We start from the raw sequence: 266,603 nt of genomic DNA, 5'->3' as shown, positions 1-266,603 counted from the left end.
CACTCTCACAAATCCTGGGAGACAGGCCAGTCCTTGCCTACAGATAGCCCCCCAACCTGAAGCAAATACTCACCAGCAACCACATACCACACAACAGAACCACTAACCCAGGAACCTATCCTTGCAACAGAGCCCTTTGCCAACTGTGCCCACATATCTATTCAGGGGACACCATCACAAATATAGCATAACCTTTGTTCAACCAGTTAATGAATAATGATACTTAGCTCTTATATAGCACTTTTAATCTGCACTTCAATGGCAGCTGGTCTGTCAGGGAGATTGCCCTTTCTTGGGGTTGTGAGGAAGATGGCACTTACAAATAAAACAATCCAAATCAACACATACATCTTCAACAGCTAAGAGACCAGAGTGAAACACTTACTAAATACACCCTGTACCTTCCGTAGAAATATTATCTGCTTAGAAGTGCCTATGTGGTTTTAATGCCTTACAAGGACTTTTGGTGAAGAAGCACTGTCATATCTGATGTGTCCTCTATTGGGAACTATATCATATCCTTGCAGGAGGATAGATTTGATCACCTAGGAAGTGCTTCTATTTCAAATGAGTATGATCCTATTTCTTTTCACTTTTTCAAGTTTGCTCCAGTGTTGTAAACCTCCATCTCTAGTTCCCTAACAATAACATGGGTTTGTTCTTTACAATTTGAGTAACATTCCCATTCTGTAACAGGGCTAGAAGAAATTCTAATTCTTATACTGCTCTATGTCACAGTTGTACTGGTTACACTCCCTTTTCTTCTAGCTCACAACAGATTCTATGGGCATGATTCTCTAGTCACTTACATGGAATTTACACTGGCGTAAAACCATTGATTTCAATGGAACTATGCCTGTTTTACACTAGTGTAAGTGAGAGGAGAACCAGTTCCCTTCTTTGGGATACTGAGGAGGGAGGGAACTCTAGAAAAGGAATTGATTTTTCAGACAAGATTTTTAAATGCACTTTCATTCTATTCATTGGTACAGGAAACATCACGCTGTAGCCTATTAAAAAAAATTTAGAGACTTTGGAAGAGCCTCGAAAAGTAAGTCAGCTCATCATGCTTAGTCTTAAACCTCTGAGCCTCTCCAGTTATCAGAGCAACGTTCTCATGAGGAAGGCTTTTGAACACTCACAAGTGCAAGAACTCCTCATTGCCAACATGGACCTGAAAGGTAAGAAGAAATGGACTGTAAGTTCCACAGAATAAAAGCCTTCCAGGGACAGGACATTTTAGCGAGTGTGTGTTTTGGGTTGGGGGAAGGGAAGAGGGGGCCCAAGGAAGGGCTGTCTTGTTGGGGCACAGATTAGGAGTCATGAGCTCACTCCCTGGCTCTTTCACCCATTGTGTGGTCTTGGGGCAAGTCACTCAGGCACAGAAAGGTTGTTTCCCATCTGTAAAACAAGGATAATCAGATTTGTTTACCTGGCCAGGGTGGTGTTAAATTATTAATGCAGTGAGGTGCTCTAATCTAATCTGGGACCACAATCACATAGTTGTTGCATGGGGTCACTACAGGAAAGAGTGGCTCGTTTGGGTCCATATTAAACAAACATACAGTGGGTTTTTCCATCTTCCTCTCCAGGGACACTACCAGCAAGTCACCACCTGGGAACACTTTATTCCCAGTTCCTTTTGCCCCGATCCAGGGTCCCCCTTTCCAGGTCTCTTTGCCTCAGAGTGACCAGTCCTCCCACAGCCTTTTGCTCAGGTCTTCACCCTGAGGGCTCCCTCTCTTCCAGCATTCCATTCCTCCAGGCCAACCTGCCCGTCACACCTACCCCTTCCAACTCAGGGGAATCCACCCTCCTGCAAAAACCCTCAATTTCTGGGCTCAGCTTCCCCTGATTGGGCCAGATCTTCCCCTTTTCCTAGGGCACACTGCCTGAGGCTTCCACTTGTCAGGGGTCCCTCGCTTCGGTCTCCTCTAACCAACAGCCTTCCTCCAAGCTCCTCACCAGCAGTTCATAGTTACTGTTCTCCTTCTAACCTCAGCTCTCTGCCAAGCAACTCCTGCCAGCTCTTCCTTGCTGCTTCCTGTTACACTGTGTGTGTGTGTGTGTGTCTCTCTCTCTCTCTCTCCCTGCCATGGTCTCAAACAGTTCTCACCTGCCAATCTTGACACACACCCCCCACCCCGCCCCAATGATTGCAGTATGTGTAGACAGACCTCAGCTCGCTTTGAGCTAGCTAGATCAAAACCCAACACAAGTGATAACAGTGAGGTCTCAGCAGGACAGGCTAGTTCTGCCCACGCAGACCAGTCCCATCTGGCCTTGAAGTCTCCAAGTTGAGCTGGATTGAGACTGGTGACCTATGTGAAAACCCTGGTTCAAGAGACTGGCAAACAAAAAACTGAAAATGATCTAATGACCCACTGAGTGAGGAGGGGGAGGGGTTGCTCTGACCTCATCCAAAAACTGACATGAGATTGTGACCCAAACAGAACCAGGTCCTGAGAGAGAACCTGAATTACTTTGAAGCCTACCAGGGTCCTATGTGGGAAACAGGTATTGCGTGGTAAGCATGGGTGTGAAATTTTTATTGTTTTATGATATGATATCTCTGTAACGGTTTTGTTCTGAATAAATAATACTCTGCTGTATGAAGGCTGGATGGTCACTGACTAACTCTGTCACTGCTTTGGAAAGATCCGGACAGTAGGTGCGGAATTAAACTCAGACCAGGTCTACACTTAAAACTTAGGTCAATCTAGCTTCATCACTCAGGACAGTGAAAAATTTCATGCCCTGTGCAATGTAGTTAGGCCGACCAGACCCCGCAGTGTAGATGCAGCCAGGAAGGATTCTTCCATCCTCATGGCCATACACAAGTTGAACTGGTGAAAACCCTAAACTGGGATGTGGCACAGCCCTGTAGGCAAAGAGCAACAGCTGCAACACTAGGTCCCAATCGTTGGAGTGCTGATTTATGAATTTATGTATCATGGCCCCCAAAGTTCCATTAAACTTTTCCACCAGGCCATTTGTTGGTGGTAAGGGGTGGCAACCAAGTGGTTCACCCCCTGAGCTTCCCAAAGGCTTTTCATGGTTCTTGCCAGGAAATTAGTTCCTGAATCCATAAGGATGTCAGAGGGCCAACCTACCCTGGCAAAAATGTCTGCCAATGCCTGGCACACACTTTTAGCCCTAGTGTTGCTTAGAGCTACTGCTTCTGGACATTGGGTGGCAAAAATCCATGAAAGTCAGTCTGGACTGCTTTCCTCTGGGTGTCTTCTTCAGGAAAGGACCCAGAATATCCACAGCTACTTGCTGAAATGGAACCTCAGATTATGGGGAGTGGCTAGTCTTGGGGTTTTCCCCACTCTTTTTGGCACATCTCACAAGACCAGACATGAGTAGAAACGTCCTTGCCCATTCCCTCCCAGAGGAAGGACTTCCCCAAAGGGTCTTTGGTCCTGTGGCAGGGTCAGGACTCACCACCACTGGCACCATCTGCTGGTTGCTCTTGGAATTAGCTCTGTCCAGTTATGGAGCACTTTTTGCACATACTGCCTTGCCCTTCGTCTGCTCTGCTGCTTTGGGGACCCACGTTGCTCCCCGCTCAGCGGCATCCTCTTCAGGACACTGCCCTCCGGCAGTGCCCACTGCTCCGGTCTCACCCCCTTCCAGGGGTTTGGTGTTGTTAGCAGTCTATCTACACCAGCTCTAGTGTCTGACTGCAACCTCAAAGTCTAGCCCCTTTGTCGCAGAGGCCAGCCACAGCCTGTATCAGGCCACGCTCCTCCTCAGCCAGGTGTAGTACAAGGGAAAAAGGCAGGGGACCCAGGCCCACCCGCTACTCTGGGTCCCAACCCAGGGACCCTCTAGCAGCAGCCTCTCTGCCCTTCTTCTCTCCCCTTGTCAAACTATTGTCCTTGGGCCGCTTCCCCTTCAGCCCTGTACACCTGCTCAGCCCTTTGTAGCAAGGCCTGCAGCCTTGGCCAGAGCTCCCCAGCTCCTTCTGCCCTTCTCCAGCACTGCTCGGTCCAAGATGCTCCCTTTCCACTCAAGAGCCAGTCCTCCTCTCTTGCCAGTCAGAGAGAGACTGCCCTGCTCTTTGCTAGGCATCCTTTATATAGGACCTAAGCCAGCCCTGATTGGCTGCCTCTCCCCCTGCCCTGATTGGCTCTCCCCAGGCCTTCTCTGATTGGCTGCAGGTCTGCGCAGCCTCTCTAGCCTGGTTCAGCCCTTCTTCTCAGGGGGGTCAAGCACAGCCCCACCACAGGTCCTGTTTACCCCAGCATGTCCACTAGGATGATTGTGGGCTAAGCTCAAGAGCTTTACCCGATACTTAGTTGGAACTACCAGCTGTCTCTGAGGATGCCAGTCTTCCTGGTGCCCACCAGAAGGAGTTTCCTTGTATAAAAGTCCTCTTTCTACCACAAACCAGGATCGATTAGAAGTGTTGAGAGGCGGTGGGTTGCTCCATGCTGCCATCCAAGCTCCCTTGAGGCTTTCATCTGCTTCCTGCTCGGCCTGGAATGTTCCCGGGATGCTGGAGACATCAGTTCCTCACTGGATTGTGGACCTGGGCTTGGTCCCTCTGGAAGTGATGCAGGGGATGGGGCTCTTTCCGTTGACTGTGAACCGCTCTCCGCTGGTGCACTATGTTGTGTTTCAGGCTCTGGCTGAGCCTCTTGCGCAGGTTTAGCTGCTGCTGCCGCCAGTGCAGGCTTGGTGGCGCTCGGTGGCACCCTCTGGTGTTTGGAGTTGCAGATGGGGTTGCAAGTGCTGTACTCAGTGCTGGCAATGGTTCTGGTGCTGGTTGCTCTGCCAGTACCAGTTCTGGGACTGGCTCTGGCTGTATCTCTACGACTGGATCCACTACTGCTGTTGCAGACGTTGGCATGGGTTCCGGTTCCACCACCTCAGTCTGGGGCTCTGGTAACACGGACTGGGCCCTTGTAGAAGGCTTTGGAACAGAGCTAGGTCTGAAGGCTTGCTTAGCCTGCCTGCAGGTGACCATTTCCACCCTCTTGGCTAGCTTCATATGATTGGCCAAATCTTCCCGCAGCAGCATGGGAATGGGATAATCATCATAGACTGAAAAAGTCCACATTCCTGACCAGCCATTGTACTGGACAGGCAACTTGGCTGTAGGCAAGTCAAAAGAGTTTCACTTGAAGGGTTGAATCATCACTTGGACCTCTGGGTTGATGAATTTGGGGTCCACTAAGGATTGGTGGATAGCTGACACCTGTGCTCTAGCGTCCCTCCATGCGATAACCTTCTTCCCGCCCATGCTCACAGTTTCCCTTTGCTCTGAAGGTATCTGGGAGTCATCTGGGCCTGAGGACCTTTGGTGTGGCCCCGGTTCAATGAACTGTAATCTGGTGGGTTCTTGGGACAGCTGGCCTTTACATGCCCCAGCTCATTACATTTAAAACATCGCCCAGCTGGCTGGTCACTGGGGCAAGGTAGGTTGCTGGAGAATGGTGTGGTGGGACAATAAGGTGTCTGGGGTTTTCCTTGGGGTGTAGGTTGGGCCTAGGGCTGCCGCTGGTGGTGTGGTGTGGTCGCGGGGTGTCCCTTCTGGTATCCGCCCAAACTGTGACCAGGGTTGTTCCTCTCTGCTACTTCCATCTGCTTTGTTCCGATTTGCCCCACCTCTCTGACGGTCTGGGACTGCTCGTATTGATCAGCATAAGAAGCAAAACTTTCTGATGAGTCCATTTTCTTATCCCATGAACACTGTTTTAGATCATCATTGGTCATAGTCAGGAACTGCTCCTGTACAACCAAATCACACATTCCTTCAGCGCTAGTTACAGCCCTTCCTTTGACCCATTTATCTAACAGATCCTTCATCTGGTTTACATAAGCCACATTACTTAGTCCAGCCCCTCTCTTAAAGGCTCTAAATTTTACACTGTAAGTTTCAGGTGTAATTTGAAATTGTTTCAAAACCAAATCCTTAAATTTACCATAGTCAGAAGCATCCTCCATAGGCATCTTGTTGAATATGTCCAGAGCTCTTCCAGTCAATTTTGCTACCAGTGTGGTCATCTTGTGATCTTCAGGAATTACATGGAGGATGCACAGTCTCTCAAAGAAGAGGAGTACTTGTGGCACCTTAGAGACTAACCAATTTATTTGAGCAATTTATTTGAGCACAGACACAGCCCTGGAACCCCGACCTGGGATATTCTATCTACTACCCAAGATCAATAAACCTGGAAATCCTGGGCGCCCCATCATCTCAGGCATTAGCACCCTGACAGCAGGATTGTCTGGCTATGTAGACTCCCTCCGCAGGCCCTACGCTACCAGCACTCCCAGCTACCTTCGAGACACCACTGACTTCCTGAGGAAACTACAATCCATCAGTGATCTTCCTGATAACACCATCCTGGCCACTATGGATGTAGAAGCCCTCTACACCAACGTTCCACACAAAGATGGACTACAAGCCGTCAAGAACACTATCCCCTGTAACACAAGAACGGCTAACCTGGTGGCTGAACTTTGTGACTTTGTCCTTACCCATAACTATTTTACATTTGGGGACAATGTATACCTTCAGATCAGCGGCACTGCTATGGGAACCCACATGGCCCCACAGTATGCCAACATTTTTATGGCTGACTTAGAACAACGCTTCCTCAGCTCTCGTCCCCTAATGCCCCTACTCTACTTGCGCTATATTGATGACATCTTCATCATCTGGACCCATGGAAAAGAAGCCCTTGAGGAATTCCACCATGATTTCAACAATTTCCATCCCACCATCAACCTCAGCCTGGTCCAGTCCACACAAGAGATCCACTTCCTGGACACTACAGTGCTAATAAACGATGGTCACATAAACACCACCCTATACCGGAAACCTACTGACCGCTATTCCTACCTACATGCCTCCAGCTTTCACCCTGACCACACCACACGATCCATCGTCTACAGCCAAGCTCTGCAATACAACCGCATTTGCTCCAACCCCTCAGACAGAGACAAACACCTACAAGATCTCTATCAAGCATTCTTACAAGTACAATACCCACCTGCGGAAGTGAAGAAACAGATTGATAGAGCCAGAAGAGTTCCCAGAAGTCACCTACTACAGGACAGGCCTAACAAAGAAAATAACAGAACGCCACTAGCCGTCACCTTCAGCCCCCAACTAAAACCCCTCCAACGCATTATAAAGGATCTAAAACCTATCCTGAAGGATGACCCAACACTCTCACAAATCCTGGGAGACAGGCCAGTCCTTGCCTACAGACAGCCCCCCAACCTGAAGCAAATACTCACCAGCAACCACATACCACACAACAGAACCACTAACCCAGGAACCTATCCTTGCAACAAAGCCCGTTGCCAACTGTGCCCACATATCTATTCAGGGGACACCATCACAGGGCCTAATAACATCAGCCACACTATCAGAGGCTCGTTCACCTGCACATCCACCAATGTGATATATGCCATCATGTGCAAGCAATGCCCCTCTGCCATGTACATTGGTCAAACTGCACAGTCTCTACGTAAAAGAATAAATGACACAAATCAGATGTCAAGAATTATAACATTCATAAACCAGTCGGAGAACACTTCAATCTCTCTGGTCACGCGATTACAGACATGAAAGTTGCAATTCTTCAACAAAAAAACTTCAAATCCAGACTCCAGCGAGAAACTGTTGAATTGGAATTCATTTGCAAATTGGATACAATTAACTTAGGTTACCTTGCATAATGACTTAGCCACTCCCAGTCTCTATTCAAGCCTATTTCCCCTTGTTTTTTCCTAACCCACCCCCCCTCAGACGTTCTTGTTAAACCCTGGATTTGTGCTGGAAATGGCCCACCTTGATTATCATACACATTGTAAGGAGAGTGATCACTTTAGATAAGCTATTGCCAGCAGGAGAGTGGGGTGGGGGGAGGTATTTTTTCGTGCTTTGTGTGTATAAAAGATCTTCTACACTTTCCACAGTATGCATCCGATGAAGTGAGCTGCAGCTCATGAAAGCTTATGCTCAAATAAATTGGTTAGTCTCTAAGGTGCCACAAGTACTCCTTTTCTTTTTTCTTTTTGCGAATACAGACTAACACGGCTGTTACTCTGAAACCAGTCTCTCAAAGGTGATGAAATATTCAGCAATATCACTGGATTCATCATAATGTGGACATAGTCACTCCCATTTGTGGATTTTTGGGGAAGTGAAGCCAGCTGCTGAAGGGTTCAATCTTTTTAACTCCATAACAGCCAGTTCATGCTTCTGGGCCGAAATCTGGGCCTGTATTTGTCAGGGTTCCTTCCCCACTCTGAACTCTGAGGTACAGATATGGGGACCCCCATGAAAGACCCCCTAAGCTTATTTTTACCAGCTTAGGTTAAAAACTTTCCCAAGGCACAAATTCTGCCTTGTCCTTGAACAGTATGCTGCCACCACCAAGTGATTTACACAAAGAACCAGGGAAAGAACCACTTGGAGTCCTATTCCCCAAAGCCCTACACCCCCTTTCCTAGGGAAGGCTTGAGAATAATATCCTCACCAATTGGTACAGGTGAGCACAGACCCAAACCCTTGGATCTTAAGAACAATGAAAAATCAATCAGGTTCTTAAAAGAATTTTATTTAAAGAAAAGATAAAAGAATCACTGTAAATACTTTACAGGGTAATCAGATTCAAAATGCAGAGGATTCCCCTCTAGGCAAATCTTTAAAGTTAAAAAAAAAAGGGGGGGGATAAACCTCCCTCTAGCAAAGGGAAAATTCACAAGTTGAAAACAAAAGGTAATCTAACGCGCCTTGCCTTATTTACTTACTCTTTTTGTAATATCAGAGACTTGTACAGGATGGTTTATAGGAGAAGGAGTTTTTTGACCTGATGCTTCTCTGCTTTCCCCAGAGAACACACCAACAAAGCCTTCCACCCCACCCAAGATTTGAAAGTATCTTCTTTCCCCATTGGTCCTTTTGGTCAGGTGCCAACTAGGTTAATTGAACTGATTGAACTAACCCCTTACACATAAGAGATTCTGTATCTCTGGCCAGTAGGGATTTTATATTACTGCAAACATAAAAGGTTGTTACCCTTCCCTTTATATTTATGACAATAGTGGATTACACTTTTTTATCAGGGACAAGGCAACTGCTGTTCCCCCCTCAACACACACAAGTACACAGCACCAAGGTCCACCCATCGTTTCTCCTTCCCAAAACAATTAAGCATACGTTCAAGCCATCTTGTATAGATAAACTACCCTAAGCATACATTCAAACTGGTTTTATACATAAGGCGTGCGCACACACATTCATCCTCAGTGTTCAGCATTATTTTATATCACACACACACACACACACACACACACACACAGAGCCTAATTTACCATCTATAAGTACTTTCATGGGGAACAAATATTTGATAATGGGCTCTTCAGTTTAGCAGAGAAAGGGATAAGATGATCCAATGGCTGGAAGTTGAAGCTAGACAAATTCAGACTGGAAATATTGGGTAAATTTTTAACAATGAGAGTAATTTACCATTGCAACAAAGGTTGTGGTGGATTCTCCATCACTGGCACTTTCCAAACCAAGATTGGAAATCTGTCTAAAAGCTCTGCTGTAGAAATCATTTTGGGGGAGTTCTGTAGCCTGGTGTTACACAGGAAGTCAGACTAGATTATCTCAATGGTCCCGTCTGACCTAGGAGTCTATGAATGTAAAGGAAATCTAACCATGTAAACTTGGTTAATACACTAAATGCAGGCCTACTTTAAACTATTTTAAGCAAAAAGAGCTGATAAAAGTTTTACTTCTTTTTTCACAAACCTGTTTGTTAAGGTGTGACGTTAATAATATGAACTGTGACCATATAGAACATTGTTGCAACCAAGGTCCTATAGAGGCACCAAATCTTGTACAAAGAAGGTCCAGTAAGGTGTCTCTGAAAAGCTTATGATTTGCTGGTTATAATTATGCTATCTTAGGGTGACCAGACGTTCCAATAAAATCGGGACTGTCCCGACTTTTAGTTCTTTGTCCCGTGGATTGGTCGGGACGCCATTTGTCCCGATATTGTGGCTTTGGCTTTTTTTTTTTTTTTTGCTTCAGCAACTCGGGCTCCGGATTTTTTTTTTTTTGTTGCTTCCCCCATGTGTCCCGATATTTTGTCCATTTCATCTGGTCACCCTATGCTATCTGTATGTAGGTATCATTTTTGTATTTAGAGTTATGGGTATTGTCTGTATTTCAAACTTGTGCTATGCTTCTGGGTGAAACCCCAGACAATTTGGCGTCAGCACTGCCTAGCCTGCTTGATGGCCCATTGAGGACCATCAGCTACACAACTGACCGTTAAGAGAAGGCAGATACACTTTGTGACTCAGAAAGGCATGCAGGGACATGCCTATGGACAAAACTCTAAGGTTTTTCCATGCCATGAGCTGGATAGCTTGTCTTTGGAACAAAGAAAGCAGAGGCCACATGGCAAGAGAATATAAAAGGCTGCTGCATCTCCTCCATCTGGTCCTCAATCCTGCTTCTGACCTCTGGAGGAACCTTGCTACAAACTGAAGCTCTGAACAAAGGACTGAATGACCCATCCCAGCTGTGGATGTACTCCAGAGACCTGATTTGAACCTGCAGTTTATTTCATCACTGCTACAAGCCTGAACCAAGAACTTTGCCATTACTGTATGCAATTGATTCCATTTACCCAATTTTAGCTCTCATTTATATTTCTTTCTTTTTATGAATAAACCTTTAGATTTTAGATTCTAAAGGACTGGCAACAGCATGATTTGTAGGTAAGATCTGATTTGTGTATTGACCTGGGTCTTGGTCCTTTAGCATCGAGAGAACCTTTTTGTCTTTTACCGGGGTATTGGTTTTCATAACCATTCATCCCCATAACGAGTGGCACTGGTGGTGATACTGGGAAACTGGAGTGTCTAAGGGAATTGCTTGTATGAATTATGGTTAGCCAGTGGGGTGAGACCAAAGTCCTCTCTGTTTGGCTGGTTTGGTTTGCCTTAATTGTAAAGGAACTCCAGCTTTGGGCTGTAACTGCCCTGCTCGAAGCAGTTTGTCCTGAATGGGTACTCTCAGTTGTGTCCCAACAAAGGCAGCATCGTTATATAAGGTAAAGCTGTAACACTTTCAGAATTTAAGGTATGAACTGTATATTAAGTAATAAATAAAAACAGCAGCGGACTATTAGGGAAACCTCTATTTTAGTATTTGTAAGGCAGTAGATACAAAGAAAATGTTCTTAAAATCCAGTGTGCCTTCAGTGTACATATACTGGGACAAAACTGCAAGATTGTTCGCTTCTGACTGCGAGGAAATACACTATACTATAACTATAATGCTTGTCGTTACATCCTGAGTGATATTTTATAGACATACATCAAAACTAACAACAACTTTTGTTTGTTAGTACCCGAGACACATTTCTTACCCTAAAAGAACAGCAGCAACGAGCCATGATGAAACCTAAAGGAATGCTATGTGGGGAAAGGGCAGGCAAAGCCATTGTCTGGATTGCAGAGCCACAGTGGTGCAAAACTTCAAGCCCAAATTTGAGTGAGTGGCGTTGTGACCTTTGCACAGGCTCGAAACATCACTCAAATTTGCAGCAACTATGAAAAGGTTTAGTGTTAAAATTTGCGATTTCCCCAACAAAATCGTGGCCCATGATTTTCTTACAGCCTCAGCTGTGTGTGTGTTGGAGCTTTATAGCAGTATTTCAAAAGTATTGGCTTCTCCTTAAACTTTCAACCTAAGGGGAAGGAAATTTTCTGTTCCATTAATTTCAGTTCATCTGCAATTGCTTTGTGATTGGGGAAGCCCAGAATTCTGTGGTCGCTGGACCCAGTCAACGGGCGACCAGTGTCCTTTGCTCTGATACAGCTTAACTCGGAACAGAACAATGGCAGTTTTTGTTAGGGATTGTGAGGCAAATCCACGGCCAAACCAGGGCTGCTGGATCAGCTCCTGCCCCCTCCCCCCACAGTTTCTCATACACTTGGACATGAGGCACTATCTCAGCTGCACATACTTCCCCTTCCCGCACAGCCTGCAGTGACTCAGGCCTCAGCAGCAGCCTATCCCTGAGCGGATCCTGGGTCAGATGCCCCCTTAGGCTCAGCTGTTTCCCCAACCCCACCAGAGCTGCAGCTCAGTCTGTGCAACAACCTGGCTGGGAACACTCCTTCTGCCTCGCAGTGTAACATATTCTCTCGCCCCCCCTCACTCCCAGCCTGCTTTTGTTCCAGCTCCTGTTCCTGCCCCAGTCTTGCCCAAGCCCTGTTCCAGCCTTGTTCTTGCCCCTCTCTGACCTTGCTCCAGCCCTGTTACTGACCCGCTCCAGCCTTGCCTTCTCCTCCTGACCCCACTGAACCCTGGTCTCCGACCGCTCAGCATCAACCACTGGCCTGTATGTGGCTTCTGACTACGATACTGATTTTGTCTCGTCTACGAACTCTGATCTCAGTTCTGACCCCAGCCAGTCCCCAGATCTCGGTTCCAGCTCTACCCTCAGCCCAGTCCCGATCCTACGTCTGGCTTCATCCTCTGGTCCAACCACTAGGCCTGACTACCGGGAAGCAGCTCCTGACAGTTTGTACAGACTCCACTGAACTGGGCCCCAGGGTCTTGATGGAGCAGCTGGGTGCTGCGACCCCAGAGACAGCATCCCTATTCCAGAGCTTCCAGAATCAAATCGCCCAGCTGCAGTTGGAAAACACCTCCCCCTGAGCACAAGTGCAGACCCCTCCAGGACCCTCAGGCCCACCCATGGCCGCGGCCCTGGAGTGTGCTCCAAAAATTCCCTTGTCTGAGCAGTTTGAGGGCGACTACCACAAGTTCCAAGGGTTTATCAACCGGTGCCACTTGCTGTTCCTGATGCGGCCATCTTTGCATCCAGACAGCCAGATGAAGGTGGGCTGCTTATCAGTCCACTGTCCAGAAAAGCCCTAGACTGGGCCTCACCTATCCTGGATGGTGACCCTATGGGGGGGCCGCTTTAAGGACTTCATTCACTCCTTCTCGTCAATATTCGACAACACCAATTGAGCCTGTACTGCCGAAGCAGCCGTACAGTTCCTCACCAAATGTTTGCGACCCATCTCCACCTACGAGTCCCACTTCCATTGCGTGGCCACCGATATGACCTGCAACCGGGCAGCTCAAGTCTACCATTTTCACTGAGAAGTGAATGACGCTGTAACAGAACAGCTGGCAGAGACGTGTAAAGAAGTCACAACAGGAGTCAGAATTATGCCCTATTTGTTGACCAGGCTCAGAGACAGCATACTGGAGTAGATGGACCACTGGGTATTATCCAGGGTTATGATTCCTGCCTTCCTCTGCCTTTTAATGAGGGTATTGGAAGATCCTGTATGTTCTGCTCTCATGTAAAGAGCAGCTGAATGAGAAAACACAATATACTTCCAGTACTTTTTAAAAAAAAACATTGGCTATTCAGACAGACATCATTTCAATTTTATTCCTCAGGTAAACCAGGGGACATTTCACACCTGAAAGAATTGTACAAATGCTTATCCAATGTCCAGCTGGAAATACAAAAAGTGAACAATTTCTGGAATGATGTGAAGAATGTGATTGAAGGGCTAGAGGGAAAGCGTGAGGCCACAGGGATACTATCAGACCTACAAATGTACAAGGAACAATTTCAGGAAGGAGTTAATTTAGCTTAAAAGCTAATATCCAGTATTCTGGAGCCACAGGTCACAGCCTACGTAAGACACAAGCATGCCTCCATGATAAGCTTCATTGCTGTCACCCTTCTAGCTTTGCCAGCATGCCCACCCCATTCTTGTGGCCTGCAACTAATCGTGCTCTGTTTCAGACTACAAAAGAATTCTGGGGAAGCATGAATGAAATCTATCAAGCTGCTTTGAGGTTTAAAGCAGTGAAAAGCTAACTTGATTCTGACTTCTGCAAAAAAGTCTACATATTTTTTATCCACTCATAACTCAAAATGGTTTTGGTTTTTTTCGGGTTTTTTTTTTAAACTTCTCCTGCCCTTTCTCCTTCTTGAAAATTAGCACACAGGGTATCTTTAAACTAAGGTGGCCTAAAAAAATTGACCACTCCTAAACCCCTACCAACCACCAAAAAAACCTCACTAACCCAAAAAAGGGGGAAGTGCCAGAGACTCCATGAAATCTACCAGAGACCTCACTATTGCTACTGGAGGCTCCTTGCCCAGCATGCTGGTTTCGGCAAATCACATTCTCAGGTGCCAAGTATCAGAGGGTAGCTGTGTTAGTCTGTATCCACAAAGACAACAAGGAGTCCGGTGGCACCTTAAAGACTAACAGATTTATTTGGGCATAAGCTTTCGTGGGTAAAAAACCACTTCTTCAAATGCAGATTCTCAGGTGCCCTACCACTCCCCATTCATTGTATAGGGAGCCTAGGTACCTAACTCAGGCTTTGTGAATTGCACTGATTTTATATCTGCCTAAAAGTTTGGTGTTGTGACGCTCAGCACACAGCATTGTCACAGCACCTAACTCCCTTTGTGCATCCAGGCCTCAGATACTGCAGGGATGGGTGATAAAATAAACCCTACAATAGAAAAACAAAAAAAAATGTTATTACACATTGTCACAGTTCAGGGCAACTGCACCTGTATTTCCCCTCCATGTTCCAGCAAGGGTACCCGCACTAGGTTCCAGTCTTCTCCACCCTCATCTCTCTTGGGTGGAGACATGCACCTCTTTCCTTCCTGACCGGGGTATTTCCAGGCTGTACAGTTGCCTGACTATCCTTTGAGATCTCCAGAAAAAGACAAACTGCCTTAGCAGGCTTCCTTCTCTTCTCTCCTCAGACTGTAAAACAGCGTAACACCCATAGTTAAGGTACCACACAGTTCTTTCTAAGCAAGCACATTTATTCTGAAGGTAAAAGCATTATAGAGAAAACATTAAAAAAGTAAAAGAACCTACACACATGCTGATAAGCTTACCAGAGATCACTTCAACTCCAACAAGGGTTCTGGATGGTGATTTAGTGCACAGTCCTTCAGACTCCACCCAGACAAATTCATAACAGCTTCATCTCAAAAGAAGTACACCCACGACTAAGTCAGTTACTCCTATAGACAGTTTGTCTTTGAACTATCCTCATGTAACAAGTGATCAGCAGACAAATGATTTTCCCCCCTCGGGGCAAAACTTCAGAGGCTGAGTCCTTAGGTGGGAGTTTGCAATCCCCTCCTCCCAAATACTTCCTAGGAATTCCACTTCACACATATTGTCCCAAAGGATCATTCATGTCCTCTACATTGTTCAACATAGTCTATTGAAGCTAACAGTGCTTCCCAGAGATTGCATTAATCCTGTCGTCCTCCTAAAGAAGTTCCATACAATCCCACGATAATGCATAACCATTCACATTTTGAATACAATGAACTCCTAAAATACTTAAACTTAATTCAGTGAGGTTTGTCCAGGATATAGAAGGAAATTTCCAAAACTGTCACATCATTTTTTTAACTGGTTAATGACAATGGAATGAACTGGCAAAATGCCAGAAACTCTGTCAGCAGTGACTCACTGTCTGCAGCTCAGGAAATCAATGAATTTCTGATTAACTGTCTGCACAGGTGTAACACATACTGAACTGCTCAGATGCCTCAGATCCTCTGCACAAAAGTGTTTACATGTCAGAGTCTGCAGGGCACTTTTCTACATCAGTTGAGCTTTCAGAGAATTTGAAATTGTGTGAGCAAGTCTGTGGCAGAGAACTTGTTCAGGTTTTGCATCACTCATTAACTATAACCTGAAATACAAATATATTCATTCTTAATAAAAAACTCAAGTTATACTGACATAATTATTTTAGGGTGGGATTTTCAAAAGGGCTCTGGTCTGACCTAACTCTGATCCAATTAATGTCAGTGGGAGTTCTAATGTCAACTTTAACAAGGAAAATTAGATCAAACTGAGAGCTATTGAAAATCCTGTCCTTAAGCACCATGGGACTCAATTAGAATAGGGCTGTTGTGACCCTACGAGCATCCCAGTTCCAGAGGGCAAGGGGCACCCTGGCATCTAGCCATGAGTCCTAGCTGGCCCAACCAGCTGAGTGCACCCCAATTTGCTGTTGTCATAATCTGTATCTAAAAGGGGTTCTGTGAGATACCATAAGTGACCGGTAACACACTAGTCACTAATATTATTGTACGGCATATGTCTAGGTGATATATGAACAATTATAAATATGTGCTGGAAACATGTTCTTAAAAGTGTTTGGCAGGTAGGGTTTAAGTTACCCTACTCTAGACAAAGGAATGTGGTGCTGTTTGCTTGCCTGTGTCTCCAATGTAAATTGAGCAAAGAGAGACAATGGAGGTACGTTTACATAAAAGGTAAACAAAGCCATCAAACTAGTGAGCGGGGGAGATAGCCACTTAACTATCATGAGTGTGGAGAGGAGACTGCAAAAATTAACAAGGCATCCCTGGGGAACACAGCTAGCTCAGCCCCCAGGAGGGCTTCCTGACTTTGAATAAAAAGATAGACTTTGAGGATACAAACAGAAAGAAGAAGCCACATTGGCATCCTTCACCTGAGGAGACAAAGAAACCATGCAGATCCTGGCTAAGGACTGGCCAGCCATGCTGGAAGAATAACTGTGGTAAGAAAACTCCTCTGAACAAAGGACTGTAGTTTAAATTAGGTTTTTGTCTTAGAAGCATATTTTTACTTTTGTTTGTTTGTAACCATTTCTAGCCCAAATCCTTCTACTTGGTACCATTTACATAGCTGTTCTTTGTTAATAGACTTCATCTTATTTTATTACACAACCATCTGAGTGCAGTGTTTCAAAGTGAAGAGTAAAATCCTCAGCCATGTGAGCAGCTCTTATGCACACATTTGTAAATCTCTGGTATTTGGTAAAACCAATTTGACAATGCTTTTGATTAAAAATTTGCAAAACTTTTTGAAAAATCAAAAAAGTTTGAAAGACTTGTTCATCTCTCATATTTTTTTTTAAAAAAAGATGCTATTTAACAAAAAAAATTGTAAAACATTTTTGACCAGGTCTGCTATTAACTATTCATGCTATGCCCTAAACAACAAGCCTCCTATCATTGCCTGTCCACCATTCCGTTATTTTATTCTGACAGATAATGGAAGGCATGTTCCATAGCGCCTTGCAATACATTGGTCTGCTATGGCATTGGTGTCGTCATTTTTACGATGAGGTGCTAGAGGAGTCGTTCAGGGATGAGGGCGACTATTCTAGAGCTTTTCCAACGTCAGATTGTCAGTAGATCGGCTTGTACAGAGCAGATTATGTCCACATTTGCCATTCTAAGAGGTGAAATTATACTGAGGGATTATAAAAGGGATTATAGTGTCATGGGGAACCAAAGCACGATGCCATAAGTATGTAGCAACTTTCTTTCATACATTAGGTCAGTATCTCCATTCTACAGCCCACCACATTTGCACCTCTCATCTTTTTTTTCCTTACAACTGTAGTAGCGCTTTCAGATCTGGTTGGCTTTTTCTGAATGCTGCATGGTGTCTCAAAGATGTTTTGACCTGGAGTTGCAAAGAATGTATGTCTTTCTTGAATTAAATGATGAAGATCTTTTGTGAGAAGAATTGGAAGCTAGAAACCAACTGAAATATATTGGCAGGTGACCCAAACCTTCAGCATGCCCTGAATATTAAGTAAGACTGGCTACTCCCATTTCTTTCCTTGTATCCAAGGCAAGTTAAATACAAGTTACTTCATCTGTCTCTCCATCTGTAAAATGATCAGTTTCTCCATCTGTAAAATAGGGATAATTTTGTAAAGCACTTTGAGAGTATGGATAAAAAGTGCTATATGAGAGCGAAGTAGGATTATGGATGTCGCCATTATCCAGGAGCTTTTGCAGAGACAATAGATATACTCTGATCTAAGACCAAACAAACAAGGAAATCCCAAACACGCTTCTAAGCAAAACCTAAAAGGAAGATTTGCAATCAATGTAGGGGAGAGCAGTGCCGGAGCACAACTCCCCCGAGGGGCAGGCTTCTTCACTGAAAACTGTGTGACTGACTGGAGTGGAAAGCTGATATTTTGGAACTCTCTTAATTATGCTTGGAGGTCTAGTTTTTCAGTGGTTTAATTTGTATCTCTAGATACAAGGGAAGTGAATTTTTTAGGGACTGGGTAGTATCCCTTTAAATAGTTTGTATTGTTGTATATGTTGTATATGCTGAGTAAGCATGATTACTTGGAACATGAGGATGCTGTGAAGTTTCCTCATACTCTTTTTGTGTAAAGAGCAAAGACATAACAATTGGCAATGAAGATGAGATGGTAATTTAGGAATACAGTGAGAGTGGCTTTAGAGTAGAGCTGAGTGAAATTCTGAATTTTTGTGCTCGGGAAATTCTGAGACTTTAAGGTTTTTGTTTTGTCCTCTATCAAGACAAAAAGTCAAAATCTCAGAATTTTCCATGAAACAAAATATTCCAGTTGTTTTTGTTTTGACCTTATTGAAACATTTCAATTTGACTTTATTGTTTGGACTATATCTTATAATAGAGTATAATTAGTGTTTCTGTTTTTCAGGGTTTATTAATTTAATTTTGTGGGAGGGTATTTCTAGCAAATTTTGAGTTTTAAGTAGCTGTCCAAAAATGAGGGGTTTTCAAGGCTCTCTCTTTGTAGATACTGTAATGAGTAGTGTGCTTTAAGGTAGTACTGTTTCAAACAGCACTACATTAAAGTGCACATGGGAACTCTTAGTTCACACCAGCAAGGGTCTGCACAGACCAATTAATGCACAACACAGTGATGTAATTTAGAAATCACATTCCCCTTGTCTACGTTACTGCTCCCATGTAGACAAGCCCTTACATACAAGCAGCCTTTCTGGTGGTTTTTTTGGTATTTACTGGATCAACACCAATTTAATGCTTTTGTAGTGGGAAACCTAAAATTTAAAACCTAAAATCAGAAGTCCTAAACATAAAATTAAAAAAGAGATATCATCAAGTGACTGAACCTGGGAATTGCAAAAAAAAAAAAAGTATAATATTAATGCTATAATAATTGGCTGAGCTTGTAAAAGCCTTACACTCACCTCAACAGCATTTCTGTGCATGTGTCTCTCTGTGTGTAAAGCGATAACTCCTAACCACCACCGCCGATCAATTACAAAACTTCAGGGGATATTCCAGATATAGAGTGCCAGAATCCTACTGAATTTTGGGACAATCAGAAAAGGAAAGTAGGGAAGATGGGGGACAAATGGAGACCCTGCCATCTGATTAGCACAACCACTGCCTCTCTAGCACCTCTGCATCTGTGCTTAGCTCAAACAACTGGTGATGGCAGCCCTTATCACCTTCCAGCATAACAGCACCGCAGGGCTCTCCACTTCTCCAACCAAAAGAGTGTAGCATGTTGACCCCCTGAATAACTTATCTCCCTGACAGAGAGAAGAATAATGAGAAGGAAGTGGGATATGCACAGAGACCTTGGCATGGGGGGGGGGGGGGAGACTGAGGAACCCTTGTATGGGCACAGTGGGGAAGTGGGAGCACACAGATCCCCTCGCATGGAGCGGAAAGTTGAAATGGGGGTAAGGGAGTAATGAGGGTTCACGCCAAGCCCCTGGCATTGGGGGTAATGGGGAAGCTTGGAGTGGGAGGTAGAAAAGCCCTGGTGGGAGGAGATTGGAGGACCTTGGTATGGGGGACATGGAGGCACACAGAGCCCCGGATCTGGGGGCAGGTGATGTTACAGGGAACCCCTGAAGTTGAGGGGGATGGGAGGGTGGAGGGAGCTTGCGGTGGAATGTGGGGTGCAGTGCATCCCTGGGGTGTGCAATGCACTCGGGCTACCCAAGCTACAAAGTGTGCAACCTGTTAGTATTATAATTGCTGACTAATCACAGCTATTTCTAATTATACCTTCCTCCAGAAGGTCTTGCTTACAACACTCTGACTAATACAACCCAGAATGATGTTCACTTTTTTTGCAACAGTGTTATATTGTTGACTCATATTTATTTTGTGATCTACTATAACCTCCAGATCCTTTTCTGCAATCCTCCTTCCTAGGCAGCTATTTCCCATTTTGTATTTTTGTGATTGATTATTCATTCCTAAGTGTTGTACTTTGCATTTGTCCTTAGAATCATAGAATCATAGAATATCAGGGTTGGAAGGGACCTCAGGAGGTCATCTAGTCCAACCCCCTGCTCAAAGCAGGACCAAGCCCCAATTAAATCATCCCAGCCAGGGCTTTGTCAAGCCTGACCTTAAAAACTCCTAAGGAAGGAGATTCTACCACCTCCCTAGGTAACACATTCCAGTGTTTCACCACCCTCTTGGTGAAAAAGTTTTTCCTAATATCCAACCTAAATCTCCCCCACTGCAACTTGGGACCATTACTCCTTGTTCTGTCTTCTTCTACCACTGAGAATAGTCTAGAACCATCCTCTCTGGAACCACCTCTCAGGTAGTTGAAAGTAGCTATCAAATCCCCCCTCATTCTTCTCTTCTGCAGACTAAACAATCCCAGTTCCCTCAGCCTCTCCTCATAAGTCATGTGTTCCAGACCCCTAATCATTTTTGTTGCCCTTCGCTGGACTCTCTCCAATTTATCCACGTCCTTCTTGTAGTGTGGGGCCCAAAACTGGACACAGTACTCCAGATGAGGCCTCACCAATGTCGAATAGAGGGGAACGATCACATCCCTCGATCTGCTTGCTATGCCCCTACTTATACATCCCAAAATGCCATTGGCCTTCTTAGCAACAGGGGCACACTGCTGACTCATATCCAGCTTCTCGTCCACTGTCACCCCTAGGTCCTTTTCCGCAGAACTGCTGCCTAGCCATTCGGTCCCTAGTCTGTAGCGGTGCATTGGGTTCTTCCGTCCTAAGTGCAGGACCCTGCACTTATCCTTATTGAACCTCATCAGATTTCTTTTGGCCCAATCCCCCAATCCTAGGTCCCTCTGTATCCTATCCCTGCCCTCCAGCGTATCTACCACTCCTCCTAGTTTAGTATCATCCGCAAATTTGCTGAGGGTGCAATCCACACCATCCTCCAGATCATTTATGAAGATATTGAACAAAACCGGCCCCAGGACCAACCCCTGGGGCACTCCACTTGACACCAGGTGCCAACTAGACATGGAGCCATTGATCACTACCCGCTGAGCCTGACAATCTAGCCAACTTTCTACCCACCTTATAGTGCATTCATCCAGCCCATACTTCTTTAACTTGCTGACAAGAATACTGTGGGAGACCGTGTCAAAAGCTTTGCTAAAGTCAAGAAACAATACATCCACTGCTTTCCCTTCATCCACAGAACCAGTAATCTCATCATAGAAGGCGATTAGATTAGTCAGGCATGACCTTCCCTTGGTGAATCCATGCTGACTGTTCCTGATCACTTCCCTCTCATGTAAGTGCTTCAGGATTGATTCTTTGAGGACCTGCTCCATGATTTTTCCAGGGACTGAGGTGAGGCTGACTGGCCTGTAGTTCCCAGGATCCTCCTCCTTCCCTTTTTTAAAGATTGGCACTACATTAGCCTTTTTCCAGTCATCCGGTACTTCCCCCGTTCGCCACGAGTTTTCAAAGATAATGGCCAGTGGCTCTGCAATCACAGCCGCCAATTCCTTTAGCACTCTCGGATGCAACTCGTCCGGCCCCATGGACTTGTGCATGTCCAGCTTTTCTAAATAGTCCCTAACCACCTCTTTCTCCACTGAGTGCTGGCCATCTACTCCCCATGCTGTGACGCCCAGCGCAGCAGTCTGGGAGCTGACCTTGTTCGTGAAGACAGAGGCAAAAAAAGCATTGAGTACATTAGCTTTTTCCACATCCTCTGTCACTAGGTTGCCTCCCTCATCCAGTAAGGGGCCCACACTTTCCTTGGCTTTCTTCTTGTTGCCAACATACCTGAAGAAACCCTTCTTGTTACTCTTGACATCTCTTGCTAGCTGCAGCTCCAGGTGCGATTTGGCCCTCCTGATTTCATTCCTACATGCCCGAGCAATATTTTTATACTCATCCCTGATCATATGTCCAACCTTCCACTTCTTGTAAGCTTCTTTTTTATGTTTAAGATCCGCTAGGATTTCACCGTTAAGACAAGCTGGTCGCCTGCCATATTTACTATTCTTTCGACTCATCGGGATGGTTTGTTCCTGTAACCTCAACAGGGATTCCTTGAAATACAGCCAGCTCTCCTGGACTCCTTTCCCCTTCATGTTAGTCCCCCAGGGGATCCTACCCATCCGTTCCCTGAGGGAGTCGAAGTCTGCTTTCCTGAAGTCCAGGGTCCGTATCCTGCTGCTTACCTTTCTTCCCTGCGTCAGGATCCTGAACTCGACCAACTCATGGTCACTGCCCCCCAGATTCCCATCCACTTTTGCTTCCCCCACTAATTCTTCCCGGTTTGTGAGCAGCAGGTCAAGAAAAGCTCCCCCCATAGTTGGCTCCTCTAGCACTTGCACCAGGAAATTGTCCCCTACGCTTTCCAAAAACTTCCTGGATTGTCTATGCACCGCTGTATTGCTCTCCCAGCAGATATCAGGAAAATTAAAGTCACCCATGAGAACCAGGGCGTGCGATCTAGTAGCTTCTGCGAGTTGCCGGAAGAAAGCCTCATCCACCTCATCCCCCTGGTCCGGTGGTCTATAGCAGACTCCCACCACTACATCACTCTTGTTGCTCACACTTCTAAACCTAATCCATAGACACTCAGGTTTTTCTGCAGTTTCGTACCGGAGCTCTGAGCATTCATACTGCTCCCTTAATACAGTGCTACTCCCCCACCTTTTCTGCCCTGCCTGTCCTTTCTGAACAGTTTATAACCATCCATGACAGTACTCCAGTCATGTGAGTTATCCCACCAAGTCTCTGTTATTCCAATCACGTCATAATTCCTTGACATCACCAGGACCTCCAGTTCTCCCTGCTTGTTTCCAAGGCTTTGTGCATTCGTATATAAGCACTTGAGATAACCTGCTGATCGCCCCTCATTCTCAGTATGAGGCAGGAGCCCTCCCCTCACAGACGTTCTTGCCTGTGTTTCCTCCCGGTATCCCGCTTTCCCACTTATCTCAGGGCTTTGGTCTCCTTCCCCCGGTGAACCTAGTTTAAAGCCCTCCTCACTAGGTTAGCCAGCCTGCTCGCAAAGATGCTCTTCCCTCTCTTCGTAAGGTGGAGCCCGTCTCTGCCCAGCACTCCTCCTTCATGGAACACCATCCCATGGTCAAAAAATCCAAAGCCTTCTCTCCGACACCACCTGTGTAGCCATTCATTGACTTCCACGATTCGACGGTCCCTACCCAGGCCTTTTCCTTCCACGGGGAGGATGGACGAGAACACCACTTGCGCCTCAAACTCCTTTATCCTTCTTCCCACGGCCACGTAGTCTGCAGTGATCTGCTCAAGGTCATTCTTGGCAGTATCATTGGTGCCCACATGGAGAAGCAGGAAGGGGTAGCGATCCGAGGGCTTGATGAGTCTCGGCAGTCTCTCCGTCACATCGCGAATCTTAGCCCCTGGCAAGCAGCAGACTTCTCGGTTTTCCTGGTCAGGGCGGCAGATAGATGACTCAGTGCCCCGGAGGAGAGAGTCCCCGACCACCACCACCCGCCTCCTTCTCTTGGGAGTGGTGGTCGTGGAACCCCCAACCTCAGGACATCGCATCTCATGCCTTCCAACCAGCGGAGTCTCCTTCTGCTTTCTCCCCCAAGACGTAACATCTGGTCCACTCTCCGCAATGGTACCTGTGGAGAGAACATGAAAGCGGTTAGTTACCTGTGTCTGCGTTGCTGGAACCCGGACATTCCCCCTTCTTCTTCTGGAGGTCACATGTTGCCAAGCTTCTTCACTGGCCTCTTGGCTCCGCTGTGCAACCTGCTCTAAATCTTTAGAGCTTTGCGCCCGTAGAAGCATATCCTGACTTTTGTCCAGAAAATCCTCACATTCTCGTATGCAACGCAGGGTCGTTATCTGTTGCTCCAGACCCTCAATCTTCTCTTCCAATATGGAGACCAGCTTGCACTTTGCACAGACAAAGTCGCTTCTGTCCTGTGGAAGAAAGACAAACATTGCACATCCAGTGCAGGTCACAACAGCTGAACCCCCCCCTTCCATATCACCTTCCTACTATGAGCTTCCTCAGAGAAGTTGACAAGATGTAAGCCTCACTGGGCTCACTCCAGGCGAACTCCCAGGCAAGCTCCTGCTGTGTGCTGCTCTGCTGTTCCCCGCTGCTCAGCTGGTTCGCGAAGCTCTGGCTATTTTTAAACAGCCAGGCTTCCCTGAAACAAACAAACAGACAGCCCCAATGCCCACCCCCTGCAGGCTACCAGCCAATCAGGCACTCGCTCAGCTCTCACACTGCCCTCCCAGCAAACACACACTCGGATACTTACTCAGCAAACACGCACTCGGATACTCACCAATCCCAGGCAAACTCCTGCTGTGTGCTGCTCTGCTGTTCCCCGCTGCTCAGCTGGTTCACCGCCGCTCAGCTGGTTCGCGAAGCTCTGGCTATTTTTAAACAGCCAGGCTTCCCTGAAACAAACAAACAGACAGCCCCAATGCCCGCCCCCTGCAGGCTACCTTATTGAATTTCATCCTATTTAATTTAGACCATTTTTCCAATTTGTCCAGATAATTTTGACTTGTAATTCTATCCTCCAAAGCACTTGCAACCTTTCCCAGCTTGGTATCATCTTCAAACTTTATAAGTGTACTCTCTGTGTCATTAACCAAACTATTTATGAAGATATTGACTAGAACCAGACCCAGGGAAGATCCCTATGGCTTGGACCCCACTCGATACGCCTTTCCAGATTGCTTGTGAACCACTGATAACTACTCTCTGAGTAAGATTTTCCAGCCACTTTGGCACCCACCTTATATTAGGTTGGTCTAGACTATATTTCTCTAGATTGTTTATGAGAAGACCATGTGAGACAGTATCAAAAGCCTTACTAAAGTCAAGCTATATCACATCTAGTGCTTCCTCTTTTTGTATGACTCTCTTTTGAGTTTCAGGTCATTGAAAATCTCCTGGTGAAGCCAGTGAGGTCTCTCACCATACTTCCTATCTTTCCTACTCATTGGGATAGTTTGCTCTTTTGTCCTTAATAATGTCTCTTTAAAAAATTGCCAGCATTTTTTCCCCTTAGACTTGCTTCCCACAGGATCTAACCTACCAGTTCTCTGAGTTTGCTGAAGTCTGCCTTCTTGAAGTCCATTGTCTTTATTCTGCTGTTTCCACCATTCCCTCCGTCATTTCATGGTCACTTTCAGCCATGCTGCCGTCCGCCACAATCCCCAACTGACCACACTGTGAACTTTTTACAAGCTAAAAGAAAAACCAGAGACAAACAAGCTGGCTCACTCACCCCAAGCATTAGTGCTGGCTCCTTCTTCAGTAGGGCTCTCCCTCCCATACACGCCTGTTCGCTGCCCCCTGTTCACAGAGAAGGAACCAAGCTGAGCAATGGAGATTTCAATGGCAGAGCAGTGCCTGGCTATTGTGTGAGCATGGTGATGGAAGTGGCTTCTGTTATGTTGCCCAGAAAGCTGAATGTCTTCTGAACTAGGACTCAATGAGTCCCAATGACAATCTTTAATTTCTGTGTCCCCTGAGACCCGTTTGGCATTAGATTTGATGAGCTGCAGACCTTGCCATCCTGGGGTGCCATGGATCAGGGGGAGCCCCTACGGGGAGGTGCAGAGTTGGAGCTCTGCCCATGCTTGCACTTCATTGCTCCACACACCGTGGAGTCAGTGAATTTGGGAAAGTGAAGCTCATCCTGTGCAGTGCTTCATAGTCTTGTGTCCTGCTGTTTGTCTCCCAAGGCCGTGCCAGAACTTCCTACAGGACCTCACCCTCCCAGTCTCCTTCATGCTCTCCCTGATTGGCAGCTCACTCTGGGGTGTTCCCACCCCTCCCAGACTCTTCACACAGCTCTAACTAGGAGGCTTATTCAGGCCTTTGCTGGCCTCTGTCTGACATTTCTTTTCCTTTCAATCCCTTCTCCCTGGATTAGACGACCCCTGGAGGTCCCTGCCAGCTCTACATTTCTATGATTTCTGGGATCACACAGGGGGCCTCAGAGATGCTAGAACTGACATTGGAACTAGCTGCCCCATTATCACTGCCAAGAAACCATGGCACCCACAGGTGGATTGAAAGGAAGATCCACATGGATGAAACAGAAGGAGTCAACCAAACAAATCGTCAGCAAATCTTGATCCCCACAGTCTAAAGACAGTGCGAGATCTCCAGTTTCTAGAGCTTCAGAGGGGTGGGAAAGGAGATGGGGGAGAGGGTCATGTTCATTGTGGAGAGAGGAACCTAGCACCTCCCAGTATCAAGAGGGGATAAATAGGCCACCTACCAACAGGGAAAAAGTCATGGTGCTCCACTGGCCAAGACTTCTCCTCACACAGCGCTGGTCATCCGTGTCCTGAGGAGATAATGTGCCATTTTAGCATTGATGGAGTTGAACACCATCTAGGATGGGAGAAGAAGAACCACACATGAGGTGCACCACAGCACATTGGTGTTTAGAACCCACCCAGGGCATTGTTCAAAAACAGGAGAAAGCTCCAGCGTGGAGGTGGGTCCACAAACCCACTGTGTTTCCTGCCCCTTCCACCCCAACATGCTCGGCCCCAGGACCGACCCGTTGGGCACTCCACTTGATACCGGCTGCCAATTAGACATGGAGCCATTGATCACTACCCGTTGAGCCTGACAATCTAGCCAGCTTTCTATCCACCTTATAGTCCATTCATCCAGCCCATACTTCTTTAACTTGCTGGCAAGAATACTGTGGGAGACCGTGTCAAAAGCTTTGCTAAAGTCAAGGAACAACACGTCCACAGCTTTCCCCTCATCCACAGATCCAGTTATCTCGTCATAGAAGGCAATTAGATTAGTCAGGCATGACTTGCCCTTGGTGAATCCATGCTGACTGTTCCTGATCACTTTCCTCTCCTCTAAGTGCTTCAGAATTGATTCCTTGAGGACCTGCTCCATGATTTTTCCAGGGACTGAGATGAGGCTGACTGGCCTGTAGTTCCCAGGATCCTTCTTCTTCCATTTTTTAAAGATTGGCACTACATTAGCCTTTTTCCAGTCATCCGGGACTTCCCCGGATCGCCATGAGTTTTCAAAGATAATGGCCAATGGCTCTGCAATCACATCCGCCAACTCCTTTAGCACTCTCGGATGCAGCGCATCCGGCCCCATGGACTTGTGCTCATCCAGTTTTTCTAAATAGTCCCGAACCACTTCTTTCTTCACAGAGGGCTGGTCACCTCCTCCCCATGCTGTGCTGCCCAGTGCAGCAGTCTGGGAGCTGACCTTGTTCGTGAAGACAGAGGCAAAAAAAGCATTGAGTACATTAGCTTTTTCCACATCCTCTGTCACTAAGTTGCCTTCCTCATTCAGTAAGGGGCCCACACTTTCCTTGACTTTCTTCTTATTGCTAACATAGCTGAAGAAATCCTTCTTGGATTACTCTTAACATCTCTTGCTAGCTGCAACCCCAAGTGTGATTTGGCCTTCCTGATTTCACTCCTGCATGCCCGAGCAATATTTTTATACTCTTCCCTGGTCATTGTCCAATCTTCCACTTCTTGTAAGCTTCCTTTTTGTGTTTAAGATCAGCAAGGATTTCACTGTTAAGCAAGCTGGTCGCCTGTCATATTTACTATTCTTTCTACACAGCAGGATGGTTTGTCCCTGTAACCTCAATAAGGATTCTTTAAAATACAGCCAGCTCTCCTGGACTCCTTTCCCCCTCATGTTATTCTCCCAGGGGATCCTGCCCATCAGTTCCCTGAGGTTGTCAAAGTCTGCTTTTCTGAAGTCCAGGGTCCGTATTCTGCTGCTCTCCTTTCTTCCCTGTGTCAGGATCCTGAACTCGACCGTCTCATGGTCACTGCCTCCCAGGTTCCCATCCACTTTTGCTTCCCCTACTAATTCTTCCCTGTTTGTGAGCAGCCCGTCAAGAAGAGCTCTGCCCCTAGTTGGTTCCTCCAGCACTTGCACCAGGAAATTGTCCCCTACGCTTTCCAAAATCTTCCTGGATTGTCTGTGCACTGCTGTATTGCTTTCCCAGCAGATGTCAGAGTGATTGAAGTCTCCCATAGGAACCAGGGCCTGCGATCTAGTAACTTCCATGAGTTGCCGGAAGAAAGCCTCGTCCACCTCATCCCCCTGATCTGGTGGTCTATAGCAGACTCTCACCACGACATCACCCTTGTTGCTCACACTTCTAAACTGAATCCAGAGACTCTCAGGTTTTTCTGCAGTTTCGTACCGGAGCTCTGAGCAGTCATACTGCTCCCTTACATACAATGCAACTCCCCCACCTTTTCTGCCCTGCCTGTCCTTCCTGAACAGTTTATATCCATCCATGACAGTACTCCAGTCATGTGAGTTATCCCACCAAGTCTCTGTTATTCCAGTCACATTATAATTCCTTGACTGTGCCAGGACTTCCAGTTCTCCCTGCTTGTTTCCCAGGCTTCTTGCGTTTGTGTATAGGCACTTGAGATAACTTGCTGTTTGTCCTGCTTTCTTAGTATGAGGCAGGAGCCCTCCCCTCTCACGCTCTCCTGCTCATGCTTCCTCCCGGTATCCCACGTCCCCACTTACCTCAGGGCTTTGGTCACCTTCCCCCGGTGAACCTAGTTTAAAGCCCTCCTCACTAGGTTAGCCAGCCTGCTTGCGAAGATGCTCTTCCCTCTCTTCGTTAGGTGGAGCCCATCTCTGCCTAGTCGTTGCGCCCCTCCTTCCCCCCCTTCCCTACGGCATTCATTTTGTCAGATGTTAGCCACAGTAACCTCTCTGAAGAAGGGAAGGTGGATGGTGGGTGGTAGTGGAGAGGCAGGAGTGATCAAAGGTTGGCGTTGGGAAGATACAGGAGACCTGAGCATTCTTGTGAGGTGAAGGAGCTAGAAGAGGGAGAGGGTAAGAATATGAGAGTGGGGAAAGGGAGGTTCGTAGCTGGGAGAGGATCAGGGGGTTGGGGGAGGTGGCGTGTTGCAGGTAGAGAGTCAGCAAGAGTTGTTGGAGACAGCTGGACTGAACAAAGGCCCTGTTATCCCCACTAGGTAAACACCTGAGGAAGGAGCATGCTCCCACTCAGTTTGTTCAACCAGTCATGTATTTGTCTGTTGTTTCAAATGATGCTAATTTCCTGATTTTCCTCACAGTATAGTGAGTCTCCACTGAGCAGGGGCTGCCTCCCAAACCGTGACTGTCTTTCTCTCTGTCTCTCGCCGCAGCAGGTCAGTCACTTGTTGCTCCAAGATCCAGCCGCAGGGATTCCACAACACCCGCCAGAATGAATAAGTTCATCATTTATGAACATGCAAACTTCAATAGTTACTGCAGAGAACTGACCCCTGACATCTCCCACCTGAGGTCTGTAGGCTGGAATGACTGCATCTCCTCGCTGAAGGTCATTGGCCAGCCCTGGGTGGCCTACCAGCATCATCATTATTCAGGCAAGATCAGGGTGTTTGCGGAAGGTGACTATAGCTTTGTGGGTCATGATATGAATAATGAGATCACCTCTCTCCAGCTGATTACTGAAAACCTGCAGAATCCCCAGATCACCCTGTATGAACACTCACACTATTGAGGGCAGGGCAAGGTGGTAAGGGAAGCAACCAACCTGGCCAGGGGACTTTTCATCTTCTCACAAGGTCCAGAACGTCAACTGGCTGTTGTGTGACCACAGCAATGGAAACAGCTGGTGTTATGTAGCCCAGGAAGAAGAACAGCTTCCAAACTATGGTTCCGTCTATTTCAACGACAGACTTTCATTTCTGCATCCCCTCTGACCTGGCCACCACTAGAGCTGACAAACCGCAGAGCCTGCCATCCTGGGGTGCCATGTGTTGGGGGGTCTCAACAGGGTGGTGGAGAGGTAGAGCTCTGCCCAGGCTTGCACTTCATTCCTGCACACACCTCAGAATGAGTGAATTTGGGAAAGTGAAGCTCATCCTGTGCTGGGCCCTTTGTGTGCCGCTGTTTGTCCCCCAAGGCTGTGCCAGAACTTCGTCCAGGACCTCACTCTCCCAGTCTCCTTCATGCTTCCTCTGGGGCAGTCCCTGCCTCCTACATCTTTCATGCAGCTGTAACGGGGAGGCCTATTCAGGGATCTGCTGGCCTTTGCCTGCTGCTTTTTCCCCTTCAACCCCTTTTCTCTCACATCATCTCCTCCTGTCCTCCCTTACCCCACCCAGCTTGTTCCGCATCCCATCTCCCCTGCTTTAACTCCTACAGGTTGTATACTTATAAAACAAATGAACACCACCATACCATTTTAGTTAGACATGGAGGAGAGGGGAAATGAATGAAGATATGCTTATCCCTGCCTCAGTGAGTGGGGAGGGACTAGATAACCTCTTGAGGTTTCTTCCATCCCGACAGTTCTATCGTACTATGGATGACCACAGAGGGGCCCCCAAAAGTGCTTGGCCAGATCTTGGAGACAGTTGCCCCATTATCACTGCCAAGACACCATGGCATCCAAAGACATTGAAAGGAATGTCCACATGGATGAAACAGAAGGAGTCAACCAAAGAGATCGTCAGCAAACTTTATCACGACAAGCTCTAGCTTTTACAGCTCAAGTGGGTAGGAAAGGGGGAGGGGTTCAGTTCCTTTGTGGAGATAGGAACCTCTAACCCTTCCCAGGGGATAAACGAGTCACCTGCTAATTGGGAAACTGTAAAGGTGCCTCTACTGGCCAAGATCTCTCCTCACACAGATGTGATCATCCATGCCCTGAGGTGCCATCTCAGTTTTGCTGGTGCTGATCACCCTCTAGGATGGGAAAAGGAGGACTGAACATGAGATGCACCAGAGCACATTGGGGCGTAGCACGCCCCCAGGCCACTCTAGACCAGGAGAGCAGTGGCTGGAACTCATGTCTCCCACATACTAGGCCATACGCACACGCATGCTCTCTCTTTCCCCTCCCCAGACATTGACATGTTCTCCTGAATGGAAAACCCATTATTTGGACACAATTCCATTGTTCTGTAAATGTTTAAACGAGTTGGGTTTTGTTCCAATGCAAAACAAAAACAGACTTTGAAACCTTGAAAGCTCCTGCTATCTAGCTCTAAGAATTTACCCTCACTGTCAAAACTCTGAGCCATACTTCCAGTCTGAATTGATCTAGCATTTGCTGCTAACCATTGTCTTTTACAATGCCTCTTCCTGCTCAATTGATGTGATGTATACTCTGGGAAATCTCTTCCCCAGGGAGGTGTTTGGAGCCTGTGATCCAGTTGTCCCAGATCCTGAGGTAAATGCACCTTTGACCCTTTCCTGGCTTCACTGAAGACACCTCACATAGGTCTCCAGTTGTTCCCGTTCCTGGGGAAGGAACCTGCATTACTCTCCCTCCAGGCAAGGGATTTAGGCTTCAGTTCCACCTGCAAGCCACTGTGGTCAAGTCTGAGTTTAGTCCAGCACCTGCCATCCTGCTCTCTCCTAGGCAGTGACCAGCCAGCCTGCATACAGCAGAGAATTATTTATTCAGAACAAAAGCATAATTGAGTAAAGATATCACGATAAACAGTTCACACCCATGCTTACCACACAATGCCTGTTTACCACAAAGGACCCTGGTAGGTTTCAAAGTAATTCAGGTTCTCTTGCAGGACCTGGTTCTGTTTGGGCCACACATTGTCAGTTTTTGGTTTGGGTGAGAGCCACCCCTCTCCCCTTTCTTGGTCAGGATGGCCGTTTTATAACAGTCTCAGTTCTTTGCCAGTCTCATGAACCAGGTCTTTCCCATGTAGGTCACCAGTCTGAATCCAGCCTGACTTGGAGACTTTGCAGGCCACAGAACCTCACCCACCCACCCCTGCAACAGGGCAGTAACCTCTGGCTGAGTTGCTGAAGTCCTCAGCTATTCATATAAAGATTTCAAGTTACAGAGAATCTATCACTTATTCTAGTTCAAGCCAGAAAGTGACCTGTGCCCCATGCTGTGGAGGAAGGCGAAAACTCCCCAGGCTGCCTGCCCATCTGACCTGGGGGCGAATTCCTTCCCAACCCCAGTATGGCGATCAGTTAGACCAGTGGTTCTCAAACTTTTGTACTGGTGACCCCTTTCACATAGCAAGCCTCTGAGTGCAACCCCCCTAATAAATTAAAAACACTTTTTTATATATTTAACAGCATTATAAATGCTGGAGGCAAAGCGGGATTTGGGGTGGAGGCTGACAGCTCGCGACCCCCCATGTAATAACCTTATGAGAGGTCCCGACCCCCAGTTTGAGAACCCCTGAGTTAGACCCTGAGCATGTTCGTGAGACCCACCAGCTAGATAGCTGGGAAAGAGTTGTCTGTAGCAACTCAGAGCCCTCACCCTCTAGAGTCCCATCTCTGACCACAGGGGATCTCTGCTAATAGCAGTGGCAGATGGGCCATGTGCCACAGTAGGCAACCTCATCATACCATCCCCTCCAAGAGTTTATCAAGATCAGTCTTGGAACAAGTGAGTTTATTTGCCCGCACTAATCTCCTTGGAAAGCCGTTCCTGAACCTCACTCCTGTGAAGTCAAACCACCATATGCAAAGTCCCCTGGGAGCTGAACCTTCCCAGGCTTATCAGCTTAAGGATTTGTTAAATTACACAACGAGTGAGTTTTGCTGCAGGAAACTCCTGCACTCACCCAGTGAGTCAGGGTGCAATCACTCGCAATAAAGATAACTTTAATGATGTTGATTCCACAGAATTGAGTATTTCATGATTCTTTAAAGCTAAGTTCACATGTTCTCAGTTCTTGTTAGCTCAGTAATGCTTATATTCCTTCTGCCCACTCGCTGCATTGCTTGTCCTGTCTCAAGACATACATTAACACCTCCACACTTTGCGGGTAGCCATAGAATGTGAACAGAGAAAGTGAGTCACACATTTCTTGCATAAAAATCAATCAGAAGTTTCCCATTTCTCCACATCCACCTGTCTTGAAAGCGGGCTCAGCCAGGCTGCCAGTGCAGTGCCCCAGGGGAGCTCACACATGCCCTCACATGGCCCCCAGTACTGTAAAACCCGTGGGACTGAAATGAGGATCTGAATCAGCAACTTCCTCCTTCCTTTCAAGTGCTAGGCATAGAGAGGAGTTGTGCCCTCTCAGTATGAGGAGTGAGAAGGATGTTGATAAATTGGAGAGGGTTCTGAGAAGAGCCACATGAATGAATAAAGGATTAGAAAACCCGCCTTCTCATGCTAGACTCAGGGAGCTCAACCTAGTTAGCTTAACAAAGAGACTGTTAAGGGGTGACTTGGTCACAGTCTGTAAGTACCTGCAGAGGGAACAAATATTTGACAATGGGCTCTTCAGTCAGCAGACAAAGGCTTAACACAATCCAATGGCTGAGAGTTGAAGCTAGACAAATTCAGACTGGAAATAAGGGCAGATTTTTAACCGTGAGGGTCATTAACCATTGGAACAATTTACTGAGGCTCATGGTGATTCTCCCTCACAGGCCATTTTTAAATCAAGCCTGGATGTTTTTTAAAATGTCTGTGTAACTTCCAAAGGAATTATTTTGGGGCAGTTCTATGGCCCGTGTTCTACAGGAGCTCAGACTAGAGGATCACAATGGTCCCTTCTGGCCTTGGAATCTATGAATCTAGCTCTTTTACTGACTGGGCTGCTCCACAGCTTCTGAGCTCTGCCCCTGTGAGAGGCCTGGAGACACCAGCGACACTGAACACTGGCCCCATGGTCTGATTTTTCATTAGCCTAATTTCTGGAGCAGAAATCTAATTATCTGCTCTGACCCAGAACCCACCCGTTGGCCCAGCTTGAAACAGAGGTCTGCTAAACAGTGATCCTGACTTGATATCTACAGCTTCAAACACTCTGACAGGCTCACTACACCAGTGCTTTCTCCTTAGGGGTTCATGGCATGACCACCTGGTTTCAACACACTGTATTGTGAGCCACCACAGGGAGCAGTTCCCGCCTTCCACACTGTGGACATGGTAAAGGCCACTCTAAGGCTTTGTCGACACTGCAGCTGTGGGGTGTGAATGTCAGCTCACATAGATGCACCCAAGCCAGCTGTGCTCCAGGCTGCTCAATAAATATAGTGTGGATTACACAGGTACAGGTCTACACACACTGCCCTTCACACGTCTGGCTTGTGTGTGGATGTTCCCAGAGGCACCCAGAGTTGCCCCCAGGGTCCACACTTCCTCCAACCCACATTTGGCAGAGGCTTCTGAATATTATCCAGGTACAAGTGTGTTCTATAAACATCCCAGGAGTTCTCATGATGCCCTTGAAAAAAATCCACTCATAGCACTAGAAAAACTGATCAGAGTCCATTTACTATGCAGAAACCCCAGGTCCACTGGGAGCTGGATTTCTTCTGTTATCTGCCGGGGCTGATTATTAGTGGACACCCTCTCCACTCCTGCAATATGGATTTCTTTCTTTCTTTCTTTCTTTCTTTCTTTCTTTCTTTCTTTCTTTCTTTCTTTCTTTCTTTCTTTCAGCAGTGGGTGTTTTCCATGCATCATCCTTGGCTCTAATTCCTAACTTTGGCTCTGGCGCCTGGCCTCTAGCTCCGACCCTGGGCTCCTACTCCTGGCTGCTGACCCCTGGTAGAAGCAGGAAGCACAACCCCTATGTGATGCTGGCAGGCCAGGTGCCACCTCTTTCCAATGCTGCAGGCATTAGCAAAGAACAGACAAACTCACAGCTGGAGACCAGGCCAGTTCACTTATGTGTTAGTGTTGCTCAGAATAGGTGTTAGTCTGATAAGAATGTGTTTAGTGTTTAGACTCTGTAGGATGTTTGCAGGGTGCTGCATGCGTCAATCTGACCTGTAATGTCTGTATTGCATGCTGTAAGGAATTAGGTAAGGGCTGCTTTATAACTTTCAGAATGTTTGCTCTAAACTTGTCAGCTCACAGGAAGAGTGGATCCCCCATGCTCATCCAGAAGAACTATCAGAATCAGCTGGGCCTTCCAGGAACATCACAATTCAAGGCATTGGCGAATGGCTCTCTCGCACTTCTACGAGCAAGGAAGCTCATCCTATGGACTTGGCAGCTGCATGAAGGAAATAAAAGAAAGACACTGGGAAAGTTTTCTATCACTTTGCTGTTTGAACTCTCACACATACAGAGACACCAAACTGAAGTTGAGATTCCCAGATGTTACCCCTGGGTCTGGCCTGAAAGACACTGAATTAACAGATTGTGACAACTCTGTCACTCTTAGCATTTAGATTGCAACCCCTCTGTATATATGTTTGTTTGCTTCAACCTGTAAAAAAACTCTCTCATTCCTTTTTCCTTGTAATAATCCTTTAAGTTAATATATTACAGGATTGGCTACAGGCATTGTCTGTGGTGTCAGATCTAAGATACAAAATGATCTGGGGTCAGTGACTGGTTTCTTGGGACAGGAAGCAACCTGCGTATCTTGTGATTTCTTGGTCTAAGTGACCATTTATCATTAAGTCCAGCTTGCCTGGGTGACAAGGTAGGCTGACGAGTCTCAGGGAACTGTCTGTGACTCCAGGGTGAGACTGTTTTTGTGATTTAGTGTTTTAGTGACAAGGTCAGCTCCAACACTGCTGTCCTGGGCCGCACAGTATGGGGAGGAGGTGAGCAGCCCTCAGTGGTGAAAGAACAGGTTAAGGACTATTTAGAAAAGCTGGACATGCACAAGTCCATGGGTCCAGATCTGATGCATCCGAGGGTGCTGAGGGAATTGGCTGATGTGATTGCAGAGCCATTGGTCGTTATCTTTGAAAACTCATGGCGATTGGGGGAGGTCCCAGACGATTGGAAAAGGCAAATATAGTGCCCATCTTTTAAAAAGGGAAGAAGGAGAACGCGGGGAACTACGGACCTGTCAGCCTCACCTCAGTCCTTGGAAAAATCATGGAGCACATCCCCAAGGAAACCATTTTGAAGCACTTGGAGGAGAGGAAGGTGATCAGGAACAGTCAACATGGATTCACCAAGGGCAAGTCATGCCTGACCAACCTGAATGCCTTCTATGAGGAGATAACTGACTCTGTGGATATGGGGAAAGCAGTGGACGTGATATATCTTGGCTTTACCAAAGCTTTTGATACGGTCTCCCACAGTATTCTAGCCAGCAAGTGAAAAAAGTATGGATTGGATGAATGGACTATAAGGTGGATAGAAAGCTGGCTAGATTGTCAGACTCAGTGGGTGATGATCAATGACTCGATATCAAGCTGGCAGCCGGTATCAAGCCGAGTGCCCCAGGGGTCAGTCCTGGGGCCGATTTTGTTCAACATCTTTATTAATGATCTGGACGATGGGATGGATTGCACCCTCAGCAAGTTCGCAGATGACACTAAGCTGGGGGGTGAGGTAGATACACTGGAGGGTAGGGATAGGGTCCAGAGGGACCTAGACAAATTGGAGGACCGGGCCAAAAGAAATCTGATGAGGTTCAACAAGGACAAGTGCAGAGTCCTGCACTTAGGACGGAAGAATCCCATGCACTGCTATAGGCTGGGCACCGACTGGCTAAGCAGCAGTGCTGCAGAAAAGGACCTGGGGATTACAGTGGATGAGAAGCTGAATATGAGTCAGCAGTGGGCTTGTTTAGTCTGCAGAAGAGAAGAGTGAGGGGGGATTTGATAGCAGCCTTCAACTACCTGAAGAGGGGTTCCAAAGAGGCTGGAGCTCGGCTGTTACTGGCTTGGTGAAATCTAATTATAGCACAGACTAACGGTCTGGGGTGTCTGCCTTTTTTTTGACAGTCTTCCCTGAGGCAGGCACACCAGGCTGTGAGCCACTCCAGACAGCACGCTATAGTGCTCTAACCACTAGGCACAGCTGCCAAAGTCCCGGTCTCTGACAGAGTCTACATGAAGCGTGGTGGTTGCCTCTTTTGTCTTTACCCCGCGTCCCTTTAGGGAATCATCTCCAGAATTTCCCCTGGCTGCTGGAATCTCTGCCAGGGATCTGGGTATCGCTTGTGGTCCTGGACTATCATTTCTTTTCTGGTTCTCGGACTAGAACAGTTCAGTGAGCTGTGCCTGTGTCAGCCCTGGACAGCTTACTTTTCTTATTGTGCGTATCTCAGCCAGCTGACTTTTCTTCAGCCCTTCAGTATTCATCTCTCCTGTTTGTCCTTCCTCTTTCCTTTCCTGAGCAGGCTGGGAGACACCTTTTCTTTGTGCTTTCTCCTTCTACAATACTTGGTCATACTGCTGATGGCACGTTTTGGCAATTCCTCTTCACTGTCACAGATCCCACACACACTACCGCCAGGTCACAGGTCCAGAGGGAACTGCACCTCTGACCCCTTCGTGGCTGGCTTGAGGGCACCCAGCTAAGGTCTCAGGCTCTAGCTGTCACCTTTCTCATGGTGAAACCCAAGTTCCTCTCCCTGCAGATCGGGGATTTAGGCAGCTCCTCCTGCTCTGCATTGGGATCACCTGATCACATCTCTGGGCATGTTTACACTACAGCACAACAATGGCCCAACTGTGGTGCTGCAGCTACACTACTGTAGCACTGTTGTGTAAATACATCCTACACAGATGGAAGGGTGTTTCATCCATGTAGACAATCCACCGCTCTGCGAGGCGGGAGCTGGCTGCATGGAAGACCCCTTCCTCCTAGCTGCATCTACACTGGGGGTCAGGTCGACCTAACTGCGTCACACAGGGCACGTAATCTTTCACAGGCCTGAGCGATGAAGCTAGATTGACCTAATTTTTAGGCGTAGACAAGGCTTGAATTTAGTTCAGCACCTGCCATCCTGCTCTCTCCGAGGCAGGGACAGAGTTAACCAGTGACTAGCCAGCCTTCGTACAGCAGAGTATTATTTATTCAGAACAAAAGCATCATAGAGAAAACATATCACAATAAGCAGTCACATACATGCTTACCATGCAATGCCTATCTACCAGAAAGGACCCCGATAGGTGTCAAAGTAAATCAGGTTATTTCGCAGGACCTGCTTCCCTTTGGGTCACAGTCTCATGTCAGTTTTTTGATGGGGTGAGAGCAACCCCTCCCCACTTCCTCGGTCAGGTTGGCCATTTTATAACAGTTTCAGTTCTGTTTGCCAGTCTCCTGAACCAGGTCTTTCCCATGTAGGTCTCCAGTCTGAATCCAGACTGACTCGGAGACTCCAAGGCCACAAGTGACCATCATGATCTTCTAGTTTGACCTCCGGCACATTGCAGGCCACAGAACCTCACCCACCCACTCCTGCAATAGGGCGGTAACCGCTGGCTGAGCTACTGAAGTCCTCAAATCTTCATATAAAGATTTCAAGTTACAGAGAATCTATCAGTTATTCTAATTCAAACCAGTAAGTGACCCACACCCCATGCTGTGGAGGAAGGTGAAAAACCCCCAGTGTCTCTGCCTATGTGACCTGGGGGAGAATTCCTTCCTGAACTCAGTATGGCGATTTGTTAGACCCTGAGTGTGTGGGTGCGACCCACCAGCTAGACAGCTGGGAAAGAATTGCCTGTAATAACTCAGAGCCCTCCCCATCTACTGACCTTAGGAGACTGCTGCTAACAGCAGTGGCGGAGAGGCCATACGTAAGGCTACGATTTAGTGACTTCCAGCAACCTCCATGACTTAAGCCTGCGGTGGTTGAGAGCTGCAGGGTCTCCCGCCATCCAGGGGGCAGGGAACTGCAGGGTATCCCCAAGCTCCCGGCCGCCACATGCGGTGGGGGTCCCTGGAGCTGCTGGTGGTGGGGGAACCCCCGAGTTCCTGGCCACCGCGGGCCCCCGGAGCTGCAGGCTGAAGGGGTACCCCGCAGCCCCCAGCTGCTGCAGGCGGCTCCTAGCCCCTGTGCAGCTGCCCCGCTTCAGGCAGTGTGGGGAGCCAGAGAGCCCCATTTTTTCACGGCGTCTGTGAATTTTTCTTTTTTGCCCGTGACCTGTCCGTGACTTTTCCTAAAATTATCCATGACAAAATCTTAGCCTTAGCCATATGCCACAGTAGGCAACCTCATCATACCATCCCCTCCATAAGTTCATCAAGCTCAGTCTTCAAAGAAGCAAGTTTATTTGCCCGCGCTAATCTCCTTGGAAAGCCGTTCCTGAACCTCACTCCTGTGAAGTCAAACCACCATATGCAAAGTCCCTTGGGAGGTGAGAGGCTTCCCAGTCTTATCAGCCTAAGGATTTGTTTAATTACACAACGAGTGAGTTTTGCTGCAGGAAACTCCTGCACTCACCCACTGAGTCAGGATACAATCACTAGTCAATAAAGATAACTTTAATGATGTTGATTCCACAGAATTGAGTATTTCATGATTTTAAAGCTCACTTCCCATGTTGTCAGTTCTTGATATCTCAGCAGCACTTACGCTCCTTCCGCCCAGTCGCTGCATTGCTTGTCCTGTCTCAAGACATACATTAACACCTCCACACTTTGCGGGTAGCCATAGAATGTGAACGGAGAAAGTGAGTCACACATTTCTTGCATAAAAATCAATCAGAAGTTTCCCAGTTCTCCACAGATCCCCTCCAGTACTGTAAGACCCCTGGGAGTGAAATGAGGACCAGAATTGGCAACTCCAGCCTCCCTTTCATGTGCTAGAAAGAGCGGTGGGTTTTGCCCTCTCAGTCTGAGTTGTTCCAGTCTCCCAGGCCATTCGCTGGGGTTGGTGATGATATGAATGACAAGATCACTTCTCTCCAGCTGATTACCGAAAACCTGCACAATCCCCAGATTCTCCTGTATGAACACATGCACTGTCAATGGGAGATCAGGGTGGTGAGAATCATAGATTCATAGAAATATGGGACTAGAAGGGACCTCCATAGGTAATCTAGTCCAGTCCCCTGCACTGAGGCAGGACTAAGTATTATCTAGAACAGAGGTGGGCAAACTACGGCCCGCGGGCCACATCCGGCCTGCGGAACCGTCCTGCCCAGCCCTTGAGCTCCTGGCTGGGGAGGCTCGCCCCCGGCCCCTCCCCTGCTGTCCCCCCACCCCCGCAGCCTCAGCCCGCCACACCACCAGCGCTCTGGCCCGCCGCTCCTGCCGGGGAGCGTGGCGGCGTGGCTGGCTCTGGCCAGGCGGCAGGCTGCAAGCTCATGCTGCTCTGAGTGGCATGGTAAGAGGTCAGGGAGCAGGGGGGCGGGGCGGGGGGGGTTGGATAAGGGGTAGAGGGTTCCGGGGGGCAGTCAGGGGACAGGGAGCAGGGGACGGTTGGATGGGGGCAGAGGTTCTGGCGGGGGCAGTCAGGGGATGGGCGTGGGAGTCCCGGGGGGTCTGTCAGGGGGCGGGGGTGTGGATAGGGGTTGGGGCAGTCAGGGGACAGGGAGCAGGGTGGTTGGATAGGGGGTGAGGTCCTGGGGGCGGTTAGGAGCGGGGGGTCCTGGGAGGGGGCGGTCAGGGGATGGGAATGCGGTGGGGGGTTGGATGGGTCGGTGGTTCTGAGGGGGGCAGTCAGGGGGCCGGAAGTGGGAGGGGGTGGATAGGGGGCAGGGGCCAGGCTGTATGGGGAGGCACAGCCTTCTCTACCCGGTCCTCCATACAGTTTTTCAACCCCGATGTGGCCCGCGGGCCAAAAAGTTTGCCAACCCCTGATCTAGAATAATCCTGATAGGTGTTTGTCTAACCTGCTCTTAAAAACCTCCAATGATGTAGATTCCACAACCTCCCTAGGCAATTTATTCCAGTGCTTAACCACCCTGAGAGATGGGAAGTTTTTCCTAACGTCTAACCTAAATCTCCTGTGCTGCAATGTAAGCTAATTACTTGTCCTGTCCTCAGGGGTTAAGGAAAACAATTTATCACCCTCCTTCTTGTGACAACCTTTTACGTGCTTGAAGTTTGTTATCATGGGCCCCTTCAGTCCTCTTCTCCAAACTCAACAAACCCAATTTTATCAATCTTCCCTCATAGGTCATGTTTTCTAGACCTTTACTGATTTTGTTGCTCTTCTGTGGACTTTCTCCAATTTGTCCACGTCTTTCCTGAAACGTGGCACCCAGGACTGGACACAATACTCAGGTTGAGGCCTAATCAGCATGGAGTAAAGCGGAAGAATTACTTTCCATGTCTTGCTTACAACACTCCTGATAATACATCCCAGAATGATGTTCGCTTTTTTTGCTATGGTATCATATTGTTGACTCATATTTAGTTTGTGGTCCACTATGACCCCCAGATCCTTTTCTGCAGTACTCTTTCCGAGACAGTCATTTCCCATTTTGTATGTGTGCAACTGATTATTCCACCCTAAGTGGAATACTTTGCATTTGTCATTACTGAATTTCATCCTATAGACTCCAGACCATTTCTCCAGTTTGTCCAGATCATTTTGAATTATAATCCTATCTTCCAAAGCACTTGCAACACCCCCCCGCCACCACCACCACCACCACCACCGCCACTGCTTGGTATCGTCCTCAAACTTTAGCTAGGATCAGAAAAGAAAATCCTTCCTTGCAGTGAGTGCACTGAATCATACACAGAGAGGCACTTGCTTCAAAAAAGATGAGTTCTGAGCTGCATGAAGTTTTAAATGTAAAATTGTCAACTTTATCAAGTCCAGGCCACTCAGTGCTCACCTGTTTCACACTCTTTGCAAAGAGATGGGGTCAGAACATCAGCAACTGTTGCCTCACACAGAGATTCGCTGGCTTTCGAGGGGGAAAGTACTTGACAGACTGTTTGAATTGTGCACAGAAGTTCACATATTTCTTTCTGGTCATTCATTTCCACCTTCCTCTGTGTTTCACAATACTGTGTGGTTAGCTCAACTTGCCTACCTTGCAGATATATTTAGCAAGCTGAATGATCTAAATTTGTCCATGCAAGCCCGCAACCCTAACATTCTGAATCTCTATGACAATGTGGATGCTTTGATCAAAAAACCTGAATTCTGGAAGTTCACACGTGCAGATAAAGACTCCACGTGTTTTCCACTACTCCATGCATATGTCACTGATGTTGGCACAGGAGAAATTCAATAGAGCAAAATTAAAGAAATAATAGTAGATCATTTGGCCAACTTGACATCTGAGGTCAAGTCATATTCCCCCAACATTGAACACAGCTCAGCTCAACTTGACTGGGTAAGACAGACATTCATTTTGTCAGATGTTAGCCACAGTAACCTCTCTGCCAGTCAGCAAGAAAATCTTCTTGAGCTGGCCTCAGACCGTGGGCTGCGAATGAAGTTTAATGACTCCACACTAACCCAGTTCTGGTGTTTAGTACAGAAAGAGCTCACTGACCTTGGGAATCATGCTTTGGATGTTCTGTTACCTTTTGGGTCAACATATCTTTGTGAAGTCTCATTTTCTACCTTGACTGCCATCAAGACAAGGAGTAGCAACAGACTCAATGTAGAGAAAACCTTAATTGTTGCTGTCGCTTCACTGCCTCCCAGAATGACAAGGCTCACAAGTGAAAAACAGACTCAAGTATCACGCTGAAATGTAAGTACAAGAATTATCTTCCAGTCAATTTATTTTATAATTATATGGTAAAAATGAGAAAAAAAATTTCAGTCATTTCAATTTTTCAATAATAGCGTGCTGTGACATTTTGCATTTTTATGTCTGATTTTATAAGCAAGGAGTTTTTAAATGAGGTGAAAGTTGGGGGTACACAGGATAAATCAGACTCCTGAAAGAGGTACAGTGGTCTGGAAAGGTTGAGACCTACTGCTCTACTACACAGAAGAGCCCTGTAGGTAATTACAGATTGTAAGTTAGGCCGTGTTTTGTATAATATAATGTTGAACAGCAAGTACAAATGTGTGTGTGCACCTTAACTATAAAACAAGTTTGAATGTATGTGTAGGGTGGTTTATTTACGCAAGATGGCTTGAGTGTATGCTTAATTGTTTTGGGAAGGAGGAGCGATGGGTGGACATTGGTGCTGTGTGCATGTGTGTGTTGAGGGGTGGGATGGGTTGCCTGTGGGGTGCCATCTGGAACTGGGGTATCCCTGAGCCCGTTGACCACCAGACTGGGCTCCCTCTCACACTGTGCTGCTGTGACAAGTTGCAAAGCCCTCCAGGCTTGCACTTTCACCAGCATTCACACAGGTAGGGACACACCCAGCTGCAGTTACATGCAGGCTCTCTAACCACCAGCCTCCCATCTTAGGACCCCAGCGCAGTAACATCCTGCTCCTGGTCCAATCTAGCCAGTATATGCGTTTAACACCCAGTCCGCCTCTCCCTCAATGTGAAGAGGACCATGTACACTTGTGGTAACCAAGCTAAGATTTTTTTCCCAGACACCTTAGTTAAATGCTCATTGGTTTGGATTAAAACATAAAACAAGTTTATTAACTTCAAAAGATAGATTTTAAGTGATTATAAGGGATAGCAAACAGATCAAAGCAGATTACCTAGCAAATAAACAAAAGACAGAAACTAAGCTTAATATATTACATAGATGGGATATGAATAGCAAATCCTCACCCTAGTGATGATACAAGCAGGTTGCATATTCTTAAGGGGGCAAGCTGCACTAACTTACAGCTTGGACTCCCCAGGTGTTCCACTCACAGGCTAAAAATTCCTCTAACCTGGATCCAGCACTTGCCCCAGTTCAGTCTTTGTTCCTCAGGTGTTTCCAGGAGTCTCTTTGGCAGGGGAGTCAGTGAAAAACCTCCATTATGTCACTCCCCTGCCTGAAATAGCCTTTGCATATGGCAGGAACCTTTTGTTTCCAAGCTTGGTTCCCATACCAGCCATGCTGATATCCCAAGATGAAGTCCAGTCCCAGGTGACCTGGTCACATGTTCCTGTAGTGTCACAGCAGCCATGAATCGGAGGCTGTTTGTAGCACACTGAGGAAGGCCCCTCAGTGGGAGATAAGTTTCTTCTAAGACCTATTTTTTTCTCCTAATGGCTCATTAACCTGAATGGGCCCTTTCCCGCCAGCCATCTAGACTGAGCGCCTTTTGCCTAGTGGGTGTTTCCCAGGGGAAAACACATTTGTAACACAGATACATCGTCAATATTCCTAATTTCAGATACAAAAATGATACATGTATGCAAATAGGGTAATCATGTTCAGTAAATCATAACCTTTTCAATGATATCTCACAACCTATCTTGCATAAAATACATCATAATTATGCCATAATCATATCATAATATCTCTATGAAGAGTATGGGGTGCAGTGTCACAAGGGGGAATAGCAGTAGCCTTATCCCTGATAAAAATGTGTAATCAACTGTTTTACATAAAATAGCTTAAACAAAACCTTCATTTTGTCTACATGGGGTGTATTAGCTAATTTTACATAGTTAGATTTCTTTTAAGTTAGGCTGTATGTATTGCGTGTTTGGTATAAAACAATCCTGAACAACAAATATGAATGTGTGTGTGTGAATGGGTGATTTATCTATAAAATACGTAGTGAGGTGGAGTGGCCTCCCTCCCAGGCTGACAGGGAGGAACCACGCCCCACCCTCTCGTGGGTGGAGCCCGGCCGGGTCTGCCCCTCATGCTGGAAGCAGAGGGAGGGAACAGGAAGTATAAGAGGCAGGACCTCCAGCTAAGTTGAGCCAGAATCAGGGAAGGAGCTGGACGCCTCTGCTTTGCTGCTGGCCCCTGCACCAGGGACCGAGCTGTGCCAACCTCTGCCCGTGGAGCAGGACCCAGAGGAAGAGGAGCTGCTAAGACTGCCGTTGGCCGAGTACCCCGAGGAGCTGCTGGGACTGCTGGGTGCCGTGTACCCAAAGGAGACTGAGGACCCAGGAGCAACGAGACCCTGCAAACAGGTAGGGGTAGAAAGTAGCCCAGGGAAACCAGACATTAGTCCTGTTGTGTTGCTGAAACCACAGTCAGCATGTTTCCGCAGGATCCCCACTGACCCCGTGGCAGGATTCCCCACCACTAATAGGACCCTGGGCTGGGAGCTGGTGGAGTAGGGTGGGCCAGGGTCCTCCTACCCCCTGCTGCCAACCTACCCATGGGGTGGTGCCTAACCACCTTAGGCCGGACGGCCTGTGTTTGTCTGCTGTCTGCCCCAGCCAGAGAACTGGGCCATAGACTGCTACTGCTCTGCCCCATCCAGAGGGCTTGAGCCTGACTGTGTTTGCTGTCTGTCCCAGTCAGGCAGGTGGGCTAAACGCTGCCAGTTGCTCTGCCCCACCCCAAGAGGCCAGGGCCCTAGACTCTTTGCTGACACTTACCATGCTAATCCCCCTCCTTTGGCCTCAACTGCTAGGTGGCGCAGCGAGGCGGTATGGCCTCCCTCTGTGGCTACAGTTATTTTGAATGTGTGTTTCCAATGGTTTCTCTGTCAAATAGGACACAAGTTGGCTTGAATAGATGCTGAATTGTTTTGGGAAATAGGGCAGAATAGGGGGTGGGCGGGTGTTGTGTTTGTGTGTTGTATGTTTTGCTAAAATATTCTTTTAAATTTATCTGTCCTTCAAAAACTTTACTAAAATTAAGAGGCCTCTGATACAGTTTAAGCCAATAGGTGCTAATTTCCAATAAATATAAAAGGCTGTGAAGAAATATATTACTTTGAGTAAATGGAAAAAGGGACATTCTTCTAAAGATTAGTAAGGAATTATGCAGAAAAAGAACACCTTATTCCTGGCCAAAAACTGAAAACAAAGATGACTCATTGCTAAATGTCCATAGGTTTTGTAAAGATTTTGAGAGAGAAATTTCCCTGCATGCTCCTTTTGAAGTGTGGGTCATATTTCTGCAAATAAAAACTACAACACAGGGGTCGGGGGGAAGGGGGTGGGGAGAGGTAAGGAGGCAGCATATACCAGCACTCTTATTTCTGTCCTTTAAAGAGATGGAAAATCTTTCCGCTTTGTAATGAAAAATAGAGAAATAAAATCGTTACAATAAAAGGCCTACTGCCTTTGCCCAGCTAAGAATACAGAGAAAACCACATTTTAAGTTAAACAGGAATTGCTGCAATGAAAACAAGGGAGAACGTGTGGTAGTTTTAAGGCTAACGTTGGGATATACTTGGGCATAGCTCAGTGTTTACAATCACTTCCCTAAGCACAAGAACAGTCACCCACCCATTACATGTGTTCAAACTGGTGATAAGTCCAGAAATTACCATCTCAGGCTGAACCAATCACCATAACTATGGGAGTTGGGTGTTATTTTTTTTCTGCTTTTCACGTGTTCACAGAGCATTTTACACATAGTGATATTTAAAGTGCTCTTTCCCTTACTATTAACAATACTAAAATTTTGCTTTTGTTTTGTTGTTCCTTTCTTCCCTTCTCTCCCCTCCTCAAACCTGATGATGGTAAACTCCACATATACGAATCACATGATTATGTGACTACGTAATATCAGATCTTTGACTATTCTCTGATTACATTTGCTCTAGATCTTCCTTGTCAAAGTTTTCCAGCATGTCATCAGAAAAGATTGGAGAATGGTCGGAGCCCTTGCCTGCAACCCCACAAATCCAAGAAATTACTAACAAGGTGAGTGGCATGCAATGAAAGATGGACAACAGAAACAAATGTAACAAAAGTGTACGTCTTTAAAGCAAATTCTAGAGAGATTAGGGAATGAAGCTACAACTTACTTTAAAATCTAACATCCAGCACTGAAAATGGAAGCCTTCTTGATTGATTAGAAGCACACACTATGTGGCATGGAAAAATTGCTTCGAAAGGGACTGCACTAAGTCAAGTCCGTGAAATTCTTAGATTCGTATCTGCCAAGGCCAGAAGGGACCATCTAGTCTGACCTCCTGTATAACACAGGCATAGAACTTTTCCATCTTTTAGTCAATGTAATGTGTGCCATGTTAATTTTGTATCATTCTAGTTTTTTAATCAAAATGTCATGTGGCAACAAGTATAATGCCGTACAGAAGTCTAGGTCTATTACGTAAACTCTATTACCTTTATCAACCAAATTTATAATCTCATCAAAAAAGGATATCAAGTTATTCTGACAGGATCTATTTTCCATAAAGCCACATTGATTGGCATTAAGTATATTATCCTCTTTTAATTCTTTATTAATCAAGTCCCATATCATCTGCTCGAATATCTTGCCTGAGATTGATGTCAGACTGGCAGGCTTATAGTGGTCTGGGTTATCACATTGATCCTTTTGAAATACTGGCACATTATTCCAGTCTTCTGACCTTCTGCTTTCCAGTCTTCTGGGAGTGCTAGAGACATTCACAGCTGTGGTGCAGATAGCAATATATGAACGACAAGGTCTTCACTGCCTAATAAGCTACCAGTGCAGTTCCACTGGTAGTAGCAGTGTAGTAGTCGTAGAAGCACCTGTGTAGACAGGGTTTTAGGTGTCTTTGCAAGTGTGTCATCAAACCCTGATCTGTACAGAACTGGCTGGCAGGGCAGTAAAACTATCAGTGTCCTGCCTTCACTGGTTCTTGTGCACTTGGGCTCGTGGAGCTGCACCGGCGATGAATTGGAGGTCCTATTCGCTAATGCAGAGCAGGCCAGGGAGTCAGCCTTTTGTTCCTGGCTCCAGGGCTTGCTCTATGGTCCCATTACTGGGGGCAGAGGAGGGGAGTGAGTATGTCAGGGCCCCTACATGTCACTATTTTAAAAAATAAAACACCTTGGGTTTTCAGAGTTCAAGAAAGTAAAAATTGGCTACCTTGTCAGTATTTTCCTGTGATTTATAATTTTGGCCTTTCTGATAAGATTTAGGGCCATTGAAAGTTGTTTGGGCTGGGAGGTGGACATGGGACAAATACCTTGAGCCTGCCTGGCTCGGCCATGGACTTGCCGTGTGACGCTAGGCAAATCATTTCACCTCTTTGTGCTTCAGTTTCCTCAGCTGCAAAATGGGAGGCGAATAATACTTCTCTTCCTCACATGGGAGCTGTGCGATTTAATTAACTCATGTTTGCAAGGCACATTGAGATTCTTCCTCGAAAGGCACCATAGACCTACAAAGTATGATGGCTGTTGTGTGCACACACTAGAAACATAACAGATGGTCTCTGTCCAAACAAATCTTAGAGTCCGAGTGTGGTGGCTCTGAGCCCACCCTTCTTCATGCATCTCTTTATAGAAAGGGAGACCGGTTGCCAACAGACAAATGTCATTGAAGGTTGGCTAAAATACATTAATTGACTTTATTGACTACATGTTTTTAAAGAAATGGTCAAAGTTAATTCATGAGCTCACTGGCGATCACAAGGGATTAGTGGTTGGTGCACTGGGACGGGTAGTCATGAGACAGATGCGATTCCTGTGTCAGCCACAGAGTTGCCGTGTGGCCTGACTTTGGGGAAGTCACTTCAGGGCTCTCTGCCTCAGTTTCCCCACCTGTAATGCTGTTGCTATGTTGGACATCACTGTAGTAGCCAAATGCTCCTAAAAGAGGCTCCAAAGCAGACAATTAAAATCACAGCAAATGGAAATGATGCTTTGCCAAAAGCTCTTCTGAGATGAAAGGATTTTAACCCTGATTTCCTCAGCAGGTACAAGGCACTTTTCACGGGCAATCTGAAAGCACAAATCACGAGCAGAGATGGGCACCTCTCTCCGGCCTGTCAGTCAGGTGCCTAAGTACCTTTGTGTGCTGGGCCCTAAATCCTGCCCCTTTTCTCTCTATTTTACTCTTGGCTAATTTAGATGGCTCCCCACTCTGCCTGATGGCTTCTGGGAATCCCTTTCCTAGGCACTTAAGCCTCCCCATACAGTGCATGGGGAGCCTGGGTGCTTAACTCAGGGCTAAGAATTCCACTAGTCATCAGGATGCTCAAGATCCCTGGTGAATCTGGCCCCAACAGCCCTAGTCCTATCGCATTGGGACAGGTCTTCTCGTAGACCCCTGAGCGTTACCTTCATGTCTGCCCTAAGCCTAGCTGAGTCCAGAAACAACAGCCAACAATACATTTGATCAGGAATGTATTGCTTATTAAATCTCCTTGTCCTACATCTGCCGGGAATGAGGCAAGGGCGACAAACTGTCCATTTGGGGACTAGGCAGCTGGCTGCTTGACCTCCCTCAAAGGGATGGGCCCTCTCAATAAATAACTCATGGGTAAATAGTGCTTGGAGGTTGGGAAGGTCATGAATGAGGAGGGGGGACAGAGTTTATTTCTCTAAGACAAGGACAGCAAGTGCTGAGGTGACACTTAAGTCAACACTTCCACGGAAGTGGAAAGCCTGGGTGTAGTGCAATGACTCTGCTGAAAGCAGCAAAAGGGGAAGGTTCCTGGGAATTGGGTTAGTCAAGAGAGGGTCAGGCAGGCAGGGTGTGTTGGGGTTCTGGGAGGAGTGCAGTGATTGCAGCATTCGCCTTGTGAGTGTCAGCATGTGAGGAACTAGACCAGCTGCTCCAGAGCTGAGACTGTGACACAGAGCTGAAGTTGCTCCAGAGTTAGATGCTCACACAAAAGATGCTGCATCAGTGTGGAAGAGCAACGCAGAGGGGCCCCCAATGAGACATACCACAGAATTGAACTTTGGCCAATTGCCTCTACTGCACGAATGCATTAAGATGTTAAGATTGCGCACTAACTTCTTTTGAACTGTCCCCCCCACACACACACACACCAAGAGTTAAACTGGAAACTACTCTGTTATTGTTAATAGGAACTGTTTAAACTAGTGAGCCCAGGGTATTTGCCCTTTTCTGGCAGCCTTAATACATTAGTATTTAATTGGTGCTGTGTGTCAGAGCTTTTTGAGACCCAGTAGCTGTTGCAGCCCACGATGCCTCACAGCTGAAGTTTCTTTAATGTTTTCCTCTGAGACACGGAACATCTGGTGTGCTACCAAGTTCTGTATCTGAGAAGGGCTGATGCACCACAGCACTCCAGTGACCTCATCAGGTGAGGCTGATCATAGGCATCTTAGGGAAAATTTTCAAAAGTGACTTAGTTGTAACAGATATGAAACTAGCCAGGACTTACCTCCTGGAATTAAGTTGAAGTATTTTAGGCATTCATTGTATTAAAAATGCAAAAGTTTATGTACTATTGAGGGATTGTAAATAATTCCATGGGGGAGGGGAACAACAGCCCTCCAGGAACTAAGAACTGTGGGGGATGGTTAGGCAAATTCACTCAGGTAGTAACAGCTCCAGAGAGGTACCACCAGCTGGAGAGAAGCTTGCATTTACTGGTACAAACTGGATTCTCCACAGACCAACAGACAAAAAAAGGATTTTTGGATAAATAGCCTGAGTTTTAACTGACTCATGGCCTTTTTTCTGATCCAGCAAAGGGAACGGACCTTCCGTTCAAGTGGTGGGGCACAATCCTTGTGGAAGGACTTAACCTACCAGAGTCCTAGGGTGGAGCTAGAGTTACCTCTGGTGAACTTGCTAGCGAGTTTGTATGTTTTCATTGTGTTAATGTTTTACCTTAAGAATAAATGTGCCTGCTTAGAAAGAGCTGTGTGATAACCTGTCACTGCCGGCACGCCACTGTTCATAGCCTGTGGAGAGAAAGCAGCACAGATGCTGGTCTGTTTAGGCAGTTTGGCTTGCTGGAGATATGGCAGGGTAGCTCAAGAAGCTGTGCAGCCTGAACCTGCTGGTCAGGAGGGAGAGAGACATGGGCCTTTGCCTTTGCCCAAGGGAGGTGACGGTTGAGGAGCTGGGGGACTCGAGTGGGTGCCCTTGGTGGACACAAGGGGGGACTGCAGGTGCAGTTGCCCTGAACTGTCACAGTTGGTATTTAGCCTTTGAAAAGGTCATTGATAATATCGCTGTCAATTCACTGATGAGCTCTAAACCTCCCTTCGCTTTAGCTATATGTTACAGTGGGAAACACTCCTTATTCCACATCATATTTTTGAAGTACTGGCACTGAACAAGTTTTAAAAATCCACAGCATTTAAAGTTGCTCCTATGCATAAACACATCTACCTAAATCTGCCTCCCGCACAAAGGAATCTTGCCTTTGCCAGCTGGCTGTTAGCTATCTCACACAACCAGCCTGTCAGCCACTCAGGCACTCTCCTCTGGGCTGTGCCAGCCCTTCCGTTGCCCTGCAGATTGACAAATAGATACACCCTAGCCCCTGAGTCCCTTCAAAGTGTCCCCCTGTGACCTCCAGCCCCTGATCCCCAGATACTCACAGAAATTCCCGATCTTCCATTCCAAAGGGAACAGTGGACCCCAGTTTTACCTTAGATTACTACTTGTGTAGCACACCCACCACTTGAGTTCACTTTCAATAAAACAAATAAAAAATATATTTAAGGAACAACAGATTCAAATAGACACAAGTGTTACTCCTGGGGAAATTCTGCACCAAAAAATTAAAAATTTTGCAACAAAGATTAAAAATTCTGCGCACAATATTTTAAAATTCTGCAAAATTCTGCATATTTTGTTTGTCAAAATAACACAATATAATCACACTAGTTTCAATTATTTTAGTCATTTATTTCAAAATGCCTGTCAGCAAGTGTTCTGTAACCATACAGACAACAAAAAAGATTCAGGAAATGTTTTTTGACAAATAGATTCCTTACTAGGCATATTAATACAGAACGCTGAGTAATAATTCATTTAAACTACAAGAGAGAACCATATTTCCCGCACCCCTCAGAAGCAGTGCAAAGGCTTGGCGGAGTCAGGGGTAACAGAGGAGGTGAGGGAGAGGGAAGTAAATTGCTGGGAAGGAGGCTGGATGTGAACTTGGAGGGTTGTTGGGTATGGGTGGGAAAAGTATGGAATAGTTTTTTTGAGGGCTTGGGGAGGGATTGTTAGGGAGCTTCCCCATGCAGACCCTGATTGACCCCTAGCCTGTCCCTTTCAGTCAGGCACATCTGCCCCTGTCCCCATGTACTCCTCCACCCCCATGTGTCCTTGCACCCCCATCCACATGTGTCCCTCCACCCCCACTCAGACATCCACTCCCCCATCCCCATGTTGCCCTGCACCTCCTCCCTCTGTCCCTATGTGTCTGTGTGCCCCCACCCAGCCACTCTCCTGTCCCTATGTGTCCCTGTACCCCTTCCCCTGTTCCCATGTGCCTCTGTGCCCCCACTCAGCCACCCCTGTCCCTATGTGTCCCTGCACCTCGTCCCCATGTGTCTCTGTGACACAATCAACCACCACCTGTCCCTATGCATCTCTGTGCCCCCACTCAGCCACCTTTTGTCCCTATGTAGCTCTGCACCCCTCCCCCATCAGGTGGCCCTGCACCTCCCTCCCACCTGTGGCCCTGTGCCTCCACTCCCATTCATCCCCTGCCCCAGTATGTCCTCCCCCAAGAACCTTTATGAGCCCCTGTCTAACCCCTCACCAGCAACCCATGCTGTCTGTCTCCCCATAGCCACTATCTCCTGACCTGGCCTGACAGGTGCTGCAAAGAAGGCAGGCTCTTTCTCTTCCATAGCTGACTGGGAGCTGCTGCTGTGTTCTATCACCACAGCACCTTGTGGTGGGCAAAAGGAGAAACTGGAGAAGTTATTTTCTGCTGGGACCTGCTGCTGTTCTAGTGCCACAGCACCCTCTGGTGGGCAAAAGGTGGAAGGGCAGCAATATTGCAGCAGAAGCTTTTTTCTGCGCAGAAAAAATTTAAAATATGTATGGCTCATTAATCATGCAGGCATGCAGTAGCGCAGAATTCCTCCAGGAATAAAGTGTGAGTGATGGAAACAATTGGTTCCATATAAAAGAAAATCTTAAAACACTTATTAATAGTTACCTTTCCTATTTAATAGAAAAAATTCTCACCACACAGTTCAGTCTTTTACAGCATTTGTTAGCCACAGAGACCCAGTCTTGCAGGAAGCTCCCCCACTCATCAAGGTGCCACCTCAGTGAATGGATGCAGAGTGTCTTTCTCCACCCTGTGATATACTGAATCAGTCTTTTGTTTTTATCCACAGACAGGGCGATCCACTCACTATCATATTGTTCCTTTTCACTTGCAACTGGTTTTGATGCTTAGTTTGTCTTTCATGATTTCCCATTGCTTTTCTGGGTTGGTGCCAGGGCAGACAATAATGCAATATATAATCGGCTAGCCCAGGACAGGAGAAAATTCCCTCCTGCTTGAAATGGCTATGACTGAGACATATTATTCTCTGGTGATTCACTTTCTCTCCAAAACCATAAGGGCATAATTTTCAATATAGCTAAATTAGTTCTTAAATATCACCCATGGAAACATCTCACAATGCTTATGGGGTATTGATGTTACAAATTTTCAACAGGGACCTCACATGGATAAATACCATGAAAGCAGTGTGTTAGGTGTAGTGTGTTTGTCAGGTCTGAGACAGGAGTTGCTTGTAAAGAACAGTGAACCCTTTGCCTGTTGTCACCAATGGGCCTCTGTGTCACAGTGACCTAGTGTCATGTGATGGCAAACTGGAGATGGTGCCTCCTTTAAGAGGGAGCTGGGCCAGACAAACTCTGAGGGCCAGTGGATGGATATGGGTTTTGGTGGGAGATGTTTGCAAAGAGCAGGAGCTTCAGGTGAGAGGTATTTCAGGAAAGGCCAGGCAGCAATCCTAGTTTTGACAGGGCTGTGAAGCCTGGCTGCAAGGAACTGTGGAGCCTAGCGAGTAAGGCTGGAAGATCTAGTTGAGTTGAATTGTTTATTAATAAGCAAGGCCCAAAGAAAGCAAATGCTGTACGCTGCATGTAGGTCTACGTGCATTCTGAGAAGGGGAAACGGAGGCAGTAGACATATGATGAGAAGGGATATGCTGACCCCATTACAACACCTAACCCTCTTTCTTTTTTATAGGTGAAGCCACAGCTGGAAGAAAAAGTGCATAAGGAATATTCAGTCTTTGTAGCTGTAATATATAGACAGCTGAACCTGTGTGGTGGAACACACTACCTCATTAAGGTGAGTAATCAATGTAGGATGGAAGAAGTGGGGGATTTTGTGAAGTGTTCTCGTTGAAGAAGAACGTAGGGGTCATTTGAAGTGGCTTAAGGTAAGATGTTCAAATAGTGAGCAAACACTGCAGGGAAAAGTCCAATATGACTTTTAATCAAGGTAAGGATTATCTCTCATGTGCCTGTGCAGTGCCCTGCTATCACTTGTTGGGTGCTATTTCTCTACAAGAGTAGAAAAGAAAAGAAGTCTTCATTCAAGACTCTCCAATTGCTTTCTCAACTCTCATCCTTAGAGCTGGCCTTAGCTGTGGTTTGGGCAGGCTGGAAAAACAATGGCTTTTACTTCCTGCTGTCTCCATTCCCTTTTGAGAAAATAGAATCCTGATCTATGGTATCCATCCCAAACTGTTGTGAGCAATTTTAAATACAGAGAGAGAGAGAGAGAGAATGTGTGTGTGTGTGTGTGTGGGGGGGGCGGGTAGAACTTTAGATCAGAACCTTCCGCTGCATGAGTACAATCCAGCCGCTAGTCCTTTCAATCCTAGTGATCAGCTTATATTTTCCAAGGCTCGCTCTTAAGGAAAGGGCTAGAAACCCCTTTTTAACGGTAGCTGAAATTTTCCCCTTCCCTAATGTTTCCCCAAAACAGGTGATCTATTTTCACAGGCTGCCTGGGGCCCAGAGGCCAAGTCTGCTCCTTCTCTTAGAGAAATGATGGGTCTTTTTAACTCTGTCATTGTGAGAAGGCCCTGTCAAAGCAGTTGGGTTTTCACTGTGCTCTGAACACTCCTGGCCCAGGTCTCATTCTGATCTCCTGTGGCAATGAGTTCAGTCCTTTAAGACCATCTGTTAGGAAAGTTAACATAAGAACATAGGAACATAAGAATGGCCATAATGAGTCAGACCAAAGGTCCATCCAGCCCAGTATCCTGTCTACCGACAGTGGCCAATGCCAGGTGCCCCAGAGGGAGTGAACCTAACAGGTAATGATCAAGTGATCTCTCTCCTGCCATCCATCTCCACCCTCTGACAAACAGAGGCTAGGGACACCATTCCTTACCCATCCTGGCTAATAGCCACTAATGGACTTAACCTCCATGAATTTATCCAGTTCTTTTTTAAACCCTGTTATAATCCTAGCCTTCACAACCTCCTCATGCAAGGAGTTCCACAGGTTGACTGTGCGCTGAGTGAAGAAGAACTTCCTTTTATTTGTTTTAAACCTGCTGCCCATTAAATTCATTTGATGGTCCCTAGTTCTTATATTATGGGAACAAATAAATAACTTTTCCTTATTCACTTTCTCTATACCACTCATGATTTTATATACCTCTATCATATCCCCCTTAGTCTTCTCTTTTCCAAGATGAAAAGTCCTAGCCTCTTTAATCTCTCCTCCTATGGGACCCGTTCCAAACCCCTCATCATTTTAGTTGCCCTTTCCTGAACCTTTTCTAATGCCAGTATATCTTTTCTGAGATGAGGAGACCACATCCGTGTGCAGTATTCAAGATGTGGGCGTACCATGGATTTATATAAGGGCATTAAGATATTCTCCGTCTTATTCTCTATCCCTTTTAAATGATTCCTAACATCCTGTTTGCTTTTTTGACTGCCGCTGCACACTGCGTGGATGTCTTCAGAGAACTATCCATGATAACTCCAAGATCTTTTTCCCGATTAATTGTAGCTAAATTAGCCCCCATCATATTGTATGTATAGTTGGGGTTATTTTTTCCAACGTGCAAAGTTTCCCACTGGATTGTCAATGAGGGCAGCTGCTTGAAGGACTTGGATAGAGAGGTTTTCTATGGTATCTGGGCATTTCAGTGCCTAAATTCTAGGCACCTAGTAACCTTGTGGAATTCACAAACCCTGAATTAGGTGTTCAGGTTCCCTACAGAATGGATGGGGAAAGCGAGGTACCTAAGACTGGGATTCACAAAAATCTGCTCACTGACTGAGAAGCTGCCTAAGTTAGCCAATAGGAAATACTGAGGAAAGGGCTTTGTGTCCTAAATCAGAGAATATCAGGGTTGGAAGGGACCTCAGGAGGTCATCTAGTCCAACCCCCTGCTCAATGCAGGACCAGTCCCCAACTAAATCATCCCAGCCAGGGCTTTGCCAAGCCTGACCTTAAAAACCTCAAAGGAAGGAGATTCCACCACCTCCCTAGGTAACACATTCCAGTGCTTCACCACCCTCCGAGTGAAAAAGTTTTTCCTAATATCCAACCTAAACCTCCCCCACTGCAACTTGAGACCATTACTCCTTGTTGTGTCATCCACTACCACTGAGAACAGTCTAGATCCATCCTCTTTGGAACCCCCTTTCAGGTAGTTGAAAGCAGCTATCAAATCCCCCCTCATTCTTCTCTTCTGCAGACAAAACAATCCCAGTTCCCTCAGCCTCTCCTCATAACTCATGTGTTCCAGTCCCCTAATCATTTTTGTTGCCCTCCGCTGGACTCTTTCCAATTTTTCCACATCCTTCTTGCAGTGTGGGGCCCAAAACTGGACACAGTACTGCAGATGAGGCCTCACCAATGTCAAATAGAGGGGAAAGATCACGTCCCTCGATCTGCTGGCAACGCCCCTACTTATACATCCCAAAATGCCATTAGGCTTCTTGGCAACAAGGGCACACTGTTGACTCATATCCAGCTTCTCATCCACTGTAACCCCTAGGTCCTCTTCTGCAGAACTGCTGCCTAGCCATTCGGTCCCTAGTCTGTAGCGGTGCATGGGATTCTTCCGTCCTAAGTGCAGGACTCTGCACTTGTCCTTGTTGAACCTCATCAGATTTCTTTTGGCCCAATCCTCCAATTTGTCTAGGTCCCTCTGTATCCTATCCCTACCCTCCAGCCTATCTACCACTCCTCCCAGTTCAGTGTCATCTGCAAACTTGCTGAGGATGCAATCCATGCCACCCTCCAGATCATTAATGAAGCTATTGAACAAAACCGGCCCCAGGACCGACCCTTGGGGCACTCCGCTTGATACCGGCTGCCAACTAGACATGGAGCCATTGATCACTACCCATTGAGCCCAACAATCTAGCCAGCTTTCTATCCACCAGTCATCCGGGCCTTGATTTCCACTCTGATGGTGGTTTGCTTTGGGTATGGTCGTTAGCTCGGCAAAGATCCAACAAAAATTCCAAACACATCTTCAGCCCTTTCTGTAAACTTAAATAGACCCTTAGACCTTGGAAAGTCCAACACGAGGATTTCGTCCCACTACATGCCTCTTTCGTGGCTTTAATCAACTGACTTCTTGTACAGAGGCTGATGAAAAGTCTCCTTTTTTCCAACTTTCTTTGCCCTTTCTGAGAGTCTTTGAAAACTGCTATGGCCTTCTTACAGCAAAAAGGGGGTTAATTCTTTCACTGCCAGACTAGGCATGGAATCTGAGTGAAATCAATGAGAGTTTCCCATTGGAAAAACTGATGGAAAACTTTTGGGTTTAACCATCAGATTTTCTGAAGGCAAACTCACATTGACTTTACTCAGATCCCCACAGTTATGTGCAAAAAGCAGAAGATGAAGGAGTTGAGTGGGAAGGATATTTTTTGGGTATAAAGACTTTGGCCTAAATTCAGTCCAGGCATAAATAGGTGCAATTACCAGAGCAACCAATGGAAGTGGCATTTGTGAATACCAATGGAATTTGGCCTTGTGAATGTGGAATAAAATTTCTACTTCCACTGATCATCAGGGACACACTACCATGGACACAAAGCCCTGTCTCTGCTCACACATGTGGTATGAAATGGGACAGTCTCTATAGCTTTAGGGTATTGAAGGATCGTGGGTGTGACTTAGTTCTTATTTTGTAACTATTCAAAAGTTCAGCACTGCATCTCCCCAAAACATCCTTTCACTGGAATCTGCTTAGTCCATGGTTGTCCCATTCTCCTTGTCTTTCAGGTCTCCATCAGCAAGGGCACTGATGAGTGTGTACACTTGTACGTGGTACAAACCTTAACTCATGTCCTACTGGAGCCAGAACTCACCAAACATCAGCTGGAAAAAACTACAGATGATCAACTGGAGCCATTTTGATTTGAGAGGCTTTGGATGGGCTCTTCTGTTGCTCTTTCTGCAGACTCCCAGCTCATACCGCCAGTGCCAATACATGAATGAAAATAAAATTAATCTGATTTTGAAATTTAAGTTTGTGTTTCCATGTTGCATGTAACAGAAGGGTATATTCATTCCAGCAGTAACTGCTGCTAACTTACGATGAGCCTGCAAGGAAATGTGCTGGATCTACCCAAATACCAACGGTTCAGCACCACATTTCCCCAAAACATGCCTCCATTAGAAGCTGCTTAGTCCATGAGCTTGACTGTCCCACTCTCCTGCTTTGATGCTTTCTACTAATACTAACCTAGAGAACTAGAAGAATTCTTCCGCCAACTCTGCCTTAAGTAAATCTTTCACAACTACCACATCTCCACTGCAATCATAAGACAAAAGTCATCTAACTGGACACCGCACAGCGGAGAAAACCACACAATGGATCATTACATTGGTTGCTTCAGGGGAAAAAAAATCAACTGTGAAATCCTCAGACATGCATTACATCCACCGCAGTCTCTGTACTGCTCGGGGGATAGTCCCTAAAATCCAAGCACCAGATAGTGATCAAACCAGTAGACAAAGGGTGGCACTATTGTAGTCCCTAATTGCCATAACTGTGTCAACAAGACAAACAGATGAGTCTCTGACACCACCTACTATAAACAGCTAAAAAACCACACCCCACACCATAAGTCAGACAGGAATTTAAAGACACTATCAAATCTTTCCCCAAACAGCTCCAAGAAAAGCGCTATAATGTCATCCCCCACAAACCCTCCCCACGGAACTTCTATCTGCCTCCCAAGATACCCAAACAGGGGAACCCAGGCAGACCTATCGTATCTGGCCCTGGCACTCTCACTCAAGCAAATTCAAGATTCTTAGAAACCATCCTCAATCCGCTCACCACCGCAAGTTTCCTCCAAGACACTACCAAGTTCCTCCAGAAACTCTGCAACATTAACAACCTCCCCCAGAACACCATCCTTGCCACCATGGATGTCAACTCCCTATGCATCAGCATCCCCTCACCATGATGGCATCACTGCCTGCCTCAAATACTTACAGAATAATGTAAAGCTCTAAGAAATGTACCCAACACATATAGCCAAACTCATCCATTTTACCTTCACCCACAGCAACCTCATATTTAACAACAAACACTGTCCAAACCATGGGAATAGCCAGCGTCTTCATGGGCCACCTTGAGGAAGAAGTTCTGGAAAAATACACCATAAAACCAATGACATTTTCATCCTCTGGATGGATGACCTAAACTCCCTCACAGATTTCCACCATAACTTCAACAGCTACAACCCATCCAGGAAACTCTCTCTAGAACACTGCCACACCAGCAGCAACTGCCTGGACAATGCAGTTAGCTTCAACCATGGAACCCTAGACACAGTTATAGACGAGAAACCCTCAGATCACCACGCTTATCTGCACAGATCCAGCAACCACCCAGACATACCAAGAAATCTGATCTACAGCCAGGCACTCAGATACCACAGAATATGCTCTGAAAAGAAAGTCTGGGATACACACCTAAACATTCTTAACACCCCCTCCACTAAACAAGGACACAACACCAGAGATGTAGATCGCATCATGGAAAGGGCCACCCAAATACCCAGGGAGAACCTGCTTCAATACAGAAAACAAAATAACTCACTGACCACACACCCCTAGTTGTTGTCACCAATCATCCCACCCTGGAAACCATACGTGGGGTATCAAACAATTACAGCCAATAATTGATATAAATTGAAATAAATCTTTCCTGATCCCCTTTCTGGCCTTCAAACAACTGCCCCAACCTCATCATCAGAACCAAGCTGCCCCCACACCCTGCCGGAAAAACAGATGTAAAACCTGCAGACACAGCTCCACTGTTGCAATGATCAATACCACCCACAACACACCTTTTAAGACTCATAGGTCCTACACATTCCTATCACAGCATGTGGTGTATCTCATCCAGTGCATTAAATGTGCCAACAACTATGTGGGTGAAAATAGACAATCACTATTCTCTTGAATAAACTCACACAGAAACGATAATAGACAAAGCCACGTTACCTGTAGGCGAGTTTAGGTCTCTTTCATATCCTGGGAACAACATGCCTACAACAACACTGCAAATCTATAAGGTCAAAGTGCCTAAATACAATTGTTGTGGGAATTGTTGCTCTAGTGTAAATTTCTCAACCTTTGTGGGATGGAGAAAAAAAATCTCACTCAATGCAGTAAATAGATTCTTTTCAATCCCCAAGCAAACACACTTGCAGCTTATGTGAATGTGCAACTTGATGCTCAGAGTGACGTCAATACACCAGTATATAAACTGCTCTGAGGTATTTACGATTTCCCTGGTGCTTCCAGGGATACCAGCACCACCGACACATTCAGATGTGCTGTCTTATATTCTAAGCAGTTGTCTATTTCAAGACCCCGAGCCCTAGATCTGGAATCCACATCTTGGTGTGTAGCTAAAGAATGACACATAACGTACTGTGCTGGGCTTCCTTTCCCCCGTTAGGTGAGCTGCAGGTGGGTGGGGTTTGGGAGAGACACTACACTGGTGGAAGAGAGTGAAATAAAGTGTCAGATTTGAGCCCTGGCCCCTGTTGCCATTGGTAGGGGAGACACTGCAGTGTTAGGGCCCTAGGCCCAGATCCTCAAAGGTATTTAGGAAGCCAGTGGGAGTCAGGGGCCTGGATACCTTTGAGGATTTGGGCACTAGACACAGTTTGTTGGATTTTTAGATGATGTGGTCTTGACTCTTTCCCTTGGACACCACTGATATTAAACAGGTCTCAGAATTGCAGGATGGGGAAGAAATGAATTGCTGGCAAAGAGAAGCATGGTTCAGTGAGCAGCTGCCACAGCTATAACCAAAAAGGGCAACATGGAGCCGGCCAGGTCACAGTCACTCCCACACTCTATTTCTATCCCAGAAGAGCAGGTTGAGGATTATTCCTGCTGCATTAATTAGAAGGGTAGCAGCTTAAATTCAAAATGTACAAACTCAGTAATGGAAGCAGACTTCTCCTGTGACTCCGTATCCAAGGACGTTTACCACCATCCCTTGGTTAAATCCACAGTAGCTGATTGTCACACCATATTTCATGCATCATTTTTATAGTAATTTTTCTTGACCGCAAAACCCCAGATTTTTACAAAGCATTGCATGTGCAAGGGCGGGTAAGGAGTGTGCTACCTTGTAGAAACATTGATCCTGGAATCATTTCTTCCTCTGCATCCAGAGTATTGTGAATTCCCCGTAACACTTTTGACACTGATATTAACCAGTTTTACCTGAGAGTTCCTGGGGAGTATTTCCCAGAATAGAGGAGACCTGAGGAAGTCAAGGTGGATATGTCTCAAGATACCTTTTGTGTCACAATTCCACCGAGTTCATTTGAGTCTTAGTAACTTATTTTCCATAACCTTGACTTGAGGTAAGACATGGCTTTTGCAGGAGCGGATATTAACTAACGTGGCGGTTAACTAATATGGATGTTGGCGTATGTTGCTTTCTATGTCTGTTTCCAGAATTTCTCTGATTCATTTATATCTCATATTGTTTATATTACATCAGCACAATGGGGCACTTTAATACCAACTTTTCAATACATATTAACCGAACCTACAATGGAGATCAAGATACGTATACAGAAAAAGAAATATGATGGGCCACTCAAAGAACAGCCAAACAGACACCACATGCCAATTAATCTCTTCTTCCTGAATAGCTCAGCAGTGATCATTTTTTTCTGATCTCAGCTGCAGACAGAGTGCTGACATTTACACGAGACATGATTGGTGAGTAATGCTCACCAATTTCAAACATTAGTTGAAAACAGTCACGTGACAAGCGAGCCAGTCATGTACTAGAATTTGTCTTATGTAACAATATTTCCTTAGCATTGAATACTTTGTTTTACAATGCATGGAGGCCAAGATCATATGAATATAATTTTCCCGCTTTAGGAATATACCCAGTATAATACACACATACACAATGTAATATATGGCCTGCATTCTTTTACTATTTTCTAAAAAAGGTATGCAGAACAGGTGACCCAGCTTCCTTGGGTTTCTGTTAGAATACAGAATATTACTGACTTCAAAATTTGAGCCACAAATTAGTTCTGCCTTATTCTGAAATCTCATTACACCAACAAACGAAGAAGGGCTCTTCTTTTTCTTCCTTCTGTTAATCCCATCAAATGGGGTCCACTCTACAAGTCCGCTCCCTCAAAAGTGCCATCTCCTCAATCACACTACATGCTAACATGCCTTCCTTTATGACAACATCTCACCACTTCTTGTTGGGTCAGCCCCTGTCATTTCCCCCCATCCATCTTGATCTGTTGGACTCTTACCCATAGAGTTGTCAGGACTGGGCTGTACATGACCAAACCATCTGAGCCTCCACTCCCTCATTTTTTTGTTTATGTTACTTTGAGCATGTCCGTAACACACACATTCTCCACCTAGTCTTTCTTGCTTACGCCACTTGCCCATCTCAGCATTTGAATTTCTCCGGATCATTTGCTCCTTGTTGCCCAACACTGAGTGCCATACATTAAAAATGGAAGGACCACCGTTTTGTAGACTTTCCCTATGAATCTTATTGGTTTCTTCCTGCCACATTCTGCACCGCTTATCTCTTTCCATTAGAGCCAGGCATTTCTTATCCTAGCTCTACTATTCTCCTTCACTAACCCAGATTCAGGAACCCAGATACTTGAAACTTTGCATTTTCAGTCCTGTCTGCCAATCTAGTTTCAGGGAGAATTCGTCAGTGTTCACATTACAGAAATTACACACCCTGCCCTGTTTTTCCTCTGCTTATTTTGAGCTCATGTTTCTCCAACACATCTCTCCATTTATCAAGATCCTCTCCTCACGGCACAGAATTTCATTTTCAAACAACATGCAGCAAGGTGCCTCCTTCTGTATGTTTCTTGTGAGGGTATCTAGGACCAGGATAAACAAGGGCTCTACGCTGATCCCTTTTGCACTCCAACCTTTAATGATAGTTCATGTGTTTCAGCACCAGAAGTTCTGACTCTTGGTGTTGCACCGACATATTTGGCTCCAATAAGCTGCACCAAGTTCTGCACAATCTTCCCCCTCAGGCACCACCAGAGGACTTCCCCTGGAACTCAGTCAGAGGCATTTTCCAGATCCATGAACTTCATGTGAATACTTTTGCTCTGCCAGAACCAATTCCAAGCCCAGTTGAAGGTTGGCATCAGGTTGTGCAGCTGGTTGTAAAAATTTGCATAAATTGACACTGAGTCCTGAAAGGAATCAAGAAAATGATTCTCGAAACGATGCACAGTGCCCCCACCCCAGCGTGGTGGAAAGCTGGCCAGGGCTATGGTACAGCTAACGAAGCTACCCCAGAAAACTAAGATCAGACAGGCAAGTTGGAATGTCGGCACACTAACTGGCTGTAGCGTGGACCCAGCAGAGACACTGAAGAGGAGGAAGGCACAGAGAGCATACATCCAGGGAACAAAACAGAAAGGGGAAAAAGAAAAAGAAATAGGCGAAGAATACAAAATGCTGTGGGGGCTCCAACTCAAGACATGGAACAGGCGTAGCCCTTGAGAGTAAAATAAAGAGAGGCTGACAGTAAATAGAATCAGCTTAAGGATGGTCAGGCTGGCTTTTGAATATGGCTTGCTAAACAGTTAGTGCATATGCATCCCAGTCTGGCCGTGGGGAAGATGAGAAGACAAGTTTCTAGGAAACGTTAGGCACTGCTCTTCAGCAAATTCCAGGAAATAGTTATCAGCGGCCACTTAAATGGATGTCTTAGAAGAGACAGGTATGGAAATGAAGTGCTATTATTACAAATCTCAGGAATTTCTGAATCCTCCTTTGTAATCAGGGTTAAAAAGTGTCCTCTCAGTCAGTAAGTTCCTTCTCCTCACCCCAATATGCTCTGGATCTTGGCAGCACCATTTCTGCTGGATGGATCCTGAAATGAAGTTTGTTTTCCAACAATGCTCTGTACCCTATATATCCCAGGGTTTTCTAGCCCATTAAATCCACAGTATTAAACCTCAACCTTTCCCTGCTCCTGATGAGAGCTTCACAGAGCCTCCTGCTTTCTCTCATAGTCAGCTGAATTTTCTGACTATCCAGATATTTTAGAACACATTTCACTCCATTTCCACTGAATCCATTTCACTCTGTGCCACATGAACTCATAGCAGCTAAAGAAGCACACCACCTTACAGCCCTTTTCCATACTGAAAATCTTTCAAACTCTTGGGAGAAAGTTTCAATGCGAGTTAGATTCCTAACTACCATTTGTTCTTTGAAAAATCTCCTCTTGTATGTCCTTCAAAACTTACTTTTACCATAGTTGCTATTTGCTTTGGGGTCAAAGCTTTCCAAAGTGACTACGATGAAGTGAGCTGTAGCTCACGAAAACTTATGCTAAAATAAATTGGTTAGTCTCTAAGGTGCCACAAGTCCTCCTTTTCTTTTTACCTAAAGTTCGGCTCCTAACTCCATACTTAGGTACCGTCATGTTGCACCTCTGTTGCCTTTCTGGTCTCTCTGAATGCACCCCTCCCTCAAGTGTTCGGCTTCTCCTTACCTGTGTCTCAGGGGAATCTTATGATTATTCCTATTGATGTCTACACTTCAAGCTGGAGGTGCAATTCCCAACATGAAGAAACATACCCAGGCGAGCTCTGATTGAGCTAGCTTGCTACAAATATAGCATAACCTTTGTTCAACCAGTTAATGAATAATGATACTTAGCTCTTATATAGCACTTTTAATCTGCACTTCAATGGCAGCTGGCCTGTCAGGGAGATTGCCCTTGCTTGGGGTTGTGAGGAAGATGGCCCTTACAAATAAAACAATCCAAATCAACACATACATCTTCAACAGCTAAGAGAACAGAGCGAAACTCCTGCTAAATACACCCTGTACCTTCTGTAGAAATATCTGCTTAGAAGTGCCTATGTGGTTTTAATGCCTTACAAGGACTTTTGGTGAAGAAGCACTGTCATATCGGACGTGTCCTCTATTGGGAACTATATCATAATCTTGCAGGGGGATGGATTTGATCGCCTAGGAAGTGCTTCTATTTCAAATGAGTATGATCCTATTTCTTTTCACTTTTTCAAGTTTGCTCCAGTGTTGTAAACCTCCATCTTTAGTTCCCTAACAATAACATAGGTTTGTTCTTTACAATTTATTGAATAACATTCCCATTCTGTAACAGGGCTAGAAGAAATTCTAATTCTTATACTACTCTATGTCACAGTTGTACTGGTTACACTCCCTTTTCTTCCAGCTCACAACAGATTCTATGGGCATGATTCTCTAGTCACTTACATGGAATTTATGCTGATTTAAATCTGTTGATTTCAATGGAACTATGCCTGTTTTACACTAGTGTAAATGAGAGGAGAACCAGGTCCCTTCTTTGGGATACTGAGGAGGGAGGGAACTCTAGAAAAGGAACTGATTTTTCAGACAAGATTTTTAAATGCACTCTCAGTCTATTCATTGGTATCGGAAACATCACTTTGTAGCCTATAAAAAAAAAATCTGAGAGGGGCTCTTTGGAATAGGCTCTAAAAGTAAGTCAGCTCATCATGCTTAGTCTTGCTGCTCTGATAACTGGAGAGGCTCAGAGGTTTGTTCTCATGAGGAAGGCTTTTGAACACTCGCAAGTGCAAGAACTCCTCATTGCCAACATGGACCTGAAAGGTAAGAAGAAAGGGACAGTAAGTTCCATGGAATAAAAGCCTTCCAGGGACAGGACGTTTTAACGAGTGTGTGTTTTGGGTTGGGGGAAGGGAAGAGGGGGCCAAGGAAGGGCTGTCTTGTTGGGGCACAGATTAGGAGTCATGAGCTCACTCCCTGGCTCTTTCACACATTCATTGTGTGGCCCTGGGGCAAGTCACTCAGGCACAGAAAGGTTGTTTCCCATCTGTAAAACAAGGATAATCAGATTTGTTTACCTGGCTGGGGTGGTGTTAATTTATTAATGCAGTGAGGTGCTCTAATCTAATCTGGGACCACAAACACTAAAACGCCTTCATCACAATCACATAGTTGTTGCATGGGGTCACTACAGGGAAGAGTGGCTCGTTTGGGTCCATATTAAACAAACTTACAGTGGGTTTTTCCATCTCCCTCTCCAGGGACACTACCAGCAAGTCACCACCTGGGAACACTTTGTTCCCAGTTCCTTTTTTCCCTGATACAGGGTCCCCCTTTCCGGCCTCTTTGCCTGAGTGTGACCAGTCCTCCCACAGCCTTTTGCTCAGGTCTTCACCCTGAGGGCTCCCTCTCTTCCAGCATTCCATTCCTCCAGGCCAACCTGCCCGTCACACCTACTCCTTCCCACTCAGGGGAATCCACCCTCCTGCAAAAACCCTCAACTTCTGGGCTCAGCTTCCCCTGACTGGGCCATATCTTCCCCTTTTCCTACGGGACACTGCCTGAGGCTTCTGCTTGTCATGGGTCCCTAACTTTGGTCTCCTCTCACCAACAGCCTGCCTCCAAGCTCCTCACCAGCAGTTCATAGTCACTGTTCTCCTTCTAAATTCAGCTCTCTGCCCAGCAACTCCTGCCAGCTCTTCCTTGCTGCTTCCTGTTTCTCTCTGCGTGCGTGCGTCTCTCTCTCTCTCTCTCTCTCTCTGCCATGGTCTCAAACAGTTCTCACCTGCCAATCTCGCCCCCCCACCCAGGGCCCAAGTGCCCTCTTTTAAGCCCAAATCGGGGGTGAGCTGATGAGCAATAGGTGCCCATTCCCTCTTAAAGGGGCCAGTCCCTCTGTGACACCCATTCTAAGGGCCAAATCACAGGAACCTCTTTGTATTTAACTAATTGAACAAGAATGAAGTATAAGATACTACACATATAAAATTCAAATTGAGAGCCCATTCCCCTCTGCCCTGTACCTTGATGAAGTAGTTTATTCCAGCAACCAGCTGAGTTTTAAACTCCACAGCAGTGAAGACCTCAAATTTCTTCCCTTCTTTTTCTTCCACCTGAAGCTTCACCTTAAGAAGAAGAAAAAAAAGAGGGTTCTACTAGTTATTCAAGGCAGACGTAAAGTCTGGAACCCATGAGCTCCACTGTTAGTGTTTCTAAGATGCGGTACAGGTCACACTGCCACGGTGTCCCTGGACATGTTGCTCTTCATGTTTCTCAAAAACATAATGGCTAAAGTGTGAGATGTTCCATAAAGCAAGATGTCAAGGTTCCTTCCCCACTCTGAACGCTAGGGTACAGATGTGGGGACCTGCACGAAAACCTCCTAAGCTTACTTTTACCAGCTTAGGTTAAAACTTCCCCAAGGTACAAACTATTTTACCCTTTGCCCTTGGACTTCCACTGCCATCACCAAACATTTATCTGGGTTTATTTTTATTAGGAAAGCGTCGTTTGGAAACATCTTTCCCCCCAAAATCCTCCCAACCCTTGCACCCCACTTCCTGGGGAAGGTTTGGTAAAAATCCTCACCAATTTGCATAGGTGACCACAGCCCAAACCCTTGGATCTTAGAACAATGAAAAAAGCATTCAGTTCTTGAAAAGAAACATTTTAATATAAGAAACAGTAAAAAGAATCACCTCTGTAAAATCAGGATGGTAAATACCTTACAGGGTAATTAGATTCAAAACATAGAGAATCCCTCTAGGCAAAACCTTAAGTTACAAAAAAGACACACAGACAGGAATATTCATTCTATTCAGCTCAGCTTAATTTTCTCAGTCATTTAAAGAAATCATAATCTAACGCATATCTAGCTAGATTACTTACTAAGTTCTAAGACTCCATTCCTGTTCTGTCCCTGGCAAAAGCATCACACAGACAGACACAGACCCTTTGTTTTTCTCCCTCCTCCCAGCTTTTGAAAGTATCTTGTCTCCTCATTGGTCATTTTGGTCAGGTGCCAGCGAGGTTACCTTTAGCTTCTTAACCCTTTACAGGTGAAAGGATTTTTCCTCTGGCCAGGAGGGATTTTAAAGGTGATTACCCCTCCCTTTATATTTATGACACAAGATGTAACAGATATGGCAATTTCTTGTACTATCCCTGAAAAACCTTACTGAATGAAGTTCAAGTATCTTTGGGATCCAGGGTATTAAATACAAAGGTTATGTATTATTGTGGGCTGGGACTGTGTGATCTCTCTCTGGGGGGGGAGATGTGATATGAACCCTGGGAAGTGTTATGACCTTCAACTGGACTGTATTTAATAATGTGCCAGACAAGAATGGACTTTTGGGACAAACAGTAACTAGTGGTTTGCTTGGGCCTCCAGGGGGAGGTGAAAGCAAATTCCTCACCTCCAGTTATGCCCAAAACCCAGCCTTTTGAAGCTACACCCTGAGGAGAGGACCATTTTCTGCTGATCACCTGTATTCAGAGTCTAAAGATCACAGGCCCAAGCTGTATAAAGGGGAGACTGACTATTCTGAGCTAAAGGCTGTTATGAACTCTTAACCACAACCCCCACCCTCCCCGTGTGCAGTTTGAACGACAGACTCCTACCAGAAAGAGCCGGTGGTAACCTGTAACTGCTGGCAATTGCAGTTGTTCATAGCCTGTGGAGAGAAAGCCAGATGCTGGTCTGTTTAGGCAGTCTGGTTTGCTGGAAATATCACAGTGTGGGCAGGGAACTCTGCAGCCTGGAAAAACCCTGGTCAGGAGGGAACGAGATATGTGTCTCCACCAAGAGAAGTGACAGCTAAGGATCAGGGAGCCTAGAGTGGGTCCTCTTGAGGGAGCACTGAGGGGAAATACAAGTGAAGTTGCCCTGAGTTGTGACACAGGGTCACCAATTGGCCCTAATTCTAGACAGGCAGTGAACCTGGGGAAGCAGCGTGGTTCAGCAGACATGGTATGAGGCTGGAACTCAAGAGATTTGGCTTCTAAATCCAGCTAGCCAGCTACTTTGCTATGTGACCATTGGCAAGTTATTTCCTCTGTCTGTGTCTCAGCTTCCCCTTCTCTACTGTGGGAAAATCATACTGACCCACCTATGCGAAGTGCTTTGAAATCTGCAGCTGAAAAACACTAGGTGTCAAAAACACACAAAACCATTCCTCTTGACAAAAGTCCTCTTTGGATCCATCTTCCTTTTCAAAATTAAAAACTGTTATTAACACCTGGATGCACAGAAGAACTCAGACTTTGTAACAGAGGCATGGCACCTGTTGCACATCTGTGATTTTCACGGCATCTCACTGCGATCCACAAAGCCTGAGTTAGGCACCTAGGTTCCCTGTACAACGAATGGGGAGAGAGGGGCATCTTAGACTGCAAGCCACAAAAAGGCAGCAAGCTAGGCAGGGTGCTGCCTAAGCTAACAAAGGCTAGCCGATGCTGACAAAAGGGGTATGCCAACCTCCACTCCTCCAACGGAGATTAGTGCCTACGCCCAGGTTGCAGGGAGGCGCCGCTCTCTGTTTAGTGATTCACGAACAAAACCCTCCGCCTGGTGTCAGGTGGCTTAGGTGCCTAAATAGTTTCTTGTGGGAATGAGTTAGATGCCTGCCTTGCCCACACAAAACAGGGGAGGGGGAGGACACAGGAGGAGGAAGAGCCGGGCTTTTCAGCCCCACTGTTCAGAGCACTCATCTGGGATGTGGGAGAACTAGATTCTTCCCTCCTGCACTTAGGATTTGAACAGGGGTCTCTCTTCTCCCCCTTTTCTCCCCTCAAGCCAAGAGAAGAACTGAACCTGGGGCTCCCGCATCCTAGGTGAGTGTGATAACCACTGAATTATGGGATATTCTGATGTGGGGCTCCCTCAACCTGTCCTGCTGAGGATCAATAAAGAAAGAGTCAAGCGTGGGGGGACTGGACTCAGGGCCTCCTACCTCACAAGTGGGTGCCCTAGCCACCAGGCTATAGAGTCTCTCTCTCTCTGACTGTTCCATGGTGTACAAGTACTTACACAGCACTGCCACCTCTTCCTTCAGCCAGATTTTGAATGAGACTCTGTCTGGTAGGTGGCCTCTGGGCACACTTACCAGAATGTGGGCCCTGCACGTGACTTATGCAGCTGACTGCCTGTCTGGCTCTAGCTCATGGATCACTCCGAGGCTTAGGATGGAGATAGGCATTTGGATGCCTGGAGAGAGGCAGCAATGCGCATACTCAGAGGCAGAAACTTAGGCACTTTGGGAATTTTTACCCTGAAGACTTTGGCATTCGGTGAATTTAGGCACCTACAGGATTTGGCGGAAATTTTGTGGATTGCCATGGAGCCAAAACCAAGACTTGGAACCTAAATCTGGGCCTAAATTATATTAAACCTAGCTACATTACTATTAGGCAAGAGGGTTTGGGGATTTCCTCCAATGCTCCCCGCTCCCATTCTCCATCCATTGTATTATAGTTTAAATAAATTACCGAAATAATTGAAACTAGAGTACTTGTATTGCATTATTTTGACAAATAAAATATGCAGAATATTGCAGAATTTTAAAATATTGTGTGCAGAATTTTTAATTTTTTGGTGCAGAATTTTTTATTTTTTTGCAGAGAATTCCCCCAGGAGTAAGTTTTTAAACCACAAAATAATTTGGTGCTGAAGTAATGTCCCATTTCCTACAGGAATATAAGCGAAGGCCAGTTAAGTGAGGCTTTAGGAAGTCTGTTTAATGGATATTTCACAGTATGACACTTATGATGGGTAATAATAATAAATAAGTGTTATAACGTAATAAAGTTTTGCATTTCAAAAATTCTTTGATCATTGATTGAGGTTTACAACCCTTTGTGAGCTAGGTATTCTTATTCCCATATTACAGAAAGGAAAACTGAAGCACAGAGAGAGGAAGTGACTTGTCTAATATCATAGATAGAGGCAGTGATAGAACCTGAGAGAATTCACAAATTACTGTTGGTCTTTCTGTGCTCAGATCACTGAAGCACACTAACTACAGCATACGCTTTAGGTCAGGGGTGGGCAAACCTTTTGTCCTGAGGGCCACATCTGGGAATAGATTTTGTATGGCGGGCCACGAATGCTCACAAAATTGGGGTGCATGAGGTGGTGATGGCTCTGGTTGGGGATGCAGGCTCCAGGGTGCAGGTTCTGGGGTGGGGCTGGGGATGAGGAGTTTGGGGGGTAGGAGGATGCTCCGGGCTGGGACCAAGGGGCTCGGAGGGTGGGAGAGGGATCAGAGCTGGGGCAGGGGGTTGGGGTGAGGGAAGGGGTTCAGGCTCCGGCTTGGGGTGTAGGCTTTGGGGTGGGACTGGGGATGAGGGGTTTGGGGTACAGGAGGGTGCTCTGGGCTGGGATCAAGGGGTTCAAAGGTGTGGTTCCTGGCCAATGGGAGCTGCAGGGGCGGCACTTGGGGTGGCGACAGTGTGCAGAGCGGAGGCCCCTGGCAGCCTGTACACATAGGAGCCGGAGGGGGGGGGCATGCTGCTGCTTCTGGGAGCCACGTGGTGTGGCTCCCGACCCTGATCCCCGGCTGGAGCACCAGGAGGGCCAGCATGGAGCGGCCCCCAGTCTTGCTCCTCGGCTGGAGTGAGGCAAGTCCCAGACCCCGCTCCCTAGTGGGAGCTTGAGGGCCAGATTAAAATGGCTGGTGGGTTAGATCTGGCCCGTGGGCTGAAGTTTGCCCACCCCTGCTTTAGGTTGAAGAGAGGGATATTTCAAACTTTACTTATAAGGACAAGGAAAGTTAATGATACTGACCAGTAATGCAGCCTTGTAGTGCCTCAACCCCAGCTCAATACAGCTGGTCTCACCTCCTTTGGGTGTATGGCTATGTATTCCTCCACCTCTCTGCTGTGCAGGAACACAAACAAGGAGCATATACACAATCCAGCTCAGAAAAGGAAATTCCTGTTCCCTGTAAATATCCATTAAACAGGAGGAAAAAAAACATATGCCATTGTATTGCCGAGTCAGCACACCTGCTCCCACTCCAAGCACAGAAGGTTCCAGCTGGCTGCTCCTCAGGCTACTTCAGGAAACTGTGGAGTGGAAATGTACCTAAAGGATTCCTGCATCCAGGACTCCCCCCACCCCCGGCAGGAAAAAAAGACAGGACCAAGAACTTGCTCATTTCACAGTCGAGCTGAGCTCTAGGCCACTTGTACTAGCACCTTCCCTCTCATAGTGCATGAGAGGGAGCTCTGGCCACTCTGTACGCTGTCTGTCACAGGGGAAGGGCTCCCGTCCCCACCTGTACCCCCCACTCATAAGAGTACATCTCATTGTAACTCCAAAACTGAAGCAGTGAAGCTCTAACTCTCCCCATGCAAAATGCAAATAACCCCCAGCAATCTTGTATTTTACAATGGGAGAATACGACCCACAGAGGGTGCAGTCAATCTTAGCCCAATTCCTTTTCCTACAGCGCTACAGGTAAGGATATTACTAAGAGCCAGCTAGTGGACTGAGTGTGCCTGTCACTGCATTAGCAGCCAAGCTGCTGCTGCTGCGAACATTCTGTGTAAACACAACTGAAGTGCTGATGAGCTAATGTTGCAGCACTAAACCCGAAGGAAAAATCCAGTAATATCATGACCTTCCCCTCAGTGATTCTAGACCCTGCTCTGAGTGTTAGAGGCTAGGCAGACAACCTGGATCAGCATATTTTGTTTTTCCACCCTAAAGCAGAACACTTGGCTCCACAGATGCAGATGAGCCACAGTCGTATGTAGCCCGGGGGCTGACGTTATTACCACAGAAACACCAACTCACAAGAGCATGTGACTGATGGGCATCACCAGTCCCAGGAGGGAGGGGAGCTCACAGGAGAAGTGGTTCTGTGGTCCAGAAGGAGGGAGGAGGTAGACCAGTAGAGAGTCTCTGAGTAAAAATAAAAGGGTTAAACAAAAATAGGGTTGATGTAATGCTGGGGGTGTGTGTGTGTGTGGTGGGGGAATGCTACTATAGACCACTAAATCAGGGAGAGGAGGTGGAGGAGGCATTTCTAAACAAAAATATCCAAAACACAGGATCTGGTAGTAATGGGGGACTTTAACTACAGACATCTGTTGGTAAAGTAATACAGCAAAACACAAAAATCTCCAATAAGTTCTTTGTATGTATCCAGGACAAGTTTTTGTTCCAGAAAGTGGAGGAAGTAACCAGGGGCACAGCCATTTCAGACTTGATTCTGACCAGCAGGGAGGAATTCGTTGCGAATCTGAAGGTGAACGGCAATTTGGGTGACAGTGATCATGAAAAGATGGATTTCATGATTCTAAGGAAAGGAAGGAGTGAGAGCAGCAAAATAAGGATAATGGACTTCAAAAAAGCAGACTAAAACTCAGAGAACTGGTAGTTAAGGTCCGATGGAAAGAATATCTAAGGGAAAAAATCAGTTCAAAAGAGCTGGCAGTTATAGAATCATAGAAGGTTAGGGTTGGAAGAAACCTCAGAGGTCATCTAGTTCAACCCCCTGCTCAAAGCAGGACCAGTCACCATCTAAATCATCCCAGCCAGGGCTTTGTCAAGCTGGACCTTAAAAACCTCTAAGGATGGAGATTACACCACCTCCCTGGGTAGCCCATTCCAATGCTTCACCACCCTCCTAGTGAAATAGTGTTTCCTAATATCCAACCTAGACCTCCCACACTGCAACTTGAGACCACTGGTCCTTGTTCTGTCATCTGCCACCACTGAGAACAGCCGAGCTCCATCCTCTTTGGAAAACACTCCCTCCCTCCCCCCCCCCATCAGGTAGTTGAAGGCTGCTATCAAATCCCCCCTCACTCTTCTCTTCTGCAGACTAAACAAGCCCAGTTCCCTCAGCCTCTCCTCATAAGTCATGTGCCCCAGCCCCTTGATAATTTTCATTGCCCTCCGCTGGACTCTCTCCAATTTGTCCACATCCTTTCTGTAGTGGAGGGCCCAAAACTGGACACATTACTCCAGATGTGGCCTCACCAGTGCCGAATAGAGTGAAATCATCACTTCCCTCAATCTGCTGGCAATGCTCCTACTAATGCAGCCCAATATGCCGTTAGCCTTCTTGGCAACAAGGGCACACTGCTGACTCATACCCAGCTTCTCATCCACTGTAATCCCCTGGTCCTTTTCTGCAGAACTGCTGCTTAGCCAGTCAGTCCCCAGCCTGTAGCGGTGCATGGGATTCCTCAAGGAGACAATATTAAAGACACAACTATAAACTATTCTGACGCAAAGGAAAGATCGGAAGAATAGTACGAGGCCTATATGGCTCTATCAGGAGCTCTTTAATGACCTGAGAATCAAAAAGGAATCCTACCAAAAAGTGGAAACGTGGTCAAATTGATAAGGAGGAGTACAAAAGAACAGCACAAGTGTGTAGGGACTAAAATCAGAAAGGCTAAAGCACACCTAGCAAGGGACATAAAAGGCAATAAAAAGAGGTTACTTAAATACATTAGGAGTAAGAGAAAGATGAAGGAAAGTATAGGTCCTCTATTTAGTGGGGAAGGAGAGCTAATAACTGATGGCATCAAGAAAGCTGAGTTGCTTACTGCCTATTTTGCTTCAGTCTTCACTAAAAAGGTTAACGATGACCAGATATTCAATACAATTATTGACAACCAGGGGGAAGGAATGCAAGCCAAAATAGGGAAAGAACAGGTTGAAGAATATTTAGATACGTTAGATGTATTCAAGCAAGCAGAGCAGATGAAATCCATCCCAGGGTACTTAAGGAACTAGCTGAAGCAATCTTGTTAGCAATTATCTTTGAGAACTCCTGGAGGATGGGTGAGGTCCCAGAAGATCGGACCTATCTTTAAAGGGGGGGGAAGGGGACGACAAGGAGGACCCAGGGAATTATAGACCAATTAGCCTAACTTCAATATTTGGAAAGATACTGAAGCAAATTATTAAACAATCAATTTGTAAGCATCTGGAGGATAACAGGGTTATAAAAAATAGTCGGCAGAACAAATCCTGCCAAACCAACTTAATTTTCTTCTTTGATTGGATTGCTGACCAAGTGGATGAGGGGGGGAGCGGAAAACATGATATACGTTGATTTTATTAAGGCTTTTGACACAGTTCTGCATGACATTTTCACAAGCAAACTAGGGAAATGTGGTCTAGATGAAATTACTATAAGGTGGGTGAACAACTGATACTCAAACAGTAGTTATCAATGGTTTGCTGTCAGATTGGGAGGGCACATCCAGTGGGGTCTTGCAGGGGTCATTCCTGTGTCTGGGACTATTCAATATTTTCATTAAGGACTTGGATAATGGAGTAGAGAATATGCTTATAAAATCTGCAGATGACACCAAGCTGGGAGGCGCTGCAAGCCTTTTGGAGGACAGGTTTAAAATTCAAAATGACCTTGACAAATTAGGGAATTGGTCTGAATTCAGCAAGATTAAATTCAATAAAGACAAGTGCAAAGTACTTCACTTAAGGAGGAAAAAATCAAATGCACAATTACAAAATGGAAATAATTATCTAGTTGAAGTGCTGAAAAGGTTCTGGAATTTATAGTGGACCACAAACTTAATATGTCATCAATACGATGCAGCTGCAAAAAAAGCTAATATCATTCTGGGGTGTGTTAACAGGCACACTGTATGGAAGACACAGGAGGTAATTGTCCCGCTCTACTCAGCACTGGTGTGGTCCCAGATGGAGTCCTGTGTCCAATTCTGGGCACCACAATTTAGGAAAGATGTGGATAAATTGGAAAGAGTCAAGAGAAGAGCAATAAAAATGATAAGAGGTTTAGAAAAGCTGACCTATGAGGAAAGGTTAAAAATAACTGGGTATATTTAGTCTTGAGAGAAGAAGACTGAGAGACCTGATAACAGCCTTCCAATATGTTAATGGCTGTTTTAAAGAGGAATGTGATCAATTGTTCTCCATGTCCACTGAAGGTAGGACAAGAAGTAATGGGCTTAATCTGCAGCAAGGAAGATTTAGGTTAGAAATTATTTCCTATTATCTAATTATAAGGGTAGTTAAGCTCTGGAAAAGGCTTCCAAGGGAGGATGAGGAATCCCATCATTGTAAGCTTTAAAAACAAGACGGACAAACACCTGTCAGGGATGGTCTAGGTTTACTTGGCCCTGCCACAGCACAGGCGGCTGGACTTCTACCTGCTGCACATCCTCTTGTAGCTTGAAAAGTTTGAGGCTGGCCAGTCAGAATCACGTATGGGAGAGTACATTAGGATGAACCAGCAGCAACATGGAACTGCCACACTAGCCTGGGGCACACTGAAATGACTCCTCATGCTATCCAGAGCATGCCTATTTGCATTGTGCTGTGAGGTTCCCAGTTCTCTGACACTCCCTCTTGTGAGGTTAGGAAGGAGGTAGGGGATGTCTGAATGGAGAAACATTGCATAAGGCAATGAGAACATAGGGTGTTGGGCTGGTGGATATAAGAGGGAAGGTGAGGGCAGAATACAATATATGAAGAGGAGTCTCTACCCAGTGGGATATGGTATGGTTTTGTAACTGTGTAGGCAGACTGTCTCTGGAGTTTCTGTATGCTGTGTAAGGAATCAAATCCACAGAGAGGTTTTGAAAACTTATAACAGACTTTTGGGAAACACTTAAATTGGACTTAGCACAACATGCTTATTCTATTTAAAAATTAGCACTATCCAAAAATCAGTGTAGCATGTATTAAACAGATTTAAAACCAGCTAAATTACATCAAAAAAGTAATCATTTAGCAGGGAATTATCATCCATTCTGGGGTGTTTCTGGTGGGGTCCCATAGGGATCTGTTATTGGCTCAATGCTATAAAATTTGTGTAAGCATAGTCAGGATGAGCTCCACCCTGACATCTGGTGGTGAGGTGTGGCAAGTTGTGGAAAAGAACTTCAGGGGCCAATCTCATTTGCATAGGCACACCCACCCCGCCTAGAATGAGGCCATAGCTGCCCAAATGGTCACTTTGGCTGCTGTGGGATCCCCAGCGTCTCTGTTATTGGGGCAGGAAGAATAAATTGTTATTACCCTGATTATGGGAATCAAGGACAGTGGAACTGTACTTGGCCTTTTGTTATGATGGAGGGACTCACCATCAACTAAGTAGCACTCGCTAGGCAAGGGACATGGGTTCCAAAACTCTGTGAATTGAGAGAGGTTGGAGATAGGTATTAATACTTGGTGGCATGGGCCCCCCTGGTGAGGGCCTTACATGCTAATTGCACTTCCTCCTCTCTCCACTGTGGAATATCAGAGCTAATTTTGATTCCATTAGGAGTCTAGTTACAGGCTGCTGAGCCGAATTCACTTTGGGCTAATGGTGCACCAGCACTGAGGCTTCCCTACTACAAGCTGAAATCACAAAAGAGCTAAACTTACTAAGAGCTGAAATCACTGAGTGTTGTATTAAGTAGTGGGGGAGCCTGAAGATATATGGTGGAGCAGTTTGCGGGACGGCTGGCAGAGCAGCTGGTGGAGCAGAGCAGTTTGTCGAATGCCTGGAGCAGCTCATGGGGTGGCTGGCAGAGCGGAGCCCCATGGAGAGGTGGGGTAATCAGCTTTGGACCATGTAAGGTGCCCCTTAACGCCAACGCCTCCCCCCCCCATCTCCACCCAGGTTGGGAGGTAAAACTCTGCGGCTGCCCTGACCAGGGACAGAGACTTTTGGGTCGTGGGACTTTGGGTGATTTTGGGTTGCCGGACTCAAGAACCAAAGGGAAAGGACACACCCCAATTTGCTTGGGGTGGGTTTTTTGCTCATGACTTGTGTTATGAATCCTGTTGGTGGTGTTTCCCCAACATAATGCCACATTGTTTCTCTCTGTTATTAAAAGGCTTTTTGCTACACTCAGACTATGTGCTTGCGAGAGGGGAAGTATTGCCTCTCGGAGGCGCCCAGTGGGGGTGGTATATATTTGTCCCAGGTCACTGGGTGGGGGCTCGAGCCGGGTTTGCATTGTCTTATTGGAATGGAACCTCTAGATACTGAACCCAGCCCTTGTTGCTGCCAACACTGACAGGCAGAAAGGTTACATTTGTTTATCCATGCATTATGTCTCGGAGAAAATATAAAATCACGGCTGGCAAATTTTGCAGATGACACAAAAAATTGTGGAGGTGTAAATAAGAACAGGACAGTTCTACAGAATGATCTGGATCACTTGGTAAACTAGATTAATTTAACAACATGCACTTTAATACAGCAAAATGCAAGGTCATACTTCTAGGAACAAAGAATGCAGGTCACACTTACAGAATGTGGGAATATATCCTAGAAAGCAGTAGGGATGTAAAATGTTAACTGGTTAACCGATAAGCATCGGTCTTACCAGTAACATATTCAGTTCATGTTTAAATGCCTAATGTGTACATGAAAAACACCACAGCAGTACTATTTCATAGGGCAGCAGTTTTCCAACTTTTTTTCTGGGGACCCAGTTGAAGAAAATTGTTGATGTCCGCAACTCAACAGAGCTGGGGATGAGGGGTTTGGGAGGGGCTCAAGGATGAGGTAGAGGGTTGGGGTGAGGGCTGTGGCCAGGAATGAGGGGTTCAGGGTGTGGGAGAGGGCTCTGCGCTGGGGCAGGAGGTTGGGAAGGAGTCAGGGCTCTGGGCTGGGGGTGCGGGTTCTGGGGTGGGGCTGTGGATGAGGATGAGGGGTTTGGGGTGCAGAAAGGGGTTCCAGGTTTGGGGAGGCTCAGGGTGGGGCAGGGGGTTCGGGTGTGGGATTGGGACATGGGCTTACCTCCCGTGGCTCCCAGTCAGCAGTGCAGCCGGGGTGCAGAGGCAGGCTTCCCTCCTGTTCTGGCACCGCGGACTGCGCTGTGCCCAGGAAGCGGCCAGCAGCAGGTCTGGCTCCTAGGTGGAGGAGTGCAAGCGGCTCTGGGCGGCTCTCGCCTGCAGGCACCCTCCCCCTCCCCAGTGGAGCCGGTGCTTGGGGCGGGGGCAGCGTGTGGAGCCCTGTGGCCCCCCTAGAAGCCAGACCCACTGCTGGCTGCTTCCAGGGCACAGTGTGGTGTCAGAACAGGTAGGCACTAGCTTGCCTTAGCTGGGCAGCACCGCCGACGGGACTTTTAACGTCCCGGTCAGCAGCACTGACCAGAGTGACCCAGTGCCTGACATGCCTGACCCAAAGTTTGAAAAACATTCTCATAGGGTATGTGATAGGTATGTAACAGGTTCCGCATTGTTTGGACCATTGCTATGGAACTGACATCACACTTTAGTAGCGTTAAACCTTCAAACATCATCGCGTAGGTTATCGTGATTTTTGGTAACTACTATTCCCTAGTGAAGATGGAGTGATCGAAAAGGAGTAATGCCTGGAATCATTTCACAAAAATAACAGAAGACACCGTTACATGTAAACTGTGTAATACAGAGCTGAGATATGCAAACAGCACCAGAGCAATGCTGAACTATTTGAAGCTGAAACATCCCTCTGTTTCATGTGAAAAAGAAGGCAAAAATCAAACAACGCTGACCGTGTTTGTTTCTGGCAGTTCAAGAAAATGCAAAGCACAAGACTGACACCAGAGCATGTAAACATGTTAATTTTTCTTAACAAAAATCAGCAGTAGGTTGAAATTCTAATCGGACTTTTTGTGTTTTTGGATGGCTCAGGGATATTACGGAAAAAATTAAACAAAAAAGTGGGTTTCACACATAAGACTGTCTGTTTTTGTTGTTAGTAAAGGCACTTGACAAAGATAATGTGTGTGTGGTAGATTCATGGTGAACTTGTTAACGGTTAAACGGTTAACTGATACTTTTTAAAATGCTATTTACATCCCTGGAAAGCAGTGACACCGAAGATGATTTAGGATCATTCTAAGTAAGCAACTGAACATGAGCTCCCAGTGTGATGTACCTAAGACGGCAACATGATCCTTGGGTGTACGAGCAGGATGGCAAGTAGAAATAGGGAGACGATATTACCATCCTGTCCAGCATTTAGTGAGATCATTACTGGAATACGCTGTCCAGTTCTGGTGTCTACACTTCAAAAACAATGTTGACATATTGGAAAGGGCTCAGAAAAGAGCTACAAGAATGATGCAAGTTCTGGAAAACCTGCTTTACATTGAGAGACTAAAACTCTGCCTGCTTAGTTTATCCAAGAAAAAAGAGATCTTGATCACAGTCCATAAGTAACTACATGGGAAGATTTCTGATAGTAGCAGGTTCTTTACTCTAGCAGACACAAGCATAATAGATCCAATGGCTGGAAGTCAAAGCTATATAAATTCAGAATAGAAATAAGGCCTACAGAGGAGCATGGGCACATAGACTCCCCTGCCAGGGCCATATGCCACTGATCTTGAGCAACATGTGCAACTGCAGGGCTTTTTGCTGCCACTCCAGACACAGCAGAGGGGCAGCTATTCCCTGGTAGCCCGCGTATCATCCCAACACAGATAATCATACCCTAAGATTTTATTACAGGGATGAGTTGTCCCTTTAGGACTCTGAGAAGGAAACATCTTGGTGAAAGTGTAACTCCCCAATAACCCCACACCACACCTCTCCCTAAACCTGCTGCCAGACTGAAAACACTGCCTTCACTGCAACTGTGTTCTGCTTCCCAAAATACTTGAAATGCCTCTTCCGGATGGGGCTGAATGCAGAAGGGTACAATTACTTTAACACGAAGCCCTCTCCAATCCCCCACTGGCCTCTTTCACTCCCCAGTCTGCCTCCAGTCACCCGCTTCTGCCACATCCTGCCCTTCCCCCACCACCCCAGAGCAGCTATCTGGAGTCTCTTTGGTCCCTCCTGCTACCTGGAGCCTCCTTCCTGCCCCTCTGCTATCCCCCAAAGCAGGATTTCCCCCGAAGGACCATCACACTGCAAGGTGTATCATAGTCAAATAGCTTCACCTCCTGGCTCTGAGCCCAAAAGTACTCACATTCACTCACACCGTTTTGCTGTCCAGATCCCAGGCTATCCCCATTCCTCCCCGCCCCAATCTCTGCTACTTGGCTCATTTGGCGGGTCAGAGGAACGTTTGATGGGGGCGAGGGAGTGGCGATGTCAGGCGGCTCGGGCCACCTCCGCGCATCCTGTTTTCAGTTTAGGGAAATACGGTCACCCTACACATACTCTGCACTGCTGACAAGTTGCCAGCATTCTGCAGTTATCACCAGGAGGACCACAGTCAAACACCAAACACTCCTTTATAGAAAAATCCTATAGAATGTAATAGAAGATAAAAACCTTTCTAGAGAGTGTTGCAATCAATCTGCAGTATCATATAGCGAGGATATAATTATCTATTGAATCCTACAGGATGGTTTAAGAAGTCTGTAGAAAAGATCCTATTCTCTCCTAAACTCTATAGGCACAATGGCCACACAGAGGAGTAAGGGGATAACCACCTTACTCCCCTTCTTGGGCTAACTACATCACAGGTAGAAGCAAGTGGGGGAGAGAGGGAGGGAAGGGAAAAGCAGCCTCTGCAGAACTGCTAGTCCCCCTCTTGTGCAGATGGGTGGGGAGTAGGGGAGCCAGGGCTCTGTCCCCCAACACACCAGCCAGCATAGTTGAGGTGGCATGCCATGGGAAGTACAGTAGAACCCCATTTATCCAACCCTCCATTATCTGGCTCTCCGTATTAACCGAACAACTTGCGCGCACACAGGAAATTGACCTCACGTCTGTAACCATAGTGTCTTTTCAGCCATGTAAAACAGTTTGTATATTCTGTTAAGTAGCTAAGAAGACGTTCTCATAAACTAGGGGAAACTGTTCCCAGAAAGTTTGTGGATGATACCAAGCTGGGAGGGGTTGGAAGTGCTTTGGAGGATAGGATTAAAATTCAAATAGATCTGGAGAAATGGTCTGAATTAAATAGGATGAAATTCAATAAGGACAAATGCAAAGTACTCCACTTAGGAAGGAACAATCAGTTGCACACATATAAATTGGGAAATGATTGTCTAGGAAGGAGTACAGCAGAAAGGAATCTGCGCGGTCATAGTGGATCACAAGCTAAATGAGTCCACAGCATAACACTGTTGCAAAAAAAAAAAAAAAAAAGCAAACATCATTCTGGGATGTATTAGCAGGAGTGTTGTCAGCAAGACACAAGAAGTAATTCTTTTGCTCTACTCCATGCTGATTCGGCCTCAGCTGGAGTATTGTGTCCAGTGCTGGGCACCACATTTCAGGAAAGATGTGGACACATTGGAGAAAATCCAGAGAAAAGCAACAAAAATGATCAAAGGTCTAGAAAACATGACCTAAGAGGGACGATTGAAAAAAATTGGGTTTGTTTAGTCTGGAGAAGAGACAACTGAAGGGGGACATAACAGTTTTCAAGTACATAAAAGATTGTTACAAGGAGGAGGGAGGTAAATTGTTGTCGTTAACCTCTGAGAATAGGACAAGAAGCAATGGGCTTAAAATGCAGCTACGGCAGTTTAAGTTGGACATTAGGAAAAACTTTAATTGTCAGGGTAGTTAAGCACTGGAATAAATTGCCTAGGGAGGTTCCAGAATCTCTGTCATTGGAGATTTTTAAGAGCAGGTTAGAAAAACACCTGTCAGGGACGGTCTAGTCCTACCATGAGTGCAGGGGACTGGACTAGATGACCTCTCGAGGTCCCTTCCAGTCCTACAATTCTATAAGGCGGGTATGTATGTTTTAATGCTTTTCTGGGCAGGGTCAGCTAGTTTAAAAGCAACTTCATATTTTAAAATAATGGATAAAAAGCTCTTTGCCCATTCTCCTGATTATCTGAATTTTGGATTATCTGATCTGGTCCCGGTCCCAATTAGATCCGATAAACGGGGTTCTACTGTAATTTGTTCCAGATACAGGGCTGGCAGAGATAACTTTTCCCCTGGAGCAAGAGGGAGTCTAAATTCCAATCTGGTTTCTGGTCTGCCCTTGGGACTTCACACAGGTCCAGGGACCCCGGAACCAGAGGTGTCAGGGGGGCCATAGCCCTCCCACTTTTTGAAAGTGGATAGGCCTGGGCCGTCCAATTTTTGCCAGGGCAGACCCTGCTCCCTTCTCCCCGAGGCCCCACTCACGAGGCAGGCCAACATGGAGCCTGGCTGGGGAGCTGGGGCAGTTGCGTGTGGATCTTCCACTTGCCCACGGTGTGAGAGCAGCCCCAGGCCTGTGTCCCCACCCCCAGGATCTGCACCGGGCTGTGGAGGTGGAGGGTCCATGACTCCGCATGGGCTCCCCACAGCTGCCCGCGCAACTCTCAGGAAGGGGGGGCTTGGAACAGCTGTTTTTGGCTCACCCTGAACAGGCACCCTGGCCCCACTCTGGCTTCCGGCTTGGCTGGGGGCAGGGCCCCCGGTGCCCCCACTTTTGGGAAGGCTCCAATGCCCTTGCACAGGTCTCAGAGCAAAGCCAGAACTGAGCCCTATAAACATTTTAAAGTAATTTTTATAGGACCCCCCCCTTTTGATTTCATCCTTATTAAATTATGTAAGACTTCTCATTTTTGAAGAATTTTTTGGGCAAATTTCAAAGCCTCTCCTTTCCAGTGGAGAAGGATTTCGTTGTGTGTTTCAACAAGACATAAAACAATCTCCCTCATTCAGAGTGTTCCTAAACGACAGTCCCTGCTCTTGATTTACAGGCCCCCATGTTCCCGTGCAGAGGTGAACCTCCTGAGAAATCATCACTGGCATTACCACACTTTTTTACTCTCTGCAGCAGACAAGTACCTCATGCCCTGAGCAGCAGCTCCGCTTGTCACTCAGTTTCCATTCTCAATACACGCTGTTTATGAGAGAAAAGTTGCTTTTATTTTGTAGTGCGTTGCCATTTCCCCCCTCTCTGTAGGGTGACCAGACGTCCCGTTTTTAGACCCTCTTGCAGATGTCCCAACTTTTTTTTTAAAAAATGGGCAAACTGTCCCATATTTTCTGTCGGTCTGTCCTCCATCAGTACCGGCGGGTCCTGCTGCTAGCTGGATCCCTACTCGCCAGCTGCCTGCCCACCAGCGGTGGGGTGGGGGGGGAGTGGGGGGTCCAGTGGCTGAGGGTGGGGCTGGGTGTGCAAGGCTGGTGGCAGGACAAAGATGCAGCGTGTGGGGCTGGCCGCTCCTGCCAGTCTGTCAGCGCAGCCCCTGCTGAATGCTGGCTCTTGATCAGCAGGGCCCTGCCCCCGTCCCGTTTCCGGCTGGCGCTGTGAGCTGTGGTGGCTGCTGAGTGTCAGCAGGTGCCACACAGCGGCTGGTTATGTGTCACCTCTGCCCCCCCCCCTTTTACCTGCTCCTCCTCGGTCTTTTTAACAGGGGCTTAGTCCACTACATGTTAACTTGAACGTTTGCACCGCATCACTCTGATTGCTTGCCGCTGAACTCACCTGAACAGGAGTCATTTTACCAGGTGTCTCAGACCCAGCACAGGGACGCGAACCATGGGCACCCTGCCGCTCCGCCGCTCAACCAGGCGCGCTGGGTGCAAAGGCCTCCTTGCCCCCCCCCGCCCCCGCCCCCGCCCCCCGGCTTAGCGGCTCGGTAGCCCGGCCAGGCGCCCTCACCTCATCGAGGATCTGCTGCGTCTCCGGGGTAGCCGGCCGGACACCCGTCAGCCCGCCACACTGCATGATGGCGGCGGCTGAGCGCGGAGCTCCGAGTCCACCACCAGCCGGGCCGAAGCGACGTCGCCGGGAACAAAGGTTCCGTCACGTGAGCTCAGCCCCGGGCTCCTATTGGGCGGGCTGGAGGAGAAGGTGGGTGCGACTCTGAGATGCCAGCTCACGCGCCCTGACCAGGCTCCGGGCCGGGGCGTGTGACGGGCAGGCGCCTCCCCAGCGAGCCAGCCCCGCCCAGCCCCGCGAGCCCGCCCGCGCGCGCGCCTCCGTGGCGGAGGCTGGATCCGGCTGCTCTCCCGGGCTCTCGGGTGGGACTCGGGGCGGCAGCGCCTCCTCCCCGCTCAAGGAGCGCGGTGGGGGCCAGGGCGTGGCCCCGTGGAGCGGGGACGGGGAAGCCCTGGGCAAGCGGGGGGAGCGTAGATCTCGGAGGCGCGCCGCACCGTCCTTTGAGAGGCGTTGAGAAGAGCCCTGAGCGCTCACCCCTGGCTGCTGCCTCGCCCTGCATGAGTCCCGGCAGGGCGAGGCCCGTCTGGTGCACGAGAAGTGGCTCCAGGCAGCGGCAGCGCCCGGGACAGGCATGGGCAGAACTGCTATCCCATGATCACAGCACTGAAGTGGGTCAGTGTGGCAGGTAAACAGCTGATCCTTTGGCATTGACCCTACGTTTAATTCACTCATTGTATATAAAAAGGGTATGCAGGTGGGGTGCACGCTTTAAGACCTCTTTCCACCTAGCTTGTGCTGCAGGAGACAGGGAGACCAGCTACTTGCGCTGGGGTCTCTGTATTGTTGCCAACTTCTGGAAAAGTTTTGCAAGGGACACTTGGCCAAATATGCTGGGTTTCTGGGGTCACTGAAAGTTTTGTGTACATTCTGAAGAGGTTTAAGATTCATAAACTTTATAAACGTTAAGTACTTAATGGCCACAAGTCCGCTGTGGTGTTATGTCCATTTTACAGATGGGGAAATTGAGGCTCAAATAGATTATGGTTGACATTTTCAAACTTGGGTGTATAAAATCATGAATCTATCCATCCAAGTTGACCTGATTTTCAGCTGTGCTGAGCATTTTCAGACCTCATTACTTTCAGTGGAAGCTGGGGTGCTCAGCATATCAGGATTTAAATGCCTAAGTTTAGGGACCCCGGTTTGAAGATTCTGGGTAATGGATGCTGACCCCTATCTGTGCCTATCCTTGCAACAAAGCCCGTTACCAACTCTGTCCACATATCTATTCAGGGGACACCATCATAGGGCCTAATCACATCAGCCATGCTATCAGGGGCTCGTTCACCTGCACATCTACCAATGTGATATGTGCCAGCAATGCCCCTCTGCCATGTACATTGGCCAAACCGAACAGTCTCTACACAAAAGAATGAATGGACACAAATCAGATGTCAAGATTTAACACATTCAAAACCAGTCGGAGAACACTTCAATCTCCCTGGACACTCAATTTCAGACCTAAAAGTCGCAATTCTTCAACAAAAAAAACTTCAGAAACAGACTCCAACGAGAAACTGCAGAATGGAATTAATTTGCAAACTGAACACCATTAAATTAGGCTTGAATAAAGACTGGGAGTGAATGAGTCATTACACAAACTAAAAACTATTTCCCCATGCTAATTTTTCCCCTACTGTTACTCACACCTTCTTGTCAGCTGTTTGAAATGGGCCATCCTGATTATCACTACAATTTTTCCCCCCTCCTGCTGATAATAGCCCACCTTAATTGATTGGGGGGGGGGGGAGGGATAGCTCAGTGGTTTGAGCATTGGCCTGCTAAACCCAGGGTTGTGAATTCAATCCTTGAGAGGGCTATGTAGGGATCTAGGGCAAAAATTGGGGATTGGTCCTGCTTTGAGCAGGGGGTTGGATGAGATGACCTCCCAAGTTCCCTTCCAAACCTGATATTCTATGATTACTCTCATTAGAGTTGGTATGGCAACCCCCATTTTTTCTTCTGCCGTGGTGGGTCCTGAGCTTATTGGTGGATTTACTCGCCTCAGAGGTTCATGGCAGCCCTCAGTTTGACCATTTTCATGGCTCAAATGTGCCATTCACTCAGGTAGCCTTATCACTGGCCAGCACGGGGAAAAGGAAGAACAACAATCCCCACAGTCTCTGCTGATCCACCTGGTAGATCAGGGAACAGACCAGAGACCTTCCCCTCTGGTGGAACCCACAGTCCAGGTCAACTCCTCCGGTATTGAGTTGCGGGGATAGAGGGAACCCGGGCCCGCCCTCTACTCCGGGTTCCAGCCCAGGGCCCTGTTTAAAAAAAAAAAAAAAAAAAAAAAACCTTCCCAGTTCCCTTACCATGGGAAAAGGGACCTGCTTTACCTGGGACTAAGAGCTCTCTCTTTGATCACTCTCCTGTAGCGCCCTCCTATCTCTTGATCAGGAGAAGGCGTTCGATAGAGTGGACCCTGGATACCTCCTGGGCACTCTGCAGGCGTTTGGATTCGGACCTCAGTTTGTGAGTTTTCTCCAGGTGCTGTATGCTTCCGCGGAGTGTCTGGTTAGGCTCAACTGGACCCTGACCGAACCGGTCAGCTTCGGGCAAGGAGTGCGGCAGGGGTGCCCCCTCTCGGGCCAGCTGTACGCTCTGGCGATCGAGCCTTTCCTCTGTCTCCTCTGCAGGAGGTTGACAGGGTTGGTGCTGCGGGAGCCGGAGCTGCGGCTGGTCCTGTTGGCGTACGCCGATGACGTGCTCCTTGTGGTCCAGGACGCGGGCGACTTGGCGCGGGTGGAGGCTTGCCAGGCCATCTATTCGGCAGCCTCCTCCGCCCGAGTCAACTGGGTCAAGAGCTCTGGCTTGGCGGTGGGGGACTGGCGGCGGGTGAGCTCCCTCCCACCCGCGCTTCAGACCATCCGGTGGAGTGCGGGTCCACTGCTCTACCTAGGCGTTTACCTTTCTGCCACACACCCTTCCCTGCCAGAGAACTGGCAAAATTTAGAGGGCGGGGTGATAGAGCGGATCCGGAAATGGACGAGGCTACTCCGATGTCTCTCCCTCCGAGGGAGAGCACTGGTGCTTAACCAACTAGTCCTGTGCACGCTCTGGTACCAGCTCAACACCCTGGTCCCGGCCCCGGGTTTCCTGACCAACCTCCAGACATCGATTCTAGAGTCCTTTTGATCGGGAATGCACTGGGCCCTTGTTGGGGTTCTTCATCTACTCCTGAAGGAAGGAGGGCAGGGCCTGAAGTGTCTGCACACTCAGGTCCGTGTCTTCTGCCTCCAGGCCCTGCAGAGGCTCCTTTATAGTGCAGGTAGTTCGACGTGGAGCATATTGGCGCACGCCTTCCTGCGCCGCTTCCAAGGGCTCCGATACGACCGGCAGCTCTTTTATCTCTGTCCGAGAGGTTTTCCGCAAGACCTCTCCGGGCTGCCGATCTTCTACCAGGACCTCCTCTGGACCTGGAAACTGTTTTCAACGACCAGGTCCGTGGCGGCCACCGTGGGAGCAGATCTCCTCACGGAGCCCCTGCTACACAACCCCCAGCTCCGTGTGCAGGTGGCGGAGTCCCCCTCGGTGCGCCAGAGGTTGGTCCTGGCGGAAGTCACGAGAGTCAGAGACCTCCTGGACTACGACCGGGGAGACTGGCTGGATCCCCTGACGCTCGCTCGGCGCATGGGGCTCTCCAGACCTCGTACCCCCCGGCGCGTACTTCAGGAGGTGAAGGCTGCCTTGACGCCTGCTGCTTATCTCAACCGAGCCCTGCGCGAGGGTGCACCCCGCCCACTCTCTACCCCAGGCCCGCCGGACCTTTCCATTGGGCCCCTACCCCGTAGATCCCAACAAACCCCTCACCCTTTCACTGCAAGCCAGCTGCATGAACTGCAGCCGGTCAGCTTCCAAATCGCGCCACGGAAATATTTATACACACTCACGCTTCACACCCTTCACGCCCACACCCTGGTATCCTGCCCCAATACAAAGTGGCAGGACCTCCTGCCACCTTTGGAGGGTGAGCAACCTCGGTGGGCCAGCCTGTATTCCACCTTGGTCCCGAGGCCCGTCGGGGACATTAGTTGGCGGCTCCTTCACGGAGCTGTGAGCACGGGCGTGTTTTTGACACGGTTCACCCCCATCCCGGATATTTGCCCTTTTTGAAACGTGAGGGAAACCCTGGCGCACGTATATTGAGAGTGTGCCAGATTGCAGCCCTTTTTCCGGCTCCTCACAAATATTTAATTATGCTTTTGGCTCCACTTTTCCCCTCACCTTTTTATTTACACACTCCCCATCTGTGGCCCCACAAAATCGCAAGATCTTCTGGTTAACCTCCTCCTAGCCCTAGCTAAAACAGCCATTTATAAAACCAGAGAGGGGAGGTTGGCCCATGAAGCGTCCTGCGATTGTAGGGCCGTTTTCCGATCCTCAGTACATTCACGTATCTGGGCGGAGTTCCTCTGGGCGGCATCCACTGACTCCCTTGATGCCTTCGAGGAGCGGTGGGCGCTGTCCGAGGTTCTCTGCTCGGTGACCCCGTCCGGTTCCCTCCGCCTGACCCTTTGATTGAGGGGAAGAGCGAGAGACCCCAGCCCCAGCCATTGCCGCTGTGGATACCATCATCACTGTCACCTAGGAGGGGTCCTCTCACACATGGTGTACGTCCCCCCCACCCCCAAACTGCCCACCCCGCAGCCATGCCCATCTTGTCGGGCACTCTCAGGAGAGGGATAATCGGTGACACTGGGCGTGGCACTAGGTAACTCGAGGGGGTGGAAGACCATGAGTGTCGAGGAAGCCCCCCCCGCTCTAGGCCATCAGGTAACTCAGGAGGGTGGAAGACCACGAGTGTCGAGGAAGCCCCCCGGCTCTGGGCCCAGGCTAGCCTGAACACTTCTCCCTCCTGAAGGCTGCTGTGTTATACCTTGTGTTTGCTCTTGTTTTGTTGCATAGTTTTGCTTTATCCTTTTTGGTGATTCTTGTAAGTGTTACACAAATAAAACTCTTTTCTGCTTCAAAAAAACCCAAAAACACTCTCCTGCTGCCCTCTGGCAATGCTGTATCACACAACATACAGGCTCTGAATGACTGATGCGCACTGCTCAGCAAGTATTTACGAGCGTCAGGCCTCGTCCCTGAGTGGTTCTCAGACCAAAAGATGGGCCACACTTGTATTGATTTTATGGTCTGCTTCTGCCTTCATCCCAGATTTGACACTAATGTTACTCCATTAACTTCAGTAACATTATTCCTGATTTACACCAGCGTACGTAAGTGGAGACTCAGGCCTGCTATCTGGAAAGGAGACTTTGACCAGCTCTAGACCTGCTACCGACCAGGTATTAAACATTACACAGCACATCATTTGGGAGCCCTGAGTCAGTTAAGTTAATCTGGGGCTGGAGCAGTGCAAATTCAGATGTTCTTCTTTAAGTGTGTTCTCTCCCAGGCCACCTGCTTTTCCAGACCTTAGATCAGAGGTTAACTAAGGTAATGGTTAGACTAATGCTAAACAGGTATGCTAGAGCCTCAAGAGCATACAGGCAATTTCTGTGTTGGGAGTCAATTCCCCAGCTCGCTTTATTTGCTGTCACTGCAATGCTCTTATTTCTGTCTGCTAGTGCTGTGTTCTGCTCACTATTGGTATGCCCATTTGCTGTCCCCCACTGTGCTAGGGCTTGGGCTGCATATTTCCTACTCTGCTGAGTATAGGGTGACCAGACAGCAAATGTGAAAAACTGGGACAGGGGGTCGGGGGTAATAGGAGCCTATATAAGAGAAAGACCCAAAAATCAGGACTGTCCCTGGTCACCCTAGCTGAGTATAGTCAAGCTGTTACTTAGTGCACTGCAAAAATTCCTCTCCTCTCTTCACACACGCCCTGTCATTTCTCCCCACCCCTCCCTAAGCCTGTTCTCTGCACAAAGTGCTTGTCACCTCTAGAATCCAGCAGAGAGATATGGTGGCTACAGACAAAATTCACTCAATCTCCCTTGAGGCCATGACTTGGCCAACTGGGAAGCTCAGTGCGACACTGCTTCAACCATCAGCAAATTAATTACTTTTCTCCAATTCTGTCTCTTAAAGAGAGGGGTAGTAAAATCAAAGGTCACTGCTGGAAAAGTTTCTGACCTGCTGGGGAGTTGTTCTTCTGGAGAGTGTCCCTGCTGCTAGGAGGCATCTGACCAGCATTTGTGGATTGATAATATACTCAGGGCTTGATTTATGTTTAAAAAAAAAAAATCACTCTCCTGTAGCGCCCTCCTGTCCTTGGATCAGGAGAAGGCGTTTGACAGGGTGCATCATGGGTATCTCCTGAACACTCTGCAAGTGTTTGGCTTTGGACCCCAGTTTGTAGGTTTTCTCCGGGCACTGCGCCTCCGCAGAGTGTCTGGTCAGGCTCAACTGGACCCTGACCGAACCGGTCAGCTTCGGGCGAGGAGTACGGCAGGGGTGCCCCCTCTCGGGCCAGCTGTACACTCTGGCGATTGAGCCTTTCCTCTGTCTCCTCCGAAGGAGGTTGACAGGGTTGGTGCTGCGGGAGCCGGAGAGGTGGCTGGTCCTGTCGGCACACGCTGATGACGTGCTCCTTGTGGTCCAGGACCCGGGCGACTTGGCACGGGTGGAGGCTTGCCAGGCCATCTATTCGGCAGCCTCTTTCGCCCGGGTCAACTGGGTCAAGAGCTCTGGCTTGGTGGTCGGGGACAGCTGGCAGGCGAGCTCCCACCCGCGCTTCAGGCCATCCGGTGGAGCGCGGGTCTGCTGCTCTATCTCGGCGTTTACCTCTCTGCCACGCATCCCTCTCCACTGGAGAACTGGCAAAATTTAGAGGGTGGGGTGGTAGAGCGGCTCCGAAAACAGACAGGACTACTCCGGTGCCTCTCCCTTCGAGGGAGAACGCTGGTGCTTAATCAACTAGTCCTGTCCATGCTCCGATACCGGCTCAACACCCTGGTCCCGGCCCCTGGTTTCCTGGCCAACCTCCGGACATCGATTCTGGAGTTGTTTTGGTCAGGACTGCACTGGTTCCCTGCAGGGATTCTCCATCTACCCCTGGAGGAGGGAGGGCAGGGCCTGAAATGTCTGCACACTCAGGTCCATGTCTTCCGCCTCCAGGCCCTGCAGAGGCTCCTTTGTAGTGCAGGTAGTCCGGCGTGAAACATACTGGCGCAAGCCTTCCTGTGCCGCTTCCGAGGGCTCCGATATGACCGGCAGCTCCTTTATCTCCATCTGAGAGGTCTTCCGCGAGACCTCTCCGGGCTGCCGGTGTTCTACTAGGACCTGCTCTGGACCTGGAAACTGTTCTCTGCGATCAGGTCCGTGGTGGCCACTGAGGGGGCAGATTTCCTCGTGGAGCCCCTGCTGCACAACCCCCAGCTCGGTGTGCAGGTGGTGAAGTCCCTCTCAGTGCGCCAGAGGTAGGTCCTGGCAGAAGTCACCAGACTTGGAAACCTCCTGGATTAAGGCCAGGGAGACTGGCTGGATGCCCTGACACTTGCTCAGTGCATCGGGCTCTCCAGGACTCGTACTCCCCAGCACGTACTTCAGGAGGTGAGGACCTCTTTGTCGTCCGCTGCTCGGGTTTACCTCGACCGGGTCCTAAGAGAGGGCATGCCCCACCCATCCTCCACCCCAGGCGCTCCGGACCTTTTGATCGGGCCCCTACCCCATGGACCAGACCGCCCCCCCACCACCCATTCACCGTTAGCTGGCTACATGACCTGCAGCCAGTCCACTTCTAGACGGTGCCAAGGAAACATCTATACACGCTCGTGCTCCACACCCTTTACGTCCTCACCCTTGCGTCCTGCCCCAACACAAAGTGGCGGGACCTCCTGCCACCTCTAGAGGGTGAGGAGTCCCTGTGGGCCAGCCTATACTCCACCCTGGTCCCGAGGCCCGCCGGGGATATAAGTTGGCGGCTCCTTCATGGGGCCGTGAGCACGCGTGTGTACTTGGCGTGATTCACCCCTATCCCGGACACCTGCCCCTTTTGCGGTGTGAGGGAAACCATGGCACACATATACTTGGAGTGTGACAGGCTGCAGCCCCTATTCCGGCTCCTCACGAATATTTTACTACGCTTTTGGTTACACTTTTCCCCTCACCTTCTTATTTATGCACTCCCTATCCATGGCCCCACAAAGTCACAGGACCTCCTGGTCAACCTCCTCCTGGCCCTGGCTAAAATGGCCATCTATAAAATCAGGGTGTCATAAATATAAAGGGAAGGGTAAACACCTTTAAAATCCCTCCTGGCCAGAGGAAAAACCCTTTCACCTGTAAAGGGTTAAAAAGCTAGAATAACCTCGCTGGCACCTAACCATAATGACCAATGACGAGACAAGATACTTTCAAAGCTGGGAGGAGGGAGAAACAAAGGGTCTGGGTCTGTCTATGTGATGCTTTTGCCGGGGACAGAACAGGAATGGAGTCTTAGAATTTAGTAAGTAATCTAGCTAGATATGCGTTAGATTCTGTTCGTTTAAATGGCTGAGAAAATAAGTTGTGCTGAATGGAGTGGATATTCCTGTTTTTGTGTCTTTTTGTAACTTAAGGTTTTGCCTAGAGGGATTCTCTGTGTTTTGAATCTGATTACCCTGTAAGGTATTTACCATCCTGGTTTCACAGAGGTGATTCTTTTTACTTTTTCTTCTATTAAAATTCTTCTTTTAAGAAACTGAATGCTTTTTCATTGTTCTTAAGATCCAAGGGTTTAGGTCTGTGGTCACCTATGCAAATTGATGAGGATTTTTAATCAAACCTTCCCCAGGAAGCGGGGTGCAAGGTTTTGGTGAGGATTTTGGGGGGAAAGACGTTTCCAAACAGGCTCTTTCCTAATAAAAAAATACCGGTTAGACGTTTGGTGGTGGCAGCGAAAGTCCAAGGGCAAAAGGTAAAATAGTTTGTACCTTGGGGAAGTTTTAACCTAAGCTGGTAAAAGTAAGCTTAGGAGGTTTTCATGCAGGTCCCCCCATCTGTACCCTAGAGTTCAGAGTGGGGAAGGAACCTTGACACAGGGCGAGGAGGTTGGCCGATGGAGTTTCCTGTGACTGTGGGGCCTATTTCCAATCCTCCATCCGTTCACATATCTGGGCAGAGTTCCTCTGGGCGGCGTCCACTGACTCCCTTGACGCCTTTGAGGAGCAGTGGGCACTGTCCAGGGTTCTCTGCTCGGTGTCCCCGTCCGGTTCCCTTCGTTTGACCCTTTGACCACACTCCTGTCCCTGTTATTTCATTAGTTGTCCCCTGTACTCATTTGGCTTCCAGGTCCTGTGGATCCCCCTCTTAGGCTGGGGGGGATCCTTTAACAGTGGGCGGGCTTTGTCCGCCCACTTCCTGGATCCCAATAGGATGACTCTGCTGTAGCCATCTGGCTTGACCCTGTCACAACACACACACACACCTTCCTACTGTATTTTCCACTGTATGCTTCTGATGAAGTGGGCTTAACCCACAAAAGCTTATGCCCAAATACATTTGTTAGTCTCTAAAGTGCCACAAGTACCCCTCATTCTTTTTGCTGATACAGACTAACATGGCTACCACTCTCAAACTTTGACCCCTAATCCCTTCAGAATCCCTTGACAAGTGGGAGGGACTCACTCAGGGAATACAGGAGTTTAAAAAAAGTGACCAGAACTGCAACAAACAGGAGTTCTGCAAGGGACTTTAGAGAGGGAGCATGAGCAGCAGATGCACCTGACAACCATACTCTGATTGAATTTAGGCTAATCACCTTCCAAACATACAATCCCACTCTCCACCGCAGGAGTAAAAAGAATGCAGGCAGACATTCAGCAGCAGAGTGGGGGCTCTCCACTTTATTGCAGTGAATGCAGCATGTATTCTTGAGAGCAGAGTGACTGAATTGGAGGAGCTAAGGGAGACAGGTACATAAAGGAGATTTTCAGAGAGACAGTAGAGTGGTCCTACCTCCAGTCTGACAGTCTCTGTGCTGTTAAGGAGGATGAAAGTTTCAGGGAAGGAGAACATTAAGCTGGAGTGGAGAGAAATGATCCCATAGTTGGGGCCCTCCTTCCAGATGATGTCATGGTATCAGCTTGCACTGAGAATACCCCTCTGAGGGAGGGAACCCCAGTTATTAGGAAGAGGCAGGTAATAGCAATGGGGGATTTTATTGTTAGAAATCTAAATAGTTGGGTTTGTGATGACCAGGAGAACTGTGTGGTAAATTGCCTGGCAGGTGCAAAGGTTACAGATCTCATGAGACATTTAGACAGACTTATTTGCAGTGCTGGGGACGAGCAAGTGCTCGTGGTACATGTAGGTACTAATGACATAGGGAAAGGTAGGAGAAATGTCTCGGAGGCTAAATTTAGGCTGCTAAGTAAGAGATTAAAGTCTGGGACCTCCATGGTATTGGTAGCATTCTGTGAAATGCTTCCAGTTCCACCCCCAAGGCAAGTTAGACAGGCAAAACTGAAGGGTCTCCCTGCGTGGGTGAGACGATGAACTTGGAAGGAGGGATTTAGGTTTATTAGGAACTGGGAACCCTCTGGGAAAGGAGGAGCCTATTCAGAAAGAATGTGCTCCACCTAAACCAAAACACAACCAGATTGCTGGTATGTAAAATTAAAAAGATCATAGAGGAGTTTTTAAACTCAGGGCTGGGGGAAGCCGACATGGGTGGAGGAGCACATGGTTTGGACAGAGACCTCAATTAGGGGAGTATTTATTAAAGGGGATACACTGTATTCTACAGGGCCGGCTCCAGGCACCAGCGTTCCAAGCACATGCTTGGGGCGGCCCTGAGAAAGGGGCAGCAGCCCGTGTGCCGTGAGGGCGGCACTTGTCTTTCCACGGCAGTGGCAATTCGGTGGCAGCTTTACTCTGCAGGCTGCGCCGCCGTGGCAAATCAGAGGCAGCTTCTGTCTTCAGACGTCCTGCTTGGGGCGGCAAAACGAGTAGAGCTGGCCCTGGTATTCTCGTAAAAGAGAGGAGGATAGAAGTTGATAAAGTACATGTAGGAACTGAAGAGAAACAGGTAGTGAAAATGTCCTATTCAAATATCAGATGAAGACAAACAACTAAATATTGACAAATTTTGTAAGTGCTTGTATACAAAAGCTAGAAGTCTAAATACCAAGATGGGTGAACTTGAGTGAGTGTTATTAAATGAGGATGCTGATATAATAAAACAAACTTGGTGGAACAATGATAATCAATGAGACATAGTAATACAAGGGGACAAAATATATAGGAATGACAGAGTAGGTTGAGCTGGTGGGGGAGGGGCACTATAGGTGAAAGAAAGCATAGTCAACTGTGCTGGACAATCTCTATGGCTAGAAATTCCATGCTCAAATAATAACTGTATACCAGAAGAAATATACTACCCACCACCTGTCCGTGATGGTGATTGTAAAATTCTCAGGGAGATTAAAGAGGCTACAAAAACTCAATAAGCTGAAATTCCTCATTATATCTCCCTATTGACTGGGTACATGTCACCTCAGAATGGGATGCAGAGATAAAGTTTTAGACACCATTAATGACTGCTTCTTGGAGCAGCTAGTCCGGAAATCCACAAGGGGAGGTTTCTTGATTTAGTCCTAAGTGGAGCTCTGGATCTGGTCCAAGAGGTGAATAAAGCTGAACCGCTGAGTAACAGAGATCATAATGTAATTAGATGTAACATTTGGGAAGGGAGGGGGGAGAAATACCAAAGAAATACACCACAGCAGCATTTAACTTCAAAAAAGGGAACTACTGTACACAAAAATGAGGAAGCTAGTTAAATCAAAATTAAAAGGAACAATCACAAAAGCTTCATGGAAACTATTTGAAAACACTACAATAAAGGCTCAAACTCAATGTATACCCCAAATAAAAAAAAAATCTGTAATGAGTACCAAAAAATGCCACCAGAGCTAAACAGCAGAGTAAAAGAGACAGTGAGGCAAAAAGGCATCCTTTAAAAATTGGAAGTCAAATCTTACTGAGGAAAATAGAAAGGAGCATGACCTCCGACAAGTCAAAGCGTAGAAGTACAATTAGGCAGGCCAAAAAATAATTTGAAAAGCAACTAGCAAAAGACAAAAAAAAAAAACTAACTTTTTTTTTTTTTTTTTTTTTTTTTTTTTTTAAGTATAGCAGAAGCAGGAAACCTGCCAAACAATCATTGAGGTCACTGGATGATCATGGTGCTAAAGGAGCATTCAAAGAAGACAAGACCATTGGAGAGAAGCTAAATGAATTTTTTGCAGAGGATCACTGCAGAGGATGCGAGGAAGATTCCCACCCCTGAGCCATTCTTGTTAGGTGATAAATCTGAGGAACTGTCCCAGATTGAGGGGTCAATAAGAGGAGGTTTTGGAACAAATTGATAAACTAAACAGCAGTAAGTCATCAGGACTAGGTGGTATTCACTAATTCTGAAGGAACTCAAATATGAAATTGCAGAACTACAAACTGGTATGTAACCTATAACTTAAATCAGGCTCTGTACCAGATGACTGGAAGATAGCTAATGAAATGCCATTAAAAAAAAAAAAAGGCTCCACAGGTGATCCTGGCAATTGCAGACCAGTAAGCCTAGCTTTAGTACCAAGCAAATAGGTTGAAACTATAGTAAAGAACAGAATTATCAGACACATAGATGAGCATTATATGTTGGGGAAGAGTCAACATGGCTTTTGTAAAGGGAAATCATGCCTTACCACTCTATTAGAAATCTTCGAGTGTGTCAACAAGCATGTGGATATAGTGCACATGGACTTTTAGAAAACCTTTGACAGTGTCCCACACCAAAGGCTCTTAAACATAGTAGGGAGTCACAGCATAAGAGGGAAGGTCCTTTCATGGATCAGTAGCTGGTTAAAAGATAAGAAACAAAGGACAGGAATAAATAGTGTGACAGAGCTCCAACCTTGTCCCTGGGGGTCCCATGCTTCCAGGCGGTTTATGCTAGCTTCAGAAGCTCACTGCAACTCTCCACATAGCCCTTCTCTCTCTAGGGCTAGGGTTAGTCTACTGAGCCCCTTTTCATCATAAGCCAGCAAGGAGGTTGGTGAGAGAACTCCCACAGTTTCTGTTGTCCCTACAGGCTCATTCCATAATAGTTTAGCCTCCTGTCCTGATAGGGGCTTATCTTCCCCTCCCAGGAGATGGTACTGTAGTGGTGGGTTGGGGGGAACCCAGGCCCGCCCTCTACTCCAGGTTCTGGGCCAGAGACCCTAATGGTAGCAGCTGTTGGCAGCCAACCTTTCACTGCCAGAGTTGCTATATTTCCCTGGGCCACTTCCCCACAGCTCTCCCTCTTCTCTTCTCTTCTCTTCTCTATCCTTACCAATGGCTTGAGGAAATCATCATTACTCAGTCCTTCAGCCATACTTCCTCTCCTCTAGTTCCCTAGCTCTTCTCAGCCTGACTGGAGTGAGCCCTCTAATAGTATCAGAAGGGCCTTAATTAGAGTCAGGTGTTCACATTAACTTAATGGCCTCACCTGACTCTTTGCAGGTTAATTGGAGTCAGGTGTTCTCATTAGCCTGGAGCAGGCCCTGCCTTAGTCAGTCAGGGAACAGCAACTTGCTTCTCCAGTGGCTGGAAGCTCTGTCTCTCACTACTCTCCTCTGGCCTGGAAGGAGGTGAGAGGCTGCTGCTAAGACCTGGGCTCTCGCTGTTGCTGCTACTGCTCCCCTGCTACTTGGTTGTTGGCTAGCTGCTAGATCCCCCACCCTCAGTTGCTACTGCTCCAGCTACAGTCCCTTGGGGAGCCTGCTGGCCTGCTCCCCAGAGGAGGGGAGTGAGGGACCCCAGCTGTTGCTGCTGTGGACATCACCACCACCTGTGAGGGGCCCTTCTTGCCTGGCCGCTGGACTGCTGCCTGGAGCCGCCAGAGCTGCTGCTGTGTTTGCTGCTGAGGAGCTGCTGGAACCCCAAGGAGGAGAAGAAGAGGACCATCTGCTGCTGGGGAGCACACAGAGACTCTGCAGACCACCATGGAGGGGGCCTCTAAGACTGAGTAACTTTTGACCTGTGCTTTTGTGGTGGGGCTTTTGATTGTGTTTGTGGGGACACAGAGGGTGTGGTGTGGAGCGTATCCCCCTTTGCCCCCGCCACTATCGCTGCCCCCTTAACCACCCACAGTGGACACTTACTATCTGCCTCAAGCTCCTGCCTCTGGGACTCAGCTGCTTACCATGTGGGCCTGAAGCAGCAGCCTGCCCAAACTGACTTTTTTGCAAGCGCACGTGGGCGCACGTTCCCCCCCTCCTTGGACTGACATCCCTCCCCCCCCACCCCAGCAAACCCTCAGCTTTGTCCCTTGCTACCTGACCCATTTTCCCCTTGCAGCCTTTTGCCCTCCCCTTTGCCCCAGCCCCCCTCACTAGCTTGAGTTTGTTTGTCTGCCCTGCCCGTTTCCCTCTGCTGCTCTGTATGCCCCGCCCCAGCCTCTGAAGCTAGCACTTGGGTCTCCTTGTCCTACCTCCAACCTGGTTGTTCCCCCTCCCCCTGTGGTCCCCCTTGCCTGATTAGCCCCTTGCTCTGTGCGCCCATGCCCCCCTCCCGTGTGCTTGTGCCCCTCCCATTTTAGTTGACCCTCATATCACTGCACCCCCCTAATGCTATTGTAATCTCCCCCTCCTCTAGTGCAGCTAAAGGAGCTGGAATCCTGACCTGAGTTGCTGACAGACACCCATCCCCACGTCCTTAATAGCCCCCCATCCAGGCGCCCTCCTCCCCTGCCCGCAGCCTAGCGGGGAGGAGTGGTTGACCTGTTCCACTTCTCCCCCCTTCCTCTGGTGTTTGTCCCCCCCATCTTATTATGGTGGGGGATGAGGCGGGTGGGACCCCTCGGGCAGCTCCCACCGCCCTTCCTCCACCTGCCCCCCCATCGCCCACCTAGCCTCTACCTCAACTGCCGCTGCCGAACCACCTGCTATTGCTCCTGCTGGGGCGCCAGCCGTGGTGGGCAACGGGGTGACCTCCACTGCTGCCACGTCCCTCACCCCCTCCGATTCTGGAGGAGCCCCCCCCAGCCGGTGGGAAGGGCCAGGGCAAGAAGAAGGGTAAGGGCCCTGCCTAAAAGACCTGGCCCTCCATGGCAGGGGCTGCCCCCACTGCTGCAGCCCCTCCACTGGCTGCAGCGTCCCTCCCCGCTGTTCCCTCCACCAACACTGCGGGTGCCCTCCCTCAGCCCCCAGGGCGTATGCCCAGGTGGCGGCAGCCCTCCCGCCTGCCGTTACGTCATATCTCCCGCCCACCACCTCTGTTACCATCTGTAGGGTCCAGTGCCCCTTTCCCACCTTGACCAGGTAGCACGGCATCTGTTGCCTCCTGGTGCCCGTCTCACCCCTGTGGAGACCTACGTGTGGGCGTTGGCGAGGGTGGTGGGGCCCACGGCCATCGTGGCGGCCTCCAACGTGTACAGAAAGGTCATATTCTTCCTAGCATCGGAGGCCGCCACCCAGGAAGCGGTGGAGAAGGGGCCTGGCGGTGGGGGGCATGTTTGTCCCCCTGGAGCCGCTGGAGGACCTGGGCATCCGAATAGTCCTGACCTCCATCCCTCCCTTTCTTCCCAATGCCGCCCTGTTACCCGCCCTCTCTACCCTGGGGAAACCCATCTCCATTATCAGCCCTCTCCCACTGGGCTGCAAAGACCCCGCCCTCCGTCACGTCCTCTCGATCTGCCGGCAGGTGCAGCTTCAACTGCCTCTGGCAGTGCATGACGGAGAGGCGCTTGAGGGGTCCTTCGTGATCCCCTACTAGGGGGCTGCTACCGGGTGCATTATTCTCCTGGGAAGCCTGATGCTACCTCTGCCGGGCAATGGGGCACAGCCGGAGGGACTGTGTATTGGCCGGCATGGAGGATCATCCAGGACCCCCGAGCCCTGGCAGGGCGCTGGCCCCATCATTGCCGGCACCCCTGGCTGCCCAGCACTGCCCCTCCTCCTTCCCAGCCCACCACTACTGCCGCTCGGGCCCAAGGGGTACCTCCCCTAGTATGCCCAGATGAGCGGGAGAGCCCCATCTCTGCTGCATGCAATCTGGCGGGGCCTATGGAGGAGGGTGCATCAGGGACACTGCCGGGCATGGGAAAGGGCCCGCCTCAGGGGGACTCCTCCCTCCCTCGTGCTGCCCCACTATTACCTCCCCGAGTCCCTGAGCCATCTCCCCTGCCCCTTGACCCGACCACTGTTAGCTCAAGCTCCACTCCTCCCATCAGATGTGGAGGCCCCCCGGAAGACCAGGAAGGGGGTACCGATGCTGAGCCTTCCACCTCTCCCATGGGTGTATTCCATCCACCGGTGCCGGCTGGGGAAAACGTGGCAGCACCGGAGAGAAGCGCCACCCCTCCACTGGAGTCCCTTTCCACAGAGGCCCTTGATGGAGCCCCTCCTGCCCCCTTAACATCTGAAGCCCCTGCTAGCCCCCAGGCAAGCGTCGCTTTGGGCGCTGGTGCGGAGAACCCCGGGGTGGTGGAAGGTGATATCCCTTCTATCTACCAGGAGATCTAGGCCGTGGGTCTGACCCCGGTCACCCAGGGGGAGGACAACCCTCTGCCAGCAGGCCTTGATCTCGGTGACCTCACCCCGGCCCCCCCTTTCCCCGTGCTCCCTCCCCCAACCGTTGCTTCTGCTCCCGGCTCCGAGGATCTCCTGGATTCTTCCATCTGCCTGTAGGGGGCACCCTGCTGATGGCCGCTGAGCCTACTGAGGAGGACCTGAGTCACCAGAGGCACCCCTCGTTGGTGCAGGGCAACCAACCTCCTTCCCAGGTGGGGGCCCCACCGAAGATCGTTGACCTCCTGATGCCGTGGCTGTCACACCCACCATAGAGCCTGAGCCTGCTCACCTCCTGGATACCAACAGGACTACTCTATTGTACCCAGCTGGCCTGGGTCTATCACAATAGGCAGTTTTCACAATGGGAAGAGGTAAATATTGGGGTTCCCCCCAAGGATCTGTACTGAACTTGTGCTGTTCAACATATTCATAAATGATCTAGGAAAGAGCGGTAAACATTGAGGTGACAACATTTACACGATACAAAATTATTCAGGATAGTTTAGTCCAGAGCTGACTGGGAAGTGTTACAAAGGGATCTCATAAAGCTGGGTGACTGGGCAGGAAAATGGCAGATGACATTCAATGTTGATAAATACAAACTAATACACATTGGAAAAAATAATCCCAACTATACATACAAAATGATGGGGTCTAAATTAGTTGTTACCACTCAAAGAAGAGATCTTGGAGTCATTGTCGATAGTTCCTTGAAAACATCTGCTCAGTGTGCAATGACAGTCAAAAAAGATAACAGAATATTAGGAACCATCAGGGAAGGGCTAGCTAAGACAGAAAATATCATAATGGCATGGTATAAATCCATCATACGCCCACACGTTGAATACTGCATGCAGTTTTGGTTGCACCATCTCAAAAAAATGTATTAGTATTGGAAAAGGTACACAGAGGGGCAACAGACATTATTTGGGGTATGGAACAGCTTCCGTACGAGGAGAGATTAAAAAGGCTGGGATTATTTAGTTTAGAAAAGAGACAACTGAGGGGAGATATGATAGAGGTCTATAATATCAAGAATAGTGTGGAGAAAGTGATTAGGGAAGTATTATTTACCCCTTCACATACCACAGGAACCAGGGGTCCCCAATGAAATTAATAGGCAGCAGGTTTAAAACAAACATAAGGAAGTACTTCACACAATTCACAGTGAACCCGTGGAACTCATTGCCAGGGGATGTTGTGAAGGCTAAAAGTATAACTGGGTTCCAAAAAGAATTAGATATGTTCCTCGAGGATAGATCCTTCAGTAGCTATTAGCCAAAATAGTCAGGGACTCAACCTCATGCCCTTGGTGTCCCTAAAGCTCTGATGCCCAGAAGCTGGTAGTGGAGGCTGGGGGTAGATCACTCAATAATTGCCCTGTTCTATTTATTCCCTCTGAAGCATCTGACACTGTCCACTGTCAGAAGACAGGATGCTGGGCAAGATGGTCCATTGGTCTGAGCCAGTATTGTTCTGATCCTGTCCAGGGCTCCACCCACACTTAAAATGTCTCTTCATTCCCCATTCTGAATTTCGTAACCCCCTATGCAGAATTATAACTTTAAATAAATCATGCCAATTACCCTTACTTAATTTTGTAATTACACTAACCTTTACACAGGAACCAATATGGCCCTTCCACTTATTGCATGGGGGGGAGGGAGATAGTAACTCTACTCTGGAGAGACTCCTACTTGAGATGTAGAATGTGGGGAAGAGTCTCACTTGTGTGGCACCATCCCTCTCCTCCCCGAGAACCCATAGATACCACTTTGCTGGGGCTCTGTGCAGAAGGGGCTTTGCTGGGGTCAGGATGAGAGGAGACAGTGGATCAGACTAGTTGCTTTCCTTGGAACCATTCCCAGCCCACCAGCCAGATTTCCATGGAATTCCAATATGAAGTTAATATTCTTTCTGGGTCTCCTCCACTGTAGTAACAGTAGTGTCTCCACAGGTTGATCCTACAAATAGCAGCAGGGCTCTAGCAGTAGTTAATAGGCAGCAGGTTTAAAACAAACAAAAGGAAGTATTTCTTCACACAACGCTCAGTAAACCTGGGGAACTCTTTGCCAGAGGATGTTGTGAAGGCCAAGACTATAACAGGGTTCAAAAAAGAACTAGATAAATTCATGGAGGATAGGTTCATCAATGGTTATTAGCCCGGATGGGCAGGGATGGTGTCTCCAACCTCTATTTGCCAGAGTCTTGGAGTGAGCAACAGGGAATGGATCACTTGATAATTACCTGTTCTGTTCATTCCCTCTGGGGTACGTGGCATTGGCTGCTGTCGGAAGACTGGATACTTGGCTAGATGGACCTTTGGTCTGACCCAGTATGGCTGTTCTTATGCTGTCTGGGAGCCATCTAGAGGGGCAATTATTCATGTGGACAGCTCCGGTCACCGTGGTGGATCTTTGGCTTGGGTTTTTGGCAGAAGGACACTGCTGGGTGTCCAAGTTGTTTTAAGTTTTAGTATTCTGTGTGTGCTGCAAGGTGTTTTTAGACACAGGTCCTATCAAAGCTTCCTCCCCTCTTGGGGTTGTCAGGTGGAGAGCTCTTGGTCTTGGCTGGTGAAAGATGACTTGAATGACAATCCCCTTTATGACATGGGTTCTTTTCCTTAGGACGTCTATTGCACCAAAACTGCACCTATTGTACACCTCAAACTAGATCAGGGTTGCTGGTGAAGGTGGACAAGGACAGAATCCAGCTTGACTCTCAGAGGATGAATGTGTAGTGGTGACAATTAGAATCACCCCTTCACCCATTTCTTTACCTGCAAATTGAATATATTTTATCTGGAGTCACTGGTGACCCAATAAATATGGGGCCTCATGATAGCAAAGTCACTTTTCGGAGTAGAACTGCACTTTATGTAGATATATACTATTTTAAAAACCCCAAAACTTGGAAATAAACATGAACATTATCCATTGAAAGATAAATTCACTCCTTTCAGCTTATGTAAAATGAGTACTGACAGAAGCAAGCCATAAGTTACTTTCCAGATCTCATCTGTGCAGTGGCCATGGACATATTTGTGTTTGTGTTCCTGTTTATACTTTAATTTTACTCACTGAATGCACCTGTGCCTTGGCTGGTGACTCGGGATTTGTAAAGTCTGCAGCAGCGATTCTGCTAGGTGAGTCTCAGTTATGTTTACCATTTCGCAGACGATCTATTGAACCAAGACATACTTCTTTGGAAACTATTCTCAGGGTTAGGCTAGAATCCCACTTGTCTTATTCTTTAGCTACTCCTGCCATCTAGTGGCCATTTCCTTGCACTCAGTTAAAGCCAGAGACCAAGATTTTCAAAATTGCGTGCCTGAAATTAGGCTCCTAAATCCATATTTAAGCACCTATGTATGTAGCCTGGTTTTTAGAAGTGTTGAGTACCTGAAGTTCCCTTTGGCTTCAGTGGCAGAGCCGACTTTTAAAAATTGTTCCACAGTGTGTATTTTTAAGTTTTCTCCCTGCAGTTTAATTGTTTTTAACAAATGTCATTTTAATATGTTGGTCACTGAATTAATTTGCTGCGGTTTTTCTACATATCAGCAGAAGCTCTGCCTGCACAGGTGTATGCACACACAGCAGTGAAAAGGTTAATTAATCCCTACCTTGAAAAAGTGTCTCTCCACGTTCAGACTACCCCTGTGTTCCCCACAATATTCCTCTTCCGCTAACACCACAGACAGTAAAACAAACCCTTACATGGCAATATCATCTGGAAGGTTTATTTTCTTGCCCTGACCAAAAAAAAAGCCCCCCAAACAATGCCAACCTAATAGTAACAAAAGAATAATGAGGTTTTAACCAAGGCATTTCCACAGACCTTTGTTTGTCTCTCCTCCAGGTAAGTCTAAGGCCAACCTACTCTGCTGTAGTGACCGAGAGCATTTTTTAGTATTTTGAGAGAAGAGTATAATCGAGTCACACAGGCTGATAACTGTTACACAGAGGGCGCTAAATTAACTTTAACTCACGATTGGATGTTTTTCTAAAAGATGTGCTCTAGGAACTATTTTGGGGAAATTCTATGGATAGTGACAGGTTTCAGAGTAGCAGCCATGTTAGTCTGTATCTGCAAAAAGAAAAGGAGGACTTGTGGCACCTTAGAGACTAACCAATTTATTTGAGCATATGGTTTCGTGAGCTACAGCTCACTTCATCGGATGCATGATACTTCATCCTTTCCTTTTCTATGGATAGTGTTATGCAGGAGGTCAGTGGTCCCTTAGGGCCTTGGAATCTATGTGGCAATGAATCCCTGACATAAGCCCATTGTCTGCACTGTGGCTGTACAGGTGCATTATTTCTCTGATCCATCCACATGCCAAATTTTCACATCAGCAAGTTCATTTCAAACATCCTCAAAGTGGGTGGGAGAGGAGTCGGCACATCTTATCAAAAATTGGAGGCACTTGCATCAACCTTGAGAAGGCCACTGAAGAGAGTGTCTTTAAAGGTCTCTTCTGCTCACCTCCCAACCCTTAAAACTTCTCTTTCAAATAAAGGAGATGTGTCCTGTACCATACACCCCTTCAGGATGGACCAGGATTGAAATACTTGCTCCGGCTTACCTACTCTATAAATTCCCCAAAAGCCTAGCTGCTCCAAAATATTCAGCTGACTATTACCTCTGTGCATGACACAAAACCCAAAACATCTGGCTGCCCATATGCATTTCCTCATACCGCACCCAGCCACTTGTCTGTGTGCCCCTCTAATACTCCTCTTTCCTTTGGCTACACCCAAACATAACCACTTCTTGGGGACAGTTTCCCCATCTTGAAGTGTGTGTGTGTGTGAGAGAGAAAAATTAATATGGCAAAACACAATGTAGGTTGTGATGTGAATGTTTAGCTATGTCATATGGGACATTACAGCAAAGACACTTCATTAAGCATATAACTACTAGGAACATAATCACTCATGGATACATCTCATTGAGATCTCACAACATTCTCCCTTGGGTGGCAAACTGTCTTCCCTCTCCACCAAAATAGGCAGCCTGGGCATGACAACATGTCAATGGGAACAAACCAATAGGCCACTAGTAATTCGATCTAATGCACTGATGTCTATGAAGAATACTGTCCAGCATTCACTACTGCTCACGCTGGCAGCATCAGGAAGCAGGGGTTGGAACATCATCTTATATAAATAGCAGGGAGGACCGTCTATCATATTAAATACTTTGCATGTTCAGACTGTTGGCTGTACAAAGCATTCAGAATATTTATGTATTTATTTGTTTTATTTTTAAATGACCCCTTCCCTGGGGTCAAACTGGAAGTCCTGTTTTAGTACAGCTGAGTCCTTTCCTTGGTTTAACATGGTTAGAGATCTCACATGTTGGATACAGAGGGACTAGTATACACAATGGGGAAGAGGGGTATTATACATCAGTGTAAAAGCAGAGTAAAACGAAATTGCCTAAATGCTTACAGCCAGCTGAGCTGCCGTCTGGCAGGCAGGATCGACAATGGCAAGGCAGTAGGCAAAGTTTTACTAAAACCAAGCTGGAGAAGATTTTAACTTGTCCTTTCAAGATGTCCTGATGCCAATTTCTTTAAAACAAATACAATGTCAGTACAAGGGTCCCTAGATGTAGCCTTCTGATAGTCTGTCCTCCTGTGTGTCCTTTGGAAGTGAGGGTCTCTTTGCTTGTACTAACAATAAGGTGTGGTGGCTACATCTCGGATGCGTCTTCGGTGTCTTTCCCAAAGAAGAAAGCAGGTGAGCTGGTTTCTCTGGAGAACTGTGGTGGATTTTATCATTTATTGGTTTGTTAAAAACGTATTGTGTTCTCTATGACAGAGCCACCTCCGCTACCTATAAAATTCTGGGAATTTGCTGACGGTGGAGGAGGCTCTTCTGGGCTTTGCACCTCTTGTTTGGTTTCTCCCACTCCTGACTCCTGTAAGCTTGACTCTTGTCTTGAAGGTGCTTGGAAGCCAGACTCTACACCTAGGGGTTCGCTGTTCTGTAGAGGAAGCAGGGCCCTGTGCCGCATCAGGCTGTCATCACTGTTTTGGACTTCTAGGGAGTTCCTGTGCTTGGCATTCTTGTTGGCCACAGAGTTCTTCTGGGGCTCCTCAAAGCTCAATGACAGGGTGACTGTCCCACTGCCAAAGCTGACTTTTTGCTTGCATCCCCGCTTCTGCTGCTGCCGCTCCGTGGAGGTAGGCAGAGGACAGGGGTCTTCATGGTTGCTCTTGCTACTGATGGAGGATGATGGGGTAGAGCCCGTGGAACCACCTACACTGTTAGACCTCTTGCGCGACACGTTGCTACGTCTCAGTGTGGCCCTGGCTGCTACTTTGAAGGCATGTGCAGCTGTACTGCAGCGCACTTCCTCAATGGTGTTGCGGGAAGGCTTAAAGAGGATGATGTAGACTTTGTTGAAGAAGATGCAGGCCAACTGTCCAAAGCTGGCAGCCAGGATGGCAATCACCTCCACGGCTGAGACAAACTTGCCATAGGTACTGGCATAGGCAGGTATGAAGGAGATCCAAACAATGAAGAAGATCAGCATGCTGAAGGTGATGAACTTGGCCTCGTTGAAGTTCTCTGGCAGCTTCCGAGATTTGAAAGCGAAGAAGAAGCAGATGGCAGCCAGGAGGCAGGTGTAACCAATCAGGAAGCCCAGAGCCATCAGGGAGCCCTCATGGCAGGTGAGGAAGATGATCTCATCCTCCAATTCATGGTTCCGGTAGCTGGAAGGGGGAGCTGTGTAGAGCCAGATCACACAGATGATGATCTGCACAAAAGTACACAAGAAGACCAGAAGGAACTGCAGGTTGAGGCCCCACCACTTGCGATGGAGGCTTGTAGGGATCTTGGCTTCAAAAACCAGCAGGATGCGATTGGTCTTTACCAGGATGCAGGAGATGCAGAGGACAAAGCTGATGCCAAAGGCTGGCTGCCGTAAACGACAAGTCCAATCCTGGGGCTGGCCAATGAAGAATAGCGAGCTGGAGAAACAGCACAGCAGGGAGAACAGGAGGAGGTAGGACAACTCCCGGTTTGTGGCCTTGACAATGGGTGTATTGCGGAATTTGGTGAAGACCCCCAGAACAAAAGAGGTCAGGAAAATTCCCAGGACAGCAAAGAGAGTAAGAGCTATTCCAAAGGGCTCTGTCCAGGACAGGAACTCTATCTGCTTGGGGATGCAGGATGTGTGGTTTTCGTTGGACCAGAAATCCTCGGGACACTTCTCACAAGCACTCGCATCTGCAAAATAAATAACACTGGATGAACAAGTTTGTTAGACTAGAAGGCCACCCAAAATAAAATGGGGCAATGTTTAGCTCCCTTCATCTTAAATACAGAAGTGCTTCCTATAAGAGATTACAGGTTCCAGCATATAATGCTCTGAATGAAGAAGGAACATTGCATGATGGGACCTGTAGCCTCTCAGGAGCCATAGGTCTGTATTAAAGATGAAGGCCATTTGTGAGCCACACGATAACGTTTTGGGGCTGCACTCTGGCTTTTCAGACCAATTCCTTGGGCGAATTTTAGAATTACTGGTGAACAGTGCACTTTATACTGCAGCTCTGCATCCATCCATCTATCTGTCTACCTCCTAATTTCTATCTCTCACCTCACATACCTACTTCCTCCATCATGGTGGTATCTGAGTCATTCTGGCTGACTTGATAACAAATGATGAAAATCAAAAGATATGCTAGTTTCTTTAGCTGCACTGGGATCCCACTTCACATCCTAGGGAGGTAAATCTTGGATGTATTTAAACTGTTCGTTTTAAGCAGACCATCAGTGCCCTTGATCCTCCAATATCTTAAAGCCCTCACTTCAGAATGGCAGGGAAAGGGAATCCTGATTAGCTGATGTCTTTATGTTGTTCTAATCATGCACAGCACAACATCCCACAAAAACATACAGAACAGAAATTGGGGTGTCCACCAGGTGCATCCAGGCCTTTCAGTATGTGCCTGTGTAAAACACATGGAATGTAGGTGTGGGATTATGGCTCCCTCTAATGGCTGGCATTTCACTCAAATGGGGCTTGTGGTTTTGGTGCTGAAGATCTCTGTGGATGACCTGTGGTGGGATGCTCATTATAAGTTTAGAACCTACACCTCAGCCATCAGCACCACAGTGCTGCGAGCTGACAAAGCATTCTGAGTACTGATCTGCAAATACCTCTGTCTGCTGTCTCTCACTCTCGTTTTCAGAGCTTTCTATCTGAGTACTGATTACAGTCACAGCACATGGCTCTGAAACTGGAGTGAGGCATTTGACTGATATTAATAATGCAGCCAATAATGCTCTGCTAATGAGGGCAGAATATTCTAAACTCTCTTTCTGGAAAAGAGGTGACATCATGGGCCATGGCATGCCCAAAGGACTCTTCCATGGTCATTGTTGGAGAAGGTTATTCTTTATTTCTGCTTAAAAATAACAATAGCCATTAAAATAGTGAAAAACAATAAATAAATAAACCAGGGTTCTTCAGAATCTGTTAACAAATATTCCTCTGATATCTCTCTTAATGTTTAGTTGGTCTTTTGTAAATTGTTCTTGTGACAAAACGTGAATAGAGAAAAAAGAACCCTGTTAATATAGAACAGACAGTGCAATTTAGGTATTTCATTAACATTCATTCAGTCAAAAGTATAGTAATTATTTATAGCCCTTTTCATCTCACTGGCCTTTGCAAACTGTACACTACTTCACACACCACTGAAACGCAGCCACCTATCAGAACCTGGGACCATGGAATTTCTGGGCTGCTGACGCTTCCGCATCACCACTGGAAGTTTAGGCAGGGTTTCTGCTGGAGAACCCTAGCTAGTCACTGCAGGAAGTACCTCCCAGCAGGGCCTGAGTGGCAGCCCCCTGCAGCCCTCTGATTGGCTCATGCTGGTATATGAACCAAGACGCCATCATGGACAGCTGTCTGAGCAATGACTCAAACAGTCTACTTGCTTCCGCTCCAGACCTTGCCTTGCTGTGGATTGTAGACTCTGGCTTCCGACCCTGGTTCATTTCCAACTCAGCTACTTACCAGTTGTCTTGTAACCTGGTGCCTGACCCTGACTTTCTGGTATCCTGACCCGGCTTGAGCCCAACTCTGCTGCTCATCTCAACTGCAACTTGGTAACTGACCACACAGGCCACCCACAGCCCAGGTCAGACAGTTTTCTCAGACCCCTTTGGTTCCCCACTCCATCCAACCCTTCCACAGATGATGGAAGGGGCAGGCTGCCCTCCGACGGTGGCTCCCTGAGGGCCTGCAGGCAGAGAACCTCATGCTAAAGGCCCAAGTGAGAGAGATCTCTGCCGAAGCACAGAGCCTATGTGGGCAGCTAGCGCACTCGCAGGGAGAAGCAGCTACGCTATGGGCCTGAATCGGCTCCCACGGTCCTACTGCCCAAATGGCTTGGTGGGGAGTGCTGGAAATTCTGGGGTTGCTGAAACAATGCAGGCTGCTCCTCCTGCTCTGCCCCAGTACATACCCCACAGACCAAACAAGGGTGGGGCTAGTAGTCAGCCTTCTTACCAGCAAAGTGCTTCATTGGACGTCCCCATTGGAGCAGAACAGTCCTGTGCTCTTAAACTGTGATGCCTTCTAGAAAGCCTTCTCAACCATTTTTGAGGACCCGCATTGGATCTGCTCTACAGAGGCTGCCCTCTGGAAGCTTCACCGGGGGAAAGGGCTGGTCATCTCCTATGCTGCACATTTCCAACAGCTTGTGGCTGATGTCAAATGGAATGGAGCAGCCCAGCTATACCAATTCTGGTGAGGACTCAGTGAGGGTGTAAAAGATGAGCTAGTTGCATTGAAAGCCTCACTTGCTTAGAGGTCTTTCTTGATCTTGCCCTGTGCATCGACTCTCAGTTAATAAGGGGAGGGAAGAAAGCAGGGGAGCCTAATGCCCCCGTGCAAGAGGGTTACTCGCCCTGTGCAGTAACTGAGGTTCTTCGAGACGCGTCTCTATGGGTGCTCCACTGTAGGTGTGACAGTGCCCCCTGTGCCTTGGATCGGAGATCTTCACCGGCAGTGCCCATCAGACCGCACACGTGCCCCTTCCCTCTCTCCTGCTGTGTGCGGGATATATAGTGCTGTGCAATCCGATTGCCCCCAGTTCCTTCTCTGCCACAGAGTTTATGTTCTCAGCTCCGAAGCAGAGGGGAGGAGGGCGAGTAGTAAAGCACCCATAAGGACACACATCTTGAAGAACCTCAGTTACTGTACAGGGTAACAACTTCTTCTCTGAGTGATGTCCCTGTGGGTGCTCCACTGGAGGTGACTAGAAAGTAGTGCCCCTTGTTGGAAGGCTGGGGCTTTGAAGCGACATGTACAGCTGGGGAGAGGACAGCATCTCCAAGGAGAGTGTCCATTGCCTATGTGGCAGCCTTATAAATGTCATCAATGGGGACATTATTAAGAATGGCAATTGAGGTAGATAACAAATATATGGAATGTGTTCTGATTGAGGTAGGAGGTTGTCTATCGTGGAGTTTGTAAGATAAATGTATACATTGGGAGATCCATTTAGAGAGGCATTGTTTAAATATAGCACTGCCTCTAGATCTTTTGGTGGTGGAGAGGAATAATCATGGAAATTTCCAGAAGGGGTTAGTCCTATCCAAGTAGATAGCTGCTGTGCACGTCACATCTAGGGTGTGTAGAGCCACCTCCTGTTGATTATTGTGAGGCTTCAGGAAAAAGCAAGGGAGGTGTATCGGTTGATTGAGATGAAAAGTTGTTGGGACCTTTGGTCAAAATCTTAGATGTGAGCATAGTGTAACTTTGTCTTTATAAAACACCGTGTATGGTGGATATGCCATGAGGGCTGTGATTTTGCCCACCTGTCTAGCAGAGGTGATGGCAACAAGAAAGGCTGTGTTCATTGCTAGGTGTTTGTAAGAACAGGTTGCCACTGGTTCAAACGGGGGCTATTCAGGGAACGTAGGACTAGGCTGGGGTCACAGGCTGGGATTGGGTCTCATATATGGGGATAGAGATTTTGAATATGCCTCAAGAAGCACTTTGTGAGCAGGTGTCTGAAGACAGAGTGGACGTAAATAGGGGAGTGAAAGGTAGTGATTGCCACCAAGTGTACCCTAATAGAGCTATTGGCCAATCCTGACTGTTTAAGGTGGAGAATGTAGGCAAGAATAAGGGACACGGAGTGTGTGCTGCATCAACCTGGTGTGAGGCTCTCCTGCAGTGAAATCTAGTTCATTTGTGAATGTAAGTTCGTCTGGTCATCTGACGCCTGCTATTCAAAAGTTTGACTGCATCTGAGCAGATTATTTCTGGACCCTGGGACCACAGAGGAGCCAGGATTTGAGGTGGAGCATCTATGGATTGGGATGGAGATGCGTCCTGTGAAAGGAACCATGGCATTAGGTGGAGAGAGATCAGTGGGCATACTATCGTGCGTAGAAGCTAAGTATAACGGACCTATTGTGGCCATGTTGGAGCTATTATTTTGCAAAGTGCTCAGAATAGGAGGGAAAAAAGAGGGAAGACATAGGGGAGTGGTGCATCCCAGGTTATGAGGAACATGTCCCCCAGCGATCTGTGCCCCAGTCCCAGCCTGGAACAGAATTGAGCGCAGCGGGCATTGTGTTGAATGGCAAAGAGATATATGGTGGGACTGCCCCATCAGTTGAATATGGGTTGAAGTGCTTGCATATCCAACTCTCAGTCATGATCATGTGAGAACATCCTGTTCAGTGCATCCACAGTGGTGTCCTGGTGCCCTGGGAGGTACGCGGCTGAAATGGAGATGTCGTTCTGGATACACAAGTTCCAGTTTGATCGCCTCCAAGCATAAGAGTGGGACCTCGCTCCACCTGCCCTGTTGATGTAATACACGCAGGCGAGATTGTTCATCATCACTCTGATGGTATGATGTTTGAGAAGAGGTAGGAAATGTTGGCAGGCATTACAGACTGCTCAGAGTTCTTAGGAGGTTGATGTGTAAGATGGAGTCGGTGGACGAACATCTGCCCTGTACTGTGTGTTCATGTATATGTGCTCCCCCAACTGATTAGGGAAGCATTGTGGTTCAGATCATAGTCCGTGATGGTTGTAGGAAAGGAACTCCAACATAAACGTCACTGAGCTGTGTCCATCACAGTAGTGAGTCCTTGACATAGATAAAAGTTTGTGAATGCTGTGCTTGTGGGGGAGGTATACAGGATGGAGCCATGCTTGAAGACCTTGCATGTGCAGTCTTGCATGCCTGACCACAAACGTGGCCGCTGCCATGTGGCCTAGAAGCTGGAGGCATGTTCATGGAGAGATCTGGGGGGCAGAACCATGTGGCGGATATCGGATCCATTATAGCTGAGAATCTGTGAGGTGGTAGGACGGCTCTGGCTTGTATGGCATCCAACTGTGCACTGATGAATTCCAGCTGTTGTACTAGTGTTAGAGTGGACTTTTATAGGCTCACAAGGAGGTCTAGCTTTGTGAACAGGTCCATTGTTACATGGACGGCTCAGAGAGCATCCATTTTGGATGCGGCCTTGAGGAGACAATAGTCCAAGTATAGGAAAATGATTATTCCTTGTTTCCTTAGGTAGGCCATGATTATCGTGAGGACTTTGAAGAACACCCAAGGCACAGTGGATAGTCCAAAGGGGGCAGTACTTTGTACTGGTAATGGTCGGTGCCCATGACGAACTGGAGGAATTCTCTGTGAGCAGGATGTATGGAAATATGAAAGTATGCATCTTGGAAGTCAAGCGCTGAGAACCAGTTCCCCTGTTCCAGTGCTGGGATAATAATGAAGAGGGTAACTATCTTGAAACATTGCAGCTTGATGAATTTATTTAGATTCTGAAGGTCTAGGATGGGACACCAGCCGCTGGACTTCTTCTGACTCAGAAAATAGTAGGAGTAGAAGTCCTGTCCCATGTGTTGGGAAGGAACCTGTTCTATGGCTCCCAGTTGCAGAAGAGGACTTATTTCTCCCCTTGAGAGGGGTCCCTGAAGAGGGATGGTGAGGAAAGGTGGTGGGGTGGGATATATAGGAGGGGGACCGAGTATCCTTCCTTGATTGTCTCTAGAATCCACTCGTCCTTGGTGATGAGACTTTAAGATGGGGAAAACGGAGCTAGTCGGTCACCAAACTGTTGGAATGTCAGGGATGGTAGGGATGACTGGAACAAGGGAAGGCTTCTTGGTACCTTGACCACACCTTCAAAATTGTTATTTTGGTGCTAGTGCGTGAGAGGTAGCCCCTTGAGGAGTGGGCTATCTACTTTTAGTCAGAGTCCTTTGTTGACAGCATTGTGTATTGTTGAATTTGGGATTGCAGGGGGAGTTGGTACTTCGCCGAATGTCTCTTTGGTGCTGGCATATATATCCTGAGAGAATGAAGTGTAGCTGGGGAGTCTTTAAGGGAGCGCAGAGAGTTTTCTGTGTGCTCCAAGAATAGCTTCTGACCTTTGAATGGTAAATCCTCTACTGGTAAGTCATGGCAGAGTGCCTCCAATATGGAGTAGTTCAGATAATTATACTTGGTCATAAGAGCTTCATAATTTGAAATCCTAAATTGGAGCATGGCTGAAGAATGTCTTGCATCCAAATAGGTCCAGGCGTTTCCAATCTCTGCCTAGAGCGAGATTGGTATTGACAGCTTCTCTCCTGCACCTCACTGACCACCAAAGAAGTGGGGCGGGGTATGAAAATAATTCAGCATCCTGCTCCAGAACATAATATTTTTTGCTGGCACATTTGCAGGTCAGAGAGATGGAAGCTGCGGTCTGCCACAGAACCTTCACAGGTTTGAGAAGAGCCTCATTGATTGGTAGTGTGATCTTTGAGGAAGAGGATGTGTGGAACATATTCAGCTGTTTATGTTGCTGGTCTTTGGCTTCCTCCAATGGAATCTATAGGGAGTCTGCCATCCTATGGAACAGATCTTGAAAATGCCTGAAGTCATCGGCAGATGCAGGGGGTGGAGGCATAATCTCCTCGTCAGGTGAGGAGGAAGAAAAACGTAAAGTTGGAAAAGCCTCCTCTTCGTGCCCTTCTTCCTGTTTTTCCTCCTCAGGGGTACCAGTGGCAGTTTGACTTCCTGAGGCGAGAGACTGATGGAGAAGGGAGAGGTATAGGTCTCTGGCTTTCCTCTCTGGGAGGGTTCCCGAATTGTGCCCTGAACATGGCCCCAGGGTCCCAATGTGACCAGTTTGGTGGAAGTGTGTGATGAGGTCACCTATGAATAAACAACCTGAAACTGGGGTACCACTGTACCCCCTTAACTCTCTAGCCTGGGCTGTCTCTCACAATGCTTTGCAAGTGAAAAGCAGCAACTCCCCTGGGTGCTGTTATCACTCAGTACAACAGCATATGGAGCCCCACACACAGCTAAATTACATGAATTCTCCCTGAGCCACTCATGAATCACACAGTGAAAGGCACCTGCAAATCTCCCAACCACCCAGCCTTGCATGTGGAATATACCATCTTGCCCTCATCAGGAGCCTGACCAGTATAACTTTATTACCCACTTCACCCCTCCCTCAATGTGGAGAGGACACACACTAGCCTTTGTAAACTGAGTTGAGATTTCCCAAGCATTTCAACCAAAATACACTGTTTTAGGTAAAATATAAAACAGATTTATTAACTACAGAAAGATAGACTTTAGTGATTAGAAGTGGTAAGCACAAAAGGTCAGAGATAGTTACCAAAGAAAATAAAAGGTAAGCTCACAGTCTAAATCTTAAACCTTATTAGAATAGGCAGTATTTAGATCAATCAGTTCTCTCACGCTACTAGATGTTAAGTTTTTAATACACAGGCTTCCCCTTTAAACCTGGGACGAGTCTCCTCAATTCAAGTCTTTGTCTTCCCAGTGTTCTTGTTGCTCCCAGTGTAGGTGGGGGAGGAGAAAGGCAAAGGCATGATGCCACTGTCCCTTATTTTATATCCTCAGTCCATATGCCTGGAAAACACTAGCCCAGACATGTCCTGGTGGGCTTTGCTGAGTCACAGAGTTGAGCAATCCCCCATTGTGTGATGCTTGTGCAGCCCTCTTACAGTATTGTAAATTCCTTGTTTACAACTCCCCTACTGATTAATGGTCACTTAACACCGTTCTGGGAGTGGATCACCACCTAGCAGTAGAGACTCTCAAACTTACAACATATTTCAGTAACAGCCATACAGTAAAATCTCATAACTTCACACACACTAATGATATACATATTTGGACAGAACAATGGGTTTCAGCAGATCATGACCTTTCATATGATATCTTACATGGCATGCTTTGTATGAAATATATCATAATTATATGACAAGGATGAATATGAGGGGTACAGAGTGCCATAGAGTGGTATATGTGGCTGCATCCATGGTGGTCCCTGTCAGGATTGGGGGCCAGAGGTGGTTTGCATATAGTGAGGATAAGCCAGTGCAATTTGTCCAGTAGTCGAGGGAACAATGGAACCCTCATCCTCCTTCTCCACTTCCTCCTCTTCACTGGGGAAGGGAGGCACTGTTCTCAGCGGAGAGAGGGAGGAATTTCGTGAGTCCAGAGAGGAGGGTAGAAGTGGTGGGAGGTCCTGTCGAAGAAGTGAGGACTTACTCGGTGTCGATGGCTTCGTTGGTGCCAGAAATGGTGTCTGTGCCATAGCTCCTGCACATGGGCCACCTCGGTCTCCAGAGCTGGGAAACGGTGCTGAGGGCTGAAGGTCTGCACAGATAGGGTCGTTAGACTGTTTCTTTGAGTCGGTACCAGAGGTACTTGGATGAGCCCTGGACCTGTGTCCCCTGTCGGATGAGGTTGAAGCCACCGACCTAGCTGGGGATGGTATTCTGGCAGGCTGCGCCTCAAAAGTGTGAGGAGGAGGAAGCCCGTTTCTTGTCAAATGCACAATCACAGTATGACTTTCTCTTCACAGTGTGTGGAGAGTGGGGGTCAGCTGATGACCTGGCAGAGCATGAGAGCCTCTCTGGGGAAGAGTCCGGACCCAGGTTCATTGCCGCACGTAGCGATTTCTTCATGAGGAGCAATTTCAATCTAATGTCCCTTTCTTTCTGGCTCTGGGTTTCACGCCAAGACAAATGGGAACATTTTTGAGGGACGTGTCCCTCTCCCTGACAAAGGATACACTGCAGGTGGCCATCTTATCAAGAAGATGGCCCCACACGAATCACACCTCTTAAACCCGGAAAAGCCGGGCATAAGAGTGAATGGAAAAGGCTTCCTGGTTGGCAAGGGCAGGAAGCGGCGGAAAACAGAAACCTAAATTATGAGAAGAACTGTAAAGATAAACAATTTTTTTTTAGATAGGAGGAAAATACTAACTAAGAGGGTATAGGAGAAGTGGGCTCTGCTAGCAGAGTCCGTCCCAGACCAAAGATGTTGGAGAAGGAACTAGGGTCGGTCGGACCGCACAGTGCGTGCGCGCGCGCTCTCTCTTTCATTCATATATGAATGTCCCATGTGCAGTGCAAAAGAGGGGAGGTGCCCATGTGTTGTCCGATGGGCACTGCTGATTAAGATCTCCAAACCCAGGCGCAGGGGATGCTGCCACCCCTAGAGTTGAGCACCCACAGGGACATCACTTGAAGAGGAACTGCCTGCTACACCAAAGCCTGTAGACCCGAGTCCTGAACTGATGCAGGTTTGCCTGGGTTGCAGACACCTGACCTCGGAGGAGAAAGAATGTCAATGGCAGCTGAAACTCTGTATTGTGGGGTTCCAGGACATGCCCATGCCTCCTGCCCAGCTCAAAAGAGCTTGGAAAATGGACCAGTCCAAGTCCGGTACGGGGGTACAGCTTGGGCATTACCAGAGCTCCGTGCTCTAGAACCACCCTCACCCCTCAAGTAGAACCTGACCCAGGAACCATGGGGTCTCCCTGCATTTCTAATTGCTGCTGAGGTTGTGGATCTTCAGGCAGGGGCAGCAGATCCCACCACAACTGCTGATGATAGATGTCACTGTCAACTTTATAGGCACTAAGGTAGCCCAAATCATCCAGATCCCTCTCTGGCCAAAACCTACACCAGACCTGGTAGAAATGGTTGATGGGTCACCTCTGCTGTCAGGACTGGTGACCCAAAAGACTGTTTCCTTAGAGGTCACAGGGGAAGGGCACTAGGAAATGATGTTTTGATGTGCTCCACCCTCCATTCTTCCCAATAATTCTTGGCACTCTTTGGTTGGAGCGACATGGCCTGCGTATCTCCTGGTGGTGGAGGAACATTTGCTTCTCCTCTAAATATTGCCAGAAAGTTTGCCTCCAACAAATCGACAACCCCCCCAGGTTACCTGCAACCAGGGCCCCAGGGTCGGATAAGATCCTTGGAAGCGAGACCCCGGATGGCAGGGGCTAACCCAGAAAGGAGTAACTCCAGACCAGAACCTCAGCTTCCCCTACAGATACCAAGACTACCTGGGTGTGGTGGAAAAGAAAAACATGGATTCATTACCCCCACATAGGGACTACAACTGTCCAACAGACCTACAACCCACGGCACAGCTGCCCTGTGGATAGATATACACCATGCCTGAACCAGAAATGGGGCCACTATGCATGTATATCCAGGAAAATCTTGTAAAGGGCTTCATTCATTCCAAGATCCACCTCTTCAGCAGGGGCACCAGTCCTCTGTGCAAGAAAAGAATGGATCACTGCACCTCTGCATAGACTATCGTACATTGAATCAGGTGACTATTTGTAACCAGTACCCCCTGCCCCTCATCCTGGAATTGCTGGACCTCCTGATGACTCACCTAGGTTCTAGGGCGCATACAATCTAGAGCACATAAGGCCTGGGGACAAATGGAAGACTGCTTTTTGTACCTGATATGGGCACTTTGAATACTCAGTAATGCTGTTTGGCTTAACCAGCACCTTCACAACATTTCAAGAGTTTGTAAAAAATATGTTCAGGGACATCTTGGACTGTATATGATCACCTATCCTGATGATATACTAGTGTTTTCTGAGAACCTTGAGCAGTAGTCTGGTCTTCCCTGGAGACACTAGGGAAGCATGGTTTCTATGCCAAACTAGAGAAGTGCACCTTTGACCAGACCACCCTTGAAGTTTTATGTTCCCTAGCCTCCCCGGAGGGTACTCAGATGGACCTGTAGAAGATGGAAGCCATTCACAACTGGACAGCACCCCAACTCCTCTGAGAACTTCAGCGCTTCCTGGACTTTGCAAATTTTTATAGGTGATTCATCGCCAACATCTCAGAACAAATAACCCCCCTGACCTCCCTCCTTCATAAAGCCATTTGGTTCACTTGGTCACCTGAAACCCAGCTCATTTTTGACCGGCTTAAGATCGCCTTCACCACAGCCCTGATTCTGGCATACTCTGACCCAATTTTCCTGTTAATAGTGGAAGTGGATGTATCCAACATGACTATCAGGACAGTACTCTTGCAGAGAGTTGGACCCCAGTCAGTTCTGCACCCTTGTGCATTCTACTCTCAAAAACTCACCCCTACAAAGATATACTATGGCATACTGTACAAGGAGCTCGTCGCAATCAAAACTGCATTTGAAGACTGGCGTCACCACCTTGAGGGAGCTGGGCACACAGTACAGGTTTTTACTGACCATAAGAACCTGGAGTACCTCTGCAAGGCCCAAGATTTGAATCAGAGGCAGTTAAGGTAGGCCTTGTTGCTCTCTGAGTTCAAGTTTATTACCTAATGCCTAGGAAACTGAAATGGGAGAGCCAGCGTCTATCGCGGAAGGGGAGCTACTACCAGGAAAACAAGGAACTTACTTCTGAGACTCCCGCCTCCTCAAGCCTAGTAATGTTGTCAATGCCACAGTTCAGCAAGACCTGGTCACCCTTATCCATTCTGCCTTGAAAGAAGACCCACTTGCCCAAAGAACACAGTCTATGCCATTGTGGGCTAAGAGACACTGTTCTGTGAGGGATGGGATAACTTACTTTGGTAAAAAGAAAAGGAGTACTTGTGGCACCTTAGAATGCACCTTAGAATTCGATGCATCCGATGAAGTGAGCTGTAGCTCACGAAAGCTTATGCTCAAATAAATTTTAGTCTCTAAGGTGCCAAAAGTACTCCTTTTCTTTTTGCGAATACAGACTAACATGGCTGCTATTCTGAAACCTGTCATACTTTTGGTAAGTGCATATAAGTCCCTGTGGGGCACCCCGGACTGGAGATACTATGACCATGCCACAGTGCTCCATTGGTGGGTCACTTTGTCTACCTAAAGCTCTCCTGCATGGCTGCCCATTTTTTCTGGTGGTCCTGCATTCTGGCCAAAGTCTGAGCTTTTGTGGACTCATGCAAGTGCTGTGCTTGTACCGAGATGTTTTGAACGGAACCCCTCAGTATCTTAGTACCCCTGGAGACTCCAACTAGGCCTTGTTTGGCCATCAGCCTCATCATTGTGGAGCTCCCAGGGTCTGATGGTTGCCAGCAGCCTTGCCATTTGACTACAATGGCCAACTTCATCCCGGCAACTACCTGCCTTCTGCCAAGACCACTGCTCATCTCCTGTCACAGAATGTGGTTTGTCTCCATAGACTTGCAGACCACATAGTTTCAGACTGAGGCCCATGGTTTACATTCATGTTTCCCTTCTGAAGCCCTAGACTGAGAACCTCTTCCTGGCTGTACCCCACCACTATCTCCACCAACCAAAATGCAGCGTCATGATGATTAAAAAGTGCATGCCAACCTCAATTCCCAATGGACATGTGGCCGCCTGGTGGACTGGGAAGTCTACACCCCCGAGGAACACACACGGGAACCTGCTTCCCACATCCACACCCCTGACCTGGTGGGGGAATGGCACAGGACTCATCACGACTAGCCTGGCCTGGAACCACCTTGAAGGGGGGTACTGTAAGAACCTGTGGGATTAGAACCTGGGACTGTGGGGTTCTGGGCCACTGAAGCTTCTGCATTGCCATTGGAAATTTAGGTTGGGTTCCTGTGAAGCTAGATGTTACAGGAAGTACCTCCCAGCAGGTCCTGAGCAGTGGCTCCCTGCAGCCCACTGATTGGCTCATGCTGGTATATAAACCAGAAAGTCATCATGAGGAGCTGTCTAAGCAACAACACAGACTGTCTGCTTGCTTCTGCTCCGACCTTATCTTGCTGTGGATCCTAGACTCTGGCTTCTGACCCTGGTTCATCCCTGACTTTGCTACTTGCCAGTTGTCTGTAACCTGGTACCTGACCTTGGCTTCCTGGTATCCTGACCCAGCTTGACCCTGACTCCTCCACTTGCCTCCCACCTGCAACTTGGTGCCTGACCCTGACTTCGTGACCCTGTTCAACTGTGATGATACCAATTGTTTCCTGACCACTAGGTGGTAACTGACTGGTGCACATGGGCTGTCCGTGGCCTGGTCCAGACACCCCCTCTGGGGTGAAGAGTGGCAGTTGCTTAACTGTGTATAGCAACACTATAAAACAGGTAAGCACAGGAAATGAAAAAGAGTAACATATCCAACTGAAATAGGAGAAGAAATTTAGAAAGGCAGAATGAAATCACCCAAGTTGGAATTTTACCAAGGCAGCAGAAACCGTTCCTTAAATCTTGAGAAAAGTGCCAGGGGATCTTTACTTCAGATCTTTACAGAGGTCAGGATCTCTTTCTATCTAATTCAAAATAAGCTATTATATGAATATTATATGAATATTGATTTTAAGTTCTTAGTATTTGAATCAAGAAATGTATGGTACCATGTTCCCCTATTAAAGAATGGTAATTCATTTCTGATTTGCTGAGAATGTGATTCACACACATGGTAGTACACACATGGTAGCACATTCACACACATGCTGCAGCCTGGACTATGACACATGATGCCAGTGAGGGCAAGGAAACGGCTGTACTTTGGAGCGTAGAATGGTTTTGGATGCAGAAATTTGCTGACACAATAATTTGGTTTCATTGTCTAGGACGTGCCAACCCTGAGGCATCAGTCTGACTGAGACATTGGAAATTCAAAAATTTTCAATTTGCTCTAAAACTGTTATTACATTTTCCCTCCAGAGTGGAACTGTATGGTTTAATCAGACTCTCACTTCAATAAGAGTTGAATTGTGCCCACAGGTCATATCAATCTGCTTTATTTCCTGCAGAAACTGTGGAAGCCAATTCAATTAAGGGAAATGTTCATCTGTGCAGTGTGAATACAGGGGTGTCTGATTACAATGGATTCTGCTACAGAATGGACTTTATTTCCTGATAAAATGGGGAATATATAAACATATGAAAAGGTGGATGCAGATTGGAATTGAACTATGGAGCATTTCACCTACAGGTTGTTAGGGGACCAAAAGTTATTGCTATGGTGTAGTAGGAATACTGATGTCCGATTCTGGGTACTATTTGTGGCTCTTCCACGGGCTTCCTGTGTGCCCTTGAGCAAATCCTTTCCCATCTCTCTTCCTTAGGAAACCTAACTGTGCAACAGGGGATAAGACTGACATGGCTCTGAGGGGGCTGAGAGCAGGGTTTCTTTAGCAGAGGTTAGGAAACGAATGAGCCATGAAAACTGAACTCCCCTCTGCCCTTTAGAGGGGGTCCCAGTTATGTCTATTGGCAGGGCCTTGAGGCAATTTGAACTAGGGAGGCTGCTGCATGTACTGTACCTATTCTGGGGATAATTGAGAGGTTCATTCTTCAGGTCTGTGAATCTGGCAGCTTTCATCAGCACAAATTCACTTAAAAAAGGAACGAATAATTCTTCATGCATCTTTCCTATGTAATATTCTCTCAGAGGACTTTACAAGGGAAATGTTCTCTGTTGCTTCAGCTCAGCATTATTCTAACAGACTAGAACAGTGGCTGGGAATTAATTGCACTTACAAATATGATCCATTGGTGGCGACTCACAGGAATCTTTGCAAACCACACACGCCTTTTCCATATTACCTGTTTCATCACTGTATTCCCCGTCAGAGCATTTCACGCATTGAAAGCAACAGGTAGGCTCTCCCTCGATGATACCTTTTCTGGTACCCGGGAGGCAATCCTTGCTGCAGTTAGAGACTGGCACCTGCAAGACAAAGAGCAGTTTGCTTAAACATGCAAATGCATGATCCAGAACCTTGCTGGGGTGAGAAATTACAAAATGTGCTAAGGTCAGATACTATGGTGATGAGCACAGTATAAAATTCTGGAGAGATACCTGTCCTGAAGATCTCTCTCTCTCAATATTCTCCAATTTTCTAACCCAAAAAATGTTGCCGCCAACACAGGGGAATTGTGTATTAGACCTTGTCCTAACAGATAAATAAGAACTGACCACAGAAGTAAAAGATAATTCTAACGTAGGTACAAGTGATCATGACTTGATCACATTTATATTGCACAAGCAGAAGTGCCGATTTCGCAAAGCTGAAAATAATTATGAGCTAAATCAGCTGGGATGAAGAATTTAATTCAAAAAATATGCATGATAATTGGGAGTCATTTAAGAACACTGTACTAGATGCCCAAAAAGTCACAATCCTGCAACTGAGGAAGAGGACTGTGTAGGTTAAAAAAAACAATCTCGGCTAGAGGGGAAGTGAAGGAAGCTATAAAACAATAAAACACACACAGATGCACCAAATGGAAGAAAGGGGAAGTTGATGGTAATTAATATAAATCAGAAGTTAGGAATTGTAGAAAATTGATAAGGGAAGCCAAGGGACACACAGAAAAAGCTGCGACCAGCAAAAGTAAGGATAATAAGGCATTTAAAAATATATTAAGAACAAAAAGAATCTTGACAATGTTATTGGTCCATTACTAGACAGAAAAGGTAGAAAAATCAATAATAATGCAGAAAAGGCAAAAGTGCTCAATAACTATTTCTCTTCTGGATTTGGGGAAAAAACAGATAATGCAGTCTCATCATATGGTGATAACTTTCTCAATTCCACTAATATCTCAGGAGGATGTTAAACAGAAGCTACTAAAGTTAGACATTAAATCAGCAGGTCTGGAAAACTTGCATCCAAGAGTTTTAAAAGAGCTGGCTGATGACTGCACTGATCCATTAATGCTGATTTTCAGTAAGTCTTGGAGCAATGGGGAAGTACCAGAAGACTGGAAGAAAGCTAATACTGTGCCAGTTTTTACTAAGGATAAATGGATTGACCTGAGTAATTATAGACCTGTCAGCCTGACATCAATCCCAGGCAAGATAATAGAATCATAGAAGATTAGGGCTGGAAGAGACCTCAGGAGGTCATCTAGTCCAACCCCCTGCTCAAAGCAGGACCAACCCCAACTAAATCATCTCAGCCAGGACTTTGTCAAGCCGGGCCTTAAAAACCTCTAAGGATGGAGATTCCACCACCTCCCTAGGTAACCCATTCTGGTGCTTCAACACCCTCCCAGTGAAATAGTGTTTCCTAATATCCAACCTAGACCTCCCCCACTGCAACTTGAGACCATTGCTTCTTGTTCTGTCATCTGCCACCACTGAGAACAGCCGAGCTCCATCCTCTTTGGAACCCCTCATTTAGGTAGTTGAAGGCTACTATCAAATCCCCCCTCACTCTTCTCTTCTGCAGACTAAACAAGCCCAGTTCCCTCAGCCTCTTCTCATAAGTCATGTGCCCCAGCCCCTTGATCATTTCCGTTGCCCTCCACTGGACTCTCTCCAATTTGTCCACATCCTTTCTGTAGTGGGGCCCCAAAACTGGACGCAGTGCTCCAGATGTGGCTCACCAGTTCCGAATAGAGGGGAATAATCACTTCCCTCAATCTGCTGGCAATGCTCCTACTAATGCAGCCCAATATGCCATTAGCCTTCTGGGCAACAAGGGTACACTGCTGACTCATATCCAGCTTCTCGTCCACTGTAATCCCCAGGACCCTTTCTGCAGAACTGCTGTTTAGCCAGTCGGTCGCCAGCTTGTAGCGGTGCTTGGGATTCTTCCGTCCTAAGTGCAGGACTCTGCACTGGTCCTTGTTGAACCTCATCAGATTTCTTTTGACCCAATACTCCAATTTGTCTAGGTCACTATGGACCATATCTAACTCTCCTCCACACTTAGTGTCATCTGTGAACTTGCTGACGGTGCAATCCATCCCATCATCCAGATCATTAATGAAGATGTTGAACAAAACCGGACTCAGGACCAACCCCTGGGGCACTCCGCTTGATACCAGCTGCCAACTAGACATCAAGCCATTGATCAATCACAGTTGACCCCGACAATCTAGCCAGCTTTCTGTCCACCTTATAGTCCATTCATCCAATCCATACTTTTTTCACTTGCTGGCAAGAATACTATGGGAGACAGTATCAAAAGCTTTGCCAAAGTCAAGATATATCACATCCACTGCTTTCCCCACATCCACAGAGCCAGTTATCTCACCATAGAAGGCAATCAAGTTGGTCAGGCATGATGTGCCCTTGGTGAATCCATGTTGACTGTTCCTGATCACCTTCCAGCAACTGATACTGGACTTGATTAATAAAGAATTCAACCCATGCAAATCAACATGGATTTACAGAAAATGGATCATGTCAAACTAACTTCGTATCTTTTTGATGAGATAAGTTTGGTTGATGTAATTTACTTAGACTTCTGTAAAGCATTTGACTTGGTGCCGCATGACATTTTTATTAAAAACTGAAATGACATAAAGTTAACATGGCAAACACTAAATCGATTAACAACTTGCTAACTAATAGGTCTTAAAATGCAGTTGCAAATGGGGAATTGTCATCAAGCACATCAGTTTCCAATGAGATCCCTCAGGGATTAGTTCTCGGCCCTGCACTGTTTATAATTTTTATCAATGACCTGGAAAAAAACATAAAATCACCTCTGATTAAGTTTGCAGATGACTTTGTGGGGAAAAAATTGGGGAACTGATTAGATAGATAATAAAGAGGACAGATAATAAAGAGGACAGGTTAGAGATTAAGAGCAGTCAGGATCGCTTCGTATACTGGGCACAAGCAAACAATATGCGTTTTAATATGGCTAAATATAAATGTATACATATAGGAACAAATAATGGAGGCCATACTTACAGGATGGGGGAGTGTATTCTGGGAGGCAATGACTCTGATAAACACCTGGGGTGGCAGGGTTGTGGTGGATAATCAACTGAACATGAGCTCCCAGTGTGTGACGCTGTGGCCAAAAGCTCTAATGCTATCCTGGATGCATAAACAGGGGAATCTCAAGTAGAAGTGCAGAGGTTATTTTATTTGTGTATTTGGCAATGATGAGACCACAGCTGGAACTGTCCAGTTCTGGAACCCACAATTAAAGAAGGATGTTGATAAATTATAGACAGTTCAGAGGATAGCCATGAGAATGATTCAAGGATTAGAAAACATGCCTTATCGTGATTGAGCATTTTGAGTCTATCTATTTAGCTTAGCAAAGAGAAGGTTAAGGGGGTGACTTGACTACAGACTATAAGTACCTATATGGGGAATCAATATTTAATAATGGGCTCTTCAGTCTAGCAGAGAAAGGTACAACATGCTCCAATGGCTGGAAGTTAAAGCAAGACAAATTTAGACTGGAAATAGGCATACATTTTTGACAGTGAAAGTAATTAATCACTGGAACAACTTACCAAGGGTCATGGTGGATTCTCCATCACTGACTATTTTAAAATCAAGATTGGATGTTTTTCTAGAATATCTGCTCTAGGAATTATTTTGGGGAAGTTCTATGGCCTGTGTGATACAGGAGGTCAGACTAGATGATCATAATGGTCTCTTCTGGCCTTAGAATCTATGAATCTCTCTCATATCGTTGCTCTGATTCTGGTCCTACAGGCCTGTTGCTCAGGGATTGCAGGAGAAGCCTGAATATAGCTGGTGCATGGCAATGCAAGGAAGATGTATTGTGACAATATGGGAGTAGATAAATTCTGTAAGTGGTGTCGAAACTGCAAGGGTAAAAATGAATTTAGTGCTGGTGGAAAGCGTCAGATTGACAGCCCTGGAAACTAAAATCTGCTGAGAGAACATGTGTAACCGAAAAACTGTCCTCCCTCAACCAGCCTTATCAGTATTCTCCACTTTTGTGTTTGAAGGACCATTTCCAGGGAGTAGAAGGTAGACCACAAGTCCTTGTAATCTCTGCGGCATAATGGACACTAATTCTACTGGGAACTCATATTTAGGGTACTATTTTTAGCTTATAACAGATAAACACCAATAAAACACCCTCGTTTAGGAAAAAAATGAAATCAGTTAGAAATGGTTTCTCAATTCATGCTTACTACACCTCTTTCCCAGTGAAGTTTGTTTATACAGGTGATATCCCTGCTCCCTGGCTTGTATATAAGGGCTTGTCTACACAGAGCAGCAATGCAGACTACTGGGGTGTGATTTCTAAACTGCACTAATGTGTTGTGCATTAATTGGCTGGTATACAATCTACTGGCGCACACTAAAGGTTCTCTATTGTGCTCTAACATAGTGCTGTTTGAAACAGTACTATGCCTGTGCATATATATATATATATATATATATATATATATATAAAAAGCCTTGAAGAAAATCCAATTTTTGGCCATCTAAATAGAACCCCAAAATTGCTAAAAATAAACCCTGAAAAATGAAATTATTAAACCCTGAAAAACAGAAGCCCAACTGATGTTACTCATAACATCTAAGTGTTATCAGGTGGTAACAAAAGTCAGTTCTTACTGGCCTGAATTTGAATTAGCAGACTAGAGGTGAAAGGTTCTAGTTACCATGAAACAAACCGCTGAGTCAGCCAGTCTCCTTGATATTGCATGATGATTACGAGTAACTAAAGCAAAGTAAAATGATTTCTTGCCACTCACTTTTACCCAATATCCCCTCCCACACAAATCCCCCCTCCAACATTGAATAAAACTAATTAATTAACTATATGAAAAATATACACTACCCTGAGAAAAGGTTTAACCCCCAAAAGGGAAAGGGCTAGATTTTTAGGTACTTAGGTGCCTAAAATTGCAGATAGGCATCTAAGGGGATTTTCAAAAGCTCCTAGGCACCTAACTGCCATTGAAATGAAGGGAATTAGGTGCCATAGGCTAGGGACTCAAAGGGACTTAGGTGCCTAACTGCCACTGAGATCCTCAAAACACCTGGAACCTAAATTCGCATGGTGCCTAAGTTTCTGTCGGTGGCCATGCACAAAACTGCCTGCGTTCTGATGCTGATAGCTGCTTAGTGGGCTAGCTCATGCCGAAGTCCCAGCAAGATTCACAAACTTAATGTTCTCTGCCTGTGTCATCTGTGGGGCCTGATCTGCTAGGTGTGCTCACAGTATGCCCAACCCTACAAAAGACAGCTGGGGACAACCAGGTGGGGACTTTTTGGGCTGGCAAAAATCTATCCAATAGCCCAGAGATTAGGCTACCTGCTATAGTCACCAGGGATGCAGGAGACTTAGGTTTCAATAACTAATTTGGAGCAGGGACTCAAACTTCCACTCCCATGTGAGTGCCCTAATCACCATGCTCAAGGGTGGGTGTGTCTCTATCTGTCCTTTGGGAGCTGTTCCACTTTATAGAAATAATTGAATATTACTAGGAGCAGGGTCTTGACTGACTTTCCTACCTCTCGGCTGAGTGCCCTAATCACCAGGCTACAGAGTCAATCTCTTTTTCTCTTCAGCCGGCTCAAGGCGTATGTAATTATTTACACAAAAGGGTACGTCTGGGGGCCTGACTCTGGGTCGCAAATTCCAGTGAACAGCAAGGTGCCTAGGAGTTAGGTGTGGAAGTGCCTAAATCCCTTTGTGGATCTAGCCCCTTGGCACTTTTGAAAATCCCACTAGGCATCTAGCTGCATCTTTAGGCTCCTAACTACCTTTACAAAACTGACCCAAAGTGCCAGAGACTCCATGAAGTCCACAAAGGATTATGCTATTGCTTTTGATTACATATGGAAGCTGTATAAAACCATAAGACAGATAGATGGTTGGAAAGATCAATAGATCACCAATGAATCAATAATAAACTGTTATACATAAAGAAGCCTTTCATCCTCAAGGGACTTTAAAAGCTTTACAAACTTAAAAACATGTAGAGAAACATAGGGGTTACTACATCCATCCTGATCCAACTCAACCACCTCTGTAATAGAACATAACAGCTGTTTCATGGGGTATAATAATGCCACAGAATAGTATAGGTCAGGAAGTGATGATGAATACTGTACTCAACTGATACTGCAGGGGGACCTTAAACCAGAAGAATGTAATTACCCAATCTAGAATCTAGCCAGAAAATTTGGGCTCACATTACAACTTTTGGGGAAAGTGCCAGAGGATCTGTATCATGACAGGTTTCAGAGTAGCAGCCGTGTTAGTCTGTATCTGCAAAAAGAACAGGAGGACTTGTGGCACCTTAGAGGCTAACAAATTTATTAGAGCATAAGCTTTCGTGGGCTACAGCCCACTTCATCGGATGCATAGAATGGAACATATAGTAAGAAGATATATATACACATACAGAGAAGATGGCAGTTGCCATACAAACTGTAAGAGGCTAATTAATTCAGATGAGCTATTATCAGCAGGAGAAAAAAACTTTTGTAGTGATAATCAAGATGGCCCATTTAGACAGTTGACAAGAAGGTGTGAGGATACTAAACATAGGGAAATAGATTCAATATGTGTAATGACCCAGCCACTTCCCGTCTTCACTCAAACCCAAGCTAACGGTATCTAGTTTGCATCCGATGAAGTGAGCTGTAGCTCACGAAAGCTTATGCTCAAATAAATTGGTTAGTCTCTAAGGTGCCACAAGTACTCCTTTTCTTTTTGCGAATACAGACTACCACGGCTGTTACTCTGAAAGGTATCTAGTTTGCATATTAACTCAAGCTCAGCAGTTTCTTGTTGGAGTCTGCTCCTGAAGCTCTTCTGTTGCAAAATTGCCACCCTTAAATCTTTTACTGAGTGGCCAGAGAGGTTGAAGTGCTCTCCCACCGGTCCTTGAATGTTATGATTCCTGATGTCAGACCCGTGTCCATCCATTCCCCTGCGTAGAGACTGTCCAGCTTGGCCAACACACATGGCAGAGGGGCATCGCCAGCACACTACAAAAGTGATTTTCACTACAAAAGTTTTTTTCTCCTGCTGATAATAGCTCATCTTAATTAATTAGCCTCTTACAGTTTGTATGGCAACATCCACCTTCTCTGTATGTGTATATATATAAATATATATATATATATATATATATAAATATATATAATCTTCTTACTATATGTTCCATTCTATGCACCCGATGAAGTGGGCTGTAGCCCACGAAAGCTTATGCTCTAATAAATTTGTTAGTCTCTAAGGTGCCACAAGTCCTCCTGTTCTTTTTTTTAGAGGATCTGTAAGGATCCGAATGGGCTGGCACCTCAGTTTTTACATCTCTTTTGAAATGAAATTTATTGCTGCTGCTCCCAGACCCAGAACTTTGGCCTCTGAACTTGCCTAGGGGATATAAGAGTCAACTACTCAAGGATGGCAGGGAGAGATCTAACAGGGGCCTATTGGACAGTTGCAGGAACTGAAAGCAACTGGACGATCATAGGGAGAAAGGGTCTGTTGAAGGTAACACTGTTCAGTATAGGGCTTGGGACATGCAACTCCACGGTTCTAGGACTGTTGCTTATGGTCCCATAAACCTCTGAAGCAGTGTTCCAGTCAGGCATCTACTCCAAATAACACTGACCCATGGCATGGCTATAGGTCCTTCTATCCAAGGATCTCAAAGTATTTTACAAACTTTCATCAGTGATTTTCCTGTTCCCCTTGTGCAAGTCAGTATTAATAGGGAAAGTCAGGCAGAGAAAAGGGAAATGACCTTGCCCAATCAATACGTCAGCAGCAGAGCTAGGAATGGAACCCAAGACTCCTGGCTCTTCAACTCCTGCCGTAGTCTCTCACTCACATTCCTTACGAATGTGTAACGTATTCCCTCAGCTACTGTGACGTGAGGCAGTGTCGGGGAAGGACTAGCTGAGTGTGGGGATTCTAGACGGATCTCTTAAAAGTTTGTCAATCTGAACTTTCATTTTAAAAAAGTGTAAATTTCTCGTAATGAATAAAACTTTCAAAAGATGAAGCAAGTATAACTGATGCAGACTCTTCTGCTTGAGCTTTCAGAGACTGAAACAATAGCTTTGAGGTGTGAACTGTCCCATTAATTTCAATAGACGCTAAGTCAGTGGCTAACAATGATATTATTATGCTGAAAGATGCTAATAGCTGCAAGTATTGGATCTAGGAGCCTATCTAGATTAATAGTGCAGCCCAGTTTGCTGTGCACCAAGTGTTCATCTAAACAAGCCCTAAAATCCAAAGTTAATCATAAACCTAATTAAAACCAGTGTGTGTGTAAAGTACCTATCAGGCTCAACAGAAGGGGCTGTAACATACAGTAAAGCAGCTGCAGAAAATGGAGGCTATTGCCTGAGACAACAACAAGGCTGCCCAGAAATAATTTAGGTAGATTAACAGACGTTTGCCCTTCTAGTAAATGCAGGGGCTCAATCAGGATATAGATTAAAGATCGTGGGTACTGGAGATAGCAAGCCAGCAGATAGATTTCTAGCCTCCTGAAAGGAAAAAATTCCCTGAGAGGAAGTAATGTGATAGAGTTTCTTGGGCACAGAGCTTGCTAGAGTGGCAGACCTGGGGATTTCTGAGCAAGGAAACTGCATGCTGTTGTTTGTTTCTACTGTGCTCAGGGAAACGGGACTTTGTGTACATTCTCTTCTTAAAAAAAACAACAACCCAAACCCAAGAATATACCACATTTTGGCTAGCTAGTCAGGCCAAAAGGGGCAACACTATTTTAAATATCAGCATTCTTAACTAGGAGAGATTGAGAAGTGAAGCACTAGTCGAGGAGCATGGAAGATATATAAATTAAGATGAATTAGCCCTTAATAACACATGGTGGTATTGCAATGGAGGGTGTGTGTGTGTGTGTGTGTGTGTGACAGAGAGATTGTTCTAATTTTCTTGAAGAAAGGCTCAACTTTCAAAGATTTAGGAAGCACTGTAGTGAGGGGTTTAAGGTGATCTATGGCACTTACCTCCCTGGAGAATCCACTCCACAGGATTTTGTTTTCATTGATAAAGAGCCTCTCTCCCTTCTTGGCATAAACATTGTAGTGTCCGACCTCCTCAAACATGATGGAGCCGTCCTCTGGTGACAGGTGCCAATTGATTATCGAGTAATTCCCTATCAGGTCCCCAGACTCGTCAAAATCCACTTGCTCCCCCATGTTACTGGTGAAATTTAAATGGCGCAGATGCTTCAGTACCTAGAGAGAGAGACAAAGATGCCTTAAACGCCTGCATGTAACCATCCTTCCCAGGCACAGGCCTTCTGGAGTATCAGCACAATACCCCCAAAACCCTACCACTTGAGGTGACTTCATTACCTCAGAGCAGTAGCAGGCTCTTGTCTTGTATGTGGACCAGTCACTAAATGAGGATATCACACCACTTAGCCAGCCTGTGACATACAAACCACACTCCCCACCTTCGCTTGGATCTTCACTGAACAATCAGTTATTGACTGACACGGAGATATTACTCAAAGCTTTTTTCTTCATTTTGTAAAAAATACACTGCATTCCAGATGGAACATTAAACTACGTCTCTTGACAACTTGTAGGCCCTAGAGTTCTTGTGGCATTTTTCCAGAACTGTGTGGATCTGGCATCCTAGTCATATTGCAATATGGATAATTATATTCTGCCTCTGTACATTCTCTCTGCAGTTTAGTTAGAGTATTCTTCACTTCCTGTCTTAAACTCCGACGTGCTGTTGGTGTGAGCAGTTAAACAATCCCAGGAACACTGGAGTTGCCATATCAGATAGGGCCATTTGTCCATTTAGTCCAATATCTTGTCTCTGACAGTGCTTAGTACCAGATGTATCAAAGGAAGGGACAAGGAACCCTGTATTGATAAGGAATAACTTCTCCTTATATGAAGTTTCTTCTAATCCCTGCCAGTTAGTTTCTGCTTTATCCCTCAAGCATGATGTTTATATCCCTTATAGCATTTTCTCCTATTTACAGTAACTGTGGATGTTCTCATAGCTCATACTTATTTATTACTTATTTGAATAATTACATTTCTATAACATACTTAAAAGAACATATCTTGACACCTAGGTGCCTTTGACATCAGTTATAAATATATTACATAATCAAAATAACCCAATGAGTAGCACATTCCCCATTCCTATGTATACAACCTCAAACAGCAAATCAAATCAAAACCAGGCCTGCCTATCTGAGCCTTCCAGTCAGGCAGGTGTAGCTGCGGGGAGGGAGGAGAGGGATGGAGACAGTAGCAGTTCCTCTTTTCTGAATCTGGAGTGCTGGGGAGCTCACCTTGGATATGGAACAGAGGCTCCAAATCATCTCTCTCTTCCCGTCTACTCACAGCGTCGACAACACTTGAAGGACAAAGGAAGCTTCAGACAGAGATCCTGTCTGAAAGGAGTTCAGTCAGTAAGACTGCTAAAGCATGTGGTGAGAGAAACCTTTTGCTTTGAATTCACTTAGTTTGTTAAGTTAGTTGCGTTTTACCTTTCATTTCTTTGTAACCAATTCTAACTTTTATGCCTCATTAGCCTTGTAACCGCTTAAAATCTCTCTTTCTGTAGTTAATAAACTTGGATTGAAGTATTTGGGAAACTCCATTTGAGGTAACAAGATTTGTGCATATCATGTTCTAGCAATGAAATGACGAAATTTATATGAGCTTGTGTTGTCCAGGAGAGGGCTGGGCAGTACAAGATGCACATTTCTGTGCGGGAAAGTCTGAGACTGGGAGTTTGCTGGTGTTGCCCTGCAACGTAATTCATAGGTGGCTGGCTATAGCACTCAGACAGTCTAGCTGGGAATTATTTACATGCTGGAGGCTGTGTGTGAGCGGACCGGGAGTGGTTGCTCTCACAGCAAAGCAGTGTCAGAGGCACCCCAGTTTGAAGAATTGAGGGGACACAGCTGTACATCAGTCCAGGTTGTACCCTGAGGAACGTGTATACTTGGTATCCCTATGTATGTAAATCCATAATTTGCTTTGTTGCATCAGGTATTTTTGTATGTGCCTGTGACAGTCTACACTATTACGGTCACCACTTTTACAAAACTATGATAAATCTTGTACAAAGTATGCCTTCTGAGGTATCATTGGAAAAGTCAATCTGTTGAACATTACTGTCCTGTTGATATGTATGTGTCATCATTGTATACGAAGTTCTGAGATTTTGCTATATGTTTGTTACTGAAACATGTTGTGAGTTTGAGAAATGTCCACTGACCAGTTCCCTAGAAATAACCAAGGAACTGCAAAACAAGCATTACATGTCAAGCCTCACGTATATGGAAGATGCAAGCAAGAATTTGCAATTCATATGAAGGACTGGGTGTGAAACACGTAGACAATGGGGGCTTCCTAACCCCATGACACAGCAAAGATTTTTCCAGCACCTGGACGAGAGTATAAAGTAAGAGACAGTGACATCATCAGATCACCTCTTGTCCCCCACCCATACTGAAGGCAACAAGATTGTTTGGAAAAAAGAAACATCATTGACTTGGGGGAAGTGGTCCTAACTGGAAAACTTTCCAGTGTGCACAGACTGCTGTAGACTTTTGGGTAAGAGAAAAAATGGTTACTTACCTTTCGTAACTCTTGTTCTTAGAGATGTGTTGCTCATGTAGATTCCATTCTAGGTGTGTGCGTGCCCATTTGCACGGCCGTAGGAGATTTTTGCCTTAGTGGTACCCATAGGGCTGCGGAGCCCCTTGGAGTGCCGCATTCACACCACAGTATATCAGGTGTCTCCAGCCCTACGTCCTCTGTTCCTTCTTGCCGACCACTCCAACAGAGGGGCAGGAGGGCGGGTAATGGAATGGACATGAGCAATACATCTCTAAGAACAACAGTTACGAAAGGTAGGTAACTGTTTTTTCTTCTTCAAGTGCTTGCTCATGTTGATTCCATTCTAGGTGACTCACAAGCAGAATCAATGGAGGTGGGCTCAGAGTTCACAGTCTTGTAGCTTGCAGCACTGCTCTGCCAAAGCCAACATTGTTTCGAGCCTGCTGAGTCAGGGTGTAGTGTGACATGAATGTGTGGACCAACAACAAGGTTGCGGCCTGACAGAACTCCTGGATTGGCACCTGTGCCAGGAAGGCTGCTGACTGTGCCCTAGTCGAATGAGCTGTCACGATGGCTGGCGGGGGCACCTTTGCCAGCTCATAGCAAAAGCGGATGCAGGGTGTGATCCAAGATGAAATTCTCTGGGCAGACACTGGGCAACCTTTCATCCTGTCAGCGACAGCAACAAACAACTGCGTTGACTTATGGAACGGCTTTGTTCTGTCAACGTAGAAGGCCAGTGCCCGTTTGACGTCCAGGGTATGCAGCCTGCTCTCGTCATCCGTAGCATGAAGCTTTGGATAAAGGATTGGTAAATAAATGCCTTGACCAGCGTGGAACTGGGAGACGATCTTGGGCTGGGTGCGGATGCAGCTGGACCTTGTTCCTATAAAAGACATATAGGGCAACTCTGACATGAGCGCCCTGGTCTTGGACACCCTACAGGCCGAAGTTATAGTGACCAAGAAGGAGACTTTCCAGGAGAGAAGCAGGAGGCAGCAGGAAGCCAAGGGTTCGAAGGGGGGGGACCCATGAGTCTGGACAGCACAAGATTCAGGTCCCAAGAGGGGACTGGGTCTCGGACATGCAGGTAAAGGTGCTCCAAACCCTTCAGGAAACGTCCAGTCCTGGGATGGGCAAAGATCGACCGACCTTGAAGCAGAAGGTGGAACACCGAAATGGCCACCAGGTGTACCTTGATCGAAGATAGTGACAGACCCTCATGCTTAAGCTGCAGTAAATAGTCGAGTATGTCCTGCAGTGGGGCCTCATCCATATGATTGCGATGATCCGAGGCCCAACATGTGAACTGCTTCCACTTTGCCACTTAGGTCACCTTGGTGGTTTTCTGCTGCCCAGCAGGTCCTGCTGGACACCAGTGCAACACCCCCATTTGTCCGCACTCAGCTACACAGCAGCCAAGCTGTCAAGTGCAGCTATTCCAGGTTCAGGTGCAGCAGGTTGCCATGGTTCTGTGACAGCAGATCCAGCCAAAGAGGTAGCTGCAGCAGCGTGGCTCCCAAGAAACTCAGAAGCATGCTGAACCAGTGTTGACGAGGCCACGCCAAGGCTATGAGGATGATCAATGCTTTGTCTTGCTTTACCTTGAGCTGGACTCTGTGGATCAGCAGTACCTATTGGGAAGGCATACATCAGCACTCCCAACCATGGAATCAAGAAGGCTTCCAACAGGGGAGCCTTTGTCCCTGCACTGCAGAGAACAGAACTGATGGCACTTCCTGTTCTGTCTGGACGCAGGGAGTCCTGGGGAGTCCCCAACCTGCATAAGATGAGGCTGACCACCTCTGGATGAAGCGACCATTTTTGGCGAGATGACAAGGTCCTGCTGAGGCGATTCGCCAGGATGTTCTTGGCTCCAGGCAGGTGGGCAGCTACCAGATGAATGGCATGCCGCACACAAAAGTCCCAGAGACTGAGCATTTCCTGACAAAGGGCTGAAGACCTGGCTCTGCCTTGCCTGTTGATGTAGTACATCGCGGCTGTATTGTCTATCAGGACCTGCACCACCCTGCCCTTCAGGTGGGGCAAGAACGCCTGGCAGGCCAGACGCACCACTTTTAGCTCCCTGACAGGAGTGGGGTTCCCATACCGCTCCTAAGAGTCGGTGGCGGACCTTTCAGGGGACTGGACACCCCAGCCGGGGAGGCACGATCACATGGCACCAGAGCAGGCTGATGGGCAGGCCCAGGTCCCTTGATAGATGACCCCTGGGCCTTCTTGCTCAGTGCCGGGGAGTGCTTCTTGGCCTTCTTCTTCAGCACCGGTGCTGGCGAACAGTGCCGTGAGGAGTCGGGTGCCGGCGGTGTCCTGCACATGGAGGCTGAGGCACTTGGTGCGACCAGCTCGGAAGCTGGGCGGAGGGTGGACTCCATCAGGAGAGTCCTGAGGCGGATGTCCCGCTCCTTCTGGAGGCAGGGCCAAAAGTTTTTGCAAATCCGGCACTGCTCCTTTAGATGTGATGCCCCCAGGCACTTAAGGCAGCTGCTGTGGGAGTCACTCACAGGCATAGGCCTGCTGCAGTCTGAGCAGGGCTTGAACCCGGGCTTGTCCCACCTAGGGCAAAGTCCCGCTGGGATCCTAACTACTAAGTAACTCACACTTAACAATTATTTAAGAACTACTTGACAACTACTTAAGACTAGCAAAGCAAAGTATACACAACAGTCTTAAGGCATGAAGCTTGAAATGGTAGACAACTGCTAGCTCTTGCCAAGCAAGGGAGAAACTCTGACTGACCACCATGGACGGTAAGAAGGAACTCAGAGGGTGTAGGGCTGGCGGCACCTGATTTACCGCGGCATAGGCGCTGACTCTGTGGGTGCTCCGGAGCTGGAGCACCCACAGGGAAACATTGGTGGGTGTGGAGCACCCACCGGCAGATCCCCACCACATCCCCCTGCCCCAGCTCATCTCTGCCTCCGCTCCGTCTCTGCTTCCTCCCCTGAGCGGGCCAACATGTCCTGCTTCTCCCCCCTCCCTCCCAGCGCTTGCACTGCGAAACAGCTGTTTTGCGTGGCAAGCCAGGGGGGGAAGGGGGAACGTGGCACACTTGGGGAAGAGGCGGGGCCAGAGCAGGGATTTGGGGAGGGATCTAATGGGGCAGGGAGGGGGCCAGGGGCGGGGCTGGGGGGAGCGAGCACCCACCGGCACCAACAAAAGTTTGCACCTGTGTACCGCAGCATGAGTGCGGCACTCCAGAGGGCGCCACAGCTGGCCCTACGGGTACTGCTGAGGCAAAAATCTCCAGTGGGTGCACACACACCTAGAATGGAAGCAACATGAGCAAGCACTTGAAGAAGAAACCTTATTGCTTCAAATTTGACTTAGCTTGATAAAGTTTAGGAATTAGAGTGTGATTTTATCTTTTATTTCTTTTTGTAACCATTCTGCATTTCTATGCCTATACCACTTATAGTCACTTAAAATCTATCTTTCTGTAGTTAAACTTATTTTAATGTTTTATCTAAGCCAGCGTGTTTTTGACAGAAGTCTGGGGAATCTACTCAGGTTACATATTCTTACTCTGATGCAACGACAAACTAATTAATGAGCTTACTCTGATCAAGGGAGTCTTGAGCAGTGTAAGGCACACATTTCTGGGGTGCAAGGCGGGGACTAGGCAAATGCGGGTGTCACCCTATACATAATTCAAGAGTGGCTAGGTATAGCATGCTGGTATTTGTCAGGGGGTGACTTGCATGCCAGAGGCTGGGGTAAGTTGGCAAAGTGGCAGCTCACAAAGCAAAACAGGGCATAGTGCACACCAGACTGGTAAGTTAAGGGGGCACAATGATCCAACAATTCAGATTTGTACCCTGCGGCATGTCACAGTCCCCTTTATTGATGTGCTAGGAATTTATTGAAGATGAACTGACTTATGAAGCCTTTTACCTCTGTGAGAGAAATAATGTAATGGGAGTACAGATCTAGTATAAACTTCAATTATTTCCATTTCAAATGGAATTCATATTCATAAGCTGTAAAGTAACTTTCTGCTTTGAGATGGACAGTTAATAAAGGACACAAGCTGTGTAACCTTTTACCCAGTTAGACTATAATGGTTGTTAAGTTCCCAAATTCTCTTGTTTGCAAAGGAAAGATGTGACATCTGTCATGAGAGGTCTGAATTTATTTTTAATAATTGCTGATGAAAGCATGATTTTAGTGTGTGTTTCTTCTGTCAGAAACTTTTGCAACAAAATATTGCTATGGATGTTTGAGGCGGGAACAGATATCAGCGCATAACTGTTTGACCCAGAAGAGGGCTGTGGCAACTTCCGCAAAACTCTGATTCTTGTGCTTCTTTCATTTCTGATATTTCTGATATCTTTCATTTCTGATATGGGTTCACACATACCCACTGCATGTGGTTTGAAACAATGGATATTTCAAGAAAACTGCTGGCTTTTCTAAATTGACATTATGCCAAAGTTTGCCTCACTTCAGCTGAATTGGGCCATGCTGCTGGAGTCCAAGGCATACTTCATACATGATTTAGACCCTGGAAGGAGCCATGAGGTGGAGCAAGCTAGAATTGCAACCGTAAAGCTGGAAGGCCTTGGTTCCTGTGGCTTAACATGACATCTGAACTGATGCTCCCACTTCCTGAGGCAAGCCTACAAGAAGACAACATTGATGGGTTATGCCAGCCCCTGACCAGTCTGCCAGTATCCAAAAGGCCCTGCTAGCATGAAGCATAGTCCCAGCAACATTATCATCTTGTTTCTTAACTGCAGCTACAGCTGCTATTCCATAAGAGTCTGAGGACTGCAAGAGTTGGAGAGGTCAAACCCCTCTTATCTTAGGTATCTTGTTTTTCCTTTTTTCTACTTTTTCCTTTTGTTTTTATTAACTGGGAAACTTCCCACCCTTTTTATTATTTAGAATGTGAATGTGTGGCTGGTTGCCTGCATGTGTGTATGAGCCCACACGAGAAAGAAGCCAGATAGAATGAGTCTTCAATTCCAAAACAGCCCTAAACCGTGTCTCATAAACTCATTGAATGTGTGGTTCTTATTCCTTGCAAGTGTCCAAAGATGCTATGCTGTCAGCTACAGAGTGTTAAGTGAGAGCTGTTAAATTTCTGCTTATTGAAGTCTCAATAAGGTCTGAATCTGTGTTGGGGATGGAGGAAGGAGAGTGTAACAGTGAAATCCAAAGAAGACACTTTAATTGGCTTGTAGGTTGTAAGACTTATATGTAAACAATAATTTGGTTTCAGTACTAAAATATTCAGCCAGCTAAATTGGTGAGTGAATTGGTGAGCATTGCTGTGAGTGAAGTTCTCTAATTGGGGGTTATAACTAGGCCCCTACCAAATTCATGGTCCATTTTGGTGAGTTTTATGGTCATAGGATTTAAAAAATCATAAATTTCATGATTTCAGCTATTTAAATCTAAAATTTCATGGTTTTGTAATTGTAGGGATCCTGACCCAAAAAGGAGTTGTGTGTGTGAGGGGGGGGAGGGTCGCAAGGTTATTGTAGGGGGTGTTTGTGGTACTGCTGCCCTTACTTCTGCACTGCTGCTGGTGGCAGTGCTGCCTTAAGAGCTGGGCAGCTGGAGAGCGGCAGTTGCTGGCTGGGAGCCCAGCTCTGAAGGCAGAGCCGTCGCCAGCAGCAGCGCAGAAGTAAGGGTGGCATGGTGTGGTATTGCCACCCTTATTTCTGCGGTGCTGCTGGCGCTACACTGCCTTCAGAGCTGGGTGCCTGGCCAGCAGCCGCCACTCTCCGGCCACCCAGCTCTGAAGGCAGTGCAGAAGTAAGGGTGGCAGTACTGTGACCCCCCTGCAACTCCCTTTTGGGTCAGGACCCCCAAGTTGAGAAATGCTGTCTCCCCTGTGAAATCTATATAGTATAGGGTAAAAGCATGCAAAAGACCAGATTTCATAGGGGGAGACCAGATTTCATGGTCTGTGATGCGTTTTTCATGGCCACGAATTTGGTAGGACCTTAGTTACAACTAAATGGACAGCCACCTCCTGGATTCCTGTTTTAGGACTTATGAGGACTGATTACCTGCTATATTAATCTGATGATTTGACTAAATTGATGACTTAATTCCAATCTAATATTGCTTCTGATTTGTTGACTTTTGATTTGATAATTGTGTTGTTCAATTTTTAGATAAGTTTAGTAGTGTTTATAGTAGTTTAGCCTTAGTGACATGTTTTCTTGGTTTTATGTTTGTTAATTAACTTCAATACAATTTATAAAAAGAATACTTAGTCATATTTCTTTCAATAACTACCAAGAACCAGAACCTTTGATTCAGAAACTTGGTTGGCATCAACCAGTCCACCTAGGAACTTAATCATCTTTCTCTAAGTTAACAATATTAAACATCTTGGGCTTTGCATAGACATGCTACAGCACCAATATGGTAAGAATGAAGAGTAAATAAAAACAGATTAAAAAAACAAAGTTTTTTATTTAAATTGAAATTTTTCTTTTAAATTAAATACAGGGTGTTTTTTTAAAATCGTATTTAAAATAAAATTTGAAGTTGACAACCTATTTTAAAATCCTAATCTATTAAAATAATTTAAATTGAATACAAAACATAATATTAAGAAGTACGTGTTTGCCAACAAGTTTTAAAGGAAGTCAAACCATTGAACTGGTGAAAGTTGATGGCTAACCACCTGGAATCAGAGTTTTTTGACATGCTAAACCAGCTTTTGATAGCAACAACCTCTTCTGCAGATGCAAACAATATTTTCTTCATGTCAGTTTATTCAACTCATACAGTTCATTGACGAGTTTATTCAAAGTTAAGAAACCATCCGGGGGTGAAAAAGTAGGAAAGCTTGTTTTCCTCTTCCAATCTATGAATAAAAACTAGGTGTGAGAGGATGAGATCATTTAGTTCTAAAATTTTGAAGGACATGGTGACCAGAAACAATCAGTGTACTGTAATTCATGAACTACAGATAATACTTTTTTTAATAAATCAATAATTTTAAAATGCAAAACATGTTTTGATTAATTTTTGATAAACTTCTTTTTGTATATATTCAGCATGGCTGTGGTAGTTTTATTTAATAACAAAATTTAAATGCTGTTTTTCAACATTTTTAATTAAATTTGAATTCCTATCCAAATAGTGCTCGACACAAATCACAAGTAAAAAATTAATCCTCATCTATTAAATAAGAAATACTTTGCTCACAATTTTCTAACATAATAATGTAAAAATGAAGAATCTGAATAAATGTAAATTAAGCTATATAATTGCTTGAATAAATATGAAAAAAATATAGTGTATTCTCCTTGTTAGCAAAAACAAGCACCAAATTTAGTGTAAAAGCTATATTTGGTTGTAAATTGTGTGTTTTAATGGTTACCAACTAATGAGAATCAAGCTTTCTTCAAGAAAGTAACTAAAAAGTACAAATGAAAAACATGATTAAACCAATTATTTAAATCAAGGTTTTCTATCTGCTGATTTGAATAATAATTAAGATCAGTGATTTAAATAGCTTTGCTTTAAATCATGGAGTGCATGCAGGTGAGCATTACATGACTCATGTCCTTAGGTATTTACTGCCTTTACAGTTCTTCTCTATTTGTTCAATATTGACAAATAGTAAGTGACACCTCTTCCTCCCTGTTTGCCCATCCTGACATAATGACTGTTCTAAGTGTTTGAAATGCAGTGTCTGTTTAGGTATGTCTCTACATGTGGAGAAGCCATGTATTGTCGCAGAAACATACACTGAAGATTTCATAATCAAGGGTCACTGTCTTTTGGGGCATGGCTGTGCTGGACAAAAAGTTTGCAATGAACATCAGAGACTCTCTTTTGCCTTGTGCCTCCAAGAGATATTTTTGAATGTTCATAAATATCCTTTGAAAATATTGTGGAGCTGATAGCAAAGGTTTTTTAAAGGTGGTTTCCAGAGATTTGTGGTCATTGTCCACATGGATATGATCATGTCACACAAGATACTGGTCAAACTTGAAGCATGCTAAGACAATGGTTGGCATTTCTTCTCTGTTTAAGCATAGTTATACTTTGTAGCAGAGAGTGTTCTAGAAGTTAATGCTACAGGCTAACCATCTTGGAACAACACCGCTCCCAATCCATATTCATTGGCAACACACTGAATAGTTACAGATTCCTTCACATCATAATATTTTAGGACTAGATGGTTAGTGACGAGCTCTTAGATTTGTTTGAAAAAGCATCTTGCTGTTGGGATGCCCACCCCCATCTTTACCAGTCAATTTCCTCATAGGCACTTTGATCTGGGAAAGTTATGGCAGGAAGTTGGATGGATAACTAGCAGATCCCACACAGTGCGGTATGTCTTGCATGTTTGGTGAAGAGGCAGTGTCCAAAATAGTTGGACCTTCTCTGGGCCTGGTTTTACGCCCTCTGCCGTTAGAAGGTGTCCAATACACAGCACTGCTGGCAGGCACACTCTGATTTTTTTCTTACTGAGTTTTAGATTCACTGATGTGCTCTATAAAGTAGTTCTGTCAGGATACAATCATGATCAGCAATAGCCTCTGTGGGTGTGTCTACACTGCAATGGAAAACCCATGGCAGGCCCATGCCAGCTGACTCGGGCTGGAAGGGATTGGGCTAAGAGGCTGTTTATTGTGGTGTAGATGTTTGGACTCTGGCTGGAGCCAGCCTCTACGACCCTGTGAGGTGTGAGGGTTTCAGAGCTCAGGCTGTAGCCTGAGCCTGAACATCTCTATTGGCAGGTATAGTGCCCCTCTATAAAAAGGGAAATAAAGACAACCCGGGGAATTACAGAGCAGTCAGCTTAACTTCAGTATCCGGAAAGATAATGGAGCAAATAATTAAGCAATCAATTTGTAAACACCTAGTAGATTACAAGGATCACCTTATTAAGTAACAATCAGCATGGATTTGTCAAGAACAAATCGTGTCAAAGCAACCTAATAGCTTTCTTTGACAGGGTAACAAGCCTTGTGGATGGGGGGAAGCGTTAGATGTGGTATATTTTGACTTTAGTAAGGCTTTTGATACTGTCTTGCACGACCTTCTCATAAACAAACTAGGAAAGTACAACCTAGATGGAGCGTAAGGTGGGTGCATAACTGGTTGGAAAACCATTCCCAGAGAGTAGTTATCAGTGATTCACAGTCAAGCTGGAAGAGCATATCAAGTGGGGTCCCACAGGGGTCAGTTCTGGGTCCAGTTCTCTTCAATATCTTCATCAATGATATAGATAATGGCATAGAGAATACACTTATAAAGTTTGTGGATGATACCTGGCTTGGAGGGGTTGGAAGTGCTTTGGAGGGTAGGATTAAAATTCAAAATGATCTGGATAAACTGGAAAAGTGGTCTGAAGTAAATAGGATGAAATGCAATATGGACAAATGCAAAGTACTCCACTTAGGAAGGAACAATCAGTTGCACACATACAAAATGGGAAATGACTGCCTCGGAAGGAATACTGCAGAAAGGGATCTGGGGGTCATAGTGGATCACAAGCTAAATAGCGTCAACAGTGTAACACTGTTGTAAAAAAAGCAAACATCATTCTGGGATCTATTAGTAGGAGTGTTGTAAGCAAGACACAAGAAGTAATTATTCCACTGTACTCTGCACTGACAAGGCCTCAACTGGAGTACTGTGTCCAGTTCTGGGCACCACATTTCAGGAAAGAGGTGGACAAATTGGAGAAAGTCCAGAGAAGAGCAACAAAAATGATTAAAGGTCTAGAAAACATGACCTATGAGGGAAGAATTAAAAAACTGGGTTTGTTTAGTCTGGAAAAGAGAAGACTGACAGGGGACATGATAACAGTTTTCAAGTACATAAAAGGTTGTTACCAGGAGGAGGGAAGTAAATGGTTCTCATTAACCTCAGAGAATAGGAAAAGAAGCAATGGGCTTAAATTGCAGCAAGGATGGTTTAGGTGGGACATTAGGAAAAACTTCCTAATCGTCAGGGTAGTTAAGCACTGGAATAAATTGCCTAGGGAGACTGTGGAATCTCCATCATTGGAGATTTTTAAGAGCAGGTTAAACAAATACTTGTCAGGGATCATCTAACTAATACTTAGTCCTGCCATTCATGCAGGGGACTGGACTAGATGACTTCTCCAGGTCTCTTCTAGTCCTACAATTCTACGATCTTCACCGCAGTTAACAGCTGCTTAGCTCAAGCCCCATGAACCTGAGTCAGCTAGCATGGTCCAGCCACGGGTTTTTAGCTGCAGTGTAGACATACCCCAGAATCCACCTACCCTGGGCAGTCTGCGCTTCTTGATTAACCCCTTCAGGGACATAATGGCAGGCAAGCAAGGAACATAGGCTTTGCAAAGAAATTTCCTAACCACAACTAATTTACTTTTAAAGAGCACTAGAGAGTTACACATCTTTGGAAAACAAGAAACAACGCTGTATGCACTCTTTGAGTCTGATCTCACCCCTCCTGTGTGTCCTGGGTTTGGTCACTGTCCACAGGTAGCCCTTCCTGATTCTCTCTCCTTAGCTCAGTCTTCTGGCATGAGGCAATGAACAGTCCCCCTTCACAGAGAGCATTCTCCCTTAAATATAGCCTCTGACCCCTTTGGCCATGGGCCCAGGATGATGAACAGGAGCTCATTTCCCAGCCAGGCTTCTGTGTAGAGCAGTGGAATGAGTAGAGCAGGGAAATGTAAGGCACTGAGTCGTGGCGGCTCTGGTCAGCATTGCCAACCGGGACATTAAAAGTCCCGTCGGTGGTGCTGCCCAGCTAAGGCCGGCTAGTCCCTACCTGTTCTGACACTGTGCTGCACATTTAACATTTAATATTCCCATGGTGGGAAGAACACCTCAACAGCCCAACATTGTGGCATTTAATTTCAGAAAGGGGCACTATGCAACAATGAGGAGGTTAGTTAAACAGAAATTAAAAGGTACAGTGACTAGAGTGAAATCCCTGCAAGCTGCATGGACACTTTCCAAAGACACCATAATAGAGGCTCAACTTAAATGTATACCCCAAATTAAAAAACACAGTAAAAGAACTAAAAAAGAGCCATCGTGGCTTAACAACTATGAAAAAGAAGCAGTGACAGATAAAAAGGCATATTTTAAAAACTGGAAGTCAAATCCTAGTGAGGTAAATAGAAAGCAGCATAAACACTGCCAAATTAAATGTAAAAATGTAATAAGAAAAGCTGAAAAGGAGTTTGAAGAACAGCTAGCCAAAAACTCAAAAGGTAATACCAAAATGTTTTTTAAGTACATGTCATAAATATAAAGGGAAGGGTAAACACCTTTAAAATCCCTCCTGGCCAGAGGAAAAACCCTTTCACCTGTAAAGGGTTAAGAAGCTAGGATAACCTCGCTGGCATCTAACAAAATGACCAATGAGGAGACAAGATACTTTCAAAGCTGGAGGAGGGGAGAAACAAAGGTTCTCTCTGTCTGTGTGTTGTTTTTTGCCAGGAACAGAAAAGGAATGGAGTCTTAGAACTTAGTAAGTAATCTAGTTAGATATGCATTAGATTCTGTTTTGTTTAAATGGCTGATAAAATAAGTTGTGCTGAATGGAATGTATATTCCTGTTTTTGTGTCTTTTTGTAACTTAAGGTTTTGCCTAGAGGGATTCTCTATGTTTTGAATCTGATTACCCTGTAAGGTATTTACCATCCTGATTTTACAGAGGTGATTGTTTTACTTTTTCTTCTATTAAAATTCTTCTTTTAAGAACCTGATTGCTTTTTCATTGTTCTTAAGATCCAAAGGTTTGGGTCTGTGTTCACCTATGCAAATTGGTGAGGATTTTGATCAAGCCTTCCCCAGGAAAGGGGGTATAGGGTTTGGGGAGGATTTTGGGGGGAAAGACGTTTCCAATCGGGCTCTTTCCCTGTTATATATTTGTTAGACGCTTGGTGGTGGCAGCAATAAAGTCCAAGGGCATAAGGTAAAATAGTTTGTACCTTGGGGAAGTTTTAACCTAAGCTGGTAAAAATAAGCTTAGGGAGTTTTCATGCAGGTCCCCACATCTGTACTCTAGAGTTCAGAGTGGGGAAGGAACCTTGACAGTACATCAGAAGCAGGAAGCCTGCTAAACAACTAGTGGGGCCCCTGGATGATCGAGATAGAAAAGGAGCACTTAAAGACGATAAAGTCATCGCAGAGAAACTAAATGAATTCTTTGCTTCAGTCTTCACGGCTGAGGATGTTAGGGAGATTCCCAAACCTGAGCCGTCTTTTGTAGGTGAAAAACCTGAGCAATTGTCAAAGATTGAAGTGTCACTAGAGAAGGTTTTAGAATTAATTGAGAAACTTAACAGTAACAAGTCACCGGAACCAGATGGCATTCACCCAAGAGTTCTGAAAGAACTCAAATGTGAAATTGCGGAACTATTAACTATGGTTTGTAACTTGTCCTTTAAATCAGCTACTGTACGCAATGACTGGAAAATAGCTAATGTAACGCCAATATTTAAAAAGGGCTCTAGAAGTGATCCTGGCAATTACAGACAGGTAAGGCTAACGTCAGTACCAGGCAAATTAGTTGAAACAATAGTAAAGAATAAAATTGTCAGACACCTAAAAGAACATAAATTGTTGCGCAAAAGTCAACATGGTTTCTGTAAAGGGAGATCATGTCTTACTAATCTATTAGAGTTCTTTGAGGGAGTCAAACCAACATGTGGACAAGGGGGATCCAGTGGACATAATGTACTTAGATTTCCAGAAAGCCTTTGACAAGGTCCCTCACCAAAGGCTCTTATGTAAATTAAATTGTCATGGGATAAGAGGGAAGATCCTTTCTTGGATTGAGAACTAGTTAAAAGACAGGGAACAAAGGGTAGGAATAAATGGTAAATTTTCAGAATGGAGAGGGGTAACTAGTTGTGTTCCCCAAGGGTCAGTTCTAGGACCAATCCTATTCAACTTATTCTTAAATGATCTGGAGAAAGGGGTAAACAGTGAAGTGGCAAAGTTTGAAGATGATTCTAAACTGCTCAAGAAAGTTAAGACCAAAGCAGACTGTGAAGAACTTCAAAAAGATCTCACAAAACTAAGTGACTGGACAACAAAATGGCAAATGAAATTTAATGTGGATAAATGTAAGGTAATGCACATTGGAAAAAATAACCCCAACTATACATACAATATGATAGAGGCTAATTTAGCTACAACTAATCAGGAGAAAGATCTTGGAGTCATCGTGGATAGTTCTCTGAAGACATCCACGCAGTGTGCAGCGGCAGTCAAAAAAGCAAACGGGATGTTAGGAATCATTTTAAAAGGGATAGACAGTATGATGGAGAATATCTTATTGCCCTCATATAAATCCATGGTACGCCCACATCTTGAATACTGCATACAGATGTGGTCCCCTCATTTCAAAAAATATATAGTGGTATTAGAAAAGGTTCAGAAAAGGGCAACTAAAATGATTAGGGGTTTGGAACGGGTCCCATAGGAGGAGAGATTAAAGAGGCTAGGACTTTTCAGCTTGGAAAAAAGGAGACTAAGGGGGGATATGATAGAGGTATATAAAATCATGAGCAATGTGGAGAAAGTGAATAAGGAAAAGTTATTTACTTGTTCCCATAATATAAGAACTAGGGGCCACCAAATGAAATTAATGGGTAGCAGGTTTAAAACAGATAAAGGAAGTTCTTCTTCACTCAGTGCACAGTCAACCTGTGGAACTCCTTGCCTGAGGAGGTTGTGAAGGCTAGAACTATAACAGGGTTTAAAAGAGAACTGGATAAAGTCATGGAGGTTAAGTCCATTAATGGCTATTAGCCAGGATGGGTAAGGAATGGTGTCCCTAGCCTCTGTTTGTCAGAGGGTGGAGATGGATGGCAGGAGAGAGATCACTTGATCATTACCTGCTAGGTTCACTCCCTCTGGGGCACGTGGCATTGGCCACTGTCGGTAGACAGGATACTGGGCTGGATGGACCTTTGGTCTGACCCAGTATGGCCATTCTTATGTTCTTATGCGCCCCGGAAGTGGCTAGCAGCAGGTCCAGCTCCTGGCGGGGGGGAGAGGGGGGCATGGGGCTCCATGCGCTGCCCTCGCCCCAAGCACCAGCTCCGCACTCCCATTGGCCAGTTGCTGGCCAATGTGGGTGGGCGGTGCCTGCAGGCAAGAGCTGCACAGAGCCGTTTGCACACCTCCGCCTAGGAGACAGACCTGCTGCTGGCCGCTTCCAGGGCGCAGTGCGGTCTGTGGTTCCAGGACAGGCAAGAAGCCTGCCTTTGCACCCCCGCTGTGCTGCTGACCAGGAGCCACCCGAAATAAGTCCGTGCCCCAATCCTGTGCCCCAATCCCCTGCCCCAGCCCTGAGCCCCCCGAAACCCGGAGCTCCTCCCTGCACTCCATCCCCGGCCCCACTCCAGAGCTTGCGCCCAGAGCCCTGACCCCCTCCTGCACCCCAACCCTCTGCCCCAGCCCAGAGCACCCCCCCACCCCCGAACCATGAAGTTAACATGAGCTCCCAATGCGATGCTGTGGCAAATACTGCTACTGAAATCATTGCCTGTATAAAAAGTAATAGATTAGAAGATCAGAAGAGACCAGTGATCATCTAGTCTGCACTTCTATATAGCACAGGTGATGGGACTTCCCTGAATTAATGTTGGAACTTGAGCATATCTTTCAGAAAAACATCCAATCTTGATTTAAAAATTGTCAATGATAGAAAATCCACCACAATCCTTGGAAAGTTGCTCCAATGGTAATAACTTTCATGGTTAAAAAATTGCACCTTATTTCTAGGCTGAATTGTCTGCCTTCAGCTTTAGCCATTGGATCTTGTTATAATTGCTAGATTAAAGAGCCCATTTTAAAAGTTTTGTTCTTCATGTACCTACATATAGACTTTGACCAAGTTGTCCCATAACCTTCTTTTGGCTGAGATAAACAGATTGAGCTCTTGGAATCTCTCATTATAAGCATGTTTTCTAATCAATCAGTCATTTTTGCGGCTCTTCTCTGCACCCTCTCCAATTTATCAACATCCTTCTTGAATTGTGGACTCTAGATCTGGACACAGTATTTCAGTAGTGGTTGCAGCCAAATACAGAGGTAATATAACCTCACTACTTCTATTTGAGATTCCCTTTTTATATGTCATCTTAGTCCTTTTGGCCATAGTGTCATACTGAGGGCTCCTGTTCAGGTGATTACCCCTCTTGACTCCCCAAGTTCTTTTCAGCATCACTGCTTCCCCCATCCTGTAAGTATGGCCTGCATTCTCTGTTCCTAGAGTAGTGAGTAGAGAGGTGATTTTACCACTGTATCGGGCATTGGTGAAACGGACCCTGGAATACTGAATCCAGTTTCCATGTTTTTAAAAGGAAATTGAAAAATCGGACAGGGTGCAGAGAACAGCCATAACAATGATTTGAGTGCTGGAAAAAAATGCCTTGCAGTGAGAAACTTAAGGAGCTCAATCTGTTTAATTATCAAAAAGAAGATCAAGATGTGACTTGATCAAGGTATATAAAGTATCTTCACAGAGAGAAAATACCGGATACAAAAGGGATTTTTAATTTAGCGGAGAAAGGCATAACAAGAACCAACAGCTGGAAGTTAAAGTCAGTCAAATTCAAATTTGAAATCTGGTGCAAATTTTTAAAAGTGAGGATGATTACTCAGTGGAACAAACTACCAAAGGAAGTAGTAAATTCTCCATCTCTTGAAGTCTTCAAATCAAGACTGGATCCTTTCTGGAAGATATGCTTTAGCCAAACAGAAGTTGTTGGGCTCAACACACGAGTAGCTAGATTTAATTCTATGTCCTGTGTTATATAGAAATTCTGACTAGATGATCTAATAGTCCCTTTTGGCCTTAAAACCTCTGAATCTATGAATATAAATGAATTGCTGTGTTCAGCAAATTCACTCTGATTGCCATGCTGCCTTTTTCCTGTCTTGCATCCACTTCATAGTTTTCTCAGTGAGGCTCTAAAGAAACTACAGTTTTCACACTTACATTTGCACTGTGGCAGGGAGTGGAGTGTGGCTCACAGCCATTGCTGAAGTGACATTGTTGCCTTTGGTTGGCCACAATGATGAATTAAAGCAGTAAAAACTATTTTACTTCTGACACGTTATGATGTGCATGTAAAGAGCAGCCAGAGGAAACCATTTACAGTGCAAAACAACAAGTTTTATCAGTTCTATAAAACCCAGGAACTAGACTACATATTATTGACTGCCATCTACTGGTATCTTATCTATTATTAACTGTTTACATATATATAGATATAGAGTTCTTCTGTAAAAGCTCCCTGCTAGCTGCAGCTGCCTGCAGGCAACAGCCCATATGTGACATAGCCTTTTCAAAGTGGGAATGCATGACAGAAAACTTTGAACTGGCTTCATTCTGTAACCAAAAATGCACTACAGTTGAGAGGTATGATGCCTAGCACAACAGAGGCCTGATCCTGATCAGAGAGTCTAGGCGCTACATAATAGTAACCATATAGTATAAACCTCAGATTAAGCTTTCTCCCAAGCTTGGCTATTTCCAGGTTTCCCTGCAAGACCCCTTTGGGTATGTCTACATAGCATTTTGGACTGAGCAGAAGCAAGCTTCCCAGCCCAGATCAACAGACTTGAGTTAGCAGGGCTCCTGCTACTGCTCTAAAAATAGTTGTATAGACAGTGCTTTGAAGTTGCAGCTCGGGCTTTGAAGCCTAGGGAGTTGGGATATAGTATTTTTCTTCACTTCCTGTTCTGATCTGTTATGCAGTGTTTCAGTTTGCTATTAAACATTTACCGTGCCCCACCCTAGAGCTGGCTAGATTTCAGTGGTGGGTTGATGTTCTCTGGGTGTATAAAGTACAGAGCTTTTAATTGTTTTGATAATAGACATTATACAAGTTCACAGATATGATGTTTGATTCTGCAAAAGTACTTGTACCGACTCATCACTGCACAGTGTTGCCTCTTTAGGGGCATGCAGAATGTTGGTAGTTAATAGTGTCAGTGAGGTGAACTAATGAGAAATGTCTGGGTTCCCTAGAAACCCTTTTGCTTTATTTTATCACATTCATCTCAGTTAATCTGTTCCTCTGCCTTACATCCTGACATTAGTCTTCGTAGAAATCATTATATAACCCTGGCTGGGGGCTGGTTTTACAGGATTACCTTAGTAGCACATTTTCTTCGGTCACATACACCATATATGAGGATTAGAGTCACCAGACCGTAGATATTTGCAAACCAACTCATGTATAAAATGATGCCTCTAATTTCCGGGGAGATAGTTGTACAAAAGCATTAACCTGCACTGAATGGCTTATTCTCTAGTATATAGAGTATCAACTGCAGTCCTGTCCAAGGAGTAGAAGATTCCACATAAATGAGCTCCTGCAGGGAAGCACCAAGTCCTGCCTAGAATATGAACCAGAGAGGAGGGAACAGCAACCAGAGGAATAAACTTTTTGATTCCTGTCTACCAATATGCTTGGCCTCCAATACTGGAATTTCTGATGAGCATCTCGTGAAGCAACTCTTGAGTTGAAAAGGGAGAGGCCTTGTTACAGTCTCAGATGATCATGAACACAAGGTTCGGGGCCGACATGTGTGAAGTGCTTTACTATTAAATGTGGGACCAAACTAAGGAGGAGAGGCTCAAGCAACCCAGAAACGTTTAAGATCTAAACTTTAAAAGAAAGAGCTGCAGCCTGTGTTCTTTCATTGTGTAATTATGGGGCTTTTTTTTAAATAGGCACCAGCCTATCAATGATTAGCCAAACCCTTCACAGTCAAAAACATGTTCTGTAGCTAAAGATAGAAACATAAATACTGAGCACTCAATCGAACATTTAAAAGACTCTGATTCAGCCAGGGCAAAAGAGCATGTACTGTATGTGGGTCATAACCTGGAAGAGACATTTTGGAGAAGTAAAGTGATGGTTGGATGAATACATTAGACCAATACACCATTGAACGCTGGTAAAGGCCAGTGGGGAAGACGGCATTCTGTCAGTTACCACCTTCAGACCTTTTCCCAAGGTTGTAGGAAGACAGAACCCCATGGATTCTGCTACTTTTCCTTTCTCAGACCACTGGATGCCTTTGAATCAGAGTATTTAGTAATGGAAAAGACCTGTTAGGTTCCATCTAGTCCATCCTCTCATGAGTCAGTGCAAGATCACTGCCTACCCAGTATTAACCAGTGCTTTGTCCAGGTCAGTGTTAAATATCCTAAATAATAGGGTTCCCCTCTTACTTAGGAGATGATTCCACACCCCAATAGTCAATTTCTTTACAACTAGTTAAAGGCTAAGTCTAATGGCCATTTCTAGGCTGATATACCCCACATGCTTTCCTGCTCACTTTATTAGGGTTGCCAACGGTCAGAGTAGCCGATAATTTGACTTTAAGACTAAATGCAAATATAAAAATCCAACAACTTTACTGAAAACACCCAGTTATTCTGGAGAACTACAAAGAACTCTCAAACTCTCTCATTGGGCCTCATGAGAAAACCTGATAGACTTATTTGGGGTTTGTCTCTCCCTTTTGTATTTCAAAGTCTTAATCAGGAAAAAGAAGAGGGTCTTTCTACAACATTACAGTGGGCATTAGGAACATAAGAACTGTCATACTAGATTAGTCCAATAGTTCAGTATCTTCTTTCTGATAGTGGCCAGTATCAGATGCATCAGAGGAAGGTGCAAGAAACCCCATAGCAGCCAATTATGGAATAATCTGTCTATAGGTAACATTTCTTATGCCCTGAGACTATGTATCATAACTGTGGATATTCTCATTATCCATGTAAATGTCTAATACTTATTTGAATCCTACTGTATTCTTGGCCTTAGTAATATCTTGCATCAGTTAGTTCCACTGGCTATTAGCTTTTATCTGAGATCAGGTTTTTGGCAAATGCTCATTATCATAGTATTAAGAAGTCCTAATTCAATGGACCAGCCAGGAAAAAGCCAATGCTAGACTAGGATTTGACTTCCAATTCTTAAAGGATGCCTTTTTGCCACTAATTGCTTCTTTTACTTTGTTGTTTAACCATGGTGGCACTTTTTGGTCCTCTTACTATGCTTTTAGTTTGGAGTACACCTTCATTTGAGTCTCTATTATGGTGTTTTTGAAAAGTTTCCAGGCAGCTTGCAGGCATTTCTCTTTTGTGACTATACCTTTTAATTTCCTTTTAACTAGTTCCCTCATTTTTGTGTAGTTCCCCTTTCTGATGTTAAATGCTACTGTGGTGGGATTCTTTGGTATTTCCCCCCTCCCCCCCACAAAAAGGCAGTTAAATTTAATTATATTATGGTTGCTATTACTGAATGGCTCTCCACCGCACCCCACTCACAGTGGATTGTCCTTAGTCAGTGAATCAGAGCTTCATTCACATGGGTCCCCCTCACACCCCTGAAAGTCCAGGGCAGGGGCATTGTGCCACCATGTCTCTGCAACTGCCTCGCTGTTATCTCTGCTGCTGTTCACCACTTGCTATTGCTGTTACCTCTGCTGCTGCTCATCTTTCCCACTGTTATCATTGCTGCTGCTTGCCACTCACTGCCACCACTGTGATGCCATGTTCTGAGGTTCCCCCACCTAGCCTAGCTTGGTGATTTCAGCTCTTAGTGATTTCATTTGGTAGCGAGGAACCGCTGAGCTGCTGCCTCTTTGTTGTATTTCATTGCAACACCGTGCCTATACCAGGTCTACAGGCTTAGCCCCTAGACTTGCTCATCAGTGATTTCAGCTCTAGTAATCACTGAATAGAAACAAGGACTCTCAATTTAGTCCAGTCAGCTCTGTCTTTCAACACTGGAGAAGAGAGAGTCAAATGGTGTCTAGGACGCATTAGGAAGAGTCCACACCATCACGTAGCAACACCAGTCCCCATCTATCTCTCATCTTCAGTGGGATTTGCCATCCTTACCCTCTGCTTAGCAAGTGAGGTTCAGTTTAGGTGACACCCTCAATCAAGGCATGCTAAGTACAGTTCTGCTGCCCTTTAATCATATAATAAGGACAATAACATTTCATCATCTCTGCATTCAATATGAATTGAATTGTAACCCCAAACCACCCAAAATCGATCATTTTGGCAAAGCAGGTCTGACTGCCAAACACCCAGGCAGAGTAGATGTGTCTATGGAGCTATCATGTGCTCCAGAAGTCTTTTCCCCCAGTGCATCACTATATGTCACGGGAGAGCTTATTCACACCCTGCTTACATCAGATAGACAGGTTTCAGGGTAGCAGCCGTGTTAGTCTGTATCCGCAAAAGAAAAGGAGTACTTGTGGCACCTTAAAAACTAACAAATTTATTTGAGCGTAAGCTTTCTTGAGCTACAGCTCACTTCATCGGATGCATGCAGTGGAAAATACAGTGGGGAGATTTATATACACAGAGAACATGAAACAATGGGTGTTACCATACACACTGTAACAAGAGCGATCAGGTAAGGTGAGCTATTACCAGCAGGAGAGTGGGTGGGGGGAAACCTTTTGTAGTGATAATCAAGGTGGGTCATTTCCAGCAGTTGACAAGAACGTGTGAGGAACAGTTGGGGCAGGAGGGGAATAAACATGTGGAAATAGTTTTACTTTGTGTAATGACCCATCCACTCCCAGTCTCTATTCAAGCCTAAGTTAATTGTATCCAGTTTGAAAATTAATTCCAATTCAGCAGTCTCTCGTTGGAGTCTGTTTCTGAAGTTTTTTTGTTGAAGAATTGCCACTTTTAGGTCTGTAATCGAGTGACCAAAGAGATTGAAGTGTTCTCCGACTGGTTTTTGAACGTTATAATTCTTGACATCTGATTTGTGTCCATTTATTCTTTTACGTAGAGACTGTCCAGTTTGGCCAATGTACACGGCAGAGGGGCATTGCTGGCACACGATGGCATATATCACATTGGTAGATGTGCAGGTGAACGAGTCTCTGATAGTGTGGCTGATGTGATTAGGCCCTATGATGGCGTCCCCTGAATAGAAACAACAGACTGGACTTCTACAGAGAGTGCTTCCGCCTACGTGCACAGACTGAAATTGTGGAAAAGCAGCATCATTTGCCCCATAACCTCAGCCGTGCAGAACACAATGCCATCCACAGCCTCAGAAACAACTCTGACATCATAATAAAAAAGGCTGACAAAGGAGGTGCTGTCGTCATCATGAATATATCAGAATGTGAACAAGAGGCTGCTGGGCAGCTCTCCAACACCACTTTCTACAAGCCATTCCCTCTGATCCCACTGAGGGTTACCAAAAGAAACTACATCATCTACTCAAGAAACTCCCTGAAAAAGCACTAGAACAAATCCGCACAGACACACCCCTGGAACCCCAACCAGGGGTATTCTATCTGCTACCCAAGATCCATAAACCTGGAAATTCTGGACGCCCCATCATCTCAGGCATTGACACCCTGACAACAGGATTGTCTGGCTATGTAGACTCCCTCCGCAGGCCCTACGCTACCAGCACTCCCAGCTATCTTCGAGACACCACTGACTTCCTGAAGAAACTACAATCCATCGATGATCTTCCTGAAAACACCATCCTAGCCACTATGGATGTAGAAGCCCTCTACACCAACATTCCACACAAAGATGGATTACAAGCAGTCGGGAACAGTATCCCCGATAATGTCACGGCAAACCTGGTGGCTGAACTTTCTGACTTTGTCCTCACCCATAACTATTTCACATTTGGGGACAATGTATACCTTCAAATCAGCAGCACTGCTATGGGTACCAGCATGGCCTCACAGTATACCAACATTTTTATGGCTGACTTAGAACAAAGCTTCCTCAGCTCTCGTCCCCTAATGCCTCTACTCTACTTGTGCTACATTGATGACATCTTCATCATCTGGACCCATGGAAAAGAAGCCCTCGAGGAATTCCACCATGATATCAACAATTTCCATCCCACCATCAACCTCAACCTGGACCAGTCCACACGAGAGATCCACTTCCTGGACACTACGGTGCTAATAAGTGATGGTCACATAAACACCACCCTATACCGGAAGCCTACTGACCACTATGCTTACCTACATGCCTTCAGCTTTCATCCAGACCACACCACACAATCCATTGTCTACAGCCAAGCTCTACGATACAACCGCATTTGCTCCAACCCCTCAGACAAAGACAAACACCTACATGATCTCTATCAAGCGTTCTTACAACTACAGTACCCACCTGCTGAAGTGAAGAAACAGATTGACAGAGCCAGAAGAGTACCCAGAAGTCACCTACTACAGGACAGGCCCAACAAAGATAATAACAGAACGCCACTAGCCATCACCTTCAGCCCACAACTAAAACCTCTCCAATGCATCATCAAGGATCTACAACCTATCCTGAAGGACGACCCATCACACTCACAGATCTTGGGAGACAGGCCAGTCCTTGCTTACAGACAGCCCCCCAACCTGAAGAAAATACTCACCAGCAACCACACACCACACAACAAAACCACTAACCCAGGAACCTATCCTTGCAACAAAGCCCGTTGCCAACTGTGTCCACATAGCTATTCAGGGGACACCATCATAGGGCCTAATCACATCAGCCACACTATCAGAGGCTCGTTCACCTGCACATCTACCAATGTGATATATGCCATCGTGTGCCAGCAATGCCCCTCTGCCGTGTACATTGGCCAAACTGGACAGTCTCTACGTAAAAGAATAAATGGACACAAATCAGATGTCAAGAATTATAACGTTCAAAAACCAGTCGGAGAACACTTCAATCTCTTTGGTCACTCGATTACAGACCTAAAAGTGGCAATTCTTCAACAAAAAAACTTCAGAAACAGACTCCAACGAGAGACTGCTGAATTGGAATTAATTTTCAAACTGGATACAATTAACTTAGGCTTGAATAGAGACTGGGAGTGGATGGGTCATTACACAAAGTAAAACTATTTCCACATGTTTATTCCCCTCCTGCCCCAACTGTTCCTCACACGTTCTTGTCAACTGCTGGAAATGACCCACCTTGATTATCACTACAAAAGGTTTCCCCCCACCCACTCTCCTGCTGGTAATAGCTCACCTTACCTGATCGCTCTTGTTACAGTGTGTATGGTAACACCCATTATTTCATGTTCTCTGTGTATATAAATCTCTCCACTGTATTTTCCACTGCATGCATCCGATGAAGTGAGCTGTAGCTCACGAAAGCTTATGCTCAAATAAATTTGATTAGTCTCCAAGGTGCCACAAGCACTCCTTTTATCAGATAGACAGAAGATCCTTGTTGGTGATTCAGTACTCAGACGAACGAAAAGAACATTCAGCAAGGGCCAGGCAGGGCAACAGGACAGTGGGCTGCTTATCTGGAACCAAGAGACAAGACATCACGCTAAGACTGGATAGGCTTCTGAAGTCGCTAGGCAAAGATCATAGAATCATACAGTATCAGGGTTGGAAGAGACCTCAGGAGGTCATCTAGTCCAATCCCCTGCTCAAAGCAGGACCAACACCCACTAAATCATCCCACCCAGGACTTTGTCAAGCCGGGCCTTAGAAACCTCTAAGGCTGGAGATTCCACCACCTCCCTAGGTAACCCATTCCAGTGCTTCACCACCCTCCTAGTGAAATATTGGTGATGATTCATATTGGCACAAATGACACTGCATTGTGGGATATCTCGCAGACAGTAGATACCTTCAGGGCACTCAGAAGCATGCTGAAGCAGAGGAATGTCCAAACCATCATCTCTGGGATTGTTCATGTTCTCCAAGCAAAGGAAGCCAGAAGGCAGAATATTCTGGAACTGAATCCCTAGATAAGTAAGTGATGAAGGGTGGAAGACTTTTGTTCTGAGGAACATTGGTCCACCTTCTCAGAGGAGGGGGGGGCTGTATAGTTTGAATGGCCTCCAGCTCAGTAGAAGGGGACACAGTCTCCTTGGGTACGGACTGGCTAAAGTGGTCAAGAGGGGGTTAAACTAATACCAAAAGGGGAGGGTAGAAAGAGGGAAGATATGATCATAAGCATAAAATTGAGATGATGAAAATTAAATAAATCAAGGAACCAAAGGACTCGAAGAGAAGAAATTCTTTAATTGCTTATTCACCAATGCTAGAAGTCCAGGTAATAAACAAGAAGAATTGGAATTCCTCATTTATGAGCATAAATTCTACCTAGTTGGTATTACTGAAACATGATGGAATGATTCATACAATTGGAATGTTAAAATCAGTGGTTATAATCTATTTAGGAAGGACTGAGTGGGCAAAAGAGGAGGGTGAATGCCACTCTATATCAAAAAAGGCATTACCTGTTTTCGAGTCACTGATAACTTGGAAGAAAATGATTGCTTATGGATCAGTGTCCTAACAGCACAAGATGGAGTACTAGTTGGTGTCTGCTATGGACCACCAAATCACAACAGGAAGCAGGATGACCGCTTCCTTATATGAAAAAAGCTGTGTGATCATGGGGGATTTCAATTTGAGTGTCATATGCTTGAGGTGTCATACTGCCAATACTAAAACATCCTTGGAATGTCTAAATATTATAAATGACAATTTTAATAAGTTGATCACATTTATAAGGTGCAAAGTGACATGTATATGTGTTGTTTTAACAGGGCCAGTTCCACAAAGCTAAAAACAATTATGAACCAAATCATCTGGGAGGAAGAATTTAATCAAAAAAATGTAAAGGATAACTTGGAATCATTTAAGAATACCTTATTAGATGCCCAAAAACCGCAACTGAGGATGAAGGCTGTGCTGGTTAAAAAAAAAAAACCACCTTGTTTAGAGGAGAAGTGAAAGCAGCTGTAAAAAAATAAAATTTATACATATAACAAATGGAAAAAAAGGGAAGTTGATAGTAATGAGTATAAATCTGAAGTTAGGAATTGTAGAAAATTGATAAGGGAAGCCAAAGGCCATAAGGAGACCTCTTTGGTGAGCAGAGTTAAGGACAATAAGAAATAATAAAAAATATATCAGGACAAAAAGAATCCTGAGAATGGTATTGGTTCATTTCTAGATGAAAATGGTATAATTATCAATAATAATGCAGAAAAGGCAGAAGTGGGCAATAAATATTACTGTTCTGTATTTGGGGGAAAAACAGATGATATAGTCCCATCATATGGTGATAATACTCTTTCCATTCCACTAGCATCTCAAGAGAATGTTAATCAGCAGCTACTAAAGTTAGATATTTTTAAATCAGGAGGTCCAGATAACTTGCATCCATGGATTTAAAAAACATATGGCTGAGGATCTCACTGGATGGGTGGTTTTCAATAAGTTTTGGAGCACTGATGAAATTCCAGAAGACTGGAAGAAAGCGAATGTTTTGCTAGTGATTAAAAAAGATAAATGGGATGACCAGGGTAATTATACATCTGTCAACCTGGCCTCAATCCAAGCAAAATAATGGAGCAACCAACACAGGACTCGATTCATAAAGAATGGAATGAATATAATATAATTAATGCAAATCAACATGGGTTTATGGAAACCAGATCCAGTCAAAATAACTTGATATCTTTTTTTATGAGATTACAAGTTTGTATGAGAAAGGCTATAGTGTTGACATAATATAGTTACATATGACTTATGTAAGACATGTGACATGGTCCCACACAACATTTTGATGGAAAAACTAGAATGATATAAAATTAACATGGCACACTTTAAATGAATTAGTAACTGGATAACAGATAGGTCTCAAAATGTAATTTTAAAACAGGAAAAAGTCAATGAGTGGGTCCATTTTCCGCGGGGTCCCACAGGGATCAGTTCTTAGCTCTACACTATTTAATATTTTTGATAATGACCTGAAATAAAACATAAAATCATCACTGATAAAGTTTGCAGATGCCATAAAAATTGGGGGAGTATTAAATAATGAAGAGGACAATTCACTGAATTCAAAGCGATCTGGATGGCTTGGTAAACTGGGCACAAGCAAACAATATGTGTTATATATGGCTACACGTAAATGTATGCATCTGAGAAAAAAATAATGTAGGCCATACTTACAGGATGGGGGACTGTATCCTGGGAAGTAGGGACCCTGAAAAAGATTTGGGGGTCATGGTGGATAATCAGCTGAACATGAGCTCCCAGTGTGACGCTGCGACCAAAAGAGCTAATGTGATCCTAGGATGGATAAATAGGGGAAACTTGAGAAGTAGTAGAGAGGTTATTTTAGCTTTGTATTAGGCACTGGTGCGATCACTGCTGGAATATGGTGTCCAGTTCTGGTGCCCACAGTTCAAGAAGAAGGTTGATAAATTGGAGAGGGTTCAGAGAAGAAGCGCAGATTAGGGATTAGAACACATGCCTTCTAGTGAGAGGCTCCAGAAGCTCAATCTATTTACCTTAACCTAAAGTGGGTTAAGCAGTGACTTGCTCACTGTCTATAAGTACCTATACAGGGAACAAATATTTAATCTATTTAATATATCTTCAATCTATCAGAGAATGGTATAATATGATATAATGGTTGGAAGCTGAATTTCAGGTTTTAAAAGGTCTAACTTTAGCAGCTACTGTTTAACATCGTCCTGAAATACTACTGGAAGGGAAAAAATGTTATCATTATATGATGAGACTATATCATTGGTTTCCCCTCCTGCCCAAAAATATAAAGTAATAGCAGAAATATTTATTGAGCACGTCTGCCTTTTTTGCATTATTGCTGATAATTCTACCATTTCCATTTAGTAATGAACCAATGCTATTGTTAGGATTGTTTTTGTTCCTAATATACTAAACAACTCCTTCTTATTTACCTTAACTTTGCTGACAATAGATTTTTGCCTTGTGTTCATTTGCTTCCCTTATCAATTTTCTACAGTTCCTAATTTCTGATTTACATTCATTACTATCAACTTTCCCTTTCTTCCATTTGTTTTCTATATAAGCAAAGCTTATAGGATAAGTGAAGACAGCTGTATATATATATATAGACACACACACACATATATATAGACACACATATACACACTGTGACAGGGTCAGGCCAGATGGCTACAGGAGAGTGATAGAAGGCAGATATATTAGCCCCAGGTTAAGTAGGTCCCTTTTCCCTGGGTAAGGTAACAGGAAAGGTTCCAGAACAATCAGGAACTTTCTGGAAACAATTAAGGCAGACAGTCTGATTAGAACACCTGCAGCCAATCAAGAAGCTGCCAGAATCAATTAAGACAGGCAGGCTAATCAGGGCACCTCGGTTTAAAAAGGAGCTCACTTCAGTTTGTGGTGTGCGTGCGAGGAAGTGGGAGCAAGAGGTGCAAGAAGCTGAGAGTGAGAAGGCGTACTACTGGAAGACTGAGAAGTACAAGCATTATCAGACATCAGGAGGAAGATCCTGTGGTGAGAACAAAGAAGATGTTGGGAGGAGGCCATGGGGAAGTAGCCCAGGGAGTTGTAGCTGTCATGCACCTGTTACAGGAGCCACTGTAGACAGCTGCAATCCACAGGGCCCTGGGCTGGAACCCGGAGTAGAGGGCAGGCCTGGGTTTCCCCTATCCCCCCAACTCCCTACTTGATACCAGAGGAGTTAACCTGGACTGTGGGTTCCACCAGAGGGGAAGGTCTCTGGCCTGTTCCCCGATCCACTAGGTGGATCAGCAGAGACTGCGGGGATTGTTCTTCTTCCTTTTCCCCATGCCAGTCAGTGATGAGGCTAACTGAGTGAACGGCAGATTTGAGCCACGAAAATGGCCAAACTGAGGGCTGCCATGAACCTCTGAGGCGAGCAAATCCGCCAATAAGCGCAGGACCCACCAAGGCAGAGGAGGAACTTTGTCACCACACACACACACACATACATATATATCAGCTGTGTGTGTGTGTGTGTATATATATATATACACACACACACATACATACACACAGCTGTCTTCACTTCCCCTATAAGCTTCGTTTTTTAACCAGCACAGCCTTCTTCCTCATTTGTGGGATTGTGCCTTTTTCCTCATTCATTCGCATCTTCCTGATTAAGTTCTTCCTCATAATTATTTTTCAGCTTTGTAAAATGTGTGTGTGTGTGTATATATATATATAGAGAGAGAGAGAGAACTGGTCTGGACTGTTTGCACATTATAAATGTGATCAGCTCATGATCACTTGTACTTAAGCTACCATTAATTTTTAGTTCTGTGATCAGTTCCTCTTTCTCTGTCAATACGAGCTCTAACATAGAAATCCCCCATGTTGGTTGCAACACACTTTTGAGTTAGGAAATTATTTATAATATTTAGACATTCCAAACATGTTTTAGTGTTGGCAACATGACACCTCCAGCATATGTCACTCAAATTGACATTGCCCATGATCACACAGCTTTTTTCCTACATGTTATAGGTAGGAGCTGGTCACCCTGTTCTTTAGTGTGATTCGTTGGTCTGTAGCAGACATCAACTAGTAGCCCATCTTGTGCTTTAATGGTTAGGACGTTGACCTTTAAGCATTTAAAATATTTTTTGTCCAAGTTATCAGTGACTTGGAAACAGGTAATGCCATTTTTGTATTGAGCACTACTCCCACTCCTTTTTAGCCCAATCGATCCTTTCTAAATAGGTTATGACCATTGATTTTAACATTCCAATCATGCAAATCATCCCACAAGGTTTCAGTAATACCAACTAAATAGAACTTATGCTCATAAATGAGCAATGCAAGTTTTTCTTGTGTTACCCAGGCTCCCAGCACTGGTAAATAGGCAATTCAAGAATTTCTTCTTTCTTTGTCCTTTGGTTCCTTCATTAATTTTGTTCTCAACGTTTTAATTCTGTGCAAAACAAGCGCTCATATCTTCCCTCTTTTTACTCTCTCTTTTTGTTATTATTTTAATGTTCTCCTGCCTACTCTAGCCAGCCTGTCTGCAAAGAGATTGGATCCTCTTTACTGAGGTGGAGGCCATCTAAACCATACAGTTCCCCACACTCACAGAAGTTGAACAAATGTTCCACAAAACCAAAATCCTCCAGCCTACATCACTTACTTAGCCAGCAGTTCAATTCTGTAGTCTTCTGCCTTCTCTTTTCCTTCATGTGTGGGACAGGACCTCAGAGAAAACAGCTTGGACAACAATATTTATGACCATTCTTGAGAACCAAATATGCAGCATATTATAAGGTTGTTAAGTTAAGTTAACTTGTTAAGACCACACCACACAATCCATTGTCTACAGCTGAGCTCTACGATACAACCGCATTTGCTCCAACCCCTCAGACAGAGACAAACACCTACAAGATCTCTATCAAGCGTTCTTACAACTACAATACCCACCTGCTGAAGTGAAGAAACAGATTGACAGAGCCAGAAGAGTACCCAGAAGTCACCTACTACAGGACAGGCCCAACAAAGATAATACCAGAACGGCACTAGCCGTCACCTTCAGCCCACAACTAAAACCTCTCCAACGCATCATCAAGGATCTACAACCTATCCTGAAGGATGACCCATCACTCTCACAGATCTTGGGAGACAGGCCAGTCCTTGCCTACAGACAGCCCCCCAACCTGAAGCAAATACTCACCAACAACCACATACCACACAACAGAACCACTAACCCAGGAACCTATCCTTGCAACAAAGCCCGTTGCCAACTGTGCCCACATATCTATTCAGGGGACACCATCATAGGGCCTAATCACATCAGCCACACTATCAGAGGCTTGTTCACCTGCGCATCCACCAATGTGATATATGCCATCATGTGCCAGCAATGCCCCTCTGCCATGTACATTGGTCAAACTGGACAGTCTCTACGTAAAAGAATAAATGGACACAAATCAGATGTCAAGAATTATAACATTCATAAACCAGTCGGAGAACACTTCAATCTCTCTGGTCACGCAATCACAGACATGAAGGTCGCTATCTTACAACAAAAAAACTTCAAACCCAGACTCCAGCGAGAAACTGCTGAATTGGAATTCATTTGCAAATTGGATACTATTAATTTAGGCTTAAATAGAGACTGGGAGTGGCTAAGTCATTATGCAAGGTAGCCTATTTCCCCTTGTTTTTTCCTACCCCCCCCCCCGCAGACGTTCTGGTTAAACTTGGATTTATGCTGGAAATGGCCCACCTTGATTGTCACGCACATTGTGGGGAGAGTGATCAGTTTGGATGAGCTATTGCCAGCAGGAGAGTGAGTTTGTGTGTGTATGGGGGTGGGGGGGTGAGAAAACCTGGATTTGTGCTGGAAATGGCCCACCTTGATTATCATGCACATTGTAGGGAGAGTGGTCACTTTGGATAAGCTATTACCAGCAGGAGAGTGAGTTTGTGTGTGTGTGTTTTTTTGGAAAAAAAAGGGGGGGTGAGAAAACCTGTATTTGTGCTGGAAATGGCCCACCTTGATTTTCATGCACGTTGTAAGGAGAGTGGTCACTTTGGATAGGCTATTACCAGCAGGAGAGTGAGTTTGTGTGTGTGGTTTTTGGAGGGGGGTGAGGGGGTGAGAGACCCTGGATTTGTGCAGGAAATGGCCCACCTTGATTATCATACACATTGTGAAGAGAGTGGTCACTTTAGATGGGCTATTACCAGCAGGAGAGTGAGTTTGTGTGTGGGGGGGGGCGGAGGGTGAGAAAACCTGGATTTGTGCTGGAAATGGCCCAACTTGATGATCACTTTAGATAAGCTATTACCAGCAGGAGAGTGGGGTGGGAGGAGGTATTGTTTCATGGTCTCTGTGTATATAATGTCTTCTGCAGTTTCCACAGTATGCATCCGATGAAGTGAGCTGTAGCTCACGAAAGCTCATGCTCAAATAAATTGGTTAGTCTCTAAGGTGCCACAAGTACTCCTTTTCTTTTTGTCTTATCAACATACACTTTGCCAATGGTTTGAGACACTATAATCATGTGTTATCTTCATCTTGAGCTCCTGTTATCTAGGATCCATCTTGGTATAGTGGCTCCTAAACACCTTCTTGGCTCTATCATCACAGATCACCTTGGTACTCAGAAACCCTTTAACTAAGTGAAAGAGAAGATGGTGAGAGCCAATAGCCGAAGCACCATTGTGTATTGGATTGATTCTGGCATAAAGGTTTTCTTGAATCTTATGTTGTGGCTGTGCAGAGGGTAAAGAAAGTTTTCTTCACCGGCACTACAGCATGTGTGAAATCCTCATCAGAGTAACCTTTCTGAGTGGTAACAAGCCATGTTAACCCAGGCTCTTTACACCTTGTGACAGAGATGAGAGTTAGTCACTATGAAGGGTTTACACACTATTTTTTGGATAAGGTAGCACAGATCCTGACTGAGCTGTCTTTGTCCATGGAAATGAAATTGGGTTTTGGGAGGAAAGTACAAATTTCTCTCAGCTTTGAGATGCTCCCTAGGGCTCTGAAGATGTTGGGGGATGTATCTATGTGAGCTGAAGCCATTTCCCTTGTGACTGGTGAAAACCTGTAGGGAGATGCTGAGGCAATACTTGATCTGGAGTACACAAATCACACGCCTGGCATTTAGTGCTATTCAGGTGAGGTCAAAATGAATTTTTTAAAAAAAGCACAAATATCAAATAATGCCAATGGCCACCACCACATAATGGTTGTCATTTTAAATATACTTTAATATATAGCTTCACCCACTTGTTGGCTCCCGCTGCATCCTCCAACCCTTCCCAAACTCTCTGCTTTATCCCCCATCTACTCTTTCCTTCTGCCAAGTTCTCTCCTCCATGATAAATATTGGTACCTACTATTCTTATCTAGCATCCTTCGCTAAGTGCTGTAGCTATTTTTCAGCATCTGACAAATCCTCCAAAAGTGGATTTATTGCTTTCTTTCCTATAATCTATTTAACAAATATCACATATTTCTGAATACATTATTTTTAGGCATACTTTGTTTTTTATTCTCCTAGTTTACAGAGTTGAGAGAATCATTTTCAAATATATATTAATTTTGTGACATTTGTACAGACATATTTGTGCAGCTCTGACAGCCAGTCTGGCAGAAAGGCATTGAAAGACAGATGCCTCTGGGGTTATGTCTACACTGCAGTTAGACCCCGCAGCTTGCCCATGCCAGCTGACTCAGGCTTGCGGGGCTCAGGTTAAGGGGCTGTTTAACTGCGGTGTAGACATTCAGGCTTGGGTTAGAGTTCAGGCTCTAGTACCATGAGAAGTCAAAAGATCTCCTTAAATTCAGGGGAGTTCTGATTCCAGAGGTGTTTGGATCCAAGCTTTTGATTCAGGCTACAGCTGGGCAAAAAGTATTTGCGGAATAAAATGTTGGCATATGGGGTGGGGGACTTTAAAAACATTACCATTTTTGAAAATATATTTGATATTAGAAAATATTGAATGTTGAATATCACAGCCAAACATATGGCAGCATCTGGAGTATTTGCAAAGTATCAGAGAATAAAATTAATTGCCTGAGTCAGTGGTCCCAAAACTGTGGGACGCACCTCCCTAGCAGGCAGAGCAGGACCAAGGCCAGTCCCCACAGGGGGCAGGGAGGCAGCACCACCCAGCCCTGCTTTGGCCCCCACTCTGCTCTAGCCCTGTCCCAAGCTGTGGCCCCAGCTCCCAGCTGCAGCTCCACTCCTGGCCCCAACCCCGCCCCCATCTGCAGCCTCGGCTCCTGGCCTGGCTGCAACTCCAGCCCCAGCCCTCTTACCCCTGTCCGCACCCAGCGCCCGCCCACCCAGGAGCCATGGCCCCGCTTCTGGCCCTGGCTCCTGACCACAGCTCCCAGGGTTGGGGGGCACAGACAGGGTAGCAGGGGGTGCAATGTGAAAAGTTTGGAGACCACAGGCCTAAGTATCACAGTGGGCAGAATACATCTATTGACTATGTAAATTTGACCAAATCTTTCAGATCCATTTTAAAGTTTTGTAAATTCACAGATACGAAAAGACTTGAATGTTGAAACAAACCAAATGACTAGTATTTGCTAAATAGTCGCAAATTATTTTCCTCCAGGATTCAACATTCTCTAGTTTGGGCCTATATCTAATTAGGACAATGGGATCAAACTTAAAATTTGGCTGGTAGGCAAAAATGCTATAGGATTGCAAAAGACATAGAAATTGACTGAGAAAGTGAACTCCAAAATGTGTTATTGCTTACTTATTTTCTCAGATTCCCTTCTCTTCCCAATCCCAGATTGTCAAAGGCACCCTTTCCCAGGACAGCAATGGAGAGATCCGGTCCAGTTTGGTCTCTATTCTATGGATATACATACACAGGCACTCTTTATACTGAAAGTAAGACTTACCTGCCATGCCTCAACCTTCTTAATGTCTGCACATGATCCATTGGTGAAGAGGCCTTTTCCAGGGGTACATGTGTATATATCCTGCAAAGCATGGGCAATAGAATACACTGCCAAGTACACATTATAAGATATCCGCAGGTGTGTGTAGTCCATGTATGGTGTCTCTACATTGGTGATGTTCTCCTCCCCTGTGCAAGGGAGACGGAAGGCAGCTGTGCTATTTCCAACTCCACTTCCTTCTTCATGGCCCTTGTGGAAGGAGGCTGAAGCTGGGAGATTCTTGGACCCTTCTGGGAGGTAGCAGTTAAAGGTCTCCTCCCAAAACTCCTTGGCAAAGCCATTGTTGGTGGATTTCTTGGGATGCACTTTCTGTAGAAACTCACGAAAGCCTGGGATCTGCCCTGCCTTCAGTGCAAACCCAATGGTACCTCCAATGACATGGAAGAACTCTGGCATGGCTATCAGGGAAGAGCTGGCCCAAGCCTCACTTGCCAGCCAGATCCTGCCAGTTATGTTACGCCTGACTATCTCCTTGATGAGGGGTTCAAGGTCCGGTCCACTGGAGAAGACAACAATCACTTTAGCAGTGGAGTTCTGGATGACCTCCACCACTTGCTGGATCTCCTCCTCCACTGAGTACTGGGAGATGAGCTCACTGAAATCAATGCAGATGTCCCTTTCCTCTGCCTCCTCCCGGAACTTCTCAATCCCTGGCCGACCATAGTCATCATCAGCTGCAATTGTTCCCACCCAGTTCCAGCGGAAGTACTCAATGATATCTGCCATTGCAGTGGCCTGGTGCTCATCATTGGGGATCGTGCGGAGGAAAGACTTGAACTGGTTTTTGTTGCTCAAAAGTCGGCTGGATGAGGCATAACTGACCTGTAGGAGGACAGGGAGCAAGCAGTATGGCTCATTAAGTAAGCTGTATGAAGATAAATTGCCTAGTCTTGTTTTAGGGTCACCATCTCGATGCGTAATCTGAGATGGCGATGCTCAGCCAGCCACTTACTCTTGGGCATTTACAGTGCCTGAAATTACATTTTCAGATGGAAACTGAAATTTGGGTATGTTCTTGTGATAATAAATGACTTGCAGAAATGTGTGCTCAGTGTGTCCCTAGCTCTCAGTGAGCTAGATAAGTGGGGCAGACATATGTACACCTCATTGGTCAGAGATCTGGGGAAATGGGGCAGAAACACGTAGACACACAGACTGGGGGAAATGGACAGAGATGTGTGCCACTGGCAGATCACACAAGCAAGTCTCTGCACTTCTTGCCAAATCTGGAAAAACAAGAACTTGTCATTAGAGTAAACTAAGAATATATATATCAATTCAGATAAAATACAAATGCTCCCTCCCTGAATGTGACATCTACAGACTTTCATTATCATCACAACCTCAGCTACATCACTGGCCTCCTGAAGTCCTTCCTCCACTCCCTTCTCCTTGCATTCCATTAAGCAGACTTAGCCATGAGCCATCAGATCTCCATGCGATACCATCGCCAACTATTATTTCAGTCTCGGTGCAAGAAGTGCGTGAGAAATCAGAAATGACATGGACCTGTGGATAGTATTAAATAGTTTATTTCGTATTAAACTATTTATTAAATAGTTTATTCAAAATATCCATGGTCAATCTCAAAAAAGCAGCAGTGTGGTAATTATGAAGACATAGTTACTGAATCCATGGTCACGGTGCATTGAGTTTTGCAATTAAAGTGGAATTTCAATTTTTTTGTTAGGGCTGCAAACAAATGTTTTTTCCTAACGAAATTTGTACCACTTACTCTTAGGGGATAGATTAAATCTTCTAGAAACGTAGAAGAAAAAACATTGACTAATATAGGGATTTGAAAGAATTGAAAATTACTCCTCTGAAATTTCAGGACTAATGTCTAATTTTTCTGAAGACTCCGTCTAATGTACAAATGGCTTTGCTTTAGCATTTCAGACTTTGAAAGATGAAAAAAACCCACATAAAATCTGATTTTATTCATCTAAAAGAATTTAAGAACAAAAGCCCAGGTACACAAAGGTGCATAAGCACCTAAAGCCCAGACGTAGTTGAATAAGACTGTGGTTTAGGATCCTAAATCCCAGTTTTAGGCTTCACTGTGATCCACAAAACTCCTTCCATATGCTGTAGGTGTCTAAGTTTTCGCAGTAAAAGTTCCCTAGGTGCCTACATTCCTGCCTCTGGGCATGCCTCACTCAAGGTGTCCAAACACCAATCTCCTGCCTAAGCCCCAGAGCGATCCATGAACTGGGGAAAGACAGGCAGAGGAGCACCTATCTTGCATGCAAGGCCTGATCTGACAGGTGTGCTCAGAGGCCACCTACCGGATCAGGTCCCATTCAAAATTTGGCAGGAAAAGGGTCTGAGATGGTGGTGGTGCCCGGTGGTTAGAACACTCACCTGGGATGTGGGAGACCCGGGTTTGATTCCCCCATCTCTGCCTAAGGGGGAGAAACGATTTGAACAGGGGTCTCCCACTGCTTAGGAGAGTGTGCTAAACACTGAGATATTTTGAGGTGAGAGTTTTCTCAGCCTCTTCTGTTGAAGCTGTTTCATTGCAGAAAATACTTAAAGAGTCATTGAGCCAGAGAGCGAGAAAGAGAATGACTCTGTCGCCTGGTAGGTAGGGCACTGAGCTGGGAGACCCGGTGTCCCCTCTTCCAGTGATTCTCTAATTATTTATACGCAGTGGAACAACTTCAATAGGAGAAACTGAGAAAGTCCCACATCAGAGTATCCATACCTGCGCAGCGACAGCATGCACCTGAGAGGTTCGAATCCTTTCTCCCCCTTAGGTAGAAGGTTGACCTGAACGTGGGTCTCTAATATCCCAGGCGAGCGCTCTAGCCACTGGGCTAAAAGCTAGCAGGTGGGCACCTCTACAACCACTTGCTGTTTTGTGTGGAGTGAGGCAGGTGCCTAAGTTATAAGACTCCAGGAGAGGGGCTCCTGATTGTAAATCACACGCAGAGATACACACCTATCTCTGTGAAAGGGGCAGGCTTTGGATTCCCACTGGCTAGCTTAGGCAGCTCCCTGCGTAACGTGCTTGCTTTTGTGGATCACATTTGAAGATGCCTATTTCTCCCCATTCATTGCACAGGGAGTCTAGGTACCTAAGCTGGCTTTGTGGATCACAGTGCTGTTCCTGTGATTTTTCTAGCACTATTGTTTCTTACTATTTCTTTTGCAAAAGCCAATAGATTAAAAAATGCCTTATGTTGATGCGTAAAATTTTGCACGCTAAAATGCTGGCATTTAAAATTTTAGATGTCAACTCTTCTGAGAGAGAAAAGAAAGAGCCTGGCTAGCAAAGAATATTCCCAGCACTGCCCACCCTCAGGTTTATAGAAGAGAAGCTCCTCTTTTGAAGACCTTAACACCTTCTAAAGTGAGTCGGGGGTACAGGAGAGGAGTCCCGTGCCGGCACACCTCATAAGGTACTCAGGAGCTGAGCTCTTTTTCTGTTACTTTTCGGTCTGCAGGACAAGAGTTGCCCTTCTGTTCACTTTGGAAGGTGCTAAGAAGTTCCTCTGTGCAATTCCAAAGAGCTACACCTTATACCACTGTTGGCAAGCAAAGAATCTGTTTCAACATGTTTGTGTTTATTAAGTTGGCAAAGTGGGACTGATGAAGTCTAATTATTCCTTAACTTTTTTAGGGTTTTTCCTTTGTATTATGCGTTTTTTTAATTAAAAATAATCTGAAGTTGCCAATTCTCTCTGCATAACATCTCTAAGATACAGCCTTCCTTATCCACACAAAACGTTAAGAGTCTCATCAAAGCTCTCTCATCATCTTACATCTCAACTACTGAAAATATCCTTCCCTCTGGCCTTGACAAAAACAATCTTTCCCCCACTCATATTCTGAATAGTCAGAATGCTGCTGCAAAGACCATTTTCCTAGCCTTTCCTTGCTTTGACCATGTCACCGCTCACCTTTGCATCCCTCCACTGGCTCCCCTTTCTCTACCACATCAAACATGAGTTGCTTGTCTTCACTTTCAAGGCCCTTCACAGCCTATTCCCCACCACCTATCATCCCTCATTCAGTATCAAGAAGTTGATTTCTGTCTCTGATAGACCCTTAATGCCTCCACTGCCCACTTGTTAAATTTTCAAACAAACATCTTCGTGCTTTCTCCCATGCTGCCCCACACACTTGGGACATGCTCTGATTAACCATCCACAAAGCTGCTTAATTGTTTTCCTTCAAATCCCTCCTCAAAACTCTTCTGTGCTGTGATGCCTACAAAACACTTGTTAGACTGTTATTGTGGAGAGATCACTGCTTACCATGTCGACCAATACTGTCTCAAGCAAAGACCAATACTGTCTCATTATTTCCTTGTACTCCTCCATCAGTCTATATCCATCTATTGTCTGTTGTCTTACCCTCTGATTATAAGTTCCTTGGGGCAGGTCTGTCTTTTTGTTCTGTGACTGTACAGCACCTAACACAATGGAGTCCTGGTCTATGACTAGAGCTCCTAGGCATTAGGGTAATACAAACAATAATGGTTTTTCTACACAGGGACCCACAAGGGTGGGGGCGGTACAAGCATAACTGATGGATATAAAACTTCACCGTTTGAGCACTTGGCATAGAGAAGGAGGCCCTATTTAGTAGAATAGTTCTGTTCTGCGCAGGGGACTGATGACCGCTACACACAGGAATGACTTGCACTAGACAGAGGACAGGAAGGACTCTGCCCAGCCTGAAATGCTGATGAACACTGGGCTCCCAGAAAGGGTGAGCTAAGCTCTGACTAGGGGAACCTGTGTCTCAGGATTTTTGTTATTTTCAAAAATCTGTAACTGTCAAGCATTTTAAGAGTAAAGTCACTGTGATTAAGAAATGTCTTTGTTACGCCTGGGTTCCTTACTTTCCTGCCACATTGTCCCTGAAGTGATTAAATGAGTAAGCCAAAGAATCCAGACAAGAGGGCATACATAAGCAACTGGGCGGGGGGGTTTGGCAGGAGGACTGACTGGTTTCAGGTTATTGAGCAGCTGGACAACAGCATCCCAAAGAAGGCTGCAGACAAGAGGCCTGAGCCTGGGAGTGTGCCCTACAGTCTCAGAGCTAGAAATAGTGACTAGACTCTACACAAACTCCTTTGGCTTGGAAGCACTTGGGGCCCAATTATTTGATCCACTAGCAACAGGCTGGTAACTGTATAGTGGGGTTATGGGACCAGTTTCTAACAGCTGACATGCACCTCATTTTAGGTCACACTATTTATTGACTGAAAAGTCATCTCTGAAGGAAGATCAGAGGGGCAAGAAGATATTTATATTTGTGCTAAAGTACTCAAGTGTAAATGTTATGCTAAAACTTTATGTTGTAATGCACATATTATAAACCAAATTTTAATTCCATAAATGTTTGTTGTAATGACAGCAGAGTTTGTATAAGACTGTGTAGCAAGATACATGATGAGATTTAATAGCTTTTGTTTATTTAAGGCCTGGGTTAGTTTTTGAATGACTATGAATTCCCACTATTTATAACAATGAATGGTCATTGGGCCACAAAAAGATAGAGAAAATGATTCTATAGAGTGTGTGGCTGGGGGAGGGCACTCACCTAGGATGTGGGAGACCCAATTTCAAGTCCCTGATCCAATGACCATTTAATTATTTATAAATAGTGGAAAAGCTTCAGCAGAACAGACTGAGGAAATCCCACACTAAACTGTCCTATAGCCCAGTGGCTCAGGCACTTTCCTGAGACTAAAGAGACTCAAGTTCAAATCCCTTTGCCTCATTGGTGGGGGGGGGGGGATTGAAGCCAGGTCTCCCAGAGGAGTGCCTTAAGCACTGGTCTAAAAGTTATAAAGAGGGCACCTCTTGCTCCTCCATTTATTTTGTGAAACTAGTCTTCCTTTGTTTCTGTTAAAAACACCCAAAACTGAAAGTAAAAATTTTGAGTTGAATTGAAACAAAATAGTTTGTTTGGACTCTGTGTGAATTATTTTCCACGTTTTCAACCAGCCAAAAATGATGAAAAATGTATTGTTCAGTTTGACTCAAAATGAACCTTTTTTTGATTTTTAAGAAGTGCCAGCAAACCAAAAAATTCACCCAGCTATAGCAATGAGCCAGTTGTCTATAGTGAATGGCAACTGAAAATGATTTATTTGAACTAATGGTATTCAGGGAACTAAATCACTGAAGAGAATGTCAGTGAGATATGTATCTGGTAATCATAGGTTCTGTCTACTCCAGATTGCTTGTGGCTGGAAGTTGTTTCCATCTGTTGGCGTCTTGGTGGCCTTTGGCTTTATGAAATGAGTTGGATGCATTTCAATCCAATTCCCAGCAGCACAAATGTTCACATCACAAACAAACAATGCAATTTGTAGTAACTGACCTTGTTGGCAGTCTCAACAGACAGGTAAAGGAAAGAATGGACTGAACTCCTTTTGTGCTTCTAAAGGTGGTCCTGCTAGGGCAGGGCTAGGGCAAATTGGCAGAGAGTGGCAAATGGAAGCTTGCAGTGCCATTGCCCAAGGCTGTACCTATTCAGTCAGTACACACAGACCTGGCAATTCTGCAGAGTGAAATATAGCACATTTCACCAACAAAAATATTGAGTCCTCCGTGACACAAAATATTTATGAAAGGAATAGGTTGTGTCACATCATATAAATTGACCAGGTTGTACTGTTGTATGTTATTGTAAATGTCTGTGTGAGTCACATAAGGGTTCTGTCCATCTCATGGCACTTTGAGGGCCTATTTGTACTACAAGTCCTTACCAAGAAAGCTTACAGTTAGGCCCTCCATGCTAAAACTGTTTTTGTCTGTAATGGAGAAAGGACTAAAAGGAGCTAAGATCACATTAGGTTGTAATACAATTCCTGAACATGACTCAGTAGATTTGTTTTTCTGTCCACACTACAAACAATTAACTACTTTACAAAATAGTTTCACCTAACTTTGCCCTGGCCTGGTTAGTCTATAGAGTAGACAGGCCAGGCCCTAAGATCTAACCACCTTGTAAGCTAAATAAGAGAAAAATATGCAGTACCTGAGGTATGTAAAAGAGTCCCAGCAGATTGGCCACTGCAGTGGAGATCCCAGAGCCGGTTGCCCCCACTACTGCAATGGTAGAAGGAATGTGGTCTGAGCAGTTGCAGAACTCATCCAGGTTCAGGGAGTCTATCTTGTTCTGGGCCACAAAACTCAGTGTGGCCTCCAGGGCTTTGGAGACAGTGTTGCAGGTATCAAATATCCTGTATCCCAAGGTCAAGTTTGGAAGGAGGGTCGGGCTACTGTTTATTTCCTCTATGGCAAAGATCATAGCCTGCAACCACCGGAAACCTCGGAAATTATACCTACAAATGAGCAAGAAATAAAAATAAGAGAGTGGGAGGTAGAGAAAGAGAGGGGGAGACAGTGTATGGATGAGAAAGAGAGAGAGAGAAAGCAAGTGCATATTAGATATAGTGAACAAGAGAGCATGTGAGCAACAGATTGAGAGATTTTGTGTGTGCGCGCACGCGTGAGAGAGAGAAAGAGAGCGCGAATTGGAGGTTTCAGATATGAAAATCAAAAGCACAGTATAGTGTGAAGAGCCCAGTCTTACATCCTATTGTATTTAATGGAAAGTTTTGCTATTGACTTCAGTAGGTGCAGGAAAAGGTCCCTGGAAAAGATGGGCCTAAACTGCAAGATTTAGATCAAGATTTCAAACTCACATATTTGGGAGTGGGTTGGATTTGAGGATCTGGTTCTCATCCAGAGCTGGCTGTGGATTTCTAACCCCCCCCAGCCCTGGAGTCTGGGGAAGATGAAGGAGATCAGGTCTGAAGTGCTGCTTGGTGTCTCTTGTACCTTGGAGACCTTACCAGATACAAAATAATTACTTAGTCCCCAGATCTAACTTGGGTACATATGGGAAGAGATCCTTCAAGAGGGTGATCCTTGCTCACACTTACAAGATTGAAAGGCCTATCAGATTTGGGGACAAGATCAAATTCCTTCCTGACCAGAGACCTGTGGTTTTACTCCTGATCAAGTCGTGAACAGGGATCACCTTTGGGGTCAAGTGGATGTATTCCATTGCAGGGAGTGCAAGCACTGTAATTATTACCAGGCATTCACCTCACAAACACTGAATGGATTGCCCCTCGTAACACCCATGCAAAATAGGTCAGTATCAATCTGCCAGTTTTACAAATGGAGAAACGGATGCACAGAGAGGGGAAGTGATTTTCAAGTCTACAGAAAAAACAGGAATAGTGTGTAAATTTTCAAAAGTGCCAAAGTGGGATTTATCCTCCCAAGTGTCTGACTTTTGAAAATAGGATACAGGCTCCTAAATCACTTAGATGGTTTTGAAAAATTTAACAAGAATACAGAAGTCCTGGGTCCCAGTCCAGTGCTTCAACTACAGTCTTCCTCTGTTATAATGATCAGGGCAGTTGCCCTTAGATAGGAGCTCAGAACCTCGCAAGTAGATCTTGGCAGGGAACTCCACGACTCATGAATATTTAAGGAGTGCCTCATAAGATTGCTGCTGCCACTCTGCTCTGGAATGGCAAAGCCGTATTTCAGGACTGCTTTTCAGCTCTGGACTGAGCTTCCACAGTGACATACATTGACAATCAGAAATGGGCATCAGGGCACTAGGAATTCAGGTCTGGAGTGTCACCTTGGGGTGGAGTGAGCATTATCCCTGTGATGTGCTAAACTTTCTAATTGAAAACATTCAGAACATAAGAACAGCCATACTTGGTCACACCAAACGTCCATCTAGCCCAGTATGCTGTCTTATGACAGTGGCCAATGCCACATGCGTCAGAGAGAATGACCAGAACAGGTCATCATCAAGTGATCCATCCCCTGTCACCCATTCCCAGCTTCTGGCAAACAGAGGCTGGGGACACCATCCCAGCCCATCCTGGCTAATAGCCATTGATGGACCTATCCTCCATGAACTTATCTAGTTCTTTTCTGAATCCTGTTATAGTCTTGGCCTTCACAACATTCTCTGGCAAAGAATTCCCTTTTAAATTATTTTTTAAAGAGGACTTTTCCAGAATTGACACTAGTAAAGGATGACCTAACTTGAACCAGACTGGATCAGGCTGCATGACTACAAGGTAGGCCTCACACATGATCTGTCAAAGATCTTGGAGGGAGGTGCTGCCAGGCTTAGGGAAGGTCTACACTTAAAATGCTGCATCAGCACAGCTGCAGCTGCACCACTGTAACACTTTGAAGTCACTCTTACACCGACGGGAGAGATTCTCTTATCAGCATATTTAATCCATGAGAGGCGGTAGCTATGACGACAGGAGAAGCTCTCCAGCTGACATAGCATGGCCTACTCCATGGGTTACGTTGGTATCACTACATCGCTCAAGGATGTGGATTTTTCACATCTCTGAGCAACGCAGTTATACCGATATAAGTCTGTAGTGTAGACCTGGCCTGAGTAAGTGAAGAGAAGACAGCTATAAATAAACAAATAAATAATTTCAAATTGAAGAAAGGGGAAGCTGATAGTAATGAATATAAATGAGAAGCTTAGAATTGTAGAAAATTGATAAGGGAAGCAAAGGGACACAAGGAGAACTCTGTGACCAGCAGAGTTAAGAATAGTAAGGAGATTTTTAAATATATTAAGAACAAAAAAAATCCTAACAATGGTATTGGACCAGTACTAGATAGAAATATTGGAATTGTCAATAATAACACAGGAAAACCAGAAGGGTTCAATAAGTATTTCTGTTCTATATTTGTGAAAAAGACAGATGATATGGTCATATCACATGATGCTAACAATACTCTTTCCATTCCAACATTGTATCATAAAGATATTAAATTGCAGCTATTAAAGTTACACATTTTTTAATTGGCAGGTCTGGATAATTTGCATGCGAGAGTTTTAAAAGATTTGGCTGAAGAGTTTGCTGGACTGCTAATGCTAATTTTCCACAAGTCCAGGAACACTGTGGAAGTTCCAGAAGACTGGAGGAAAGCTAGTGTGCCAATATATAAAAAGGGTAAAAAGGATCACCTGGGAAATTGTAGACCTGTCAGTCTGACATTGATCCTGGGCACGATAACAGAGCAACTGACATGGGCCTCGATTTATAAAGAATTAAAGGAAGGTAATAAAATTAATGCCAATCAATATGGGTTTAGGGAAAATACATACTGTCAAACTAACTTGATACATTTTTTATGAGACAACAAGTTTGACTGATAAGTGAATTGATGTAATAGATTTCTGTTAGGCAATTGACTTGGTACCGCATGACATTTTGATTAAAAACCTAAAATGATATGAAATTAACATGGCACACATTAAATGGATTAAAAACTGGCTGATAGGTCTCAAAATATAATTATAAACAGGGAATCATTATCAAGCATGTGTGTTTCTAGTGAGGTCCTGCAGGTATTTGTTCTTGGGCCTATGCTATTTAACATTTTTATTAAAGACCTGGAAGAGAACATAAAATCATCACTGATAAAGTTTACCGATGAGACAAAAATTGGGGGAGCGATAAAATAATAAAGAAAACAGGTCACTTATGTATAGCAATCTGTCTCACTTGGTAAGCTGGGCGCAAGCAAACAATATGAATTTTAGTATGGCTAAGTGTAAACGTATTCATCTAGGATCAAAGAGTGTAGGCCATACTTACAGTATGGGGGATTCTATCCTGGGAAGAGGTGATTCTGAAAAAGATTTGGGGGTCATGGTGGATGATCAGCTAAGAATAAGTTCCCAGTGCGATGCTGTGGCCAAAAGGGCTGATGCAATCCTTGGATACATAAAATGAGGATTCTCAAGTAGGAGTAGAGAGGTTATTTTACCTCTTTATTTGGCACTGGTGCAACCGCTGCTGGAATACTGTGTCCAGTTCTGGTGTCCACAATTCAAGAAACATGTTGATAAATTGGAGTGGGTACAGAGATGAGCTACGAGAATGATTAAAGAATTGGAAAACATGCCTTACAGTGGTAGACTCAAAGAGCTCAATCTATTTAGCTTAACAAAGAGAAAGTTAAAGGGTGACTTGATCACACTTCATGAGTATCTACATGGGGAACAAATATTTGATAATGGGCTCTTCAATCTAGCAGACAGACATATAACAAGATCCAATGGCTTGTTGCTGAAGCTAGACAAATTCAGACTGGAAATAAGGTATATATTTTAACAGTGATTGTGATTAACTATTGGAACAACTTACCAAGTATTCTCCATCACTGGCAATATTTAAATCAAGGTTGAATGGGTTCTTTAAAATATGTGTTTACTTCAAAAAGGAATTATTTTGGGGAAGCTCTATGGCCTATGTTATAAGCAGGTCAGACTAGATGATAACAATGGTCCCTTCTTGCCTTGGAATCTATGAAGTTTTCAAACTGTAAAACTCAAGGGTCAGATTGAGAAGCCTCACCTTTGAGTCAACAAGCCACCTGAGAGAAAACTGATGTTCCAGAATCCCCAAGACTGATCATCTTGTAAAGAGGAAGTCATAACATCAGCAAACAGGGTACTCCAGCCATTGACCACTCTGTCCCTGTACCTACGGAGATGTGCTGTGCCAGCAGAACATCACTACCTGCTCCTTGACTGCAGGTTCCAGCTCCTAGACAATAAGTCCAAAAGACTGTGAAAGCTGAAGAGGTCGCAAACCCTTGTTATCTTTATTTTGTCTTTTATTTTTATTAGCTGGGAGATGTCCCAGGCTTTTTATTTTCTAATTATAGGATGCAAAAGGGTGATTGTGTGCATGTATGTATGAGAATCCACAACCTCCACATGGTGAAGTTACCAGAGAAAAAGTTTAAACTCCCATAATCTTTGTCTCGTGAAGATACTCATTGAAGTGTGTTTGGTATTCTATATTTAAAAGTCCTAAGAAACTTAAAGTGTAGCAAACACTTTGGTTCATAAGAGAGCTGTCAAACTCCTGCTTATCAAAATGTTTTCTTAGAGCCTGTCTTATAATATGTGTTCCAGTCACCCCACTAGAATTCAATTCTAAGAAAGAAGCATAACGGCTCTGAGGTAGTGATTCAGATATTAGATAATTTGGTTTCAATATTAAGTTTTTAACCAGCTCTAAGTCATAGATTTGATTGAGGTCAGTAAAATTCTTTAGTTGGGGGTTTATAACCAACTGGACAGTTACCTTCTTAAGAATTGTCTTTAGAACTTAAAGTAGTTTATAATTTTTACAACTAATTTGATGATTTAACTCATTTTATTATATAATTCCAATTCAGTGAGATTAATTTGCTAATTTATTGATCTGACCAAGATTCAATATTGACTTGATGGTTGTATAGATTTATTTTATTTATGTATTAGTTTAACATTAGCAATAACAACATATCACCAAAACTGCTACTACTCCTCAGAGTGGACCACATCCACCCTGATTGAATTGGCCCTGTCAGCACTGGTTCTCCACTTGTAAGGTAACTCCCTTCTCTTCATGTGTCAGTATATTTATGCCTGCATCTGTAATTTTCACTCCATGCACCTGAAGAAGTGGGGTTTTTACCCACGAAAGCTTATGCCCAAATAAATCTGTTAGTCTTTAAGGTGCCACCAGACTCCTCGCTGTTTTTGTGGATACAGACTAACATGGCTACCCCATTCTTTTAAATGTCATTAAAGGTGGACTGGTGGGGCTAAAGCACAATGCTTTGATTTTGGTTCACAGATTTTTAAGGCCAAAGGGACCCGTAGATCATTTAGTTTGACATCCTGTACAACACAAACCACAGAAATTTAGCCAGTTCCCATTTTTGTCCTTTACTGCTTCTCCAGGATCATTTTATGGACTTTTAAAATTTAACAGTTCCCTGTATTATAAGCAAGTACTCTTAAAATGTTCAAGGTTTGCTCAAGACATGACCCACAGTATTTTCATTTAGACCAATGGCACTTGAACTGTTTCATATGATGGACCACTATTTAAGATGTAGATGTCTACTCCACAATGTAAGCCTGGGTTAGACTCAGGCTCAAGCCCAAACCCCGCTTCCATCTACATACAGTTCTGTCTGACTTGGGCCAATAAGCCCTCTGGGCCCTGGGACCAAGCAAGAGGAGTGGGTTTGAGCCCAAATCCCACTGGGACTTGGGTCCAAACTCCATCATTTTGCTATGTGGATGCGACTCATGTCCCGGTCCCAGAGACTCATGTCCTGAGAGTCTGCCAATGCTATCCCACAATCCTATTGGCCAGTGTTCCCTGTCCTTTCTATCCCAAGATTAGCCAGTTGACTCCCAGGAAATGGAAGCAACCCCCCTGGTTCAAGTACAGCTTCTCAGCATTTAACCCTCTATTTGATTCTGACTGCTGAGCTGCAGATGGCCACTAACAAGAAGTCCTTTGCTGAGCACACAGCTATCTGCTCAGGGGATCACAGACAAGTTTTGATGAATTTCTGGTGAGAGATGAGCAAAATGTTTGACTTCAGCAAGAGTTCCAGGAACAACCAAGCGCATCAGGAAATAGCAAGAAGCTGGCAGCACTGCAGATTCACTGGACCAGTGCAGGGGGCCAATTAAATGGCTGAAGAGCAACTGTTGTAAAAACAGAGATGAGAACTACACCTCTGGGAACTCAGCATCATCCTGCCTCTTTTACAAAGAGTATAATTAGGTGTTGGGTACTGCTCAGAGCAGTGAGCCACCAGCATTTCACAATAGCCTGGTCAGCCATGATAGTGTCTTCTGACCCGCGAATCTAGTCAGCAGACACCAGCTCAGGTGCTTATACTGCTCTCTGAGGAGGCTTTGCTGCCTGCAGCACATCCTGGGTCCCTACCTGAAGAGGCTGTTTGATGATCCCCTGGAGGAGCAGTCCACTGCAGAAATGGCAGCAGAAGCAGAAGAGGTGCAGAAGTTACCTACCTGGTAAGCTGGTAGCCTGGAAAGTTTTTGGCTCCATGTTTGTTATTAGTATAGGAATGTGAAGGATTTCCAATTTATGACCCAATGTAAAATTGATTACAAGCTGTGGGAAGCAGTGTGTATCTGCTAATGGCAGAATGCATGCCAGCACCTTGATGTCACCACCCCCCAAGTGGAATTCAAAAGTGAAATACAACTGTTATACAAGCATTTATATTGAAATTTTTATTTGATACTCACACATTCTTACAAGGATGTGCCAGGGTGTTAAAAGTAAGAACCGTATATGGCCTTCCCTTTTAGTATGCTGCTCTGTACAAATCAGCCATGATACAGCATAACTAGTCTCCTGTAAACAGATAACTATATGGGGGAGGGGCAATGTAGGCCATGGGTGATGAAATTAATGTTCAAAATACAACTGAGTTTTTTTTCTGTTGTCCAGAAATGTGCCAGGGGACAGGGAGGGGAATGACTGTGTAGTTCTTTGAGAGTCCGTATTATTGTGTGCGTTTGTATGTAGTCCATAGCTAGATGTAGTCAGAGCAGACTGCATCGGAAGCTGCAGGGAAGCCGTAATCCATGTGAATGCTAACGCAGCATCTGGTTGATTACCCCAAGAATTTTGACCCAATCCCAGGTGCTGATAGCTGCAAACTTTTCCCGTGGTAGAAAGTTCAGATAAGAAGTCACATTTTGAAGAAGGGTGCATTTTCTGGGCCAATCTCTGTAGGACACCAGCCCACTCCATTCATAGATGTGGTGCTCAGCCACCATAAGCTTCAAAATCTCTGTGCCACACTTGCCACCAGCAGAATAGAATGTCTCTTTACATTCAGGAACCTCCAGGATTGTTACGTCACGTGGAATGGTGAAAGAACAGAGAAGGCTGGGTAGTAAGTCATGCTGTCCCTGCCCCGCTCCCCAGGCTACAATTGTCTGCAATTCTTAAACATATAGCATATGTAAATTTCACCTTACCATTATGTGTGCACTCTTTTCACTCTGATTAACTCAGTTGTGTCTATGGAGCTTCTGGGAACCAAAGGGTTCCTCTGACCAACATACTGAAGCAGAGTTCAACCAAGTATTGTTTTTTGGCCTGGAGAGTCCACAGATACTTTTCTCTGTGAATGTGCTGAACCTTTTTTGAAGTACTGAGACAATAATGTATTTTTGATAGATGTTTTCAGGTCCTTCAACCTCCACAGGCTGCACTCCACCAGGAGCCTGAGATTTAGAACGGTCATGGAGTTGCCCAAGAGGAAGTGTTTCCCATGATGCACTTATGATGAACACGCGGGACAGAGCCAACAAGCAGGTTTAATACCAAAGAGAGAAGGATTCACGGCAAGTGGAAAAGTACAGACAGGATGCAGAGCGTGAGGACAGAATTGCAGCGCACGGGAGAGATTGGCAGCGCAATTTGCAGAGTAGGATCGTCACTTCAGGGAAGAAGATAGAGCCCTGCAGAAAGACCTGTTTGAGAGGCTGCTTCTGCTCGTAGGCTGCAAGAGTGCAGGCTCCTGCTGCACCTGCCACACATCCTGAGTCCCCTCCATGGTATCATAAGCTGCAGTTGACAATTCTATGGTTGGGTGGCCCATGCAGCTGGGACTAGCTGGACAGGGCAAATGTACCCCTGTAGTCTTCTACCCTCGTGCAGCAGTGCCAAGTAAATGCTAAATGGGCAAGAAAGGGATGCCAGGGGACACACACAAGCAGAGAACTTGTCAGCACTAGTTTCACTGTTTGCCCTGTTCAATGTTTGTTTTATTACTGTTTTGATGTTGGTGTATTACTTGTTTTGTTGTTATAATGGCAGCTAACCTGCCTGAAAACACTTTAATATTTTTTTAAAAAAAAAATACAGCCATGTTCACAAATAAAGGCTTTTATTTTATTAAGAAAGTTTATTACCATCACATCATGTAATGTGTACTTCCAATAACAAACACATAAGGCACAGCTGGAAAGTTGTATCCAAAACACAATTTCTCAATACATCTATTTACATCAATCCATAATTGAAAACCACAGTTCTTGCCATACAGTGCATCCTCCCCCGATTACATAAGAAGTCATCTCATCCATAATTAAAATTCATGACAATCATCCCCTCATTCATTGCATACAGGGACAGTATTTCATTCACTGTTAACACTGCTGTAAAAACAAATTCATGAATATACAGTTCTCCTTCTTCCATTGGTCCATACAAGTCCATAATGTGGGAACACAGAACATCCCTGATTTCTGTTGCACATCACCTGCTCCGATACAGGTGTCTCACTGGCTGAGTATACCAGGTCAGCAATCTATTACTGTCAAAAGTCCATTTGGGGGGGGGTGTACTGAAGTGAGACTCACCAGTGCAGTGCCTCCTACTGGTCATCCTGGGAATTAGCTCTTCCAGCCCAGAGCACCCTCTGCAGACTGGTGTCTCGCCTGCCACTGGTCCCATGTCCCTCACGAATCCCGGTGCCCTTTACCTCAGGGTCCTGCCCCCAGCAGTACCCCCACACTCTGGGTCTCCCCTCCCAGGGGGACCCCCAGCCCTCTAAATCCACCTTGCCTCAGTGGCTACTGCCAGTCATCATCTAAGACCCACTCACTGGGGCAGACTGCAGTGTAATGGCCACTCATCATTGGCAAGGGATTAGGACCAGCTGCCTGTGCCTATTCCCAGGCTGCCCCTCTGAAGCCCCAGTACCTTTGTAGGCCTTCACCAAGGCCTGCAGCCTGGGGGTTTACCAGGCTGGAGCGCCCCAGCTCCCTTTGCCCTTCCCCAGCACTGCTCCAGCTCTAAGTACCCTACTCCCAGGCAGCTAGCCCTTCCCACTTTAGGGCTAGAGTGAGACTCTTCTTCTGCTCCTGGCTCACAGCCCTCTTATAAAGGCCAGCTGGGCCCTGATTGAGCTGGCCACAGCTGTGGTCAGCTACTCACTCAGCTTCCCCCAGCTGTTCTCCCCAGGGCAGCCCTCTCCCAGGGCTGTTTTAACACCTTCAGGGCTGGAGCAGGGTGATCACCCCGCTACAGGGGGCAAATGACTCATCTTTGGTTTCACAAAGATTGTGAAGAGCTCAGCAAGCCACAGCAATGCAGGCAGCATTGATGACAATGGAATCCAAATGGTTCTGTAAACAGCACCAGTGGGATTTCAGTCTGCCAAACACACATTCAATCACCATTCTACACCTACTGAGAGTGTCATTAAATCTTCTCTTGCCAGGGCCTCTGAGATCAGGATACATTTTCATAAGCCAAGGCAAAAGGGGGTATGCAGGCTCCCCTAGAATAACAGTGGAAACAGCTACTCCATTTATGATAATATCATTTGGTGGGAACAGTGTCCTGGCCTGACCTTGAAGACAGACTCACAATCAGCAGAAAACCCTGATATCATAAACTTTCCCAGTACAGCCCACGCTGGCATCCATAAATCAGCCTGCATAACAATGGAGTAGTACTCTTTGCGGCTGATGTACTCATGTGTTCCTTAAGGAGGGTGAACTATGAGCACGAGTCCCATCAATGGCCCCAGCACAATTTGGAAACCCCATTCTCTCAAAACCAGCAGTTACTTCAGGAATATTGTTTACGCCCGCCTCCTTGGGCACACCTCATTGCCATACACTTGATTGCCCCAGAAACCTCTGCTACCACTTTATCCACAGTTGACTTTCCATTGCCAAGCTGCTTAGCAATGGACTTCTAGCAGTCTGAGGTAGCCAGCTTCCAGATGACTATAGCAACTTGATTCTGAACCAGTATAGCCGACCACGTGAATGTATCATGATGCTGGAGGGTTGGAGCAAGTTGCTCACAAAGCTCCAGAAGTGTAGCTATCTTCATGCTAAATTTCTGGACCCATTGCTGGTCACCCCAGGTGCACATGATAACGTGATCCCACCTGTCTGTGCTCCAGAAGCTGCAATCTACAGAGGGGACATCAGCGACTGTACTGAAAGCCTTCAGCAGCCTCAGCCAGTTCAAGTGTGTCATTTCTATATCATCTTCCTCCTCCAACAGGTGCCTTTGGTAGCTCAGAAAATGCTGCCAAAACATCCACTAGTATCTCATGGACACTCTGTCTATTTCCTGAAACAGGAGTGAAAGTCCAAGCAAGATATATTCTTCACATGTTGACTCCTCTATGTTGCTGGCTCTCATTGCCAGGAGTGTGTAGATCCAGCAGACAGCTCGGCAAGTTGTGTTGGCAGGCTGCAACAACCTCCTGTAATGTGCAGGGTGGACACTCAAGTTTTTCCACACTGCACCACGATCTAAGGGCTACAGTGGCTACAGTTGGAGAGGGTGCTAGGAAGCCTGGTACAAGCTGGTTTGACTCAGGTTTATGTAATGCAGTGTGGAAGCCTGACCACAGGTGTGAGAACTGGGGTCAATATTCAGTGCGGCCGCTCAAGCCTGGGCATACAAATACAGAGCCAACGGGCTTGAGCCTGGGCTTACATTGCAGTGTACACGTACCCACAGACATCTCCTCTCCAAATCCTCCTGCTGCAACTAAAGTGCTAGGTTTAATGCAAGTTATATCACGACGATATTAAAGAAACAAGATGAAAATAAACACACTTTACATAACTTGTGTCAACCAAAGATTGCAGTGTAGACATGGCGTAAGCATTGCGACACCTGAAACCTAAATCCCTTTGTAGATCCTGGCCAAAGTGTTTAATCCAAATGACTTGCCCAAAATAATACAGCAAGTCAGTGGCAGAACTTGGATCTTCTGACTCCAAATCATGTGCCTTAACCAGGTGACCATGTTTCCTCTTCAAGAAGGAAAAGGTACTCTTCAGCCTAGGTTTTTTCTAGCTGTCACAGGCTGTGCCCTGCTTAGAACCATTAGTTGTTCTGCTTGGAATCAAGTACATTCTCAAAGGTTCTAACTGCAGCTTGATGTGTGAGAGGAGTTTCAACAATGTTCTCAATGAATCTCATCATATTAATAGAAGATCCAATGTTTCTCTTCTGTGAATTCCCCAGTCATTAAAGCAGTGGTCCCCAAACTGTGGGGCGCGCTCTTCTAGAACATTGGGAGGGTTCACGGCAGGGACTGGGGTGCAGGGAGGGAATACCACCCTGCTCCACTCTGCTTCCAGCCACAGCTCTGCTCCGCCCCCAGCCCAGCTCTGGTCCCAGCCACAGCTCCACTCTTCCCCCTGCTACACCCACAACCCAGCTCTGCCCTCATTCCCTCTCCACCCCCAGGCCAGCTCCACCTCTAGCCCCAGCTCCTCCCCAATTCCGCAGTTCGGCCCCCAGCTCTGCCTTCAGCCCAAGCTCCTCTGCTGAGCCAACTGTTCTATAATGGAAGGTGGGGCATGGACAGATTCCATCACTGGTAAGGGTGGGGGGAGTGACAGGAAAAGTTTGGGCACCACTGCATTAATAATGAGTAAGGCTGCATGTCTGTCACAGAGGTCACGGAAGTCACGGATTCTGTGACTTTCCATGACCTCCGTGACTTCTGCAGCGGCCGGTGAGGCTGGCTGCTCCGGGGCTGCCCAAGCAGATCAGGCAGCCCTGGGCCAGCAGCCCCGGCCATTGCTGGGGCAGTTTGGGTGTGGGAGGGGGCTCAGGGCTGCTGGGGCAGGGGGTTGGGGCGGTGCTTACTTCATGCGGGGGAGCTCCCCGGAAGCAGTCGGCATGTCCCTGAAGCTCCTAGGGGGAGGGACCAGGGGGCTCCACACGCTGCCCGCGCTCGCAGGTGCTGCCCCCGCAGCTCCCACTGACTGTGGTTCTCGGCCAATGGGAGCTGCAGAGCCGGAGCTCATGGCAGGGCCAGCACGGGGACACCCCTCGCTTTCCCTCCCCCTAGAAGATGCAAGGACACATGGCATCGGTTAGGGAGCCTGCCAGCCCTGCCAACCCTCCCGCCCCCAGCACGAGCAGGGGTCCTGGGTCACCACCCCCAGCACCTGCGGTGCCCTCAGACCTCTCCCTCCTCCCCGCCAGAGCACTCGCGGCCCCACAGCTCAAGTTTTAGTTAGGGATATACAGTGCAAGTCATGGACATGTCATGAGCTGTGAATTTGTTTACTGCCCGTGACCTGTCCATGACTTTTACTAAAATACCCGTGACTAAAACATAGCCTTATTAATGAGACCTCATTTCAGGCACCAGAAAACAGCAGGGCCTGGGGTGTTGGGGGCCTTTAAGGGCTGAAGAGCTTCCCAGACAGGCAGTTGGGGTGAGCTGCTCTGAAGCTCTTGTTATACACAGTCAGTTGAAACTGAACACAGAACAAAGCAGAGTTTTTCCGAGCTCTTTAGGCACTGAGGGATCCGTGGATGGCACAGGGCAGAAGGAACTATGGATCTGGATCATAAACTGTGTGTGTGGGAACAGGTTTTCAGACCAAACCCCTCCTTCTTTCTGTGAATCTCAACAGCCCCAACCCTTTCCACCCACTTTGGGAGGGAGGATGGCCTAGCAGACATGGCTCCAACCACTGGTTCTATTTCTGCTCTTGCCACAGGCTTATGTTGTGATCCCAAGTAAGTTGCTTCTCCTCTCTGTACCTAAGCGTCCCCAACTGTAAGACAAGGATAATGCTACTATCCTACTATATAGGGCAGGGGTGGGCAAACTACAGCCTGCAGGCCGGATCTGGCCTGTCAGGGCTTTCAATCCGGCCTGCGGGATTGCCAGTTCCCGTGGCGCCACGGGGCTGAGGCAGGCTCCCTACCTGCCCTGGCCCCACGCTTCTCCCAGAAGCGGCCAGGACCATGTCCCTGCAGTCCCAGGGGGACGGGTGGGGGCAGAGGGTTCTGTGTGCTGCCCTCGGCTGCAGGCACTGCCCCCCGTGGCTCCCATTGGCTTGGAACGGGGAACCGCAGCCAATGGGAGCATCGAGGGTGATACCCGCAGGCGAGGGCAGCGTGCGGCGGAGCTAACATGGAGCCTCCAGGAGCCTCCCCAACTCCAGGAGCCACTGCCGGACATGCTGGCCACTTCCGGGAGCGGTGTGGGGGCAGGGCAGGCAGTGAGCCTGCCTTAGCCCCACCGCGCACCGCTGCCCCTCGGAGCCGCTTGAGTAAGCAGCACTGGGCTGGAGCCTGCACCCCGAACCCCTCTTGCAGCCCGCACCCTAGCCCCCTGCCCTGAGCCCCCTACCCCCCTGCCTTGAGCTCCCTGCCACACCCCTCCTGCACCCCAACCCCCTTCCCTGAGCCCCTTCCTGAACACCACACCCCCTCCCACACTCCGCACTCCCTACCACACCCCAACTCCCTGCCCCAGCCCTACATTCATGGCCCTGCATGCAATTTCCCCACCCAGATGGGGCCCTTGGGTCAAAAAGTTTGCCCACCCCTGATATAGGAGGTTGTGAGACTTAGTTAATATTTGTAAAGCACAGTGGGATCCTCACAGTGGCGACATTAAGCACTTGCAACCAATGTAATCACGGGGGGGCCTAAGCAGCAAGGAGCCCCCTGAAAGCCAGATCCCACTCACAAAAGTCTTCTGTTTGACCCATCAGGCATCAGCTACTAGGTCCTGCTCCCTGCTGGGGGCTCTGCTGTAAGGACTGCCCTGATACCTGGCTCCAGCTCCACCCTGGGCTGCTGGCAGCTCCAGCACCTGTGTGCCCCTGCCCGGTCACATCTACAGTGTTCCCATGCTGACCTGCCTTTGAGCACCCCCACCCCAGCTCAGAGGATGCTCTACAGCCAGGAAGAAAGTGGCCACCTGGCAGCCAGGGAGCACAAAGTCCGGAACTACCAGGAGCCTGGGGCAAGCCAGAGCTGGGTAGCAAAGCAGTCTTTACAGCAGACCCCCCATTGGGGAGCTAGAAGGAACTGATACCCACCAGGCCAAACAGAAGGTCCTCATCAGAGGTTCCTGCTCCTGTGCTCCCATGTCAGGCCCTTTCCCTCCCCTGCAGAGCATCCTCTAAGCCAGTACATGCTGTTGCCAGGTCCAGGCGGAGAGTGAGAGGTGCTTAGAGGCAGAGGGGACCAGGCAAGGGAGTGCAAGGGCTGGAACTGCTGGGAGCCTGGGGCGGACCCAGAAGCAGAGCCAGAGCTAAGTAGCAAAGCTGCCAAGACAGCGGAGCTACCAGCTGGGAGCAGGAGCCAGAGACAGGCAGGGGGAGATGGATGGGAGAGGCTTTGAGAGGAGTTACCCCCTGCTTCCTTGAGCCTCTCCTAATTCCCCTGCTGCCCCCAACACTGGTAGGGGCCCCGGAATCGAGGTTTGTAGGGGGCCCACACAGGACAAACACTGCCACTAGACCCTCAGGTGGAAGGAGATATAAAGGTGCCACTTCAACAAACCTCCTCACCCTCCTCTAACATGCTCAGCAGACAGTAACATGGACATCTCTGCAGCCTCCCTCTCCACAATTATTTCCCTTCAGGCTGCCCCACTTCAAAATCTTCATTTGTGGGCCCAGCAGTGTCACCTTAGCTCAGGGCCAGATGATTTGTTCTGCTTGCACTTGCCTCCTTAGACCTTCAACGTACACTGGTGTGTTTTTTACAAGGAAGCCCAGAAACATTTTTTGGTTTGAACAGCTCCCACAGCCTGGACCCAGAGGAGAGATGAAGATCTATTGGAACACTCAACATCTTTATGTTACACAGTGACTTCAGTGCAAAAACAACAAATCTTCATCAGCTGCACCCACCAAGACTTAAAATCCACAAGCATGAAACTAATAAAACAAGAGAGGAAGGAACAACAAAGTAAAGTGAAAACTCTAAATGCAGCTTTATCTTAAATTTAAAACATCCAGAGATTATGCACTTTTACCTGACTGTGACAGTAAGGAGTCCCCACAGGCAACGGACATAATCAGCCAAAGATCTTTCTTACAAGTAGGAGAGTCTGAGGGGGGTTGTGGAGGCTGGGAAATTACAGATAGCTCAGGGAAGAAGGAAGGAAAGAGAGAATGAAGGCCCCTGAATAATTTGGTTTCAGAAGTAGAGTCCAAATAGCAGGCTACTCATGTAATTCGCCATTTGAGATTGTGAACATCTCCATGAGAAAATTAGAGCTTTTAAAGGCAGAACAAAAGATGTTTCCTGTCCTGATTATAATGGGACATCTAACGTGGGTGCAAAGGATGTTAAAATGTCCTGAAATCAGGACGGTGCACTGTGACGCAAAAATACTGTTTTGCAGTGTGGAAATGTGTCATAGTGTGGACGATCAGATTATGGAGATGTACATCAGAATATTGCATTGTTGTACTGCATTCTGGTGGTACGATGGCATTTTGTCACCATAAGGCAACGATGTATCGTAATGCTGTGAAGATTCACTGTCATTGCAAAAAATCACAATATTATGATATAAACAGTTCATGATTAGGGTGCCTAGATGCTACGCTATTTCAAATAATACATTAATAATAAATAATGTTTCTGAGATCTAAAAAAGACAGAGAGATTAGGATATGAATAAGGCCATTGGGGACGGATTCATTCTCTGATGTATTCTGCCTTTGTTACCATTCTACACAAAATGTATACACCAGAAATGTGATGGGAAACAGTCTAAGTAGAGCTGCAGGCAAATATACAACATAGGAGATGAATTTTACTTCACTCTCTCAATACTTGCACTACTTAAACAATTAATTATATATAAGATATTTCAGAAACACAAGCTGCAAATATGCAATTCCTGTGGCTTGAGATACCCCCATCTTACATTTCCAATGAGGATGAAAATTGTGGGCAAGTTTCTCTCTTAGGTTTTAGGACTCAGCCCTCAAACTGGTAAGACCAAGTTAGGGAGAAGTATTTTGCCAATGACACTGCGACAATGAGAGCAATGGGGAAATTCTTACTCTTCTTTCTTCTTTTCACTGTTAAATTCAGTATGAGAAATTTTCCAGATAATATTATGTAAGATACACAAATTAAATTTATGTCAATGAATATGCAGAGGCATTGGATAGCTAGACAAAGACTGACAAGAGGCAATTCTTCAAGTATTTGAATGGGGAGGAGTGGGCATGGAACTGTTTTGTGTATCCTGAGAAGATATGATAGGAGTAAAAGGATGAAACTGATCAAGGCTGAATATCAGGAAAAATATCCTAACACTGCAGTTCAGGTTGAATAGTTTCAAAATGGAAGGGGTGGAAGCCCCATTGGTTAGGACATTTATCAGGCAATAGAATAGACCAGTAAGGAGCAATGGAGCCACCTGGAATGCTAGGGATGGACTGGATGGAACTCATACGTCTTTCTTCTCTCTCAAGGCTAAGATTCGGCCACAGAATAAATATGGTGGCTTTCTGCTATTACTGTCTAATGAAAGAAAAGAATGAGAAAAAAGAGAAAGGTACCATTTTGGACATACCCATTTAAAGAGGCTGACCAAATGCTCATGAACAGATTGGGCTCAATTTTCCCATATGGTTTGACACATGCCTTTGATAAAAAAGATGCAGTTGTACCCAGTCATCTAAAATAAGGTCATATCATCCAATGCCAAATTTAAAGGGAATTAATAGAACAGGGCAATTATCAAGTGATCCATCCTTTGTCATCCAGCCCCAGCATCTGGCAGTCAGAGGTTTAGGGACACCTAGAGCATGGTGTTGGATCCCTGGCCATCATGTATAATACCCATTGATGGACCTATCCTCCATTAAAACATCTAATTCTTTTTTGAACCCAGTTAGACTTTTGGCCTTCACAACATTCCTTGGCAATAAGTTCCACAGGTTGACGGCGCGTTGTGTGAAGAAGTATTTCCTTATGTTTGTTTTAAACCTGCTGCCTATTAATTTCATTGGGTGACCCGTTTCTTGTGTTACATGAAGGGATAAATAACACGTCCTTATTCACTGTCTCCACACCATTCATGATTTTACAGACCTCTGTCACATCCCTTCTTAGTTGTCTCTTCTCCAAGCTGAACAGTCCCAATCTTTTCAATCTCTCCTCATATGGAAACTGTTCCATACCCCTAATCATTTTTGTTGCCCTTCTCTGTACATTTTCCATTTCTAATATATCTTTTTTATGAGATGGGGCAACAAGCCCTGGAGCTTTAGATGCAGCAAATAGTCCAGGATGTTTTGCATCAAGGCCTCCTCAGGACGAACGTGCTTGTCCAATGTCCAGCATGCGAAGCGCTTCCACTTGGCCACATACGTAGCCCTGCTGGAGGGCTTCCTGCTGCCCAGCAGGACCTGCTGGACTGCCGTGGAGCACCCTCGCTTGTCCGTGTTTAGCCATGGAGCAGCCACACCGTCAGGTGCAGCAATGCCAGGCTCGGGTGCAGCAGATTGCTGTGGTTCTGGGATAGCAGTTCTGGACAGAGAGGTAACTGCAGCGGGTTGGCCATTGAAAGATTCAGAAGCATGTTGAACCAGTGCTGGTGAGGCCACGCCAGGGCAATGAGAATGACCCACATTCTGTCTTGCTTCACCTTTAGCAGGACTCTGTGGATAAGCAGCACTGGCGGAAGACCACGGGATCAGGAAGGCATCTGACAGGATACCCCTGTCTCCACCATATAGGGAGTAGAACATGTCAGCCTGGACTCAAATAGGTCCAACTGGGGAGTTCCCCACCGTCGGAAGATCAAGTTGACCACCTCCAGATAGAGGGACCCCTTGTGGCGAGAGGAGAAGGTCCTGCTGAGGTGATCTGCCATGACATTCCCGGTTCCAGGTAAAAAGAAAAGGAGTACTTGTGGCACCTTAGAGACTAACAAATTTATCTGAGCATAAGTTTTTGTGAGCAACAGCTCACTTCATTGGATGCATGCAGTGGAAAATACAGTGGGGAGATTTATATACACAGAGAACATGAAACAATGGGTGTTACCATACACACTGTAACAAGAGTGATCAGGTAAGGTGAGCTATTACCAGCAGGAGAGTGGGGGGGAAAAAACCTTTTGTATGATAATCAAGGTGGGCCATTTCCAGCAGTTGACAAGAACTTGTGAGGAACAGTATGGAGGGAAGTAAACATGGGGAAATAGTTTTACTTTGTGTAATGACACATCCACTTCCAGTCTTTATTCAAGCCTAAATTAATTGTATCCAGTTTGAAAATTAATTCCAATTCAGCAGTCTCTTGTTGGAGTCTGTTTTTGAAGTTTTTTTGTTGAAGAATTGCCACTTTTAGGTCTGTAGTCGAGTGACCAATGAGATTGAAGTGTTCTCCGACTGGTTTTTGAATGTTATAATTCTTGACGTCTGATTTGTGTCCATTTATTCTTTTACATAGAGACTGTCCAGTTTGGCTAATGTACATGGCAGAGGAGCATTGCTGGCACATGATGGCATATATCACATTGGTAGATGTGCAGGTGAACAAGCCTCTGATAGTGTGGCTGATGTGATTAGGCCCTATGATGGTGTCCCCTGAATAGCTATGTGGACACAGTTGGCAACGGGCTTTGTTGCAAGGATAGGTTCCTGGGTTAGTGGTTCTGTTGTGTGGTGTGCAGTTGCTGGTGAGTATTTGCTTCAGGTTGGGGGGTTGTCTGTAAGCAAGAACTGGCCTGCCTCCCAAGATCTGTGAGAGTGCTGGGTCTTCCTTCAGGATAGATTGTAGATCCTTGATGATGCGTTGGAGAGGTTTTAGCTGGGGGCTGAAGGTGATGGCTAGTGGCGTTCTGTTATTTTCTTTGTTGGGCCTGTCCTGTGGTAGGTAACTTCTGGGTACTCTTCTGGCTCTGTCAATCTGTTTCTTCACTTCAGCAGGTGGGTATTGTAGTTGTAAGAATGCTTGATAGAGATCTTGTAGGTGTTTGTCTCTGTCTGAGGGGTTGGAGCAAATGCGGTTGTATCGTAGAGCTTGGCTGTAGACAATGGATCATGTGGTGTGGTCTGGATGAAAGCTGGAGGCATGTAGGTAGGCATAGTGGTCAGTAGGTTTCCGGTATAGGGTTGTGTTTAAGTGACCATCACTTATTAGCACCGTAGTATCCAGAGAGTGGATCTCTTCTGTGGACTGGTCAGTGGGGCTGTCAATCTTCGCTCCGACACAGCCACTGGTGAGCACTGAGAAGGGGGCAACGTCTTCACCGGAACACCCCATGCTCCCCAATACGGCGACTGTGTTGGCCACTGACATTGCTAGAATGGAATTGACATGAGCAAGCACACAAAGAACCTTTGTTCTCAGAGTTAGATCAGTTAGAGAGTGCTTATCTAAAAGCAGGTTTCAGAGTAGCAGCCGTGTTAGTCTGTATCCGCAAAAAGAAAAGGAGTACTAGTGGCACCTTAGAGACTAACAAATTTATTTGAGCATAAGCTTTCGTGAGCTACAGCTCACTTCATCGGATGCTGTAGCTCACGAAAGCTTAAGCTCAGATAAATTTGTTAGTCTCTAAGGTGCCACAAGTACTCCTTTTCTTTTATCTAAAAGCAGTCTATATAGATACATAATGGCTTAACTGCTTTGCTTCAATATCAGCCTGATCCAAACCCCACTGACGTCAATGAACCCATTTAGATCAGGCTTTATGTAAGCAAGCACAGGCTGGATCTTAAGATGTCAGTTTGCACATTTAAAATGCAATTTTACTGCATCTAAGACAGTAAAGGAATGCTGAATCAAGTTCAAATGCTGACACGTACCACTGCTTTGAGAGTGTGACAGAGAAGGTATGCTGGATTTTATATATGTTTAGTGCTAGATCCACAAGGAAATATAGGCACCTAACAGCTGCTTTAGGCACCTAAATCCAAAATGTAGATGCTCAAAACCCTGCTCAGCTGCTTCCTAACCCTGAAGTAGGGGTGCTGGAACAATCTGTATAATTGGGGTGCTGAGAACCATTGAACCAAACTGTAAACCCTGCATATGATGGAAACCACTTCAAGCCAGGGGTGCAGCAGCACCCCCAGTACCCCTAGTTCCAGCACCTGCCCTGTAGGGGCATAAATTCCCTTGGCACCTAGATTTCTGCTAGAAAAATCCCTGAGACACCTATATTTCTCTCAGTGGCCATGCACAAAGCTGCCTACGTCCTGTTGCTGCTGAGCTGCTCTGTGCCTAAGCCACAATGGGGTTCTCAGACTAAGCATTCCCCTGCCTATCTTGTCTGCGGGGCCCAATGCAGTAGTCATCCTCAGAGACTGCCTCAGAACAAGCTTACAGGATTGGGCCCTGCACAAGGCAGATCTGAGGAGAATAGTTCAGTGGTTAGAGCATTCACCCAAGTTGTGGGAAACCCAGGTTCAAATCCCTGCTCTGTCTGAGGTGTAACAAGGATTTGAACCAGATCTACCCCCAACCAATGGGGTACAGGGTATTTTAGGGCTGGGGTTCTCTCAGTGTCTCCCACTGAAGCTGATCAACTTTGCATGAAATAGTTAAATATGCACTGAAGCAGCAACAGGAACTTGAATCTGGGTCCCCCACATCAGTGCCCTAACTAGCAGGCTATAGAGTCATTTTTCACTCTCTGGCCCAATGAATGGATGTGCTCAAACCACTGGGTATGCGGCAGGGGGCGCCTCTTCCCCCTCAGTTTTTTTGCTACAAAGGACTGCCTTGGTTCATGGCTGTGAATCTTGAGTGGAAGGAGGCATCCAACTCCCCTTGAGGGGATGGGACATAAGCATTTCCTACTGATTAGCTTAGGCCTCTCCCTGATCAGCTTGGTGCCTTCCATGAATACCTTTCCCAGGCACTTAACTCTCCTTGTGAATTGTACAGGGAGCCTGGGTACCTAGCTCAGGGCTGTGGAGTCCACTGGGTGGCAAGGTGCCTAAACGTCAGCTATTGCAACACTTAATCTACGTCTACTGTGTAGAATCATAGAATCATAGGACTGGAAGGGACCTCGAGAGGTCATGTAGTCCAGCCCCCTGCACTCTTGGCAAGACTAAGTATTATCTAGATCATTCCTGACAGGTGTTTGTCTACCCTGCTCTTAAAAATCTCCAATGATGGAGATTCCACAACCTCCCTAGGGAATTTATTCCAGTGCTTAACCACCCTGACAGCTAGGAAGTTTTTCCTAATGTCCAACCTAAACCTTCCTTGCTGCAATGTAAGCCCATTGCTTCTTGTCCTATCCTCAGAGGTTAAGAAAAACAATTTTTCTCCCTCCTCCTTGTAATAATCTTTTATGTACTTGAAAACTGTCATCATGTCCCCTCTCAGTCTTCTCTTTTCCAGACTAAACAAACCCAATTTTTTCATTCTTCCCTCATAGGTCATGTTTTCTAGACCTTTAATCTTTTTTGTTGCTCTTCTCTGGACTTTCTCCAATTTGTCCATATCTTTCCTGAAATGTGGCACCCAGAACTGGACACAATACTCCATTTAAGGCCTAATCAGCATGGAATAGATTGGAAGAGTTACTTCTTGTGTCTTGCTTACAACACTCCTGCTAATACTGCCAGAATGCTGTTCACTTTTTTTGCAACAGTGTTACACTGCTGATTCATATTTAGCTTGTGATCCACTATGACCCCCAGATCCCTTTCTGCAGTACTCCTTCTTAGGCAGTCATTTCCCATTTTGTATGTGTGCATCTGATTGTTCCTTCCTAAATGGAGTACTTTGCATTTGTCCTTATTTAATTCATCCTATTTACTTCAGACCATTTCTTCAGTTTGTCCAGATCATTCTGAATTTTAATCCTACCCTCCAATGCACTTGCAACCCCTCCCAGCTTGGTATCATCCACAAACTTTATAAGTGTACTCTCTATGCCATTATCTAAATCATTGATGAAGATATTGAAAAGAACCAGACCCAGAACTGATCTCTGCGGGACCCCACTTGTTATGCCCTTCCAGCATGACTGTGAACCACTGATAACTACTCTCTGGGAATAGTTTCCCAACCAGTTTTGCACCCACCTTATGGTAGCTCCATCTAGGTTGCATTTCCCTTGATGTAGATCTAGCCTATAGTTTTTAGGTAAGTGTATTGAATAAAACAAGAGAGGCTTTAGAATTGTTTTGTTGAAGTTCTTTCCTTCTGCTCTCTTATGCACTGTATTCAGACTATTATGTGCTGTGACTCTGTCTGATCTTATAAACTAGTTGGATTGAACCAGCTAAGTATTTGGATGGGAGACCACTAAGGAAACCTAAGTCAGTGGTTTTCAACCTTTTTTCATTTGCGCACCCCTACAAAATTTCAAATGGAGGTGCAGACCCCTTTGGAAATCTTTGACATAGTCTGTGCCCCCAACAGGGATCCACGGACCACTGGTTGAAAACCACTGTTCTATCGCAATGACAACCTTTCCCGGACTTCTTAAACATTGTCTGCGCTCTTCCCGGCAGGGGTCTGAGGGCCACAGGTTGAAAACCACTGCTCTAGGCAAAGCAGGAATGGTGTTAGGCATTCATTATCATCATTCTGAATCCGTATTGAACTAATTCCCCAGCCTAGTATTAGAACTCAGTGCGCTTCTAGACATGCTGTTTTTAGACAAGGTGTAAAACAGACACCCTGACCACGTGTTGTTATTAAAGTCCCATGCCTCTTTACTGCTCAGGAGCACAAGTGTTTCCCCCCTTTGCCATGACCAAATTCCAAACTGAATATCTTACATTTTGCCTCCATGAAGTTTCAATTGAATTCAATTTTTGTCGTAATGTCCAATCTTAAATTGCTATGTAGTGTTGCTGTGCAAGGTTAAACATCTGCCACATCTCACCCCAGAACTGGCTATATTTCAGTAGTGGAAGAAGCAATTCACATACATACACATAGACCTTAGTGCCAAAGACTTTGCCCAGTCTATAGGCAGTATTTACACAAAAGTAATTGAATTTTGGTTGAGCAAGGATCGATTACGGAATTCAGCTTTGGGCCCATAGGGCCAGATTTTTTAAAGTATTGAGGTGCCTACAGAGGAAGACAGGTGCCTAGAGGAATTTTCAAAAGTGCCTAGGCATCTAATGCCCACTTATCTGTACCTTCAGCCACCTAAACACTTTTAAAATTTAGCTCACAGTAAGTGAAGTGCTTTGGGAGGGAGGAGGAAAGGCACAACAAAAATATGAGATTTCATTATTTCAAAACCCTTTTTTGCCACATATAACTGTAGTCAGACAATCTTATAAAAAATTTTGGTCACTTCCATTGCATTTGCTGTGATTCTAAGTAAAGTATATATATATATATATATAATTTATTAAACATCCATTATTCGTTGCCTGAATAGATTTGTGTATTTGTGATTTGGCAGCATTGAGAACTATAACTTGCATTGTTCTTTCTCACTGTAAGCCACTAAATAATTCTTAACATTTACTTTCATTTATTCACCATTCATTCTCTTTACACCACACACTTCCATGGTCTTGTATTACTAGGCTCTGTGGGGAGCAAGTCTACTGTCTTCACATGGTGCCCCCCATCAGTAGCAAAAAGCAAAGATAATGTAGATGGAATGCAAAATTGGAGCTTGAGTTCTTGTCATAAAAGCAAAAGACAAATACTTAACTCTGTAAAGCATTTGGGTTACAAATTGTATTAAAGATACCATACACAGTAAAGATGTGTTGTGTTTGATAGCTAGCTACCGTTATACTACTGAAGCAGTAAGGCACCTCACTTATAACTGACTAAGGTAAAGGCTCCAGCATTGCAGATTTTTACCAGTTTCTTTTTGGCTTACCTTATACACTCCACTGATTCTGGCCTAGATTTTAAATCCTGGTCTTTGGCAGCCACTCCAAAATGAATGGGGAACAGTCCCCCAAGAATAATGTCTCCCTTCTTCTGCGCCCTTTGATTTGGTCCGTAGGCAGAGGTGTTCCAGGTAAACACCAAGAGAATCAAACAGCAACTATAAAAAGTCATCATTCCTTTTTTCATAAGTGCATTACAGGATGCAAAAGTAAAAAAGATGTAAGAAAATAAATGGATCTAGTAACGTCTGACAAGTATTTCCTCTCCCTAAGACAGCACACTCTGGGTTGGGAGTGCATGCCTGCAGTACAATAAGCCACAAGATGGTAGAGTCAGGGCTGGTATTTCTCCTGCTATCTTCTCCATTGTACACTACTGATCCTACAGTCCTTGGTTCTTCAGAACTGAAGTGTTATGTGGAGCCCATCTCTGAGACCTTCTGAAAAAGAATGAGATAAAAAAGTGACCAGCTACACAAAGAATTGTTATTTGCACTTTTGTGCAGTGCCTTTTATTCATGTACCCCATCGCTGGCTGCATTATGCCTACTCTATTTCAGCTTTCACAGGACAGCAAGGGTCACCACTCCTCCCAACATGTGGTATAGGCCTGATTTTCATGGGTTTATCCTACTTCTTGGGCTACTGAAGAGTCCCAAAGTCATGATGGTGTTACACCACTGCACCTCCACACCACAATGCTGCAACAATACATGGCAAGTATGTGACATGCAGCATAATGAAACATCAATGGAAATTCTGTATGCATAGCAGCACCAGTCCTAGCTAGACACATACCAGGTGCAAAATTTTACAGGGTCCCATGCGTTCAAGGGCGGCCCTGCTTTGTCAAATCCCCTTCCCAGGACACATCTGCCCCCTCCTCCACCCAACAGCCCATAACAACTCACTCCCACTTTGAAAGATGAACCTTGGGGCCCCACCTCTTCTAGTTGCTGAGATGCTCCCTGCCCCACTTCTAATTTATGAAATCTACATGACCATCCCCAACCCCTTAATAACAAGTACCCTGGACCCTTTCAGCTGCCAAATTCTCCCATCCCCAAGATGTGCTAAGTGGGTTACAGAAGTCTGCCTGACATCTGTGAAGTCTGCCTGTCTTACTTCACAATGAGCCTTGCAAAATCTAGAGTCAGCCCTATATAAACAGTACATATAGTGGTTACTGGGGATCGGGGTCATCCCATTTGGGATAAGAGAGATGACATAAAGCAAGTAGAGAATGGGAAACCCTACTTAGGTAAAGTAAGAACCAACCTACACCTTGGCCCAAAACTCAGACCAAACGTATTTGATACTCAGAGAAATATGGTAAACTGTTTGGCTTGGGTTTTCCACCCCATTTTCACAGAGTCCTTACCACCTTCCTATTTGGGCCAGATTCCTTTCCCTCCAGCAGAAAGAAGCTAACAAGAAAATCTTTTCTCACAAGCCTTCCCACCCAAAATGGCTTTGGAAACCTTGTAAAATCAGGATATTTCTCCAAGTTGAACCTCTGAGTCTTCTGAGGTTCACTGATCATACCATTCCTGGTTTAGTTACGAATCCTGCTTTGAGGACTGCATCCTGCTACATATTGTGTCTCATCTGTGTTCGGTAGATTTCCTTCTGTAACATAGTAACAGACCTGCTAAGTTAAGAGGTGGCTTAATCAGAGTCTGCACGTATGTACATGCGGAAAAGAAATCTGATAATGGAAGGCTCTTCAATCTAGCAAAAGTATATCAAGATGCAAGGTCTGGAAACTGAAGCTAAGACAAATTCAGATTAGAAGCAAGGTGCACATTTTTAACAAGATAATCAACCACTGGAGCAACGTACCATGGGTTGTGGTGGATTCTCCATCAATTAACATTGTAAAATGAAGATTGGATGTATTTCTAAAAGATGTGATCTAGTTCAAACAGGGATTAATTCAAGGAAGCTCTGTGGCTTGTGTTGTGCAGGAAGTCAGACTACATGATCACAGTGAACCTTGGGGCCCCACTGTGATCTGTGAATCTGTAAGTGTCATGGACATTGTGTGAGACACATTTGGAAGTATCTCATGCATTCTCAATAAATTGCCTTTCTCAGGAAACAATAACAGACAGTGGAAGAACTGAGAGTAGAGCTCAGGGTCTCTAGGTTTGTAGTTCTGTACACAAAGACTTGAGGGAGAAACTCTCTTGTTATGCACATATACACTGAGACACACACATGTACACATATAGTCATACACAAAAACTCCTGTGCCCCCTGCACCTTTTTGTTTCTCACCCACTCCCGCAAATGTTGCCAGATGGCCCTTCATTTGTCTTTGTTTTCATGTATTGCTTTATTTGGGTCTTCTGTGCCCCTGCACAGGATCTAAAAGCCAGGCCTAGTATCATAGGGAATCATGATACTATTGTGGGTTTGGGTTTTTTCCTTTTTGTCTTTTTCCTTAGTTTTTCCTCCCATTTCTCACCACCATGGCTAGGCCACAACTCTCTCCCTGATGGGAAAGGTATGTGATTCTGCCTTCTTAAAGCAGCTGCTGGTTGGAGTGGGCAGAGAGGGTTTCCTTTAGCCTCCTCACCAATGTTTATGGTCAGGTTGCCACGCTGTTCTCCCAAGCCCTAGGTCCCCAGGCGCTTGAGGTGGCTGAAGTCACACCAGGAAACCTGCTGACCTCCTAGTGAAGAGGCTGGTACTAAACCTCCTCTACACCTATACCCTGATATGGGATTTGGAGCAAGTGCTTTTCTATCAGCAGGCATCTGATTTCCTAGGAACCTTGGGTCATTGTTAGTTAGAGCTGGTCAAAAACTTTCCACCAGAACTTTCCTGCAAAACATTTTGATTTTGTTGAATCAGAATGTCATAATTTTGTCAAAATGTTCAATGAAAAATTATCAAAACACTTTCAATAAGGTCAAAGTGCTTCATTTCAACTTCACTGCTTCAACTGTTACATTAAAATTGAAACAAAGCATTTCAACCTTGTCAAAATGAAACTATTTTGATGAACAATTTCACTAATTCTGAAATTACATTTTTCAGAATTTTAATTTCATAGGAAATGTCAAAATTTTGACTTTTTGTTGAAATGTTCCATTTAATTTTCAAGTTTGTTTTTACCTTTAGATTTTAAATAAAATTGAAGTTCAAAATTCAAAACAATCAATCATTTCACACTGAAAATCAAAACATTTCATTTTGAAAAAACTTCATCCAACTCTAACGGTGGGGTCCTGGAAGATGAACTCCCAATGGTAAAGTGGCCAGTATAGGCAACTGGAGGTGGCTAGAGCTTCTTTCTCACTCTGGCCTAATTCTCAGAAACCCTCCAAGTGGCAATTCTTCAACAAAAAACCTTCAAAAACAGACTCCAACGAGAAACTGCAGAACTGGAATTAATTTGCAAACTGGACACCATCAAATTAGGCCTGAATAAAGACTGGGAGTGGATGGGTCATTACAAAAACTAATTTCCCCATACTAATTTCCCCCTACTGTTACTCACACCTTCTTGTCAACTGTTTGAAATGGGCCATCCTCATTAGCACTACAAAAGTGATTTTTCCTCCCTTGGTATTCTACTGTTAATTGAATTGTCTCGTTAGCACTGACCCCCCCCTTGGTAAGGCAACTCCCATCTTTTCATGTATTGTGTATATATACCTGCTACTGTATTTTCCACTCCATGCATCTGATGAAGTGGGTTTTAGCCCACGAAAGCTTATGCCTAAATAAATGTGTTAGTATCTAAGGTGCCACAAGGACTCCTCATTGTTTTTGCTGATACAGACTAACACGGTTACCACTCTGAAACCTTCCTCCATCTAATGCGCAACAGCAAATCCCTGGGAATCTATAAAATGACCATTGAGTCACATGGGCTGAGGAAAGAACACAATCCAGAACAGGGAAAGAACAGATTACAGCGGGGTCGGCAAACTTTGGCACGTGGCCCCTCAGGGTAATCCATTGGCTGCCGTTTCCTGCAGCTCCCATTGGCTGGGAACAGCAAACTGTGGCCACTGGGAGCTGCAGGGAGCCGTGCCTCCGGATAGCCAACATAAACAAAATGTCTCGCGGCCCGCCAACGGACTACCCTGATGAGCCACATGCTCAAGGTTGCCAACCCCTGGATTAAAGAATATTTAGATAAATTTGATGTATTCTAGTCAGCAGGGCCTGACAAAATTCAGATTAGGGTACTTAAGGAACTAGCTGAAGCAATTTCAGAACCATTAGCAATTATCTTGGAGAACTCCTGGAGGACAAGTCCGGTCCCAGAAGACTGGAAAAGGGCAAACGTAGTACCTACCTTTAAAAAGGGGAACAAAGTGGGCCCAGGAATTATAAACTAATCATCTTACTTTCTGTACCTTACTTTTTGTTACAGATACCAGGACAAATTATGAAACAATCACTTCATAAACACCTGGAGGATAATAGGGTTATAAGGAACAGCCCATATAGATTTGTCAAGAACAAATCATGCCTAATTAACTTATTTCTTTCCTTGACAGGGTTACTGGACTAGTGGATGGAAGGAACCAATAGACATGATATATCTTGATTTTAGAAAGGCTTTTTTACTCAGTCCCACATGACATTCTCATAGGCAAACTAGGGAAACATGGTCTACATGAAATTACTATAAGGTAGATGCACAACTAGTTGACAGATTGTATTCAAACAGCAGTTGTCAATGGTTTGCTGTCAAAAAGGGAGGGCATATCTAGTGAGGTGCTGCAGGAGTCTATCCTGGGTCCAGTACCATTCAACATTTTCATTAATGACCTGGCTAATGGAGTGGAGAGTGTGCTTATAAAATCTGCAGATGATACGAAGATGAGAGGGGTTGCAAGCACTTTGAAGACAGGATTAGAATTCAAAATGATCTTGACAAATTGGAGACTTGGTCTGAAATCAACAAGATGAAATTTAACAAACTACTGCTCTTAGAAAGGGAAAATCAAGTGCAGAGATACAAAATGTAGAATAACTACCTATGCAATAGTACTGCTGAAAAGGATCTGGGGATTATAGGGGATCACAAATTAAATATGAGGCAACAATGGGATGCAATCCTGAAAAAGGCTAATATCTTTCTGGGGTATATTAAGAAAATGTCAGAAGTAAAATACGTGAAGCAACTGTCCTGCTCTACTCAGCACTAGTGAGGTCTCTGCTGGAATACTGCGTCTAGTTTGGAATGTTACACTTTAGGAAAGCTGTGGAAAAATGAGAGTCCAAAGGGGAGCAAAAAAATGATCAATGGTTTAGAAAAACTGACCCAGGAAGAAATGTTAAATGAACTGAGCATGTTTAGTCTTGAGACAAGAAGACTGAGTGGGGACCCAATAACAGTCTTCAAATATGTTGAGGGCTGTTATAGAGGGGGGTGATCAATTGTTTTCCATGTTCACTGAAGAGGGGATAAGAAGTAAATCACTTGATATGCAGCAAGGGATGTTTAGGTTAGATATTAGGAAAAACTTTCCAACTATAAGGGTAGTTAAGCTCCGGAATAGCTTAACCTTCCAAGGGGTGTTGTGGAGTCCTTCTCAGAGGTTTTCAAGAACAGTTGGACAAAGACCTGCCAGGGATGGTCTGGGTAAACTTGGTCCTGCTTCAGTGCAGGGGGATGGAGTCTCGATTTCCCTTCCAGCCCTACATTTTTATGATTCTGTGTTCTGAGACATCCTGAGTCTAGACTTTCTCACTGTGTGGACTAGGTCACTGGAGAGCTGAGTACTCCCCCATTCATGCACAAAGATTGTGCTTGCACTGCTGCTTAAGAAAGAGCTTTTGTGCGCTAAGTTATTAATATTCTTCCTATGCATGGACTTTAAAGTCATAAGGAGGGTAATCTTGCTGCAGCAGAAGTCTATGATAGTAGTGACTCATCTCAACCAGACCTACTCTGTCCCAGACTGACTATATTTGACAACTTATTCCAACTGGTCTCAGACCTCCAGCCTGCAACTAGGGATGGTCTTTGCCCTCACCTTTCTGGCACTTGGCTAGGAAAATGTGTCTTACTGGATGGATCATGTTTATCTTTTGGGAACACTGCTTCTGTCTGGCTTTGGGATCCACTTTGCAAGGTTCCTTTCAGTGGCATACAGTTCTGCAGATGCTTGTTTAAGCTCAACCAGACCCTGATCAAAACTGTCATCAGGAATGCCCTCTGTCCAACCAACTACTCCACTGCCATCAAGCCCTTCCAAAGAGCATGGATCTAGACTCTTCTCAGTGGTAGCAGACGACAGAACAAGGAGTAATGGTCTCCAGTTGCAGTGGGGGAGGTTTAGGTTGGATATTAGGAAAAACTTTTTCACTAGGAGGGTGGTGAAGCACTGGAATGCATTAGGGAGATGGTGGAATCTCCTTCCTTTGAGGTTTTTAACGTCAGGCTTGATAAAGCCCTGGCTAGGATGATTTAGTTGGGGATTGGTCCTGCTTTGAGCAGGGGGTTGGACTAGATGACCTCCTGAGGTCCCTTCCAACCCTGATATTCTATGATTCTCTCTCTTCTATCAACTGCTGATGAGGTTAGTACTCAGAGACACAGCTGGTGCTGTCAGTGTATGCTGATGACATCATCACTAAACTGACACTAAACATCGACACTAAACTGGGAGGAGCGGTAGATACGCTGGAGGGTAGGGATAGGATACAGAGGGACCTAGACAAATTGGAGGATTGGGCCAAAAGAAATCTGATGAGGTTCAACAAGGACAAGTGCAGAGTCCTGCACTTAGGACGGAAGAATCCAATGCACCGCTACAGACTAGGGACCGAATGGCTAGGCAGCAGTTCTGCAGAAAAGGACCTAGGGGTTACAGTGGACGAGAAGCTGGATATGAGTCAACAGTGTGCCCTTGTAGCCAAGAAGACCAATGGCATTTTGGGATGTATAAGTAGCGGCATTGCCAGCAGATCGAGGGACGTGATCGTTCCCCTCTATTCAACATTGGTGAGGCCTCATCTGGAGTACTGTTTCCAGTTTTGGGCCCCACACTGCAAGAAGGATGTGGAAAAATTGGAGAGAGTCCAGCGGAGGGCAACAAAAATGATTAGGGGACTGGAGCACATGACTTACGAGGAGAGGCTGAGGGAACTGGGATTGTTTAGTCTACAGAAGAGAAGAATGAGGGGAGATTTGATAGCTGCTTTCAACTACCTTAAAGGGGGTTCCAAAGAGGATGGATCTAGACTATTCTCAGTGGTAGCGGATGACAGGACAAGGAGTAATGGTCTCAAGTTGCAGTGGGGGAGATTTAGGTTGGATATTAGGAAAAACGTTTTCACTAGGAGGGTGGTGAAACACTGGAATGCGTCACCTAGGGAGGTGGTGGTGGAATCTCCTTCCTTAGAAGTTTTTAAGGTCAGGCTTGACAAAGCCTTGGCTGGGATGATTTAATTGGGGATCGGTCCTGCTTTGAGCAGGGGGTTGGACTAGATGACCTCCTGAGGTCCTTTCCAACCCTGATATTCTATGATTCTATGATCATTGCAACCAGGGTCTCAGAAGATCTGGTGAAAATGAATACCCAGGCTAATCTCTAGAACAGTATTTCTCACTCTTTGTAGGTTGGGGGCTCCTTGTTCAAAGTCAAACATTTTCACAATCCTTTACATTTATTATAAAAGTATGAGTAAAAACATGCATCAATTGTAACAATGAAAAGCATATAGCATTTGTGTGTGTTCTGAGAAGTTGACAGGAAATACTTGAACAGATTTTCTTTGCTTTAAACTATAATGAAATGTTCACTGCTTTGCAACTTCCCTGAATCACATTTCCTAACCTCCCTGGAGGTCAAAACATGGCTCCAGAAGAAAGTCCTGGACTACTCCTAGCAAGCCTGGTCTGTGTTTGAAGGTCTTCTGTGGTCACTGAAGTTAAGAGCTTTAGGCTTCTGCACAGCCCTGTCTTCTTGGCCTTCCAGATATCCCCCATTCTCCACCCGAGAGGGCTGCATCCTATCCAATCATTTTTCCTTCCAGCTCCACCCCTGGAACACCTTTACATGCTTAAACTCCATACCATCCACTCTCTCATCTTTGTGTCCTGCCCAGGCACCAAGTGGGATCCTCGGTGGGAGAGTGTATTCTCTAGCCTTGTTCTGCGACATGCCAGGGATGTGAGTTAGTAGCTCCTTCACGGAGGCATGAGCATGGGCATGTTGCTGGTGAACTTCACAAATTCCCCTGATACCTACCAGTATTGTGTGCACAAGGAAACTGTGGCCCATGCTTATCTTCCCTGCACCAGGCTGCAACCCTTTCCTGCGTTTTTAAAAACAATGCACATGGAACTCATTGCCACACGCTATCATTCAGACCAAGAGCATGACAAGATTTTTAAAAGGATTAGATTTAAATACAGATAATGAAAACATGAGAGAGTTAAAATATAAATTTCATGGCATAAGCCAAGTACAGATGTCCACTATGGGGTTTCTTGCATCTTCCTCTGATGAATCTGTAACTGGCCACTATCAGACACTGGACTAGATGTGACACTCATCTGAACTGGTATGTATCTAAATGAGGTGAATTATCCAAATAAAACACTTTTCCCTGAGAAAATAGATTGGAAGCCAGATTTACAAAGATATTTAGGTGCTTAAAGATGCAGATAGGTGCCTAGTGGGATTTACAGAAGCACCTAAGCAGGGCAGGGACCTAACTCCCATTCAATTTCTTACACACTACTGAAAATCTCACTAGGCACCTACCCGAATCTTTAGGTGCCTAAATGCCTGTGCAAAACTGGCCGTGAGATTCCCCAGCTCACTTTATACAATCTACAAGAGTTATCAAATATTTTCAGTCACAGACATAGAGAGGGTTTATAAACTGACGTGTAGATGCAAAGCTCTTGCTTCTTGCCAGCATACTGAATTAGCCAGCCCCTCCACCCTCTGTCATCTTTTATCACAGATCTTCCTTGGGCTCTATTTTCCTTAATTTCATTAAGAATGTCGGTCTCTTCCATATTAATGACAACTTTTTCCAGTCAGTGGTTGAATTATCCACTAATGCATGCCTGAAGTCATCAAAATGTATTAAAGGATAGGGTGGAAATTGTGCTATTAGTACAAATAATTTTGTTCCTGTGGTTTCAACACACAAATTAAAAGATCAGATTACCAAGTGATTGAATTGAGCAGAAGGCTCTGTATCTATTTCTACTTCCGTTCTTTAGCAAATATTTGTTACAGTCTAAACTTTATTCCGTAACAGAAAGCAAATATTTATATTGCAAGCTCTTCAAAATTGAGATCTCGTCTTTCTACATGTCTGCCTCACGCACACAGCTGGTTAAGATTTTTTGTGAAGAATTAAAAAAATATCCTTAATGTTTTCAATTCAGATTTTTTGAAACAGTCTTATTCTTCATTTTCCATTTTTATCGAAGTATTTTTTCTGTTTTATAAACACAGACTACAGGTTTTGGACTCCACAGGAAGCAAAAATAGAATGTCAGCCATTTTGCCTGAACTCCTGTGGAGGGAATAAAAGAGGTTTCAGGGAGAAAGGAAGATGGAGGGCAATGGAAGAGGGAGCTGAAGAGGATCCTGTGCAGGCAGACACAGAATCAGGGGAGGGAGCAGAGGGAAGAACAAAAGAAATCATAGCAGTGGCATGGATCTTTTACTCGGAAGGATCTAAAATTGTTAATAATGATGCAGAAAAGTTCAATAAATATTTCCTGTTCTCTACTTGGAAGACGCCGGTTGATGTTTTTACATCTTACCTAGAAGACAAAATATTGCATAATCAAACAGTAACTAGGCAGGATTTTAAACAGCAATCACTAAAGTTACACTGCTTAAAATCTGCAGAACCAGGTATTTTGTACCAAATTGTTTTAAAATAATTTTCTGAGGAGCTCTCAGAGCCACTGCTGTTGATTAGTGAACAAATCTCAGAATACTGGGGAAGTTCCAGAGGTATGGGGAAAAGCTAATATTGTGCCAATATTTAAAAACAGTAAACAAGATTGCCTGGAGAACTACAAGACAATTAGCTGATCCAGATTGAAATCAGTAAAGAATAAAAGGATGATACAAAAACTAATGCCAATCAATGTGGTTTTGTGAAAATTAGGTTTTGTTTTACAAATGTGAAATAGATACTTGATGGGATTACAAGTTTAGCTGACAAAGTTAACATAATATATTCAGATTTCTGTAAGGCATTTGACTTGGTATCAGATGACATTTTATGACCCGTGTTATGCAGTAATTCAGACTAAATAATGATAATTGTCTCTCTGGTCTTAATAGGTATAAATCTACAAGGGCCTGCTCCACAGTCTGACAGTGCTTCAATGAAGTGGCAGAGAAGCCTTAGTGGGTAACTCCCCACTGCTTCCAGAAACGTATGTAGCGGTGGTCTTAGGACATCAGTGTGCTTCAGAGCCATTTCTCACAGAGGCATATGAGGCTTGTGCCACTGCTGTGGGCTCAGATGTCGCTACAGAAGCCACCGGTGACCTGTAGCCCCACCAGCAGCACCAACCTCGGCCTCCAAAAGAGTCACAGCAGCAGTTGCTATCACCACCACCACCTGCGGTTGGTCGTTCTCCCAACAACAAAACCAGATGCTGCTGCCAAAGGGGAGGGCTCATTAAGTCACCCTTTCTTCTGCTCCCTCTGGCCTCTTCCTCTCTCTACTCCTCACAGCCACAATAAAGCCCCACCCCCACCCCACAGATCACACGTGCATGCAAGACTACACCAAGCTGACACAGGTCGCTAGGGATACATCTACACTACGAACTAGAGGTGTAATTCCCAGCTCACGTACAAGCCAGTGTGAGTATAAATAGTCGTGTAGCACAGTAGCATGGTCAGTGGCAGTATGGCTTAGCTGTGCCGAGTATGTACCCACTGGGTTTGCCATGCTGCTGCTGCCTTTGCTATAGCAGCTACCCTACTATTTATACTCACGCTAGCTCTCTCAGTGAGCTAGCGTAAGTATGTGTACATGAGCTGTAACTCACACCCCCTGCTCGTAATGTAGACGTAGCCAATGCCCCATTGCTTTAAAGAAGCTTATGGGCCTGGCCTGCCTGCAGCTACCTTTTACACATAGATATGGGGATTGCAAAGGCCAGGACTAACCCCCCCAAAAGTCCCAGAGGTTCCTGTGACCGCTACAGGCACTTGCAATCGCCTCTCGAGGACACATCCCTCTCCAAAAGGTCCCTGTGGCTCACCTAATGAGCCTTCCTTGGGGTGACAATCTTCCTTCTTCCACAAACACATTGCCTGCATACCAAGTCACACTGGCCCAGATCATCAGAGGTACTTAGGCATTGCTCTGCTCAGAACTGCCATGCCTAACCCCGAGGTGCACTGCCACCTAATGAAATCCTTAGCCCCAAGTCAGGTACCAGGCTTCCCCTACGATGCATGGGGAGAGTTAGGTGCCTAAGGAAGGGATCCTCAGAAGCCAGCAAGCTAAGCAGTCACCTGCCAAACCTCACCAGGACTGAAATACAGAGGAAGGGGGCAGTGAGAGGGGCTTAGGTGCCTAACTGAGGGGCCAAAGATGGGCACCTCCCTCCACTTAGGATCCTCAGCTGTAAATGCTCTCCAGGAATTAGACACCTGAGCCAAATCAGCACATGCCCTATCAGGAGAAACCCAGACCTTTGGATGTGTTTCATGAAAAACCAGAGAGAGAGCTTCCAGGGTAACCAATAGCCTGCAGCTGAGAGCACTCACCTGAGCTACGAGAGGCACTGGTTCAAATCCCTACATGACCTGATTCAGAACAGGGACTTGCATCTGGGTCTCCCACATTCCTGACGAGTGTCCTAACGACTAGGTTATTGGGTATAATGGGGTGACCTGTTTCTCTCTCTCTGTGGTTTCATGGGACAGGGCATGGGCTACCTCAACAGCTGACCTAGATGAGGTGCCTTACTTCAGGAGAGGCTCCACAGCTGAGAATCTCAAGTGGAGGGAGGTGCCTATTTCTGGCCAGTCAGTCCAGTGCCTAAACCCCACAGCAACGGGAATTAGGTACTTAAATACCTTTGAAGATTTGGGCCCTAAGCCCTCCCTCTTTCCTTGGTAATTCCTATTGGCTAGCTTAGGTGGCTCATCGCTCAGATTGTTGGCTTCGGAGAATCATAGAATCATAGAATATCAGGGTTGGAAGGGACCTCAGGAGGTCATCTAGTCCAACCCCCTGCTCAAAGCAGGACCAAGCCCCAATTAAATCATCCCAGCCAGGGCTTTGTCAAGCCTGACCTTAAAAACTTCTAAGGAAGGAGATTCCACCACCTCCCTAAGTAACGCATTCCAGTGTTTCACCACCCTCCTAGTGAAAAAGTTTTTCCTAATATCCAACCTAAACCTCCCCCACTGCAACTTGAGACCATTACTCCTCGTTCTGTCATCCGCTACGACTGAGAACAGTCTAGATCCATCCTCTTTGGAACCCCCTTTCAGGTAGTTGAAAGCAGCTATCAAATCCCCCCTCATTCTTCTCTTCTGCAGACTAAATAATCCCAGTTCCCGCAGCCTCTCCTCATAAGTCATGTGTTCCAGTCCCCTAATCATTTTTGTTGCCCTCTGCTGGACTCTCTCCAATTTTTCCACATCCTTCTTGTAGTGTGGGGCCCAAAACTGGACACAGTGCTCCAGATGAGGCCTCACCAATGTTGAATAGAGGGGAACGATCATGTCCCTCGATCTGCTGGCAATGCCCCTACATATACATCCCAAAATGCCACTGGCCTTCTTGGCAACAAGGGCACACTGTTGACTCATATCCAGCTTCTCGTCCACTGTAACCCCTAGGTCCTTTTCTGCAGAACTGCTGCCGAGCCATTCGGTCCCTAGTCTGTAGCGGTGCATGGGATTCTTCCATCCTAAGTGCAGGACTCTGCACTTGTCCTTGTTGAACCTCATCAGATTTCTTTTGGCCCAATCCTCTAATTTGTCAAACTCTTTCTAACTCTCCCCAGGCATCGTATGAGGAGCCTGCACACCTAACTTGGGGCTGAGAATTCTACTAGGTGGCAGGTGCCCTAGGAGTGGCAATGTCTTAATCCTTTTTAAGGGGGGAGGGATAGCTCAGTGGTTTGAGCATTGGCCTGCTAAACCCAGGGTTGTGAGCTCAATTCTTGAGGGGGCCATTTAGGCATCTGGGGCAGAAGTTGGGGATTGGTCCTGCTTTGAGCAGGGGGTTGGACTCAATGACCTCCTGAGGTCCCTTCCAACCCTGATATTCCATGATTCTTATGTGGATCAGCCCTAGTTTGTTTCTCAGTGTAATCAGTTCTACAAAAACCAGGCTACATACACAGCCCACATATCTAGGCTAAGTCCTTAACTTTTCCGCAATATGTATTCTTGTAAATTTCCTTTTTAATATCTACTTTTGCATTTATTCAGCATACATACAAAAATATAAAATCATGAAAAGTTGCCAAGAAGAGGTAATTCTTATTTCTTTCACAATAATGCAGAAAAAGTTCCTAGTAAGCAAGGTCCTCTTTCCATACATACGCTAGTAAATCTAGATTGCATGTGCACTTAACAACTTGTTTCACATTCCCTGCTTATTTAAGTTCATCTGTCCTCTAAAAGCACGGTCAAGTAATTTTGAGTCTATTCCTCCTCCACTGGAAAAAAACATAGTGAGAGGCACATATGGCTCCATCAGGAGGCTCTTTAATGACATGAAAATCAAACAGGAACCCTATATAAAGTGGGAAAAATTGCTAAGGGAGAGTACAGAGCATAGAAACAAAATCAGAAAGGCTAAGGCAGGCCCACCACCAGCAATTCCAGGCCCCGGGGCCAGGGCTGCCCCCTAGAGGGGTGTGAGAGCCAAGGCAGAAGTGACGAATCCATCACTTCTGGGACCAACTGCACTGGCCAATTGCACCGTTCCACAGGGCCCCCAAAGCACAGGGCCTGGAGCAGTCGGCCGATTTGCCATACCCTGGGGAGGGCTCTGCCCAGGGCAGAACAGTCAATCAGTCCAGTGTCTGATAGTGGCAATGTTCCAGATTCATCAGAGGAAGATGCAAGAAACCCCATAGTGGACATCTGTACTTGGCTTATGCCATGAAATTTATATTTTAACTCTTATCTCTTGTTCCCTAGGAAGGCCCGCCTGACATTTGGGCTGTGCTGGCTGGTGTCCAGCGAGCTGCTACCAGCTGCACTGCTGGTGCCCAGCTAGCTGCCGGCTGTGCTGCTGGGCGCGCTCTTCCGGCACGGCCAGAGCTTCCACATGCCCGCCCAGCTGCCTTCGCCGCTGCCGGTACCACCCCACACGCACCTAGGAGCCCTTCGGTCCACCTGGGCGATTTAAAAGGTCCCGGGGTTTCCGGCTGCCGCCACGGCCACCCCCAAGCCCTTTTAAATCACCCAGGCCCCTAGGCAATTGCCCTCTTAACCTCCTCCCCCCATCAGCAGACCTGGGCTAAGGTACAAAATTAGTTACACCTAGCAAGGGACATCAAAGGCAATAAGACAACATTCTTTAAATCTAGGAGCAAGAAAGAGATGAAGGAAAGTGTAGGTCCTCTTCTTAGTGGGCAAAGACAGCTAATAACTGATGACATCAAGAAAGTTGAGGTATTTAATACCTATTTTGTTTCACTAACCTTTTGCTTTAACTAAAAAGGTTAATGGTGACCAGATACTCAACACAATTAATGTTAACAAGAAGGGGGAAGGAAAACAAGGCAAAATAGGGAAAGAACAAGTTAAAGAATATTTAGATAAGTTAGATGTATTCAGATCAGCAGGGCCTGATGAAATTCATCCTAAGGTACTTATGGAACTAGCTGAAGCAATCTCAGAACTGTCAGCAACTGTCTTTGAGAACTCCTGAAGGACAAATGAGGTACCAGAAGACTGGAGAAGGGCAAACATAGTACTATCGTTAAAAGGGGGCAAAGAGAGGACTCAGGAAATTATAAACCAGTCAGCCTAACTTTGATACCTGGAAAGATACGGAAACAAACTATTAAACAATCCATTTATAAGCTCCTGGAGGATAATAGGATTATAAGGAACAGCCAACCTGGATGTGTCAAGAACAAAACATGCTAAACCAACCTAATCTCACTCTTTGACAGGGTCACTGGCCTAGTGGATATGGAGATACAGCAGACATGATATATAATGATTTTAGTAAAGCTTTTGACCACAGCCCCACATGACAGTCTCATAAGCAAACTATGGAAAAGCAGTTTAGATGAAATTACTATAAGGTACATCCACAACTGGTTAAAAGACCACACTCAAAGGGCAGGTCTTCACTACCCGCCGGTTCGGTGGGTAGTGATCAATCTATCGGGGATCAATTTATCGCGTCTCGTCTAGACGCGATAAATCGATACCTGAACATGCTCCCCCTCAACTCTGGAACTCCAGCTCGCGAGAGGCGGAAACAGAGTCAATGGGGGAGCAGCAGCAGTCAACTCGCCACCGTCCTCACGGCCAGGTAAGTCAACCTAAGATACACCAACTTCAGCGACACTATTTACGTAGCTAAAGTTGCGTATCTTAGGTCGACGCCCCCTTCCCCCCCCCCCAGTGTAGACCAGGGCAAAGAGTAGTTATCAATGGTTTGCAGTGAAAATGGGAGGGCTTATGTAGTGGGGTTCCACAGGGGTCAGTCCTGTGTCTGGTACTATGCATTATTGTCATTAACGATTTAGATAAGGGAGTGAAGAGCATGCTTATAAAATTTGCAGATGATACCAACCTGGGAGGGGTTGCAAGCACTTTGGAGGACAGGATTAGAATTCAAAATGACTTTGACAAATTGGAGAATTGGTCTGAATTCAACAAGATGAAATTCAGTAAAGACAAATGCAAAGTACTTCATTTAGGAAGGAAAAATCAAATGCACAAATACAAAATAAGAGAATAACTGGCTAAGTAGTAGTACTGCAGAAAATGATCTAGGAGTTATAGTGGATCATAAATTGAATATGAGAAAACAAGGTTTTATTAACAGGAGTGTCATATGTCAAGGTTTTATTAACAGGAGTTTCATATGTAACAAGGTTTTATTAACATGAGTATTATATGTAAGATGTAGGAGATAACTGTCCTGCTCTAATCGGCACTGGTGAAGTCTCAGCTGGAGTATTATGTCCAGTTCTGGACACCATAATTTAGGAAATATATAAACAAATTGGAGAGAGTCCAGAGGAGAATAACAATGATAGAAGGATTAGAAAAGCTGACCTATGAGAAAAGATTAAAAAATCTGGGCATATTTAGTCTTGAGACAAGATGACTGAGTAGGAACCTAATAATAGACTTCAAATATGTTAAGTGCTGTAATAAAGAGAATGGTATTCGATTGTTCTCCATATCCCCTGAAGTTATGACAAGAAGTAATGGGCTTATTTAAGATTAGATATTAGAAAAAACTTTCTAACTACTGTATAAGGGTATTTAACCTCTGGAACAGACTTCAAAGGGAGGCTGTGGAATCCCCATCACTGGAAGTTTTTAAAAACAGATTGGACCGGGATGATCTAGGTTTACTTAGTCCTGATTCAGTGCAGGGCACTGAACTTGATGACTTCTCGAGGACCCTTCCAGCCCTACAATTCTATGATTCTTGTATACTCCATTTTATCCCTTGTATTTACAGTGACCAGATCTGAGAACTGCGAGTCAAATACAATAAATATAAACGTAATGTAATCGGGCCCAACCTACCCACCCTGTGCTAACTTTGAAATGTGAAGGCGAAGAAAGGGAGGATATGCATGAGTTCTGCAAACAAAGGGAACAGGTAGGAGCCGCAGCCCAGTGCGCTGAATGGAAGGCAGACAAGTGAAGTGGTGATGGTCTTTCTCACTCCCACTCTCTCTTTGTCTGGAATCTCCAGCTGAAATTATTCAAAGTCTGACTCAATATCCATGATGGCAGTGTGTGCCTGGTGTCTGATGTGTCTGCATCCTGAATTGGTGACTCAAGTTAATCACTCCACATGGAGGTTTTAATGCAGGCAGGGGAATATGGAAGACATGGTGGAGAATAGATTCAAGTTCCTGAAAGATCCCTTCTATGCACTCCTCCTTTTCCTCACCCATGGGCTGTTTACTAGGAAGCCAGCTGGTAGCCACATGCTCAGGCACAGTATATTCCCTGGGCAGCAGGTGACTATTAGTCATAGAATATCAGGGTTGGAAGGGACCTCAGGAGGTCATCTAGTCCAACCCCCTGCTCAAAGCAGGACCAATCCCCAACTAAATCATCCCAGCCAGGGCTTTGTCAGGCCTGACCTAATGAATTCCTTATGAATGAAAGCTGGGGGAACTGCAAGAGCCATTTGGAATCATTTTTATGTTATGCAGAGGCTTACGGGCTGCAGTGCTGATGAGTTAGATAGAACTCAGACAGAAGCAGATCTCTATCGGGCTTCTTGGCTCTGAGTGGTCACTGAACACCACATGTGGCCAGGAATAAAACCAACTAAGAAAATATCTTGAGTGGAAGAATGGAGCAATTAAAAGCTCCATCAGAGCTGAAACTCTCTGGAAATGTGAAATACAACTGGAGAAGGCTTAAACAGCACTGCACTCTCTATCTGCAAGCATTGGGTGCCAGCAAAAAGGGAAGACAGTCAAAAGATCACCTGTTTTCTGACAATAGCTAGCTCTGAAGCACTTAATGTGTTTAACAATTTTCAGTTATCTCAGGCAGAGGAGGCTAACTATTAAACTGTGATACAGAAACTTGAGGAGTACTGCGCTCCACATAAAAATGTAACATATAAGAGAGATGTTTTTAGACAGAGTGCCAAAAGAAAGAGCTTAAGTGATCAAAGGCTGAAGAGCCAATCTTCAAACTTTGGGGGGCTGTCACTGAGAAGAGACCAGATTGTGACTGGGATCTGGGACAAAAAAACTCAGAGTGCTATTTGGGTTTTGCTCAACACCTGAGATGTTTCACTGGAAAATAAGACACATTTTTGATGGCCTACAGGGGACTAAGGTTTACATAGATGACATTTTGATCTGGGGAAAAACAGTAGAAGAACAGGCCCAGAGGCTCTGAGTAACTCTGGAAAGAGCCAGAGCTGCAGAGCTAAAGTAAACAAACAAATATGTAGAATCATAGAATATCAGGGTTGGAAGAGACCACAGGAGGTCATCTAGTCCAACCCCCTGCTCAAAGCAGGACCAACCCCCACTAAATCATCCCAGCCAGGGCTTTGCCAAGCCAGGCCTTAAATGTTATATGTAAATTCCATATAACAAAAATAACATATATTTGGGAGAGAAGCTAACACAGCAAATTGTACAAGTAGTTCACAGTAAGGTTGAAGCCAGAACAAATATGCCTGTCCCCATAAGCGGCAAGTTATATGGGCCCGTGGTGCCCATGCTCCACCAATATTCAGGAAGGTGGGCCTGGCTCCGTCAATATTTGGGCTTTTATTTTCAAAGCCATCCTGTCCATAGGATGGACCGGGGCAACCGCTCTGGGCCCCACGCTTTGGGGCCCCCTGCGCTTCAGAGGGACATGGGATCCAGGGCAGTCTGGGGAGTTAGCAGGGGGCCCGGTGCCAGCAGCAGCGAGCAACCCAGCCCCAGCCTGCCCTTCCCCACCTCTTCCTGCCCCGTCCCCACCCCCACTCCACTCCTTCCCCCAAACTCCTGCCCCACCTCTTTATGGCTTCCGCCCTCTCCCCCGAGCGACGCCAGGAGCTGGTGGGGCAGAGTGGGGCAGGCTGGGCCTGGGTGGCTTGCTGCTGCCGACGCCAGGCCCCCCGCAAACCCCGCAGGCTGCCCTGGACCCCACATCTCCCTGAAGCATGGGGCGCCCCTAAGTGTGGGGCCCGGGGCGGTTGCCCCGGTCCATCCTATGGATGGGACGGCTCCGCTTGGACCCATTCCTGGCACCACCAAAAATTATACAAACCTGGCGCCCATGCCTGTCCCAACAGACAAGGAAAGGCTTCAAAGATTCCTTGGAATGATGAACTATGTAGGGAAATCTGTGCCAGTTCCGTCCAAATCAGCAATCTGAGAGCACTATTGTGCAAAGATGCCCAGTGACTTGGGATGAAAATCTTAATAAGGTGTTTGAGAAACTGAAGGAGTTTATTAAATAGGCCACAGTCATGGGTTACTATGATAGTAAGTGTAAAACTAAGTTGTCCATGGACGACTCTAAGGAGGGCATTGGTGCAGTGCTCTTACAACAGCTGGTCAAACTTGGAGACCAGTGGCTTATGAGTCATAAGCACTAACATAAACTCAGTATCAATATGCTCAAATAGAGAAGGAAACTTTGGCCTTAGGCCATGGTTGTAAAAGGTTTCATTTCTTTACAGGACGCCAGTGTTAGCTGAAACTGACCATAAAACACTTATCGCCATTACCAAAAGAGGCCTAGAAGACACTCCCCCAAGAACACAGGGACTATTTTATCAAGTTATAAATGTATGATTTGCAAACTGAATGCAAACTTGGGAGAGATTTGGTAGGTGCAGACACTCTCTAGAGCACTTGACAAAAATACAGTGGAGCAAAGTCCAAACCTAGATTTTGTACTTGTCAATCTGACAAAAAAAAATCTGTCCAGTCTCAGACAAAATGTGGACTGTGACTGTCAGAGCTACTGTTCAAGAGGACACCCTACAGAAAATAATTAAAGCTATTTGCACTGAGTGGCCAGGACAGCATATTCCCATCCCCTATTATCAACTGAAAAGGAAGCTCTGAGACCTAGATGGGATTTTGTTTAAAATCACCATGATAAGGAACCCTAAGAAACATATGTTAAAAAAAGACACATGAAGGTCATTTAGGGATTGAAAAATCTAAAAGATGGACCAGAGACATTTTATACTGGCCTCAAATGACCAGTGACATTGAGGAAGCTGTTAAGGCTTGTTGTATGTGCCAAACATACACAGGACACGTCAAGCAAAAGGGCCCACGTTGGTGGTACAGGAAAAATTGCCCCCCTTGAACAAAACAGGCATAGATTTGTTTACATTGCCTGGAAAAATCTATGTAATTGTCCCAGATTATTATTCTCACTTCCATGAGATAGCCTTATTAGAAAATACTACGGCTAAGCCGATTATTGTGCATATCAAATCTTTTTCTGCTAGACGTGCTATACCTGACATAGTAATTTCTGCCAAGGGGCTAGTTTGGTGGGTATGAGTTTAAGCAGTTTGCAAAGGTTTAGATATGTTAACACCAGTCCTCATTATCCCCAACTCAATGGGTTGATGGAAAACAGTGTCAAAATAATAAAACTCCAACTGAAAAAAGCTTCGGAGTCAGACTCTGATCTGTGTTTAGCACTGTTAAATTACAGAAGGACACCACTGAAGCATGGTTGTCACCTGCTGATGTTTTGGCCAACAGAAAACTGAAACAGGTAAGGCAAAATAAACATTCATATGGTTTTGGGTCCTGGGAGCTGCCACCATTTCATGAACATGACTCTGTGCATATCTATGATGGAAAACAATGGTCACAAACAGCAGTGGTATCAGAAGATGTAGCCGTGAAGTCCTATAAGGTTGTCATTCCAGGTGGACACATAGAGGAGGAACAGGTGACACCTTCTCCAGATCTCAGAAGGGAAGGAGATAAAGGGCACTGAGTCACCCGTCTTGCTCGAGCGGGTCTCAGAGAGGAAACAACCACAATAAGTTGAAATGCCTGTGTTATAATCCTGGGGTTCATAAAACAACAAATCAGTGAATGAGAAAAGAATAAAACTTCTATGAAAAACAAACTAGAGAGTTTTTGTGGTAAACTGGTATACATATCTACTCTGTGTTCTCTATCCCTGGTTCCAGGACATGTCTCCATATTCGTATATTCATATTACTTTCCCTTGTGAGGGAGCCCCTATAAATTATAATCTTACACAAACATATCTCTACATCGTCCCTCCTAAAAAAACAATTAGTTATCTTTTTACACACACACACACACACATAGTTGTCTTTATATATATATATATATATATATATATATATATATATAAAGATAACTATCTAATAACACATACATTAAATTCTCAGCCCATCTAGTAAATTTCCATAAACACAACATGTCAACTACCTAGAGAGGAGAGGTTACCAGCTCACTTTCCACTTACTTTCCTCAAGTACCCTTTCTTCAGGCAGGTTAGAAAGTCTCCACAAGTCTTTCAGGACATTGAATCTCTCTCTCTGATCTTAGTATCAGCCTTTAAAGTCTGAGTTGTTCTCTTGTTGCTTGACAGTTTCTCCTTTGTCCATTGATGATTAAACAATCAAGTCAGTTGGTAAATGCCAGAGTCCACATCGACTGTCAGTGTTTTGGAACGTTCTGTGATTATTCTTAAATCCCTGATTATGCTGAAATGTGTTCCCGTGGTCCATCTGGACTATGTAAGGCTTTGGATGCAGCTGTCCTTTAATGGTAACCCATTTGGTTCCAAGTATTAGCGGTGTGATGCCTCAGGCACACTCTATCACCTAGATTAAGATAGGATCACGGGCCCTTTTTTTCAAAATAATATTTCTGCTTCCCCTCTGATTTTCTTTCATCTTCCATACAGTTTAATTGTCATGGGATTTCAGCTCGTTACCAGTGACTGGTAAATTAGATCTGATCCTTCTTCCCTTTAATAGCTGAGCTCGAGAAGAGCCATTCCCCAGAGGTGTACTTTGGTAAATCAATAAAGTTTTATGAAAATCACTCCCACTGTTGAAAGTCTTTTTCATAAGGTTCTTTACTGTCTATATCGACCCTTCCACAAGTCCATGTGACTGGGGGTAATTTGGACTTGATGTTTTGTGATGAAAATCTCAATCTAGGGCAATCTGCCTAAAATCTGCACTGGAAAATTGCAGCCAATTATCCCTAAAGACTTCATCTGGAATTCCATGTCTGGAAAAGATTCCCTTCATGCCGGCTATCACTGACTTACTATTAGTACTGTGCAGTGCAAATTTCTGGATATAGAGAAAAATAGTCTGTGACTATTAAATGAGCTTTTGATTGCCAGGTAAATAAGTCAGTGACTACCTTCTCATAAGGCCTTTGTGCAACTGGGCAAGGTCTCAGCGGCTCTGCCTGTTGGCATGGTTTGTATTTCAAGCATGAGAACAGTTTCCTACCACATTAGTAATGTCATGAATGATCCACAGCCAATACATCTCGTGCGTGTTGTTTGCACTTCTCAATTCATGAATGACTGTCATGGATCGTCTGTAGCATTTCTTTCCGGGGGCTCATTGGTATTTCCAACCTTTCTACCATTGAAAATCACCCCATCTATCACAGTAAATTCATGTCTGCAGTTCCAATAGTCTCTTATACTTGGACAGCAACTGCTCACTTCACTTCTTCAGGCTACTCTTTAATCATCCCCAACTCTTTAAGGATCCCCAACAATTAATCTTTTTGTGTTTCCCCTCTTATTTGTTGCAGTTTCCTGTTAGCTAAAGGAATTGACTTTACAATCAGATCTATACAGGCTTGCATCTCTATCAGTAAGGTCTTTTCTGGCTTTGTAGTAGGAGTCACCATTCTGGAAAGAGCATCTGCAGTGAACATGAATTTATCAGGCATATAGATCGCAACCAAATCATATTTTTGTAGTCTTATCATCATTCTTTGAATCCTTAAGGCACAGTCATTTAGCAGTTTTCCAGATAATGCCATCAGGGGCCATTTGTCTGTTTCAACACCCACTGCCTGGCCATAAATATATTGATTGAATCTCTCACAGGCAAACAATATCCTTAAAAGCTCCTTCTCAATCTGTGCATATCTGGTTTCTGCATCAGTCAGTGATTTGGATGTGTACGCCTCTGGTTTCCAACAATTCTCATGTTTCTGTAAAATCATTGCACCTAACCCAGACTGTGAAGCATCTGCTGAAATTTTAATAGGCCTGCCTGGTGCATAAAACTTCAGCACTGGTTCTTGTATCAGTTTTTGTTTCAAACCTTCCCATGATTCCTCCTGTTCTACACACCAGTACCATTCATTTCTATTTTCTAGGAGTTTTCTCAAATCCGCTGCTTTTGTAGATAGATAAAGTATGTATTTTCCAAGATAATTAACCATTCCCAGAAACCCTTGGACATCTTTCTTTGACTGGGGATGAGGCATCACTTCAATGGCCAAAATTTTCCTCTTAATAGGTTTACACCTTTGTTGGAAATAATATCTCCAATAAAAGTCAGTTCTAGAACCCATAAAACACACTTCTCCCTATTTAGTTTCAAGTTTGCAGCTCTAGTTTCATCCAAAACTTCCTGAAGTCTATAGCCATGCTCCTCTTTAGGTAAGCCTCAGATGATGATATCATCCACTGAGGTGTCAACGCTGTTAATATGTTCACAGATCAGATGTATGGTTTTGTGGTCCACTTCTGGTGCTGAAGCTATGCCAAATGGTAGCCATAAGATTCTGTATCTTCCAAATGGGATATTAAATATACATAGTTTTGAGCTTTCTTCAATTAATTTTAGCTGTCAAAATCCTGAGGAGGCATCCAATATACGATAACTGTATGCATTCACAAATTGAGCTATAATCTCTTCTCTTGTTGGCAGTTTGAAATGTTCTCTTTTTATAGTCTTGTTGAAGTTTCTGGGATCTGAGCATATGAGTAGCTGGCCATTATTTTTCTCCACAATGACTACAGAGATCACCTGTTCCATTGGCTCCTTAATTGTCTGTATTACTTGCATTACTTCCAAACTTGCAAGCTCAGCCTTGAGTTTATCACGAAGTGCAAATGGCACCTTTCTACATCAATGGATAACTTGACGCACCTGCTTGTTTATCTGGATTGTATGTTCATCCTGCAAGCAACCCAACCCTTGAAACAAATCACAATGTTCCTGAAGGAGTGCCTCACTGCCAGGTTCAGTATGATCTTGTAGTGAGCGCACCCGATTTACCAGATTAAGTTTTAATCTGGCCGCCAGGCCTAAAATCGGTGTCACCTCCTTTGGAGTTACAACGAATGGGAATCTGTACATGGCATGTGTATAGTTGATGCTAACAGTGCACCTCCCCTGCACTGGTATATTTGTTCCAGAATAACCAGTTACTTTTATTTTTGTTGGTCCTAGTATTAGTGTCATTTTCAGTGCCTCATAATCTTGTTCAAACAGACTATTAATCTGAGCTCCTGTGCCCGAGTGGAATAATTGTTTCTTTCACTTTCACAGGGCGGTATCCAGTCCCTTTCATCAGGTTTGCTTGGTCCCAGCATTTTTATTATTTTTTTTAATACTCAACCAGGTTGTCTTCAACTGAATGCACTTAACTTTTTTGCATGTGGGATCTGTAGCGTTTTGCAAAAATGATTATTTTCCCCACATTTATGACAGTGTTTCTCAGAGGCAAAACACTTGTTTGGGGTCATGCTGTGATCCACACCTTCCACATAACCATCTTTATCTAGTCTTCCCCCTAGCAGTGACTTTCATAGCAGTAGATTTGACTTTTCCTGGCCTTACTCTTTTGTACTTAGTATGTGGATAACCACTTCTGGTGAATTTAGCTCTTCGGCTTCCGCTTTGACAGTTTCTGCTGCCCTGCATATCTGGAGAGCTTTTTCTAAAGTTAAATCTCCTTCACAGAGCAGTCTCTCTCTTAACATATTGCTTTTAATGCCACAAATGATTCTATCTCTGACTAGAGATTGTGTCAACTCACCAAAGTCCCATGTTTTACTCAATGTACTTAATTCTGTGACATGTTGCTCTATGGTGTCATCAATTTTTTGCATGCATGTAAAAAAATTGTGTCTTATTTATTTTTGGAATGCAGTGTTCCTTAAAATTAGTCAGTATTTTAATTAACTTCTTGCTTTCACCTTCTTCAAACTTAAAGTTGTTTTAAATATCCACAAAAAGAAAAGGAGTACTTGTGGCACCTTAGAGACTAACCAATTTATTTGAGCATAATTGGTTAGTCTCTAAGGTGCCACAAGTACTCCTTTTCTTTTTGAGAATACAGACTAACACGGCTGTTACTCTGAAACCTTTAAATATCCAGTGCTACCTCCCCAACAACAAGATTTATGTTTTCTCTTTATCACTTTTCTCCTCCCCCCCCCCCCCCCCCCGTGGCTGCTAAATACAATTCAAATCTCTGTTGGAATTTCTTCCAGTTCTCTGCAACATTGTCTGACAATTGCAAACTGGATGGAGGTTCCCACACATTCATTTTTTGCTTTCTTCTCTTCTTAAGCTAGTCAAGCTAATAATGTACTCATAAAATACACACAAAAATCTTTGTTGTTCTCTGCTGCTCTACATGCTCTCCTTTCCTCTGCTTTCAGTTTCAAAACCAGGAGTTAGCCTCAAAATGACTGCAGTCTCTTTCACATTTGGCACATCTAACACCAAGTAGAAAAGGAGTACTACACTTCATCGGATGCATTCAGTGGAATGTATTTTCCACTGAATGCATCTGATGAAGTGAGCTGTAGCTCACGAAAGCTTATGCTCAAATAAATTGGTTAGTCTCTAAGGTGCCACAAGTACTCCTTTTCTTTTTGCGAATACAGACTAACACGGCTGCTACTCTGAAACCTGACACCAAGTAGTAATCTTGGGGTTCATTGAACAACAAACCAGTGAAAAAGAACAGAATAAAACTTTTATGAAAAACAAACTAGAGAGCTTCTGTGGAGAACTGCTGTATGCAGCTACCCTGTGTTCTCTACCCCTGCTTCCAGATCATGTCTCCAAATCTCTATAAACATAATACTGTCCCTTATGAGGGAGGATCTCTAAATTATAATCTTACACAAACCTCTCTACAGCAGGAGCCCCAGGGCATAGAACAATCAGAACAAGTGAACTTGCTGCTTTCTGACAGCACTAATGCCAATGTTCCAAGGGAGCTCCACAGGTCCAACCAACAGTGCAGAGCACTGAGCCTTCTGCACTGCACTTCCAAGAGATGCAGCACAGAATTTCATCCTCTCTCTTTCCCATTTTACGGCTTGCAAATTCTGTTGTTTCCCCCCAAAGAAGTGCATGTTTTCCTCCTCCGCGAAGGAACTCCCCCTTTAAAAGGACACCATTAACTTGAAATTAATCAATTTCTACAAAGAGTTAAAAGCAGTTTCAGGTGCTGTGCTTGTCTCCGTGTGTCCCTGACAATTTTTGTGATTTTACAATAGTATTTTCCTGTTTTTATATCTCCTCTCCCTTTTGCTGTGTGAAAGACCCACATAAGCAGAAGGAGAAACTGATTAAACAGAGGAGATAGTAAAACTGATTATACACCCGCCATCAAAAGGTAGAAAGGAAATAAACAGAAAAATATAGAAGTGAGCATTTTTTCACTCATATGTTTCATTTATATCCATCTTAGGCATTACTTGTAAAGCAGGGGGTACAATATTTTCACAAAAAAGTGTGATTTTTAGATTGCCAGCGCCCCTGACCTTGCTGTCTTCGGATGACATTACCACAATCCACATCAGACAGGGCGTAATCCAGGCTTGCTCCTTCTATACCAGGCATCGAGAGAGTCTTTTTTGTAAAGTGGATTGCAATTCTAGCATATATCATTAGTCCCAATGGGTACACAGTCGAGGATGAAAGAGAACCAGGGATACATACCTTGGGTTCATATGTATTCCCTTTGGAAAGGCACCCTGCTTCAAAGTTTGATTAGTTTAGACTTTTGCCTGGAGGTGAAACAGGCATTCAACATGTGTGCCTTGCAGAGTATATAATACATTCCTGCATATTATATATACATTCCTGCATCTCAAACATGCCATTTCTCCTACGTGTATTACAGAAGCTTTGCCAGTAACAGGTGTTAACACAATCACTTAACTGACTTGCTCTTACTGTCTAATGTACAATATTTATAATTTTTTCTATTTTTTTCAGCAAATGCAGAACTGGTGAAAGGTGCCAGATTCATACCCTTAGGGAATGAAGTCCTCCATTTACCTACTGAGCAGGTTCAACACAGGCAACAGGAAATGTTTCTCCAACACCCACCATCTGCCAGTGTGCCTGAGTCCAGTCTTGGAGGGAACAGCGCTAGGGGTCAGACAGGAGTTCAGCCTCTATGGCCTTCTCAGTCATTGCTCCTTGCTAAGACTGCAAATAAAACATCAATTAGTGGGTATTGTGACAGGTGATTTTTTTTAATGTGGATACTTGTGCACTAGCAAATAGAAAGAGACTCCAACTCATTTCACACAGGTCAATGAACAATCAAAAGGCATCAAATTTCAGGTATTGCTGACGTAAGCTGGATTTGAAATGGTGGGCAAGAAATAAATGTCTGAGACTTGTTGCCACTTCCCTGATCCCCCCAGCCTCCTATTCATTCTTTTAAAATCACTTGTGCTCAGCCTTCGTTACCTATTCAGAAACAAAAAGAAAAAAAAAAAGGCAACTCAGAAGGAGGTTGGTCAGCAGGATTTACAGAATTTTCAGGACAGTTTAAATCGTTTCCTTTCTGTCTATTTGAGTGAGGGGAGAGGAACACAGAGCAATGAGAGAAAGATTGAGGCAGACAGAAAAAGAGATTGAAGAGCAGAGAGCAGCTGTACATAAGTTATACAAATTATACAATTTTATACAATTGTTATTCAAAATACAACTAGAACTTTCCAGTTGGCCAATGTAAGCAACTGTGGCTGGTGGGTCTGACAGTGACGGGAACCATGCTGAGAGGATAATGCCATCGATGGGAAGAGGAGTATGAGAGCATTCAGCATAGCTATCTGTACTGCTAAGGGGTTAATCATCAGATTTTTGATCAGTTTCCTATTTTACAGCTTAGCAGTGGGAGCAAATGATCCTCTTTCCTTGTAAATAAAGAAATGCAGAAAATGTATCATGTGTCAGCAGAATTGCCTCTTCAAAACTTTCGATAAGGAATTAACAATTCTTTAAAGCCGTAGTATTTATGAGTTCCTAGAAGAGCAGTCTGCTTGAGATGTAGCATTTCTATAAGTCATGTAGGGTCCTTCGTTTTCTGTTTTTATTTTATTTAATTTTTCCCAGGAATTTATCAGTGTTTATTACCACAACAACAAAAACAGGTGAAAATTGGTGGAAAAACTATTAATAATTTTTCTTGATAAATATCGGGGTTTATTTTGGCAGACAGAAGGATGGGGGCGAAGTATTCAGTAGATTAATGGTTTGATTAATTTCAGAGTAACAGCCGTGTTAGTCTGTATTCGCAAAAAGAAAAGGAGTACTTGTGGCACCTTAGAGACCAACCAATTTATTTGAGCATAAGCTTTCGTGAGCTACAGCTCACTTCATCGGATGCATACTGTGGAAAGTATGCATCCGATGAAGTGAGCTGCAGCCCACGAAAGCCCACGCTCAAACAAACTGGCCAGTCTCCAAGGCGCCACAAGCACTTTCCACAGTATGCATCCGATGAAGTGAGCTGTAGCTCACGAAAGCTAATGCTCAAATAAATTGGTTAGTCTCTAAGGTGCCACAAGTACTCCTTTTCGGTTTGATTAATGGAATTCAATGTGGTTTGCTGCAGAACTAAAACAGAACTCAAAACACAATGCCACCTCTCAGTTTAAGAAAACAATATCTCTAATCCCCAAATAAAACTTTTCATTTGAATAAACAGTTTACTGTTGTAGACTTAGAACTATTAGCCTACAAATATTTACATTTAATAATTTGGCCACACCATTTGTAGTGCATACACTCAACTTCATCCTTTTCTCCTGTTTTTGTTTTTTTAAAACTTTCAAATACTTCCTTGTGTTCTGAAACATATCCTGATATAGATTTTCATTTTCTTCCCATTTTAGTGTGTCAAATCTTTAAACCATTATCTGCTAACAGCTTGAAGTGTGTATGTGATGGACGTGAGATTCGTCAGTAACTTTAAAGCATGTGTGCGTGCCTGTTTGTTTATTGTGTGTATCTTCTAGACCAGTGGTTCTCAAAGCCAGTCCGCCGCTTGTTCAGGGAAAGCCCCTGGCAGGACGTACCAGTTTGTTTACCTGCCGCGTCCGCAGGTTCGGCCGATCGCAGCTCCCACTGGCCATGGTTCGCCGCTCCAGGCCAATGGGGGCTGCGGGAAGGGCAGCCAGCATATCCCTCGGCCCGCGCTGCTTCCCGCAGCCCCCATTGGCCTGGAGCAGCGAACCGCGGCCAGTGGGAGCCGCGATTGGCCAAACCTACGGACACGGCAGGTTAACAAATCGGTCCGGCGCACCAGGGGCTTTCCCTGAACAAGCGGCGGACTGGCTTTGAGAACCACTGTTCTAGACTAATACATACTTCAACAGACAGCTTTGCATATACTCACAGACTAATGTAGTATCGTAATACATATATCTCATGCGATATATTGTACTTTCCTAATAAAAAAAACTTATTTTTTATATATTTGAACAATACAAAAGTAGGGTGAAAATCAGAAAAAAATGAACAATACTTTTCGTAAAACACAGGATTTTTTTGGTAAACCTGGTTTAAACTGAAAACAGAGAGGCTTAAAAACACGCTATCTGAGCTCTGATAGCAGGTTAGTATAGTCCAGCGGTTCCCAAACTTGTTCTGCCTCTTGAGCAGGGAAAGCCCCTGGCGGGCCGTGCCAGTTTGTTTACCTGTCGCGTTGGCAGGTTCGGCCGATCGCAGCTCCCAGTGGCCACGGTTCGCTGCTCCAGGCCAATGGGAGCTGCTGGAAGCGGCGCGGGCCAAGGGATGTACTAGAAAAGGGGACTGTGACCCAATGCCTACATCATACTCTTGGCTCTGCCACTGACTTGCTACATAGCTTTGGACTGGTCACTTCACTTGCCTGTGCTTGGTTTCCCAATCTGTAATATGGTCAGGGTCCATTTCAGAAATTTGTTGGAATTGTGTCCCACCAATGTCACAAAACAGAGGTCAAATGGAATATTAGTTTGATCCTGGCTAAATATGAGAAGGCAAAACTACTCCATAAAGTAGTACTAAAAAAATAGTGCTACTCCCAGGGTCGGACCCAAACATGTAGCTGTTCTGAGCCAATTTCAACATGGCATCAATTCAATAAAACAATCAAGAATGTGCTTAACTTTAGTGGGATTTGACTTCAGTGAAACTTAGGCAGATACTTAAAGCTAAGCATATGCTTCAGTACTATGCTGAATCAGAGCCTAAATTATCCCCAGCCCTAACTGCTGTACTGTAGCTTGCCCCTTTTATTAAAAACCCTTTTTGTTGGGTTGTTTATTGTAATTTTTTATTCAATTCTATCTTGTTTATTAATAAACCATTTTGGATCTTATTATATGTCCTTTTTTCTTCCCCTTTCCTTTCTATATTACTTTATTTTTATATACTGTATCTTGATATATCTCTTTGTCCATTTTTCTGTGTCCATTTTCCGTTTTTCTTATTTTTCTAAACTGAGTAATAATTGTTCCCTCTACTCCCTCCATCTCTCTTCTTCTCTCCTCTGGACCCTCTTCCCAATCTCTCCCCTCCTCTGCTCCTGGACACTGTGTCTAATCTCTCTCCTACTACTACTCCCAAGAAATAATGCTATATGGTGGGAAAGGGTCTTGGAAGAGTCTTTTGGACAGGAAAGATGAGTTCTCTAGGGAGGGAGTCTGTGAAAGGGGTCACTAGAGGTGGTGGGAAGGAGGTAAGAAGTCTCGGTGAGTCAGTGAATGGGGAAAGCCTATTGGGCTCACACCAATGGCAGAGGAGTAGAGAAAAGTTAGATAGGAGGGACTACAGCTGTGTGGGGGGAACAGATGTGGGCAGTGAAGAAGAAGTGGCTATAGTGGGATGCAGATCTATTCTGCTGATCATACTCATAGAGTACGTCTACACTGCAGGGTCTCAGAGTCGAGGCTCCAGCTTGAGCCTGAACATCTACACTGCAATTTTTAGCCGCACAGCTCAATCCCCGTGAGCCTAAGTCTTGGTGCCATGGGTTTTTTATTACAGTGTAGACATATCCATAGACTTTAAGGCCAGAGGGGACTATCATGATCATGTAGTCTGACCTCGTGCACACCACAGGCCACAGAACCTCAAACACAGTATTGGGGTCTGTTGGAAGAAAACAGCAGCATTGTTTTTGCTGACTCCCCTCTGCTGCTTTTCACTGTAGGACAGGCCCTGTGCCAGCATATTCCATGAGGGCAGGAGAGCATGATGCAGCACTGAAGACACAATCATATGCTGTCTAATGAATCCTGAATGGGGCTAATGACCCTTGTCTTCCTGGGCAAAGGACTGCAAGACTGTTGGATCAAAGGTGATGTAGAAGGGCAAAGTTATTATCAATTATTCACTAAAGAAAACTTCCTGCAAGGCTGCATGTTTGCTGAGGATGCCAAAGGGATGATACTTCAGGCATATGACTCTCAGCCAGTACAACCAGAGGCATTTCAAAAAGGACCAGTTGTCCTAACACCCAGCATAACTTCCATAGCAGTCCCCTTGCTTCCACTGCAACACTATTAACTACTCTTGGGTGAAATACATTTTCCCTGGCTAATTTTCCCTATCTACAAGATGGGAAAGTAAGTTAAAGGTTTTCTCAACAATCACGCTTTGATGCTGACTACCTCTTCCCACAATTCCCACAGTTACCCGTTATCCACTTTGTAGCCTATGTAGGACCATAGGAATTGCCATACTTATTCAGACCAGCCGCCTATTTAGCCTAGGACTCTGTCTCTGACAGCGGCCAGTAACAGATGCTTCAAAGGAAAGTGAAAAACCACCACAGTGGACATGAAGGGTCAAAATCCATTGCTGCTTATGTAATAACGTGATATATGGATTGTGTCAGCTTTTTTTACAGGCCCAAAGTCCAGAGTTTGGTCAAGAAATCAGAGGCCTAGCAAATAGTGATTAGCTAAGAGAAGCAGAATAAACCAAAGATAACCTTGTTTTTGCTAAAATAAGCCTGGTCAGCAAAACGCCAGATGTTGGCGGCAATAATTCTATCTTATTCAAAGTTGCAAAGAACAAAGAAGCCATGTTCCGGTTGTGTTCGTTTCTTCTATAGGGAGATGTTCTTCCCACACACCAACCTTGAGTTTAGGAAAAGTTCAAGCACGTCAGTATAAGATATGGCCTCCTCCTACCTCCCTTTCCCAGGCACCAGTGCCTGCCTTAAAAACACAAATGAGCAACTTGAAAGACAATCTTTAATGCCATATACTTTTCAATGTTTTTTGCTTTTATCCCTAGATATGTACCTGTTGGACAATCAGAGGAGTTACTTCATTCCTATGGACCCCAAATTGTATTCAACATATATATATATATATTTTATACTAATACATTTTATTGAAGTACTAATTAAGTGTTACTTGTTAACCTGAAACCATGGGCGGAGACATTATGCAACCTTTGACCATTGGCTACTGTGCTTATCTTGTCTTGCTGCTAGACCTATCCAGGGGTCTGGGACTGCCTACCCCATCATTTCCTTCCGCCCATGGAAAATCCATATAATCCATTGTAATCAATTGTTCTGCAGTGTCTCTGAGCCTAATAAGCAAGGTGACACTCCGCCAGTGCTGTGCGTAATAAAGTCTTGTGCTTGACTTCTACACGGAGTGGATTTATGTTCCTACAGGACAGTTATGCAATAACTTCCCCAGGGGAAGTTCCTTCCTTACCCTATTAGTCAGTAGTTGTCTTATGCCCTGAAACAAGAGGATTTATGAAAATCAGACTTATAATGTCATTGTTGCAACCTTAATGATATTCAAGCTACGGTCTTTCTCCATAATTAGGAGCATCAATTATGTTCCTGCAGCATTTAAAAGGTCTGCATGGACTCCTGCAAATGTTGCTTTTCATTTTATGAAAGCTTATCCTTGAAGGGCCCCAGTTCTCCATTTGCTACAAGCTCCCACTCCTCTCTTCAGATGAAAATAAGTCTGGGGTCCTTTTGTCTGCACTCATGCTCAACTGGCCAAGTCTGTGTGGTGTTTTTCAATAGAATAGGCTCAGGGATAGAGCTATCAGTGTATCAGCTCTAGTCCTAGGTAGGAATTGTATCCTCCTCACTCCTGGCTTGATTTCAGCTGGCAAAGTCCATACTGGACCTGAATCAACCACCTTGAGCAGTATTTAACTCTGCACTTAGTACCATTTGGTCTACTTCCAGAGTGGCGTACTACTTATTGCAAGTAAGGGTGGCCAAATCAGGCCTAGAGGCAAGAGAAGGTAAGAGAGAGAACTAAGCGCTATTCAGCTCATGTAATCATTTGTTTAAAGTATTCTTAGCAGGAGTTTTTATGTACTGAATTCTTTTCATCATATACATGTTATATGTATAAAACTGTACGTGCTAATTTACTTTCACCACATGTGAAAACATATATGCATAACACTGCATGTGACAGTAAGACTTCAGCGTGTAACAACTTATTCACCAAAACATTAATGTGCTAAATCATGCCTGATCCTTCATGCCATCTGGCAGAGGCCTTCTCATGCAAAAGAAAGCATGCGATCCCAAATCTCCACTCAGTCCACTCCACTATGCCTCCTATCCTTTGATATTTTAAATAGAGTCTTTTTCTGTTTCTTAGGTTGTTGTCGTGTATGAATTTTTTCCAGTTCTGGCTTTAATAAATAAGGGGCAGATTATGGAAGGAGCTCTGGAAAATCTCCTGTGATACATTTCTGTAACCAACACAAAAGGTGCTCAGGGATTTGGGAAGAGAATAGAGTGTGGGTTTACATCATGGAAATGGTTGAGGAATCCCCTAGATTAATACATGAGCCGGCAAAATAATGGCAACTCATGATCAATGTCTCTTGAATGGCAAATCTCGTCACTAGAATTCCATTTGCCCCTTTGCCCTCACTGAGTGGAATGATCTATTAAATCTTTGGATTCTAGGGACCATTCAGGGGCAGTGTAAAAGCCTCTGGGCGGGAAGGGAAGCCGAGGTAAATGAATGTTGAAAACATTACAGGCAGTGAAACATATGTGAATGTTTTCACAGCTTTACCCCTTCCTGCCGGCTCACTCAGCAGCTCTGGAGTCAGATGGGATTGTGGACAGAGAATTGGAGGATGGCACTCTGTCTGATGGATTGGCCGTGAGGGCCCAGGAATTACATGGCCATAGGAAGCTTAATAGGTCTGAAATAGTCAGGGACAGCAGGTGTATGAGAGCAGAAAGCACATAGCACAATGACTAATATAATCTTCATTAAAATCTGTACAATACACTGTACTCCCAGCTACAACCACCTGTACTTTCTCAGTGCATGCAACACAGGAGAATACAGTCTCATTACCTGACAGTAACCAGGCAAATCTACCCACCACACAGTGTCTTTTCCAATAAAATGTGAAAATTGACTTTTTTTTACTTATTGTGAAGGTGATCTTTCTGCATAAGGTGGAACACAAAAACACCCGGGGTCACACTCCAGTGAGTCCCAGCCACTCACCTGCCTGCCAACTCTGCAGCAATACGCGTTCCATCTCCAGGACGACGGTGTGAGTTTTGGAGGCTCCATGCCTCATTTAGCCCTGGTAATGGCCTAATTGGGTTGGAAAAATGCAGGAGCAGGAGCGTGATAAAAACCAGCTTTGCTGTGCTTATTTAAGCCATCGGAAAAAAGAAAAGAAAAAGAACATTTCCCACTTTGACCAGCCATTTATTCATCTATCTCTGTTTATAATTATGCTGATTCTGGTGCTGCCACTGGCAGGGCTAACATCATAAGCAAGTGAGCCAGCAGGAAAGGGGCAAAGCCATGAAGCTTTCATGTATGTTTCACTTCCTACAATGGTTTCCACAGTAATATATCCCCCCCTCTCACCTACAGGCTTTCACTCCGCCCCTGAATGGTTCCCAGTAGCCATAGAGTTAATGGATGATTTCATTAGATGTGTGGGAGGAGAACTAAGGGAATGCTAATAACAAGAGTTACTGCCATTCAAGACACAGATCCATTTTGCCATCTCATGTAGTGAGCCAGAAGTTCTTCCATTTCTATTCCATCGTTCCACGCTCCATTCTCTTCTCAAGGTACACCTTCCCTAGCCCAGATACTGTGCGCTGGTAACACAAACGCTTCACAGAAGGCACCATGCTGTCCTCTCCAGAACTCCTCCCATAATCTGTCCTTTATTCTATATAAATCCAGAAATGCAGAAAATGCACACACACACAAACCTAAGAAAGAAAAAAAAAGGAAATAGTCTATTTCTAAATACCAAAGGACGGGAGATCTCAGCATATGCTAAGCTGTTCTCAACAAATATCTGGATGCAAAACCAGCAGTGGAGCAAGCCCAACTAGCCATACTTTTAGCTCTATTTGAGCCTTTTATACCAGTCATCACAGGGTTCTGGTGACTTTTCCTTAATTGTGGAACCCTGAAGCCCCTAGAAAGGCCCTAGCTTTTTTATGGCTCTGTTCTTTATTTTTAGAGTTAGGATCCCAGAGGACTGTTTTGGGTAGTTGCTTATCTTCTTGGAGAGCTCTCTGGTGGGAGTTTTTGTCTCCACTCATATTCAGTGACTGAGGAACTAGAGTGGTGTGGGGTGTATGTGTGCATAGCACAGCAGTAGCCAAAAGTGCTTTCTTCCATCTCCAGATGGAAAGGGTCCCTTTCTTCTTGGCATAGGATTTTTTTTAACCAATTTATGGTAAATCAGAACAGGATGTTCTGAATCTAAGATAAAAGTATCCACACACAGCTTTCCACTAAAATAACCAAAAGGATGAATTAAAGCTGAATTAGTTGTTTTGGTGCACCTTTGTGTCGAGACCAGCATTATTCACTTAAACTTATCCCTCTGGGGACTAGTGTAGGACCATTCCCCACAGAACATCCTCCTGTCCTTTGTCCAGTCTAATTTAAAAGTCCCAAAAATTAGTCTCCCACCATTTCCTCTGGGAGATTGCTAATGCAGTTTGATAAAGCTCACCAATGGAAATTCTTTACTGATGTCTTTTTGCTCAGTGCCCTCCTGTTCCCAGTTACATTTTTTGGCTTCCCATAAAGAATCTCTTTTCCTCCCCAGTGTTTACATCCTTCCAATCCCTGTGGACAGTTATAATGTCTTCCTTTGGTTGTCATTTGGCCAGGTTAGATATATTTAATATTAGATTTTCCAAAGCCCTAACGGACAAACAAAATAGTGTGCTGTCTTCCTGGAGTGAAGACAAGCCATGTGCCTGCAAGACTAGATGGGGTTCTGAAGACAGGAGGCAAGGCTCCACTGGTTATGACATATAATGACACAAATGACATAGCTTCAGGTAATAATTCACAGATTGCTGAAAACTTCAGAGAGCTCAGAAGGGAGCTAAAGGAGAGGAAAGTACAGGTGATCTTGGAGAGCATTTCTATCCCAGTAGCAAGAGAAGACAAATAACAGAAGATACTAAAAATGAACTGTTGGTTAGGTACGTGAAAATACGAAGACTGGGCCACCTCTGGAGACACGAGGATGTCTGTTTCTATAGAGACAGGAAGATGTCTGGCTTAGCCACCATCTCAGCAGAAGGGGAACAATCTCCTGATGACAGACTAGCTAGACTAGTTGGGTGGGTGTAAAACTAATAACAAAAGAGTAGAGTGCTAAGGGGATAAACATAGTACAAATACACAACCATAAAACTCATACTCAAGGTATCATAAAGAATGTAATATAATGAATCAAGTGACTTAGGAAAATAAATCCTTCAATTGTGTATATACCAATGTTAAAATCTTGAGTAATAAACAAGAATAATTAAGAGTGCTCATTTCTGAGAGGATATTTGATATAACTGGCATTATTGAAACCTTATGGGAGGATTCACATGACTGGAATCTTAAAATCAGGAAGGACAGAGTGGTCAGAAGGGGAGGTGGGGTCGTACTTTACGTTAAAGATACGCTATTCTGTTTTAGCATTATTGACAATTCAGAAGTGTAGCTTTTGGAATGCTTATGGATCAATGTTCCAAGTGATAATGCACAAGATTTGATACTGATGGGGGTATGTGATAGATCGTGAGATGACGGAACAGGATAAGCAGCTTCTTAAAAATCTATCTATAATATGAAAGATAAACTGCATTAACTTGGATGATTTAAATCTGGAGGACATATACTGGAGGTCTCATGCTTTCGTAAGTAAAACCTTTCCTAAAAATTATAGATGACAACTTTCTAATATAAAAATTCATGCCTAATTTAGGGTTATTCTATATTTTAGCTCCTTCTGATGGATAAAAATGAACTGATCACTGCACTAATATTTAGTGGTTACATAAGTGCAAGTTATCATGATCTAGTTGTATTTGTTATGTGCAAATTAACTATTATCCTGACCAGTTATATATAAATGTTGGTATTTTAAAAGGCCAAACAATCATGAGCAAAACTGATTTTAAACAAAACAGTATGAATTATAATTGGGAGATGCTTAAGAGAACTTTATGCCTTTAGCCCTCACAATGCTACCATCTTGAAAGAAGGCTTCTTCCATTAAAAATGCCATCCTCATTAAGAAGACATGTGAAAGCAGCAATAAACAACATGAAAACACATAACAAATGGAAAAATAAGGACGTTGATAGCAGTGACTACAATTGACAATTGATAAGGGAAGCTAGAGGCATCAATTAAAAGCCTATGGCCAGTAGAGTTAAAGACAATAAAAATGTATTTCAAAAATGTATCAGGAACACAAGAAACCCTAGCAATTGTATAGGTCCAGTACTAGACAGGGATATAAAATCATCATCATTATCAATAATAGTGATCATAATAATTAGTAGTAGCTGAAAGCCTGTGCTGTCACACAGGTGTAATTCATAAAGCTGTGTATGTAAAAAAAGCCAAAGATAACTGAGAACATAATTGGACAATAACAGATTGTGAATCCCAGTGATGATTGAATCTGGTGATATTCTAAAGAAAAAGAGCTCTCAACTATGCTTGTTGCTATTTCCATTGCTTCACACTAACTCAACAGACATTCTAGGCTTCAGAGTTAGGATTAATGTGTGTGCTGACTGTATTCTGGGGGTGGTTGGGTTGATTTGTGTATGGGTGGTGCTATGTTGGGAAATTTGTTTTGATTTGTGCAGGTGGCGAATGAAGGGTGTGTGCTATGGTGAGGAGCTATATGTGTTTGGAATGCAGGTTGTGTTGATGTCTGGGTTGATTAGTGTTTAGGGGTTGTGCTGGGAGAGTTATGTGGATTTGTGCAGATGGCAAATGTTCTATATTTGTAAAGAGGGATAATGTATTCACATCTTCCTGTGGCAAAGAGATACTTTCTATTCCAATCATAACTAGGTAGTAGGGTAAGCAACAACGGCTAAGTTAAACATTTTTAAATCTGAAAGACTGGATAACTTGCACCAAAGAGTTTTAAAATAAGTGGCTGAGAAGCTCTAAACCATTGATGCTGATGTTTAACAAATCTAGGAATAGTGGGGAAGTCCCAAATTGATGGACTGGTAAATAATGCTAAGGATAGGTCAGTTCTACAGGGTTCTTCTATAGTTCTTCTATAGACTAAAGAAGCTCCATTATTTATTTCATCCAAGAGAAGGTAAAGTGGGTACTTTACCACAGTCTATAAATACATACATGGAGAGAAGATTTCAAATAGTAAAAGATTCTTTTGTTTAGCAAAGTCATAGCAAGATCCAATGGCTGGAAGCTGAAGGTACACCAATTCAGACTAGAAATAAGGCACACATTTTTAATAGTGAGTGTAATAACCTTCTAAATCATTTACACTGGGTGGTGGTGGATACACTGTGTTAAATCCAGATTGAATATTTTTCATAAAAGGTATGATCTAGCTCATTTAGAAATTATGGGCTTTATGTAGGAATTACTGAATGAGGTTTTATAGTCTGTGTTATTCAGGAGATCAGATTATCTTCTTGCCTTAAAACCTACCCATATATGAAAACCAGCAGCAATTGGAAGTGAGCTAGTCACAAACCCTGAGTGCAGCTGACTCACTGTTTTCCCTTCTTATCTCACTAGTATACCATGGAAAGATAGAGGCAACAGAAAACTAAACCACAGCTTTGACAGACTAACAGGATTTTAGAAGAAATCAATCCAGCTTTCTTCCTGTAAATCAGCTGTGCTTATGGGATTGTATCTGTGTCAGGGAAGGTTTCTTTGTAGGGGAGAGAGAGAGAGAGAGAGAGGTGTATGTGTGTTCATCTGTGTATGGGGAAAGGCATGTGTGCATGTGTGTTGTATCTGTGAAGGGAGGATGTATGTGTGGAGAGCATGTTTAAGGTATGTCTACACTTACAGCAATGTGTAGACTACAGACACTGCATGCCCAGCTAGTACGGTATAAACAGCAGTGCCAACAGTGAACTCTGCTTAGGCGAGTAAAGAAGAGTGCCCTACATGCCTGAACTCTAGGGTATAAACCCTACACAGCTCTCTACACATCCATGCATTGCCTGCCCCGTCTACACTTCTATTTTTAGCAGTGCAGTGTCCCATTGCCTTCCCATTGCCAGAGTCTTTCCCCACCACAGTGAAGGACAGTGAAGATATAAATTGTCACATGCCAATAACTTTTCTTCTCCTCAAAAAAGAGATTCTCACAATGTGATTCTAGTGAAAAAGCAAAAGAAAAACCCCTCAGGTTCACTCCAAAACCTAGACTCCCACTTCAGAGTCTGGAAATGGCTGGCAGTGCTGTGAAAGCCCTGAGGGAGAGAAGACTTTATATCACTAAATAGTGATTTCTCTGGCTGAGTGAGTGATCTATGCATTCCTTGTTGTCCAGAAAGTTGGAAGCCACAACACTGGGCCTCAACAGTGATGATGTTAGCATGGCAAAGTATGGGGGTGAAAGTCTACAGGGGTGTTATTGAAAGAGCTGAATGGCAACTGAGCCCAGTTCTGCTGCATGACAGTGCCACAGCTACTCTCAATCCCTTTCACTCCTCTAATGCATTTCTGTCTCTTCTGTAGAGTTAGTCAGAAAAATTTTAATGATCCAACATTTTGATGAGTGGGGGGAAAAATGAAAAAAATGTCATGAGATTTTTTCTGAGTTTTGATCATGTCTGCTCAACGTTACTTCAAGCATTCTTTCTGTTTTTACAAATGAGGAGACCTGCCACTTTAACCTTTGTCCTCCGGGATAATGTTGTTGAACTGGGACATTTTGATAGGTGTATTGTGATGCTGCTTTGCCGTATTGCAGCCATGAGGATATTTTAAGGAATAGTGGCCTGAAAAACACAGATTGTCCCATCAGAATAAGAAATGCTGTTTGAAAGAAGGGGCCCTACATAGTCCTAAAGAATCTCACCTCTACCTATATGTTGGCTCTCATCTACCCTGCTTATCCTTCTGCTCCCTACTCTCATCTGAGTCCTCTCGCCTGCTTGCTCCCTTCATTTCCTTCTCCCACTCTTGATTTCACACTTTCTATCACACTGCCTTCTTTGCTTGAAATGGTCTCCCTCTTCTTGTTCCCTAACTGATCTCTCAGTTCCCTTCTTCAAGCCTAGTCCTTCAATGAGTCTTTCCTCAATAGTGGTCTCCGCACTGAGTGCACTCCTCCCCTATCTGAGCTGTTGTTTTGTGTTTTGTCTAATCTGAGTTTAAGTTTAAGCACTTTGTGACAGGAACCATGATTTATGGTTTATTAGGTAAAGCCAACATGCAAGTGGTATAAGATAAATGTCTCATCATCATAAAATGGCAACATGGTGACATGATTTTCTTGCAGACTTTAAACTTCAATTGCTGAGAGACTAATTTATTTCACAGCAGAACAGTCACCAGTTAGTTGATTAAGCAATTTTTTTTAAATGGGAAAAGGATCAGAAAAATAACTGAAAAATGGACACTACTACTATCTGTTCCCTGTATTTACTAGGTCACATCCACTTAATTTACTGACAAAGGACATTTTTCCTATAGAGTCAGCAGAGTGAGCATTGAAGTCCAGGCTCCATGTGTATTTGCCTTGAGCATAATCAAAAAACCCAGATGAGTTCAGACTCCAGAATGCTTATACTGTGGGTGATACTGTATTGAAGCAGAACAAACCCTGCTTGATTTTCAGATAGCAGGCTGAATTTGCACTGTCAGCAACGGTGAGAAATCTTGTTTTGACATGTAAACTGAGTAGAGCAAAGACAAAGCCACTGAAGGAGAATAAATATGGTATAACAAGTAGTCATTTTACTGACAGTTTATTTTTCTGACAATGACCACCACATTTAAAAATGGAAAATGCAGCCACTGCTTTGAAAACTGATGCTACAGCCATTCCACAGCTCCTCATTAAAGTTATACAGTATTTTGTCCTTTTTGAATTCTCAGCATGTACCATGTCAAATCCATCCCTGCCATGTCCTAAGCAAAGACCAATGAATTTAGAAGCAGCGGAAGTATCATATGAGTTAAAGGGAAATAACCCTTAAAACTGACCTGCTAAGGAGGGATGGGGGAAAATCTCCCCACCCCCTTTACTCCTTCCTATTGCTGTAGAAAGAAGGCCTAAATATATGAAGGTATTTTACATTAGAAATTCAGGATCTCTGTATCCTGAAAAATGTTATGGAAATTCTGGAGGGCTAGTGAAATGATGACATCATAATAGTCCAGAAAGTCAAAATGTAGCAAGTGAGAAGGGGAAAGGATTTTAGTCAAACTGTTGAAACTCTTTGTTTTTTTGTTTCCAGCTATTTAACTTCAATGACTAATTTAGACAAAATTAAGGTGTAAGAGCTCAAAAATGACACCTCTTAGACTCATAGCAGGTTCTCTAGGAAAGAGCACACTTTACTATCCTGATATTTCTAATGATAAAAAGAGGAAAAAATGTTTTTGGGAAAACAAAACCTTCCAGTCCTTCAGATAAGACAGGCACAAACCCAATGTTAGCATTTATATTCTCTTTCCAAGCCTCAGAAAAACCACTACTGTCTAGGAGAAAAAACACTACCGTCTAGGAGACTTTAATTAAAATATGTTGCACTGAGCAGATATTTTGAGAAGGACTGTTGACTAGTGGTTGGAGCATCAGGCTGGCAGTTAGGGGATATATGTATACACTTTTGTTTCTTGCTCAGCCACTGACTTGCTGTGTGATCTCAAGTAAGTCACATGGCACCTTAACTTCCCCAGCTATTAAACAGAGATAATAAGAGTTACCTATATTTGGCACTTGTGCAACCACTGCTGAAATACTGTGTCCATTTCTGGTTCCACAATTCGAGAAAGTTGTTGGTAAACTGGAGAGGGTTCAGAGAAGAGCCACAGAGAATGATTAACAGATTAGTAACCATGTTTGATAGTGATAGACTCACGGAACTCAATCTATTTAACTTAACAAAGAGAAGGTTAAGGAGTGACTTGACTGAAGTCTGTAAGTATCTACATGGAGACCAAACATTTAATAATGAGCTCTTCAATCTAGCAGAGAATGGTATCATACAATCCAGTGGCTGAAAGCTGAAGCTAGAAAAATTTAGACTGGAATTAAGGCACAAATTTTTAACTGAGAAGAGTAATTAACCATTGGAACACGTTTCCAAGGCTCACGGTGGATTCTCCATCACTGGCAATTTTCAAATTAAGACTGATTTTTTTTAAAAAAGATATGATGTAGTTCAAACTGGAATTAATTCAGGGTAGTTCTATGGCCTATGTTATGCAGGAGGTCAGACTAGATAATCACAGTGGTCCCTTCTGGCCTTACAATCTGTGAATATATCTTACTGGGGAGGTGGAATGGGGCGCAGAAGGAGGTTTAATTAATGTTAGTAATTTGCAGGAAGGGCAAAATATTATCATCAAAATTGTAGAAAAAGAATATATGATACTTTATGCTTCCCTCCAAGAATCTCAGAGATGTGCACAAATAATATTAAATTAAACCTCAAAACACCACCAGGAAATAAATAAATCTTTTCAGCCGTTTGCATCTGGGAGTATATAATGAGCAAGCTATTGCCTGCAAGTCTCATTTAATGACTTTATATTCATGATTTGATTTTAAAATGTGTAATTTTTTATTTCCCAAGTGTTAAATGAACAAAAAATATGTCTTATTTCACGTCAGCCCTTCTCCAGCCCTTGATCTTCATGTAGCAGCTACAACAGAGCCTTTAGATCCAATGTCTGTGTTTGGAGGCTCAGTCCTGATTATTCTATTGGTATCTTGGACATATCTGAAAATTAGTTCTTCTCCCAACTTTTTTTTTAAATGCATGTAAGTGCCCTTCATTTTCTCAACACCATTCTTCTCCACAATACTGAATTAGACAAATTCTTGAAATATCACCTCCTCTAGTTCACCTAGACGAAATCAATGTGCTGCAGGGACAGGACCAAACGAAGGTGCAGTATTGGCTAATAATACTTTTTAGTATTAGTATTCACACAGAACTGATTAATATACTTTACAAATGTCACATACTGAATTTTCACAGCAGCCATATGCAGTGGATAATTATTCATTAGGACTCTCATTTTGCAGATGGAGAAATTCAGGCCAAGAGATTATATGACTTGGCCAAGTCCTCAGAGAGAGTCAGTGTCTGAGCCAGCACTGGAACTCACAGTCTCTCCATCTCATTCCCATGCTCATACTACCAGTCTACCACACCTCTGGGCAGGACAGTCATTAGAAAAAGGGTGAGAAATGAAAAGAAAGAAAATGACCAGAAGGGTTATCTCACAGGATGGAATGAAGAAAACAGAGTGAAATGGGGAGCACAGGGAGACAGAAAGAGTAAATGGCAGAACAATAGAGCAGCAGTATTCCACAAGAGCACCAGAGAGAGTCTACACAGGAGCATCAGAATTGTCAGAGTGGATCAGACCCATGGCCCATCTAGTCTTGTATTCTGACTCTAGGGTGACCAGAAGAAACGGAGAAAATATCGGGACACATGGGGGAAGCAAAAAAACAAACAAACAAACAAACAAAAACGCCGGAGTGGCCAAAGCCGCAATATCAGGACAAATGGCGTCCCGACCATTCATCGGGACAAAGACCTAAAAATCGGGACAGTCCCGACAGTGGACAAAACCAGATATTTCAGAGGAAGGTGAAAGAATCCCTACAGTAGGCAGATGTAGAATAATTTGTCTCCTACATCAGGGTTTCCCACTAGCCCCCAGTAGTTAGAGATTTGCTGAAGTCCTGAAGCATGAGGTTTAATGTTTTTCCCTACATTTATATCAGCATTAACTCTAGATATTCTTGTTATTATTGATATAAACATCCAATACCTTTTTTAGATTTTGCTAAGTTCTTCTCTTCAGTGACATCCTGTGGCAATGAGTTCCATGGTTTATTTTTGTATTTTGTGAAAAAGTATTTCCTGTTACCAATTTTGAATTTGCCATCTTTCAATTTCATTAGATGTCCTCATGACAGGGCTAGTTTAGAGCCCTATGCCTGAAAGAATAACACCTCTATACCCCAGGGGAGTTTAGGTAAGAAGGAACAGGACCTAGGAAAGGGTTAATGAAACTGACAGGGTCTTAATTAGGACACCTTTGTGTCACCTGGGAAAGAGGTGTGTTTGGTCCTAATTGGGATTATCTTGATACATTTGAGAAAGGTGTCTGTGATGGCAAGCCTATAAAGAAAGCCTGTAGCATACTGGGAAGTGTGAGAGCCAAGCCAGAAACAGAGAGGCCTAGGTGGCAGGAGGCCAGGGCTCCTGGCTTAGTAAGAAACTTTAGAGAGGACAAGAGGAAGACAAGGGGCTGAGCCTGAAAGAGGAAGTGGGAGATTCTCACTGTAGTGAGCCTGACACAGGGCCTTGTAAGGGATTAAGAGTATGTCTACACTTAAAACGCTACAGTGGCACAGCTGCGCCGTTGTAGCACTTCAGAGTAGACACTATCTACTCCGATTGGAAGGGTTCTGCTGTCAGCAGAGGTAATCCACCTCCCGGAGAGGCGATAGCTAGGTCGATGGAGGAATTCTTCTCTCTACACCAGGGGTTACGTCGGTATAGCTATGTCTCTCAGGAGTGTGGATTTTTCACACCCCTGAGAGACAAAGCTATACTGATGTAAGTTCCTAGTGTAGACCAGGCCTAAGACACTGTAACAGGACTTTGCAGGGGACTCAGCCAGAGTGTGAGATATTTGAATGAGTTTTCATAGATTCCGATGCCAGAAGGGCCCATTGTGATCATCTAATCTGACCTCCTATATAACACAGGCCCACAGACCTCACCCCAAATAATTCCTAGAGCACATCTTTTAGAAAAACAGCCAATCTCGATTTCAAACTTGTCTGTGATGAAGAATCCGCCATGACCCTGGCTAAATTGTTCCAATGATTAATTACCCCCCACTGTCAGCCTTATGCCTTATTTCCAGACAAAATCTGTTTAGCTTCAACTTCCAGCCACTGGATCATGTTATTTCTTTCTCTACTTTGAAATTTGAAAATACCCCTTTGAAAATACCATTATTAAAAATGTTTTCCCCATGTAGATATTGATAGACGGTAACCAAGTTACACCTTAACCTTCTCTTTGTTAAGCTAAATAGCTTTTGAATCCATAGACACCGACTCTGTGGGTGCTCCAGCCCTGGAGCACCCATGGGAAAAAACTAGCGGGTGGCTTAGCACCCATCGGCAGCCAGCTCTGCTTTCCCCTCAGTACCTCCCATCCGCCGGTAGCCCCTCCCTCCCAGCGCCTCCTGCTCACCGTGATCAGCTGTTCTGCAGTGAGCAGGAGGCACTGGGGGGGAAGGGGAGAGTAGCAGGGATGGCGTGCACTCGGGGGAGGTGGCGGAACTGGGAGGGAAGAGTCGGGGAGGGACAGGAAGAGGCAGGGCAGGGGTGGGGCCTTGGGCTGAGCAGATTTGAGCACCACCGGGCAAAGGAAAAAGCCAGCGCCTGTGTTTGAATGTATTACTATAAGGGATGTTTTCTAATCCTTTAATTATTTTCATGGCTCTTCTCTGAACCCTCTATAATTTACCAACATTCTTCTTGAACTGTGGACACCTGAACTGGACACAGTATTCCAGCAGCAGTCGCACCAATGCCAAATACAGAGGGAGCTCATGTTCAGCTGATTATCCATGATGACTGTCAGGAACTCAGCTGCTGCAAGCCTGGCAATCCAATGAGCTCAGCTGGGCCCAATAAACCATCACTAAGTGACTACACTCCCTGATTGGTCAGAAGAGCCAACAGATCTCCATTTAAGCCTTGTAGCAACAGCAGCACAGTGGCTACTCGATGCATTCCACACCTGCATCCTGTCCAGCCCTTGCCTGCCCTGGCTCCAGCACCAGTCCCTGCCTACCTCTGAACACCTGATTCCTAACTCCTGCCTCTGATCACTGTCTTCTCTTCTGAGCCCAGCTCTAGCTCTGCCCTTTGGTTCTGTTCTGGTTCTTGATTCTGACCATTGACTTGTCTCCTGACCATGCCTCCAGTTCTGCCCATCAATTCTGTTCCAACAACTAGGCCATACTCCTTCTCCGATCACTAAATTGCACCACCTACACCTTGGTGTGTGACAACAACCCCCAAATCTTTTTCAGAGTTTTGATTGCGTGCCATTTGTTGTAGAGATGACCTGAGGGCCTGGGGCCCAGGAAGGAGGTCCTGAAGATGGTGAGACTGTGGGTGTGACTGTGTGTCTATTTTGGACATGGGATTTAATGTCACAAAAGGGAAAGTTTCTGTTCTCCCTTCGTCTTAACAACATAAGGGATGCCTCAGCAGTTAGAGCATCCCCTAGCACTCAGTTGTAACTACCCCAAGCCTCCAATCTCTCAAGCACCCCTTCTGAGGCCCCATTTCTCTTCTGGGATATTGGCCCTCTGACCAGATCACAGACTCATCGAACCTACATGTCTATGATTCTATGGCCTGGCTGGACGACCCAGTTTCCAGAAGAGGAAGGGAGCACCTGGATGTCCAGAGGGGGTTCTTGAGATGTGAAAACTTGATGTAGTCATGCCCAAGTACTAAGGGGTGCTCTAACCAGTGGGTTGCCCCTTGATAATCACTTTATGTATTATGAGGAAGGGAGAACAGAAGCTCCCAATCTACCTTTTTTATAACAATGATTATTTAAATACACTTTTATCGTGTCCCCTTTTATTTGTGTCCTTTCTAAACTAATCAAACTCAATCTTTTCAATCTCTCTTCATATGAGTTTTTCCATGCCCCAAATTACTTCATTAATCTCATCGCAACCTCTTCTAATTCTGCAATGTCTTTTTTGAGATGAGTGAGAAGAACTGCACATATTTGAGATGAGGTTGCACCATTGAGTTATACAATGGCATCATATTTTCAACACTCTTCATCCCATTACTCACATATTCTAACATCTTCTTTGCTTTTTTGACTTCAGCTACACGTTGAACAGAGGTCTTCATTAAGTTGTCCACAATGACACCTACATCCCTTTTGTGAATTGATTTAGGGTATGTCTACAGAGCAGCTGGAATGGTGCTTCCCAGCATGGGCAGACACACACACTCTAGCTCTGCTTAAGCTAGCATGTTATAAATAGCAATGTGATCACAGCAGCATGGATGGCAGTTTGGGCTAGCAGCCTGAGTACAAGCCTACCCGACCCCCTGGGTATGTACTTAGGTGCTAAACCAAGCCACCACTAGTGCTGCCATGGTCACACTGCTATTTTTAATGTGCTAGGCTGGAGCAAAGCTATGTGTGTAGGTCTACTTGCACTGGGAAGAACTCTCCCTGCTGCTGTGTAGACATACCCTCCTTTAATTTATATCCATTGAGGTGTATGACTTGTTTACATTTATCTCTCCAATGTTCATTACTTTGCATTTATCAACATTGATCTTTATTTTCTATCATGTTGTCCATTCACCTAGGTTGTTTAGATCCCTCTAAAATTCCTTGTCGCCTCTCTGGTTCTAACTTAAATAATTTTGTGTCATCTGCAAATTTTTTTATTTCATTCAAACCCCTTTACAGATCACTAATAAATGTATTAAACAAAATGGGACCTAGTCAGAACTTTCTGGTTTCTCCACTGTTAACCTTTCCCATGATGAACACTGACCATTTAATCCTACTCTTTGCTTCTTGTCTCTTAGCCAAGTTTAGATGACAATACTTTGCCTCCCATCTCAGGACTACTTAGTTTCTTTAGTAGCCTCTTGTGAGAGAGCTTGTCAAAGGCCTTTTAAAAGTCTAAATAAACAATGTCAACCACATCTCCTTTACTTTATTGAGATGTTCAAAGCATTCTAGTAGATTAATAAGGCATGATTTTCCTTTGCAGAAACCGTACTGGTTAGACCATATCATAACTCAATATTTCACGTGTTTTGTTGTTCTATTTTTAATTATCATTTCTTGAAATTTACCAGGTACACATTTAAGACTTCACAATCTGTAACTTTCTTTAAATTGTCCATGTTTTCTAGCATCTACTCTTCTGACAGCTAGAGATCTGAGAACACCTCTGTGTATCCTTGAAAGACCTCGATACAATATGCTTATGTACTGTGGGCTGGAACTGCATGTAACTTCTCAAAGGGGGAGATGTGACAGACATTGCAACCTCATGCAGTATCTTTGGGGTCCATTGGTTTAAATGACCAGTTTATGTCTGATTGTGTTCTACTCCATGGGGGAGGGTTACCACAGCTCCTCCAGGAACTATAAACAGTGGGTGGTGATTATAGCAAATCAGCCAGGTTGTAACTCCCCCAGAGAGGTACCACCTTCTGGGGATACTTGCACATACTAGTTCAAACTGGATTCTCCAGGGAGCTACACAAAGGACTCTTGGACAAATAGCCTGACTAGGGGCCTTCATTCTGATCCAGCAAACAGACAGGGCCTTCTGTTTTAGAAAAGGAGAGAGGCAATTCTTATGGAAGGGTTGGAAGGACTTGACCTACAAGGGCCCCATAAGACTGGTGGGTGACCTCCAGTAAGCTTTTAGCAGGTTGTGACAGGGTTGGGCCAGATGGCTACAGGAGAGTAACACAAGGCAGATATATTAGCCCCAGGTTAAGTAGGTCCCTTTTCCCTGGGTAAGGTAACAGGGAAGGTTTCAGAACAATCAGGAAACTTCTGGAGACAATTAAGACAGACAGGCTGATTAGAACACCTGCAGCCAATCAAGAAGCTGTTAGAATCAATTAAGGCAGGCTAATCAGGGCACCTGGGTTTAAAAAGGAGCTCATTTCAGTTTGTGGTGTGCGTGTGAGGAGCTGGGAGCAAGAGGCACTAGGAGCTGAGAGTGAGAACGCGGACTCTTGGAGAACTGAGGAGTACAAGCATTATCAGACACCAGGAGGAAGGTCCTATGGTGAGAATAAAGCAGGTGTTGGGAGGAGGCCATGGGGAAGTAGCCCAGGGAGTTGTAGCTGTCACACAACTGTTCCAGGAGACACTCTAGACAGCTGCATTCCACAGGAACCTGGGCTGGAACCCGGAGTAGAAGGCGGGCCCGGGTTCCCCCCAAACCTCCCAACTCCTGGTCAGACACAGGAGGAATCGACCTGGACTGTGGGTTCAAAAAAACTGCCAAGCTGAGGGCTGCCGTGAAGCTCCAAGGCGAGCAAATCCTCCAATAAGCCTAGACCCACCAAGGTAGAGGAGGAACTTTGTCACAATGTGTATAGGAACTTTTACTGTTTTTATATGTTTTCTCTCTAATGCTTTTACCTTAAGAATGTGCTTGCTTAGAAGGAGCTGCATGGTAACTTATAACTGTGGGCAATGCAATGGTCACAGCCTTCAGAAAGACACCTGGGAACTGAGGACCTAAAGTGGGTTCCCTTGGTGGACCACAGAAGGGGAACACAGGTGCAATTGCCCTGCAACTGTGACAACCTCACCCTTATTACTGGAAAAGAGAAAATCCTGGGTAGGCATCTCTCCTCACCATACTTGTCAGTGAAGACTGAGGCAAAGAAATTGTTTTGCTTCTCAGCAATATCCTTAATTGTTCTCTTTAATCCCTGGTGATTCATCAGACCACCAATTCTTTTTCAGGCTTCCTGCTTCTGAAACACTTAAAGAATTGTTTGTTTTTTATACCTCTACCTATTTGCTCCTTGAAATCTATTTTAGCCTTCCTAATTTCCCTCTTACATACCAGTTGCTGTGATTTGTGCTCCAGTTTATTGGCTTCACTAGGATTAAATTTCCAGTGTTGAAAGAATTTCTGTTTGGCATGAGCAGGCTCTTGAACCTTGCCATTCAGCCATATTCTTGCCTTCCTGCTTCCCTGTTTGTTCAGTGGTATGTATCTTCTGAAACTCTATTATTGCTTCCTTAAGTAGCATCCATGCCACGTGTAAGGATTTTACTACCTTTACTTTTGCCTTTTAGGGTCTTTTTGACTAACATCCTCACCTTATTGAAATCACCCTCTCTAAAACTTAATGTCACTGTGACACTTTTTGCACCATACCTCTCCATAGGCTGTAGAATCTACTTATATTGTGGTCATTATTATTTAGTGGCTTGGCTACTGTTATTTCTTGAATTAACTGCTGGCTGTTTCTTAAGAATAAGTCAAGAATAACTTTTTCTCTTGTTTGTATTAGAGCTAGCTGTTTCAAATCTCTGTATCTCGTGGAGGGGCACAAGAACCTAATAAATCCTAAACTTTTCTAGCAGGAGCTAAATCTCTCAGCGTGCTTTTCAGATATAAACCTGGTATGTTTATGCCATAGGCTTTTCTTTTAATAATCTTTTTAATCCCCCCCCCCCAAATTTTAGGATGAATTTGATAATCTTAGAAAGTGTAGTACAGGCTAGATTTATGCACAGTGTAGGTTAACAACACCAGGCAAGCTGCTCCAACACAGAGCTTTGCCAATCACCTCAATCCTGAACAGGATCATCTGTTATTCTAATCCTGGGCCCATCTACAGCTCTGCTAGTGCATCTTAATCCTGCCTGGCAGCATCCCATTCCAGCTATGTATTATCCCCCTTTCTTCTTAGATCAGTCGTGACCTCAAGCACCCACTGCTATTCCTGTTTTAGGCCTCTCTTGTAAAATTATCACCTGTCCTGTTTTTGCTGCGATCTCTCCTGATTTTGTTGGGTTGATTCTGCATCCTAAAACCCGATAATGAAAGGTTATGGATGTTTTCCCCTAACACTTTTCAGCATAATTTTAGAGATTCTGATCTCTGGTCCACAAATGCACAAAATCAGAATTGGAATATTTACCCATATGAGTGGAAAACAGCCTCAAAGTTTGGTTCTGCTGGAATATGGCCCTTTTCCCCCCAAAAAAATCAGGTCTAGATCCACAGATTTAGATGTCCAACTGCCATTTTAGGCATCTAAATCCAAAATTAAATCCTCAAATCTGGGTGACTGGGCAACAAAATGAAAGATGAAACTGAATGTTGATAAATGCAAAGTAATGCACATTGGAAAACATAATCCCATCGACACATATCAAATAATAGGGTCTAAATTAGCTGTTACCACTCAAGAAAGAGATCTTGGAGTCATTGTGGATAGTTCTCTGAAAACGTCCACTCAATGTGCAGCAGCAGTCAAAAAAGCGAACAGAATGTTGGGAATCATTAGGAAATGGATAGATAATAAGACAGAAAATATAATATTGCCTCTATATAAATCCATGGTATGCCCACATCTTGAATACTGTGTGCCTAACCCTGTAGGTACTCAAATTCCCGATACTTAAATTTCTGCTAGTGGGCAATCACAAAGCTACCTAAATCATAGAAATGTAGGGCTAGAAGGGATGTCAAGAAGTCATCATGTCCCACCCCGAGTTGAGGCAGGACCAGGTAAACTTAGAATATGCCTGACACATATTTGTCCAATGTGTTCTTAAAAACCTCCAATGATGGGGATTCCATTATCTCCTTTGGAAGCCTATTCCAGAGTTTAACTACTGTTACAGTGAGAAAGTTCTTCCTAATATCTAATCTAAATATCCCTTGCTGCAGGTTAAGCCCATTACTTCTTGTCCTACCTTCAGTGGACATGGGGAACAATTAAACACAGACCTCTTTATAACAGCTCTTAACATATTGGAAGACTGTTATCAGGTCCCTACTCAGTCTTCTTTTCTCAAGACTAAACATACTCAGTTTTTTTAACCTTTCCTCATAAATCAGGTTTTCTAAACTTTTCATAGTTTTTGCTGCTCTTCTTTGGACTCTCTCCAATTTGTCCACATCTTTCCTAAAGTGTGGCATCCAGAATTGGACACAGTACTTCAGATGAGGCCTCACCAGTGCCAAGTACAGTAAGATAATTACCTCCTTTGGCTTACATAAAATATTCCTGTTAATATGCCCCAGAATTATATTAGCCCTTTTTGCAATTGCATCACACTGTATATAAACCAATAATTTGGGATCCACTATAACACCCAGATACTTTTCAGCACGGCTACCATCTAGCCAGTTATTCCCCCGTTTTTTTGTTGTTGTTGTTGTGCACCTGATTTTTCCTTCCTAAGTGAAGCACTTTCCACTTGTCTTTACTGAATTTCACCTTGTTGAACTCTGACTAATTCTCCAATTTGTCCAGGTCATCTTGAATTGTAATCCGGACCTCCAAAGTGCTTGCAACTCCTCCCTGCTTGGTGTCATCTGCAAATTTTAAAAGCATGCTCTCCACTCCACCATCAGGGTGGATAAAAATCAATGGGGTTTTCTTTTAAATCAAAAACATCAGATTTTTTTAATTAAAACTGAAGATAGTTTTAATTAAGATACATTATAGCTCAAAGATATCTCATCATGGAATTGGGATTATAAATTATAATTCTATAGTATGAGACAATATATTCATGCAATATTTAAGAAAAGTTTTGTAAATGAGTTCCAATAGTTGATGGATTAGGGACCCAATCTTATGGGGTTCCAGGGGCTTCTGTATAGATTATTTAGGTTAATCTTTCTATCTACCCAATGGGACTCAGTGCTCAGTCTAGAAGATACCATCAGAGATGCTTAGTTTTGCAGTTCTCAAACTGGGTTTGTGTCTCCAGAGATAACATGCTTGTTAACAGCAAAAATGTTATAAATAAATAAATAAATAAATAAAATATAGAGGTGAGAAATAACAGACCTCAACCCTATTGTCCCTCTGCAAATTTGTGGACACAGAGTCAATCCCTTACCTCTCTCTAAAAGGGCAAAGTTTCAAAAAGTTCAATGAATGGAAGATTGTTGGGGGCGGAATAGATCTGGACAAGGAGAAGAAGTCTGGAGATAAATGTGAGAAGGGAGGGACACGCAGTAGAAAGAAAAGTGAAACTGTTTCAGCAGCATATTCTAGAATTCTTGAGGTCTTTCTGAGTGTAGACTTGATTTGAGATCTACCATACCATTCTCTGACTAGAAGGGAAAACCTATAATGGCAGCAGGCTGTAAAAGAGACCCAGTTTGGGAATAAGAACCATTCAAGAAATATATGTTTGCTGATGATGTTTTAAAGAAAGTCACACCAGTTAAGCACTTCAATTCAGATACTGTTGAAGTGATAATCTCACTTTTAACAGCAGTAGCTTCTTCTGCCAGTGTAGAAAGAATATTTTCTTCCTTTGGTCTAATTCATTCCAAACTGAGAAATCGTTTGGATCATGAAAAAGCAGGAAAGCTTGTTTTTCTTTTCCAGATTAGGAACAAACAGGAAAATGAAGGTGAAGACAACTGAGTTAGCTGTAGAAGCCAATATTACAAGTTTCTCATGTTGATATGGCTGACATAGTCGCTTGAATTTTTGAATTTTTTAAAAAAATATTTCATTTAACTATTTTAGTTAAATTTAACAAAATCCTGATTTAAAAAAAACTTGAATGTTTAACTAAATTCAAAAATTCATATGCTTGTTTTATTAAAATATTATATGTTTGCTGTTGAAGAAAAAAATCCAAAATATATAACATTGTTTTAGTTAAATAAAACAATTTAAATGTCTGTCTGGTGATGTTCTCCTCCAAATACAGCATGGCAAGAAACTCCTCCAAATATTAATGATTAACCTGTTGAATTGGAGATAGTTCACCTCCCAGTGATTTCATAAATATCTGCTTCAATTACCTTTGGTAAATGAAATAACCAAACAATCATTCATTTTCTGATATAGCCATAAAATTAATCTGAAAAGTTTTCAAAGTAAATCACTTTAAAAATGTATAGTGTGTACCTTCTAAAAATGAAACCTACATCTATCTCTGAGTTGTGAAGAATATGTATTAAGGTTATTACAACCAACAAGAATACACTTTTATGTAGAAATCCGTGATTAAATCGAGCCTTCTTGACTAGTTTAAATCATGATTTAAATCAATTTGATTTAAATCAAATCCACCCTGTCCACCATCCATGTCATTAATGAAAATACTGAATATTACCAAACCCAGGACTGACCGTAGCAGCACCCCACTATATACACCCTCCCGGATTGACAGAGAACAGTTGATAACTACTCTTTGTGTATGGTCTTTCAACCAGTTGTGGAACCACCTTATGGTAATTTCATCTAGATGGCATTTCCCTAGTTTGCTTACGAAAATGTCACGTTGGACGGTGTCAAAAAGCCTTCCTGAAATCAAGACATATCACGTGTACAGCTTCCCCCGCCACCCCCCATCCGCTAGCCGATAACTCTATCAAAAAGGAAAATCAGGTTGGTTTGGCATAATTTATTCTTGACAAATTCATGTTGGCTATTCCTTATAACCCTATTATTTTCTAGGTGCTTACAAACTGATTGTTTAATAGTCTGTTCCAGTATCTTTCCAGGTATTGAAGTTAGGCTGACTGGTCTATAATTCCGTGGGTCCTCTTTGTTCCCCTTTTTAAAGCTAGGTACTATGTTTGTCCTTCTCCAGTGCTAATCTGTCTTCCAGGGTAATTGCTAACAATTCTGAGATTGCTTCACTTGTTCCTTAAGTACCGTAGGGTGAATTTCATCAAGCCCTGCCTAAAACCCAGTGCCTTTAGTCCATGCAGGATCTTCAAGCTAGGCATTCCTCTGCCTATCTTGCCAGTGAGGTCCAATCTAATAGGGATTCTCAGAGGCTGACTAGTGTATAACTGTCTCCCCACCCGCAACTGCTCCCTTTTTAGAGCCATCACTAGGGATACGGGAGACCCAGGTTTAAATCCCCACTCGACCTGCTGTAGACTAGGGACTGAACACAGGTCTCTAATTTCTTAGGTGAGTGCCCTAACCACAAGCTATAGAGTCATTCTCACTTGCCACCCCAATGAATATTTCAGTGTTTTATTCACAATGGAACATCTTAGGCAGAAACTCCGGAATACCCCCACAGACCAGTGGTTAGGGCACTCGTCTCATTTATTTATTTATTTTGAGAGAAAGAGCTGACCTGGCTTAGGCACCTACCTCCAGGAGAGAGCTCACAGCTGCAAATCCTGAGTGGAAGGAGGTGCCCCTATTTTGAGGGGTGATGCTTAGGCCACTCCCCTCCACAGCATTTCCTTATAGCTCGTTTAGATGGCTCTGTGCTCATGTTCCTTCCGGCTTCTGAAGAATACCTTTCTTATGCCCCATGCATTGTATAGGGAGCCTGGGCACTTAACGCAGGGCTGTGGATTCCACTGGGTGGCAGGAGGCCTAAACATTAGTCATTACAATATCTAATGTTTAAATCCCCTTTGTGGACCGAGCCCCTAGTGTTCAAGTCTGTACTCACTGATGCCAGTGATAAAACTCCGATGGCTTCAAGGGTGTAGGATCAGGCCTCAGGACAGATGTATATGTCTTATGTACCAAAATGGTTACTCTCGGTTAAAGTTGCATGCATGGGAAGAGATAGGCAAAGTACTTACTGCAACAAGCCTTTTCCATCTTTAATTTCTGTAAATCTGTAATACTAAAGGGAGTCTCAGGGAAAGGATTACAGTTCTAAATTAGCAAACCCACTGCCACCTCTATTAGTGAAAATTTTGTTCTCTTAATTAACAGGCCTACATCTCATAATCCCTTCCCATAACAGTATGTGAACTCTTGTTCACTTAAAATATTTCATTTAGGAGGAAATGTGTATCATTAGGATAGTGCAAGTGTCACTACTGCATTATTCTTAACTAAGAATTATGATTTTTTCTTCCTTGTCCATATTTACAACTTTTTGTTTGTGAATAAATAGACATTACTGTATTGTGTCTTGATAAAATGGTGATAAGCACTTACAAATATCTTAGATTGTCTTAAATAAATTCTGACTTCCAGCCCACCTTGTATGGCTACAGTGAATGCTGCAATTGTTAAAATTGTTAAAAAAAAATTCATACATGGATTTCTAAAATCCCTCAGTGCTCAGTAAAATCTGGGTTGTAATAATACAGTTCTTGTTTCTGTGTTAGAAGTGTGTCTCATTTGTATGTTTTATGTCATTGGCCCTCATATTTCTTAATAAAGTTTAGATATTGCTTTTTTTCTAGGTAATGTGTGTATTTAAAAAACTTGTTCAACTGTTTCTTAAACAGCTGATTGTGCAATTTATAACTACTTGTTATTCATTTGAAAAGTTATTAGTATATTTCTAGTCAAGTAAATGTAAATTGAAAAATGTGTTTCTAGTTGCTGAATATTCTAAATAACTGTATTATATAGCAGTAGTATATTCATTGTGAGATATATTAATGAAGCACTAGTTGTAGTGTTGTGGTTATTGAGTTAATTTTAAGGCTCTGTACATGCTGGCCCATTTTCACCATTACTCTATGTTGCTATTAAAGCTGGGTGAACAACTCACAATGAACAACTTACTCAGATAATTTAGCCACTTTTTGGTCTGTGAATTATCTATGAACAAAAAGAAAAGGAACTATCAAGAACACTATCCCCGATAATGTCACAGCTAACCTGGTGGCTGAACTTTGTGATTTTGTCCTTACCCATAACTATTTTACATTTGGGGACAATGTATACCTTCAGATCAGCGGCACTGCTATGGGTACCCGCATGGCCCCACAGTATGCCAACATTTTTATGGCTGATTTAGAACAACGCTTCCTCAGCTCTCGTCCCCTAACGCCCCTACTCTACTTGCGCTATATTGATGACATCTTCATCATCTGGACCCATGGAAAAGAAGCCCTTGAGGAATTCCACCATGATTTCAACAATTTCCATCCCACCATCAACCTCAGCCTGGCCCAGTCCACACAAGAGATCCACTTCCTGGACACTACAGTGCTAATAAACAATGGTCACATAAACACCACCCTATACCGGAAACCTACTGACCGCTATTCCTACCTACATGCCTCCAGCTTTCACCCTGACCACACCACACGATCCATCGTCTACAGCCAAGCTCTGCGATACAACCGCATTTGCTCCAACCCCTCAGACAGAGACAAACACCTACAAGATCTCTATCAAGCATTCTTACAACTACAATACCCACCTGCGGAAGTGAAGAAACAGATTGATAGAGCCAGAAGAGTTCCCAGAAGTCACCTACTACAGGACAGGCCCAACAAAGAAAATAACAGAACGCCACTAGCCGTCACCTTCAGCCCCCAACTAAAACCCCTCCAACGCATTATAAAGGATCTAAAACCTATCCTGAAGGATGACCCAACACTCTCACAAATCCTGGGAGACAGGCCAGTCCTTGCCTACAAACAGCCCCCCAACCTGAAGCAAATACTCCCCAACAACCACATACCACACAACAGAACCACTAACCCAGGAACCTATCCTTGCAACAAAGCCCGTTGCCAACTGTGCCCACATATCTATTCAGGGGACACCATCACAGGGCCTAATCACATCAGCCACACTATCAGAGGCTCGTTCACTTGCACATCCACCAATGTGATATATGCCATCATGTGCCAGCAATGCCCCCCTGCCATGTACATTGGTCAAACTGGACAGTCTCTACGTAAAAGAATAAATGGGCACAAATCAGATGTCAAGAATTATAACATTCATAAACCAGTCGGAGAACACTTCAATCTCTCTGGTCACGCAATCAAAGACATGAAGGTCGCTATCTTACAACAAAAAAACTTCAAATCCAGACTCCAGTGAGAAACTGCTGAATTGGAATTCATTTGCAAATTGGATACTATTAATTTAGGCTTAAATAGAGACTGGGAGTGGCTAAGTCATTATGCAAGGTAGCCTATTTCCCCTTGTTTTTTCCTACCCCCCCCCCCCCGCAGACGTTCTGGTTAAACTTGGATTTATGCTGGAAATGGCCCACCTTGATTGTCACGCACATTGTGGGGAGAGTGATCAGTTTGGATGAGCTATTGCCAGCAGGAGAGTGAGTTTGTGTGTGTATGGGGGTGGGGGGGTGAGAAAACCTGGATTTGTGCTGGAAATGGCCCACCTTGATTATCATGCACATTGTAGGGAGAGTGGTCACTTTGGATAAGCTATTACCAGCAGGAGAGTGAGTTTGTGTGTGTCTGTTTTTTGGAAAAAAGGGGGGGGGGTGAGAAAACCTGTATTTGTGCTGGAAATGGCCCACCTTGATTTTCATGCACGTTGTAAGGAGAGTGGTCACTTTGGATAGGCTATTACCAGCAGGAGAGTGAGTTTGTGTGTGTGGTTTTTGGAGGGGGGTGAGGGGGTGAGAGAACCTGGATTTGTGCAGGAAATGGCCCACCTTGATTATCATACACATCGTGAAGAGAGTGGTCACTTTGGATGGGCTATTACCAGCAGGAGAGTGAGTTTGGGGTGGGGGGGCGGAGGGTGAGAAAACCTGGATTTGTGCTGGAAATGGCCCAACTTGATGGTCACTTTAGATAAGCTATTACCAGCAGGAGAGTGGGGTGGGAGGAGGTATTGTTTCATGGTCTCTGTGTATATAATGTCTTCTGCAGTTTCCACAGTATGCATCCGATGAAGTGAGCTGTAGCTCACGAAAGCTCATGCTCAAATAAATTGGTTAGTCTCTAAGGTGCCACAAGTACTCCTTTTCTTTTTGCGAATACAGACTAACACGGCTGTTACTCTGAAACCTATCTATGAACAGACTTTGATTTTTGTCAATTTGCTTCAGGAATGTTTGTGAACAAATTTTAAGTTTATGGTTCACTCACAACTACAAATTCATTTTTGGAGAAAGTTGAATTCCACGTTTAATTGTAGTCTATGGGCTAGGGCATACATTTAGAACTCATACTGCTCTTGATCCACAGGAGCTCGCCCACAGATGTCAGTAGGAAGTTTATACGGAGGTCCAGGCTAGAATCTGGCCTCTACGTAATAAACTAAAACTTTTAGTTATTTGTTTAATCACATTCAGCATCACTCACTGGAAAATAGTCTCATCTTTAGAATCATTGCTCGTTCTGCCTTCTATATTCCTTCAGTAGCCTTGTTTCTTTTCACCAGCCTGCTTTTTTGTTTCTGTATAGATAACTGAAAGGTTCAAAATAAAATTGTAAATGGGGAACCAACATCAAACACATTTGTTTCTAGTAGAGTCCTGCAGGGATTTCTTCTTGGCCCTAAGCTATTTAAGATGTTTATCAATGACCTGGAAGAAAACAAAATCATCACTGATTAAGTTTACAGATAACCCAAATTGTGGGAGTGGTAAATAATGAAAAAGACTGGCCACTGATTCAAACAATCTGGATCACTTGGTAAACTAGGAGCAAACAAACAGTATGAGTTTTAATACAGCTAAATGTAAATGTATACACCAGGAACAAAGAATGTAGGCCATACTTACAGGATGGGGGACTTAAACCTGGGAAACAGTGACTCTAAAAAAGATGTGGTGAATACATGAGCTCCCTGTTAGCTGTGGCCAAAAGAGCTAATGTGATCCTGGGATGCATAAACAGGAAATTCTTGAGAAGGAGTATAGAGGTTATTTTACCTCTATATTTGGCAGTAGAGCAACTGCCACTGGAATACTGTGTCCACTTCTGGTGTCCCCAATTCAAGACAGATGTTTATAAATGGAGAGATTTCAGAGAAGAGCCATGAGAATGACTAAAGGATTAGAAAACATGCCTTAGTGACAGACTCAAGGAGCTCGATATACTTAGCTTAACAAGGGGAAGGTTAATGGGTGACTTGATTATAGTCTCTAGGTACTAAATGGGGAACAAATATTTAATAATGTGGTCTTCAATCTTACAGAGAAAGGTATAACATGATCCAAGACAAATTCATACTGGAAATAAGGTATAAATTTTAACAGTGAGCGTAATTAACCACTGGAACAACTTACCAAGAGTCATGGTGGATTCTCCACCACTGACAATTTTTAAATCAAGATCAGATTTTTTTTAAAATATGTTCTGGGAATTATTTGGGGGAAGTTCTATGGTCTGTGTTATAGAAGGTCAGACTGGATGATCACAATGGTCCCTTCTGGCCATGAAATCTATGGCTCTATCAAACCATGTAGTCCAGTATCCTGTTGCCCACAATGATCAGAACCAGATACTGCAGAAGAAGGTGCAAGAAACTCTACAGTAGACAGATGTAGGATAATTTGTCTCCTTTAAGTCTTCATGCTAGCCACTAATAGTTAAAATTGGGTAAAACCCTGAATCATTAAGTTTTATCTGCCTTCTAAAACCCTTTTTAAAGAATTATTAACTATAACAACTCTGGATATTCTTGTTATCCATATAAATGTCTAGTTCCTCTTTAAATCTTGCTAATCAACAGCATCTTGTGGCAATGTGTTCCACAGTCTTGTATGACAAAGTATTTCTATCAATTCTGAATTTGCTGCCTTTCAATTTTATTAAACATCCCGTTGTTCGTGTGTTACAATACAGAGAACAGACACTCTCAATCCACCTTGTTTAGCATTCACTATATTTACTCTTATTATACTTTTATCATGGCTCCTCCTCTTATTCATCTCTTCTCTAAAGTGAACAACCCCAATCTTTTCAATCTCTCTTCACATGAGAGGTTTTCCATGCCTCTCACCATTTCCATCACCCCTGTCTGAATCACTTCTAAGTCTGCAGTATTTTGTTTTGTGAGGGAGTGACTTGTACTGAACATGGTCTCTCAAATGAGGGTGAACCATAGATTTATTTAGTGGTGTTATCATACTTTTCATATTATTCTCCATCCCATTCCTTATGCATGATAACATCTTGTTTGATTTTTGATCACAGGTGGACATTAGGCAGATGTCTCTGTTGATGGGACCACGGTGGTGCCCGGATATTCTTCTTCAGTTGAAACTGTTAATTTAGAAACCTGTTAAGTTATATGAGTCGTTTACATTTTTCCTTTCATGTGCAATGCTTTGTACTTATCAACACTGAACTTCAGTTGCCATTGTGTTGCCCACCATTCACCTAGCTTGGTCTGGTCCTCTGAAGTTACTCACATTCTTGTATGGACAAGAGTAGCTTAAATAGTTTTGAATCATTTGCAAATGTTATCACCTTACTACTCACCTTCATTTCCAGATCATTAATAAATGTATTAAACAACACTGGATGTAGTATGAAACCTTGAGCACTGCCTACTTCATTCAGTTTACAGTTGGCTCCCTCTTCACATGGATTCCCATTCTGTGCAGTGCATTTTAATAGGCCTCAGTGGTATAAACAGTGTTTAAAAAGTCAATAGTGGGACCAGAGAAGCACCTTTCAGATCCATTATTTATTTGTATGACAATAGCACCTAGAGACAATAGCACCTAGAACTTATGGAAATCAGGGCTCCACTGAGCTAGCTGCTTATACAAACACATAGTAAGAGACAGTCCATGCTCCAGAGAACTTACAATCGAAATAGATAAGACAGACAAAGGGTAGAGGAAGTTTTCAGAGGCAGTGGGTCTATTTGCTACTCCCTCTTGAAGACTGCAGAACGGGGGAGTGGTCAGTTAGCTGGCCATAAGGGTCACAGCAGTCAGTTGACCGCCCCTGAAGATGCCAGAGAAGAGGAACTGGAGATGTCAGGACCTGTCCCCAAATTTGACTCTACAGTAGACATGAGGATAGGTGATTATAATCATAAGGAATTCCAGAGTGATATCTTTTTAAAAGTTCAAATTTTGAGCTTCCCAGCCTGGACAGTATCTTTTAACTTGGCAATTCCAAGACACTTACTGCGGCTATGTATACAGTACAGCTTAAGTCAATATAAGTTATGTCACTCAGGGACATGAATAAGCCACCCTTCCGAGCAACGTAAAGTTACACCGACCTAAGCACTGGTGTGGACTGTGCTCTGTCGGCTTCTCCCGCTGACATAGCTACCGCTCCCCTCGGCTTAGAGCATCTTCACTAACAGCACTACAGCAGCAATGCTGCATCGATACAGCTGCGCCACTGTAAGCTCTGTAGTGTAAGCAAAGCCTTAGGTAATAACAGGACAGACTTTCAAATGTGCAGATGTGAGCACCTCAATGCATAGTGGATTGGGAGTTGCTTCTGACCAAGCCAAAGATGCACGTTTGAAAGAGCATTTGAAAAATTGGCCCAACAACCAATAGTAATAATACTACTTTGTACAGAGCCTTTCACCTGGGGATTTCAGTAGGGCCTTACAAACCTCAATTAATCCTCAAGACAGAACACCAGGAAGTAGATATTGGCATCCCCATTTTACAGCGGGGCAAACTGAGAAGAAGTGGCTTCCTAAGGTCAGAATCCCAGTCTGCTGCCTTAACCTCTAGATCATATGTGTATTATAGCCACATGGGAACTGATTACAACAATCCAGTGTATTTTGCATACTAACAAGTTCAGCAGGCAAGGTTTCCTTCACTCTGCAGAAATGTGGCATTCACATTTGAAATAGCCCCGGATGTGACAGGTGCAAAAATGTAACACTAAAGCTACCAGTTCTGTCAGCGCTCCACTCTATTAATGGACAGTTGGGTGGACAATGATCTCACAATGCTCGGCAGCAATTAGCGCAGGTAAAGCATTCCTCACTCCTGCGGTTAATAAGTGACTGAGAGGCATATCAACTTATGCAGTAGGAGCTGTTTGCAACCAGCAGTACACATGCAGATAAAGCGGGAGTTTATTGATGGCCAGTCTAGGCTTTGTCATTTTCCCAAGCAACACAAAGTCTCACTGACAGGTTTTATGTTGATTTAATAAAACAATTATAAAAATATTAATTATTTTTTAAAAGCACCGAGGTTTGAAAACTGTGCAAAACGTACCAGATTGATAGACATGGAGTCTGAAGTTCTCCCCTTATAGTACGTCTGCTCAGCACAAAATGACCCACAGCAATGAGTCTCAGAGCCTGGGTCAACTGACTCAGGCTTGCAGGGCTCATGCTAAGGGGCTAAAAATAGCAATGTAGACATCCAGGCTTGGGCAGAAGCTCACACTCTGAAGCCCGGTGAAGGTGAAGAGTCTCAGAGCCCATGCTCCAGCCCAAGCCCAAATGCCTATTTTGCTATTTTTAGCCCCACACAGCAAGCAAGCCCCATGAGCCCAAGTCAGTTGATCCAGCCTCAGACCTGCTGCTGCAAGGAGTGGCGGGAAAAGGGGTGTGTTGCTGTGTAGACACACCCATACTTACAGCACAACGTAAAGTACAGCTTTGGCAACAGCAGCACAGACTGCCCCAACAACATGCCTCTGCCCTTTCTAGAAGGGAAAGTGAAGTCAGGCTCAATCCTAACCCTGCTTCAGTCTACACACAAATCATGCTAACCCAGAGTTCCAGGACCCCCTGGGGTGGAGGGTCCGAGCCTGAGTCAAGCCCAGGGTTCAAGGCCTATTGTTTTGTAGTGTAGACACAGCCCCACTGGACTCGTGCTCTGGGAGTCTGCATAAAGTATTCCACAATCCCACGGGCCAACTTTCTTTGTCCTTTAGAGAGTCAAGTTTGGTGGACAGTCACGTTTTTCCACATTGCATCATGAACAAATGGCTAGAGCGGCCATATTTTGAAAGGGCACTAGGAAGTCTGGGATATGGGTGGTTGGACTCGGGCTTGCATAATGCAGTGTAAACGCAGATGCCCCAGGTTGGGACCTAGGGATCAACAATTCCTAACCTAGGTTACAAATGAGTGTAGATGCTCAAGCCCTAGTTTAACAAACCCAGGGTGTGCTAACTCAAGTTTTACTACTAACCCTGGGCTTACATTGCAGTGTAGACATTCCATCTTCATAGTCCATTCAGTCCTTGGCCTCCATGTGGAGACTGCTGAGATGACAGTGTGGTGGCAGTTTTTATGATGAGGCCACCTACCCTCTTGGAAGTGAGCTGAAACAAAGTCACTTCATACAGGCCACCAAACACAAGTCACTACATACCTGAGACGGACTGAGAGAGATGACATAGAGGTGAACAGCTAGTTCTGTAGCTCATTACTAATCCTCTTTGTCACCCATCAATTTGCATTAAACGGCTCTATTTTTCATTAATCTACACGGCACAACCACTGCAACAGCTTTTAGTTTATTCCATTAAACATCAGTTACTAAAACATTTCTTTAAGCTGCACAACTACCCAGTCACTTTACTATCTAGTCATTTAGCCCCATTACAAATATTTTTAATAATCACATTACTCACATTTTACTACTTCAATAAATCTAATGAAAACACATGTGAACCCAGTCCTGGTCCCACTGAAGTCAATGACAGAACTCCCATTGAATTCAATAGGAGCAGAACTGGATTCTACGTCCTTAAGGCATAAACTTGCATTTCTTATTTAGACTAAGGGCTCAATTCTGTATCTGAACAGAGCTTGGGTGCAGTGGAAGGAGCAGTGGGATAGGCAGGTGATTGCTGCGAGATGATTCTTCGCTGCCCAGCCATGGCATAAATTAAAATACTGGGTAGCAGCTTTAATTTATGTTGTTGGCAATAGGTACCTCAGGGAGGCAGGGACTCAGCCACAACAAACCGTCTCCCAGCCACACTCCCTATTCTCCTCAGACTTGCCCCTCCTACTCTTCTGGCAGGTGATAGGGCTGGTGTAAGAGGAAACAGAGTCTCTACATTGGCAGAGATTGCCTCTATACAGGGGAAATTCTCCAAGACAAATCTCCAGCAGTATTAAGCTCACTTTGTGCAATATGAGTGAAGTAGGCAGTGCAAAATTGATTTAGCAGACCAGAGAGTCTGACCCAAGGAAATTAAGGAGCGTTTAACCTGTGAGCATGTAATTGGAGGATCCGCCTCAAGAAATACTCTCTACAATAGAAAAAGTAAAATAGAAAAATATTTTATAAAATCAAAGTAAAAATGTCAAGATTATTTTACAATAACATTCTATGAAAATTGAGCTCAAAATGAAAACGTCAAAGCAAGATATATTAGTTCACAAAATGTTTCCTTATACTTAGGATGAAATCTCTTCTAATGGTATCATAATCTACCAGGCAGATTCTTTTGGTACATTTTCTGAGACACCATTTTTATTATTCATTTTCCATGAAGCATATTTGAGACAATTTTTTGCAGCCTGTGTGATTTCTATGTGACTAAATAGTTTTATTTTTAGGTAATTGTCTTAGCTCCACTAATTTCTCCATAAACCTCCACCTTGAGAAAACGTGTATGAATAGTACTGCTTGCCAATGAATTTTCTTTCACTTGGACACGTATATTTACAAAATACTTTAGGGCCAAATTCACAGGTTTTAAAATCAGTCCTTAATGGAAGTTTTGCCTGAGTAAGGACTACAATATTGGGCAATAGTTCGCCATTTAATTCCTATTATTTCAATGGCACATTAATCATTTGCCTTATTACCATTACCCCTTTCAAAATGCTCTAAAACGCCCATTTTCCGAAGTACCCAAGGACGACTCTAGAGAGACACCAGAAAAGCCCAGCCGCGGAATTTTATGCTACAACAACATGTTCCTTCTAGCCATGCATCGTAGGACGATGGCACTTAACCCCGGTACATATAACCAGAGGCATGAACATCTCTTAGACCTGGAATCGGCTTTGTGCAAAACCGTACGCTTCACACTGTGCTTCCCACTTTTTGTCCCCATTGGTGAAAACCTTCCAAATCCACCAAAACGTATCAGCCGTCAGCTCCTTTGCTCCGGAAGAAAAGCAGGTGAATTAAGTCCTGGGCTGACGCGAGCACAACAGAACCTGCACTAAAAACCAGTGCCCCTGGCCCAGGGGAGCTCGGAGCCGAAGGGGGGGAAGCGGTGCCCCGGCACCGGCAGCAGCTCTGGACTTAGCGGGGCGGTTTGCTCGCGCCTCACTCCCAAGCACGCTCTCCCGCAGTCACGGGCGCCCCGCGCCGCCCGATGCCCGCCCGCCCTCGCTCCTCAGCCTTTGCCGGGCTGCTCAGCAAACTCACCTCCCACCCCGCGGGTGAAGGCAGCTCGCGGGAAGGGGCGCCAAGGCCATGTCCAGTCAGCGGCCCCGATCCCGCGCTGACCTTGCGAGGAGCAGGTCGGGCTGCCCCGGGCTGCCGTCCCCGCCGCGGGGGGAGCGCGGCCCCTGGCGGTCCCGCCGGCCTGCCTGCCGAGAGAGCCGAGCTGGACCAGCTGGGAGCCCTGAGCGGCCGCGGAAGCGGCGCGTCCCCTCTCTGGGGCACCCGCTGCTTGCAATCGGGAGGTAGCAGCGTCCCCGGGCTCCCGGCCCCGCCCTAGCCCCGCTCACCTCCTGCCCCGCTCCTGCCTTGGGGTCGGCTCGCTGCCTCGGCGGCGCCCAGCTCGGTGCCCGGCCGGAGGGGAGGCAGCAGCTTGCGCGCTGCGGCTGCGGAGATGCTCCAGCTGCTCGGTCTGCCCCCCGCTCCTACCCCTCCTCCGGCGCCGGCCAGGGCGGCAGCAGCGGCAGCATCTCCCGCAGGTCCCCCAGCGGCAGCAGCGGCACTTGCAGCCTCGCGGGAGCCAGCGGGGAGGGAGGTGGGAGAAGCCCCTGGTCAGCTCCCACTCCCCGCTCTCTGCTCCCTTCCCCGAGCACGTGGGCACTCACCCAGGCACATGCTCCACATGGACACGCGCCTGAAGATAGGTGGACTTACACCCCGCCACACACACACCTGCATGCACAGAGGCACCTGCTCCACACACGTACTGTGTTGTGTGTACATCCCGGTGTACAAATAAATCACTCTCCCCAGCTCCTCACACACACAAGTTCAGACAGGCAAATACACCTACTACGCAGGTGCACATACACAAATCTTAGCTGCCACAGCACACCCATGCAACCATCCTATACCAGGAATATACTGGACTCACACTCCACATGCAATATACTGATATACCGGCTCTGCAAGTGTTACCAGCATCGGCGCCGGCGGGGGGGAGGGAGGGCCAAGGACCACTGACCCCGATACCCACTTGTGAGAACATGAACTCAGGAGCAGTGCAACGAGGCCGTCCCCCTCCCTAGGCCCCTGACTGGAGCCAGGTGGCATAACAGCGGAACCCCTTCCCTTACTCTCCGTCCCCCTTTCGGGCCACATTTGCAGCCCTTCTGG

The 266,603-nt window shown here is 45.1% G+C and overlaps 3 protein-coding genes across 7 annotated transcripts; 1 reads left to right on the top strand and 2 right to left on the bottom strand.

Moving 5' to 3' along the window:
* The first annotated feature begins 46,299 nt into the window (after positions 1-46,299).
* LOC141984615 (leukocyte cysteine proteinase inhibitor 1-like) lies at positions 46,300-57,909 on the top strand. The gene is made up of 3 exons (XM_074947744.1): positions 46,300-46,460; positions 53,693-53,797; positions 57,719-57,909. The coding sequence occupies exons 1-3, from the start codon at positions 46,386-46,388 to the stop codon at positions 57,851-57,853; spliced, it is 315 nt and encodes a 104-aa protein (XP_074803845.1). The 5' UTR covers positions 46,300-46,385; the 3' UTR covers positions 57,854-57,909.
* A 4,428-nt stretch (positions 57,910-62,337) lies between these two features.
* On the bottom strand, positions 62,338-84,612 carry LOC142000769 (cystatin-B-like). Of its 3 annotated transcripts, none has more exons than XM_074975312.1 (4): positions 84,316-84,612; positions 71,592-71,684; positions 66,829-66,930; positions 62,338-65,622 (listed from the first exon to the last, which is right to left on the bottom strand). In XM_074975312.1, exons 1-4 carry the CDS (start codon positions 84,379-84,381, stop codon positions 65,494-65,496), a joined length of 390 nt encoding a protein of 129 aa, XP_074831413.1. In that variant the 5' UTR covers positions 84,382-84,612; the 3' UTR covers positions 62,338-65,493. The 3 variants fall into 3 exon arrangements, with proteins under 3 accessions (XP_074831413.1, XP_074831422.1, XP_074831431.1); XM_074975321.1 differs by having other exon boundaries at positions 71,592-71,681; XM_074975330.1 differs by lacking the exon at positions 71,592-71,684 and having other exon boundaries at positions 84,316-84,593.
* A 19,869-nt stretch (positions 84,613-104,481) lies between these two features.
* On the bottom strand, positions 104,482-265,972 carry CASR (calcium sensing receptor). Of its 3 annotated transcripts, XM_074975244.1 has the most exons (8): positions 265,778-265,972; positions 226,202-226,354; positions 199,213-199,665; positions 174,743-175,049; positions 167,681-168,562; positions 131,897-132,127; positions 122,764-122,887; positions 104,482-108,106 (listed from the first exon to the last, which is right to left on the bottom strand). In XM_074975244.1, the coding sequence occupies exons 3-8, from the start codon at positions 199,410-199,412 to the stop codon at positions 106,662-106,664; spliced, it is 3,189 nt and encodes a 1,062-aa protein (XP_074831345.1). In that variant the 5' UTR covers positions 199,413-199,665; positions 226,202-226,354; positions 265,778-265,972; the 3' UTR covers positions 104,482-106,661. The 3 variants fall into 3 exon arrangements, with proteins under 3 accessions (XP_074831345.1, XP_074831334.1, XP_074831353.1); XM_074975233.1 differs by lacking the exon at positions 226,202-226,354; XM_074975252.1 differs by lacking the exon at positions 226,202-226,354 and having other exon boundaries at positions 199,213-199,662.
* Positions 265,973-266,603: the final 631 nt, after the last annotated feature.

Source organism: Natator depressus, chromosome 1, assembly GCF_965152275.1.
Source record: "Natator depressus isolate rNatDep1 chromosome 1, rNatDep2.hap1, whole genome shotgun sequence".
In the NCBI taxonomy this organism is placed as follows: domain Eukaryota; kingdom Metazoa; phylum Chordata; order Testudines; family Cheloniidae; genus Natator; species Natator depressus.
The sequence above is the reverse complement of the archived record's forward strand: the minus strand, read 5'-3'. Positions and strand labels throughout refer to the sequence as shown.

Coding starts and splice junctions, on each gene's coding strand:
- LOC141984615 (XM_074947744.1), top strand. CDS start 46,386: ATGTCATCAGAAAAGATTGGAGAATGGTCGGAGCCCTTGCCTGCAACC. Junction 46,461..53,692: donor TCCAAGAAATTACTAACAAG/GTGAGTGGCATG, acceptor TCTTTTTTATAG/GTGAAGCCACAGCTGGAAGA. Junction 53,798..57,718: donor GAACACACTACCTCATTAAG/GTGAGTAATCAA, acceptor CTTGTCTTTCAG/GTCTCCATCAGCAAGGGCAC.
- LOC142000769 (XM_074975312.1), bottom strand. CDS start 84,381: ATGCAGTGTGGCGGGCTGACGGGTGTCCGGCCGGCTACCCCGGAGACG. Junction 71,685..84,315: donor CGCAGCAGATCCTCGATGAG/GTGAGGGCGCCT, acceptor GTTCCTGCACAG/CAGAGAGGTGGAGGAATACA. Junction 66,931..71,591: donor ACTACAAGGCTGCATTACTG/GTCAGTATCATT, acceptor CTTCTTCTTAAG/GTGAAGCTTCAGGTGGAAGA.
- CASR (XM_074975244.1), bottom strand. CDS start 199,412: ATGAAAAAAGGAATGATGACTTTTTATAGTTGCTGTTTGATTCTCTTG. Junction 168,563..174,742: donor GACTCTTTTACATACCTCAG/GTACTGCATATT, acceptor GTCCTCCTACAG/GTCAGTTATGCCTCATCCAG. Junction 108,107..122,763: donor GGAATACAGTGATGAAACAG/GTAATATGGAAA, acceptor TTTATTTTGCAG/ATGCGAGTGCTTGTGAGAAG.